Below are 252,421 nucleotides of genomic sequence, written 5' to 3'. Positions count from 1 at the left end.
TTGATATGCAAGTATAAGGCTAGAATTGAAGTCACTTCAAATTGTGATTATAAGAATTGAATATTGGCATGCGAGTATAAGGCTAGAATTGAAAGAAAGAAATCAGTTCAAATTTTAAATTCAGCAAATGAAGTCGTGTTGTTATTTTGATTGACCTTCATCTTTGGATGCTGAACTACTAAATTAACCATAGAATAGAAATTTTTTATTTTATTTATTTGTTTTGTCGACAAACAGAGCTGTCGATTTGAGAAAAAAAATCAAAATAATTCAGAAATAATACTAGATAGAACTAAAGAAAAACAAATTTTATTGGCCAAACGGCCAGCTATGCCTCGATTCACAGCAAAGAGTAGTCAGAGACGTTAGTAGACCTAACAAAAAATAAAAGGAGAAGAAAAAAAGCAATATAAGATAAAGAAGAAGGATAATTAAATTAAAATAACAAATTGAAATACTTAAATAATACAAGAAAAAATATAGTTTAAAGCTTAAGGTGGACTATCACTGACCCGTTGGGGGAAGGTTTATTAGCCGGTCCGGCAAGCTATGAATCAAACCAATTCGTGATCATATATATTATATTTATACATAAATGACCAACGCGTGGGTGATATTTATTTCGCCAAGTGTATCTATTAGCTGTGTCTGCTTTGTTGGCTTTGTCTGCAGTTACCCCACCCCCCCCTCCAAAAAAACTACTTGCTATGTATTGTTTGCTGGCATGCCACATTTTTATGTTTTTATGTAACCCGGCCGCGGCATTTGTATCTTTTGCCATTCATTGTGTATATATTTATAGTGTGTAGCCGAAGGGTCATACTTGTATGTATACTCGTAAAGAGTGTCTACGACCGCGTGCAAATGTAGCTGCAGTCGGTCTAGGCTCCCTCAATTATGGCTTGATTTAGGGAGGAGCGGAGTGGAGTGGAGTGGGTTACGTGTTCTCTTCTGTTCTGTTCTGTTCTGTGCAACCTGCCTCGCACTATAATTTTATTAGCATGTGCCTGGTTACAAGTGTGGGGATGCGTGTTGGGCGCTCAAAAGTATGCAATGCGCATCGTACTTCCTATAATTTGTTGATTTTCCACCATTATTCGCATTTGCAAGTCGTTGCTGTTGCTGTTGTTGCTGTTGTTGTTACTGTTGTTGTTGCTGTTGCCCAGGTGAATATGACAGAAAGGGCTCAAGTGTTATGGCCCAGCAAACGACGCCATTTGGCATTGACAAGCCATTAAACTGCTTTTATTCGTATATTACAATAACTATACCCATGTATATGCATACAACATACACATATGTATATATGTACTTGTATATATATGTATATATGTATGCTTGACAATGTCCATGAGGGAGCTCTAAGCCCAAAACCGATGCGAGAGCAAGCAAACAAAACTGCTACCACACTTCATTCAGCAACGTGCTCGCACATTATTTTAACGTCAATTTGTTTGTACACATGCTTTAACTGTCTGAAAACAATAACAACAACAACAGCAACAGCAACTTCAATAACTACAATGATGGTGTGCCAATGTTTGTCTACGTGTACATTTCACAAGTGCAATTTTCAGACAGACAAATATCAATGTCCACCCCTTCCTAAGGCCCGACTTCTCAGTCGTTGACATACTACAATACCGCCCATTTGAATAGGTCTAAGCAAAAGCAAAAGAAATTTCAAAAAATAAAATAAACTCTTCCTTTCTCGGACCTAGGAGAATCTGGATGCCAACTTTGGTTATTCCAGCTTTTATAGTTTCTGAGTCCCTTACGTTCATCCAGACGGACAGACGGACGGACATGTCTAGATCGATTTCTCTCGCCATGCTGATCAAGAATATATACACTTTATGGGGTCGGAGATGCTTCCTTCTGCCTGTTACATATTTTGCACAAGCCTAATATACCCTTTTTACCTTAAATTTATAGTTGATTTACAGCTTTAAAATAAACTTAATCATCATTTTTTAGACATTTTGAAATAAGGTATACTTATATAGGAGAGTAAAAAATTGCAGACAAGGACCCCCATTTACTAATCTAACCCCCAAATTGCAAACATTTAGCTTCAATTAAAGCACAAAGAGGTCTGATTGAAAGAGGTCTGATTGATCGATTCTTATACTCTTACTCAAAAGTCACTCACAAAAGAATTTCCTTTTTATTTAAATAAAAAAATAGGTAATTTTTAACATTTTTAGCAAATTAATACAAAAAAAGCCATTTAATAAATATACTAAAATATAATTGTTTTGAAGTTTTTAGTTGAAACAGTAATTCTGTAAATATAAATATTGATTTATAAATTATTCCTGGGGCAGCTATAAACAAGTTTTCGATGCTCATACGGATAGACGGACATGCCTTTATCGTCTCGTCAAGCTGATCGTAGCTATATAGTAAGTATATACCCTTTCAGTTTTAAATATTTTTTGATATATGTTCCGGACTCATGGAATAGATAGTTTAATCTTCTTAAAACAGAACTGCATCATTTATTTTAAAAACAAATGTTATGAGCGCTGAAAAGCCTTACATTGTAAAATGTTTTGTGATCCCCTGCACAAAATCGTTACTAACTTTGTTTTGTCAATTTTTAAAAGCACCCTTTACATACTAAAGGGGTCTCTACTAGGAGTTCAGTGGCTGAAAAGAATAATTTCCTAATGCTAGGAATTTCGATAATTTCAACACAAATTTATAAAAATCGCCCAATAGTCATTGAACATTTTATCGAATGGGAGTTCAAATAATTGCATTTCAAAAACAAAGTCCTATACTTTTGTATTTTCGACGCCTCTATTCCGTGGAGCCTTTAAAATGCTGAAAATGTTAGAATCGTACAGATTTGAATAATATTAACAAATGCAGTTGATGATTAAACTTAAATTTATGTTTAAGATCAATCTAAATGTTAGAATTGAGTAACGGAAATCGAAGAATAGTGCATAGTGTACTAATATATAAGTGTAATTCAGGCACTAGAAATATATGTTTAAAGAGTTATTACAGTTCTAATCATTATGTATTTTAACAATAGTTTCATTGATATTGGCTGCAAAATTGTGGCTATATTCAATTGAATGGTAGTGTACCTACGGGGGGATGAAGATGATGAGGTTAGGCAGAGTGTAAATATATTTAGGTGGTCGTGGACGAGCTAACATAGTATATTTACTATGGAAGCATACTTGGCTGCACATTGAACACATGTAGATATTTTTGCTCCATTAGCACGGACAGTCTTTGTTAACAAGAGTTATCATGTCCCAAGTACTTTCGTTCTGGCCTTAAAGCTAACTGATTAAAGCTAAGGGCCACCTGAATAGATGGTATGTGTCGATTCTGGATCTCAAAACAAGTTTGCTAATAATATCCATTATAGTACTTATGGTCTCGCCTCAAAATTGTTATTGTTGTGTGAAATTATTCAAGATTTTAGGAAGTTGCCATAGAAGTGAAAACGCCCTCAAATTTAGAAAAAGTTTTATTTTTTCTATATTTATATTTCCTAAGTATTTAATTTCCAATTCCCAATTCCAAATTTGTAGCAGATTTTGACAGATAAGTGATTATTATTATGTAGATTCCAATACAAATTTACTTAAAGTAGAACTTGAACTTGTTATGACACATATTTGTCTATAGTCTTCCCAAGTTCTTGGCAGAATCTGAGGGTACTGCGCCCTTTAAAATTTCGATTTGTAAATATTTTTATATTAATAATCTCCAAAAAGAAATTGAAGAACCATGTTGGAAGATGCAAAAGAAGGTGTTTTCCAAACTCTCTTTAGTTGAAATTAAACTTGGAATCGAGAGTGGTTACTTCTTGTATCTGCTTAAACTTATTTATGAGAATAAGTATAATGTCATCTGCATATATGTACTATATGTAGCATATATGTATATAGCGTATGAACTATTGGAATCGCAATCGTCAGGAAAATCTTATATCGATACAATCACATTATTATATCTACCACACGTAGTTTAAAAATAAAAGTCATAAACTTTACATACTTTTATTTGCAACTACAAATTGTAGAGTATTGCTACGATAATATGCATGGGCGTAGCCAGGATTTAGTCTAGGGGGGAACGATTTTTTACTAACAAATTATTTGCAATATACAGAAAACGTATGAAAAATATGGAAAAATGAAATTCAAAAAAATGAAAATGTGTTCAACTAAAGTTTTCGAATGCAATAAAATGTAAAAAAAACTTGCTAAAAAACAAGTAAAAAAGCTAAAGTCGGGTGTCCCGACCTTGAAATACTCTATACATATGTTTAGAATAATTATAGAAATTACAAAAAGGAAGAGAATTAAAAACAAGAAAGGAATGCTAAAGTCGAGCAGGCTCAACTCTCAAATACCCTGTACCACCCCACAAAAAAGAAATTAAATTAATTAAATCAATTAATTAATTTAATTTAATTAAATTAATTAACTAAATTAATTTAATTAATTAACTAAATTAAATATTCCATGCATGCATACATACATTTACATTTACATCAGTTAATTAATTACATTAATTTAGTTAATTAATTTAATTTAATTAAATTAGTTAAATCAATTAAATTTAATAAATTAACTAAATTAACTTAATTAATTAACTAAATTAAATATAAAATATTCCATGCATGCATACATACATTTACATTTACATCAGAATCGTGCCTTATGCGTGTTTGTGTACTTGTACATATGTATGTATGTGTGCATTGGGCCTGGTTATATGGCTATAACTTTCTTTCTGATCAACCTATCATAATTCATATGTGTATGTTAAGAGCATCTTCTATAACAAAGTCTAGTAAAGGGTGGTGCCAAGCCTATCCCTCAAACTGCCAAATTAAAGTAGAAGAACGCCCATTAATGCATATACCATCTGAACCAAATTGAACCGGTCTGCTTCATTTAAGCGGTTAAGTTTTTATTTCCTAGATAGGTTTTTCCTTCTTTCAGATTCGCGTGAAGTTGGAACAGAATATGTCTAGTGTTTATTTGGCAGCTATTTGTTAAAGACGCGAAAAGTTTATCTTTCAATTTTTACTATGGAAAAAATTGAACAAAAATTGCCTGAAATGTTGTGAATCCTTGAAAATGTTACAGGATTGTTTTGGAAGGTCTACTCTATAGAGAATGCAGTGAAGGTCTTAGAGCCGCTTAAATCGAATCGAGGAAAGGAAGATGATATAATAGAATTTTTAAAACAATATCCCTTTTATCCAATAAGTCAAGTATTAAATTCATCAATTTGGTTGACTTCAAAATATAAATCTTTTGTTATATTCTGTTAAAAAAACTGTTTACGAATTGTTATTAATTTCATTGATCAATTGAGTGTTATAGAATTTTATAATTATTTTCAGTCAATTGAACCTCAACATTTATGTTTTTCACCATCTTTTGCTATTAACAAGAATATTATTATATTACACAAGAATCTGTAGAAATATTGACAAAACTGTTAGAATTTCAATTAACTAATGATTTTCATGAAATTCAAAAACCCCTTCAAAACTTATATTATGTAATAGATAAAGCAATACCTAACAAGATAGAACGCTACAGTCGAGCAAGCCCGACAGTAAAATACCCTGTACCCTCAAAAAAAAAGAAAATTAAAAAAGAAAATGCTTTGAAAAAAATCAAACTCGTACTTTCTCGGTCTTAGGAGAATCTGGATATCAAGTTTGGTTGTTCTAGCTCTTATACTTCCTGAGATCCCTGCGTTCATACAGACGGACAGACAGACGGACATGTCTATATCGACTCGGCTTGTCGTCCTGATCAATTATATATATATTTTTGGGGATCTGCTACGCCTCCTTCTGTCTGTTACACACATTCGCACAAAACCTTTCACCCTTTGGGTACAGGGTATAAAAAATATAATTTTTGTCCTTTCACCGCCAAATTTTTTTCCTCGATACATTTATTCATTATTATATCAATATTGGACAAGCGTGTAATTGCTCCGCGTAGCTCGCCATGTGCCGATAAGGATAGAAAATGTCATTCGCTGAAGGAAGTGAATGCCATTCCGAACAAGGCCTATAACAAGTGCATGGGAAATCTGAATAGCCGTTCGCATGCCTATACAATGAAGAAATTTTGAAAAAGACATACCAAATATGAAACGCCTATATATTAAAACTTACGGCTGTCAGATGAACGTTTATGACTCCGTTTTAATGGAAAATGTGATTAAACCTTTGGGGTGTTTTCCAAAGTAAACAGGACTCTTTGAATCTAGCGCCCCCTGGTGGTGCTATCAATATGTCGACTAGAATCTGCTATCTTTATCGATTGTCCAGTGAGAATTTTTGGACATTTCATCGATTGGAAGTGAAGTTATTGCATTTTAAGTGTCAGTATGTTTGTGTTATCGGTGCGAAAATGAGCTTAGAACAAAGAGCCAACATTAAATTTTGTTTTGAAATTGGTAAAACTTTTACCGAAACGTTTCAATTGATGGCACAAGTTTATGGCGATGATTGCTTATTCCGTAGCAGAGTGCACGAGTGGTTTCAACATTTTCAAAGTGGTCGTGAGGACATAAATGACGATCAACATGTGGGCCAAACAAAATTCGTGATCACTGAAAATTCCATCGAAACTGTGCGTGAATTCATCAAAAATCAGCCGAAATCATCATTGAAATTGATGGAAATGGAATTGAACATCTCCAAAAAACATCGACTTATCGCATATTGACCGAACATTTGGGCTTACGAAAGGTGTGTGCACGATTTGTTCCGCACAAATTGACTGACGACCAAAAATTGCTCAGAATCCGTCTCATCGATCGATGCTTGTGACCGATTATTTGACCAAAAATCACATTTTAACCATTAACCACTCGCCGTATTCACCTGATATGGCACCGTGCGACTTCTATCTTTTCGGAAAAATGCATTTGCCCATGAAAGGAAAGCGTTATGCAGACGTAGAGGCCATTCAAAAGGCTTGCACCGACATACTGGCGGCCATACCGGCCAACGAGCTAAAACACTCGTTCGACATGCTTTTGGATCGTGCAAAAAGCTATATTGAAGCAGAGGGAGACTATTTTGAATAAAATAAATTGATTTTGCCGAAAAAACATTTTTGTTTTTTTTTTTTTTTAAGTCCTGTTTACTTTGGAACACACCTTGTATAACACACTATAGTTCAAGAGGAACATATTCAAGAATTAACATGTTGTTTTTAGTAACCAGTCCGGGTCAAATTTTCTTGGGAAGCTTCAGGTCTAAAGTGCCTTTGGATTATTTTGTAGCTTCATTTCATTTTATGGTTAATAGCAAGGAAGGGAAGCTAGGCGGTTGATTAGTTATATAATACTTATATATTCTTGATTGCGATTGATTAAATGGTTCGATGTTACGCAATAATGTTCCTACTAGTTGCAACTTCTCTGTAAATACATAAATATTTATCATAAATATTTATCAATACTTGTATATGCTTGTAAAACAAACCGCACGGTGTTGCAAACTTAATTAATTGCATAGATGCCAGGCACCTACATACATACATACTTATTTTTAATGAGGAGCACACACACACACACGCACACACTTTAGGGCCAAGTTAATGGAGATTGTTAGTTAGTTGGATAATATGTATGCAATGTTCAAAACTGATGAATTTTAAATGTAATACCCATTCGGTTTTGCGGTTCTCGACTTCGCGTAGCAGCTCGACAAAAAACAAGACGTTTCCCTGTCCCTGGGCCTGGGCGGTATTGAAAGAGTACCAAAACAAGAACTCCTTCAAGGAGCAATCAACAAACAACTTGAGTTTCCATGACTCTTAGCGTTCGCACATCGAAGACGAAGACGACGACAGCCCGACTCTGTGTTGACAAACAGCAACAAAATGCGGCCAGAGGACAAATTGGATTGGATTGTGGGTTAGCCTACTATACTTGTAGATAAGGGTGCGGTTGGTTCACTTATATCTTCCTATCTGCTTATATGCGGTATGTCTGTGTGTGTGTCTGTGTATCTGTGCCAGCTCGTTGCGATTGCTTATTGATAAAACAAAGAAGTGACGACAAGAAAGAGTAGGCCGTCCCTCCATTGGCAGTTCCTTCGAGGACCTTGAACGACTGCTCTCGATGGGTGTGCTCGGGTATGTTCGATCGCAACCAAAACCCTGATTCTCACAGAATTCGAAAGAAATTCTCTGGCGATCCATTGCTGCAGAGCAAAACCATAATATCTCTGGATTTAAAACACCTTTGTATTTAGTAAAGCATTGGTCTGTGACTGCAGATGAGGAAGGCAAAACTGGCTGAGATATGCAAAAGTATCCTCTGAAACCCAAGTATCTCCAAAGATATTCACAGAAACCGAAATACTAGTATATTTATAAACATTGTATATATTTCACTCTCTATTAATAAAAAAAAAGCTTTTAATCATTCTTAATAACCTTAAGAGGTTTCAGACCTGACGATTGCGTTGCTCCTGCAGTTCAATTTATTTTCTAGGGCTGAAAATTCGGATAAATATACAATTTGGGCAATCCAGTCTGATCTCATCTGAATTTTGGCGGAAAGCCAATCCACAAGCCAGCCATTAATGTGAATTTAATTAAATGAAATTGAAATGCTTAATAGGTTTTTTCTTTTGTTTTTCATTTTTATTGTTAGATTTCAACAACGTTGTTTTGTTTTTGTTTTTTCGTTTTTTGTTTTTGTTTTTTAAATGTATTTCTTTTTTTTCTAAAGATTGAATTCACTTCTTTGTTTGCATTCGCATTTGTTTTTATTTTCTTTTAAATTAGTTATTGTGTGTGTTTTAAGATTTGTTTCTGTTCCGTATTATATCTGTATATATATAAAATTCATATTTGTCCTTCCATTTGTTTTTACATAATCCTTCATAAACACTTTCGAACTTAAGCATAGAATATTAGTGTTAGTACAATATTTTAAAATTTATTCATTATTTGTATTAATTTGTTTGTTTCTCGTTTGTTTGTTTAAAAACCTTACATAACTGTTTTACTTGTTGTGTTTTTGTTTGTTGTTTTCTTTTCATTAGTAATCAGTGTGTTTTACATATATCTATATATATATATTTATATATATGTATTATTAAATCTTTTATAATTAGTTATACGAATTGTTTAGCATTAATCTGTTCCATCGATTTTAATCGTAATTAGGTAAAAAGCGAGAAATATGAAAACATTTTTACTTGTTTGTTTGTTTGTATTGTTTCTTTTTTTTTTTTAATACAGAACTAATCCGAACTTTCAAACTCTAGAGTTGAGGGGAAAAACAGAAATAAAAAATAAATATATTCTCTATATACTCGTATGTATTGTTGAAGCACAAAATTATAGATAGATAGATGAATAGAAATATCAATAACGACGACGACAATCAATTAAAATTCTATTAATCTAATAATAAAAAACTGTAAATAATAAATATTTAGGCGTCCGAGTTAATCATTTAAAATTACACACACAATCAATCAATAAAAATCCTACGCATATAAATTACATAATAACCATAGTAATAATCATAATATTAATATAATAACAAGAAAAAAAGAACGTTTCGATAACTGCTGCTCTTGTTGCTGTTACTGTGGTAAGATTTTTCAGTTGAATCGCCAACTCTACTTTTTATTTAGATACGCGCTCTTCATCATCTGGCATTTTTGGCTAACAAAACTGCAATAGCTTTTGCACAAATCTAAGTTGTTATTGTTATTATTGTTATTGTTTTTAAGTGTGTGTTGATGACAATGTGTCGTTAATGTGTTTGATTTGACAAAATGCATATACTATTAGCACGTGTTTCGTTGTAGTAAGTATTTAACGTAAAGTGCACGTCTTGAGGCCCGTTCTAGTTGTTTGTTTTCAAGTCAGCGATCCAACTGGAAAAGGCTTGAACTTGTCATAAAGTCTGCCTGTCGGATACATTTGTCATCATCTTTAAGTTACAATGCGAAAAAGGTAGTTGTGTAGTGTTGTTTGTGTGTGTGTGTATGTGTGTCCTGATGTTGTTGTTATTGTTGTTGTGGACTGCAATTTATTTAAGCTATTTTGAACAATTGAGAAACAGACCCGTGTGCATGTAACAATCATCAATGCTGAAGCCTCATTATCGCGTGCATTGGACAGCGGCAGACATTGTCTGAACTTTGTTACATACATACATGCGTGTATGTGTGTGTGTGTGTGTTTTGTATATTTGTGTTTTAGAGAGAATCTGTATTTGTACGCGCTATAAACTTTAAAAAAATTGCAAAGCCAACCAATGTTGCCATGGCGTTCGTTATGGAACACACAATCGTAGACAATTTTCTCTCTTTTCTCTTATGTGTGTGTGTATGTATCATCTGCATGCACATACACATACACATACGCATGTATATACACATAGTTATATATATTTACCAATGCATGTATGTACATATATAATTATTTAGAATGCTCGACTTGATTGGCTGCTGCACATCTCTAAAGTTTTAGCACGAACGTGATTAAATATTTTACATGTGACATATTATTGTTTGTTTGTTTGTTTGTTTGTTTGTATGTATGTATTTACTTATCAGAGCCATTTAATTGCGTCACACTAAACTGCATAATATTCTGTTCAATTTTTTGTGGTACACTTAGCCACACACTTATCGTCAACTTGTTACCTAGTTTTGTTATGTTTCCAAAAGTTATATATAATATATATTTTTTGTTGTTTGTTATATTTCCTCTTTGTTTTGTTTTATCAGCTATTAATAGCTATTACTAATTGTTTTCCTTTGCAAACTTTCTGCTTAAATTATTTTTATATTTATGTACACATACATTTATATATGCGTCTGTCTGTCGGTCTGTCTATATGTATTTATGTATGTATAGATGTATGTTTGTATGTATGTTTGTATGTATGTGTATGTGCGCACATATCCATGCACTTGTCAATCAAATGAATGGCTGGCATGCGCAATCATCGAATCACGTTCATATCCCATTTATCATAATTGGTTGATTATAGATCGAGCACATATGCATATATATATGTACATATATGTCTATATATATATAATGATCTGCATATGCACTTTAGATCAGGCTACTAATAGCATTACGCTGTCGTTTATAATTAAGAAAATTAAACCGATATTATAACTCCATATCTCTGGCCTCGTCTTCACTATAGTCCGACATGCTTGACTCGCTGTCGCTGCTCTCCCGCTCCTGTTGCGCCGCCCTCAGCGCATCCTCGGTCGCATATCGTTGCACATAATCGGCCACCTTTCGATGGTATTCCTCCGGTTCGTGTAGGTACAGTGCGGCCGCATCTCGATTGAGGGGATCGACGGGATTCGGATATGTGAGCAGCTGCGGCAAAAACGACTCAAATATGTTGGAGAGATCATAGAGGGCCGTCCAGGCCTGATTGATAACGTCAAGGCAGACAGTGCCGGACGATTCGTCAATATTGGGATGATAGATTTTGTTCACAAAACCAATGCTTGGTGATTTAAAAGGATAATTGTCGGGCAGATATACGCGCACTTTCCAAACACCGCCCTCATACGGAGTCCCCGTTGGTCCAAAGAACTTAACATGGAACTCATTGAGGCCGCCCAGTATGGTGACTTCGTGCTTGGATTCAATTAGCTTAATGACATCATTGTCCATACGTCGTTTACCAGCACTGGGCGACGACATTTTTATACTTGGCTGGCCAACTGGTCGGTCGGTTGCTGTTCCTGTCGGTATTGGTATCGGTGTTGCTGTTTCGGTGAGCACGTGTGTGTTTATCTACTACTAAGGCTATAGGTGGTACTTGTCGCTCGCTCTCTGGCCCGCTCTATGCACAACTCTCTCTATTTGAAGCGCACGAAGAACCAGCAACAACGGAGCGGGGTTCTGAAATACATAGACAAAGGAAAAGAAAGAGAGATGCGTTTAGTTGTGAAATTCAATTCAATTTCAATAATTATATGTTTACTATCTATTTATCTTATCGATTAGTTTATTCACCCACTCCAAGCCACTGCTTGCGGAAATGGAAATATACAAAAATAGCGAGGATCAATTGTCTCTCTTTCTTTATAAACAAACAAAAACCGTTAAGTTTTCAATAACATTTTGAATTTATTCATGCCAAAATATGTTATTATCAATTAAATACACAACAGCATCGTAAAAAGAGTTAAACTATGCTATGTAATGATAACTGACGAAATGTTACCAAAATCAAGTGACGTTACAAAGCTACATATGTTATTAAGAAAACGCTTCAAGATTGGCCGTGGACAACATCAAGAATGCTTGATCCAGAACTGAGCTAATAGTGATGATAAAGAATTAACTGAGTAAAAATTATTGAAAACTACATTTAGTGTTTAAATGGGAAAACATTAGTTAATTGCGACACGGCAATCAGAACGTTGAAGAGTTTGTATTATAAATTTTAGGCCCTATTGAAATGTATATATAGTATGTATGTATACATACATACATACACAAAAATGTCTAGATTGCGTGCCATATTCTATACAAAAGACGCTCCTTTGTATTAATTTGCATGAAAGTATCTATAAATGTATGCAGTGTTGACCGTGAGTGCGCAAATGCTTATGTAGGTCAAATGCTCAAAACGGCACAACACGCGCTGCTGGACGGCCTAAATAAAGAAACTATGTCAACAACGCATCAGCAAGAGAAGCAACAACAACAGCAGCACTACAAGTAGAAACAACAGCTGCATATTTAGCTGCAGCTTAAGCAGAAGGAACGGAAGTCGGCAGCCGAATTATGACGTCGATGTTCGACAGAAAAAAATATATATACATATGTATGTACATACATACATACTTGTATATATAAATATACTCTCACATATATATTTATTGCAACATGTGACTCTCTCTCACGCTCTGCAACTGCCTTTCGCTCTCTACGTCTCCTGCTGCAAATTTTTAGCCCAATGTCACCCCATCTTACTTTAAAACACCCGCCCTCTATCCCCGCATCGAAAAAGCAGCGTACACGTCATTGGAATATGCATGCAACCTTAAATCAAAATATAAAAAAAACCTCATTATGCATAAAGTCTTAACTCAAGGATATGTGATATATGTATGTACATATGTATGTATATAATGTAATCACATAAATGCATATGAATATATGCATGAATGCGAATGCATGTATGTATGTACAGATATTACTAGTATATACATGCATTCATATGTATGCATGTGTATGCATGTGTATGTGAAAAATTAATTTTATTGCATACTTTCAGGTTCGGAAATAGACTGAAAACAACGTCACACCAGGCGTATGAATAACGACATACACACTTGTGTATTTATCATACGCTTAGTATGTTAGCGTTCTCTTGCACTTTGTTAAAATAGTTTTTTGAATTTCAGACAAAGTTGCAACATGAATAGTTCGACAGTGAAATAGAAATACATTTAAAATATTACAATACATAAATTATAATCGTGGAGTAATTTTCCTATCCCTATTCCTAATCTAAAGAAATAATAAAATTGTAGAATGACAAATACGCGCCAAATCAAGCGTTCGCACAATTCTTAATTTTCTACCATTCTTCCGTATGTTGTGAAACTTATTCTAAGACCTCACTCGCATTAACAATACTTATATACATATGTATGTATGTGTGTACTGGTTGGGTTTTTTTTTAACTTGGTGCGTCTTACTGTCTAACAGCCCGCCCTATCGCACTTTTTATAGTAGAAAGCGGACAATAGTTGAACGGAAAAATATAATCAACTCAAAAAGTACTACTCGCTTTAGAGCTCTAATTGTTTTTGTTTTCGACTTGCTTTTAGTACCGCATTTGCTTTGATGATAAAGGGTGTTGGGGGAAGGCGACATTGCTGACTCGTCCCATTTCCATTGGATGGGGGACTGTTGTTTCCAAACAAGCTCAGCTGTTTTATGTTATTGGCTTCTCCAATACGTGCATGCTCAGAGAGCCAAAAACTAAGCGAGAACAAGAGAGAGGGTCACTTAAATTCAATGCACTCGCAGTTAACAACAGTAAAGTAGCTACTGACTAGGCGCGCTAGAAGTGCCAAAATGTAAAAATACATTTTTAAGGTCAATGCATAATTTCCAATATACATACATACATAAGTATGTGAACATAAATAAAATACATATTTAATAGCAAAATGGAGCGCATGAGGTGCTCAAAAAGTAAAAGATACTAACAACATTCGTACAGAACGAAACAATGACAATTATTAATACATATTGTGATGACTATTTTGTTTTACATGCTAGGTATGTTTTACTGTACCTGCTCTTTAAGCATACACACGCACACTCGCTCTCTCTCTCTCTCTCTCTCTCTCTCTCTAAGCACACCCATACATACTCATATAGATACAGGTTTACTGTTTTTATTTGCTTTGCTTTTGTGTTGTGGCTTTTAGTCTCAGTTTGGGATATTTTCTTGTACAAGCTCACATATGTATGTATGTATGTATGTATATACATATAAATAAATATATGTATGTTTATTTGAGCAATATACACATAATATATAATATACATACGCATAAAGGTATATGTATATGAACATATGTATGAAATCGCGAGGGAATAAAGCTTGGCCCTGCTTATAAGCCTCTGTTTGAAAACATCATGCACATGGGAAGATCAACAAGGAAAACAACAACAATACGGAGACTACAAAAATACACAAACAAGTCAAATGACGACAAAATACTCTCCACAGCTGCAATTTTATTTTTGCCAAAGACAACGTACGCAAAGACGAGACAAGGGCAATGTGTTGTTGTTATTATTTTCTTTGTCTATTGCTGCCATTGTTGTATTTGTTGTTGTTGACGTGCATGGCTAATAATGGTGATGGCACGGCAAATTTTCATGTTAGTATTTATAAATTGTTGTTGATTGCTTTTGTTTGGCAGCATTCAAACGCCACAAGGGCTCAATAAAAAGACAAAAAATAAAAAATTCACCATAGACATGAGAGTACATGGAGATGAAAAAACACACCACAAAAAATAATTTGAAAAAGCAAATGCGTTGTAATTTTAATTTACACGTTGATTTGCTCATAAACAAAATCACACAAAAACAACACACACACACCCCTGCAAACGTACATACACACGCAGATACATACATATGTATGTACTCGTATGTATTTGTGTATTTGGTGTCTTTTCGAAACTGCTTTTGTTATCTTTGTGTCTTAATTTTATGCACTTTTAAGAATTACGAAACTTTAAAACATTTCAAAAAGAGAGGCAAATACATAAACACACACACACAGCAAAGTAATTTTTGTTTTCATTTTACGTTTAGTTTCTAGCTTTTATCTTCACTTTTCTTTGCTTTGCTTTACTATTCTTTATTTCCTGATGCTGTTCGCTGTTGTTAATGCCGTTGTTATTGTTGTTGTTGCTTTTATCACTATTGAGAGTTTGGATGATTGCGTTGAGTTTTGTTTAGTAATTGTCGTTTTAATTTCAACATCACAGCTGCCGATTGGCAACGGAAACTTATTCAATAGATTTAGGTGCGCAGCACAATGAGTGATTATTTAAATAACTTTTTTACACATTCAATTGTTACTGGCGTTTTAGTGATTACAAAACAAGAAGTAACAAATCAAAATTAAAAGTTCTGGAGCTCAAAGTTTAGTGTTCTTTTACGTAAATACCTTTTAAAATAATTCAATTAACGTTTGGATGACGGAGCACAATGAGTGTTAATTTAAGTATTTAATTTTTATTCAAATTCAATTGTCAGTTATGTTTATTGTTGTTGTTCATTTATAGACATGCATGATTATTTGTTAATCACATTCGCACGCACAGTGCCCCATTCGATGTGATAGCAAATGAAATAATAACTGAAACATGCACCGTGGTTCAGCATGAAGTGAACCTGTGATAAAATAGCACTGCTGATTGCTACAGAGAGCCAGAGAGTTAGAGAGAGAGGCACAGCCGTTTTTTCGTCATTTCGTTTGCAGGGCAGAGAGTCTTGTCTGGCTATAACTCTCATTGGCATTGAGCAGCAGCGGCAGCACGCAGGCCGTGAGCGGTGACGACGTTCGTGTCTATATGGTGTGCAAAGGGGGGCGGCGGGGTCATGAGTGAATGAATGCAACAAAGGCACACACTCTCACTAGCTAATCGGTTATTCCTACACTACTGTACATCATGTTGGCTTCATTTGGCTAACTGGTAAAAATGCTATGACGCACAAGCGACGAGACCTCATAAATGCATAAGTACATTTTTAGACATACATATGTACATATCTATGTACATATTGAATATAAAAATGTACATACACATATGTATATACATGCATATACATACATATGTACATATACATATGTATGTAAGTAAACATACATACATACATACATCTCAAAATTGAGCCTTGCGACTGTGTGCCAAGAAATTTGCTTAAAAATATGAAACTTACAAGGCGTAAATTAAACGCGCATGTATTTTTCAACATTTTTTACAAATTCATACATATGTATGTATGTACATGGACCAGTTTAACAAACTACGCACGGGTTGGCATATGTTTGTATGTAATACATGCAACTTCAATATCTCTAGGTTTAAAGTTTTTTTTTTTTTTTTTTTAATAATAAACGATCAATCCTTTATGTATTCACTGTAATTTCAAGTATCAACATACATATATAAACAAATCTATGGTTATTTTGAGGTCACTGAATACAATACATTAATTTTGAAAGATATTTACAGGGTACACACAATGCACCCTTAAACCTTTAAATATTCACTATAGTGAGATATGTACATTACAACAGAGCTATGTAAATACATACTACATACATACATATGTTCAGAACCAGTTACCGACGCAAAACAACCCGTGCACTTTCCTGATTTTTTGGACAGATTTGTACCCATTAAGTTATGTGGCTATAGTTTGTTATAGGACCTTTGACATACCAAATATTATAAGTATTTAATTATCATAAAGACACAACCCTTAAAATCTGCCTCGAAAAATGTTGATATATAGTTTGTACATATGTATGTATGGGTACATGCTCTTATTAATTATTAATATTAATCTATTATTTGTTAAGACATATAAAAAAAATAAAATAAATCCATATACATATGTACATATTTCTTCTATTATCTAATTATTGGGAAAATGGTAGTTGTTACAGGTAGCACAAACTATTATTATAGAAAGCATCATTAAAGTTGCATTAGCTCAAATGTATCGAACATTAGCTTCGATCCATCACACTTGAACTAGTTCTTCAAAAACAACAAGAAACATTTATTCAATGACAGTGCAAGGGTGGATATTGCAGGTCTCCTTGTGTGTACTATGTCATTACAAATATACATACATATGTATGTATGCTTTATACTCAACATGTTGAAATCCTGAGAAATTTGAAGATAGGCTAAATAAATAAATAAAATAAGGCTAAATAAATTATTAGACGTACACATTGTTCCTAAATTACGCTGTACACATTTAAACTAACGAAAATAAACACATACGCAGATACACTCAAATTCGTACATACATACATACGTATGAATGTATGTACATAAATACTGCACTGTTGTTGGAACTGATAAGCCGTAAAACGCAAAAGTAAAGGCAACACGAAAAATGTAAAGAAACTGTAAGCACAACGCAATACAGAGGCAAAATAAAAGTGCGTAGTAAAAGCAAGCGAGATGTTAAAGGAGAAGCAGAAGGCGTGATCATGACAAAGAAGATCAAAATCCAGCAGTATTCATAATACATTTAAATACATACATTCTAACATATGTATGTATGACGTAAGTATGTAAATAAAAATCAGTATGACACTTTTATTTACAAACACACACTGACATGCAGATATGCACATGTATGCATATGTACATATGCATGAACGAATGTACATACCTATAGTAGTTTTTAGGCATGTGTCTATTTGTTTTAATCAATAACAAAACGACACTTTCCCAATTAATCATTTAAGCACAAACGTACATAGATATAACAAACATGTATGTATGTAAATACATACACACAGCCACTTGAAGAAAGAATAAGGTAAATGTACTTGAAGTTAGAACCATAGCAAAGTTGAAGGAGCAAAAGCACAAGGAATACCAGAAGCAGCAACAATAATGACGATGAATATGTAGGAGGAGCATGCAGTCTAACGGTTTCGTTGGAGAAAGGGTACGGATTGGCATTCTTAACACTAACATAAGAAATTGACTTGACTGAGGATTCGTTAGACTGGTGTAAGTGCAATTATTGGGTATACAAACACAAGCCAAAATAGAGTAAATTACAATGGCTATTTTAGCTATGCACGAACACTACATACATATATACGCACGCACACATAAAGGCATACAAAGTGGTATGGCGAGAAAGAGAGCGAGCCAGAATTACAGACACAAAGGCGCACAACACTTATATATATATATACATATATATATGTACATACATACGTACATATGTTGTATATGGGTATATTGTCATAAGACAAAACAAAACTGCAAGGGCTGGCTGCATACACAAGCACACGTATACATACATTTGTGCTTATATGCATACGTACATAAAACATCTGCTGTATGCATATGTATATACATGTACATATGTATATATATATGCATATATATGATATACATATGTATTTAGATACGTAAGTATGCGCCTATATAAAGGCAAACTTGGGCGTTATTTGTTCTAAAACTACACATTTTTGTACATGACATTTCGTTATTCAGTTACAAATCGAAATTCACGTTCATCAAATTGAAAAAAAAAAATAACACTCACAGATGATCACAGGCACACCACAGCTGCTTATGCTTGGATCATTGTTATTGTTGTTTCTATTGTCACCATTTATAGCCCCACATATATGTACACAAATTCATATGTATTTTGTATGAACGTCTGTGCTTGGTCCCCCAGCTTTAAAACTAAACATTTATGCAAATAAGTATTTCACAAAACATATCGTTCGCTAGCTTAGCATATACCTTTTATTATGATTTCTCTTTTTATGTTTTTTTATTGTTGTTTTTTGTGTTTGTGTTGGTTCCAAATGTGGGGTTGGTTGCTGGTCGTCTTCGATTTTTACGCTTCGATACTTGTCGACATATTTATATGCACAGATCTGTTCATTATTAGCGTTTTCCTCTGCGCTTTTTGTGTTCAATTTGATTACGACAACGAATTTTAGAGTAATTATTAATTTATTAGCCAGTTATTGCTGCACAATTGGCTCTTTACTGCGTCGCTACCGCTCCATTTGCTGACTTCACCACAGCAATGCTTTTCTACAACTGTTTAGCGATGCAAATTCAAACTGAGACACTGCTTTTGCTCGGTATATCGATGCCTTTTCATCCCCATTACCTATCTTGCGTGGGAGTTGGGTGGCAAACAGCTGACACAACTAAAAAAAAACACTGATTGGGTCTTGATTATGTGCAGGTAAGAATTTATCTATTAAATATAATTGGGCTTGGAAAAAAATGCAAAAAACCGTGTCATGTCGTAGGGAATCGTAAATTTCTAGCGTTCTTTGAAGCTTTATGCAATATCCATGCCGTTTGGGTCGAACTTGATCTCGGTATGGCAACTTTGACTTACAACCCGATATTGTGCTATCGATAACATTTAACGATAGCTGTGTGTGTTTCGGGTTCGGACATTTTCTGGAAAAGCGTTCTGAAATAAATGTTCGGCTGATCATGGTAAATATAGAGGTTATTTTGTAAACGCAAATCCGTCGTGCGCGCCTGTATACAAACATTCAGACAACGCGGCTAGTGGCATAGAACAACAAACGTTTAGTTTTAACTCGCGGTAAGTGTATCCACATCCGTGTCACGCCATATTAAATGGCCAGTCGATCTGCTGCTGCTGTTATTGCTGCCACAACAGGCCTGGCAAACAGCACAGTAGCGGCGGCGGTGGATGCTATTAATAATGTGCTAACCTCGAGCTCCATACACTCGAACAATGTGAACATTTCGAACAATATTGCTGGGTCCACAAACTCGGATGCACATGATGGAGCCGCGAGAGTTGACGGCGAGGCTTCCAAGCCTGTGTATCCGCGCCTTTTCAACAAAATCGTCCTAACGCTGGAAAACAGCCTTATACCAGAAGATAAGATTGATGTGACGCCATCTAGCCAAGATGGTCTTGACCATGAGACGGAGAAGGATTTGCGCATACTGGGCTGTGAGCTGATACAAACTGCCGGCATTCTGCTAAAGCTGCCGCAGGTGGCTATGGCCACTGGTCAGGTTCTGTTTCAACGCTTCTTTTACTCGAAGAGCTTTGTGCGGCACAACATGGAGACAGTAGCCATGAGCTGTGTGTGCCTGGCATCTAAAATCGAAGAAGCGCCCAGACGCATTCGCGATGTTATTAACGTATTTCATCATATTAAGCAAGTACGCGCCCAAAAGTAAGTACATAGAACTAAATAAATGTATCTTCTACTTAAGATCAGTTTTCCTTTTCTTATCGCTCTTGCCTAGGGAAATTGCACCCATGATATTGGATCAATATTACACTAATCTAAAGACGCAAGTGATTAAGGCAGAGCGTCGTGTGCTGAAGGAATTGGGCTTCTGTGTGCACGTCAAGCATCCCCATAAGCTTATCGTAATGTATCTACAGGTGCTGCAGTACGAGAAGCACGAAAAGCTTATGCAAATGTCATGGAATTTTATGAATGACTCGTTACGCACGGACGTATTCATGCGTTATACGCCCGAGGCCATAGCCTGTGCCTGCATTTACCTGAGCGCCCGTAAGCTGATTATACCGCTGCCTAATAATCCACCTTGGTTTGGCATATTCCGTGTCCCCATGGCTGACATAACGGATATATGCTATCGGGTTATGGAGCTATACACGCGTGCAAAGCCAACTGTCGAGAAGTTGGAAGCCGCCGTCGATGAGCTAAAGAAACGTTACATCGATGCCAGAAATAAGACAAAGGAGGTGAACACGCCGCCTGCAGTTATAACTGTGGATCGAAATAATGGCTCGCACAATGCCTGGGGTGGTTTTATACAGCGTGCAGTGCCCCTGCCATTACCATCGGAGAAGTCGCCGGAAAAGGATTCACGGTCACGTTCCAGGAGCCGTACGCAGTCACGCACGCCGCGATCACGTTCACGCACACGCTCACCTAGCCGGGAACGCACGAAAAAGTCACACCGGGACAGGGAGCGCGAGCGTGACCGGAGCCGGTCTTCAAGATCACGCTCCCGTTCGCCACCCAAACACAAAAAGAAATCACGCCACTATTCGCGCTCTCCTTCCAGCTCACCTCACAGTAAACATCGAAAAAGGTGAGAATATGATTTACACTCAGTTATTTGACTAACTATATTTTTTTAATAGGAAATCTTCGCGGGAACGCTCCGATTATTATGTCAAGAAGGAACGCTCAAGTAATGCGGGCTGCAATAATGCCAGCGATAGCAACGATAAGTACCGCAACTCTAGCTCCAATTCAGGCAAACATAGTCGCTATTCATCGCATCGAAGCAGTGGAGGAGGAGGACATGGTAGCCGTGGAGGTCACAAGCATCGTGACGGTGAACGTTCCAGAGATCGCAAACGTTAGATTATAAGTAGAAGTCTATAGATAATCATATACCACCCCGATTCAGCATACGTTTTTTTTCTTTATTTGGATTTCAATTAAGGGTTCCACCATTTTAATATGCAATATTTATATGAAATAATAAAAAGGTAATAAACTTGTTTCCACACATGAAAACTTTTTTGTCAAACGCACTTACATTTATTAATGTAATTACTTTTTTAACGGTACGTATTCGAATTTTGTTGAATAAAGGACTGTCTGGCATCCTATAAATTTTGAAATACTGGCGTTTATCTTCACGTTCGAGTTTGGCATTCTAGTCTCCTAATGAACGAATGAAGGAATATTTATATAAGAACACTAAAAAGTCAAACTCTACTTCCTTGGGGCATGATCCATAAAAATATGGTATATGCACATATTTACATTTATCACAGCAATAGGTTTATCGAAGCGGACAACAATAAGCACCAAAAGCTGACAAACTAACCCAATAATTTTTGGGTATTCCAATTCAATTCAAAGAAAAATTTAATTTGAAATACGGTTATTTTAAAAAACTATAAATAGTAGAAAATGAATATTAAGGTTTGCTAGCGCTTAAATCATAAAAAAAAATGTATAAAATAAAAGTGAAACTATGCTTCGTTGGACCGAGTCCTTAATTAAATGGTGTTTAAGTGTAAGGGATTTAGTAGCTTTTAATTTTTAATGATTTGAAAGTGCCTTTTTTTAAGCCCGACCTGCGTATTTATTGGGCCGGCTTCCAGCCTAGTACCTGCTTATGGGTGCATTTTCGTACTGGTCGTTGCCATTTAAAGCTGTGACTGACATACCTACATTCCAACTATGAATCTAATACCTAAATTGTCATAGAGTAGGAGATCAGGGAAATCTGCGGATGATCCAGCGATACATCACGAAATTCTCTTGTGAAGGTAAGTATGTAAAAGCTAAATACGGTGGCAATTATCCATTCCGAAATGGAGCTGATGACATGGAAATACCAACCACCATCCGAAGGGTACCTGCATAAAACAAATCGAATTTAATATCCACAACACCCAATTACCAACCACATTTTTCAATTACACACCATTTGCGCGGATTCTGTCCTTTGAAAAGTATGTGTGACATAACACCGGTCACGGCCACGACTATAAACAAGATGGTGCAGCAGACCGACATGCCCAGACGCAAGTGTGCGTAGATGCGGGTACCAGCCATTGGCAAGATTGAGAAAGAGATGAGTGCTTGCATCCAAAAGTAAAGTGTGCCGCAACCAAAACAACAAAAGGCTCCAATAAAGTGTACAATTCGCACATTTGTCTCCTGGAAATTGCCCACAAAACTGATACCTAGACAGGATATCAAGCCGAACCACAAAGCGAGACGATTGTGGCGCAAGACAGCAACATCCAACTCAGGGTGATGCTCGTACAGTTGCAAAATATGACGATAGCGCACATAGATTGTGATTCCCACTAAAATAAAATCGCAACCAAAAACAACATGCGTCAGCAAATGCGAAATTATCAGCACATGACTCACAGTTCAGCTCAAGATTTAATTCAAAGCAGAAAGGAACGACTTACGCAGTACGCTGCCTATATTAATGAGTTGGCCAAAAACGCAGCTTTCCGGGGAATAAGTGGCAGCGTCGCTGATATACGGCACGGTAGGAACGACATGGCCCTCCAGGACAGCTGCGATGTAACTAATAATATTAATTATGTGTAATTAATATCAAACACGCTGATAGAACAATAAATGCCTTACGTGCCAAGAAAAGTTACTTGGAATATAAGGAACACTGCTACTGGCAATAAATACACATTAGACATTATGGATTCTATCACGCAATAAAACGCTGCACTCAATGCAAGCAAAATAAAACGCAACTGATGTTGTTTGGACCAGGGATGCCAGTTTTTTTTTCACAAAAAGAGCTATCGATAACATTTTGGTTACTTGTAAAAAGCAGTTATCGATAGGCCATTGACACCACAACTGAACATTCGAAAACGAAGTATATTGTATTTTGAAGGGTGATTTATACTCGTAGAAAATAGGAACGAAACCGGGGGTAGAAAGCGAAATTGACATTATAATTCATTCATCTAACACGTCACTTTACAAGAAATCAATACAGTTACAAACGAAGTGCTTTGTATACACGATAGCATGGATTATACAAAGAATGCAGAGTTTATAGAAATTGACGGCGGGTATTTAGAAGGAGGCGGCCAGGCAGTGCGAAATGCATTAAGTTTGAGCTGCATTTTGAAACGTCCGGTGCGTATTATAAATATACGCGCCAACCGACCAAATCCAGGCTTGTCACATCAACATGTGCACGGAGTGAATTTGCTGCGCAACATAACAAAGGCCCGAGTCACCGGCAACCATATGCATTCCACTGTGGTTGAATTTACACCTCAAACTCTGATCTCGGACACTTACAAGGTGGATACACGCACAGCTGCGAGCATAACGCTCATTTATCAGGTTGCCCTGCCGGTGCTCCTGTTTGGCAACAAACCGTCTCGACTTGACGTAATTGGTGGTACAAATGTCTCATTTGCCCCACAGATAGAGTATATGCAGCATGTGGTGGAGCCAAATCTAAAGCATTTCGGCATCTCCTTTGAACTCAAAGTGTTGCAGTATGGTTTCTATCCACGTGGCAACGGGCGCTCCGTGTTGGACATCGAACCGCTGAGCTCTTTAAAGAGTGTGCAACTCACCGATTTTGGGCGGCTGAAGTCGGTGGTGGGGTGGTCCTATTGTTCTGGACGTCTGCCGAAGAGCATTTCATTGGACATGCAGCAAACAGCCCAGCGTGAAATGCACCGTTTGTGGCCGGAAAATGAATGCAATATTCAGGCTTTTAAGCTCAGTCCCGAGAAGGCCCGCGATAATGGTGCTGGCATAGTCTTATCCGCATCAACTAGCAGCGGCTGCGTTGTTGGCGCAGCCGCTTTAGGCGATAAGAACATTGATGGCCATGTGCTTGGCTCTGATGCGTCCTGTGAGCTGGCCAGTTACATCAAGAGCGAGGTATGCATAGACGGACATTTGCAAGATCAGTTAATCATTTATATGGCCCTGGCCAGTGGACGCTCCATTATTAAAACGAGCGCAGTCACCAAGCATACACGCACAGCTATGTATGTGGCCGAAACTATGACCGGAGTCAAGTTCGAAACGACATACGATGAAAGCGGACAGGCCCTGATCAGTTGCGATGGAATCGGCCATAGCAGCTCATTTATGTGAAAGCAGCATTGTAAATGTCCTTGTTGTTCACACTTGCCCGAAACACTGCCGACCTATCGCGGGGACGATACTAAGGCATAGTACTGAACCTTTTATACAACTTAAATTATTCTTGTTATATTTTAAACATAAAAAGAACATATATGCAATTAAATACGCCGAAATATTGCCAAAAAATGTTCACCCTTATTGCGTACAACTTTTGCACCCTCTTCACTGCTTTGGTACAATTTGGGTGTAATTGGATCCTGAGCCTAGAAAATATTAGGCATTAGGGCTTCGTTTTAAACAATATATCAATGGCTACTTACAGCTTCATCATCGCCGAGGCGTTCATAGAGCGGATGTTCAGTCATATGTGTGACAATCCATTTGTGCAGATCTTCTACATCCGTCATCGTGTACACTAGACCCTGTTAATAATAGTTAGTAAAGGTACTATCTAGTAAACATTACCCCTAAATAAATTTACCCCACTACGCAAGACATATGCATATTCAGAGAGCAGTGCTTGATTGATAATGCGCCACTTGTGCTTGCAGCGTTTAAAATGTGGATCAGGATATAGGAAGAACATCTTTTCCAGTTGACCCTTTCTAAAATAATTGGGCAGATATTTCATAGCATTCGTTCGAAGACATGCAATGTTCTGGAAGGCACCCTCATGCCTCAGCCTGAGTGCACTGATGCGGTCTATCACATAATCGGACACTTTGACTCGTATCTCCATGCCGATAGAAAACTTCTCGGGAAACATCTCTCCCAGGGTGACGAGAAAGCCCCCATAACCGCAGCCAATATCAGCGAACTGTACCTCCTGGCCTAGACTTATTCTCGGATACAGGGCACGCCAATCAACGTCCTCGGGACGAGCAGGACTGCAGCAAAAATCGAATACAAATATATATTTACTGTTAATGTTGTAAATATTATATAGCAGCTCCAATAAGCTTACTTACTAGTTGAAACTGTGATCCGCTATGGGATTGGAGTGGGCACGTTGCCGGTAGTAGCGTTTCTGTGGGAGTGATGCCACGGCAGCTGTCGCAGCGCCGGCCTGCACCTCATGGTTTGTTGTAACCATTACACTACAAATTAAGATTCAAATAGAGCTCCAACTCACGTTTCTACAGTCACGCAATAAACAAACGTGTTCGCTATGAAACAATATAAGCTTATCGATATATTGGGCGCAATATTATTAGCTGAAAGTGTGTGTTATCGATATATATGTATGTAACTCCATCAAAAATATATAAACATATTTTTTTACCTGCATTTATATTTTATTTTGTGAAAGACCTAAATCGTTAACATTTTCCTCAAATCTAGGCCAATGCAACTAAATCCATAAGCAATTTCCGAGAAATGGGATTTTTGTAGCCAGCTAGTAAAACAGGAGGGATTCATTAAGTACGTTCAGACATGCAGCAGTTTTATAATTGGCAGTGCTTTTCAAATTACATTTTTACATATATGAATTGCCAATCAAAAACACATAAGAAGTGGCCATATCAACAAAAAGATATTCGATAACTATTTTCTTCTCGCTTGTCCTATTTTCTAGTAGCATCGAATGCAGCTCTGTTTAATGCGCGTTCCAGAGCCCTCAGCTGTGGACATTTTGCACACAAATCGGCGCCATTTTCCTTCTCGTCGTTCGCAACTCGCTGTATCGTATTCGCTACTCGTCAAGCTGGCACACGCGTTTTATTAATCGTACTCTTTTTCCCTTTATTTCGTGTGAAAATATAAGTAATTTATTTGATTTCGTTTTTATGTTCAGTAAACAATTATAAAGAGGGCACCTGCCGGATGAATTAATAAAATAGTAACGTGTTACGGTGGTCGTTGTACAGAGTTTACACCAAACCAAAAAAAATGAGTGCGTTTGTGCGAAATGCAAAGTACAACGAAGACGACGCATAGCCGACCGCGACGACGTTAATGTGTGAAAAGAGAAAAAAATTGTGAAAGCGCAGAAGGCAAGCAAAACGCATATAACAAATAAATATTAAGTTGGCGGATAGCCTATGCAATAAACTACATAATAAAAGGCGCGCTCGGCGTGCAACGCGCTAAGTGGCAGACCGACCAGCTAAGAGCGGTAAGTGGAACCCTCGGCAGCGGCGTGGCGAGGCCGCCACCACTGCCGCTGCTTTTTGCTTGCTATAGGCAATGTCGAACGAAAAGAAAATTGATTCACGTTGCCCGTATTTGGAGATAATATTCAATTTAACAATATTCAACAGAAATAATATAAGCACGCACACATATATAATAAAAAAGTGTCTAAACAATAATTTTTTTGTTTCAATCGCTTTTTTGCAGTTCCATACCGCGATTCTTATGAATACTTAAGTGTAGAAGTAATAATTAGTGAAAAACGTCGAGGTGCAGATTAAAAATTTCTGATGCTCCCGACGAAATTATCTATACAGTGAAATAACAGAACTGGCTGTGGAGGAACAGCATCAATAGCAGAAGCATCATCATAAGCCGTGGGACAAGCAAGCAATCAAGCTGCGACGGCGGTAAAAAGGCGAGGGCAAGCCAAAAGCGCCGCGTGTGTTGGAATCTCGACGTAAGCGTACGCTACAAACACACGCGCGCACAAGCAACGAGCTCACACACACTCGCATATAAACACGGCGAGACACGCGTACATGTGAATCAAGCAATTGCAACAGTGTGCCGCATTTGACTCTTCTTTTTTTTGTATGTGTGAGTGCGCGCTTACTTTTTTTTTGTTATTGGGTGTATATTGTTTAAAATAATTTTTCTTTTCGTGTGCGTTTATTGTGATTTTTGGTATACGCAGGCTAATATCCAATAATGTCCGCATATGAGGATGGACAGCCACAAGAAACGCCAGCAACACCGACAACACCACAGCGACAGTTGCACTCACCGAGAATAGCGAACGCGGATGAGGATCCAAACTGCAGCGACAGCAACGTGAGTACAGCCAACCGCTACAATCTATGGTAGTGGTGCCACATGCAGAGGCTAAGCCAATGTTCAAATACTCATTCCTTGTCGCTTATGTTCTCTTGCAGTCGAAGTCCATTTTAAATAAAATACACTCACGTGTCTCAAACATACTCCCGGACTCGGTTGCTAAGTGGTTCTCCCCCGTACCACAGCAGCAGCTAAATGGCTTTGATGTGGACGATGGCGTGGATGCTGATTTATTGGACTATGGAGATGTTGAATTGGCCGACCAAATAGCTGAGCACGATGCCCTTGAAGACGAGGAGGTGGATGATAGTCGGCCACCATTAAAACGCAGGCAACTGGAAACATTTCAGGTGACTTTTTACGCACTCTTCCTAGAACAACTCTAGAAAAGGTCATCAAAAAAAGAAAACTCAAAGGCTATTAAACTAGCTGTAGACGGTGTCAGCCTTCTTAGTTCGTATAGTTCACACGCATTTGACGGTTGAACATCTTAGACCGTCGGAGTTATTGAAATTAAACATCATACATTGGTTTAAGTTGGCCTGAAATTATATATGTATTTGCATTTTTCAATATTCCTCATTGGCGTGTTAAACTTAAATATAAAATTTGTTATTAATTATGCTTTGGTTTTCTTATAAATTTGTCGCATAGTTTATCCTTATTATATTTGTATATTGCTTCTTTTTATGATTGTAGATTGAGTCGCCTCCTCCTAGCCGCTTCCAAAGGTCCTCGACGCCAGGTAGCAGGCCCTATTCAGCCATAGGTCGCAGGGCCGGCCCCGGGCGTGAAAGGTGGCAAGTGGAAAATCTCTATAAGAATCTGTGTCCGCAGCGTGTCTTGCGGATACGGGAGTCAACGGCGGACTTGCTAAACAGTGGCGTCAAGCGCAACAATAATAACAATTTCATAAATGCCAAACGCGCACGTTTCGTGGCGGGCGTAGTCGAAGAGACAGCCGGAGTAAGCGATACCGGCGCTGGAGACTCACAATCAGAATGCGGAAGCACTGGAAGCCGTTCGCTGCGCCTAGGCCATGACCTGCTGCACGGCAATGGTAGTGGCAGAAGTGGTGTTAGTGTGGGCGGCCGAGATTCGACCGGGTTTTTGGCACACCACAATTCGACGGGGTCTCTTAACTCACTGAGTCGTCGAAAATTCAATGCCTGCATATATGGCAGCACCTCGGCTCTGAGCGACAGTCGTCTGTTAACTAAATCGGGCAACTCACCATTTTATCCTGGACCCACAGCCTTTGGCGGCCTATCAGCCAATAATCGCACGATTTTCGGAAGCGGAAATTTGAGCATATCGGTCCCCAAATCGACTGCAGATATTAATTCTATTTTGAAATCCCCGAATTTCTGCAGCTCTGGCATGAAGCCCGTTATCATGCGTCCAGAGCCTACGCCAGACACGGCCGCAAGCCCGCTCTTCAATAATCCAGCTCTATCGACAACAGCACGCAATATCCTCAATCTCCTCAAGAATTACTCTACACCTCTGATCGATGTCCAGAAATTAGGACGCACACTCCATGAACAACAGCAGCAGCGCCGCGTCTTGGGCTTTAATCGCGGCCTAACGCCCTATACGCGTCCTACTCTAACACAGGATGAAAAAGCCGCGGCAAAGAAGCTACGTCCCACAGAACTGTTGGTTCCAACTATGCAAGAACTACTGGAGCGGCGCCGCCTCCAGCGGGTCACAATAAGTGCACGTGAGACGATGAAGGCCAATGAATCGTTGCTGGACAAACGAGTTCCCTCCATTATAAGTGCACCGAGTAAACCGCAAATCGAGAAAACATCGCCATCATCAGCCTCATCGTTGCAGTCAGTGACGATGCCCTCGTTGCGTCCCTCTGCCATGCACACCAACAAGATGCGATCGCGTTTATCGCATCATTCGGCGCGAAAGGAGGCACGCGATGAGGCCGACCATGAGCCGCCAATACCCTTGGACTTGCCCAACATTGCCTTTCCGGACATGCGAAGCACGCCCAAGTTTGATCTGGTCATACCGGTGCTTAACAACAACAATAATAATAATAATAACAACAACATAAAGAGTAACAACACCAACATCAGCAGCACCACCACCGACTCTGACACCAAAAGAACTAGCCGCAACGGCCATTTACCATTTCAATTCCGTGAGCCGATATGGCTGCCGCTGCCCGACATTCGCATGGAATGGAGAATGGGGCAGCCCACCATTAACCCAAGAAAATATAGATTTTCGTTGCCACTGCCGCTGACGCCTAAATCGAATGTGCCCAAAGATGCGCCGGTTGCGCCCGTGGAGGCCGTTACGCCAAAACCGCCCAGGCAGGGCATTGGCGTAGAGCAGCCCAAGGCACCAACACCTTTGGTTATACCTCTGACAATTAAGAGGCCCGCCAATTCTTGGGAGTGTGATGTGTGTATGATTGTGAATAAGTCATGCGATGCTAAGTGCGTGGCCTGCGAAGCCCCCAATCCTAAGGCACCTGCCGTTACCGGCAACAACGTATCCTCAAGCACCAGTGCTACCGTCACTAATAACACCAGCACCCCAAGCTTTAAGTTTGGCTTTCAGGCGAATGATATGCCCAAGGTAAAGCCCGATGCCGGTTTCGAGCAGCTGGTTGCCAAACAAAAGGCCGCTAGCTGGAATTGTGATGCGTGCCTCGCCCAAAATGATATGTCACGCAACTCGTGCATCTGCTGTGAACAACTGAAGCCGGGCGTTATTGCCTCAGCGATCTCGAACTTTCGTTTTGGGGCCAGTGCCACGAGTGGGTCCCCTTCCGCGCCGGTGCAGAAATTCAGCTTTGGCGCTGTTCCAGCATCGACAGCAAGCGAGACCACAAAAACGACAGAATCTGCTCCTGTTATTGCACCACTGGGCTTCAAATTTGGCGCCCCCGCTGCTGATACCATAAAGTCGCCCAAACCTATATTTAGCTCTAGTTTAAACAGCGTCTCGCCCGGCCCTATAGCCACAACAGGCATGTTCAAAAGGCTCGATGCTGTTGACAATGGCACGCCAACAGACGCAGCAGCAAAACCAATGACAACGGCAGGAACAACATCGAGCTCATCAACAGGTTTTGTGTTTGGTGCAGCGTCAACAGCAACAATAACAACCACAACAACAACAACCACAACAACAACAACCTCATCAATTGCTATAAGTACCAACGTATCCTCTTTACCAACTTTATCAAGCGTGTCGACAAACATTTTTGGCAACGCCGTCACCGAGAAATCTATATTTGGCAGCAGTCTAACCACGGCCACCACAAATCAACATCCCAAAATAGCTGGGGATACGCCCGAATCTGGATCTGGATCTGTATTTGCGACTCTCGGCAATCCAGTGGGATTTGCAACTATGGCGAGCAAGGCCAACACAACAACCGCCTCAACCGTAGCCGCTACCCCTACAGTGCAGCCTACAAGCTCGCTGTTTAACGTGCAGAATAACATAAGTAACGAAAAGGATTCGTCAACTTCAGCTTCATTATTTGTATTTGGAAACAAGTCGACGCCCGCGTCCGTCGATAAGGACACAGTAACAACTAATATCACCACTACTGTGTCCTCAACAGCTTTCCCTTCGCTCGTCTTTGGCAACGCTGCCGCCGCTGGTGGTCGTGGTGGCCTCTTTCAGAACACGTCCACCACTACCACCGCTACATTAAACTCTTTGCATACCACGCCATTTGGATCTACGCCAGCATCCGGTACAGTAGCCAGTGGATCGGTATTTGGACAGGTGAGCAATGCATTTGGAGGAGCAGCAACCAGCACCACCACGACACAATCGTCGGCGCCCCTGTGGGCCAACGTCTCCAAATCAACTGGATTAAATAGCGGTATCAGCGGCATTGGTGAAATAAGAGACGGAACAACAGCAACAACAACGACGGCTCCCAAGTCAGCCTTCAATTTTGGAAGCGCAGCTGCATCATCTGCAAATGTAAGTCAAATTATTTTATTAAATTAATTATAATTTTGCCTATATTTCTACCTTGTTTTGTGTGAACTTAAGCATTCGGTCGGAACGTGATCCGCCTCTAAGTCATGTCTTCCGTCCGTTGCATATAAACACGTAGTAAGTTGTGAGAATATTGGGCTTTTGAATTGTATTGTCACAACAGTCTTTGTTAAGCCCTGTTCCCGATAGGCGAAAGGTTAAATTAGAAAGTCGAAACGCTAGCTGAATGCTGCTTATATCTAGTCCTGTCTGTCTGTCTGTCCGTCCGTATGACCATCTGGATCCAAGAGACTATAAGAGATCGGGACACAACATTTTGTACACCGATGCCTTATGTATGCACGCAGTACGAGTTTGTTTTTTTTTTTTTTTTTTTTTTTTTTTTTTTTTTTTTTTTTTTTTTACCCTCACTCTACCACCCCTATAGGGGATTTTCTGTAACGCCGTTACTCGCATATACATAGGAATACAGAATTTCGAACCATGGGCACCCGATGTTAGCTTTTTCACTTGTTTAGAGAATAATCTAAAGCTTGCATTATACGAAATATAGCTGCTGGAGAAACAACTGGTCCAATAAAATTCGTCTTAGCCGAAGAATTTGGTGTGGAATAAGAGGGTAACGAAATAGGGTAAACAAGAGGCGGATTCGCGGTATTATTTGATTGGATGATTTCAAATTTCTGAGGCTCAATTCAATAATATACGCCTTAGCATTACTAGAACGAAATTACTGTTTTTATGCATATTTTTTACATATGTACATGTACTTGTACATATGTATAGTATATGGACATACATATGTATATTGGGAAACCAAAGTCAAATTAATCATTTTTTCGTTTTAATAGCCCACAGCGAGCACTTTTAACTTTTCATTTGGCACGGGTTCGAACGCCCCTCCCCGGATTGCGCCCATAAAGCCGGCTTTTAATTTTACCGGAAACTCTACGGGCGAAGTGATGCAGCAACCGACTTTTAATTTTACGGCCAGTGCAGCGACAAGCACAGCGGCCCGCGATGTAAGTTTAAAGCTATAGAATAACGGAACATGCCAATATATAGCTGTCTCGCTTGCATGCTTGCAATTATCATTGTAATACTAAGGCTAGCTAAGGCTAAGCCTGCTACTCACTAACAACTTAACACTAACTAAGCAATTGCAATGTAGACTAGATTCTAAAAAGATTAGTGGATCTGTGATCGTTACCGATCACAATAGTTCGTAGCAAATGGTGTTGTGTTGTTGCTTGTTTGTACTTACTGTTGCTGAAAATTAATATTTTATTTGTCATTTCTTGTAGTTAGTAGTTTGTTTTATGTATGTACTTGTATATGTATATTTATTGTACTTATTTGAAAACTGAAAATGTTTCTCTCTCTTATTTTATTTTTTCGTTTTTCTTTTGCTATACAACAACTAAACCTCAAATCAAAAACAAAATATGTCGTGCACTTTGGCTTGGTGCTTGCTCTTGTTATTGTCGTTATGATTGATGTGATTTTTGTGAACAATGTACCTGTATTTTATGTACTTGATGTACGCTACTCCACTCCAATCCAACTCTTCAACGGTTCGTGTGTGATGCGCAGGCATTTGCCGCACCTCCAGCTCAGCAGCTCTTCCAATTTGGCGCCACAGCCACCGCCGCCCCTAACGTCGCCGCCGCTTCTGGCCCTACAGTTGCTGCAACGCCAGGGAGCCAATTGTTCAATTTTACCGCTACGGCGACGCCGCAAATGCAGGTAACATCGGAAGAAGCAGATCGACAGCCATCAAAAGCACCCAACACCACCTATATAGTACATATACCAACATCGAAATCAAACTAAATAACTCTTCATATTTTTGAATGTATATAATATAATTGAATATTGTTGCCACCAACTAACTATAGTTTAATTATTATCCATAAGCCTTCTTTCGCACTCTATATGATTCTGCTAACATTTTAAATGTATTTTTCATCACTCATCAAAATATCGCTGCTCTGATAACTGCATGCATACTTCACTTTACAGCATTGTGCAATTTTTTGGGGTGGACACGCATTCGCCAGAAAATTTTGATCACTTACCAGTACCTGGAATATATTCATATTTTCATGGTAATGATCAAAGTGTGCCTGGTAAATACGCCCATTGTGTTATCTTTTTTAAAAGTTGTATTAAATATTTTGTTATTTTAGTTGAACATTTTCCCACAACTTAACTAATGAGTGGTGTTCTTTTATAGCCTGTACCCAAAGGGTAAAAGGCTATATTAGTTTTGTGCGAATGTATGTAACACACAGAAGGAGGCGTGGCAGACCCCACAAAGTATAGATATTATTGATCAGGATGACAAGTCGATATAGCTGTCCGTCTGTCCGTCCGTCTGTCTGTATGAGCGCAACGATCTCAGCAAGTACAATAGCTAGGATAACCAAACTTGGCATTCAGGTTCCCCAAATCCCATGCAGATCGAGTATGTGTTTTTTTTCTGATACACCCCCCACTCCCCCGCAATACGTGTTTTTCCTACCTCCGATAATTCTTGGAATTTTGAACTCAAATATACATCCAGTTCGTGGCTATTTGTCCGTACGCCAAGTGTCATCTTGGGAGATCAATTATGAAGAAAGTTATAGCCATAAATAAAATCGCTGCCCATGCTCTGCTTGCAGCGCTGCCCGCAGCTGTTGTTGTTGCTGCTGCTTTGGTTCAACTTTGTGCTGCATACATACACGCATATAAACACGCATAGGCACGTGATGTATGCTGTTAAAACTGAACAGAATTTAATTTAATTAACTAATTAATTTTTTTTTAAATCATTTAATTTTTTTTTAATTTTTCTTTTTTGTGGAGAGTGCAGGCTATTTTACTGTCGGGCTAGCTCGACTGTAGCGTACTCTCTTCTTTTTAATTTTAATTTTTATCAGTGTACTGACGCATGGGTGTGCAAACCTGACTGATTTTGCACGCTAATAAAATAGATATATGCTGTGCATTTAAGAGATACGTACGTATACTAAATTAGAGAAAGCACTCTACTAACACATTCGCACATTCTTTTTCAATGTAGACATTAAACATTTTATTAGAATAAATATACACACATATATAGTCACATAATTAAAGAAACACAATTATATACAAACAATTACCCATACAAAACATGTATTTTCCAGACAACACCAAACGCAGAACCCTTTCAATTTAATGCTGGATTTTCTACACCTTCCAACATATTTGCGTAAGTAAATTAAATATTTACATCTGCTGTCCAGAGTCAAGCGATTAAGGTGGGACAAATGAGGGAGAGCTTTAATGAATGTTGTATATTATACAAGTTCCAATATCCACATATGTATGTATATACATACAGTATAGAGACCAATTGTATATCAGATATAAACTTTATGCGAAATCAATCAGTTTCGTCAAATGTTCATGAATAAGTGTGTCCGCCAGTTGTCGATTGATTCGAATATTGGTATACCGTTAATAATCAGCTTATAAGGGCCAGGGTATATTTTTGATTATAAATACATGATGCACTTTGTCTGGCTGGCCGATAGTCACCGTATTACAGTGGTAGCATCTGTTTCCAGATAATTATCAGCAATTTACTCTATATATCGCTCACGACGCAGCAGCTGCTTGTCGCCACTATATCCGATCCGATCACTAAATGATTTCATTTGCCTTCCACAGGTTCAATCCACCAGCAGGCAATGCTGCACAGAACGCACTGGCGGCCCGGCGCAAAATACGCGCCCCCACTCGACGCTTACCGCCGCGGTAGAACCACCCGCTGCACGACCACCCGCCACTGTTGCAACTGCTGCCACCGCCGGTCTCGGTCAGCTGACGGCCGAGGGCAAACGAAATGGCAAGCGAAAACGAAGGGGTACTGAACAGTAAATGAAAACATCAAGCAGCCCTTTGAGGTATCCGCTGCGCAACTGGATGAAATAAACCGATGGACGCATATATATACATATACACATATGTATATATGTTTTATTAGTTTTGTCTCAGTTTTGTTATTGATTTTTTAAATAATTTCGGCATAGAGAGCATAACAGATACAAGTAAACGAAGAAAAAAAAGCAAACAACAATGAAACAGTGTAAACTAAATCAACAACACTATAGCTTAGTAAACCAACGTGTAAACGATGATGAAAAAGAAGAAGCAGAAACTTTACGTTTATATTAATATGCGTGTTTTTTTATATATATATATATACTTATAATTTGTAACTTGATTTTTTTTTGTAAGCTCTTAAAATGAAACAAACAACAAAAATACACACACACAGTTGGCAAAATTAATTTAATTATAATGTAAATAATTAAATATATGCGGTATGATAATTAAAAATGAAAGGAAAAATACATAGACATTTTGCATTTGTTAATTAAATAAATCACATGGTAATTTATTTGGAAACCAAACCGCCCCTTCATAAAGCTAATTTCTTTTATTTCAGGAGGTTCACCACAGTCGTACAAGTATGTTGTATTTAAAAATATAACAAAAAAATGCGCCAGCTGGATTATCTGTTTGAATATACTTAAGTATATTATTGAAACTGCCATCGCTACTGCCGTTTCTTCAAATTCTCGTTAGCAGTTAGTAACTCCAAGTCAAACAGAGCAGACTTGCTTAAATAATTGCCCTGAAGACGGTTACCGTGGCGTAACCGAAATATATCGGAAAAAGAAAAGAAAATTAAATAAATTGGTTTTTCTTACTCTGACCTCGAGCCGGCCAAACAATAAAAATAGTGTAGAATTTGTTGATGTTAAAGGCGCTTTCTCGTGAAACTCTCCCTCTAAAACTGTTCCGTTTATATGTTGCTGCTGTTTGTTTTGTTTGTCATTACGGAATGAAAATAAGCTTTCATGCAGTAATTTTTAAATTATTTGTATGTATATTTTTGTTATAAATTTTATTTTGCAACAACAAAGCAAATGTATGTATTTAGAAAGTAAGTATATACATACATATAGTATTAGTATAAGAAGTAAGTATCCCTTTCTAATAATGTCTTATCTAAAGTCTTATTTATTCTAATAATCTCATTGCAATTCATTTCGATATTTCAATTTTAGTTCGAAGGATTTCATTTTGTTCAACTGAAAAATTTATGTTTCTTCATTCTTGCATTCATTTTATTCTCTATCAATAATAATATATAAATTTAAATATTTATAAGCAATAAAGAAAACCATTTATCGGAATAATATAACAAGAGAAATATGAATAAAACTTGATTTGTGTTAGCGACAGTGTAAGCGCATTCCAGAAATTATTCCAATTACTAATTTTAAAAGAAAAACCGGATAAAGCTTGTTTTTTTATAAAATTTCAAAAAATCGAATAGCATGTGTTGCCTTGGACCCAGGACTGTCTACATACCAAATATTGAACAGGGTGGACTTAACCACTTCTGAAAACCAAGTGTTCATCCAGGCGGACGGACAGACTGTCTAGATCGACCCGACTTTTCATTCTAATTTAGAATATACATATGTATGTATGTACATACATACGTACATATGTATGTTTAAAGTTAACAAAGTCGAACATGCCTCCTTCTGTCTGTTACATATGTACATGGTAAATAATTTCAAACTAAACTCATTTTAAGCAATAAATACAAATTTTCAGATCGGTTGCGGTTACTAGACCTTAATGATTCCACAGAAATGTTGCAAGTAGACACGTTGATGTATCGATTAATATTAAGTGCTAAAAAGTATCGCTACATCGAAAGCGAAAATCGATATGTTCGATACACCGATGTACATTTTACATCCCTACTGCGCGCAACTGTCGCAGCCAACATTGAAGAAGTGCAACGCGCAGCATTTAATTAAAAGTAATTCTGTAATTGATTGATTTGGTTACCGCTTAGCTGAATAGATCTATATTGGGCTGCCGCAAACGCCTTTGGCGCCCCCGTGAGTGACGCACGTCGGCAGCGTGAACGTGTGAGCGGTTGTTATTGTTGTTGTACCATTGCTACGCAAGCGTCCGACGAAAGCAAGTGTATGTGTGTGTGAGTGTTGAAGAGCAGCGCAAAATTACAACAAATTTTTAACAATAAAAAAAGCATTTCCTAGCTGTCCAGACAAAAGTGCAAGTTTTGATTGTACAGATTTACAAACTGAGAAAAACGCGCGTTTATGCTGTCTATAAACATACAAAATTGTTGGAGTGGTGAGTGAGTGTGCGATTGCGAGTGCTTTAGTACCAAAAACCCTAAAATATAACATCCAAACGAACCAACACACACAGTGAGTAGCGATATTGGCTAAGACTAAGAAGACGGAGACAGCAGCAGCCGCGGCAACCTAGAAGGTGGTAGAGGTGCTAGTGCGCCGCGGCTTTGATGCCCGCCGTAGCCGTATGTGACGTTGCCGATACGACCGACGACCAGGTGGCAAGTACGCCCACTTCGGCAATCTAAATACAGAGGCAAATTGGCAAAGTGCTAAGAAATCCTCAAGTGGTTGTTGACACAAGCCACAGATAGGCAACAACTACAATAACAAGCTGCAAAAGCCGCAGCAGCAACAACTACGGACGCAACGACGCTCGTGACCTCATCATCGGCAGCAACAACAACAGAGCGGGCGCGTGGCGCTTGCGGTGTGTAGTGGAGTATCGCGCATTTGAGTATATATACATACGTGTGTGTGCGTGTGTGTGTGCGCACTGAGCGCATTTGTATAAGTGCGGTGGAGGTGGAGTAGTGCAAAGAGCGTTTGCGCAAAAAGCCACAGCCATAGCTTCTCATTCACTGCGGACAGGGAGATCTAACAAATCGACTGTGTTCTGGCCACAGGCCATCAGAGCGCCTAGCTACTGAAACGGCGCTTCCTGAACTCACAGCCGCATGAGCAGTCGTCTTCCGAACGATTGCTGCAATTGCTTTGATTTTGATTAGTTCGCAGCCGTTTTTGTAAGTGAGCTGCCGCTACCGCTACTGTTCTTGGTGTTTATTTAGCTGACTTTGCAGGTAAGCGAAAATTAACGCACAAATAAATAAACTCTTAATTAAATAATTTCTCAATTTGGCACAACTCGTTGCCTTGCTTACTTAAACTTGTTCTGATGCTTATAATATGATTGTTCGACTAATTGCATTCAATCATTTATCGTTGCAGCTGAAGCCGGCAGCTAAGGAAACACGACCAGCAGGTAAATGGATACACAAATGCATTAACATAATATATGTTTAATAAGTATATGTATGTATTAATCATTATGTATATTTCATTATCTTGCAGTATCACCATTTTGCTTCCAAAGGCACACATCGCAAGGAATATTTAGCAGCTGCATGCTGCAGCTTTTGGCCATAATCGTTTAGGATTAGCAGCTAGCCATGGATGTGGAGAGGCGGCGTCGGTGAGTGTCTTGCTCTCCTTTAGCTTCAACCGTCTATCTGCCCACGACCTATCATTCCAACATTTAGATATCAGATAGGCGGTCGCGCAAATGCGTGCTTAATTAACTCATAAGCTGAAGCCTCAATCAACGCCTGAATTAAAAAGCAACAACATTAACAATAACAAAAACATAGTTACATAGCTAGCCAGGCGGCAATCGGGCAGCAAACCACCTGTGGCGCTGTGCGTTCAACAAACAATCACACAAGCGTTCACCTGTCAACGGGCCATTTTGGAAAAGGCGCATGAAACTCATTTCGCCTTAGAACCGCGCGCGCTCAATTAATTGTCACCTCAAAAGCAAACAGAAAACAAAAATTTGAAAAGATTTGTTAGACAAACGAACAAGCACATACACACACATTCACGCTCATACGCATGTCATTCTCTTCTGTTTCTAAAAACAATATCCCTAGTGACGAAGGCGTATTAAAAGTTTTTAAAAGAATTGCATAAAAAACCCACAATTTGTCACATTACGAATCTCAGTATTAATTTAAGTTGTTACTAGAGGTACCACCACATCTGATCTATGTATTTCTGAGCAAAATATCGTGCTCTATTTAGTATATACCATAACTGTGTCGTCCCAACCAAGATTGCAGACATATGTACATATATGCACTTTTTAATATAGTTCCAATAACCCAAAATCATAATAATAATAACAATTGATTATAAAGAGACTGTTTTCTATAATGTTCTATGAGAACAAAAGTTTTCACGAAAATCAGTATTCAAACACTGAATTCTAGGACAACATTTAGACGGAAATTTCACCTAATTATCCCTGAGTACAATTGATGATTTCTGATTTCTGAGAAATGTTGCCGTTGATTCTAGGCGTTCGCACTGTTTCTGTAATCCATCCAAACAGAGTTTACAAATTTGCAACTTCACGGATCGATGCATCGTTGGGAGTGCCTTAAGGAGGCTTTGAGCTTATGATGGTTTCATCACTAGCATGGAATGCCTGTCGTCTACTACAATGTATATACATATATTGTAGCTTCAACAAATTTAGCAAAAACATCAGTGCCAAACACCTTCCATAATAATTTTTCAAAGCGATTGCGGCAGCAACAGCAGCGGCATCGACATCAGCAGTGCGGCAATCAAATTGACAAGCGAGTGAGCAAAATGCTGGCTGGCTGGCTGTTGACTGCTGAACGCTTGACCGTCCGGCGGGCGACTTTTAATAAATTTGCCATTTTCGCATTAAAATTTGTAACCAATTCACTTGGTCGTTCAAATCCAAGTCGTCACATTCGCATTTCATTTAATGTATGTTTGTTTTTGTTTTTTTGTTCGCAATGCCAAAAACTTAGGCCCCAAAACGCTCCAAGGCAGGCCGAAGCATTTTCAGTTCGCAGCGAGCGCATCGCATGCGTGAAACGCGTTTCAGCAACGGCAATTGTTACAAACGATTTGCAAGATATACAAACAACAAAAGCAACAATACACAATTTTAATAATAATAATAATAGAAAAAAACATCTCTAATAAATGCTTTTAAATGTGCATACCAAATTGCTAATTGATTTGGTGTTGGCGTCGTCGGCGCCATGATGGCGCGGCAATAGGTACCGCCTCACCCCCATCCCGTCCTGTCCCATTCCATTCCATTCACCGTACGTCTTCCGGCGGCCAACACACAGCGTGCGTCGATGGATGCCAGCCACTTTACTGAGCAGGAACGGTACGCGTTTCCCCCCTCATCCCTTTCGCGATCTTCGCCATCATCTTTATCTTGATCGCCATCGCGATCATCATCTCAACAATGCAGCCAGCAAAGATTGAAAATTCAAAATTCTCAAATTTTATTACCTATTTTTATTGTGGCACATTTTAATTGCCTCCGCCATCTCTGTGCATGTGCGAGTGTGTACGAGAAACAATTTACATACGAATATGTACTATAGTCGTGTCGTGTTTTTTTTTTTTTTTTTTTTGCAATTTATTATGCACTTATTTTCCAAAACATTGGGTATATAGGAGGAAAACTTGTTGGTGCGAAAATAAACATTCAGTTGCACTTCATAGCATTTGACTTTAATAACTAATTAATAATTGGATGGTCGGTTTAACTTATTTTCAAAGTTCATGTAAAATTGTAAGAGTACTTTCTTGGTGGTCTTTTCTAAAGACCTGGTTCTAAGTATTGCTAAAATAAAATATGTGCACAAATCGCATTTCTCAACAGAGTATTTAAAGGGCTTCCTTTTTTTTAATGCTTTCACACCAAGAAGGGGATTTGAGATCTCACTTTTTTTAAGCACTATGACAAAGAGTAGGTCATCTTTTTATCAGATTATATCAACTTTTGATAAATTTGTAGACTATCGTTCAATAATGGATCTGATTCATATACAAGTATGTTTGCAATGCCTAAAGACTAAGTATAAATGTACCATATGTACCTGCATTTTATCATAGTCTGTAGAATATGTGATTTATTTGCCACAAGAAATAACTTTACAGTTAATGAACAACTGTTTGCTCTTCTATGTTAGTTTGGTTTAGGTTGAGATTGCTGGAACGATGGTTCACATTCCGGCACTAAGGCCCAAAAAGTGCCCATTGTGATATCACTTTCAACCATCCGGTATTGTTAATGAATATACACCTAATTCTGTTTTTACACGGTTCGAAAATTAAACTTTTTATATATAGTTACACGACATTATTCCATTTAGCACGATTTAAAATAACATATGGTCAATGACTTCTTTACACGGTTTTACATGTGTAAAAACAGAATTAGGTGTATACCTCCATAATCTCCATTATTATTATTATGTCTATGAGATCATTTGGGAAGGGCTGCCCAAAAGCAGTCAGCCTGAGTCTTACTAGAACACACAAATTTGTGTTCTCCCAGCGGGGCTGGCTCTGTGTGAGATTAGTGGCTTACCGATTTCTTCCTTGGAGGGAGGAATGGCCAGCTTGTCTGCAAATGCAGTTCCCCTCAATTTTCCGATTGTCACTGACCTGCTGGGCTAGCTCGTTAAGGTAATTGCGGGTGTCAGTAATGACTCTACAGTTGGCATCAAGTGCCTTAAGCACCGCTTGGCTGTCAGGATCTATGTTACTTGTCGGTAGCTAAGTGTTACAACACAGTACAGACCATCCGTTTAGAGCTTCCTCTTTTTTAAAATACTTCTATGTGCGACGATTCATTATATTGTCTTTGTAGGTATGAACTTATGTATGAATAACTAAGTACATCTCTAATGAATTTAAATTATAGTAACTTGAAATGTACATCGACATCTGTTCTTCTTTAATCAAACATCGACAAGGATAGGAATATCATTAAAAAATGTAAATTTGATTTTTACTGAGACACGATTGAATATTATTTAAGTATGTTTCTATTTCGACTGTAGGTTGTTCATATAATTATGTTGTTGCTGCTGCGAACTTATTGCAGTTTCGACAACAACAAAAATATCACCGAATTTTAAAAATTCCACTTTTTCAAGTTCGTTCGTTTGTGTCAGTTGTTGTTGTTGCTGCTTCTATTATTGCTGTTCTTTGGCTTTTTTCATTTTTCAATTGTCAGTTTTGTCATGCCGTATGTGGCAATGATGAAATCACAACAATTCAAACACCTTAGTATCAATTTTTCGCTGTCGACTGCCAACTTCTCGTCGCCTGGTCTTTTGTCACTCCTCTGCCCCCTGTCTGTCGCTTCTCCTCTGTCAGTGTGTCAGCACTTTATCGCCTGCCATTTGTTATGCCTAGTTACGCGGCTCTAATTTGTAGCCTCCATAATAAACAATAAATAAATGCATAAGTATATAAGTACATGCATACATACGAAATATATATTAATATATACATATACATATGTACGTGACAGACCACTCAATATTTTGCCACTTCAGGAATATTAACTGGATTTCCTTAACAGTTTAATAAAGTTTTTCTTTCATTATGAAGTTAGACATTTTCTAAGTTTTCAAAAATTGAAAGTGTATATTTATTGAGCCCTTTCCATTTCTTTAGGATACTTATAACTCTTAATTATAAAGATATAAATTTGTTGACAACATTTTAAATTTCCAAAAGATCTCACATTTATCTTTTTTTATTTAATCTTATATTTTTTTATTATATATTTTTAATTTAATTTATATAGACTTTATTGTACCATTCACTCTTACATATAATTGTATGATATAGTTTCGAATTTGTTATCAAATCAGAGGTGAAGCATTATAATATATGTATATATGCAACACATTTGACGTTTAGACTTTCTAGTATGCATTTCAATTTTTTTTTAAATCTTTATTATTAGAAGATTTTTATACAACTCTATATCGAACTCCTCCTTCGCGAATTTCTCCTAACTCGCTATTTAGATACATACTCGTAGAATGGAAGTTTTGTATTCAACTTGTACTTCCGCTGTCTATATGAAAAGTCATTAGAAAATTATCCAGGAAGAAAGTTATAGAAATAGATACAGTTGGTTAGTAAACAAGAAATAAGAGTTTAGAAAAAAATCAAACGAAAACTTTTAAATTCCGATCTCTACAGGATTGCTTGTGAAATTTGTTGTAAGGTCAATGGAAGCTCATTTAACCGAAAAAACATAATATTTTTGTGCCATAAACTACTATGTATATATAACAGAGAGTCGGTCAATCGGACTGGTATTCACCCGGCTAGTTCAGTCAGTGGTTCGATGCAGTTTTTTATTTGGTCTGTGCGGACAACCTTGTCAATTATTGTGCTTCTACTTCATTTTTCAATGAAAGCAGCTGCAAAGACTTCCGACAGAGGGGCTGAGCTTAAACATGAGCATTAAACAAACATTCGAAGTTCATTCACAAGAACCCAAAGGCCGTAGTTTTAAAAGAGAGTCGCGAGAGAGCAGAACTAAAAGCCATTGGTTGTTCTGATTATTGTTATTATTTTTCAATACCAACGACGAGTGTACACATCAACAAAATTTCTATTAAATTTTGATGTGGTTGTAAAAAAAATCTCTTGTGGTCTCATTTGTGATTTTATCAAAGGTACATACGTGTATACACATTCGAGAGTTATTGAAGTTTTACTTCAACAATTCCTCACTCAACTGGCCCAACTTTTGGCATCAACATGTTTAGCTTAGAGAGCTCCAAATCAACCATATTTTTCTGAAACCTAGGGTGCATACCATTCGACGTCTTTTCATATCAGTTTGACTGTTATTTTTGTGCATATGTACTTAATTCAATTTTTTTTTTTGTTTTCAACTGTTTGGAACATTACCGGACGAGGTCTCCCTTGGGATTTTACATAAAAACATATTTGCACAGCAAATAATAGAGTACATAATTGAATTTCTGACTCTAAAAATATTGTCGAATAGTTTCATAGGAAGGTGGTCTTTAAATTCGTTTTAAAATATTATAAATCCCTATGAAAGCATTAAATGTTGACTTCGGTTCTTTCGGCTTAAATGTGGATTTGATAGAAATGTATATATTCATCAGATATACATAAATAAAATATGTATGCAAGTATGTACATAAGTAGCACAAAAATATCGGGTAAATAAAGACCTGTTTTGCCAATTTCGAAGATATGCAATTGAACTAACAACGAAGCGAAGGCCTTTATTAGAAAATACGGTAATGCACACATGTATATGCATGTGTGCATGTATAGTATGTACTCGTACATATGTACATATAATATATATATATATATATATATATATTTGAATGCGAGCGTGTGGCGGCTACTGTCATTTTATCAAAAAGTCAACAGAGAGTTGCGATAAAAAGTCAAGGCTCTCGGCCCCCTCATTCGCAAACTCCGTTGCGCTTACAGTATTTCGCTCTCTCTCACTCCCTCTCTCTAGACTCTCTCTATCTCTTTCGCTTAAACAACGCACAGAAAACATACGATGTGTGTGTGTGTGCATGTGTTTGTGCAAAATGCATATTAAAAAGAAGCAGAGAGAAGAAACAACCACAATGTTCTGAGATACAAGAATTGTGCCAATGCAGTTGATAATGTTGTGGTTATGGTTGCTGCTTTACTGTGTTGTTATCGTTGTTTTGTTTTGTTGTCTCTGCTCGGTGCTTCTTCTGTCTACATACATGTGGCTAACTTTTTTATGATGATGGCCAAAGGTGTGATTATTGTTGCTTGAATTGCCTGGTCTGGCTGGTCTATCACGCTTTATTTGCCATTAATTTTCGAAGCCAGATTATGAATTGGACGACCCAATTTTGTATTGAAACTATGAACATGCACTCGTACATACATACATATGTATGTATGTATGTTTATAGCTACATACATACGTATGTATGTAAGTATATATACGATTTGTTTGCCTTTGGATTGATAGCTTAATTAACTAAATATAGATTCTCCAAGCCAATTAAGGCAAGCCGGTCGGTGCAGTATTATTAATTGAAACAATTAATTAGATTCTCAAAAGATTAGATTACGCAAAAGTGTAGTTCGAGCATCATTTAAAACACTTATTTTGCAGGCACATATGACGCAAATCTTCAGCTCTATAAAATAGCTCCAACTTGTACCTATTTAGTGTAATATCCATGGTCTATAATAATAACACATTTATAATTATTTTATTTATTTCGAAGAAATCGAATCGAATGTTTCTCTCAGACTATAATAATGCACATACTTTTTAGGCAATCTGCACTGCGTATTGTTTGGATCGCACGTTTATTTTCTCTTTGTCAGACTTTATGATTTCTTTGTACCTAGGTACCTAGATGGGGATAGTTGACTCATTAAACACAAATGTGTGATAGCCGCATTCCAAACGATTGGTTGCCAGTTAGTCTAGTCAGTTTGGAAACTAATTCTTGGCCTACCTACATCCTGAGTCATTCGAAAATTAACTGTTTAAATGGAAATGATATTACAGTTCACATACGTACATATACAAGTATATGCATGCGTAATGGCCAGTGAATAATACTGCGTATTTGTTTTTAAGAAACGCGCTCTGGCTCTTCAAATTATGGATCCCCCCACATACTAATAAGAGGAAATGACGTTCCTTTTTTTAAATGTGCTTTTGTTTTGTCTTTAATAATGCTTGGGTCTTTGACGTCACTACAATGCCATTCCAAAATATAGTTTTTGTGTATCTGCTTAGAACCGACATTTTTCACATCAACTTTAGAGAAAAATGTTCTGTGTTGTTAATAAATAGGCATATTAATAATAATAAAATAACTGCATTTCATTTGATTTACAAATAAATTGAAATCGAGCCAAGCTCGGCAATAAAACACGTGTAAAGCTAGGGATCACCAATACATGGGTTACTTACTAGCTTGGTTAGCCTAAAGTTAAACAATTATAGATATGTAACTATACTTTATATACCTGACTATTGCTTTTCAATTTAGTAGAGCTAAGCGACCCCCCAAATAAAAAGTTGTCAGCTTGTTTTTGTACTGATATTCAGTTGATCTGATTTGTGGGGCAGTTGCTGAGCCATTTATCATTTTGCTCGTTATCATACACGGGATATATCATCACCTGAACTGAATAAATATTTAGTACAATTGGTAAACCTTTCCCATCTACATATTGTACAGAGCGACGACGCTCGAGCAGAATATGCGTGATCCCTACAGCATATGCAATGTGGACTGCCTGCTGGATACGGTATCGGCACTCGTTAGCGACTGCGATCACGAGTCGCTGAAGCGCCTTAAAAACATCGAACAATATGCATCAAAATGTAAGTAGCCAAGTAAATATGATGTATCTAATTATTCACTATTATATGCGCGTGCCACTTTCTCAACAGATAAGCCGGTGGCCCAACGCATCAATCAGCTGCGAATGAATGTGGAGGACTTTGATTTCATCAAGTTAATTGGCGCCGGCGCCTTTGGCGAAGTACAGCTGGTGCGACACAAATCGTCCAGTCAGGTGTACGCCATGAAGCGGCTGTCCAAATTCGAGATGATGAAGCGACCGGACTCTGCATTCTTCTGGGAAGAACGTCACATAATGGCGCATGCCAATTCCGAGTGGATTGTCCAGCTGCACTTTGCCTTCCAGGACACAAAATACCTCTACATGGTGATGGACTTTATGCCCGGCGGCGACATTGTATCGCTCATGAGTGACTACGAGATACCCGAGAAGTGGGCCATATTCTATACGATGGAGGTGGTGTTGGCTCTAGACACCATACACAATATGGGCTTTGTGCACCGCGACGTGAAGCCGGACAACATGCTCCTGGACCGCTACGGCCATCTGAAGCTTGCTGATTTCGGAACCTGTATGCGTATGGGCGCAAACGGCCAGGTGGTGTCCAGCAATGCGGTCGGCACACCCGACTACATTAGTCCTGAGGTGCTGCAGTCGCAGGGTGTGGATAATGAGTACGGGCGCGAATGTGATTGGTGGTCTGTGGGCATATTTCTGTACGAAATGCTCTTTAGTGAGACACCCTTTTATGCCGACTCACTGGTTGGCACATATGGCAAGATTATGGATCACAAGAACTCGCTGAGCTTTCCGGCGGAAGTGGAAATTAGCGAGAATGCAAAGGCGCTGATTCGCGCCTTTCTAACAGATCGCACACAGCGCCTAGGACGCTACGGAATCGATGAGATAAAGGCGCACCCGTTCTTCCGCAACGATCTGTGGTCCTTTGATAATATACGCGAAAGTGTGCCACCGGTGGTACCAGAGCTCTCGTCGGATGATGATACACGCAACTTCGAGGATATCGAACGCGATGAGAAACCGGAGGAGATGTTCCCAGTGCCAAAAACCTTCGATGGCAATCACTTGCCCTTCATTGGCTTCACTTATACGGGCGACTATCAGCTCCTATCCAGCGACACTGTGGATGCGGAAGCAAAAGAGTCGGCCTCAAATGCTGCTAATGCGAGCAACAATCATGGCCACAATCACAGGCACAGGCCGTCCAATTCCAATGAGCTAAAGCGTTTGGAGGCGCTGTTGGAACGCGAACGAAGTCGCGCCGAAGCGTTAGAAAAGCAGGACACCAACCTGCGACAGCAAATCGAGCTGAGTACAAAGCGCGAGGCGGAGTTGCAACGAATTGCGACCGAATACGAGAAGGATCTGGCACTACGCCAGCATAACTATAAAGTGGCCATGCAGAAGGTGGAGCAGGAGATTGAGTTACGCAAGAAGACAGAGGCGCTGCTCGTTGAGACCCAGCGTAACTTAGAGAATGAGCAGAAGACACGCACTCGCGAGATAAACATCAATGAGAAGGTGACCTTGCTGGAGAAACAACTGGCAGAGATGGAGGAGAATTTCAAAAACGAAACGGAGCACACACAAAAGCTGAAGAAGCAAAACGCAGAGCTCGGCTTCACGCTTAAGACGCACGAGGAGAAGGTGAGCGACATGGTTGACATTATCGACACCCTGCAGAAGCACAAAGAGGAGCTGGGCCAGGAGAACGCGGAGCTACAGGCGCAAGTCGTGCAGGAGAAGAACATGCGATCGCAATTGAAGGAGTTGCACAAGGAGGCCGAGAACAAAATGCAAACGCTCTCCAATGACATTGAGCGCACGCTCCAACGTGAACAGAAGGCACAAGAGGATAATCGTGTGCTGCTCGAGAAAATAAGCGAGTTGGAGAAGACGAACGCGAGCCTAGACTTTGAGCTAAAGGCGGCGCAGGGTCGCTATCAGCAGGAGGTGAAGGCTCATCAGGAGACCGAAAAGTCGCGCTTGGTATCGCGTGAGGAGGCCAATCTGCAGGAGGTGAAGGCGCTGCAGTCAAAGCTCAACGAAGAAAAGTCGGCCCGCTTTAAGGCCGATCAGAATTCGCAGGAGAAAGAACGCCAACTTAACATGCTGTCCGTAGACTATCGTCAGATCCAACTGCGTTTGCAAAAACTAGAGGGAGAATATCGGCAGGAATCCGAGAAGGTGGCCGCCCTTCAATCCCAGCTGGAGCAGGAGCACAGTAAACGCAACTCGCTGCTCTCTGAGCTGAGTTTGCACAGCTCCGAAGTGGCGCATTTGCGCTCGCGCGAGAATCAGCTTCAGAAGGAACTGGGAGTGCAACGTGAGGCCAAGCGTCGCTTTGAGGAGGATCTCACGCAACTAAAGAGCACACATCATGAGGCGTTGGCAAATAATCGTGAACTGCAGGCGCAACTTGAGGCGGAACAATGCTTCTCACGACTGTATAAAACTCAGGCCAACGAGAATCGCGAGGAGAGTGCCGAACGTCTGTCCAAGATTGAAGATCTTGAGGAGGAACGCGTTTCGTTGAAGCACCAAGTACAGGTGGCAGTGGCGCGTGCCGATTCCGAGGCACTCGCTCGATCCATTGCCGAGGAGACAGTGGCTGATTTAGAGAAGGAGAAGACCATCAAGGAGCTTGAGCTGAAGGACTTCAAAATGAAGCATCGCAATGAGATTAATGCCAAGGAGGCCGCATTGGCCACGGTCAAGGAGAGTGAAGCAGAAGTCCACAAGAAGCTCAGCCTCAAGGCCAAGGAATTGGAGGACCTGATCCAACAGCACAAGAAGCAGCAGGATGAGATGTTGCAGTCGCGCATTGCCAAGGACGAGGAAATCGTTAAGCTTCAGGATAAGTGCAAGAACGAGATGCTGCTAAAGCAGGTGGCTGTCAACAAACTGGCAGAGGTCATGAACAGGCGCGATTCCGATTTGCAAAGTAAGCATATATACTTCTTGCTTCCATTCAGTTTAGTTCTTCATATACCCATAACTGAAAGATGACAGGGTCTATTGTTTCTGGTGTGTAAGTTTGTAACACTTAGAAGAAGAAATTATGACCACAAGAGGTCTATTCTATCAGTCTGAGACGAAGATTTAAGCTTTAAACAAAGTTGAGCACTATATTCGGCTCTAGACAGCGTGTTATGATTGATTAATTGATTGATTGATTAATGTTTGTTACAAAAGAGACAGATAACTTGTAATTTCGCATTTGAACCACGTCTCAAGCCAAGCAAAAACTTCAGACTTTAGTTTAAAGTCTGCTAAAAGAACAAAGAAGTCTATTCTATCAGCCTGAGACGAAGATTTAAGTTCTCAACAAAGTTGAGCCCTATATGATTATGATTGATTAATTGATTGATTGATTGATTTTTGTTACAAAAGAGACAGATAACTTGTAATTTCGGATTTGAATCACGTCTCAAGCCAAGCAAAAACTTCAGACTTTAGTTTAAAGTCTGCTAAAAGAACAAAGTATTATTATAACATATGATTGATCGCATCTTTTTACATCACAGAGCAAAAGAGCAAGGCGCGCTCAACTGCCGAACTGCGCAAAAAGGAGAAGGAGATGCGTCGTTTACAGCAGGAGCTCTCGCAAGAGCGGGACAAATACAATCAGCTGTTACTTAAGCATCAGGACCTCCAACAACAAACCGCAGAGGAGCAGCAGTTGAAGCACAAGATGATCATGGAGATTGATTGCAAGGCCACTGAAATCGAGCATTTGCAGTCGAAGTTGAATGAGACGGCCTCCCTTTCGTCGGCGGACAATGATCCGGAGGATAGTCAGGTAACAACAAAAATAAACATGAACAATCGTTGCGGAGAGTTTGCATTAAGACACCTACACACACACACAAATACAAACATACACCATCAATATCCACCAACACGAACACACATAACACAAGAATCTTGCTCTTCTTCCTTTGCTCTGCTCTTCTTTCCCATTTCGTGATTGTCACTTCGAATACGTCGCTCTCACACCATTAGCACTCATCTCTGCTCTCACTCACACAGGACTCGGTCTTTGAGGGCTGGCTGAGCGTGCCAAATAAACAGAATCGTCGTCGCGGCCATGGCTGGAAGCGCCAATACGTGATTGTCTCATCTCGCAAAATCATTTTCTACAACTCGGACATCGACAAGCACAACACAACCGATGCGGTTCTTATACTGGATCTGAGGTGAGTATTCCCCCACAACATTTCGCCGTCATCCAAACTGATGCCACCGTTCTCCCAACAGCAAAGTCTATCATGTGCGGTCGGTCACACAAGGCGATGTCATACGTGCCGATGCCAAAGAGATACCGCGCATCTTTCAGCTGCTCTATGCCGGTGAAGGCGCCTCACATCGTCCCGATGAGCAAAGTCAATTGGATGTAAGCGTCCTGCACGGCAGCAGCAATGAGGAGCGACCAGGCACCATCATACACAAGGGTATGCTTTTTATTTATTCATTTTAAATTAATTTATTTATTTATGTCAACAAACATTGACTGTCGACATAGGAGGAAAATATATAAAAATTATAAAAAGCATCTTATAAGCTAGAAAAGCCTAAGAAGGAGAAATCTATTCAAATTATAATAATATCTAATTAATATCCAGTCACATTTCAATTTACAAGCAATAGCACATCATGATATTGTTCCCAAAAATGTTATATATGTATTCTTCAGAGAACTGAAAACTTCTTGAAAATATAACATTATTGTTATTGACATAAATGTCACACATTTTTACCCGATCCTCCGCCTATATTCCTTGCACATTAAAAGATCAATTTAATGATAAAGCGAATATGAAAAATACAAAAGTTAAGGTCGAATTGAATTTGCTCGTAGCATTATCAGGGTCTTTACATAACGATAATTAACTGATTCAATATCAAGCTCTAATTATAAACTATTGGGTCCATTGGCCTTATTTGGGAAGTGTGAGCTAGAAAAGGGTCTACAATATCTGATTCAAAACTAGTCACGCATTTCGTTTTAAAGAGCTTCATCTTAATGCAGCTAAGCAACGGATTCTAAAAGGTCCCCCTTTATTTTGTGTTTGCGTTATAGGACATATCTGAAAATGAACACAAGCATCTAGATGTTAACTGAAAATGCCTGAAATTCAATTGTTTTCTAACCCGTTAAGCATTGCCTCCGAATAATGTTTATGTATTTGTGTTTATAGGTCACGAGTTCGTGCACATTACTTACCATATGCCCACGGCCTGTGAGGTGTGTCCGAAGCCGCTGTGGCACATGTTTAAGCCGCCGGCGGCGTACGAATGCAAGAGGTAAATGGAACAATATATGTATATACGTGTATTTGAATCCGAACCATACTTTTCTACTAATGTTATTTGTGCTCGTCCCACAGATGCCGCAATAAGATACACAAGGAGCATGTGGACAAGCACGATCCGCTGGCGCCCTGCAAACTGCATCACGATCCGCGAAGCGCACGTGATATGCTGCTGCTCGCCAGCACGCCGGAGGAGCAATCGCTGTGGGTGGCGCGTCTATTGAAGCGTATCCAAAAGAGTGGATATAAGGCGAATTCCTCCAACAACAATAGCACAGATGGCAGCAAAATCTCACCTAGGTAAAGCGAGGATGCCATCTAGCATGCAATCAAAACATATTATCTCCGGCTTCTTCCTTCCATATACTACTATACATATGTGTGTTTTTTTTCGTCTCTTTGTGTTTGTGCTAATTTGTTGTTATCTCTTTGTTTCTTCCCCATTGCGCTCTCGTTCACGCTCGCTACCGTCCGCTCCGATCGTAATGCGATTTATTAATCATTAACGCATGCTAATACTCAATAATCATGTGGTGTCAACAATAAATCATATTCATCCACATATATATACACACACACATACATATATGTATATATATACATATATACATCCGAATACGCCTGCAGCCAGTCAACTCGATCCGCCTACAAACCCTATGCGGTCAATGTCCAACGCTCCGCAACGCTGCCGGCCAACTCTTCGTTGAAGCAATGAGAGGAAGAGATAGAGAGAAAGAAACAGAAACAGAAACAAACAGAGAAAGAGAAAGAGAGAGCTCGAAACATAGAAGTGGCCTAGAAAGTTGTCTTCTCGTTTTTAGACTGCTTTACAAACTACATGTATATCTAATGTTTATATATACATATATATACATATATATTATATTCATAACCTCTTACGTTTACTTAATTTATCGCTACTTGCAAACGCGCCTATACAATTTTTTTGGTTTGTTTAACTTACTACTAAACTTTAATTAAAATGTGTAAAGCAACCAACATAACAACGCTTTATTAACAACAATCAAAAATAAAAACGAAACGAAAGAAAAGAACAATAAGTGTAACTAACTATTGCTAATGTCAATTTCGAAAAAACAAAAAGAACTTCCATTTAAAGAAAATAATATTAATAATCATATAAATAATAATAAGATGAAAAGTACTTTATATTTTTTTAGAAAATAGTCTGTCATTTAGTTGTAATTTTTATGATGGCCGCCCCCCACATTTGTTTTGTAAGCAATTTTAATTTCTGCTAATTTATAAGTCGCGAGAAACAGCTAAGCCAATAAATGTGCAGCACAATAACAAATCGAAAAAGCAATCCAATTTCTAAACATTTAATGCCTTTTAGTTTAATGTGTAATTAGGCTATGCAAGATGTATGAATTGTAATTGAGGAAACGAAACATGTTCTTTAAGAAGTAAGAAGTGTAATAATCGAAATGTGAGTTACTTTTTACTGTAACTCGATATAAAGCAAAAAGAAAAGAAAAAAAGAAAAGTAAGACAAACGATACGAAAACGAAAGCGAAAGAAACAAGTTTACAAAGCTTTAACGTGAATTCCATTTAACGAAATGTCAGTTAGTAAAAGAAATTAAAGCAATAAATGCTGTCATATCATAAACATATACAAATGTACACACACACACACACACACACATACTACATATACTTGTATACATACATACATATATGAGGAGGAGCCAATGGCATGCGTTTCTTACCTTTATTATACAAATGTTGTATGTAATTTTTTTTGTATTATGAGAAGGCTACATCTAAGTATTAAATATCAAATATCAAATGTGTCTAGTTTAAGCTAAACAAATTATTTATTTTTCTATTGCCTCAACTATGTACGCGCCTGTAATGTGCGGTTGACGCTGTAATATGTATGTACGATGTGTTATGCTGAGTATATAGTATGTATGCATAATTATGTATTGGATGTGTCTAGGGAAGGCGAGTCGCTGCTCTAACAAATCATGAATTTATTATTGAACATTTTAAAATTGAATATTCGATGATTTAGCTTTTTATTTTATTTTTTTTGCTACTTTCTTTTACGTTCTTGTTTATTTTCCATTCAAATTTCCATTCGATTTTACTTCATTTTTTGTGCTGTGCGCCTATTTATTAAAAACACGAATACGAAAACATTTGTGCTTTCGCTTCTTTAGACTTAATGGTAGTGCCTATGCGTTTAAACGGAACACTCTGTGTATGTTTATGTTGTTAGTCCATTTTATGCATAAACAAAATCCACATTCTCTCACAAATACGAAACAAAAACATTTAAAAAAAAAAAAAACAAAAGAAAGATAGAAAATTCATAGAACGAGTATGCATATCAATACAAAAAACATTCAGCATTTTCTTCAGTTCAAAACGAATTACTTATACTTTATTCGAGCGCTGCTTTATATCTTATAATTTTGTATTACGATGCTTAATTCTATATCTACTTTAAACGTAATTACATGTAATTTCGATAAAAATAAAGTAATGTGTATAAAATTCAAATTTTAATTTACGAGTATACTTTTCAATGTTTATTTCTTACTTTTCCCATTTTTTCCTTCGTTTACCAATTCGTTTGTTTTGTTTTTTGCACGCAGCTGCAGCAGCAATTCCCACAGCTCTCCATCACTGATCAAGCAACAGCAATCGAGAAACATTCAAACAATGAGACTGACCAATCGCCTACTCAGCAGTTTTAGGAACCATCTGTTTGCTGAATAATGAAAAACAAAACTCCAATCGCAAAGCATTGCATTTAAATATGTATAGCGAAGAATAATAAAAGTCTTAGCATCAGATTTTGGATGAACTCGCGTATTTTTGTATTCAAATATAATATAGTTACTTTGACTGTAAGATCTGTAACGATCTGTAATGCTAGAATCGAACTTAAGAACGGTATAACTGATGAACTGAGAAACTAATAAAGACGATTTGTAACAATCACAATCAGTATTGAATGCTTATATGTATGTATTTTGGTTGAAATTCACTGGACACAACAAAATTCCATAGCATTTTTAAATCAAGCTGGAAAGGAAACAGTATGATATAAGAAAAGTTGACTTTCAAGAAAATAAATAAATGGTATCAGAAGGTTAACAAATGTGCTGCTTCGTAAACAAGCTCTATTTCCATACCAGGAATACTCCATTAAAAGGATGGTTGTTGGTTGGATGGAAGGATCTACAATTTCCAAGGAAAAAAATGTAAAAGGAATGGGAATCCAGAAAATCTGCTACACAGCTTTTTGTCTCACTTATAGGAACATAAAGACCTTCTAATAGAATTGCTTTTGGTGTGTCAACAGAGACAACAGATTCTGTTCCTAAAATCAGAGCCAATAAATAAATTTTTTTTCTTTATTAGTGCATTCGCGATGACGATTACTACATACTATATTTCTTTGATTCGTACCCTCTGCCTTCCGCTATTGAAGTTTCTATGACCCTGCTATTTTTTTTATTTTTATATTTCGACTCTTCATCAAAAACTGTTTTTTGTCTACATTTCTTCTTGCCGTTCCAGCTGCTTCTCAGCCTCTTATGAAAGTGAGCACTAAGAAGCGGTTTAGAAAATTCGAACTCCAAAGGGGGGAAAACGGGCTCCAACGTTTGTATGAAAAATCTAAAATTTTCATCCGATTAACTCTCAAAAATAATACAAGAAAAACTGAACGTTATGGTTATTTGCTATTTGGGGCCTGAAATATAGGGATTTTTCCGTGGAAAAAATGGGACACGAAAGGCTATGTGCAATCAACGCACAGCCCAAACGGTAAGAGCTAGGTGGCTGAAAATTGAACACAAGTTGTCTTTTGTGGAGGAGGTGAGCACTAAGAAAATTTGGAAAATTTGAACGCCAAAGGGGGGAAAACGGGCTCCAAATATTGTATGAAAACTCTGCAATTTTCATTCGATTGGCTTGATTTTTTTGTATTCTATAAAAGAATTCAAAAAACACTGCACACTTGGGTTTTCACCATTTTTTCTGGATCCTGATGGATTTTCCCATGAAAAAATTGGGACACGAAGAGGTAGGAGGCATTGGACACGTTTGGCACAAAGTTTTAATGCGATAGTTCGAAAACTGCGGGAGGACTAGTAATTCAAACTGACAGACTAATGGACGGGGTGACAGACTGACAGAAAGTTGAACGGATAGACGGATTTTGATTCGTCCTGCTATGCTGCTTTTATATGAATTTCTAACATGTGGTCTACCGTTCTGCCTTCTGAGTGTTAAACCAATATACCCGACGTGTGAATGTATGAAGCACACAGAAGCAGGTTCCACAAAGCATTTATACGTGTATCCATCATCAATATGACAATATTAATCGCAATTTCCGTCCGTCTGTATGATCGCAAGGATCTTGGAATGTGTAAGAGCTAGAACACCTAAGCTTGGTATGATACAAGCTTACTCTATATTCTTGGAATGTGTAAGAGCTAGAACACCTAAGCTTGGTATGATACAAGCTTACTCTATATTCTTTTTCTAATACACACCCACTACTCCCACGCATTTAATGAATTCTTGAAGTAGTGTTAGGTCAACTGGAAAGCAAGTTATAGTCATAAATGTAATGCCAGCAGATGTTGCTGTTGTTGGTGATGCCTTGATTCAAAATTTCTGCTTGGATTGGGTGTAGGGTATTTAAGAGGTCGGACCGTTCGACTCTGGCATTCCATTCTTGTGTTCGTGTGAAAATATATTCATAGCTCCTTTAATGAGTTGACACTTCGTTTAACCAACTCAATAGACAAGCAGGTCCATTAACGATCCAGCAGCGATGAGTTATGGGACAACAATGTGGTTGTTGGTTGCATACACACCTACATACTCGTATGCTAAAGAGTTGTTGATGGCTTGTGAACAGCTTTTTTGTAGTTTTTGGAGGCGCAGGCTAATTTCATTGTCATTTTTGAAAATCGCCGCCATTCATCATAATCCCATCTGAGCGACCCTAAGATGAAAAGAAATCATTAGCATTTGCATTTATTTGAAATGGATTCGATTCGAATCGATTTCCATTTACAATGGCATGGTAAGTATTGTGCACGCGTAAACGCATATTAATAATTAATTTAACAAGTTTCTCTCACAGGTATACACGTATGTACATATGCTTATTTATTTGTTGTACCTATCTATTCCCAGCTCTGACATTTTGTAGTTCAAGGCAGATTGGCTACAAAAATGGTCACAAAAATATCAGAGACAACACAATTCATTAGAGCCGGGCTGGGCTGAGCTGAGCTGCGACCGAAGATGGGGCTTGGGAGTGGCACGGGCTAGGGCTCGGGCTCGGGCACGACTCTTGGCTGGCACAGACGGTTGCAGGACACCTGCGAAATTTTGAAGTTCGAATTAATTATTATTAATTATTAATAGCATTTAAGGTGTGAAGGGGCGACGTTTTTTTCTTTTGTTTTTTGTTTTATTTTCGGCTTTTTTATTTTACATTTCAAATCAGTTCAAGGCCATGTATAATGGCATATGCATGCAAATGCACATATTTTCGCTTTTTACAACTGTGGGACGACATTTACATAGCAATCTGGGCTGGCATATCAAACGAATGTGCGTATCTCGATGCACAGCCAGCCTAAAAATGGCGAGCAACGAAAGCATTTGGCCCGTCGACTGTCTGTCTAACTGCTCGTCCGGGACGGACGGGATTTACCAGTCCGGGCGCAGCTGTTGCCAATTTAGAAGCGAAGCACACCAAACACCTCACAACACACACCAAACACCACTCACAGCATACAGCATTTACATATTCACAAGCATATAAATAATTAATTAAACTACAATTGGCTGAAACTGAAGTGAGTTCAATAAATTAATTAACCACTGAAAAGTTTATACAAATTGCACGGCCGTTGCCAAAAAAATATATAAACCAAAGCCGAGTCCAAAACAAAAACAAACACAAAAGCGATACCAAAAACTGAAACGGCAAAAGAAAAACCTGTCATAACTACCATTGGCGCCGGCGCCGGCGCTGCCAGCCAGATCAGCAATTCACCGTGGTCCCATGCTCGGAAAAAACCCAATCGTAAGTCATACTCGTACAAGAGAGACTGTTACAGTCGAGCAAGGCCGACATTGAAATACCCTCTTATATCATCCGAACTGTAGAGGAGCGGATGAAGAAAGAATCCTGTACGAAAACCAAAATTTATTTATTTATTTAGTATATCAACAAATAGTGCTGTCGATACATACTTGTATACAAAAACTATGATTTATATTATAATATAAAATAAAGATATTTAATAACACAACGTTTTATTTTCAACTTAAAAGATGAGAAAGCCTACGAAAAAACTGTACAATACAATATAAACGTCTATTAATGCCTCCGATCCGTTGGGGGAATTATATTTGCATTTGGCCAGCTATGCCCCGAATCACAGCCATATGTGGACCTAACAGGATAAAAACCAATAGTAAGTAGAGAAAGAAAAGTAATTCTACTTAACAGCTAATTAAGTAGAGTATAAGGAGTAAAGGCGAAATCTCCAACCCGGTGGGGGAAAATTTGAAAGCCAGTCCGGCAAGCTATTTATATCTCTTCTTCTATAAAAATAGGGGAGAGGAACTATCGATGAATGGCCTGTTCAAAACTTAGTTTATATGGTTTCGGAATGGCATACAGTAAGCATGGTGTTGTGAAGAGGGAAGGAGCTAGCTATAACAAATAAATAATATCAACTCGCACTGTCTACAGATTCAAAGAGTTGACATACCAAGTTTTATTAATGTAGTTCAATATTAAAAGAAGGGATTCCATAACGACGTACGCCCATATAATATACAATCTGACCCTTGATTCCTGGCTTAAACTAAGAACCCTAATGTTCTTGCATAGAATTATTCCAAGTAAGGAACCATGTTATTTGCACGAAAGAATTAGTTTCACGACATCAAGAAGAACCAATAACATTGTTCAGAAAAGCGTTTCTTTATTTTCGCTGTTCGTCTGTGTAACGAGCTACGACTAAAAACAACTAAAACTGATAAAAACAAACCTAAGAATATATACATTAATTATAAAGATTACTAAAAATGTTTAATGTTAATGTTAAAGATAATAATAAGAAAATAACCTAATAATAAGCTCAATATAATTAAATTTGTAATGACTTGTAACGCTAGGATAAGGCTTATAAATAAATTTAAACAAGATAGAACGCTACAGTCGAGCAAGCCCGACAGTAAAATAGCCTATACTCTCCACAAAAAGGAAAAATTAAAAAAAAAATAAAATTAAAAAAAATTAAATTATTAAAAAAAATGAATGAATTAATTAATTAAAATAATTAATTAAATTAAATTAGAATACATGTTTATGTTCAGTTTAAACAGCATACATTTACATCACGTACCTATGCGTGTTTATATGCGTGTATGTATGCAGCACAAAGTTAAACCAAAGCAGCAACAACAACAACAGCTGCGGGCAGCGCTGCCGACAGAGGCAGCGCATGAGCAGCGATTTTACTTATGGCTATAACTTTCTTCAGAATTGACCTATCATGATGAAATTTGGCACACGGACACATTAGTACTAACTGGATGTACCTACCAAAATTTCAAAATTCCGAGAATTACGGAAGTTATAAGAAAAAATACGAATTGCGGGGGAGTGGGGGGGGTGTATCAGAAAAAATAAACAAACTCGTTCTGCCTAGGGCTTATAGGAACCTTGATACCAATTTTGGTTATCCTAGCTCTTGTACTTACTGAGATCCTTGCGCTCATACAGACAGACGGACAGACGGACATGGCTATATCGACTCGTCTTCTCATCCTGATCAAGAATATATATACTTTGTGGGGTCTGCCACGCCTCCTTCTGTGTGTTACATACATGCGCACAAAACTAGTATAGCCTTTCACCCTTTGGGTACAGGCTATAAAAATAAATAAAAATAAGTTCAGCCGTTTCCGAAATTCAAGCAATCATCCAGACAGACATACAGACAGACAGACATACAGACAGACATACAGACAGACATACAGACAGACATACAGACAGACATACAGACAGACATACAGACAGACATACAGACAGACATACAGACAGACATACAGACAGACATACAGACAGACATACAGATAGACATATAGACAGACATACAGACAGACATATAGACAGACATACAGACAGACATACAGACAGACATACAGACAGACATACAGACAGACATACAGACAGACATACAGACAGACATACAGACAGACATACAGACAGACATACAGACAGACATACAGACAGACATACAGACAGACATACAGACAGACATACAGACAGACATACAGACAGACATACAGACAGACATACAGACAGACATACAGACAGACATACAGACAGACATATAGACAGACTTTTAGGGTTTGGAGATGCCTCCTTCTGTCTGTTACATACATTGTCACAAACCTAGTATAACCTTTTTACTCTTTTCGGGTAAGTGTCTAAAAAAAAAAGCTTAAGCTGATCCAAAAAAAAACCTGCAAAACCAACTGATTCAATTGATAAACAAACATGTTTCTGGTACTGAGACTGATTTACGCAGCGCGATCGTTCCTTTTTTAGTTTTGTTATAAGTACTATAATCTTCAAAATATGATGAGGTATTTAAAAGAAATAACTCACAAGTAGGACTGCTTTTATCAGGTCTGCTCAAATGGCTACCATTTGGCCGCTTACCCATAGACTTCAAGCACCGTTGGCTTCATTGCTGTGGATTTTTATCATAATACTAAATAATACATACTATCAGTTACCGATTTAGATTGTCTAGACTTTGCTTGGCACGCTATTTCGATTAATTAGTCAAAAATATGCCCCAGATTCAAGCTATGAAGCCACAGACTCTAATTTGAATTGTCATCAAAGCTTAAGTATTAAAATATTAAAATTTCCCCAATTTTGTTGTTTGACTTGCGAAAAAGGTGAAGCAGCTCGAAAATATTTATACACGCAATTCTTCTCTTTTCTGAGTTTCCGATTCTGGTACGTTTCTTAAGAAATTACCCATAGAGTGGAATGAAATGCAAGAAATTAAACTGTGAATATACATTAATATAAAAGTTAAATAATTACAAATGTTTAGTACTAAAATTGTTGTTTTTTTGCACCGATCCCTCCTATGGCAGATTTATGGAATAGTGGGCCGATATTTAAGAAACTTCTGAGTATCGTATGGCAACCATAAATACAAACTATTCTACAGAAAACTTGTTGATTTACTAAATAAATAAAAGAAAACTTATTAATCCAAGAGCAATTACTGTATCGATCGTTTCTATGACAGCTACATAAAATTGTTAAGTTATATAATGTATCTACAGTTTCATGGCCATATCTGTGTTTCAAATGAAACAAATTTAGCAAAAAAAGATTTATAGATTTAAAAAAAAGTATTTTGTTGCTGCAAGGTGCCTCTTAAAGAAAACAGGACTTCTTAAAAATATCCCTTACGTATCAAAGATGGTCGTGATGGACCACAATTATGATAAATCTTCGGTGAAATTAGTGGAAATGGCATTAAATAACTCCAAATCATCATATTTAATAGAATTATCTGCGAAAGCTGTGTTCTTGCTTTGTTCCGCTCAAGTTGTCTGTCAACCAAAAGTTGCTCCAACCGATCGCCACTTGTGAATGATTTTTTTTTGACGTATTTGTCTGTTTGTTTAACTTTTCGGGGAATTCTTCTTGATCATGCAAAAGCTTGTATTCAGTCGGATGATGATTATTGTTTCTGTGTTCTTGTTTTATTTTTGAAATTACTTACAATGTGTAATCGTCGTTCAATGAAAGGAAAAATCACAAACTACACAAATCAGTGAGGTTTCCGAAATTAAGGAGCGTGAGAGCAGCAGGGAGCGATAGCGGGGGAAAGAGATTTCAAACCACACCGATTCTGAAACTCGTGCATACAGAATTAAAAATCATTTTCATTGTTATGAGTCGTTACAATTTTTGTTGTTCGGGCCAAACTGTAAGACTTTAATCGGCCTTTGGGAAAAATCATAGATTTTCAAATCTACATCTTGAAGCACTCGTAGTTGAGCAAGAAGTTGCAAAGCAGTCTTCTTTGAGGATGTTTTACGGGCTTGATTGGAATTGGAGACCACTGTGCGGTAATGGCCGCGTCAGCAACAGCACACTGACAAATTGGCTGAGTACTCGTATAAACCAGAAGTGCTCCTGCACTCTTTGCATATACATATGTACGAGTCAGTCAGTGAGTCAGTTAGTCAGTTAGTCAGTCAGTCAGTCAGTCAGTTAGTCAGTCAGTCAGTCAATTTATTGGTTAGGGCGGTGTGGCTCGACAAGTTGTTGCTGTTGTTGCTGCGTCGAGTGTTGCTGGCAGCGCCGTCAACGTCAACGTCAGCTTCTGCTTCTGCTTCAACTTCAGCTTCAGCGCCATCGCCATCGCCATAGTTGACGTTTGCTCGCTCCATACAAGCCTCAAAATATTGGGTGGCCGTAGGTTAACTCTGTGCACACGGCATAAGTAACGTTCAGTCTGCCTTTAGAAGTCGATCGTGGCTTAACGCACTCAGTTGGTTGCCGAGATTCCGTGCTGTGCCTAGCCTTGCACCTAAAGTTCACTTTTGGCTTTCAGTTTTCAGTCTCCAGTCTCCAGTCCCAGCTCACTGCAAACGCGAATTGTTGAACTCAGTCTGGAAGTCGTGTTAAACTAATACTTATTTCTAAACAAGATTCGCGTGTGTTACAATTTTTTTTTCCAACTTATTACTATATTTTTTGTTGCGACAATTTTTGCGCCAAAAACTTTAACACGCCAACAACCTACACACCTATCCACACACAATGAAGTTCTACAACATGTGAGTGCCTTTTTTTTTTGTCGTATCCTTTTTTTTACAATATACAGATTATAAATATTGAAGCGGTAACTGCAGTCCAAAAGGAAACCAATTTCTTGAAGTGGTATAATGTTCCTCTATTTTGTTTTTATTTTGGAAATCACGAATTTATAAATGTTTATAAATAGCTTAAAAAAGTAATGTAATGGAATATGAGCATGAACATGTCAATTAATGGTGCACGATTTGTTTTAGAAATCGGCAATATCTGACTGGGAAAACTGTTTTCATTTTAGAATGGAAGGGGATATGGAAAGATCGTTTCTAGCAGTTGCGAATTTTATATTTTTAGAACACGTTCTATTCTTGTATTAATCATGTCAATTATGGCGAGAGGAAAATCGACTTATCGACTTAATTTATTTATATGTGAATATAATATACGTGCTTGCATTTTTGTTAAGTGTGTATGTATGTATGTACAAGTATGTATGGTTGTGGAAACATGTCTTGCAACATTCGCGCTGGCACGACATCTTCGAGAGGTGCAGTTGAAGATGAAGAACGAGGCGGAGGCGGAGGTAGAGAAGAATACCAATTTGAACTTTAACACTCCTTCGAGCTGTGCGCTAAATGTCAAAGTGTTGGCTCCATTGTTGTCGCTGTTGTTGTTGCTGTTGTTGTTGCTGGTGATATTGTGTGTGCTGTGAGACCGGCTTAAAGAAATGGCAAAAGCCAAATGCACATGGTCGTGGCTAATTGACAGCTCATCATTGGCAATTGGCAGTTGGCAGCTGGCGTGCCGTTCAAATTGATTGAAAGAAATGTTTCAAGGTCGTCAGCTGATGGTTGTTGCTGTTGCCGCCGTTGTTGTTGTTGCTGCTGCTGTTTTTCAGCTGCTGTGCGCCAGTCTTCAAGCTACGGCTAACAGCAAATTATTGGATTAATTACGATATGTTGCCGCTGCTGCGGCTGCGGCTGTGACTGCGGCTGCTCGGAGTTGCCTTTTAAATTAACGGTTGCATTTTTAATGCAAACTGACAGACCAGCCACACCAAGCCCCACAACCATACACACACACATATATATATATATATATATATATATATATATATATATATATATATATGTATATATATATTAAGACATGCGTCCGTAGAGACACTCACATCGATTGCAGTTGCTGCAATTGAAATAATATGTTAATCGCCAAGTGTATTGAAATTAATCACAGGCAGAAATAAAAATTGTTTAAGCCACAGCTGCCAGCCACAACAGCACGAGCAGCAGCAGCACCAAAAACAACAACAACAACAACATCAGCAGCAGCAGCCACAGTAACAGCAGTACTGCAAAGCGCCAAGTTGACGGCAAGATCAGGATTTTAATTTAGTTACGGTTTTTTTAATTTTTTTCCTCTTTTTTCGGGGCTTGCCTGCTTGTTGCTGCCTGTCTGTTTGCATGTCTGTCTGTCTGTCTGTCTGACTGTCTGCTTACAGACACACGTTTCATTTTATTTTGCGCACAAATTACTTTATTATGCAATTTTTGTTTTAAATATTTAAATTAACACAGAGTAGAGCACTTTTGAAAAACCAGAATGCCTATCGAACACACACAGACACAGGCACAATTACACACACACACACACACAAACACAAATATATATCATTTATATATTTCATAAATACATCATCTGAACATTGCATTGCCATTTTTTCAAGGGCCACATCATTGGCGCAAAAGTGCGAATTCAAACGAAAATCAAGCGTTCAAATATGCTGTGAATTGCCGTTTGTGTGCTCGCATTTCAAAAGTACCATTCAATGTACATAAGTCAGTTAGTCGGTCAGTCTTAATGGCAACAACAACAATAACAAACACAAAAATGCCTAAACTGTAGCACAAATCAAAAGACTCAAGCAACGAACTTGCTACCTGAACAACAATCGCGTACGGTGGGGCTTTTGCGTGCGTTGAGTGTTCATAAAAAAAAGAGAAGCAAGACTTTCGAAAGACACCCAGTTAAAGGACCAGCATATAATACTAGACGATCCGTAGATATGACAAGCTGTTGAATGGTGGAGGGGCTTATGAAAGGGAGATTTTGTTTAATTGCTTTGCTGAAAAACTAAAAATTGTACGCGTTAGAGCCATTTGTCAAGTAGCTCTGGGAATCCCGAATATCATATAACAATTATGTATATGATTTGATACTCTGACGAGCGATGCGTTAGGTTTCTGAACTTAAAAGGTGGTACAGGCCCCACATTGTTTAGGCCAACTAAAAAGCACGTACTAAAGGCACTGTTATTGGACCTACTTACTGACTTACTTATGCTCGCTTATGCGCTGGCCCCACTAACAGTTACAGCACAAACGACACTAGCGACACAAATGCCACGAATGCCACGCGCATGCGCAAACGTTTCTTGCGTTTCAAAAAGGCCAAAAAGGCATTAAAACGTGCGCAGTTTAAATCGGCTGTTTCGGACTAAATGCATATTTATTTGCCTCGCGCCATAACAATGAAAAGTGCAAGCAGCTGACACTATCACAAGCCCTAGTCATAGTTCTAGGTACAAGTAGTTACGAATTTACGCGACACTATAGACAAATTAATGAGTATTTTTAAAGGATAAGCTAGGAATGTGAAAAAGTTGATAATGAAGATATAGGAAGTGGACTATCGTAAAATGATAAATGGCATAAATTATAAATAGTTTCTGACGCCACACTACTTACCAACTATCTGCTCAACTTTGTGAATATATTATATTTCTCTTTCGATGCGTTTTTAAAGAAAGAACCCAAATGTTAAACTAATTTACAATATAGTGTACTTCGATTTTTGAGAATATGTGCAATATCTAGGAGGAACAAGTGAATCATTGCGCTGGCAACTTAAGGATACTTAACAGTCGGTCTGGCCCCAGATGTTTAGAGAAAAGTTATGTTCTTTCAGTAATTAGATGCAGCGTCAAGAAAATAAAATTATCGCAGAAATTGTGAATGTGTTGTGCACAGTGGGACGATGATCAGATATTTTAATTACTCCTCAAGGCTTGTACTACAAAATATAAAAGAGAGAATATTCCGTTCAGATCTTTTTCAATTTTAATTTATCGCTTTAATTGAATGATATTACATATATGCCGTTGAAAGCTTTTGCTGTAAAATACTTATAAAATAAAGTTTAAGACACTCTCAGAAGTAAATGATAAAATAAAGACTGTTCCAAGGATTGGCAAAATGCTTGCAGATATCGTTGCTGAAGTATGGGGACGGTGCCATTAAATTTGTTCACTGCTATTCTTTGGTAATACTGCTGTTTCAGATAATTTAGTAGCCAGCAGATATGCTTATTGACCTTTTCGGAAACAAAAAGCACGATTAAGGAAATGTGCACTAAAAATATAAAATAAAGGTTAAGTGGACGGGGTGGAAGCCCATTCTCTCTATCTTCACATTAGCAGCCATGACATGACGCCACGAACTATTTTAGCAATGAAAATTGAATGACAAAACCAAAAAATCTCAAAGCAAACAAGGCTGGGGAACATAAAAAACTTGACCATGCGGCCAATGTTGTTGCTGTTGCTGTTGCCGTTTCTGTTTCTGATCACGGCTATGCTGATGGTGATGTTGATGTTGACGTTGATGGCGATGGCGATGGCTATGATGATGATGGCTATGATGATGATGCATTTAAATTAAATTTTATCACAAACAAGCTTGAAGTTCCGCCTCGAGCAGAGCCACTCAAAATTCTATACCAGTCAGTCTTGGCTACTTATGCTATGATGCTTATCACATAAATTTGCAACTAATGTCGGCTTATATAACAGGTTCAACTCATTAGACATCCGAGTAGTTACAAAAAACAAAAAAGCGAAATGAATAAGAAAATGTGCTTATACATGTACGAGTATATAGAGTATATATGCACATACATATGTAAGTATGTTTGTATATAGGGGCTAGAAATGTGTGCGTCTCATTGTGATTGCGATTGTGTCAAATCCAATGGAAACCGGTTGAACGTGGCTGCGGAGGCGGTAGTGGTGGTGGTGGCAGTGGTGGCAGTGGTGGCGGCGGTGGCGTTAGCATGGCAAATGTCATAGACGCGACCACAGGCAACGCTGCCGATGACGACCACAATCTTATGAACAGGGATGGACAAAGGGGCAAGGGCGAGGGCGGTGGCGATGGCGATGGCGAGAGAGACGACACTTGAATTTCGATCAAGAAGTTACAGATTCAAAGCACGAAACACGCACACACCCACAATTGTCTGTAAATCTGAGCGCAACACCAAAAAACACAATTACAACAACAGGCAACGCCTTTCACCTTTCATGTTTGTTGGTTCAGCTTGGGGCTCTTGTTGCATAAGACGCCTGCGATTGAAATGCAAACAGACATGACGCTTTTGACCCTAATCATTGCAAAAATACCAACAGCGAAAAAGAAGGAAAAAATTGGAATGGCAGCAAATCGATTTAAATAAAAACAACAAACGGAAAACAGAGAAAAGATGCAACTGGCCAATACCAACAACAACAACAACAACAACTGTAACAATAACAAACACAGCAACAGGGCTACATACATACATACATACAAGTATGTATGTATGTACGAGTACATGTATAAAAATTTGTACGAGTACATCGGGCTAAAAATAAAATGCGCCATGCAACATTGTTGCCGTTGTGTGCATAAACTTATTTATATGGTCCCAGTCACAAGCAATCACATGTCCATGTCTATGACTTGGCACCGCATGCACTTTTTACCGTTATTAGCCAATTTCATGTGCCGATCATGTGCGCATTTAAATTTATTCTGAACCAACGTTGTGGCGTTAACTGGTTTTAAGGTGTTACTGCTGTTGTTGTTATTAGTTGTACTCTTGTTGTTAATGTTGTTGTTGTTGCTGTTGTTGCTGTTGTTGCTGTTGCTGACGTCGCTTTTTGCATAAGCACCTGTTTTTGTTTGTGTTTCTGTGTTTCTGTTTCCTATGGTGGCGGTGGCTGAAAGGTGAGCCCCGCCGAGCCAAGCAAGCCAATCGGCCAAACAAGCAATCGGCCAAACGGCAATAGTTGCAGCCTAGCCTGGCCTTAGACAATAACATTAACAACAACAACAACAACATTCACATACACACACACACCGACTCTAATTGAAAGAATTTCAAAACTAGTTCCAGTTCGCTGCTTAAGTCTTTTGTTTTGCATTAAAATGAGCAAAATATGGCAAGCTCGCAACAACTGACAAAAAAAAAAAATGATAAATTTAAAATTAGATTAACATTAATATATACATACACACATATGTATATTTTAAAATCGAAAGTGAGTAAACCCGTTTGTCTGACCTTTACACATTAATAATATTGGTTGGAGCATCTTCGCAGCAAAGCGCCGCATTCGCGCATTATCCGACATGACAAACGATCACCGATTCTCGCTTAATGCGGCAAACTTGTCAAACTAGCCATGTGCTTTACACTGGTTATGCCTTACCATGCATTGTATACATGCATACCTACATATGTATATAGTTTTTGTTGTTCTTTTTCTTATTTTTTTTGGAAAGCCATCCAATTAACAAATTCAATAGCAAAAAGCGGAATATCTAATGAGTGCCCAGCAACAGTTTTTATTTGAATTTATTATATGTTAAATATCAGAACATACTCGTCTCTGGTTCATATCAAGAACGGAATTATAATACAAACACAATAATACAAAAACTAATTTTCTCTTTTTGAATACAAATTTCAAATTAGAAGGATAAATAATATAATCACATTTAGAAATATTCTAATTTATTGCACTAATGTCGATAATTAACATATTATCAAGGCAAGTTTAGGGTTTGTTGTTAAATAGTGCCCACGAAAACGACTTAGAGTGTGACCAAAATTCAAAATCTAACGCCTTACTATCGAGTAGGAATATGTCCTTTTATTTTCTAGTCCTAAATAACGAAAATAATTGTGTAATACGAATTTTCGTACTTTCTATCAGCTGATGAAGCAAAATATAAACGGTTTTCAGGGCTGCAACACAGGGGACAGAGCTGCCCACTCGTTAACATAGATTTCACAAAGCGGTTGCCACAAATTAAAAATCTGACGTCGCAAGCAAAATTTTAAGAACTTTAGTCGACTTCAATTGAAATATTTTTAGTGTAACTGTCTTAGAATTATTTAAGTATAATAAAAAAATTTCCGCTGACAGGATTTCGTTTTATGTTATCTAAAATTAATAATAATCATAGTTCGTTTATATATTGCCACTTCATCGTCTGATTCGTTTAGTTACTAACTGTTACATTTCATTAAAGGAATTACATATTTGAACGCAAGATTGTCACAAAGAAAAAATAAAATTCATTTATTTATCAAAATGATGATTGTACACAATCTGTAAACATCTATTAAAGTTAAAGTTAAAAACCAAGTTCCTAGTACTCTTATTAAATGTAATCAAAACAAATAAAGCAACTTATTTTCTGCAGAAGAAGAAAAGTAATTTCAAATCGCTATCACTTAAACGAGCATATTTATCTATCAAAATAGCCTCTACTAAATACATTAATTTTCAAATTATATTACAATTCAAAATATGACCTGATTACACTTTTCTCAATGAATCGATTTGAACTAAACAAATGGTGTCTCCCATTTAGTTTTTTTGTATCCTTTTTTATCCAATATTTAGTTGTTTTTTCTGATTTATTTTCGATAGTCTAATCTAGTAGTATTTAACACATTTTAATTTATTTATCTGTTTCTATTTCAGTTGCCTGCTCTTCATCATCTGCGCACTGAGCTACGGCCTATGTGCTGCCCAGGACGATTCTGCGCCAGGAGGCTCGCCGGCCAAACGAATTGCTGCACTGCGTCGTCCAGTGGGCAAGGCGGCGAAGGCAACCACAACAACTACTCCGGCACCGCTTTCTGATGATGACGGTGAGTTGGGCGACTATAACGATGAACAGGAAGAGGGCGATGAGCCGTCGGCACAAAGCTCTACGACCACAACCAGTACGGAGGCGCCCAAGAAAGTAGGCCCCGTTATACGTCCTTTCCGCTCCAACGATGATTTCCTCAACTCGCTGAAACGTCGCCAGCAGAACGCAAAGAAACATCGCGCCGAGAAGGCCCCCGTGAAGCTCAACAAGAAGACTGAGGACTCCTCCGACGAGCACGAGGAGGCGGCGCCAGCTGCTGCGCCAGCGCCCGCTGCTCCAGCGCCAGGCAAGGGCTACAAGAGCAATGCGGCATGTAAGTCAAGGATCCTATAATACTAAACAACCAATTATAGCTCATTTCCCTTTCCAATGCTAGTGAGTCGTCGCAAGTTGGCCAAACCCGGCAAGCCTGAGCCTGCTGTGGAGGATGCTGCCGCTGAGGAGTCCGAGCAGCAGCAAAAGGAGGAGGCAAAGCCAAAACGTCCCATTGGCCGTTTAGCTTTAAGGAAGCGCAACTAAGGCTTCATACACCCCACGCCCATACCAACACAAACACCCACACCCTAAAACTACTACAGCAAAAACAACAATTTGTAAAAAAAACAGTACCAGCACATTTGTAAAATACTGAACTATATACTATACTTCCTATATACTCAACTTTTTGCTGTGTCGAATTTATAGTTTTTCCTTCACTCACTGCCTGCCACAAGTGCTAACATATCTCTGTCTATATCTACATCTACCTACTTGTATATCTTTATTGCTCATCTACTCCCATTTTTGTTCTCTTCCTCTTCCACTTTCTCTCGCACACCGAATTCCTGAAGTCTCCTGTACTTTCTCCCGTAGTTTTTAGGTCACAAGCAATTGATTTTTTTATATATTGTATGTATAAAATATTTGTAATTTTATTTTTAAACACGCCAACCACAACCACAACACCAACACGCTACAAATCAACCCATTATTTGTATGTATATTTTATTAAATATATACCTATGTTATAAATCTTCATCGAACAAACAATCAAGACAATAAAAGAAATTAATATTATCAAATGTGTTTAAATCGATTTTGAATAAATGGGAAACAGCTCTGTTGTTTAAATATTCTTCGACTTTCTTTTCAAGCGTAAATACTATAATTACAATCTGGTTCGTAATCATGTTCGAAAATGCATTAATATTCATCAAAAATTGTTTAAATTCCAGTTGATATTGAGTCCATAATATGGAATTGGAGATATGTACATACATCTAGATATATTTGAGAAAGACGTAATAAAAGGAAAATTCAATCTTTGATTTGATGGCAAATCAAAATAATTGATGCTGACAACTTCAAGTTTAATCATTTATTTATAAACCGTATGTAAAGAAGTGCACCGTCTTCAATGATTATCCATCTGTTTTGAATTTCTAAAATTATTCGCAAATCTCAAATACATCCCAATATGGCGAGAAAAAACAATATATCTAGATCGTACGAGCGAAATAGCTAATAAATTATAATGCCCCACGTTATGGTGAAAGTCCGAGCATTGTGTTATATAGCTGCCGTGGGAAAGATCGGTGCAGAATTCAACTTTGTTTGAATTTCAGGAAGTTAGATACAAGGCTTTTCCAATTTACTATTTTTTTATATTTATATTTATTTATATATTTTTATTCACTTAAGTTTTTCAAAAGCGATAGAAAAAAATGGGAATAGTATTATTTCAGAATTGTTTTCCTCACAATGTTTGGAAGTCATTTTCTCGATTTGCGGTTGGCTGAAAAATAGAATTTCTTCTGACGACGTTAAGGTAATGAGTGTCTGGTGCTTTCAGTTAAATTAGTTCTGTTTTGAAATGTTTGAGGAATCGATCGACGAATAATATGCTACCACACTCCCAGAGTGCATTGCAGAAAAATATTTGATAAACAATGTAAATTGATTTATTTTCATATATAAATTGCCTAAAACTGTTTGTTTGTTTTTAATGTTACATACCATTCGTAATTTTATACACACAACAGTTTGGATCTCTACTTTACAAATTCACTTCGCAAGCGTTCAAATAAAATTTCAAATGCAATTTGTTTTCTTTTTGGTTGAAAATTAAACCCCAAAGAAGCTTCCACCGCTGTGGAACATAGATTTTGTTCTCATTTTCAAATAATATTTTGAACACCATTTGCTGGACACAAAATTTACGGAATTGGCGGGAACCAAAGAAGCCATTCGATTAAAATTTATAGTAGTAGATACACAATAACCAAAAGAATGACAAAAGGTAGAAAAACTTGTATAAACAAACACCGGGGCTTCTATAAAAAATGCCTATATCTGTATACTATATTTTGTATGTGGTGTAGTTGTGAGTTACAGAAACGAAATTTTGGCCCAAACGCAAAGCAAGGTATTTGTAAAACGACAGGCAAGCAGCGCGTGCCTTATGTACCAGCTCGTTCTCGATGATTTTGTTGACACACAATTGTCAAATATGAAATATATAAATGTCTTTTGGCATGGCGCACATGTCTCGATCGCGTCTATGACGCTCCACAGCACAATGCTTAACGAGGCCGGCAACGGCAACGGCGATAGCGACAACACGCCGCTGCCTCGCTTACAACTAGCAACTACTATAACTAACAAATATTACAAAACCCAAAAGTATAAGATAAACACTAGGAATACGATGCCAACGGCCGCCGCCTTCACATACATCGACTTGCGATTTAGTAGTTTGGCATCCTTCTTATATTTCTGCGACATCATCGACAGATTCTGCGTTTTCGTATCCAGCTCTGTGGGAAAGCATAGATATGCGTAATGAAAGTATATTTGAATGATGTAGAATTGGTGGATGTTACGCACCTGCCAGGACCGTGCCACGTTGCAGCACATCGTCAATGTTCTGTACCATGATTCGCTGCACATCTTGGAGCTGCGTGTTTATGTTGCTGATGTTGCGTCTTCGGTCAGTCAATTGTTTTTTCGACTTCTGTATGTACACGTCGAACTCAATAAAGGCGTAGGGGCGTGTCACGGAGTTCACACGACGTCCGTAGTTCAAATGGAACTCCTGCGCCAAGTCCTCCAGGTAGTTGAAGGCCAAACGTTTCGAATACATTTTATCGCACATTACCAAATAGCAGACTTCATTTTCGATTAGATAGCTGCGAGTTCCATGCAAAGTACAATGTATAAGTAATGGTGTTATGCGCTGATGCGTATCGTAGGCTGGATTGATGAGCTTTCCCAAATCAAGGGGCACATTACATCAGCATCGCATACTTACTGGAATAGATATGGTCCTGTTTCGATGCTGCTTCGTGCCGGCGAGTGTGTGCCCAGCTTGCGAAATAGCATTTTCGCCTGGTTTTGATAGTCCAAGATGCTGCGTCCGCTCTGCGTCGCCACATAGAAAGTGAAAGTGTGCAAAAGTTTACACATATACTCGTACATACATATAGATGTATATAGATGTTGGGATGGGGCTTTGATCTTTGGGTATTGCAACGCACCTGTTCATCGTCCTGCATGGTGCCAACCAGTGGCAGGCCATCAATAACTCGAGCGATCATCGTCAGTAGAGCCATGTTGCTGCTGTTGTTTTTGTTATTTTTGTTGCTCTTAGTGTTAGAGGCTCGGCTTGGATGACGCTGGCGTTATGATTGCGTGTCTAACACTTTACTGGCTGCTCTTGCTCTGCTTTTGGGCCACGGCTACAATTTTGCAATGCGCCGCCGTCGTCGGCGCTGCTGCTGCCGCTGCTGTTACTGACACCGTCGTGTCTTTCAATACGACTATATGTTTAATTTGTTGTTGTCATTAAGGCCGCCGTTGCTGAACGCTTTCATTCAGCTTGCAACCGCAATCGTTCTTCTATGTTAAATGTCGAAATACTTTACTTTGTTCCCTTGTGTATGAGTAGCTAGTATTTATTTAAAAAATATATAGTTTTAGTTGTGTGTTGTACGCGCTGCCCCGTTCATTGTTGCTCAGCTATGTGTTATAATTTATGTTAAAGGCAACTAATTCGTGATTATGTTTTTGGAAACACGTCAGCGACTAGTGATGATAGTATTTTCGTATTTGGGATAAGTCACGACGACAGCATCGATGTCACAAGCCAAAACTGTGACAAAACAGAAAAGATAAGGTCTACAATGTCACAGAACATTTAAACGGTTTAAAAGTTCCAACAAATATTCCCCAAGTACCTTCTAAGGTCATTTTATTTCGCTAAAATTGTCTAATGGCATTCTTATGAAGGGGATTTACAATCCTTACCATACCAAAATTTAATGCATTAGAATTATTAATTATTCATTTATGGAATTGGTACACGAAGCTTTGTTCTGCAAATTTTTTTAAATATTACCTTATTAAAGCATTAAATATTAATAATTAAAATATGATGTTATTTGTGCAAATATCATATATTTTTATACAAATCCATAAGGGATGGAATAAAATAAAATCATTGCGAAAACCATCGATCATTTGTTGCCTTGGTCCGAAAATAAGGCAAAAATTATGTTGTTTGGAAAAAGCTTACACACATGATATAATTATATTGCTGCAAATAAAGCTTACATGTCTATGTCTTATCCAATAATGATCGTTTGATGGAATTTTTTCCGATTTTTTCCATGGCACTACAATTAATTTAAGTACACGTTGTTGGAAATAAAATTGCAGCTTCAGTGTGCTCTTTCCGCATAGAAAAAATGTCTTTAATATAGAGGTTCATAGGTAACACTAGAATACAAGTAAATTTGGTCGCAAATCAAGACAACGCGCGCCTTTGCGTTAAAAAAGTCGTGGGTACCGTATATTTAAAGGGGCGCTGCCAATAAGTGCTGTTAACACACAGTTAGCTTGTGAGATTTTAGTATTTTCCGGCCTGTGATATTATATGTAGTACTCGTGACAAAGTCACAAATATATAAACATCGCCCACCTTTAGTTGCTAAGCATCACATTCGGATCGGGCAATTAATGTGTTTTGAGTTTTTTAGTTTTCATTTGTGTTTGTTTTCTGTAGCTTAGGGTGTGTTTTTGTTGCAACTTGTTAATAACTATCCATGCTGTATATAATCAATATGCCGAGTGAGCATCTATTACGCGCATAAAGAGAACTAACTCGCATCCGTCGCAATGTGTGTGTGTGTCTGTGCCTGTAAATCTATGTGTGTGTGACGATTAGAAGACGTCGTCGGGTAAAAGGGCGGTAAAAAGAAAAGCCAACAAACTGCGACGGGAAATTTGTAAATTAGCTCAACTTTTCGATTCACCATAAAGCTGCAAAACCACAACCACTTCCATTACCACGGTACCTAAACAGTTCCATCTGGAATCCGACAATTCAGCAACAATAGCGAGTATGTTTTCCAAAAAGAAGAAGAAACCCCTCATCTCGATGCCCAGCAACTTTGAACATCGCGTGCATACGGGATTCGACAAACGCGAAAATAAATACGTCGGCCTGCCCTTGCAATGGGCCTCCATAGTGGGCAACAACCAGATATTGAAGTCAACCAATCGCCCATTGCCGCTTGTCGATCCCTCAGAAATAACGCCCACAGAGATACTTGACCTGAAGACGATTGTGCGTCCCCACCACAACAACAACAAGGCCGACACGACGTCACTAAACAGCAGCAGCACCATGATGATGACGGCCTCGGGCTCGATGATGGCTGGATCCGGAGGCATGGGAGCGCCCCCTCCCGGCATTGTGCTTCCAAAGACGTCACATGTGGCGCGTTCCAACTCGCTACGCAGCTCCAGTCCGCCACGGGTGCGTCGTGTGGCAAACGTGCCACCCGCCGTGCCCGAGGAAGAGTCAATGGCGCCTACGCCTGGCTTTAAGCTCAACCAAGCCATGCCACATATGCTGTACCCCAGTCAACATCCGCATCCCAATGGTTCCACAGGTCCGCTCGCTGTGCGCACCGATCTGTCACAGAGTCAGCCCACAAATCTGCAATATCGCACGGCCGTTGCAGCTTCCGGCATGCAGCAAACGTCGCCGGTCGGCTCTGTGACCAGTGCAACGCGTTCCACACACTCCCACCACAACAACGGCAACAGCATCAGCAATTTCCCAATGTACCCTGCATCTCAACAGCAACAACAGCAGCAGCACCAACAACTCCAACATCAGCAGCAGCAGCAACCAAAACCCATAGCGGCTCTACCAAATGCAACAGTGGGCGATCAGAATCAAAATCCCCTGCACGCCCAGCATTCGCATAACCATGCGAAGTCCGCGTCGCGTGCTTCCAGCTCGAGCGGCGGTGCCAGCACCAACAATGCAGCACTTGCTGCGGCGCAGCAGGCGGCTCCACAACCGAAGCAGGAGCAGCGTCTTACCCACGAGCAGTTCCGTGCCGCACTCCAAATGGTTGTGTCCGCCGGGGATCCTCGAGAGAATCTGGACAACTTCAACAAAATCGGCGAAGGCTCTACAGGCACAGTTTGCATTGCCACTGACAAATCTACAGGTACGCCACCACCACTACCACACAAGATTGGCAAATTCCTTATCCACACTCTCCCCCATGTCCATGTCCATCCCCATCCCCATCTTTTCTGTTACTTCTACTTCTCAACGCTTGGTTTGCAGGTCGCCAGGTGGCCGTCAAGAAGATGGATCTGCGCAAGCAACAGAGGCGCGAGCTGCTCTTTAACGAGGTGGTCATCATGCGTGACTACCACCATCCAAACATTGTCGAGACGTACTCCAGCTTTCTGGTCAACGATGAGCTCTGGGTTGTCATGGAGTATCTGGAGGGTGGCGCCCTCACCGACATTGTCACACATTCGCGCATGGATGAGGAACAAATAGCGACCGTTTGTAAGCAGTGCTTGAAGGCTTTGGCCTATTTGCACTCACAGGTGCGTGACTAGCATGGCTAAGACTATAGAAATGCTCAGAAAATGCGGCGAAGAGAAAACAATACCGTCGCGTCCACATTTCGATTCTTTTCATTTCCATTTGTGCGCTTTCTTTGCGCCCTGCTTTCGCGCGGTTTCGATTTCTAAATGTCGTCGCTGTAATACGATAAGCGACAACTAACATTGTAGTATGAATACATACTATACCTGCATACTACAAGTACATGCGACACACAACAACAACCTACAACAGGCGGCGTTCGCACAATGGGTCGGGTCGGTCGTCGCCGTCACCCCAACTGAAAATCTTCTGCACACTGCACTGCACTTTTCTCAATCTATACATACTATATACGAGTATATCTATTTGTTTTGAGAAATGTTAAGATTTATGTATTTATTTGAGTTCCCTACTCAATTCAGAACCTAAAAGTTGTGCCTGATCTGATAAATTAAAAAAAATTGTCTAAAATGTTCATTAACGCTTTCAAAAGCAAAGCCCCAAAATGAGTTTCTCGTAAATATCTTCACCATTAAATATTAAAGAAATCCTATTAATGAAATGCCTATAACCTTTAACTAACTCACCTGAGTTGTTAAGAATTGAATTCTCTATTTACCAGAATAAGAAAAATGTGTCTTGTTTATTTAATGAGTAGACAGACATTAAGGAAGTTCAATTTATTGAGACCCCCCTCTCTGTCAGAATAAACAACAAGAAGATAAGGAGACGTTATCGAGGCAGCCAGAAGTAAATAATTGAATACCCACACGTTGTTAAGAAGCAAATATTTAATTTCCCATTTATTTTTATCTCTTGATTCAAATAAGATAAATCCTTTCAATGCTAGTTACTCGATTCAAGTCACATCCAAGTTCGTAATTAAATTTTACAATACATATTTTCATTGCTTTGGAACTGAGATTGAGGAATTATCGCACTAATGATGAATTGAATTGTGATTTGGTTTTAACATTGATTTATCTTTACAGGGCGTTATACATCGGGATATTAAATCCGATTCCATTCTGCTGGCCGCTGACGGTCGCGTCAAGCTGTCTGATTTTGGATTTTGTGCGCAAGTCTCGCAGGAACTGCCTAAGCGGAAGTCACTTGTCGGCACGCCATATTGGATGTCACCGGAGGTTATCTCGCGTCTGCCGTACGGTCCGGAGGTCGATATCTGGTCGCTGGGCATTATGGTCATCGAAATGGTCGATGGAGAGCCACCGTTCTTCAATGAGCCACCGTTGCAGGCGATGCGCCGCATACGGGACATGCAGCCACCGAATTTAAAGAACGCCCACAAGGTCTCGCCGCGTCTGCAGTCGTTCTTGGACCGCATGCTGGTGCGAGATCCGGCACAGAGAGCGACGGCCGCAGAACTGTTGGCTCATCCCTTCCTGCGGCAGGCAGGGCCGCCCTCATTGCTGGTGCCGCTGATGCGAAATTCACGACACCATTCATAGACAATGTCGGCGATCTTCTCTTAATGTATTATTAGTATTTTTATTTAATTTTTTTTAATCTTTAGTTTGTTATACAGTCTTCTGTCTCAATGTGTGTTATTTGTCCCTTGTTTTAACCTACCCAGAGAGTTGGGGTATTGTAACTTTTTGTTGTTTCGTTATGTCGTTAATGTCGATGCCTGCCAGAACTGCCATAGCGCGACATTATGTGAGTTTGCGTTGCAAACATCATCAAAAAGATACAATAGGACGTTCAAGCAAAAGCTCCAGATTAATAGCAACTATTCCTAAAACAAAACAAGAAATGTATATAAGCGACAGTCACCTTTTATTTTTGTTCCAAATGTGATGAGGGACTGCTTGATAATGGTTTTATGAATGACGATCTTGAAGCTTCGGCTGAACGTTGCATTAACTACAAACGTATTTTCCACTTATCCATTATGTGGTATTTATATAATTAATCTACAGTACGGCAGCTGCTACTTAAACTTAGAGCTAATCTAATTAACATAACACCGACATATCTCGAAAAGTCATATCCATAACATAGGCAATACAAACGGACAGACGGACGGATGGACAGAGGGACAGATCAACACAAGCATTTATGTATGTATCTTTCGAGAAAGCCTGTTACAGATTTGCTCATGTACTAAAATTTGTCAAATAGTTCGTAATTTTAAAAAGAAAATGAAAATTGTTGCATGGAACGGAATGAAGAACACTTAGCGCATACGAGTATGCCTATGTGTGTGTGTGTGTGTGTGTGTTGTAAAACAAAACCAAGAACTAATGCAGTCGTGAGTCATGCAAAGTACTTAATTATTGTTTAATTTGAGAACCTTAAGATTGCAATGTGCCTTTTTCTCGAATCGAAGCAAAGAAACAATTGACAATTCAACTATGAAACTGAAGCGAATGACTAATGAACAAAAACTCAATTCACTGTTAAATGTCAGCCATTGAACGTGTATTTATAACAAAGTATTTAATATCTTACCACTGCTTATATAACTCTGGACTGATCGGACATTAATTGCTAATCGTTGCGAAATTCCTTATGAATTGTATTAATTTTTCCGCTCGACTCCTAGGACGCGCTTGACGAGCACAGTTCTTGTCAATAAAGGCCATCACTGAGCTTCTTTCTCAACTATGCAGTCCATAAACATTGTTCGAATATATATACATAAATATATATAAAGGTATATACATGTTAAGATAAATATAAATATATTTTGATAAAGCCTATACTAAGAATTACAAAACAACGAATACGCGTACGTGTAGCTAAGTGTTCAGAATTATTGTGAAAACACTTTATACTCACAACAGAAATTGTTGTCAGCTTTATGCATGCTCCAAGCTGATTGCTCAGCAGCGAAGCATCTAACTCATATATATTTATGCATATACACAAATATTTACATGCGATGAATTGTATACACATTTTTTTTTTTTAATTTAAACTAGATTGTTCTCGGTTGCAAATGTACGCTAATTAAACTATTAAACATTCTGTCCCCACAGTTAGGAAACCACGAAGAAGCATTCCCATTTTACCTTTTAGCATATTTTGTTCTGGTTTTAACTCACATATTGAATAATAAATAAATACTTATATATGTAAAAACAACTAAACGAGTGTATTCATATCTGACATAGTTAGCAGGCGAACATAAATATTAATAGATATATGTACAAATAAAGCCAATCAAAAAATTTCCTGTCTGCCCCTGAGAGTATGCTCCGATTTCTCCAGTCTCTGGGTTTGATGTACGCTTTTCATCTGAAATCAATAGTACCAGTGGGAAAAAAAACACAGTTGACAGTTGATCAATAAAATTTCCTTTATATATTTCGTTTCGTTTCATTTTGTTTGTTTTATTTATTCAGTGATATTTGCCTATTGGTTGCCGACTATTTGCCAGCACATACTCGTACATAGTTTCGTGTTCTTGCAAATGAGTTGAGTTGGCGCCCATGTGCGCGTATATAAATTTTTAATATCAAATTTTTACAATTAGGAAAAAATTGCGCTCTTACAATGTACATGTTATATAATTTGTATAATTTGCTTTCTCTTCATATAGGTATGCATGTATATGTATGTACTTATATGTGTGAGTATATGTGCGCACGAGTTATACGCGCGCTTAAGGGGTTCGTTAAACAGATATTCAGTGGAGTTTTGAAAACGTTTACAGAAGTTACTGGAAGCGAGCAGGTAAATAGTGTTTGAACAAAGAATATCAGTAGTATGTTGAAACAACCCATCGACAAATCGACAGATAGATTTTGGTGAGCTGGTAGCTGGAAAATATTGAAAGCTATTTGTAATGGTCCTACGAAATTTGTTTTGTTTTTCTCTTGTTTCTATGGTTGTTATTCCACAATTTGTTGACTATAACCAAGATTACATACATAGAGTATGTATGTATATATACCCTATGAATTTGTTTGCGAATGTATAACGTACTAAAATTTGTTGTCTATATAAATTTCAATGTGTTGCTCTCTTCAAAACTCTACCCTTGTATAAGTTACAAAAATGTATATATACTATATATATGTATATATAGATTCGTACAGTTGCTGCTATAATTCTTTGCGTGTGTATAACTGTTTCTTGCTTAGATTTGTTCTGTTTTTGTTTTTCCTTTTCACTAGAAGCTCTGGCTGTGTCTGGGTTGGCTATTTGTTAATATTGCTTGAAGTTGATTAAGTGACGCAGAAATGAATTCCAAATCTACAAAATTGATTAAAATTGCTAAAGCGAATGAATTGATTTGCTTTTATTAAAAATACATACGAATATGAATAAAAATAGTACATACTGTATTGCTAACATCGACGTTACGTTTTGACAGTGTGGGTGCGTAACAAAATGTTGAATTAGAGTATCTCTAAACAATGCTTGAAACCAAAAACAGTTTGTTTTTACTTTTTATGTTGCAGTAAATGTACATAAGTATCTGTAATTAGTGTAGTTGCTTGTTGTTGTTGTTGTTTGGTTTGCATGAAAAATCTGCTTTACAAAATATTATTATGTACTTGTATTTTAGTTTTTTCCCTTTTTTTGCTGCTGACGTCGAGCAACTCTAATGTTTGTTATAAGTATTTGTTTGGCTTCTTCTTCTACTTCTACTTCTTCTTTGCTATGCGTTTTCTTTTCTTTCTCTCTATTACATTCAAAGGCAGTTTTCGCATGGAGGGACAAATTGAGATTGAGATTCATTACGCGAAGCACAAAGCGCGAAACTACAAATCAGTGAGAGAGGAATATTTACGTTCCGGACCAACAACGGGGGTCAGGTCCACAATAATTTGTACAAAAGAACCATATATAGTATGTATGCATGTACCTTACTATATGCAGGGCATGCCTTAGAAGTACACAAAAAAAAAATAACAAAAAATTATGTATATATACTTGTCTGTATATGTAAATGTATATACCTTCTGTGTGTGTGCATTATATATTAGAAAAAAAATATGGGTATATATATACTATATGTGTATATTTTAGTATTTGGTGGCGCGCAAAGTAAAAATCCTAGTGCGTGAACTGTACGCCTGCGCTTAGACTAAGCATGGGATATACGTACGTATATATGTATGTATGTTTGTATATGTATGTATGTATATATAGTTAGTGGGTGTATATGTATGGGTCTATATGTATGTGTCGTTCCCGCCTCTGCGCCCGTACCCTATTTACATTTCGGGCGATCCTTGGACGCCGCCGCTCACTTCATCCGCTGGTGGTCGGGCGTGCTCTTCAGTATGTCCGGCTGATGGGGATGCGGCTGGTGTGCGTGATGGTGATGGCTCATGTGTTGGTACTGCAGCGAGTTGAGTGTTCCCTGCTGGCTGCAACCACCGCCAACACCACCAGCTCCGCTGCCCACGCCACCACCAACACTAGCACCACCAGCATGATGGGACGAGCTGAGCGTGTGCGAGTGGGTCGAGTTGAGAGTGTGTGTGGCATGGGAGTTGAGGGTGTTGTGGGCAGTGGTGGTGGCGTTTGTGGAGAAGCCGGTACCGCTGCTGGGACCACCAGCCGCACCACCACCACCACCACCCACCGGCCGCTGTGAGGAGCGCAGCGAACGGTGCGAGCCATTGCGGGTCAGTGAGTTCATCTGTGGGGTGCCCGGCACGGTGTGGCCCAACGCATTCATGTAGTCTGCTATGAGGAGCGTTATCTCCAGGATCTTGGGCTTGCTCATGGCGAAGAGCAGCTTCTGCTCACAGCCACCGGCCAGCATGCCATCCTCGTGCGAGACGACGAGCATGAAGTCGTCCTGACAGCCGCCAAAGGTCATCACGGTGCTGTAGGGATAACGGGCCACTGGCGCCATGGTGGACAGCTCGAGGACATTGAGCGCATCCTCGGCGACGGCCAGCCAGGCGACAGGCGAACTGGCGCTGGCATGCGGCTCGCATTGGCGTGGCTTCGCCTGAAAGAGGCACGCTCCAAAGAAGGGCCACTTGCGACAGCAGGTTAAGTAGATGCGGACACAGTCGAGTGTGGAGCGACCCTTCAGCAGCATCCACTTGGAGATGAGCAACTCCTGCACATCCTTCAGCTGCTCTGCGCTCAGCGCATCCCTATAGCGATATGGATAGAACTTGTCGAGGGCCTTGAGGCCCACATCTCGCGACTTCTCGTGCGTGTAGTCGCCCATATCGATCTGGGACATCAGTGAGGCCAGTTCCAAGGCCAGTTCGCGGGACAGTGGAAAGCGGCCCTGGACGATCTGCGCATTAGTCTGGTAGCAGAGCAACAGACGCTCCTTGTCTGTCTCACACTTGATCGTGTGCTTCCAATAGAGACGATTCTTGTAGCTAAGCTGAATTACGCGCGAATTCTCGAACTTCCCGGACCCCTTCTCGCGCAGTGCCGTCTCCCACTTGCTAATGACATCGCAAAGCTTGGCCAGCGGCTCTAGGTAGTGTTCCAAGTCCTTTTCAATGGGATCATCGCTGAAGAGACAGAAGCCGTTGGTCGCATCGCGGGTGCCCAGCTCCTGGGCCAGTGTTGTCTGGAACTCCTCAATGGTCGTCGAGCCATCAAAAGAGACAACCTATGGGGGAGAAAAATAAATCAATAAGGATGCCTGAGTAGCCCCCGTCTAGAGGCCACAGTCCTCACCTGATAGGTTGTGTTCATCATGTGCACGGGTATGGCATGCGGCAGGGAGTGATGATATGGATTCTTCAGCAATATAGAGAGCACCTCCATCCGTGAGGGCTTCGTTTCGCGCCCCCCATTCTTCAGGGTGCGCTCCAGCGCTCGTTCACAGTAGGCAGCATACTTGCCCGTCTCCGTCTTGGTGTCCGCATTCCGGGAGAGATGCAGCTTGAGGTACCACAGCAGACGACTGCTCTTTGGCACAAAGAGAGAGACGGCGAGGGCGAGCAACTGCCAGCCTTGGACGAAGCTGTAGGCGGGCGGATTGGACTTGCAATCGATAATCGGAGTAGCCACCGGCGCCTGTCAATAACCCCAAGAATAAAGCAAAGAAAGTTAGAGGTTGGAGAGGATCTGTGGGCCGATCGATTCGGTTAGCCAAACACTACGATAACTGAACGCAACTGTACACAACACTATGGCAATGACAATAATTCCCCTCATACCTGAATCGATGTCGGCGAACTGCCGTTGGCTTGGGCGTTGCCCGCCTGTTGGGTATCACAGGTGAACAGGCTCTGTGTGGCGCACAACAGTAGTTGCTGTAAATTTCGTTGTTGTTGTTGTTGTCGTCGTCGTTAACGGTACGGTACGTACGGTTGTTTGGCAGTGTTGGAAAACGGTATTGGATTTGATTTGATTTTTTTGTTTGGTTTTGCATTCACGAAACGAAACGAAAACGAAAAAAAGAATAGAAGAAGAAAAGCCGAGAAAACGTTTTGCTGGTCAATCATCTTGAAGTTGGTGGGGTTTTTTTTAACAGTGTGTCTTACATACTGTACATACATGTGGCACACGCTATTCAAAATTAATTTCTTTCCTTTTGTTTCTGTTTGTTTTTTCTTTTAAAAAGCGACACGCAAAAAATATCGATATTATTTATGAACAATGCGAAACATTCAAAAGCCATTTAAAAAAGTAACGGTAAACGAGTAATTGAACAAAGCAGCGGCGAAACGAAACATAAATGAGCAAACCATAAACAGGATGATAGAAACATTTTGGAGCAAGAGTGTCGAGTGTGTGTAAGAGAGACGCCTAAACAGAGAGTTTGTGAGTGTGGACACTAGTGGTTTCATTTCGTTCGATCAATGCGACTGTGACTTTGTCAAGAGTAACAGCTTGGACAACAAAAGTAACAGTCCGTTCGTTGGGGTGATGGGTTGATATTCAAAATGCATATTGCAAGTCATTGTTACACACCTTATGATAATTATACACCTCGTTTTAACATTTTTCTTTTACCAGTGTTGCCATACGACAACATTTGTGATCAACGTTGTAGGACAAATCACAAATTTACAAGCACCTTCGTAGCACAAGTTTAGCGGCAGCAGACAGCAGTTATCTATCCAAAAGATATTTTGGAAATACTGGAGGAGCTTGCCTAAAGTAGAGGCCCTGGTTGGGAAGCCTTGCTTACGTTTATTTATTTTGCCGATCATCGTTTCACGGTACAGTTTGATATTGGGATCTAATATTGCAATGTCGTAGTCAAGCTGTTACTCCTACTGTAGAGCTGGAAGGGATTCGAGTCGACTGTACTTTTAAATCAGGAATTGAAGTACAACAAACCGATCAGTTAATCAGAACTATTCATTAACACGGATGATTGCCTAACAACTAATCGATCCTAAATGTTGAAATATTCAAGGCCTGTTCAATTTTTTATCTACTTTGCAAAATGCCAAAATAGTAATACATAGGTGTACTCGCATAATCGATCCAGTCGATGTTTCTGTTGATCGATCGAACCGATCTTTGAAAGTAGAATCGAATCCGAATCCGAATCCAGTTCCAGTTCTATGCTAGTGTGATGAATGAGTGGGCTGGTGGAGTGGTTGGCTTGTGGTGTCCGTGTGTTCAGTGTTGCCTAAGCGCGAAGAAAAGCCACATATGCATGTATGTATATACACATATGTATACTTATGTATTTATGTACGATCTTTTGCTACATTATGCACATACTATATGTATGCCTAGAACTAACGTGTCTAGCTAGTTAGGTGTTCTTGATGGATGTATGTATGTATTTATGTATGTTTGTTTGTTTGTATGTGAAATTTACAGCAAGTACTTTGTACAATAATTGAAAGTAAGAGATAGAACTTAAAATGAACTGACAACTATAAGTACATATATAGAGATATATAGTATTGTAGATATACACATATTGTATCTCGTTTTGATGTTGTTGTGTATAAAAGCTATATGATGTACACGTACAGATCATAAGAGTATATGTATAACAGTTATGGGGGAAATTTATTGTCTGTTTGCTACAAAAAAAGAGAACAATTTAAACAAAGCTGATCAAAATTTGTCTAAGTAGATAAGTTACGGAATAGACATGAACGTAGTGCATGCGAAATAAAATGATGTTATATCGTAGGTGTGATTATCTGAATAAATATGTGAATAAGTATGTTGTTAGATGTTTAGTTGATTATCATTATTGGAGTTAATATTAGGCGTTCGTAAGCTTTTTTCCATAAGCAAAGCTAATAATTTATTTGCAAAGGTTGCCCGATCGTTTTTAAAATTGAAGAAGCAAATTAATCAGATAAGTTGTGTACATAAGATCCAAAACAACCCATATGCCGGAATGTAGTAGAAACAAATAGGTATATTTATTTATGATAAGGCCAGTGGTATCTGATAGATCCAAAACAGATCTTATCTAAGCTCTACAGCAAGTTCTTTTAGATCTAGAAAGCTATAACAATTTTGAGTGCAATCATCGTTTGAGGGAGATGAGCTACAGACCCAGTGTTGTGAAATATTTAGATAAAGCACAATCTATCGATTGTACGTGTAGTTCTAAATCTTTGCTGGAATGCAAGTAGGTACTATGTATGCATATTGATGAGCTCTGGGCCAGTGCAGCTAAACTATTGGAACCATTGGCTAGACAGGTTAGTTGTTAGTAGGTAGATTAGTTTTTGAAATGAAAACCAAGAAAACACAAAAACAAAAAACTACACAAAATTTGAAACCAACACAAAGTCCAAAGAACTAAAACACATTTAATAATAATTAAGAAGCTTTGCAACTTAAAAAACTTACGCGCGTTTGCTTGCCCAGCTTCTTGTTTACCTGGACGCCGACACTTAGTTTCTGGCCCATATGTCGGGAGGTCTGCTTGATCAGTATGCAGATCATTTCCGTTTGCAGCTCGGGCATGTCCAGGCAGTGTTGCAAAGCGTTCTGTGCAAGCACCACATGATAATCGATGCCCGGCTGGTTGACAGCCACGGACATAAACAGTTGAATGCTCTGGAGGGTGCAGATAGAAAACGTTAGATCATATGATGATACTTGTATGTATATCTCTGCTGGAAATTACCTTGAAGAGTTTGATCGCCTCCGGCTGCATGGTCTCCGTATGCATTGAGGATAGAGGTGCCGCAATGGTGTCTTTGGTGTGTAACAGTATGGGATGACGCCAAAGCACACAATCTACAAGATTGGGGAAACCAAGCGTTATAATGTAATTTGGGAATCGGAGTATTTTGGCACTCACTTTGGTCGCCATCCGTTTCCATAAGCTTCTGCACCAGCTGCTCGTATTGGGTGCCCGCACTGGGACCGCCTCCCGACACAACTGTGAGATGATAGAGCCAGTTATCGCGCTCCTGTTTACCCGAAAGTATCAGATACGTGGGTCCCTGATGCGCTGGATAAATGGCCACTGTCAGACGGGCCTGATCTTGTGCCGCATCTTCGCGTTCCTCCGAGTCCGAGTCGGACACATGCTCCACCTCCTCGACCCGCGCATCGCGCATGTTGATCTGGCCCAGTGGATTCTGTGGATTCAAGCTGAAGCTATAACCAGACCAGTTCAATTTTATCTAACGATGATCACGCTTACCGTCTCGGCGGGAGCTTTGAAGTAGAGAAACATCTTGCCCAGGAGCACGCACCAGCACTTCTTGGCATGGCCGTTCTTCACTTTGGTTACCCAACCCTGGACGGTCGGCTTCTGGTCGTCGCGACTGAGCAGCAATTTCGTCGCATTGCGCCGCTGCACATTTTGGAGCACACGAATCCAGTCATCCATGGTGGCATGCGAGTCAGCCGTCAGATAGTAGACCTTCTTGCCCGTATCGATCTCGAAGGTGGAGGCGCCCTCGGCGCGGTTTATGCGACAGGCCTCGTCCAATAAAATTTGACCTTGCGGCTTGCGCTGCACATCGTGCTGGCTCTTCCAATAGTTGAGGGTTCCATTTTTGAGCACAAACCAGCGTTTGCGCCAGGTCTTCAGCTTGCCACCCAGCTTGGCCAGGTGACCCATCTGGAGGGAGAGGGGTTGGGGGCGAAGGCAGACAATGTGTTAGAGTAGGCGCCCAACAAAAGAAATCGTTTGCACTCACCTTCTCCAGAGACTCAATCTTCTTGCTGGGCGAATCCACATAGGACTGACGCATGAGGAGCGACGGCATCGAGGCGTCCATGCAGGTCGATTCAGAGACAGCGTCGGGCGGCAATGCATAGTCATCGGAAAGGCCTGATTCAAAGGAAAGATCTGAAATTACTGTGCCACGCACGTGGGAGGGTATGCGTAGATGCGTGAGCTGCGCGTGGGCGATGGGCGTGTGTAGGCGTGGCAGCGTTGTCTGTGTCTGGGGCTGAGCCAGCTTTGGCGCCCCCGTCTCTGTCCGGGCCAGTGTCTGTGCTTGTGCTAGTGACTGTGACTGTAACTGTGACTGTAACTGTGACTGTAACTGTGTCTGTGTGTGCGGGAGTGTGTGGTGTTGTGTGGGTGTGACTGTAGTGTGCGCGCGCGTGTGTGTGTGTGTGTGTGTGTGTATTGATGGGTTTCAAATGAAAAGCGCAATGGCGGCGGGGAATTTGTTTTTGAACATGTTGTTAGAAATGGCATTGTAAATTAGTTGCTTAATAGTACAGCATAGAACAAATTAGAGGGTAGGTGGAATATACTGGACATACTTTAAGGATACTTTTAGGCGTGCGGAATTGCAAGCTAGATGGAGAAAGGAGTACAGGGGAGTACAGTAAATAAAGCTTAAAATAAAACATGAGCCATAGAGCTACTCAACATCAAAATAGATCTCAGCTAGGGATGTTGATTATCTAAAATATTGCTTTATTTCTTTTGGAACAAATCACGGCATTGTAAATGACGGATGATACCACTATGTTAGTCTAAATTTCGAAACGATTTAAGATGGTTTTTGCAGTTGTTTGACTGCAATATTACCCAAAGAGTTAGATAATAAGCAATATTTTTGAGCATACAAGAGCTTACTGATAAATCCAATGGGATGGCAGCTTTCGTTAAATTTTACGAATTTAAAATCCATAAGTATTTATACAAGTATATATAAGTGGATATCTTAGAGAAATTACTGCAAAGAATTTTTCCGGTAATACATAGATCTATTATCTATACAGCATTTAAATTGGTCGCTGTTGGATTGAATCAAAGGTGGACTTAATTTCTTCATTTTTGATGGAATATCGAATATCTATTTCCTGATATATATATACAACATCAACATCCATAAGCCCCGAATATTCAAAACTAGGCATAGAGTACATTAAAAGAGGAAAATAATGAGGAATTTTATTGGATTTACGGCAATGTCTTTAAGGCGCTATTGTTTCAAGTCTCATGTTAGTGGTGGCTGTGAAAGTGGCGATGCTTGGTGGTTAGTAATTAGTGGTTAGTGGTGCTGGCTGGTGGTTGCTTACACGAGCGCTACGCTTTACAGGGGTACGGGGCGGGTTCTCTAATTGCAATTGTGTTACATACCACGCGCTTTGGCATTCTTGGGACTCTCCGAGCCACTACGCTTCGCTGGGCTCAGGCTCGATGAAGTCTTTAGACTCTTCGAGGGACTCGAGGCGCTACCTGACGTCGAGGTCTCCGTGTTGTCGGTGCTGGATGAGTTGTGCGAGTTGTGGGTGAGCATAACGGCATGATCTTCCCCATCGCTGGAGTCGTCGCTTGAGTCGCCCGTAAAGGGCATGGAACGTATTTGGGAAGCACGTCCCTTAACCGTGGCGTAGACGGGCACGGATATATCACAGAAGCCGCCGCTAGCGGTTTGTTGTTGCCGCGTTGGTGGCTGGGGTGTGCCCGGTGTGCCGCTGCCCAGCGTTCCATTCGCATCGTGCGCATGACGCGTCCCAGTCGCTCTGCCATTGGCTAGAGTGTTGGCTGCAGAACCACCGCCACCACCACCGCTGCCATCGTGTAAATCAGTGGCTGGCTCATTGCTGGCCGTGCTTTCGGCGGTGCTGGTGCCGGTTCCAGTTCCAGTACCGGCCAACCCATCATTGGCCACCTGATAGATCTTGGCCTCCCAACTGGGAAATCGATGCAGTGGTGGTGTAGGAGGGCGCGGAACGCCTAGATCGCTAGTGGTCGTGGTGGTGCTTGAGTTACCACCGCTGGCCATTAGTGCCGGATTGTTCTTCATCCAGGCGGGCAGCTTCTCGCACGACGGAGTGTAGATTTCGGCATAGTCGTGAGCAGTGTCTGTGTCGGAGCTATCGGGGCGTGTTGCGGCCAAGGCTGTTGCTGATGCTGCGTTAGACATCTGCGCCGGTGCTTTGCTGCTGATGCTCGACAACGGTGCTAGTGTTAGGCCATCGACGGCCGCCACTAGATTGCGCTCAAGCTCCTGGGGCTCCATCGAGAGGTTGCGTCGATGCTGATGATGTGGATACGAGGTGGTTAGTGGTCGGCTTATGATTTCCTGGGGATCGAGGCTCTCGCTGCGTCTGCGCGTCTCCGATGTGCTGGCAAAGTCCTGGACATCTAAGCTCAGGCTGTTGCGCACAGGACCCACAATACTGTGTCGGTTCGACTGGTTGGCAATGTGGTTCTTTAACAACTCTAGCTGCTGATTGCACTTGATGTTTTGCTCGCGCAGCAGCTGGTTCTGCTCCTCTAGGTCGCGCAACTTGTTGTTCACCCACTCCTTGATCTTGGCTGCTTTGGCCTCGATTTGACGGGCGTCGTGAAGACGTAGTTGTCGTTGCTCCTCAACTTGAATCTCAAGCGAGTTGATTGTCTTCTCGGCCTCGTTGTTGGGAAGACAGGCGGCGGCGGCGGCTGCTAGCGCAGCTGCTTGCTGTTGACTTTGAAGCTGGTGCTGATGAGGATGCTGATGCTGATGTATGGGCGAGCTTGTAGCGGTTCCCTGCTGCGAATGCGAATGTTGTGGCTGTTGTATGGGCTTTGGCCATTCACTCAGCCGCTGCTCCATGGCACGCACCTGTAGATGAGACAGAAAACAAGAAGATATTTATTAGAATCACTGATATTTTCCCACTGCGCAAATTAACCGAACCAGGCGCACAGCTTGCAAACTTTAAGCTATATTGGTTGGGGCTAAAACTTCCCAAATTAAATGAAACTTGCAGCCATCAAGCCACGATGCTTCTGGTAAAACGACACGCTCTTAGTTTTTAATGATTACATATGGGCCCTCGCTTGGGCGCCATTAAGCCTGCCAAGGCACGCATTGCTTTTAATTAAGTTAAGTTGGCAGCTCTCGGATTTGAGCGACTGTAAATCGTATTGCACGCATTGGATTAGTGGCTGCCAAGCAACCCAAGGTGGGCCGCAAAGGCTCCACTTCCAAGGCAGACAAAACACACGCAATTAGAGAGCTCAGGTGCTGAAATATTAAGCGCCATGGCGCAAAGAACTTACTCGTATAATTAAAAGCAGTTATTTGCGTCAGTTGGCAGATGGCAGAAAGGTTTGCGGAATGAAATAACCCTCTGACATGCACGAAATGCTCGAAGCACTGCATGCTGCAGACCATTTTTATTGCCACACAACAATTTGCAAGTAATGCGAGAACCACCGCAGACTGCAACTAAAATGGAAAGGGAATATCTATAAACATATCTGAAATATGTATATATGTATGTACATATAGGTATAGGAGAATAGAAAGAAAAGTGCAATAGATAAAAGGGCAGAGGCAGAGGCAGGCAGAAAAAAGTACACGACAAAGGACAATGGAGCAATCGTGGCAATAACTTCATTTGGCACGCCAAGTTGCCGCAACAGGAAACCAGGAAACCAAACTGACAACTAAGACTGAGACCCGGAAGGCACTTGCACGTACATACGCCATCCCTCCCTCCCTCCTCCACAAAATGAGGTGTAGAGTGCAAAATGTGCCACGTCTTTGGGGCCCAGTGCCTATTGCATTATTAGGTGCCATTGGCCCTTCGAAATGGGTCAATTGCTTAGACAGCGATGTAGATTGCATGCGAGTGAAGCAACTGAAGCGACCGAAGCGGCTGATTGATGGCGATGGCAGCCCCAGTGGCAGAGCCACAACTAAGCCAATGTGTCACACAATTGTCAGTTCGAGTCCCAACCGGAAGTTTGGATACAGTATTCAATTCAAAAGCGTTCAATGTGTGCCGTACACGATAGTAACCTTTCAATGGGAACTACACTACATACACGTATGAAATAAAAATGTGACACTGAAAGAAATGGCCAACAACACAATTCAGGATTCAGGGAATCAGGACTTGTATGCCATTGGGATACATACGACTTGACCTCGCCTCTAAGCTGACTTTAAAGGCTTAAAGAGATGAAAGAAATAATATGCAATCTGCTTCCCATCTTCACTTTTTTAATTCTTTCTTCGGAAGCACAACAACTTTTTGCTCTCTAGAAAATCTGTCAAATTATATCAAGAATGTGTCGCTTATTGGTAAACAGATATTTATATTGTAGACTGATTGTTAGCAAAATAATCCAACAATCTCCAAGTAAAGTTCATAAGCTCCGAAGAATGTAAAATAGTAGCAATAATGGATCGATAGGCCTTTTTTAAACCTAAATAAACTAGTATACCCTTTTACCCTTTGGGTGCAAAGTATAAATATAATATATGTACTAGTATTGATAAAAGTAATTTACATCTGCGAGGCACGATTAATTCTATTTTGATAGTAAAATAAAGCCCAATACGATGGAAACAAAACACTATAAAATAGACCAATAATATAGTTTGATTCTGCTAGAGACGCAACCCTAAAATCGATATTTTTATACGATGGCGACTATATCTGCGCGCCAAGACTAATTATATTTGGTTACTGAAAGAAAAGTGAAATTTGGAGGAGCTCTTTATTTGCACCCTGTATTCGAATGCTGTAAAGAATCCTAATGTATATAAAATTGTATCTATATAGACAATTCCGTTTGTCCGTCTGTATGAACAGCAAGAGCCTTAGAACCATAACAGCTAGGGCCACCAAACTTGGTATGTAGACTGTTTATTTTAACCCATATATATAGCCTTATAATTCATGTTAGTTAAAGAACTGGTGTATTCGTTAGAGAAGAGTCAGTCTCGTACGCCTTTAACGTTTCACTTGCGCACTTAAATTCTGATGGAGGTTATATGGAATACTGCTCATATTCAAATTGTTACGTCTGATGACTTTGTTTGGATCGAAGAGGACAAATGGACAGACATGGCAGGTGGGCGTTTAAAGCTCAGCTAGCCTTTTGTCACGAACGAGCGCGCATGCCTCTGCATATGCTTAAAATAAACAAACCGCCAAAAATAACTGGAGAAAGGCCAGAGTTTATGGCATGTCACGACTCCTCAGGCACATACTCGTACTACGAATGGTACAAACACAATAGTACGGGTATCATGCAAATGCGGGTAGACAGACATTGGGTTTTATGGGGCAGTAAAGTGCGCATAAAACGCATGTAGGTCGCTCCTGCGTCAGCTTCTGCTTTTGTGGGGACAGAAAACTGCCGAAAGCTGTAAACAAGTCAGAGCTGCTGACACCAGCTGTCTAGTGCTAGCGCCCAAAACTATGCAACGTTTCTCAAATGTCATGCAGCTGCTAAAGCAGACAAAAAAAAAATCAGAACGTTAACTTGATTCATAAAATTTGAGTGCGCATACAAATGAACGCTGGCGCCTCTAAGCCTTTCTTTTCTACGATGGAAACAAAGAGCAAATTTTTTCTATGTTTTTATCTACAAACCTCCACTACTATCTATATATATATATATATACATATATGTATGTGTGTGTGTGCGCGTGTTGTGTAGGGCGAACTTTTGCATTTCTTTAGCTTGCTATAAAATTAATAGCTTGCATTTAGGCGCAAACTTGCAAGAAAGTTTGCGAGCGAAAAACAAAGAACAAATACTTAAGACACATACAAACAAAGATACACACACACACATCCGCATGGACGGACACATCTAAGGGACTTTATCTAAATGCGCTTTGGAATATATTGCAGCGCTCTTGGTTTTTTATTTGGCCTGGCAATGAATAAAGAAATCTGAAAACAAATGTAAAGCACATCTTTGGCAAACAAACACAAATCTGCGCATTGTCTGCGCACAAAAATAAATCTGGAATATGTACGTTAGTGGTTTTTAAGTGGATGGGTTAACGGGGTGTTACATTTTGGCGATACAGACACCAAAAACATAACGCTCTAATGCTAACCCCACTTACAAGTAAGTCGTTCAGCAACAACTTCTACATATTTTTATTTGTTCAGCCAAGGTTTATGAAACAGAGATGGGAAGAGAAATAGGAATGAGGAGGTCAGAAAAGAAATAAGTCCTTTGCTTTTAATGAAAGGTCTGTCAGAAGCTATTAAAGTAATTAGTGTCCTAAGAAATAACGCTGCAAAGCTTAGAAATCAGCTAATTAATTGCGAACATAACTAAGAATATAACTAAGTATATTTTTTTGTCTCGAAGAATCAATCAAGCTGATTTCTGCTTGTAAATTAATTTCCAACTTTATTTTGTTTATATTGATGGAATAGGCTTAAAATCTTGTGCAAACAAGAAGACTCTAAATACCTGATAACTAATTTATTTAAATCAAAGATGGAATTGAAAGGACTGGTTTGTCAGTATATATTTAAGATTGTTTGTTAAGCTCCGTCTTAGTCTTCTACGTAGTGATGTAAATATGCATCGATACATTGATGTATCGATTTTTACGTAATGGATTGTTTTCGATGTTTCGATCGATTTTTATAAAAATATCGATGTTACGGACATTTCTAAGCAGGCAAATCCCGGCAAATACACAAAAGTAATAAAGCTGTGATATGTATCAAAAAAGCGCTTTAGAAATGATAAGAAAACATGCCAAAGCAAGCTATTTTTCCCAGGTCAATCGTAAACTCGGGGCCAAGCATATGCTTAACGAGCTAGCAGGAATTCCACAATGCTTTTTCCTGAGTAGGGTTTTGGTTCGAATCACGCCGCAACCGTCAAGGCTGAAGACTGATTGAAATTTCAAAGTTATTGTAAAATTTAATAACTGTCCAACCTAAGACAGATCTTAAATAAAGATTAAAAGTCAATAAAAAATGTGAATTGGGAATTTATTTAATAACGAATTTATGCAATGCGTGCATTGTTAAAACTAACGGTAATTAACATGTGCGTCTACATATTTAGTTTGTTGGATAAATTAGGTTTATTAAAATTTCTTCGGTTACTTTGGCTTATAACAATTAACAACGTTTCACAAATATCCGTTTAATTCAAATTTCACTAAGCGTCCTCCTTCTTTGACTGGTCAATATCAGTTGACCTCTTACTTCCCTGCTATCGGTTACTATCGATTATTCATTACTTATCACTATTCAACTATTCAATCACTATTCGGTCACTGCTTAATTATTGTTAGTGATTAGGGGTGTTCCTACTATCACCCATTCCTAAATCTACTTTTTTTTACATGATGTGTTTTAGCAGCTCTTGCATTACGCATTTTAAATATTGGACTTATTATAAATATTGAATAAAAAATTTTGAAATTAATGCAAATTTTTCTGGAACCAATCTACCGTGTAAAACAGAATTAGAAGATTTAAGAGTGCCTTGATTGACATTTAGCCTTTGTTTCGTAAATCACGAAGTATTGTTCGATGGCAATGGCATTATTCAGGGAAGTCTCCACAATTTGTTTGTGTTTCAGTTCGCAGCTTTAGAATTGTAGTTTAATTCTGCAGCGCAATATTCCCGAAATTTAATAAAATAAAAATATTGTTTAAGCTCAAACTAAACGACAGCTCACTGAGCAGAGGACTCGGTTCTAAGAGCGGCTTCGCAGGCTTAGTCGCCGCTTCCTGCGATGGACGGCAGCTTAGGGTTTGTCGTCGTTTATTATGCCATGGCTGTCAAATGCGATAAACTTTATGGCCGCCGATCGCAGCTGGTGCTGCCTCGACTTCAACTAGTTGGCGGGTTAATGGCAGCGCCCGGCGCCGCGGGGCCGGTGGGTGGCGCTCGCCCGGATGGGCAACAGGAAACGATTCGATTTTATTATGCTACGACATTTTTATTGCTGGCTATGGCGAGGCAAGTGGCAAGTGGCAGCAGCAGCCGCAGCAGCAGCCGCAGCAGCAAGTGGCGCCCCACGCTCCATATGGCCGCCACTTATCATAAATCTCATACTCATACTTCTATGTTGCAAGCGGCATTAACTGCATTAACTGCGAACGAACCGAACCCAAATCCTACACAATAATTTGCTGCAATTCAAGACGTTTTCATTTTAAAAATCGGATTACATGTGAAGACGACGTGATGATGCATAAAAAATGCGCTCAATAAAAAAATGAATTTCATGGCTGGCGAACAGAGCAGACAATACTCGACTCGACTCGACTCGAATGATGAAAGATGAATGAATCGAGTAAGCGGATGATTGTGGGCGGGCCTTGGAATGCATTTGAATAAAATTGAGTTTTCAATGCGCGCAAACTTTGGACGGCATCTCAAGGATCCAAATCATTTCTGGTGCAAAAGAGGAGGCTAAGACGCTCGTCTAACCGAACTGAAAGGAAATGCGAGGCACCTCAGCCCCAACTATTCAATGCACTCACCGAATTCGCTGAGAGTTCCTGCCAAGCTTGAATCCTGTTTTTTTTTTTGCGCTACTAAATGAGCAGACGCAATTACTCGTAAGTGGCAAGTGGATGCGGGGGGCAGAGGACATAGAAGTCGGCGGGAGGGGTGGCTGGCAGCATGGCATATTTCCAAAACTGGGGTCGGGGGAGGTGATTTGCGGCAGCAAGATGACTAACGACAACGAACAATAATGGCGGACGCCGCCTGACTGAAAAAAGGCGCCCAAAGGACGAGCAGCATGGGTTGCTATTGAAAATACTTATGTGTGTGTGTGTGTTTGTGTGTGTTTGTGAGAGTGCGAGTGCGTGGCGGTTGTGCTGGGGCATGGGTTGACTATTTTGTGGTGACTCAGTTCGTTGTCTGCGTATGCGATGGGGCGTTTCAAAAGCCGCTGTCCCAGATGATTAATAAGTTTGTAATGAGTGTATTGTTCGGAGGCATCCAAAATAGATGCAGCTCTGCATTCGACTGCACCATCCAGTAATTTGCAGACACTCGGCTTTCTGGTAAATCAACGAAATAGTTCAATATCTACATTCGAAATTCGAATCAATGCACACTGGCTGAAAAAGCAAAAGTTGGGGCATAAAATAAAGTGCGGTTCGCAGCGACTTCCAATTTGCTGCAGTAGATTATGCAAGTATATATATTATATATGAAAATTGGAAAAAAATGTTATCTCATCTCCCATATTAAGCATATTAAATTGCTTTGAATTTGATACTAATGTACATACATATGTATATAGTACATATCTATTATTTATAATTTATGAAATTTACATTTTTTAGCAGATAAGGGAGCTGATAAGGTATGAGTCAGTAAATCAATATTATGATCCTGGTTAGTGGCAAGTTCGGAAGCTAGTTTGCGGCTCAAACGGAGTACACCTAATTCTGTTTTTACAAGGTAGATTGGTTCAAGAAACAACCGTGTGAAGAAAGGCATTGATCATATGCAAAAATCGGTGATTGGTTCCTTATCTCTAAAGAAATATACATATATGAAATTTTTAATTTTCAAACCGTGTTATATCAAAATCGTGTAAAAAAAGAACGTGTAAAAACAGAATTAGGTATGCCGCCTTCATCGTAAGTTAAAACCATCTGACTTTTAGGGCGTCGCAAAAAATCGAGGGTTGCACCAAAAATATTCACATTTGTATTTTTATCCCTTTGTCTACATTCTATCAAAATACTAAGATATTTTTTCTATATTTTAAAATGTTTTTTTTTGGTTTTACGCCCCAAGTTTTGCTTTTTTCGGCCAGTGTGCAATGCATTGGTTCATACACAAGTATTACTCGTATTTTAGTTTGTTAATTCATTTGTATAAACTAAACAACATCAAAATGTTCATTTAGTCTGGAATTAACAAGAGCACCAAGCTCCAGAGGAAGTAAAAGAAACAACCATTATGGGTCCGACGCCTGTATCATCAATTTTAGCTTAGATATCTGACAAGTACATAGTTAGTAATCTGACCATTGAATTTTAATAATGATTTCTATGTTCTAACCACAGGTCATAGGAAACTTTTGTAGCAGCCCTAGAACCATTTTGCCAAGCCCTTAAATTATTTTAGACATTTAATATTTTTTCTACAAAGCATTAAAAGCCACTAAAGACTTAAGCAAAATGGTTCAGTTTATAGAAAATATCGATCAACTAAGAACCAAAATATCAAATACTCGCATATAATATCAATAAACTGTAAACAATATTTTCGATGCAATATCCAAATACTTTCTTTATAAAATTGTGGCCCTCACTGTGACTGTATTTTGCACTCTACACCTAATTCGGTTTTTACACGGTAGATTGGTTCCTAAAAAAGACGTGTAAAAATAATACATTGATCATACAAGTATGCAAAATGAATCGTGCTAAATGGAATAGAGTCGTGTAGCCATATATAAAATTGTTGATTTTCTAACCGTGTTAAATTAAGAAAAGACCGCGTAAAAACAGAATTAGGTGTACTACCAATTGGAACTGTTGCGGAAGATTTACAACTGCTTGTTTGAAACTGCTTCACAAATATTCATATTTCAAAATTCATTTTTGTTCGTTAGACACCATAGATATAGTCAACGATTATTGAAATAAGTTGACAATTTTCTGATTCAATATTTTCAATACAAACATTGTTTTAATTCAATGGAAAATGCATTTTTATTTCTAGTTCAATTTCAATTAAAAAATATTTTCTTCTTACGAGTTTTTTAAAAGCGTGACTTACTGCAAAAAATAAATGCTTTTTGTTTCTAAAAAAGTTGCTTTATTTCTTAACAAGATTCGAAGACTTTTCGGAGTACTTATGAAATTGGTATAAATTCAAAAATTCTACTGCAGATTACTTTTTTCACTGCATGGTCAGCAATTCCGTGAAATTCCGAAAGTTGAAAATAGTGTTTAGCTCCGATACCGGCTAATAAAAATAATAGTCGGAATAGAATAGACGACAATATTCAAGATTTATTAAAAACGGCGGAACGATCGAGTATGAGTTGGATATGTTGTCTGATTTATGGCAATATTAACCATATAAATAGTTTTCTAATATGTTTCGTGTTTAATTTTAGGTACGACATTTTTTGGGGCAAACTCAAAACAAACAGCTTCTACTCAGCCATTAATTATAAAACATAATTTTTGGTGTCGTAAATTCTAAACGCTACTAATAATTACAGCTGGCGTGGGGCAACCTGAGAGAGAAATTGGTTCACTTTCTTGAATTACGTTGGCCAGCTACATAAATTAATTTTGTTATTTGTTCGGAAGAAAATAAATATCTGCAGGCGGAAGAGGAAATCATTCCTAATATGCACTGCACAGCCCCACAAGGGGTAGGCTGTTGCTCTAGAGTTTTTGTTTGGCTTGACTTTGTAATACTAGAATTATAGCTTAAATTTCTAAGACGTGACTTAGAGATAGTATTCAAATGAATATCCCACAACATAGTCTAACATAGTGTATTCAATTAAATTGATCTATTTTTATTATTTTATTTTCGATTGCTTGTGCAAGGGAATTGAATGGTTTATTGAATTCCATGACTCCAATTTAAACAAGAGAGAGGGCTACAGTCGAGCAAGCCCGACAGTGAAATACCCTGTACCCTGTACGTAAACTGAGGTATATGAGCCTTTAGCAGAAGCAAAGGGAAGAAGAAGAGCGAACTTGATGCTGCAGCTTGAGGGCGTAGTACCGGACTGAAATGGTTTCGCTAATAACTTTTCTTAGAATTAACCGATTTAGATGAAATTAAAAACAAAAGAAGATAATTATATATATTAGTTTGGTTTATGTAGCTTTTGAAATGGACGGGGGAAGTAGTAGTAGTTATATTATTATGTATGTAACACAAGCTTTTCATTTGAAAAAAGGTGAAGAAATATTGAAACCCCAATAATTCAAGCTCTAAGACAAATTTCAATTTCAATCGAGTATGCAGTTTTGTTTGTATTCTTTTAAAGATTATACCAACCAAATTTGAAGTTAATCAGTGCAAAAATGAACATTTTTCAAACAAACTTTGGCGCTCGTTTTCCCCACTTTGGAGCGCGAATTTTGCAAAACCCCTTTTAATGCGCAACTACACTTGACCCCAATAATTCAGCCTCCAAGACAAATTTCAAAAACCCGAGTATGCAGTTTCATTTGTATTCTTTAATTGATGAAGTTTTAGGTAGATCGGTTTAAAAATGTGGATTTTTCAACCAAACTTTGGAGCTCGTTTTCCCCACTTTGGAGCGCGAATTTTGCAAAACCCCTTTCTTATGAGCAAATAAAATGTACAGACTAGATAGATAATTGGCATCAATTCTTATAGCAGCAGATACCATGACGGTTGTGTGTATCCTAAGGATAAGAGAATAAAAGGAGAATAAAGTTGAGGTGAACGGCACATCCATGCTTAGGCGACTCGGCGTTATCCAGTCAATCCATCTGTGAGCCGTACTACGTGGAGCCGATTGTGGCCGGACTAGACCCCATTACTTCGGAGCCGTTTCTTTGCCACATTGACCTTCTCGGTTGTTCCATCACGATGCGATGCCTTTGCCGTGTCCGGCACTTACTACGCACATCTGTACGAAATGTGCGAAAGCCTTTGGCGCCCGAATCTGGAGCAGAACGAATTGTTTAATGTCATTGCTCAGGCCATATTATCCGCCTGTAATCCGGATGCCAGAAGCGGTTTTGGTTTCACAGTCTACCTCATGGATGAGGACAAGATTGCTGAGCGCGTGGTGGAGTTATAAATTTAGCTTATTTGTTACGTTAATAACAATTTATTTTGATTTAATTAAGTCACGAAACACTTAACACATGAATGTTCTAAGAGTAAGAAAGTTGTCAAACGTTCCGCATCTGTTATTTCTGTTATTTCGAGCCTTCCAAATAGAAGCTGATCCTTAAAGTACACCCAGAATCCTTTTGGTTTGTTAATGGAAACATTTTGAGCAAATGCTATGAGCAATTTACTTTGGTACGATTGGTTATAGTGATAATTAAGGCGAATCATTTCAATTTGGCACTGCACAACATTTAAATGAGCATACACACATATGTACATATGTATGTATGTATGTATGTACCTTTATTATCATAATTATTTCTTCTACTTTTTAATGAAAAGTTATTAAAATACAACGCAGTTTATCTTGTATTCTTTCTCAGAGTAAATTAACCAAGTTTTAAGTTTAAATTAAAAGTAAAATAAACTCGTATAGCTTAGGGACTAGGAGGGTCTGCATACCAAGCTTGCTTTATGTACGCTCAGCCGATTCCGAAATCCAGGCGTTCATCCAGACAGACGGACGGACGGACATGGCTACCTTATTGACGAAATTCTGTAGCGGGGGAAGGAGGGGAAAATTACAAAAAATAAAATAAACTTGTCCTTTCTCGGACCTAGGAGAACCTGGATGCCAACTTTGGTTATTCTAGCTTTTATAGTTTCTGAGATCCTTCAGACGGACAAACGGACGGACGGACGGACATGGCTAGATCGATTTCTCTCGTCATGCTCGGTGATGCTTCCATCGACATTTTACCCTACGGGTACAGGGTATAAAAATTACTTTATGATCTTTTTTTGTAGCTATTATCATAGGCGTTTGCTAGAAAAGCTTCTCTAGATGTACACACATTTTCAATGGAAATTAATTGAAAAGGGAATGCATGGTTCGATTTTTACGTTTAACTAGAACGGATCAATGAAAATCAATAAAGCATTGTTATGTTGAATAGATTATTAATATGTAGATATAGACAGAAGCGGATTCAGTTTCCCAAAGAATATAAGCAAATCGCATCGCATATATCATCATTTCGAAATGAAACATCAATAATAATGACAACAATGACAAATAAGCGCAATGTGTAATTAATGAAAGATGTCTCAATTTTCCGTACAAAAGCAACATTAAATATATTGGTTGGCCAGTTATTTGATTTATTTTGAAAAATTGATGGGCGCTTGCCATTTGTTAATACTTTTATTACTCAATAAAAACGAGCGTTTCCCCTGCCCCTCCTCAATGGTTCAACAATTGCTGTTTTCCACTCTAATTTTTTTTCTTCTACACTGCCACCTCGTTCAGCAGCTTCTTGTCTCTTCATACATAAATACATATATGTATGTATATATACATTGGTATATTACATATATGTATGTGTGTACGAGTATGTGTGCATATGCTGCGCATTTTATTTGCGTTTCTTGTTTCTTTGACTTGAGAAAGCAACAACAACAGCAACTACTATTTGCCGGTCCCTGTCTCTGGCCCAGTGCCGCCTGGCCACGGCCACGGCCACAGCCACTGCCATGCCACTGTCGAGGCTCGGAACGGAACTGAACAGACCGGAGTGGAGTGGAGTGGAGTCGAGGGGGATGCGGGGTTCTACACGGCACGACGCAGCATTTTCGACGTTTAATTTCGAGTCATGATTCCATTGTTATTTATAGTCAACAAAGCGGCAGCAGCAGCAGCAGCAGCAGCCACTCTGGGCAACACTCCATAAAATATTGTGGATAGTACCCTCCCCCACTGAGAGCGCTGGCACGCGTCGTCTTTGGGTCTAGTCTGCCATTTGCTGGGGCGACTCCGGCAATGCCACTTATGGCATACGCTTTAATGCGCCTCCAAGTGTTCCCCCTTCCCCCTCCCCATCTATCTATTTATCTATCTGTAGTTGCGCCTCCGATTCTACCACCAGAGCCAAATATTGTTTCTGTGGGCGGGACTCGTATAGTAATTTTAATTTAATTTTACGTTGATATTGGCAATCTTAAATGGCTTGTGTCTGCATTGTGGGCCGCCACAGCTGCAGCTTAAGTTGCAGCCTCATGTGTCAACGAGCGAGAACTACAATCTGTATCTCGTAGCAACATACTTTTTAGCAAATATGTATATACTTGTATGTACACCAGTCTATGCCATACCGCCATACCACCATACCACTACTTGCCACTTGCATATAATCTGACACGTCTGTTAGAAAATCTCGCCGGTTTCGCTATTGCCACGACTCTCTACAGCCCCGACGCGACGCGTCGTCTGCTTTGATTCTTCCACATTTTCCATTAAAGTCAGTGTCAATATTTGTACATGTTTTGGCAGTTTTGAAATAGAAAATGTGCACGCTGCACATTATGCTACGAGTATATATATACATATATATTTGCATAAGTATTCCTGCACAAATGTCGCTCGCAGTTTATGGTTTTTAGTTTTCAGTTTCCAGCTTCCATTTGCGAAACAATTAAAGGCGCGCCATTTACATGACGGCGGCAGCTGCTGTATTTTTCTTTTTAATTGCAAGTGCCACTCGACTCAGCTCGCCTCGAGTCGACTCGAGTCGACTATGAGTGGGCAGGCGCTTTCAAGTTGACGTGTGTCATTTATGGAGCGTTTACGACGAGGAGAGGCGAGTTGAGGCGAGCCTGACAAAATTGTTGCCGAGTCTCAAAAAGGCGCTGCATACTTCATGGCGTCGCCTAAAGCCTTTAAGCCTTAAAGACCGGAGTGAAATTAAATCAAAATACAAGCGAGACTTTGTTATACTATACACCTAATTCCTTTTTTGTACACGATAGATCGGTTCCAGAAAAATCCGTATAAAAAAACATTGATCATATGTTATTTTGAATCGAGCTGAATGGAATAAAGTCGGTTACACGACTTGAAATATACAATTTTTAATTTTCAAACCGTGTTATATCAAAACCGTTTAAAAAAAGACAGTGTACAAACAGAATTAGGTGTACTTATAAAGTACGAGTATGTTGTTGTCCTCAAATTCCTAATCCACAACAATCGAACGAACCAGCGAGACAGAATTCAAAATCAAAAATGTTGAGAACAGAATTACGTCTTTACATTTGGAGTAACTTTAGATTACGATTGCGAGGTTGATCGTAATTTATGTACAATACTGGACAGAAAGACCTCGAAGCCACAACTTGGTAGATGGATTGGAAATCACTCAGATTGCAAGGAAAATGTGCTCATCTGAAACATTATCGAGGAGGTTCTTAAAAAAGATGTGATAGTTCTGCGAGTGGCTTTTTCTGGCTTTTACAATTCCACTTTTGGCTACACAGAAGTTAGAAGGAGCATTTGAAAACTGGCCATCGACAATGTTCCGTAGTAACGAGCCCCGAATACTTTTGGTGAAATAGCCAAGCAATTAAATCTGGCTTAGTCGTCAGTTCAAGAAATTATAAAAAACTTTCGGTAAAAAAGCATGCCGTACGAATTAATAGTGGTCATCAGTTACGCAAAGCATTCAACGAAATAAATGTTATTGTTGTTGTTGTTGGAAGTACAACAAAATTTCTTCTTCTAAAGTTAACAGAATAAAATGATCTTTCAGAAAAAAATATGTCTCCATGTGTTATCTAAATTAGCATTGAAAATATCATCTATTGAACATTGCATACGGGTAAAAAAGCATGCCGTAAGAATTAATAGTTGTCGGGGCTCATATATATGTATATAGTATATACATACATGATGTTTGTTTACCAGATGTTTTTGGAGATACACAATACTATAGCTTGTTAAAACGTATTGCCTATCGCTTTGGGTGAACATAACGCTCGAGCACTATTGAAAGCTTCTTATAAAAAACACTGGCAGTGGTGGCCTCATAAAGAAGCAAATTTGTATGAATTGATATTAGTTAGGCCGGCAGGACGAAATAGGCTATGAAGCCTTGGCAGATCTGCTTTTAGTGTGTCCTTTCTCGCACTACTAGCATTTATGTCTCAGCACCCATTTCCTGATCATTTTTATTTGTTCCTGAGTGCAGCTGCGGTAGTTCGGTAGGGTTGGGTTAAGGTTGCTTTAAATAAATATAGTACGAGCTGCCTGAGTGAATTAGGATATTGCCTTGCAGTTAAAAACAGCTGTTGCCACGCCTACAGGCTGCAGAGCATCCTGCTGTTGCTTGCAGTTTCAACTTAATCAGTTTAAAAAACTTTGCTGCGCCTTTTTCCAGACAATAAACTAGGAACAAAAGTTTCGTTGCTGCTGCTAAAAGTTTTCTGCCGCCCAGCCTTGTAGTTTGCGGTGGTTTTTAAGGAGCTACGTGGCATGGTATGGCTGGGCTTGGCTTATGCTTTTAAAAGGAAACGTGTTGGGGCATAAAACTTTGCAATGTCTCAAATGCTATGCACGACTTTGATGAGCAGAAAATCGCTCGCTCATGGAGGCAACAAGCGACGATGCGAGGGGTTTGCTGCATGCTGTCTTATGGATGTGGCAGCAGCAGAAGACGCAATGTTCAAGTAGCTTCTGCTGTTGCAGCTACTTGAAGATAATGTTAAAAGACAAACAATGTCCATTGTAGCCGTTTGAACGACAAGCGACTGGAGGGGGGCTGGTGGGGAGCAGCAGTCAAAAGCAAATGTGAAATGCCGACAATTTAGCGCTGGCGTTAGTCCTTAAAAGATTTTCCACAATGACTCTATGTAGCAATATATTTTGCGCTTTTCAATCATTTGGCTCGGCTTGGCTCGGCTCGGCTCGGCCCAACCCAGACCAGACCAGACCAGACCAGAGCAGACCAGACGAGTCGACAGAGCGACCAACCCAGCAACGAACCGATTACCGTCTTTAGCTTTAGTCGTCTGGCAGCAACTGTTTCTGACAACTAATGGAGGGTGAAGGCTGGCGCGGTGTGGGGGCCTCATTTTTTGTTTTTCTGGCTCACTTTTTGGGTGGTGTAAATGATGTTTTTACGCATGAACAACTGCGACATCGGCAACGACATCGCCATCGATATAGAGGTAGACATCGGGGTCTGCAGTTCGAAACTTGAGTCACACGCTCAAGGCAGCGCTTGCTTCTTCTCTATACCATGCAGTGGTTGGGGTAGTGGGTAGTGGTTGGGGTGTGCCGGTTTTGTGGAGATCTCTGTGCCGAGCACAGATTGTTAGAGTAATCAGATGGGCACTCAATTCATTAGGCATTCACTGGCAATTACCTGCGGCGCATTCATTCTCTCTCTCTCTCTATTTCTTTGTCTAATATTCAGCTTCAGCTCCAGCTCCAGCTCCAACTCGATGTTAATTATGAAACCCCACAAGCTGCAGCACAAGGACCGACCCTCCAAGCCCCCACACTACACTTCGAGTTGCACTTTGTTTTTTTAATTTTGAAAAAGGCTTTTGTAGAGTAGGAAAAAGTGACAAAGAGCGAGAAAAGCGAACGACAAAAGTGCATTCAAGTGTAAGTGGAGGGGAGCCGTTCAGCGAGTGCGTTTGTCTGTCTGTCTCTCTGTCTGTCCTCTGTCCCTCTGTTCCTCTATCCATCCGCAGATGAGTGTCTGTGTGGATGCCTCGTATGTCAGCTGAAAGGCGGCGCCAAACAACGCTGTTTTCCTTCTGGTTGCTGTTGTTGCTATTTTAAATCCAAACCGCCCACACAAACACACACACACACACACACATAGAATTGTTGCAGTCGTGCAAAGTTTTCGATTTTAGTGCAAACCCATAAACGTGACCTTTTTGCCGTCGCCAACCAATTAAGCGTGAAGCGACAGCAACAACAGTAATGACAACAGCAACCATAACTAAAAGAAAATGTTTTTGAAGAAGAGGAGCAGCAACAAGAACAACAACAGCAACAGCAGCATCGACAACTTCATCGAAGTCGCTTTGGAGTTCAACGAAGCGTTGACAGACGTCGCCAACGTACAGACAAAACTTGTAAGCAATTAAAAAAGCCGTTGTCATTGCTGTTGTTGTGAAAATGTTCTTTTGCCAAGTTTTTGGTCGCTTTGTTGTTGCTGTTGCTGTTGCTGTTTTTTTTCCTGCTCATAAATATTGCATTTTAATGGCGTACGCCCTGGTCGTCGCTTCTATCGACAAAGAAGCTTCACTTGTGACAATAGAGTTTTTGAAAAATTAGACTCTCTGGGCAAAAAAGTTTACCAAGAGGTAGGTGTATCGTGAGCCATGTCTAGAAAGCGTACGAGACATTGTTTGTTGAAGCAGCTTTCATATATATAAGCTTCTTATTATATTATACACCCAAGGGCGATGTTGCTTAGGGTGTCTCCCCATCTCGATGGCTAAAATGTTAAAAATACACATTCAAGGCAGCACTCTGAACTTACTAGACCCGACGATCTTTTCGCTTTCATTATTATTCAGCTAATTCGGTTCAGGTCATAAAATTCTTTGCCATTGTGCTGCCAGCCATTTATAGTATGTTGGCAATAAACAAATCGTGTTAGCATTGTTTTAATTTTGTGAAACATTGGGAAAGGCATCTGCTCTTAAATGTTTGATCCGCTGACTTGTCGGCATTTCAAATGTCTATGAAAATTCAGTTGAAGCTGGATTGAAACCAAACTCCCAAAACACACTCGATAGTTTTTAAATCAAAATCGAATTGCACTTACGCTACTTTTATAAAAAGGGAAAACAATCGTAACACCTTTTTGAAACCCCACACCATTCGTAAGAAGTTTGAGGAAACCCTTAATAGCACAACTCAAGAGGAAAGTTCAATCAATAATTGATGTAGAAATTGATGTGGGAACGAAATATTTATTTTCTCTCCGCAAAATAAACAACAATTGCATTCTAAAAGCTGCTTCCTATTGATTAGTGACTTAAAAGAAGGGAGAATTGCAAGGGGGCCAGAGGTTTTGTCTTGGCAATGAAGCGAAACGAAATTATGGAAAATATATATTATTTGAATATTTGTATGTTTAGGAAAGTACTGAGTAGGTACTAAGGTGTCTCTATATTTCACCCTATTTATTACACTCTTCTAAATCGTAGTTTGTATTTGCAATCGTAATCAAAACTAATCAACGAGAATTAACAATGATAACCCACTTCGAATTGAGTTCCAAATATTTAGCTTATAAGCTTCAAAACAAGTTGTTTTGCAGCAGAAAAGAAAAGAGTTTATGGCTTTTGATATCATTAATAAGTGTATTGTATTTAAAGGTTTAAAGGGTCGCTCTGTCATGAGAAAACGAGTCTAACTATGAACTTGATGCGTCATTCTGTAAGTTGGCGTACAACTTAGTCATGGTTGGGATTATGTAATCGTAAGTATTCATTTGATGGATATTTTTTGGCAATACTTACATTTTGGGCATATTGTGCATTCGCCCTGGTCTGGAATCAGCGCCATTTTTACTCAAGTTTGTTGTTCACTTTTTCAGTTTTTGCAAATACGTTTCTTTATATTTTCATTTAACTGTAAGAACTGGCACAACACACATGCGAGAGCCGAAAAAGTGAATCTTATAAGATCAAAAGTTCATTGCCATGGCGATTGTGTTTTGCCACAGCAGGCTCATAAGGGTTGGGGGTTGTTTCCGAACTACAAATAATAATAATTCGCGTTGGTGTGTGTGTGTGTGTGTGAGTGGATTTTCAAAAGGCCTAGAACCGGTTTATCCGACAATCGAACCAAAGGGTGGGAGGGTAGTACGAAAACACTGCTCGCTGATCGTGCAAAGGTGAGGGTTCTTCAAAGACAAACCCCCAAGACAAGCCAAAGCACAAACAAAAAAATTAATATTTATGGTGAAAGAGAATGTCACAATTTTCGTTATTTGCAAATTTTTGGCACTAGGCTGCAAAAAAAAGAAGGAAATCGGCAAGGTTTTGAAAACAACACAACCGACGCGTTTCCCACAAACCGGGGGAAATTCAGAAAAACTTCCGCAACGCGAAGCGCACGAGTCGAGCAACTTTCAAGCACTGAACCAGCACCGGCGACCAAGTCAGCCAGCCAGCTAGTCGTGGCAAACTGAAAGGGAAATTTGTTGGGGGGGGGGGGGGGGGGAATTTGTGCACAGCTGAGTGGAGGATGTTTTTGTGCGGCACTCACTCACATACACATGCACACATACAGCAACCAACACGAACACAAGCAAGCAGCAGGCAGGCTGGCAAGCACGCACACACACACACACACACACACACACACACACACATAGACAGACAGACACGCACGAGTGTTGCGAGTTTTATTTTTGGGGTGGTGCGGTTCTATGCCATTGTAATCCATCTTGGAATATTGTACCTATATGTGTCATACATGTGTGTATCGTTTTGCCTCAACACACATTTCTACATCAAATGCAGCGTAATTGAAGAGTCGAGGCAATAATTATCTCGGCACTAACAAACCCATATATTGAACAGGAATGGAATACATTTCTCTAATCTTCACAGAGGACGGCTGTAAAAGAAACACACCGCAGTCTAATCAGAATGTTCACTTCATTGGGTTGTTATGCGCCGATAATGGGAAATTTGTATATTAAAGTGTTATCCTTGCTGCTATTGGACCTTCAGGCCTTGGCGTATTAGTAATGGTTGAAAGATTTTGGCAATGCTATCCATTGAGTTACAGTGCTCCCTTTTTTTTTTGTTTTTTAATTTTATGCTGCGGCATTGGCCTGCAGATTTGGCCATAAAACGACAGATTGAGATTTTTTAAAATTGAGACCACTCTTACAGAATTTTTAAGCTGCAAGTATTTTTGAAATTATGCATATCCTTTGAAAACAACATATCATCTGCTTGCCTATGTGACATACTTTGTATCATAGCTACTATATATCTGTTCTGATATCACGTTAAACTGACATTCATCTTAAAAAGAGCTAATTAGTTAATGAATGAAATAACTAAGAATGAAAAGGGTATTGGGTCTGCTCTTGAATGTATTGAAGTAATGAAGGTGTTTTACAAATTGTGCTGACCTAAAGCTTTTTTCATATTCTACAAATTTGCATTCTCCGACATGTATCGCGACCGAGAAAAACATGGATATTAACATAGAAATAATCAAATAATAATCAAGTTCGTTTGTTTGGGGAATGCAATGCATTTTGTTGCTGACGCCAATCATTTATTTCTGAGAAGGGCCATCAACTCGAGGAATAAGACATTTACATGAACTCTTAACTTTTCACATTTTTTTTTTTAGTTATTCATTTCATTTTATTTTGCCGAAATTATTTATTTATTATTATGAGCTCGTGGCATACAGAGAGGCGCCTCAGATGAGTGACTCACGCACTGAACTAAATAAATGTCGGCATGAGGAACTTTGGCAGGGTTATAGACGCCCCTAGTTTCGGGTCTGTTCAGTGTCAATGACACCCGCGCAACTTGAGCGTTTAAACTAAACTAACTTAGTTGAGCTTTTTTGCCCTCGCATCGAGCAAACATCACTCACTTGGCTTTCCGGCCAAAAGTGCGTGTCATGTGAGCGTCCGGGGGCACAGGGAGTAGGGAAGGGCATGTTACTTGTCAGATTATGTGTCGGAAGGAACGAATGCCTGGAAAGTAGCAGCAACATCAACATCAACAGCAGCGAGCTAGTGGCGGCCCCAAACAATTTATCTTAACGCTAGCTCCACAACATTTCAAATGCCAAAATATCGTATGTTGCCGTTCCTGCCTCGCCATTTTCCTCTTTCTGACAGTAGTGGATAGGAAAGACCCGGAGCAAATAATAAATGTAGCATGTTGTATTGGTCTCAGCTCGGCTCTTTGCTTGATTGTTTGTGTGTGGTGTCAACAATTTGGCTGATTAAAAAGCAACAACCACAGATGAGCATCCCCAGCCGTAAACCCAATACCCAATAGCCATTCCCATCCCCATTCCCATTTAAAAGAATAAGCTCCAAAGGGTGCTTTAACGCTCTTTCGCCGAGATGACTCAGTTTCATTGTCGTCTTCGTCATCCATCAGCTTGCCAGCCAGCATGAAGATTATTGGCTAGACGCATGCAAAAACAAACATAAAAACAAATAAACAAACAAACACATGCATATGACTTCACACTGTTGGCTGTTGCCACTGCACCGCAGACCAGACTGGATGGCAGCCAAGTGTTGTTCTTGGTCTCGTTTCGTTTCTGCAACAGCGCCCCTTGTACACCAATCTGCGTGGTGGCGGAGGCAATTTATCTACACCTTGGCCAAAATCCGACCAAGTTTCATCGAGGATCCTCAAATTTGGATACACTGGCCCTAGCTTGGACATAGCATCGGCAAGAACGGGTTGTTTAAGGTAGGTCTGGGACTGCAGCAGTCAGGCTCTACCTCATCATCCATGAGTGTCATTATGAATAATTCGTCTTTGTTTGAGCGATGATTGCTACTTGTTAAGTGGTTTATATATTTATGCTCTTTTATAGTAAAGTAAGAAGGATCTATCGAGTGTAGTCTCCAAAAGAACGCAATAAAGAATCGAGTTTCAGGCATAGCTATATGTGCATCTGAGAAGAGCTACAAGAACTGAGTCCCTTAGGACTCATCATGTTTTGATGCATTTTTTTTGGAAAACAGTAAAGGATCTCTATAGAAATCGGATGTAGTTGGCGAAATTTGTTTAAGCAAAAAGTAAAATTAAGTAAAATAGATGCAAACATTAATGACATTTGTGAGGCGTCATTTAATAAATCCACCAATATTATTACTCGAATGGATTTCAAAAGCGTTGGGCGTTGAAACATTTTGAAACAGCTCTTAGTGAAGTATAGTTTAAATATAGTCTCAAAGTTGTTTGGACGCTTTTTGCAACGATTTAACTTTGAACAACAAACCAAAGTTATTTTGCTTTGGTGGGCTATACAAACAAGTACTTAAATCGTGTTACAAGTTTCGAATCAAAGTAGAAGTTAAAAAGTTTCCAGTTTCTGTCATCAGAAAGAAGACTTCTGCACAAGATACCAAAACATCTTACAGCAGCCGACAACATAAAGTCACCGCTCGTAACTTCTTGGGAGCTATTTATAAATATTTATATGACCCGGCTCCATTCGCGTCCGTCCATCCGTCCGTCCGTCCGTGTTGCCGTGCAGCCGTGCTGTGCCGCCTGTCAGTTCCAAGCAGCGCAATCCGGCAAACGATGTCGTCGACTTGCTGATGAGTTTTAAATAAAGAAAGCAGCAGAAGAGGCAGAGGCGGTGACGGTGGCGGTGGCGGTGGCAGTGGCAGAAGCAGAACAAACAACAAAAAACCACTTAAATCGAAAAAATGCAACGCATAAAACGCATTACATTTTTCAAATGCACAGCGCGACGGTGACGTCGGCGTCGACGAGGACAGCAGCAGCGGCTGCGACGCAGGCGTCAGCATTCACTGAGGACGAGTGGGCGGGTGGTCGGTCGATTATGCTTCAAGCGAAAGTGGCGAAGTGCTCGCACAACGCCGCAGTCTTGTTCTTGTTGTTGTCGTTGTTGCTGCTGTTGGTGTTGTTGTTGTTGTTGTTGTCGTCATCATCGTCTACGTTGCACTGATGACGGATGTATGCATCATTAATTCAACTGAAGCACAACAACAAGAAAAATGAACAAAAAACCAAACAACAACAAAAAGAAAACCACTGCCAACGCTTTGCTCTTCTACTCTATGAACTATTTTGTGCATAAGCCCGCTATCATAAAGCACTGGGCGGCCAGAAAGGAATTGGACTTAGGCCGACTTGTGGCTACACTGCCCTTAGGCGAGTAGAAGGGCTCTATTTGATGGTTATTTGAGCTAGAAAGATTTCTATTAGATTCTAAACAAACGCTCTTTGAATATCTCTCATGCTACGGTCAGATGGGCAAATAGTTTGCACACAAATTCATTCGAATACAAGCTGGCTACATTTTATTGATAGAGTGGAAATTCGTTCCTAAAATATTAAGAACGTTATGGAAAGTGGAACGATAACGGTAGTTTCTAAAAATTGTTATTCTTTATAATTTTTGATTTTAAATGGAGAGCTTAAGTAGCAATACTTGGAAAAACAATTGTATACAATTTTGAATTTAGAATCATCGAATTTTTCAATAAATTCGACTACAGGTGTGAAAATCAACACAAACCTATAAACTTTTACACTTTTTGTAAATGAAGACTTGAAGTGCAATGAGCAAGGGCGTAGCCAGCTTTTACCAAAGGGGGGCCAACTTTTGATTAAATAATGCCCGATGCATTTAAAAAATAATTTATGAATATGATCGATGAAAAAACTTCAACAAATCGCAGATCCATCTTATGGCAAAATAGTGCGTCATAATAATGAACGTGTGGTCGACTTTAAATGGAAAATTTTTTTCTAGGTCGGGGGGGGGGGGGGGGGGGGGGGGGGGGGGCAACAGGGAGCGTACGCCCTTGGCAATGAGAGTGCATTCAGAGGAGATCTTTGGGAGTTGACCAAAGTTAGACCCTTCTTTGGACAACAGTAGTCCCGGCTATGGTATGTACAATCTATGGGGATGTGGGGGAACTTGTTGTCTGTCTGGCAAAGCAATCAGCTTTGACCCATATATGTATCTATGTATGTATGTATCTGCACTGTAGATGTGCATTTATCTTGGCATCGCATAGAATCTGTGCTTACATAGAGATAAATGGTGATTGAGATGGTTGGGGCAAGGAAGTGCGGCTGCCACTCCAATGAGGACGTTGAAATGATTGGATCAACAAATCGAGCGCTGATGCAGAAAAATACGGTACTATCGCTGTTGGAAATATTGGACCTAAAGAGTGAACACAATTGAACTTAATTCTGAGAGACAGGGATTAGAAAATGGACTCTTGAACAACAAGTGGAGAAGCTAATGTCGGGTGTCCCGACTTTCAAATACTCTGTACACATGTGTTTGTGTGTACCTGTGCATATAATCAGAAAATCCCCCATAGGGGAAAGTAGGGGGGAAATAAAAAAAAAAAAAAAAAGCTTGCACAGCTTACATACATACATAAGGCATCTACATATGTGCAAACTTTGGCGTCTCTAGCTCTTATAGTCTTTGAGATCCAGGTGTTCATACGGACAGACAGACGGACAGGGCTAGATCGACTCGTCTTGCCATGCTGATCAAGAATAAATAAACTTTATGGGGTCTGCCACGCCTGCTTCTGCCTGTTACATTTTTTAGCTCGCGCAAACCGTATATACTCTTGTACATTTCATGTACAGAGTATAAAAAGTGCGGTGCTTAAATTCTGAATTTATTTTGAATTTATTGATGAGTGGAACATATCATACTATATGATTAGTTTAAGCGGATGACTGTGCTTGTTCCTGGTGCGAGCCTCTTATAGCCGATATTGACTGTACATTGCACAAATAAAAGTACTTTTTAACTCTGGCCCGCTCAAAATTGTTGGCAGCTCCCCATGCAGCACTCGACGGGCGGCATCAGCGACCAGCCACCAGCCATCAATCAATTGGCGTCACTTTGCGTTTGTGCGAGTATACTCGTATTATGGATGCAATGCGTCCATGCAGTGCCCTCTGTTGGCACTTTCTATGCTGAAAGTTAATTGATTTCTCTGTTTGTTTCATGAAAAATGAACTGAATTGAATGAAGCGGAGCAATGCAGTGGCAACAAAGAGATGACGATAGATAGATAAGTGGCTAACAGACTAAAGTTACCCATCCACCAGATGACCCAATTTAAAATTTTATCAACGAGTCTCAAAGGTTGCAGGTTCAAATGCAAAATGTTTTAATTGCATTTGCAAAGGCACATTCGTACTGATCTGAGTAAACTACTATATATGATAGTTTTTGGCTTGTATAGTAGTGTGGGAGAGTTAGGAAGCTGTCTATATTTAGCATCCGGTTGAAATTTACATAAATGTGTAATGCATGAGGCGAGATGCTGATGCCGATGCTCCCTATGATCGAGGTCGAGCAGGTGAGGAAGGTGGTCGTTGTATGGAAATGTGAATGAGGCATGTTTTTAATGTCATTAGACATCGGATTAGATTATATGTTTCTTTTTTTTATTAGGTGATGCAGTAGGCAACAAAGTAAAGAGTTTGTGTGCTATTTCTGTATCATCGCTTTCATAGATGTTGACAGAATTGTGAGCAACTGTCAGATTGATCTAAAAATATGACAGCAATTTGGAGAATTTCTCATTCGATATTAAAAACAATAAATATCGTTTTTATTGGGTGTAAGGGTATCTCAAATATATGTAATAGACTGAAGAAAGTGTGGCAGACCCCTTGTAAGATGTACATATTCTACATATATGATCGAGTTCATATAGACACATTCGTTTGTCCGTCTGTATGAACACCGAGAAATGTTGAACCATTATACCATTAGAAACCAAATATAGCCCTTTTATTTGGATAAAATCAGGCTAGTCATGTTTCGAAAACCAAAATCTTTCGACACACGATAGATAGGGATAGTCTTCTTTCAGTAAATATCATTTGCTTGTAATTGTTTTTTCTTATTTTATTAAAAATCGTATAATGTCGATATATCATAGATCTGGAAAAGATCGAAAACCTAAATGGTTTCTGTAAAATAAAGCCTTTTTCGCTTGTCAAGTTTCCCTAAAACTATGCTTTATATTTGTATTTGTACAAAAAGTGTCTTCACCCGACCTGTACAGAAAAAAAACTTCCTAAAGCATTGTTAAGCTTAAGAGAAATTGGTTATCTTGGGGTCCCATTAAGTCCGCTATTTGGAATAACCGGGCATACTAAAACTTCCATTTCGGAATATATGGAATTCAATGTATATCCTTAATATTGTATGTTTGAGATATAACCTAAATTTTAGTTGTAATTAGCATCAGAGCATATGCTATTATTATTTTCTTTATATGGACTGCCGCAAATTGTGATTACTCAGCTTAAAAGCTTTGTGATGTCCGCTTACCTTTTTCCTATAGTTATCCATTCATGAAACTTTTTCGCTACCGTCTTTCTATTTGAGGAATTGAAGGTAATTATGGCCACTATGCAAGCTGTTGGCCACTTTTTCGTTTAATTCTAATGGGGGCTCTTAGAGGTAGCTGCTGCTGCTGATGATAATGTTAGTGCCGGTGCTTTTGTTTCTGCTGTTGTTGTTGTTGCTGCTGGCATTTTCTTTGTTTGTGTCGGCAACAAACGCAGCAGCGTCCTCTCTTGGCCACGTGCCGAACCTGCAGCATTTGCTTAGTTTTTTTTTTGGTTGGTCACGTTCCTAGTCTAGTTATTAACAAATAAATTGCGTGGCCAGCAATTTTCGTCGTTGTTATTGTTGCTGTAGGTTTTGTTATTGTTGTGAATGTTGCGGCATTTGTGGTTGGCAATGCTTTGGGGTCGCTGCTGCTGGCAATGCTGCTGCTGCTGCTGTTGCGTGAATACTAGCGACAGTTGTTCCAGTTGTTGTTGTTGTTGTTGTTGTTTTTGTGAGCTGTAGCTAAAGTTGCAGCTTATTGATGTTTTTGAGTGCAGTTTTTGTTGTTGCTCTTCTCATTACGTTTGTTGTGTCGTTGTATAAATGGACGTTTTGTGATTGTGTTTGGGGCGTCTAAGGCATTCGTTGTTGTTGTTGTGCGTGGAAGTTCCTTCTCGCCTATTCGCTGTTTTTTATTGTATTCGTTTTCGTTATCGTTTTTCTGCTCTCGTTGTCCCGTTAGTTAACAAATTTGTTTAACTTTCAGCGTTACAGTTTTGTGCATATTAGGTACACTTACACATACACACACACACACACATGCATAAACAGACAAAGCTTGCTTGCCGCTGCTTCTTGGTAGTTGCTCTTCTTCTTTTTCGTTTTCGCCTTTTGCTTACGCAGTCAGCTGTCATTGACATGTGCGCGCGCTCTCATGGCTGCTGGTCTCTCACAAATACTCTCTTTCATGGCACGACGTAACGGCGCGCGCCAATACACAGGCGTGGGGTGTCACACAAACACACACATACTTAAGAACGCACGCACAATCTGTGTAAATGTGAATGGTCTATGCATGTGTGAGTATTTGTTGTATATTTTTGCAATACAATAAGTTTTAATTCAACAATTTGTTGGGAAGGCTAAGAATACTTTGAATGAGTCGTAGTTTGTACAATTGTTACAGACACACATACATACATATGCACATAGGAGGTGAAATTTGTCGACACTTTTCTTCCTTTTACTTGTCACTAAAGTCTTGTTTTTGTGTTCTACTGCTTTTCGATTTCACTTCATTTTAATTCACTAGAAAGGGCTTTAGATAGCTTGTTATTTGCATTTTCCATTGGATTTGTCGTTGTTACTTAAGTAGTTATTGGCGGGTGCTCCTTTTGCAAATAAGCCCATCAATATACATACATATATACATACATACATGCATATATATTACATTTACAGTTATGTGTGTCGAACGTCTGGCCACCCCGCGCGCCTTTTACTATGCCTTGCCTGACGATTTTACTACGGTGTCGCCTTCGGTGCTTTTCGTTGTTTTGTTGTTGTTGCTGCTGTGGCAGTTATTGTCGTCGCCACATTAAATTAAAGTCCACATTTCACTTTTTAATTTGTTCCTCTCATTACTGGCAGTGCACTTGTTAAACAAATTGGAATGGATTGCAATAAAATACACAAAATAAAATGCAGCTCAGCGTCGCTTGGCCGCGCAGCTACAAGTCTTCTTTTGCACAATTTTCGGCCTTTGCCTTTTACTCTCTTGCTTTAAACGACGTTTGGCTTTGCCGCGCTCTCTGGCAGTTTATTTGGTGGTTGTTTTAATGTTGGCTTTCTTCCGCTTTTTTATGTGTGCGTGAATATGTGTTTGTGCGTGTGCCTCCTATAGCCTGATGTCCTGACAGATTATCTTGGCAGTTGCTTGACCATTGAGATAATGCCCATAATGCCTTGAATAGAGGCCCAAAATACTTGTCGCTTGCTGACCATAAACAGCAAATATATTAAAACCATAAAAAACAATTACAAATATTCACACACACGCACTCAAGCACTCACGTAGTAAAACGTTCTCGCGCTCTCTTTTCTAAACGTCAGAGCTGTCAAAGTTGCTTGGCAAACCACCCCCCAACAAGTTGACAGTTTGAATGTCACAGTCTTCAAGTTTTGCAGGCACTGACAACTTATTTTATTGTAAATTTTTAATAATTTTTAAATTTAAAAAAAAAAACCCTTTGTCGTTTACAAACGAAACGGTAACTGTTTTATCCTAAAATCAATAAGACCATGTACATCACATTTAACAACCAGTTTGGTTCTGCTCTGTTAAGTTAACATTTAACTTACACAACATGTTAAGAATGCTGTTAATGCTAAGTTACAGCGCTCTGTTATAAATTCCCTGAGATAAATATCCTTCAGCAATTTTAAGGATATGCAACATGTTGCTTTTTAGCCAATTTTAAATTTAGAGGTTTCTATCAAATTTATTCCATGAATTAAATGTACCTGCAGGGTAAAGGCACATGTATCGGATTTCAAAGCTAACATACAAGCAGGGGAGGTAATTTAATATCAAAATATCTAGTCCATCGCTTCTCAAATCAATATTTATACGATTTATATGACTTTATAAATTACATAAACATACTCGTATGAACATACATAATGTTTATTTTTTTTAAATCTTTAATATTTTTTTAAGATCCGTCCAGGGTTTGACAATTATTCAATTGAATGATAACTTTGAAATTTCAATCATGCTGCTGCCATGATCCGAACTGAGTGCCTACTTAGGAACAAGCTAACATTGTGAGATTCTTGCTAGCTCGTTGAGTATACTTGTATATATATATATTTGAAAATTTATTCTCATTGGTTTTTAGAACATTGAGTCTTTTCAGAAAACTTATCTGCCACAAAAATAAGCCTGTTGCTTTACCTTAGTACCATCATTTTATAATATACTTACATTATCTATCATTTGTTAAAGCTATTAATTTACAAGACTGTGTTAAGTATGTGGCAGAGATTTTGATCCTCTTTTGTAAATTTTATACTCTAATTTCAAAACTAAGTAGACTATTATTGCTCTTAGAGCTGTTCAGCTTTAGAGATATATCATAAAAGTATGTATATAACCGTTTTAAATGAATAATTACATGAAGTAATAACTAAAAAATAAATAAAATACTAAATAAATAAATAACCAAAACTTGTTCTATTAGCTCATGATTGGAAAAATCCAAATTGTTGTGAATGTATTAAAATCCCCCACAGCTAGGTATTAAGATTTATCTAGCCAATATTCAATTACTGAGCAGTAAACGCATCTTGGAGAATTATTGAAAACCAATAAATAATAATATCATATAATATACAATTACACACCATAATGATAGCCCCTTAACGATAGCTAAGGGTTCCAGGTGCTTCTGCTTACTGTCTGTCATGTTGGGGAATTAGGCTATCATCGTCTACTGTCGTGGCAATTTTGGCTAATAGTTCTAATGAGGGAATAGATTTTAAAGCATGCACGACTAATTGAAGCATAAGTAATGAGCCTGTTAACGGATTGGAGTTGTGAAACTGTTGAAGCTGTTGGTGTTAGCAACACTCGAAGGGTTGACGCTATTCCTGGGTTGTTTGGCGCCAGCCTCGGTCTCCAGTTAGTTAACATCACGTGTTTGTACATGAATTTAATCTCGGCGCAAACAAAGTAACAAGAATTCAATTTGTCACAGTGGTTGGTAACGACGGAGGCCGAGAGATAAACCTGCAGAGCATAACACGGCTTGGAAAATATTTGCATTTGCGTAGCTTGTTGAGGGTGTTGCGTAGGTAAGCCAAGGGCCCAAGGGACTTGTTAATGCAAACAATGCGCATTTGATATTGAAAACGCGGCTGGGTCGGGGTTGGGGTAGACTGGGTGGTTTACACGGATTTTTGCCGTCCTGGGGTAGTTTTGAGGGCACGCCTACATCGGGGGGTGCTGCTACAAAAGCTCAGCATCACATGCAACCGCACGAACATCGACTGCGTACGCCGGCTCTGGGGTTTAGTATGTCGGGACGAGAGACGTAGGCGGGCGCGCGGGCAGGCAGGCTACGCAGTGTTGCATTAATGTGTATTTCCGGTTTTTGCAACGGAAGTCGATTTATGTATTACTGCGCACAGTGTTTATGTCCCTGCCTCTGTCCGTGTCCGAGTCCCTGTCTGTGTCTGTGTCTATGGCAACGTCTGGGACCACAGTTGGTGACAATTTTTGGCTTGTTGTTGTCCGGCAAAATGTTTGCCCGCATGTGCCAAAAGTTTCCATAGAATCGCCGGTCGGACGGGAAAACAAATGGTTGGGTGTGTGTTGGCCGGGACTTCGGGACTCGCCATTGTCATGTAAATGCCGCACGCGCTTTAATGCTTTAAACTGCCTTCTAATGATGCGTTGTTGTCTGTTTCTACCCTTGTTTTAATTTGCTCGCCTTCGAGCGACTGCAACACCCATGCCACCCACAATGCCCGCTTCTCCCGCCTGTCACTCATTTAATGACTTACCTTATCTTCAGCTTCCTCGGCGCGCTCTTCCGCTTCGATGACGCGCTGCTCGAGCTCCGTTAGCTGTAAGAAATAAGAAAGAGAGATGTGTGCGTTTTAATGCCGGCCTGTCTGCTGTACTCAGTACTTTAAAGTCACTTAAACGACGGAAATCATGTGCAAATAACCGAGTTGGTTTATCAGCACATGCCACATAAATTTTATGGGCGTTCCGCAGTGGTTAAAGTTTCGGGCTAGCTACATACATAAAGACATGTACATAAGTAGCAACGGGCTTCGAGACAAACCAAAGCATTTAAGAACTTGATTCAAGTGCAATAGAAATGGGGTGGCAACTCAAAGAAATAAAATATATATAAATGTACAAGTTCCACTGTCTGATAATGTGGTTTAATCTTTATGGGCATGCGGTCCCAGACTCGACCAATAGGCAGGTAAAGTTAACGAGTCGGGCTGATTAACTTTCACGAAACCGTACCTCATCATCTTTTCTACGATACCTCAACAAGTCCTTGCATGTTGAAAACGTCAGAGCTTTGCACCACAGCTAACAGGAACCTGCACAATCTTGTTTAGACTTGCGCCTTAGACACGCACCTCTAGCAGGAAATTCCCAGTATTTGGTGAGTGTGGTGAAGTTAAAAGCTCTTCGTGTGTTGAAAAAAGGGGCTTGTGTTGGCCGCCAGTTGGCGCTACGGTCACAATTTGTGGTTGCGCCTTCGATTTAAGGCGCGATAGAATAAGACGTTTTCCCTGTTAAAGTAATGTCGACAATGGGCCCAACCGCTCGCCAAGACCAAAAACTGTATACAACCCCAAAAAAAGAGCGCTCAACCAATCATATTAAACGGCAGTTAGGGTTAATGTTAAGGCCTGTCATCAATTTAATGTACATGTTGGCGGCTAAATAAACAAAAGTGCCAGCGAAATGTGACAACCACGACCTGAAAAGGCGAGCTTGCCAAGTTCTGGCAGACTGACTAACCAAGAAACATAATTTTTGCAAGAAAAGTGCATTTTATGGTTGCATGAGAACTTATTCAAGAAAAGTTTAAGTCAAAGTTCAAGTGTGTCATTGTAAGCAATAAATAATTAATAAGAACCGGTCTGAAGGCTTTCAAACTTTGTGATTTAGGTTTTTTTCTAAGTTACTTGACCAGTATGAGGCACAAGCTCACAAGCTGGAGCACTAGACTTGAGGATTTGAGGGGCTCCCATACTAACTACAGGCCTTCGGATATAAGTGCTGTTTTGTTATCTTACTTTGTATTTTTTATTTCGAATAAAACGCTCAGCAACTTTATTATGACATCCATATCTGGCTTTGCTTTGCATGTATAACTTCTTATCAAAAACACTTGGGCACTAGCATATTAGATGTTCTTTCTTAGTATTTAACTTGAAATTATTGGGCGCGTTCATCAGCTTGTAGCGATTTGTGATTAATCATTACTGGTGAACGCGCCCATTGATTTGGGACGTTTTGAAACTTTGAAGTCAGTTTTGCAAAATGAAACGAATCTTCGACAAAGAAAAAATTACGAAATTATTTCAGTTTTTTTTATTAAAATATCCTTCACAAATAATTTCATTATTAAACTTGCCAATGAGAACTTCTTCTAAATTCTGTTCTGGAATTTTCGATATTTCTAATTGTACGGATTTTCGAAGCTTTACACAAATCGTAGTAAAAGGACATTCTAAAATTGCTCAAGTCAGCAAGAGCTGCAACAAACTGGGTTCCAGCGGGAAAACAGTGGAGTGTTTACACAATTTTTATGCCATTTACAAATTAGTGCACCAGCTCTGTGTTTTGAGAAGTAAACTGCCATATGATCCTGTTTCGGGGTTTGTTTACGCGGTATAATTTCCTAGATTTATCTAACTGCCTTCCTCTTCACCTGATAACTAATCCACACCATTCTTCCTTAAGCTGCCCAATTGCCTATCTGTTTCCATGCTTACGTTCAGCTCGGCATCATCAGCATCATCGTTACGACCATCATCGATAAGTAATCCTCAGACAGGCGCTCATATTTTTCCAGCAATTTGGCAGCCATCAATCAATGAATGGTGCTTAGAGAAGGCGAACCCGACCGAAGAGCCTACACTCAAGGCCCACTTAAACGTTATAAAAAGCGGAAATTAATGCACTTAAAGCATTCAAATAGACGGAGCATGAATACTTGGCCGTATAGCAGAAAGCGGATAAGGGGCATGCCTCACCATCGCAACGCAATGTGGGCTAAAGGGGCATCGGAATCAGGTCCTTAACGCCAGCCACGTCGATTGCTTGGCACGGCCCATTTATGCTCGCGGGCCACTTTGGTGATTAATTGATGGAATTCCGAAAGCGGCAAAGGGCGAGCACCAAGAAGCCAAAAGCACACCCATGCGGAGGCAGAGGGAAGTGTGTGTTTGTGGGCGAATTGGTGGTTGGGTGGTTGGGTGGCTTGCCTGTTTATATGCATAGCCGTTATTTCCCTGTTAATAGCAACCATTGAGCAGTTAAAAGTGCGAGATTAGCATTTCCGCTTGTCGAAGCATGGCTCGAATCGAAGCGAACCACAACACGCCCGCAGGCCACGCAGCTTTGACAAGTGGCTCAGTGGTTGTGTGCGTGTACCTGTACCTGTGCCTGTGCCTATGTCTGTGTCTGCCTCTGTGTTGGAGCTTGAAGTGGCTAGAGGCTATTTGCTGCGGGCTGCGGGCTATGAGCACCCATCAAGGTGTGTCACAGCGCAAACAAAGGACAGTCAATGTGCCTGAAGCACGCCAACCCGCGAATTATCCTTAAAGGGGCTTGGATTTCAGGTAAAACTCTCCTAAGACTGTTAAAGAAACCGTATCCCTAATACTAATATAGCACACAATATTACTGATAAATAATATGAAAAAATCATCGTTAAGGTGCTAAGCCTTTATGCACGGATTCAATGCTTATATTAAGCATAAAAAAAACCAAATATAGCACACAATATTTATCAGTAAAATGAAAAAAATCATCGTTCTTTGAGGGAACAATAAAAACTGTGAATAACTTAAGGAGCAGTTTATCCTTTAAAATGACAAATGTGTTAGTGATCGATTTATTCGATTATTTCAACTAAAAACACCGTTCAAACGCAGTTTAGATATTCATTTTTATACCCTAGGGTAAATATAATATATATATAATATAATATACCCTACATTATGTTTGTGCAAAGTATGTAACAAAGTATATATATTCTTAATCAGCGAGACTAGATGAATCGATCCAGACATGTCCGTCCGTCCGTCTGTCCGTCCGTCTGAATGAACGCAAGGATCTCAGAAACTATAAAAGCTGGAATAACCAAAGTTGGCATCCAGATTCTCCTAGGTCCGGGAAAGGACGAGTTTATTTTATTTTTGGAATTGTTTTATATTTATTTTTGAAACCAAATTATTTTTTTAGTGATTCATGAGTTTGGTAAAAAGAAATACTTAAAAAAGCTGCAATAATTTCACATTTAAAGGCATTGTCCAGACCAATTATTCTTTCTGAGTGCCTTTTAAGAGGACTTGAAGGTTTTCAGTAACGTCCGGTGAATTAGTTTCATGCATCGAACTAAATTGTTTGTGATTCCTTACACAAATCAAATAATCGCAAGAAAAGCTGTCCATTCTCTTCCTAGCCAGGAAATGAAAATTATAATAATAAAAAAATAAATAAAAAAAATACATACGAATTGAGAACCTCCTCGTTTTTTGAAGTCGCCTACAAAAGTGAGTGATGAAGTACTTGAATTTTCATTTACAAGAAAGCAATACTCAAAACAGACTTATAAATTCTAGACGCTGGCAACAGAGTCGAGTGTTAGAAAGAGTTGAGAAGGGATTGTGCGATAACAACTGTATGTATTTCTAAACAACATTTAAAAGGTGAATCATACACTCTTCAATAGACCAAGAGATTTGGCCAAGTGTTTGAGCCTCTCAATTCGTCGGAAGTTCGTCCAAAGTTCTCCGCATCGTCGTCGTCCATCACAATCTCGAGCGTGTTCATGGAGGTGCTGGCCAGCGAACTGGGTGTCGACGGTCGGTGGCAGCAGAACACGCGACTGAGGAAGGTGCGCCACATGCTGTGCTATCGCCGGCGAGGCTGGCTTCCAACTAACCGTCCGATCAGTTTCCGGCCAAGTACCAATGCTGATAGGCAATCGGCAAAGGCAAAACAGCTGCCACCATAGCTTCATGGCTTCATGACTCCAGCTCCAGCTCCAGATCCAGCTGTGCCTGCTGTATTGCTATCGAACGGTTGACGGCTTGACGCCAGCTCGCTGGCATTCCGGATATGTCTGGCATGCCATTGGCATAGCTCGTTGGAATTCTTGTGCATAAAATGCGACGCTCTCGCGGCTCTCCACTTCAGTTGAGTCAATGTGTGCAAAATGTGCACGAATATTGTCAAGTTCTTCAGCTGCACTTGGGTGCAAACGGAGGAGGAGGAGCACCAGCAGCACCAGCACCAGCAGCCGCTGCAGAAGGAGGCGCCACGAGAAAGGAGCACACACCACGATGAGATGCTGGAGGAGCAGGCGGCATTGGCCAGCATTGCTGCTGAGGCAATGGCACAGCGAAAGCGTCTAGTGCGTCCAAACCTGCCCCCGCCCGCTCCACCTGCAACCACAATATCTGAGGAGCGGCGATGCATTGGACTGCGACCTGCCGCTCAGCGAGGCAAGCGTATCTCCTACGATGCCATGCAGCGTCACGATCAACTATTTAGAGGGGATGGCTGCGGCCAGACTTAGCGACAGGGATTAACGAAAAGCCAAAACCAAAGCCAAAACAAACACAAAAATCTAAATAGAAATACAAATCGACGGCAATAAAACATAACAAATTGACACTAAAACTCATCAATATACTTATCTCCTACAATCCCCTACTGCCACACCTTCCTTCCCTCACTGTCCTGCTGGCTTAACATTTGCCATAAAACTTGCGCCAACTGATGTGCTTTAGTAAGCCACGTTTAAACTAGTTCTTCACATCATTTATAGATCAGTTATAGAACAGAGAGCTGGTTCAGATTAAATTAATACTATATATACTACTATATATATATATTCGAAAAAATGATTTATTTTTACTTTTACTTAAAAACAGAAGCAAGCTAATATTGAAAACAATTCTGCTGTCAATAAATAATAAATAAAAAACACGTTTTTCGAAAATGCTTTAAATACCATTTTTATTTTTAAAAGCATTCCAGACATTTTTCCCATTGAAAAGGCAACAAAGAAGAGATAGAGAAAGAGAGAGAGAGAGAGAGAGAGAGAGAGAAGAGAACTACCATTTACTGACTCTAACAACCGAAATTTTTCAGAAATCGTGTACTGTACTCCCAAAAGGTCCTTCCGAGCAGCGTCTTAATGACATTTCTTGAAATTGGTGACAAGAATGTCAAATTATTCTCCTAAATGTGATTTTACACAAATGAAGAAATTTTTAATAATTTTTCAAAGTATAAAATAAATGTCAATATGAGATTCTGTTAATCAGAATTGCAAAACTATAATGAATTCAAGCTTACAATATAGAGAAAAATCCAACTATTTTCACTTGAAATCGATAGAAATTGGTTCACACTATAGCTGATCAGAATGTCCTTCGCTGCACCCATATTATATTCACAAATATTATCTATAAATATGTATCTATTTATAAAGCTTCCATAAAAGGGCTTGCATTTCGTAAAAAAGAGCTGATGGGAGAGACTAGCTAAGAGACTGTAGGGTTGCCAACGTCTTTTAGGGTGGGAGAGTGAGAGTACTTTTTAAAGAATTTGTTACAGGAACTGGCGATTACCAATATGAACGATATATGTACACTTAGCCGTAATTTAGGGAACAAATTACAAACAAATTTCTGTGACGAACTAGTTCCTAAATTGCAATTGTAAATGAGTGTTTGATTTATATTTTAAATCAGGGACGAATGGTTTAAAAAATGTTGTTGGTTGCTGACATTTTTGGCAAAAAGAAACACATTTTGCTGGAATAAATAATCTTAATTATCTAAAGCAATTGCATTCAAGCAGACAATTTGAAATGTGCCTCTGTCTGAAAGAAATTAATTTTATGGGGGAGGGGGATGCTTGGCGCACAAGAAAACTGAACTGCTTCAGCATTGGATGAACCGTTAAATGCGGATCCAGTTCACATACATTTGCATCGCAACTCTGATTTGCGCGGCTGTAATGCGAAGCGACTCAAGTTTGAAGTTGTGGCCAAAAGCTAATGGATTACATAAAAGTCCTGCGTCAAAGTTGTGCCTCCCTCGCGTGCGTGTATGTGCATGTGTGTGTGTGTGTGTGTGTGTGTTAGGTGTTCATTTTGTTGGTATACCATATACCATAATGGTATATGGCTTGGCTTATAGTAATAAGTGTGTGTGTGTTGTGGCCATTGTTTGGGCACACCCGCTATTTGCCAGGCTGCGTGGCGCCAGCCAGAAAGTAAACAAAACGCAAGCTTTTGCTCCTGCTCCTGTTCCTGTTCCTGTTCCTTGCCAACCTGTTTAATTATTGCCTTGCGCCGGTCGCGGCGTTCGCCTTCTTCCCAATTGGCAAGTTAATTAGAACTTTTGGCCGACATTGGTGGCCGCCAACGCTTGCGTTTTAGGCTTAAAGCAGCTACGTTTTGGCTTAATTGCATGGGCGGGCGCATGATGAAAAGTTATGAGTTGCCTGCCCGCCCCTTCTCCTGCCCTTAAGACGTGTGTGTGCGGGTGTGTGTGTGTCTGTTTGGGCGTCTGCCAATGCGTTTGTGTTGCTAACCGCACACGAGCAATCAACACACTAAGCCCTTACAACTTTACAGCGGCCTTGTGTCGGAGAACAACAGTAAAAGCAACAACAACAACAATGCCAAAAACGCAAATGTAATTTGCCAGCTTCGAATGCAATTTTGACAGACAAATGGATGTGCAGAGCAAACCATCGGCCATCAGACCAGACCAGACCAGTCCAGACCAGACCTGCAAACGACAGCAGGTAGCCTTTCAAGTGAAATTCTCCCCTTCCCTTCTCCTCCCTTCCGCTGTCCAGGACCCTCTGCCACTGCCTCTGAAATAGACATTTACTTTATCCATCAGTTGTCGGGCCATCGGTAGGTGTCGTTAGCAAGTGTTGCGACGCGACCGAAACTTTTCCATTAAGCCGCTATTGAGCAGAGACATACCATACTATATATAGGTGAAAGGGGCTGCATGGAACTGTCAGTGGAGGGCATCCAGGCCAAGAGATAAAGTTGAACTTGAAGTTGTGTTGAACAGATGATTTCCTAATGAATTATTCATTGATTTTTTAAATAATGGCTAAAGTAGAAAGCGTTCGAATGTGGTATTCTCTATTAATAACCAGATGTTGGCCAAATCGGTTGATTTCATTCCGTTTGGCCAACGATTCACGAATGGAAATTCGATCTTTTCTTTGCAAATGATTGAAATTTGTTTTGCGGCTCTTGAGCGAATACAATATTTTTTAATTAGAAAAATGAAACCTCTGGCGTAAATCAAAACCACCAAATAGTTCAACACTTCTTTCTATACATTTTAAATATTAATATCGATATTTAAGCGTGCATAAAAATATCTAAATCTTAATGGAACATCTGTTAACATCTGTGGATATTATGCCTCTATTGACTGTGGAATACCTCTATTATTTGTGACATTCCTTTCCATTTAAAGATCACAAACAAATCCTTGATTGAGCCTTTGGATCCAGGAGTAATTCGAAACTGTACAGGATTATTCAAAAACTGAAACCAGACAGGTTTTAAGAAATTTTTGTTCACAACAATTCTAAGATAATTCTAAGATGCTCCAAAAAGCTCTAGAAGATATATTTCAGAGCCAGGCAGACTACAAATTTAATCGAAGCGCAAACAAAAGCTAAAGAGAAAGGCCAAGCTACCTTAAATCATGTATTTCATGGATAAGAATAAGCTTTATAAATAATAAAAATAATTTTAACTGAGATTTTCGATTATCCCAAAATAAATTGGTAAACCAGTTCCATTTGTTAAAAATATAATTGTTAAATGTTTTTAAATGTGAAAAACATCAATTTTAATATTAGTCTTGTAATTGCCCTTTCCCGATAAGCCCCCAACGAATATATTTAACTGAGTATGTGCAGCACAGGTTCTAAGAGCTTTATAGTCGCCACTTCCAGGTGCATATTGCTTTATGTGCCGCTCTAAATTTTCTCTTGCTGTAATTTACGAGATATTTCGAAATACTGCACCCACGTGGAATTGGTTTCCAAATCGGTGAGACAGTTTTAACATCGATACATGCTGAATATGTTTACATGCTCGTATGGATGTGTATGTGATTGTATATGTTCATAATTCGTTTTGCTTTGTTGGTTGTGTGTGTTTGTATGTTTTTTATACCCGTAGGGTAAAAAGGGTGTATAAGGTTTGTGCGCAGTATTTAAAAAACAGAGGGAAGCACGAGGCAAATTTAGAATTGTTCGTTACTTCTGTCCGTCTGTATGAACGCCTAGATTTTGAAAATGGCTGAGTCCACATTTGCCATACTTGGTGCCTAGGCAACACGAGCTTATTCTATTTTTTTTCTCTCACACTACAGAACTTACTGAATACTGTCCATAGTTCTGAAGCTATGTTATCTAAATATTTCCTATGTCATTTAAATGTAATTCTCCAACTCTACATTTTAATTGGTGCATTCTAGGAAACCCATTTTTTTTTTCACCGCATAATAGACAGTGGCGAAAGTTTGTTTTTGGTTACAGAGTATTTGACTGTCGGGCTTGCCGACTCTCTGTATTCGCTGTTGTTTTATTTGTGGCGTGTAGCTTTTTGTTTTAATTGCAAAAAGTTAATTAAAAATTGTTGTAATTGAATTTTATTGCACATTTTGCACAATGTTTGTTCTCAGTCATTGTTTTCATAGTAGTTTTTTGCACTTTGATGTTTGTTTTTGCTGGTCATTATGTCGTTTGTGTCACTATTATCGTTCTTGTTGTAATTTCCACTGTTGTTGTTGCTGTTGTTGGCGTTGCTGTCTCTGACGTTTTGATTAATTTTTAGTATTTACCTTTGAACATTTTGATATGCATGTATGCTTTGTAATTGGATTATGAGGCAATTTAATTTAACTAATAAATACATAAATCGCAATCAACAAATATTGACAATTAATTTAACTGATTCAGAAGGCAACTGACATTGGATAGTTGTTAAATAATATATGCACCTAATACGTACAGCTACAATAATATGTAACATTATATGTAAATACTAACTAACTCCAGTTCAGTTTAACTTAAATGCGGCAGTTCATTCAATATAACTATAGTAATCTATAAGCGATACGAATGTGATTCTTAAAAGCGAGGGGTTATACAATTTTATTTTGAAACTTGATTCTGGTAAGCTATGCTTTATTTAGCTCCTCTGAATAGTATAGAATGAATAGTAATGGAATGAACTGCGATGGAATGGACTCAATAAAAATGAACTGCAATGGAATGAACTGCGATGGAATGAACGGCAATGGAATGAACTGCAATGTAATGAACTGCAGTGGAATTAACTGCAATGGAATGAACTGCAGTGGAATTAACTGCGATGGAATGAACGGCAATGGAATGAACTGCAACGTAATGAACTGCAGTGGAATTAACTGCAATGGAATGAACTGCAGTGGAATTAACTGCAATGGAATGAACTGCAGTGGAATTAACTGCACTGGAATGAACTGCAATGGAATGGCTGCAGTGGAGTGAACGGCATCTAAATGAATTGCCTTGCAGGAGAATTAGTCAAATGTATATTGCCCTCGAATAAGTAGCACTGGAATAAAACACTTGAAATGAACTGCATGGGATTAAATGCTGTTGCACAAATTAGATAATAACATGCTGGGCTTAGCTGTAGAATATATATTATATGAAGGATGCAGGCTATATGATCATTTCGGGCAGGCGGGGATCATCATAGCCATACTCTGCATCAAAGTCTAATACTGAATAGAATTCAGTGTGCTGGGAGGGTACATCGTTAGCTGGCTCGTCGCCATTTATCGTCACAATAACATCCAGTGGTAGTTCCAGATGCTTCACACGTTCCGCCTGATCTGCAGGCTGTTCGACCTGCTCTATGGATCTTTCGATCGGCTCCACATGGTCCACGACTGGCTGTGGACTGGCCAGTTGTTGGTCTCGATTGTCGTCTGTGCTGCTCGCTAGTCTGGCGATCTTAGTATTTTCCACTGCCGCTGCATTGCGTCGCCGGCAGTTGAAGAGTTCCAGCAGAAAGCAGAGAAACATTCTCGTGACCATCCATCGATTGGCGTGCATAACTGACGGACCGGCACTGCGCGGCGTAGACTTTTATAAGCGGCACTTGTTTATGCAACAGACATTCGTCTGGACAATTTCCACGACTGCCAGCTGTTTTGGTCGCTTTTTTCGCCTTAAAACCCAGGCGGGCGGTAGTAAATGGCGCAGGTGGTTTTTTTTTTTTTTTTGTCGCCAGCAGCTCGCTATAGTGGTTTAAGCAATCGACAATGGATGGCCACTCGTTTAATTTCAAAGTGGAGCGCATTAAAAACTCAACTTGTCAATAATTAGCCCAACAAATGTCAGATTGCATTTAATGGCGTGTTTTTCTTTCTTTTTTTCCATACGTATTTGTATTGTGTATATATTTTTTTGTCGCCTTTGGCTGTTCGTGGCGCTAATGAGTTGTCATATCTAATAGATTTATGTGCTGTCATGCCCCTATCTGTGCAATATTTATACATACATACACATATGTGCTTTATATGGTTAAGCAAATGACTAAATTAAGTAAAATTAAATGCGGCATAGTGATTAAAAATTTACGACCGGCAGGCGCAAATTACATGTAAATTGTTATGGTAACGCCCAGTAGTATGCAATAAAAAGTATGAATTATTCAGCACATGTGTGTGCGTGTGTGTGTGTGTGTGTGTGTGTGTGGGCATAAGCACACATAAAAGCGCATAATATAATTACAGTTATGCGCGAGACCATCAAATTGAATGGCTAAAACATTTGCATAATGCCACGCCCCCAACCGCACCCAAGCCCCGTTCGAGGCCCGCCATAACGAGCGCATCATAAAGCGCAGACATTAAGCTCGCAAATGGATGAACAGTAGCATGAATGGACGAATGGACAAATGGACAAACGGACGTTCCGAAATGCAATTGCAAATTGTGAGCAGCACGTTCAACGTCAGCGTCAGCGTCGTCGTCGGCGGCTTGTTTGTTTGTTTGTCCATCCGTCTGTCTATCTGTCCTGCTGTCCATCTGTCCTGCTGTCCATCTGTCCTGCTGTTGGCCCCCATATTAATTAAGGGGCTCAATGGGCGACCCGATCCGACCCTGCTGCTTTTCCTGTCACATTGTTGCATGCTCGTTGCTCATACGCCATGTGGCCGCGACTCGTTGCACTTTTTTTTATGCCCAGCTCGAGAGAAATTCTTTCAATTTCTTAGCCATGCCGTAGGGGTGGGGTGCAAGGATAAAGCGAGTCTGGTACACTGTTCAAGCATTTTAATTAATATATGTTTTCATTATGCTTAACAAGCTCATCCAACGTCCACGTCACGTCAATTTCAGCAGCTGTTGTGCCTTCAGACATGCCCCAGTCCAGCCCAGTCCAGTTCAGTCCAGTTCAGTCAACCAACCAGTCAACAGGAGGGCCAAGCATGTGGCCCAAAGGACAGCAGCAAGTTTACAAAAGCCGCGTCATTTGCAATGTCGCCTTTCTACCGCAGATGGAAGGAGCCATTAAATGAATTGAAAATACCAAACAATAAATCATATTAAAAAACAATTACTTATATATTCTCTCTATTAGCATATCTTATCGCTCTCCCGAAATACTGGAGTTGTATTTTCAATAAGTCCTGTAATAAGGACTGTGCCGAATAGAAACATTGCATTAATCTTGTAACATCTTGGGTTTCTTTTTTTTTTTTAATTTTTTTTGTAATGCAATTTGTGCATTTTCATTATCATTTCAAACTCTCTATAATGTCTTCTTGTTTTGTAACGAATTCGTTGCTTAACTGTCTTCATTACAAAATAACAATAATGCCAATAATTTGCGTTAATTCTGTTATATTCTCAGCTACTTGAAGTTTCGCTCTGTATCTTTCTATTCAGCGAAGCTAAGGTTCATTTCCTGGGTTCTTTTCTTCAACAACAAAATGAACATAATTAGCCAGAGTGGATCAAAATATTGTTGACACACGGTGCTTTCCTTTATGCAACATTTCATGTAAGTTTCTGAGAAGAACTATCTCGTCAAGTTTTTTAGTTGTTGACTGTTCGTACGGTTAGAACGAACTATCTTTCTGTCTTATACTAAATTGTGGGCCAGCTAGTGCTCTTAAATCCATTATTCAATTCAATTATAAATGAATTCAACAGCATCATCAAATAAACAACTGTGAAGTTTTTGAATTCTAACAAATGTGAATTTCTTTTGTTGAGAAAACTCACTGATTTATGGGTCTGACCTCGGTCGTTCATTAAATACTTGACCATTTTGTTGAAGTAGTGCTGTGTGGTGGGTGCAACCTTCTTTGGCTGCTCGCTCTTTGTTTTGCATTCGCATAATTAAAAGATTAATTAGGCTTAATATGAAAAAACGCGTCGTCTGCCGTTAAAGCTGTGAAACAAAGGCGCGACCACCTCTGCAACCCTGAGTGGCTTAAGCTGCCCTGCAGCCCTCGATGTCTGTTAATACGAATTGCATTTAATGCCAAGGCTTGGGGCTAAAACGAGGGAGCTGGCAGAGTTCTACTAGTTTGTTGGCATTTCTAAAGTATCTACTTACTGTGAACAAATTCAGAGTTAGGAAACAAAATGATAGAAAAAGATGAATATCCCGCAATTAATTTTACATCACATATGAATTCACAATAAATAAATCAAGTAAGCAAATAATAACTTAAGAAGGAGCTTAAAATACATCTTCAGCCATGCAATATACAAGTATAAATAATATTAGACATATTTGCAATAATTGTCAACAAGTTTGATATTTCAATGAATCAAATAGACCCAGCTATTATCAATCATGAAGCTCCTAAATAAATCAAGATGGTGCCTGCTTAACTATATTTTATTGAATTTTTTTAAATTGTGCTATTATTGTATAAAAATTGATTAATTTTTTTGTAAATTGCTTCGTAAAAGTTTTGAATATTTATTAAACTATGAGCTTAAGGCACAGCTTGAAGCATTCATTAACGTGTAGTTTTGCAATAAATCACATAAAATTAAAAGTACTATATACTTGTACTTCGCATATATATAGTGCAGCTTATCCTGACTGATTGGCAATTATAGGAAGCTCAAAATGTGGACACAAGTTGCTTTCACAATTCAAACTTCATAGAGAGAAAAGTGAGATAGAAGGTTTCTATGAAAATTCTGCATTTTTAAGCCACTGACTCGATTTTAAACTAGGTTTTTACACTTAATCGAAAAATTCAATTTTTGAAATTCGTGTTGTAGAAGAATTGGAACGTTAAAAAGGAAATGTAAAAATCTGTACGTACTTTAGAGAATGAATTAAAATAGTATTATCTGGCAGTTGTGTATTAAGGCAGAAAGTATTTATATTTCAAATATATAGTAATATTTCAAGTTAGTTAGCCGAACTTGTGCAAATCCCCTCGTCCTCAATGCATTTACTATACATATAAATAGTCGTAAATATGTATATGTTTGTGGCCAAGAGTGCGGTGGCATTTGGTTGCTGGGCATAGTTTTTGGCTTACGAGTAAACGGCGAAAGGAGGACAACAAACAACAGGCCTCGGCAAACCGTGTCAATTGCATCAAGGCTAACACATACATGTATAGTAAGGATGCATAAATCATACGCACTGCTGTGCCGCAGAAGCAACTTCGTTGCACTGTTTGGCTGCGGCACGGCTTTACTTGTAGGTCAAGTGTTAATGCCAGCAGCGAATCAAAACTACAAACACACACACAGAAGTAGAAGAAAAACAAATGTAGGTTAACATGTTCGCAGGTATGTCATTAACTTGCCACAACAAAAATTGTCCACTCGAATGCATCAGCGTCGACGAGCTATTAAAGGTCTTTACCTTGGAGCTCATGTGCAGCAATCGCTCCCATCGCCCCTGTCGACCTCTTTACCACATCGTCACCACACCTGCAACGGCACAAGCTCCGGCACCGGCACCGGCAACGGCAACGGCACCAGCAACGGCACCTGCAGCTGCCATAGGCGCTCATTATGTTAATGTGCTTGGGGTGGCTCCATGGGTGGCATCGCAGTCCGTTGTTGTCTAATTACGAGCACCAGGCACTGTAGACTGTGGCGCAACAGCCCCATGCTGCAACATAAAACGCTTAAGGAAGTTGCAGGGCAAGTTTAAAGCTTCGCCAGCGTTGTCTGCTTTTGGGCGTTGGCTGTTCGTTACTTGCCGCCACTTCCACCACCAAATTGACGCAAATTGGCAAGAGGAAAAGTATGTACATCATGGCAATCAGATTAGCTGCGACTCCTCTAGCTGTTGTTGCTGCGGCAGGGGAGGGCCCGATACACCACCAGAATCAGAAACAGCCATACAGCAGCCATATCAGCGTCAACGTCGGCGTCAGCGTCAGTGTCGACATTGTCATCCTCATCCTCATCGTCATCGTCATCGTCAATGCGCGCATCATGTATGACGTTCTTGTCCTGCTCCACGTCGTCGTCATTGTCGTTGTCGTTGTCTGCCAGGCAGGTTGGTAGAGAGAAAGATGGGGAGAGGGGGGCGAATGGTTGACGTTTTTACGCTTCAGCTCCAATGTGAACAGGCAACGTTTTGTAGCTGCTTTCAATCATGACGCACGGATTAGGTCTCAGGTTAAAGATTAACAACGGCATGGTAGTAGGGATGGGCAGACAGGCAGACGGGCGGGCAGACGGGCTGCTAGTTAGTAAGACGCTGGCTGCTCTTGTTGTTGCTGTGTTGCTTTGGCTTAGCATGACAAACCTAAGCCGATTGGCAGCATGAGCTGCAACAAAAAGCGCCAGACGCTGATAAGATATTGAAGCAGAACTGAAAGCGACAGATTTCCCTTAAACATGATGCTCTCCCTCAGCGCCAGTAAGCAGTGGACAGTAGGCAATAGCAATGAGAAAACACAAAGGTGACAAAACAACAAAATGCATTTCAAAGGCAATTCAAAGGGAACGGAAGTATACTTACATTTTCTGAAACAAATCTGTGCTGCAATAAAAAATGTTCAGAAATCAAAATGGTTGACATGACATTCTCTTCACTTTACTTAATTATAAATTATCAAATATTTAAGTGCATCAAATATGTTTGATATCTGAGGGTCTTGCAGCGACTGCAGAAGAAATCTAAAGTAAAATCTAGTTTTATTTTACAAAAAGCTTTTTAGGGAGCAGTGTTTGTGTGCAAATACTTTATATCCCCCATGTGAGTGAACCCCAGAACTCTGCGTGCTATAAATTCAGTTTTATGGGGGGTGCTATAGAAAACTCGATAGTTTTGAGGTTGGATTGTTTTGGAAAACTCTCAAAAACTCCGTCGGTGCCACTGAACTGAGAGATTTTCCTTTTTTCCTTTCAAATCAGCTGTCAGCAACAGCTGACTGACGCAGAAATAGTCTAACAGACTTGACAGGGCTGCCAGCGCATGAAACTTAATTTAACAGTTCCGTATTTTTGTATTTATTTTTCTTTTCTTCTTTGTATTTTTAGTAAATTAAAAGAATATTAAAAAAGTCCTTAAATAATTCAACTACATTCGCTTAACTATGCAAAAACACCAACATAAAATTTAAAGTTATTTTCTGTCGAGCTACACAATGCAGTTGGCAGCCCTGTTCTGCACAACATTGGAAAAACACTGATTACCAATATATAATATATATTTTATTTTTAACTTTCGTTCGACTTACAAAATAAGATTTAACTCAACAGAGTTGATGATGAAAAAATATAATCTTGAATTAGGGCCAAGTTGGAATTTCCATTGTTCGGTTGTTTTGGATGCTGTGTATGAATACTAGAGTTTTAACTATAGATTTAGTAATTAGGTAATTTAATAATATGACATGTTAAATATTTTTTATGCAGCTTGTTGAGAATAACTAAAAGGTTAATATTCCAATGATTGTCTCTATGTGGGAAAATGTCTTTGATTGAGTGATTGAGAGATTGAGATTGATTACATAAAATTTCTAGACAAAACCTGAAAAATTTGAAACTTATTGAAAGAGATTTCTGTGGCACCGAAAATTGTTTTTCAGCTGAAATTTGGTTGAAAGAGATTTCTGTAGTGTTGACAAAAAAAAAGGACAACGGCGATATGGAAGCAAGGAAGCAAGTGTGGCAAACAAAATCCCTAGATAAGCAATTAACTGCAAAGCTTTTGAAAACCCATGCTTAACGCTTACTTTTGGGCTTATCGAGTACAGTGGCGGCACAGTGTAAAACATAAGACAGGTATTTAAAAAGGCGAAGCAAAGGAACAAAGACGCGAGCGCGCAATAATCACAGCCAACTGCTGCATATTTATAGGCGCAATCAAGTTAATTGCGCAAGGAGCGAGAAAACATAAGCAAACAGCAACTGTTAATGCGTCGTCCACTCCACTCCACTCCAGTCCAGTCCAGTCGTAGTCGTAGTCCCAGTAGCAGTAGCAGTCGGGACTGTTGGTCTCGGCTCAAAAGGTAGTTAATGTGGCTGTTTCTCTCTCGCCCCCACTAATTAACTTAATTGTGGGCAGTTAGCTGAGTAGCAAACACGAGTAGTGGGGGCCAATTGACGACTGCCAGATAACACCAAGCATATATTTTAAATGAAGTGGTGTGTGTCTGTGTGTGTGAGAGCCTGAACAAACAAAAATTCAAGAGACAATTGCAAATACAAGTAGGTTTATTAACTACAGTATTCTTTAATTTGAAAATTGAGTTTAAATTTGATTTAATGGAATAAATTAAGAAGATATATATATATATATATATATATATATATATATATATATATATATATATATATATATATAGATATATATATATATATATATATATATATATATATATATATATATCTATATATCTATATATATTATATATATATATATATTATATATATGCATATATTATTATATATATTTATTTATATAATTCTGAACAACAAAAATTCAAGAGACAATTGCAAATACAAGTAGGTTTATTAACTACAGTATTCTTGAATTTGAACATTGAGTTCAAATTAGATTTAATGGAATGAGTTAAGAGCGAATTGTATACTTTTCTTGTACGTCCATATATTCCTAGAGAAGTAGAATCGTATGACAACAGAGTTGGGAAAATACAATTAAAATAAAGAGCTAGATTTGTATGCAATGAGATGGTTCGGTTTCATTAAAATTTGATAGAAGGGATGCAAATCAAGCTACTTATTCAAAATAGAATGGATGTATACATTTTTAATTAGTACATCTTTAAAATTTCAGAAATATTTAAAAAAAAAATGAGAGAATTGCCATTGTATTTTAAAAGGCCTGTACTTTTCAAGACCTTATACTACAAATATCTTAAGTACAAGCTATTCATAAACTTCCAGTTAACATTTCATGACAATCGCATAGATAGAGGCCAACTTATCGCTTTGTGTTTGTGTTATCGGCAGTGCTATCATTTTAGCTTTTTTCCTGCCAGATGTGGCTTTTTTAAAAGCGGGTTGCGGCAATTCTAGCTTTAAAATCATTTATTTGGCCTTTTTCAGCTTTACTTTTTTTTCACCATATATTTTTTTATCTTTGTCAATTCAAAATCATTAATATAAGTAGCGATAAGCGACTTTCGATAATAAAATCTATCAAACAGATATAATAAAATCTATATACAGAATCAAAAATGTTTAACTTAAACTTGAATTTAATGTGAATTTATTATTATTATTTTTACAAGAATCTCATATTACTATTATAAATTATAAAAATTAGAATTAATTAATTTAGAATTAATATGAAAACATTAAAACAGATATTTTCTTGGCTTTTTAAAAGCTCATTTTGGATTGAACTTTTTTAAGCTTTATTTTTTTGACAATCTAGCTTGTTTTGGTAAACAAATTACAGCAGCACTGGCTGTCGGTTCAAAAATTGCGATCGAAATGTAAAGTTCTGCTCAGTGTTTTGGTAAAATGCCATGCATTAAAATGAAATACAAGTATATCCAAAACAATGATTTAACGCATTTTTAACAAAATATTGGGTCTGCAAATTGACTTTAACTCAAAATCGCTTTTATACATCGACACTTGTGATTTATTTTTTTAAACAAAAATCGCATATTCACCCTTATTCGTCCGATTTGGTTTCGGAAAATTGCATTTGCCAGCCGACGTGATAAGACAATGCTTCTTGATTGTTGAAAACGTTTTATTGAGTCGCAAGGTGATTATTTTGAGTAAAATGAATACAACTCTGTATGCTTTGGGAGGCACCTTTGTTTATCCCTAAACACTCACAGAGAAGTGACAGAACGAATATGAGGAAGCTCTTTCTTTTATTTCGTTGTTCTGAAACTGAGCTGTAGTCACGGGAGGTTTATAGCCGCAGCCCCAAATCGGTAAAGCCAATGCAACAAGTTAAAAATGAAGCGAGTACTTGGAAGAAACATGAAGGTCCAATTTTCTCCATTCAACAGCTAGAAGCAGCCCCTCAAACCTCTTGAGTTGTACAAATAGGAGGAAATCAAAGTATGCCGCCAAGAGGTTGCAAAGAAATCATGCTGAAAACTTTGTTGGTTTGCAAAAAGTTGACTTAATTTACGATTTTCACTTTAAAGTTTCGCCAGCAGGACCAGGCAGGAGGAAGTGCTGGGGCAGCTTAGTTGCGTATTATAAAATTAGCGAGCGAATTAATGAGAATATGCATGGCCGGTTGGCTGCCTGGCTGGTTGGTTGGCTGGTTGGCTGGCTGGCTGGCTGGCTGGTTGGTTGGTTGGCTGCTTGGTTGGCCAACTGGTGCAATAAGTGGGCGTCTGAAGTGGGTGCACGAGCTTGGGGTTGGGCGAGAGTACGAGTAGAGCTTTTAATAACAAACTAAAATGCAAAATATACCCGGAGTTTGGCGCTGGCCACTTCGGCATGGCAATTACGCACTTTGCAACTAAAGATGTTGGCAAGGCATCCACCGACCACCGACCATCGACCACCGACCTTAGCTCGCAGCTATAGCAACAACATTTGTGCCCTTTATCCATTTCCAAAGGCTTGCTGATGCATTCGTGGCCAAATTGCAGAGGCGCTGGGCCTTTGCTTTTGTGCAGCGCGCAATGTTTTGGTTTCCTTTTTGCTCGCTGCGGTGAATTTCAATTATCCTTGATGGTCCATCTATTTCTACTGCTGCTACTATTTTCATTTTCATTCTCATTCCGAATCTCTTTTTTCCCCTCATTTTTCTTTCCTGCCCACTCATTCGCCTTGTAGTATTTCAATTTCAGTTTTATGCATGAGGCGTCAAGGCAATGTCGACGATGTCGGCGCCTAGTTTTTCATGCTCATGCTCCTGCTCCTGCTCCTGCTGATGGTCCTGCTGCTCATGTTCATGCTCATTCTCAAAACTCAATCTCATTTTTTGTTGCATATGCTTCTCGTTCTTTTTTTTTCTTTTCTTTTGCTGGCCATTTGCGCTGTAAATTGTTTGCATACAATAGAGCACCACACCCTGCCAGCCAATGCGGAAGTCGACCAAGAAGCGCCGGCAACAGAAACAGCGGCAAGAATGCCATCAGCTAGCCATTTCTGTTGCTGTTGTTGGTGGTTTTTTCTTTCTTTTTTTTCACTCACAGCCGGGTCTTAACTTTCGGCCACGGCACTGGGCGCGGGCTTATTTGTGCGGCAAGATTAAGTTTCAAATTGATGTGCGTTTTGAGTCCTCGTCTTCGTCGTCACCATCAGTTGTCCATACTCCTCCTACCCATGGCCATACCCCAGACCCCAGATCCCCGACCCCAGCCCCCAGCCCCCAACCCTGCCAGGACATACAAGTATAACATAGTTTTTTTTGTTTTCTGCCGCACTCTGATTTTTGTCGTAAGCCACATTGATGGCCAAACTTTAATTTGATCATTTGTGGGACACACACCTTAATGCTGAATGTGTGTGTGTGTGGCCATAATGAGAGCTTTCAGCGCCATGCCATGCGAAGATAACCTGCTGATCTCATAAGTTTTGTTTGAATGACCAATTTTCTTTCTGGAGTTTAAGCAAACAAAAATTTTAGAAAAGAGCATGGAAAGTGCCATGAAATGCAGCTTAAGCACAAATTCTTAATACGATTAAGTCTTATACGGATTTATATATGCCAAATATTTCAGTTTTGATATCATTATTATCCTGAAAACCCTAGCAATGGCCAATATTTTGTGCTCACTTGATTTATGCGAATATATGTAACACCAAAAGATGTCTGTCCGTCACCTGTCGTTGGGTAACATAAGACCTAGACACACCAAACTATGTAGGAGTACTCTTCGAAGTCTGAGAAGGGGCAATGCTTCCCGTCTCCCTCTCTTGCTCTTGCTATAAGTAGTATAGTAATAGCTCTTTGGAACTTGTCACTGAACTTTTGTTTGTTCCCATATCAAGACTTATCGAGATAAGGGAAAGCTATGCGTTAAAAGCACTTAAAATCTGATAAAGCAAATACGTTTCTTTTTTTTAAAAAAATGTGAATATTTTGCATAATGTCCTACCAGCGGTTTCTTTCCGAAACTGGGAATTCATTTTACTTTTAAAAAACAGTGCTTAGCTTCGGAAATTATAATAATAATAATAATATTATAATAACCAAGTATGCCTTATGTCTTGTTAAAAATGTCTAAAATAAATAATATCATAAAATATAAGCCGTATTTAATCTAAAAATATTCTTAATATTCCATTGTATATATATACAAAGATCTAAGTGTGTCCTATATATATGTATAATATGGACAATTTTGAATTCCCTTTAATTTTTAACTAGTTTAAGCTGCCATATTAGTAGCAGAATACTAGTTTAATAAATTCTAAATTATTTTTTATAAAAAAAAAAATGCGGTGTTTTGGGAACCAAATATTAAAAATTAGATTGAAGTACCATAGCATAGATCTTTTGAATATATCGTTAAAAGTTAATATAATATATTTACTGATACTGATAATATCAGTAAATACGAAGACTATGAAATGAAAATCGCACCTTTTGAAGTTTTGTTCGGAGATATTGTATAAATGCTATTTAAAATCGATTTAAGATGAATACGACAATTAAAAATTGGATAACGAAGCTGTAACGATAAAAGTATGAAAAGCGCTGAAGTTTCATAAAACTTTGAGTTAAAACACTCTTAAAGGGATCCTGCTAGTTAACATATACTATATGTATTGTTAATATATATATATGTATGTGAATACGAGTGAAATGACAAGGCAGGCTTACACTTTGGCAGCCACTTCCGGCAGGCATTTCCGGCATCTCAGCTGCAGCATTTTTTGTGTACTTGCTGGAACAAATTATGTGGCGACTGTTTGGCTGGCTTGCCACGCCCGCTACTCTTGCCTACTTGCCACTCCACTTGCCACTTGCTCCACTACTGCTCAAGTAGTTGCCGCTCAGCTACTCGGCGCGACTACTCGACGACTCCACTACTCGACTGCTCGACTACTCGGCGACACTTCTGCAAATCTGTGGTGGGGTCATGGTGAGAATGCAACACTCACCTGCAACATACTAACATACATACGTACATACATATGTACATTAGCGGGGAAAAGATTTAAACAACACTTGCCGGCAAGAAAAAGTTGCCAATAAAATTTCCATATCAACAGTTTTTATTTCCAACATTTTGGCAACACTTTTGTGCAAATTTTGTGCGCTGCTGGGTCTGACAACGGGCGGGTCGGGCGCGGGGGCGGGGGCGTGGCTGGCTGTGACGTATCAATTTCTGCTTGATTGCATTAAGCAAAAAATATAAAAAAAGATGAAAGACAGAACGATGGGGAGCGGGAGCGGGCGGCGGCAAAAAGGGAGCGCAGCAAAAGTTTGGCGCAAATTAAGTTTTGGCGCTGCTACAAATACAATTTTTGCGGCAAACGGAAATCGAAAATAAAGTTAAAAATTGTACGTTTTGCGGCAATGTATGTATGTTGCGAATGTGTATGTGTGTGTGTGTGTGTGTGCATGTGCCGGTATCGGCGGTATCTGTGCTTGTAGTTGTGTGTGTGCGAGCGACTCAGCCAGCAAAAACTTAGGGCCCGCAAAACTTTTTCGAGTGCAAAAGTTTACAATTTGTGCACAACTCGCAATACTTGCGTCCAAGTTTCAAAGGTTAATGATACCGCAAAGTAACACAAAATAAGTTAAGGAGCACACCAGCCAGCCAAAGAAACGAGTGCCCCCGATTGGATTTGCAGAAGACAGCACTCGCCTCGAGCCACCCTCGCAGGCCCAAACAAATCGCATGTGTGATATCCTCAACTGTGGAATGCACGGATTTCCACCAATACTGATGTATCAGAAACTAATATTACATATAGTCTAAAAAAAAGCCGAACTTTACATTCTAAACCGCAACAACAAAGTCAATTAAGAAGTATCCACTTTCTAATGAAAAATATATAATTCATTCAACCTATTCTATTCAACTTATTCATTTCTAAAGCAGACTTATCCAATTGTGCCCGGAATATAGTATTAGTATTCACAAATTTTAGCTCGAGAGCCTGACTTGATGTTTAAGCCTTTCCATTTGACAATGCAAGAATAACCCTTTTGTCTTCAAAGATATCAACCCTCTACTACTATATATTCAGTATATTCATTTATACTTGTATAGCAAAGCTTAATGGCCTAACACCGATCAACTAATAATATGCTCAGACTGTAGATGGAAAATAACACTTTTTGTTTAGCATCAGTGTGAAAATTCAATTCAGTAATTGATAAAGAAGCAAGTAAAACTTTAATGTCCTGCCAACTCCCTTCCCTCGCTCCCCTTTAGTCTTGTAGCTCCTATTTTTTGGCAAATCACTCATGACTTCCGCAAAGCCTGCAAGTAAAAGGAACTATGTGATGTTCTACTAACATATACAGTGAAAACTCCCTTAACGGACACCTCTTTTATCCGAACACTCTCTTCGGCGGACACTTTTTCTAAAACATTCGATCGATGAATAATATATTTAAGTATCCCTTAAGCGGACACTCCCCTTGGGCGGACAAAATGAGAGTTTTCACTGTACTTATACCAGAAGTCGTGTGATGTTGAAATGAAAAAAAAGTGTCAGGTTGGTTAGAAATATAAATTGACGCGTAGAAACTCTAACATTCTATAACCAAATAGTTAAATGATTTCTGTTTTTATACTATTATAGCAATATTTTGACTGTTTAAAGACTTGACATTGGTAATAAGACGATAGTTCTTTTTAGTCTAGTCTATATATATAGTCTATATTTGCTTGATTTTTTTGGAATTCAATTACCTTTCAAGAAAGAAAAAAACAATAAAGTGATGCAAAAACTTCTTTGTTTATTAGCGTATAGATGCCTTATTTCAATAATTAACAACTTTAAAACGGATACTAGAAATTGTTATTTTAAGAATGTTCTTTGAAATTATTTTTGCGGCTCCTCGCTTTGCCGATACGTTGTTTTTCAAGTGCAGAGAAGAACAATTTTCAATAGATTGCCATTTACAGGACACTGTGCAGTGCAACGTAATATGAAAATTTTAATAACATGAATTTTACTTGCGGTTTATTTTAATTGAATTTTGTTGTGTGCCGCCAAAAATACACACACAGATGCACGCACGCACACACACACACACACACACACGCACACACACAGAAACAGAAGCGGACACAGACACAGACGGACAGGGGGAGCACGGAGCACGGAGGAGGGAGGACGGAGCACGGGCATGCAAAACAGAACAAATGCTTTGAGCTAATTAAGCAAATGTGTTGCATACCCTCAGGCGCTGGCACTGAAGCTGGGCTGGCGCTGGCGCTGGCATTTCAATTAGACGATTTCATGGCGAAGCGGGCATCGTACGGATTGAAGTCGAGAGTCATTTCCGATACAAAATTCATGGTCTCGATGAGCGAGCAGCTTTTTTTGGGCTGCACAGCTATGGCCGCGGATGTGGGCGTTGATATTGTTGTTGTTGTGGGCGGCATGGTGTCCTTGCTTTGCTCAAGCTGATCGGCCGCATGCATTGTGTCCTCAAAGGCGCCTCTTCTCGAGCTACAACAGCAACAACAGCAGTCGACGCAGGGCCAACGACTTCGCAGCACCGCAAACATATCCAAAGCGTGGCTGAAGGGCAACTAAGCTGGACATGGGCGGCTCAGAGCCATTGGCACTGCTAGAAAACATTTGTAAGCTTGGACAGTTGGTTTTTCTTTCATACTGGATACTGGCACTGCCAGTTTTTTTTCCCCAAGCTTAGCTTCTGCTGTGGCAGCTGCAACAACACATGCTCCTCTGATTGTCTGTCTCATTGCCGGCAATAGCAGGAAAACAACAGCCACGAGAGCTGATCCAGCAAGTACAGCATGTTTTCAACATTTAAAAGAAATTATTGTTCCTTTCAAGACATGCAGTTTCATGCAATTAATAGCTTAGTAATCAAAGGTAGCTTAAGTTGAGATGAGCTGAGAATTGCTTAGCACTCTGTCTGTCATTCAAATCTGTCAGTTCAGACATGCAAAAAATCAAACTTTTTACTCCAATTTCATAGCAAAACAAATCCCTGCAGGATAACCTATTCTTAGCTTACTTCTAAATTTATAAATTGATTTTAATCTGCTGATTTAAGTTGCAGTATCTTGTCATTTAAGCATCATATATAACGGTTGCTTCTTAAACTATATCAGTACACCTAATTCGGTTTTTACACGGTAGATTGGTTCCTAAAAAAGACGTGTAAAAAAAGACATTGATCATATGGAAAATGAATCGTGAATCGTAAATGGAATAAAGGCGTGTAACCATATAAAAAATGTAATTTTCAAACCGTGTTAAATCAAAACCGTGTAAAAAAGTCCGTGTAAAAAGAGAATTAAGTGTATTTGGCTTAAGATGGGCTTACATTTGAAACTCTTGCTATTTAAGCCTGCCACTCGGGCGTGGGTTTTGTTCTAGATTTGGGCCACTCCCAGTAAGAAGGGCAGTATGAGGGACTGAGGAATACTCATGGAGCAGCCCTCGCTCTACAGTTGTGTGTCATGCCATTTGTTTTTGCTACATTCGTAGCTGCCCGAGCTCATTTTTTAATAATCATTAAATTCATATGCACGTAGCTCCCTCAACATTCAGGCGACGGCACCAGCTGCCGACGCACCCAGAGACACACACATGTACACAACCACATACATACATACGTAGTGTATGTGTGTGTGTGTGTGTCTAAGCAAATGCTATTGTGTAGGGACAGGCTGGCAAACAACAGTGGCAACAGTAACAAGAGCAACAATAGCAGACACTCCGGTTCTCGCATTGTTTGCTTAGTGAACATTTAATTGTTGTTTACATTTGTATTTTGGTTTATTTTGCAGCACTTTGCTGTCTTGGTCCCCAACCCCCAACCCCGAACACCGAACCCCGAACCCCTTAACACCCGACCATACCATCCATACCCACTGCTCTGCTCTTATGCCACCACGCGTTTTTTTTTTAATAAGATCCACAGAGAAACACAACATTAGTGGCAGGAGCAGCATGTGGAGAAAAAAGAAATACTTAGCAAAAATTTACATTTTAATTTCTTTTAATTAAAAGGAAGAGAAATGCAGCGCAACGCTTTCAAAATAATACATTGAAATGTTTTTGCTGGCATTAGCATTTGTCGATGGGGTGAATCCTTGGGTGTCGTCGTCAGGCTGCCAGCATGCCTTGCCAGGAAGGGGCCCGTCGGCAATGGAAAGGACGTTGAAGCATTTGCTCTACGGCAACGGCGCTCGTGACAGCTGTCAATACAACTTAAAAGGATTTGGCTTTTAAATTTTTAACGCTGCATTTGAAAGGTGCGCGCCAAGGTTCAACGCCGAATGGGGGCGAAATAGGAGTGGTTGGCTGTGGCTGTGAGGAGCCAAGTGGGCGCTTAAGACAGTTACATTCGCAGTTCTGTGCCTGTGTCTGTGTGCAAATGGAAGCAAGAATTTAAATTGTACTGCTTGGTTTAAGGGACCCATTGCCTATTTCAAGGAAATTTACATGAAAGTCCTGAGCACTTCGAACCCTAGCCCGGGTAAACGTCAAACGAGAAGCTGCCAAGAACTCTAGTATTGAAAATTATATAAATGTGGCACTCCATTTAAATCAAAGAGTACTCTTACTAGCATAGCACAAAGTCGGAGTGATGCTGTAAAGTCGAGTTTTTTAAATTAATACAATCACCTTCACAATCACCTTTTTAATCCTGTCAAAATCCAAGGAATACGCAAATTCTTCAACACCAATAGTCCCATGTCAGTAAAGCAAATTCTATCAGGCCGTCAATACTTTAGCAATACAAATAAAACCACAATAGAAAGTTTTATACAATATTTGAACAATATTTCAACTGAAAAGTTGCATCTCATTTTATATTTATTTTATTTATGTTTTATTTAGTTGGTGCTACGATGCCATTCATATACATATGTCCCATACTAGTGAAGCTAATTATCTGTTGATTTGCCCCACAATGTGCGCTTCCTTCCTGAGTAGGCTCGGTTCCTCGGTTCATCATGTTTTAATATTACCTGCAGTCTTCAAATTCTGTAAGTTTTTTTTTTGTAAAAATGTCAAACTGTCCTGTTATAGCCTAAGCTGCATAACAAAATAAAAAAAATTAAATCAACAAAAAATATTTTATTCACATATTGCCGTTTAACTAGTTTACGAATTTCAAGCATTAAATTTAAATTAATTAATCAAAATAAAAGTGAAACAGTCACTCTTAGTTTACTCGAACAGCCCAAGGAAAACGTATGATGGAAATAAACAAGAATTTCAATTTTATCAACTTAGAAGTCACGAACGGACACTCAAAATTTATTAAAAAGACTAGCAATGAAAATATAGAAATAAAGACATGAGGAATATGGCACATTAGTGGCCACTATAGTAAGGAATTTTTATGAAAAAATATGGCAGCCCTTTGTAATTGACAGCTAACTCCGACTGTATGCGAATTTTTAGCACTACCCTTAAATTCAATTATATTACCACTGAGCGGGAAAATAAAAAAGTGAGTCACTCATAGTTTACTCGAACAGCCCAAGGTAAATGGATGATGAAAATAAACATCAATTATAGTGTATGCTATCAACTTAAAAGCCAAGAACGGACACACAAAATTTATTTAAGAAACTAGCAATGAAAATAAATCAAATAATAAAAGTTAAAATAATAATAGTTTACATCGAAGGAAATGGATGATGAAATTAAACATCAATTATAGTGTATGCTATCAACTTAAAAGCCAAGAACGGACACTCAAAATTTATTAAAAAGATTAGCAATGAAAATAAATAAATCAAATAATAAAAGTTAAAATAATAATAGTTTACATTCATGGAAATGGATGATGAAAATAAACATCAATTATAGTGTATGCTATCAACTTAAAATCCACGAACGGACACTCAAAATTTATTAAAAAGATTAACAATGAAAATAAATAAATCAAATAATAAAAGTTAAAATAATAATAGTTTACATCCATGGAAATGGATGATGAAAATAAACATCAATTATAGTGTATGCTATCAACTTAAAGGCCACGAACGGACACTCAAAATTTATTTAAAAGACCAGCAATGAAAATAAGAAATTAAAATAAAACATTTCATTAAAAATAATAAAAGTTTACCCAAGAAATAAATAAAATAAAAAACGACTCAACTGAGGTCTGCACCCTTCAAGCGACAGACGTTGAATGACGAAAGTTGTAGCAGCACATTAGAAGAAGACTTCTGACAGTTTGACAAGTAGGCGAGCGACTTCCGAGCTGCTAAGTACAATGGGCCTAATCAGGAATTCAGATGCACTGGCACAGTGGGACATGTAGTAGAATGACATTACACTTTCAATATAGATTGCAATGCACTTGAGATAAGAATGCCCTTTACGTTTAGGCTCTTTCGAAATGTGGGCGCTACAGCGCCCCTCTACATATCTGGTGTAGCTCGACAGGCTAGCAGTTCGGTTACTCGGTTCGAATCACGGTGACGTCATAAGCATGATTTAAAATTGCTTGCTGTCTTACAATTCTGTAAAAGGTCTGGTCACTTCTATAATACAAGTATTGTCAAACTGTAGTAATATGGCCTAAGCTTCAGGCCGATTTGCAGCATAATAAAAAAAGGAATAAACTAAATTTATTTTAATCACAGCCTTAAACATGGGGAATATGGCACATTAGTGCTGCTGGTCACTAAGGCATTGTACCAAAAAATATTATTTTGAAATACAAGTATGACAACCCTTTGCAATTGACAGCTGACTACGATGGTTAATTGAATGTCAATTTTTAGCATTAAATTAAAATTAAATTATCACAGAGCAGAAAATTCAAAAGTGAAACAGTCACTCATAGTTTACTCGAACAGCAAGAAAAACGTATGATGGAAATAAACATGAATTATGATGTACTAGTAGCAGGTCTTGCCCGTCTTTGATGGGCTAAGTAAAATGTGTTTACAAGGTGTATTCTAAAGTAAACAGGACTTTTTGAATCTAGCGCCCCCTGGTGACGCCATCTATATGTCGACTGGTGCGTTAGAATCTGCTATCTTTATCGATTGTCCAGTGAGAATTTCATGACATTTCATCGATTGGAAGTGAAGTTATTGCGTTTTAAGTGTCAGTATGTTTGTGTTATTGGTGCGAAAATGAGCTTCGAACAAAGAGCCAACATTAAACCGAAAATTCCATCGAAACTGTGCGTGAATTCATCAAAAATCAGCCGAAATCATCATTGAAATTGATGGAAATGGAATTGAACATATCCAAAACATCGATTTATCGCATATTGACCGAACATGTGGGCTTACGAAAGGTGTGTGCACGGTTTGTTCCGCACAAATTGACTGACGACCAAAAATTGCTCAGAATCCGTCTCATCGATCGACGCTTGTGACCGATTATTTGACCAAAAATCACATTTTAACCATTAACCACTCGCCGTATTCACCTGATATGGCACCGTGCGACTTCTACCTTTTCGGAAAAATGCATTTGCCCATGAAAGGAAAGCGTTATGCAGACGTAGAGGCCATTCAAAAGGCTTGCACCGACATACTGGCGGCCATACCGGCCAACGAGCTAAAACACTCGTTCGACATGCTTTTGGATCGTGCAAAAAGCTGTATTGAAGCAGAAGGAGACTATCTATATGACTGTGTATCTGTATGACTAACTGACTGACTGCCTGACTGACTGACTGATTGGTGATCAACGCACAGCCCAAACGGTAAAGGCTAGGAAGCTGAAATTTGGACTCAAGTATCCTTTCATAGTCTAAGTGCCCCCTAATAAGGGATTCGAGCTCCAAAGGGGGGAAAAGTAGCTCCAAAGTTTGTTTGAAAAATCCGCATTTTTCAACCGATCGACTTAAAACTTAGTTTCTAAAATCAATTAAAGAATACAAACAAAACTGCATACTTAGATTTTTGAAATTTGTGTTGGAGCTTGAATTATTGGGGTTTTAATATTTATTCACTATTTCAAATGAAAAGTTTTTGTTATAAATTTAGTCCGATCGATTTAAAATTTGGATAATGTAATCTACGTAACTAAATCTACAACTTTGCATTCAAGGATTTTCAAAATATGCATTTTACAAAAGCAGGCAGAACAAACAATACAAAATATCAAACAGATGGGGACAACTAAGTATATATACACACACACACACACTCACATGCAAGCAGCTGTTCGTATAGTTGCGTGCAAACGATTGAAATAGCCAAATCAAAATGTGAGACACTAATGTGTGAATGTTCATACATATGTGCACATCTATGTATGTACATATGTATCTACATATGTATGTATGTACATTCGTCTTGCACTGACAGAGCAAGAAATGTAATTTATTGAAAATTATATAATATAACATTTTTAAAAGTAATTTTTTCTTTGTTTAGTGCATTTGGCATTAGTGTTTTCATTAATTACTTTATGCAGCAACAACAAATATCAAATAGTTGGGGACATCACATACACACACTCACACACACAACAAGCAACAGTTCGTGTCTATGTGTGCGGTTCTCTACGTACGGTTGAAAAAGTAAAGAGAAACATATGTACATATGTATGTATGCCTGTGTATGAATATAGCATGTATGTACATTCGTATTAATGTATACATTGGGCAATCGAACACAGTTGTTTGATTGTAAAAAAAAATAATGCTCTAAAAACAACAACAACTGCAAGTCATTAGCTCGCTCTTCTTCTTTCGTTTTGACCATTTAATGTTAATTGCAAAGGCAAAACGCCAAAATGTTACAGTTACCGTCGCTAGGCAACGACTGCGTAAGCGATAGTAAAGCAGAAACCGAATAACGGAGCTACGCATATTCTGCTTCGCATTGCGGGCAGATGTATGTATGTATATGATTTGTTCTTATTGATCTCAATAAATAATTAGATTTTATTATTTAAATATTCTGCTTATTGCATTCAAACTTCGATATTTTGATGGTATCGGTGGCTTCAACTATCGAAAGTTTTACTCTAGCAAATTGAGATGAGAATTGAAAGTGCTTTGTGCGTGGCCGTATTGACTCAATATGGCACGAAAAGACTCAAATGTGAATTTAAAATTAGGATATACCCTTATAATTATTCCCCTTTTTTGCACATAGTCTATCTTAAAACGTTGCGTTATCTCTATATATAAAACAGTTTGTCCTGACTAATTGGTGATCAACGCACAGCCCAAACGGTAAAAGATGAAATTTGGACTCAAGTATTCTTTCATAGTATCCATCATAGTGTAGGAGCACATTAAGAAAGGCTTTTGGAAAATTCTAGCTCCAAAGGGGGGAAAACGAGCTTTAAACAAGAAAGGAATGCTAAAGTCGAGCAGGCTCAACTCTTGAATACCCTGTACCACCCCACAAAAAAGTAATTAAATTAATTAATTAATTTAATTTAATTAATTAACTAAATTAATTTAATTAATTAACTAAATATTAACTAATTAAATATAAAATATTCCATGCATGCATACATACATTTACAATTACATCAGAATCGTGTCTATGCGTGTTTGTGTACTTGTACATATGTATGTATGTGTGCATTGAGCCTGGTTATATGGCTATAACTTTCTTTCCGATCATTCTATCATAATGAGACTTGGTATACGGTTATATAATTACTAACCTAATGTGACTACCAAATTTTAGTTCAAAATTCCAAGAATTACGGGAGTTATAGAAAATCGTTAATAGGGGGGGAGTGGGGGGGTGGATCAGAAAAAATGAACAAACTCGTCCTTTCTCGGTCTCAGGAGAATCTGTATACCAAGTTTGGTTATTCTAGCTCTTATACTTTCGGAGATCCTTGCGTTCATACAGACAGACAGACGGACAGACAGACGGACAGACGGACAGACGGACATGGCTATATCGACTCGGCTTGTCATGCTGATCAAGAATATATATACTTTGTGGGGTCTACCAAGCCTCCTTCTGTGTGTTCCATGTGCACTCGCACTAAACTAATATACCCTTGTACCCTTTGGGTACAGGGTATAAAAATATTAGTTATAGTGGTCATGTTCGTTTAACGAAATAGTTTGGCAAGAACAAAAATGTAACGGACTACTGAAAAATTTTTTGTCAAGAACAGAAAATGTTCATTTAAATACCTTAAATGCCTTTCTACTGGTAACTTATAAGGTGGAAACATATGGGTAGGTTATGCACACACAAAATAAATACAATTGGAAACATTATATTGAGCCGGGTTAAGACGGGCAATACCTGCTAGTTTTGAATAAAATAAATTGATTTTGCCGAAAAACCCATTTGTTCTGTTTTTTTTTTTTAAAGTCCGGTTTACTTTGGAACACACCTTGTACAATTGTAAGTTTCCTATCTAGTATCGATATTGCCATCGATATATTTCACGCTCTAGTGATTGCTGTGTCTGTGAGTTTATGAGTGTGTGTATGAGAGTCCACAACTGTTTTATATTAAGAGTTGTTTGTTATTTGTTACTGGTGCATTTGTAAAGCGAAAAACATATTTCTCTATTTTGAAATTCGTTGAATGCAAATTTGTAGATATAGGTTATGTTAATTACGCACCAGATTGTACCATCATCTCATAAGCATTATTTAAAATAGCCCAGAGTCTTGAAATTCTGTAAGACTGGTCACCTATACTATATAAAAATATCAAACTGCAGGCCGATTTGCAACATAATAAAAATAAGAATAAAAAAAAATTGATTTTAATCAGCCTTAAACATGTGGCACATTAGTGCTGCTGTTTACTAAGGCATTGTACCAAAAAATATTATTTTGAAATACAAGTATGACAACCCTTTGCAATTGACAGCTGGCTACGTTGGTTCATTGAATGCGAATTTAGCATTAAATTTTATTTAAATTAAATTATCACGGAGCAGAAAATAAAAAAGTGAATCAGTCACTCATAGTTTACTCGAAAAGCCCAAGAATAATGGATGATGAAAATAAACATCAATTATAGTGTATGCTATCAACTTAAAAGCCAAGAACGGACACTTAAAATTTATTTAAAAAACTAGCAATGAAAATAAATAAATCAAATTAACGCATTTCATAAAAAATAATAAAAGTTAAAATAATAATAGTTTACATCCAAGGAAATGGATGATGAAAATAAACATCAATTATAGTGTATGCTATCAACTTAAAAGCCAAGAACGGACACTCAAAATTTATTAAAAAGATTAGCAATGAAAATAAATAAATCAAATTAAGGCATTTCATAAAAAATAATAAAAGTTAAAATAATAATAGTTTACATCCAAGGAAATGGATGATGAAAATAAACATCAATTATAGTGTATGCTATCAACTTAAAAGCCAAGAACGGACACTCAAAATGTATTAAAAAGATTAGCAATGAAAATAAATAAATCAAATAATAAAAGTTAAAATAATAATAGTTTACATCCATGGAAATGGATGATGAAAATAAACATCAATTATAGTGTATGCTATCAACTTAAAGGCCACGAACGGACACTCAAAATTTATTTAAAAGACCAGCAATGAAAATAAGAAATTAAAATAAAACATTTCATTAAAAATAATAAAAGTTTACCCAAGAAATAAATAAAATAAAAAACGACTCAACTGAGGTCTGCACCCTTCAAGCGACAGACGTTGAATGACGAAAGTTGTAGCAGCACATTAGAAGAAGACTTCTGACAGTTTGACAAGTAGGCGAGCGACTTCCGAGCTGCTAAGTACAATGGGCCTAATCAGGAATTCAGATGCACTGGCACAGTGGGACATGTAGTAGAATGACATTACACTTTCAATATAGATTGCAATGCACTTGAGATAAGAATGCCCTTTACGTTTAGGCTCTTTCGAAATGTGGGCGCTACAGCGCCCCTCTACATATCTGGTGTAGCTCAACAGGCTAGCAGTTCGGTTACTCGGTTCGAATCACGGTGACGTCATAAGCATGATTTAAAATTGCTTGCTGTCTTACAATTCTGTAAAAGGTCTGGTCACTTCTATAATACAAGTATTGTCAAACTGTAGTAATATGGCCTAAGCTTCAGGCCGATTTGCAGCATAATAAAAAAAGGAATAAACTAAATTTATTTTAATCACAGCCTTAAACATGGGGAATATGGCACATTAGTGCTGCTGGTCACTAAGGCATTGTACCAAAAAATATTATTTTAAAATACAAGTATGACAACCCTTTGCAATTGACAGCTGGCGTTGGTTCATTGAATACGAATTTAGCATTAAATTTTATTTAAATTAAGTTATCACGGAGTAGAAAATAAAAAAGTGAATCAGTCACTCATAGTTTACTCGAAAAACCCAAGAATAATGGATGATGAAAATAAACATCAATTATAGTGTATGCTATCAACTTAAAAGCCAAGAACGGACACTCAAAATTTATTAAAAAGATTAGCAATGAAAATAAATAAATCAAATAATAAAAGTTAAAATAATAATAGTTTACATCCAAGGAAAATGAATGATGAAAATAAATACCAATTATAGTGTATGCTATCAACTTAACATCCAAGAACGGACACTCAAAATGTATTAAAAAGATTAGCAATGAAAATAAATAAATCAAATAATAAAAGTTAAAATAATAATAGTTTACATCCATGGAAATGGATGATGAAAATAAACATCAATTATAGTGTATGCTATCAACTTAAAAGCCAAGAACGGACACTCAAAATTTATTAAAAAGATTAGCAATGAAAATAAATAAATCAAATAATAAAAGTTAAAATAATAATAGATTACATCCAAGGAAAATGAATGATGAAAATAAATACCAATTATAGTGTATGCTATCAACTTAAAAGCCACGAACGGACACTCAAAATTTATTAAAAAGATTAGCAATGAAAATAAATAAATCAAATAATAAAAGTTAAAATAATAATAGTTTACATCCAAGGAAATGGATGATGAAAATAAACATCAATTATAGTGTATGCTATCAACTTAAAAGCCAAGAACGGACACTCAAAATGTATTAAAAAGATTAGCAATGAAAATAAATAAATCAAATAATAAAAGTTAAAATAATAATAGTTTACATCCATGGAAATGGATGATGAAAATAAACATCAATTATAGTGTATGCTATCAACTTAAAGGCCACGAACGGACACTCAAAATTTATTTAAAAGACCAGCAATGAAAATAAGAAATTAAAATAAAACATTTCATTAAAAATAATAAAAGTTTACCCAAGAAATAAATAAAATAAAAAACGACTCAACTGAGGTCTGCACCCTTCAAGCGACAGACGTTGAATGACGAAAGTTGTAGCAGCACATTAGAAGAAGACTTCTGACAGTTTGACAAGTAGGCGAGCGATTTCCGAGCTGCTAAGTACAATGGGCCTAATTAGGAATTCAAATGCACTGGTACAGTGGGACAAGTTGTAGGATGACATCACACTTCAAATAATTGATAATGCATTCAAAATAGATTGCAATGCACTTGAGATAACTATGTCCTTTAGATATATGATCTTTCGAAATATGGTGGTTACCGCGACCCTCTACATAGGAATAACAAAATTTGTCATTACTCAGCTACTATTTGATGCACATGAATGAAATTTTAATAACTACTCAAAGGAGAGAGCTTTTTTTATGTGCTATGAGACGCGATTTTTTTTGTACTCCGCACTTTAATTTATTTTTTTTATTTATTTTACCTGTAGGGTAAAAAGGGTATATTAGGTTTGTGCAAAGTATGTAACATGCAGAAGGAAGCATCTCCGACCCCATAAAGTATATATATTCTGAATCAGCATGACGAGAGAAATCGATCTAGACATGTCCGTCCGTCCGTCTGCTAGTCCGTCTGTCTTAATGAACGCAATGATCTCAGAAACCATAAAAGCTGGAACAACCAAAGTTGGTATCCAGATTCTTCTAGGTCCGAGAGCATCAAGTTCGCTCTTCTTCTTCCTATTGCTTTTGCTTTTAATTCATCATGTCAGCTCTTCTTCTTCTTTTTGCTTTTACTAGGGGCGAATATAACTCAGTGACGGAAGTGTGTCTGGGTACAGGTTATTTCACTGTCGAGCTTGTTCTCTTGTTCTCTCTATTTCTAGTGGGTTTTCTATACATTTTCAGGCGGATTTTTTACACCTTAGCAACAACTAATTGGTTTTCTTGCAATTTTTAGCTGGTTTTTTTTTTTAGCTATTCAGAGCGGTTTGTAAGCAATTTTATAGCTTTATGACCGAAAGCGATAACCATTTTCTAGCTATTCTTTTCAATCCAAATTTACATTTGCGAACAATCATTGATGAACAATTATGAATAATAAATTATAATTTACAAAAAATGAACTCAAATTAAATTAATTGCTGGAGCAACAGGAAGCTATTTCGAAGTTCTTCTCCGTCAAACTTAAGGCAGTTGGAGGGCGAGTGTACTTACTATACATACAGACGAGTATGTGTGTAGGTATGTGCGATATATAGTGTAGGTAAGCTTTTAAAATCGTTTGTGCGCTGGCAGTGGGATAAAAAGGCGCAAAAAAGCAAATGCCATGAAAATTGAAAATGAAACGTAACACGCCGCAATTCAAGAAACAAATGGCCGCCAAAGCTGAGCGCAGAGCGCAATCCAGAACAATTTTCCAGCGCCATGCAATTTCGTAGCCTCCGACAACGACGACGACAACGACGACGAAATGAAGGAAAAAACGTGCAGACATGTGCCGTGCCAGCCAGTAAGCGATAGTCAGTTAGTGCAGTGCGACGATGGTTCCTACGTACATACATATATGGAGACTGGCGACTGGGTGGGGGAGCAGGAGCAGGAGCAGGAGCTGGAGGTGGAGGTGGAGGGTGGTAAAGGGTGGAATGAAAAGGATGTTGTCGCCGCTGCGTTTGGTTACGTTCTTGGTTTAACTTTGGCAAACGCTTACCCAACGTTTTGTTTGAACGACGCCAACATCGACGTTGACTGCGACGCCATCGCCCAGCACGCCCAGAAAGCAGACAAATGGCTGGCTGTGGGTGGGAACTGTCTGACAGGTGCTGGTGCCGGTGATGTTGCTGGAGTGGGTGCTGGTGTGGGTGCTGGTACTGGTACTGGTGCTGTTACTGTTACTGATGTTGAAGCTGTTGCTGCAGTTGGAGCTGAACATGGCAGCAGAGCATAAAGTAAGAGACAAGCTGGCGAATGCAAGTCACTAGCACCAACCAAAAGCACTGGGAAATATCATTGAAAGCTGCTGTTGGTCGTGAATTGGAATGGGAATGGGATTGGAAATGGGTGTGGAGATGGTAACCGGAATGGGTTTTGAAATTTACATAAAGCAAATGAAGCTGAAATGGAGTACTACGACATTGGAGAAGCATTGCGAGAAAGGGAAAAGAAAAAGAAAAAACTGGTTGCTATGTAGATAGGTAGTTTGCAGTGCCTTGACCAAAAGGTAAATACTTCAATTTGCACAAAATGTTGTGGACGAGTGCACTGAGTGGTTGCTTCGCACCCACCCCCCCCTTCCCTCTGCAGGTAGTGGTTGGTAGTGTTGCTGGCAATGATGCCACGCTCTGGGTCAGTTGAAAAATGTAAGATAAATATACACAGCCCTGCTGCAATACAAAGTGAAATGGAAAATTGCAAAAGAAATTGAAAAGTTTGCACACCCCGTCCTCCATCCCCCCATCCACCGTCCCCCATCCCTCCTACATGAACACGCCCTCGCTTAATGAAGCTGTCCGCCTGCCATTGGGGTCTGTGGACGCTTGCTGAAAACCTGCTGAGTGGCACTGGCCTCATGCTGGGCTGCTTGGGGTCCACACACAACCTGTGGCCTATAGACCATCCTATGTTGGCATCGTGTAAAGTGTAGATATTTCGTTACCTCTGTTTATTATTATTGTTGTTGCTGCTGAGCGCTCGCTTCAAGCTCACAGATGCTTGCATTGCAGTTGACAAACAAATTTATACTGCCACAAGGTGGACAGCAAATTAATTTGGAAAATGTGACAGAGCGGCACAATTAAAGTGACGAACAAGTCCCACAGAGCTATTACTCTGCTTAAGACATATGTGTCTAGAGATATCCACATCTAGCCTCATCAGAATATTTTCATATTGCTCATTAAAATCAGTTGAGCTTCGAGTTTGCTTTAGCAGACTCGGCATACAACTCGTTACTGGCGAGAGCTTTGCTTAAGCTATAAACAAATATGCAAAAAAAATTTCTACACAAGTCAAAATAAAATAAACTCGTGTTGCTTAGGGACTTGGATAGTCTTGATAATAAGTTTCGTCAATGTAGGCTCAGCCGTTTCCAAGAGCCAGGCGTTCATACAGACGGACGTACGGATGGATCTAGATGTCTCATGATGATGATGAAGAAAATACTTATACTACTTTTACTAGCTATACTACTTATACTCTATACTAGTTATACTACTTATACTTTATGAAGTCGGAGATGCTTCCTTCTGCCTGTATTATTACATTTATTCATGACATACAGTCCAAATTATTCATACTTGATGGATAATAATGATTTTCCATACACATATATTTCGCACCAAATTAAGTGTAGAATCTTTTTGAAAGTGTACGTAATTTGCCAGCAAGTTGTTCGTAAATAAATATAACCATACTTTTGAGTTCTTAAAGAAATACAAATTCAAACACCAATCGTGGCAATGTATGTTTAAGTGCTTTAGTTACACTTATTTCCTATTGCGGCCTTTAATGTGAAATCAATTGGAATATTAAATACGGATAACGTGTTAACTTCAATATTGGAATATTGGTTTATTTGAAAAGCATTGGCTTGCTTTGCTTTCCCTGATTTGTTTGTTCAGGTTTTTCGTAGGAGACTTCGAGCCATCAAAACATTAATTGAAGTTTGGTAAGAAATGGATGCCATTCGATTATATAATAACAGTAAAACGAAAATATTGAACAAACTGAATCGGAATATGATTGAAATGGCAATCATTGTGCGAGACGAAATGCTACACTGATAAAAAAAGCACGGAAATTTCAATATTTACACGTAGATTTAACTATTTTTACCATCGATTTTGCACCATCGTGTGTTTTAATATAAAATATAAAATTTAAAGTGTGACGATATTAAATCACAAGTAATAATGTGGAGACGTGGGTTTGATTCAATTCAGATTAAATGGATCTGAGTTGGATTTGTTGAAGTTTTTTCATTGATCATATGCATAAGTTATTTTTTAAATGCATCCTGCATTATTTAATCAAAATTTTAATTTTTTGGCCCCCCTCCCCCCCTTCCTTTGGTAAAAGCTGCCTACGTCCTTGTATATATATATATATTTTTTTTTTTTTCTACAGAACCCATTTTTAGCAGAAAGTAATTTTAAAATTTAAAAATATTTAATTTGCAGCAAGAGTTTTCAAAGTTTATTTAGTCCACTTTTGCTGGAAAGATGCCTGTTACTGTACTATAGTATATACGAGTATAGTAGAGTATGGTCATGAGTTGCTCGTTTTTGAATGATGCGCGAAGCATGCTGGAAGACATAATGGGCTTTATTCTCTTATTCTGCGGTGCAGTTCTGCTGAAGCATGTACGGCTATTAACACTTTATAAGCCAGGCCATGGGAGCGATGGCAACAAAAAGTTTTTATTAAGTAATTTTCGTTAAGAAAATGGCGCACGCTGCATGTTTGAAAATATAATCATAATAAAACTGAAATTAAATAGAATAAAAGGCCATGAAAAGCATTGGCACTTGTTCAGAAAGTACAACAAACCGGCTCTGCCTACTTGCTGCTGGTGGTGCTGGTGGTTCCGATGGTGGCGATGTGGCTGGGTTAGGCGGGGCAAGAGCTCGACCAACTGGCAGTCCATTAGCTTCCGGCACGCCACCTACGCATGACCGACAAAGGTGGAGCACGGCCCGGTTGGCGCATTGGTGAGGATGGGGTGAGGTGCTCCCTCCTCGGAGCTGTGCTATTTGAGGCTGTCATTAAATATTTACTTCTCGCGCACCCTCACCCACGCCCACGCCCTCGCCCTCTCTAGAATTTCTTTTTAGTTAGCCAGCCAGCCAGCCAGCCGGCCAGCCGCCCACTCGTTTTGGGCGCAAGCCAGATAAACATAACCGTTTCTTTTTATGAGCGGCAATCATTGCTTTTGATTGCTGCCCGGATGGCTTGGTTTCGTTTTGGCCACGTTTGTCAGGCACCCGGCCGGAGTCGGCGATGGCGAAGGTGTAAAATGCCGCATTGCTTAAATTTTTTATGGCACTCGCCTCTCACTATACTGCCCCTTCCCCCTGCACGATAACTAAAGCTGTCTGTGTGGGGGCAGGTAAAGGTAAAGGCGAGCTAAGGCTCGGCTCGGTTCGGTTCGGCTCCGGTGGTTTGATGGTTGCTCTCTGGTTGCTGTTGTTGTTGTTGTGCCGTTTTCATGATTGAAACTCATTTGGTGGTAGGCGCCATTTGGTCTAGCCGCACGGCTTTGGAAAAGTGAAAAGCGGGCTGTCAAAAATTGATTGTGCCGTCTTATGTGTGGGGCACCTCCCTGGAATGCCTGCGAACTTGGCCAAATCAACGTTGAGGATTTTGGCCGCAATCCATTTTTGAAAGGCGAACTTGCGTAATTGGGCGTTTTAGTGCAGTTATCGTAACAAGTTATGAAGCGCAAAGTTACACCACTTACACAAATTAACCTAATGCGGCCACATCGCTGTGTTTGGGTGACTTTACCTTCAACAACAACAACAACTACAACAACTACAACAAACTGCGATTTGGTCCCACCGATGGTCGATGAGATTGTCAAGTCTAGTTGCTGCGAAAAATAAGTACCAGTATGAAGGTGGGGGGCTTTGGTTACGAAATGGTTGCTATTTCCAGTTTGCTTATTAATTCTTTAGTTCCCTGTTGATGATTGCGTCTTGTGCGTATTTCGGTAATAGATGATCTGGTATTGGGAATTCAACTCTATTTTATAATACGTACAATTTATGTACAATTTCAAAAACTGTTGCATTTTGTCGAAGAATGGCAATCAAATAGAACTTGGAGTTGTATCTTAAAAAAGAAAATAATTTAATTAATTAAATAAAAATTATTCAATGCAAACACAAGTGGAAATGTATGTGTGAAGTACAGAATTATGTCGACAAACAGCATCAACAACAACAAGAATATTTATGGCTATAACTTTATTTCTAATTCTAATCTATCATAATGAAACTTAATGTACGGACACATAATAACTAACTGGATGTGACTACCAAATTGTAGTGGGGGGGATGTGTAATGGAAAAAAAAATGAACAAACTTGCCCTTTCTCGGGATTAGGAAAATCTACATGCCAAGTTTGGTTATTCTAGCTCTTATACTTTCTGAGATCCTTGCGTTCATACAGACAAACGGACAGACAGACAGACAGACGGGCATGGGTATATCCATTCATCTTGTCACCCTGCTCAGCCACGCCTCCTTCCGTTTGTTACATGTACACTCTCGCACAAAACTACTCTTTGGGTATAGGGAATAAAAACCGAAATAATGTCGATTGTTGCGACTGTTCACAAATATAATGTCTGTCCACAATTAGTAATTAATGAAAAGTGATACAAAAGAAGCAATAAATATCTCATCGATATTATTGACATCCATCTACAAGTATAGGATATATGAGATACATTTTACAAATGGCTGGCATAAAAATCGACGAAAAGTTGACAAATTGTGCATCGTTGAACTCTTTATAATTATAGTATTATGCAGATATCCAAATTAAACACGAAACAATTGCCATTACAGAAAGAATAATCCCATCCTAACTATCCATATTCCACACTTTGTAAATCGGAGACCAACTTCAAATGCATAGATCGGTAGAGCAATGGCTTGATATCTTCTCTGCGGGATATAGACTGCGTTGAACCGTATACAAGTATGTTCTCCCTGAGAATTAGACAAGGCATTGCTTGCTCAATCTATACAACTTTATTGACATCGTTGTACGCAGAAAGAGCCAGTCTATGTATCGCCACTATCCCCAAATTCAAAGCTGTATATAATCGCTTTGTATTGGTAATCAAACAACACTTATGATAATATATTTCATTATAGCCCTTAAATAGTCGAAGCTGCCTTGTTTAGAGAGCTCCATAATTGAAATAGAAATATGATTGCCAATACTTGAAACCGAACGCAAATGCATTTACTTGGAGATTCCAATACTGGTTGGTATTTGAGAATACAACGCCAACAGCTGACTCGAGTTGAGTAAAAAGGAAGTGAGTTAGGGCGGAGGGCGACAAAAACAATGCGACAAATTTGCGGGAGGAGCCTGGGGGGGGGGGTGGTGGAAGGGTGTCGTTACTTGTAGCAACTGAAATGAAATTTCCTGCATATTAAGATGAAACTTCCGCTTTAATTGCGTTAAAAGCAAAACAAAAAGCGCCATGCCATGGCGGCAGCCCCAGATATGCGAGTGGAAGCCCAAAGTCGCCAAACGTGGTCCAAGTTACAGGTTGGCGGCCAAAGCAATGTCGCTTACTCGCGGCTCGTGGGAGGGATGCTGGGTTCCGAGTTTGCTGCGTTGGCTTCCTTTTTAATTTCCGTTTTTTATGTTTTCTTCTGTCGCTCCTCGTCTGTTATTCTGCGTGTGTATGCGTGTCATTGTTCGTGGCGCGTTTTTGCAACACCTTTGCCTTTGAGGTGGAGATCTGCTCGCCATGACGACGCGCTGATGTTGCAAATAAGAAGCTACACGAACCCCCAATCCCAATCGCAATCCAACCCAACCCAACCCAAACTTGAAGCTCTGCCCCAACCACTGCTGATGATGATAAGCATAAAATTATCGACACAAAGCAAAATTTCTGTAATAAAAATTTTAATTAAGTGTATTTTTTTTCGCTCTGCAGTACTCTCATTGGTGTTTTTGGGCTACTTTGCCGATGGCCCGAGGCACGGCGACGACAGCGTTTCATCACAGACGCAGACACAAAGACAAACAGATAGGCAAGCGGTCCGGAACGTTTGGAGACGGCACCAAACGGTTCAGCTCGGTACGCTATCATTGCGTAAATTTATGCAAATCGGTTTCTTGGAGTTTCATCTCGCCGTCCGGTCGTTGTCGTTGTCGCTGTCCCCATCCCCGTCTCCGTCCCCGTCCTTGCCCCTGTCGCCGTCGAAATGAATTAAAAGTAAAGTGTTTGAGTGCATAAAAGCGTAATCGAAACGACAGCCAGCGTAGCGATTAACGATTTTAATGAGTACTAACTTACCAACGAAATTATGAGAGGGCGCCCTTAGACTTGTGTCTTACGGCTGCCGGTGGAGGTGCTGGTGGTGCTGGTGGTGCTGGTGGTGGTGATATCGATGGTATGGGTGCTGTTGGCGGCACACGAAACAGGCGGTGCGTGATTGCCGGCGGTGGTCTAGGAAATGACTTTAAACATCTAAGCATTTTAAATGTGGTACCAGCGACCAAATAGAACTGAGTCAGGCTCCCAGGTCTACGAAATGGCTTGATTGCTTGCGATAATTCTCTATTGCAAGTTTCGAGTTTAAGAAGTTGATGACCTTTTAACAAGTCCAAAAATTAAACATTTTAGTCCAGCTCTAGTTACTCTAGTATTGTACGTGTAGGACGACGCTTTACTCTTTAATTGATTGTAATAGCTTAAGATCCTGGTAGTCATAGCTATTCTAACCCTGTTAGCTGTAGGTTTTAAACTTTAAGCTAGCATTTAATAAATAAATAAAAGACAACGCTTCCAGAAGAATAAGCTTGGGCTTAGGTGCACTATGTAGTTCAAGAGTCCAAGCCTAGATAGTTTAGGCATATATGCAGGGCAACAAACGGTTGCGTGGGTTTTCGAGGACCTAGCTCCAAATACCACACTATCCTGCTTTATTTATTCATATTAGGCTATGTTTCGATGATTTAGCATTTGTTCAATTCTTTATCTAAGAAGAGGCACGTCAGCCTTCCTCAACAACTCAGACCCAACTCCCCGATCTGAAGATGCTCATTACTTGGTTTTCCTTCATTGTTCTCCTCTTTGTGTCTCTACTGTCGTTTCATAAACGGGGCTACTGCATAATAGGGATATATTGTATTAGATTCTACCACTCTCCTACATATATATTTAATTAAAGCCTCTCTTTTCAGCCCTCTCCGAAATCTCTAACCAGGACCCCCACCGGGTCTGAGATTCCATTTTATTTTATCTATTTAATCTTTTACTTATTTATTTTTTTAAAGCTTTTTTCTAACCTTCTCCTCCCTGTTAAGCTTGTCTCTTTTTATATCGGTAGATCTATTGACGCCTCTGATCACACTTGGCTGTGAGACGAGGCACAGCTAGCCGGGTCGGAGGCGTTAATTAGCTATTATTGTAATGTGATTAGATTAGATTCTTAGGCTTTTCTAGCTTAAAAGATGCTTTTAACAAATTTTTATATATTTTCCTCCTATGTCGACAGTAATCTGTTTGTTGACAAACATAAATAAATAGATAAATAAATAAAAAGATAAATAGATAAATAGATAAATACATAAATAGATAAATAAATAAATATATAAATAGATAAGCATAATTTGAAATAGATAAATAGATAAGTAGATAAATAGATAAATAGATAAACAGATAAATAGATAAATAATTAATTAAATAATAAATAAAATAAATTAAATAATTAAATAAATAAATAAATAAATAATTAAATGAATAAATAAATAAATAAAATAAATAAGTAAATATTTGATTCCGCCAAGTTTCCTGCTAACTCTGGTAATGGCAAGGCACTGGGTAGCATAAGTTAGAAAACGAAGCAGATATTAGTCGCGATTAAACTCGGTAATAACATATGCCCTTCCATAGTCTCGCAGTACATATATCCAAGTTCTTTTCGCATTAAATCATGGCGACATCTGAGCAACTTTGGCAAATGCTGCTCCACTTAAGTCCTTTGAAATTCGAAACATTTAACCTGCTCCTCCTGCTAACCGTTGGCGGCGGACAATAGATAAGTCGTATGGCTGTATAGTGTAGTTGGGGAGCGGTGCAGAGCACAAATCTTCGCTACATACAACATTCGCCGTACATTTCCAGCCGTGACAGTTGCAGTTAATTTATACAAAACCATACTTTAAAGGCTGTCAGCTGTGTCGGCAACAACAATGGCTGTGGCAAGAAAGCAGGTGGGCGGCAACATTGTCCGGCGGCAGGTGGACGATGCACTCCGATGCGAGCCGATGCGATGCGATGCGACAGTTTTCCAAGTCAAAGTAGCAGCTGGGAAATTTATGCGCGACTGTTTCAAGTCAATAAGCGCATTTGTCTTAGCTGTCGCAGTCACGGAGCAGGAAGTGAAAAGGCAGTCAAGGAAACTCGACAAAATTTATTTAATTCACTTACACACACGTTAAGCAAGTTCGGTAAATCAAGACAATAGGGAAGGGAAGCGAGAGGCAGGGAGGGGAAAGGAAGGCGCAAAACGATTCATTGGCTAGCTGGATGGCTGGCTGGCTGGCTGGCTGGCTGGCTGGCTGGCTGGTGATGACGATGCTGGCCAGCCACATGCAAAAGGTAAGAAGCATGGCGAGGAAATAAAAACTGACAGTAACAGTCGGGAGGAAGGGAGGGGGGGGGGGTTGTGGGCCTCCCCCTATTCTTGCCACTTGGTGTCAGTGCCAGTTACAGTGTGCAGTTTGTCAGTCTGGTTCGTGTTCGTGTTCGTGCCCATCTCTCGATGTTGCCTTTGTTTTGGCCGTGCCGTGCCGTTGTCGGATTTCCCAAAAGTACGTTTGATTTCCATTCACATTTTCCATTCAACATTCAGCATTCGCCATGAGCTGATGGCCGTTACAATTGCACTTGCACTTGCAGTTTGTATGCAGAGCTGGTGCGCCAAAATGGACGTTGTACGTGCCTGAGCAGAGGAACAACATCGAGCTAAATCACTGCAAGGACCGTCCCGACCTGAAGTGGCCCAGCGTTGATTTGACTACACTGACAAAAACACAGATACTAAACTGTACAAGTATAGTAGTAGCGGCATATCAACATTATGCTAATAATTTGAAACATAACATACATTTTATTTTCATAATAATACTCAGTAGCTATATAAAGTTTGCTTTCCCAGCAAACAAACAACATTTTCGGAACTAATGCGAGTGAGTCCGATCTAAACATAGCAATTGAATTTAACAGAAGTATTACTTGTTGACCAATTTCTTTGATTTTTCCATTAAAAAATGCGCATATTGTAAGCTATTTAATGCAAATAGTTATAATAATACTGAACGTTATTACGACAACTTTAAATCAAATACACTCCGATCAAACTATTTTTAATTTTAATTATTTCGGGATTTGTAATACATTTTTGACAGAATTAGGTCATTTACCTAAAAACAAAGTAAACAACTGTGTCTTACAATAAACGTCTAACTCACCATTCTCATTTAGCAATTGGGCTCCCATAAAATTGTCAGTTATTTGACACAAAAACTCTAATTTAGGGATAGATTTAGATTCGTCTCGTGATGCTTTTTATATACATTATATTCAATTTATTTTCGATTCATTCATTAAATAAGTCCGTCGGTAAACATAGGTTGAAGCAAAATGTATTCTGTTTCCGTTTTGAGTCGCTGATTAATACGTATATATACTAGAGATGGGCCACAAAATTAACCTTGCAGAACAGGAAAAAATTTTTAATTTTTTAATTCTATATCTGCCATAAATGAACGAACTATTTGTAGTTTATTGACTAACCGCTCAGAAGAACTGCCTACATACTTATATAGTTGATAATAGGTTTTAAAATTATATTATTATAATTTCTATTAGGAGCTATTATTGATTTTAATTTCTCGATCATCTAAGACTGGTTGCAGGTTAGAAATGACAAGCGATTTTCTTTTTTCCAATATGTTAAGACTATCTTGATATGCATAATTTTATTTTAGTGGCTAAATTATTCATTCGCCATTTTTTAATACATTTTGTTGTGCATTTCGAACGAAAATACGACCTATGGCCAGCTCTAATATACACTTATTTTTAAAGGAGACCCCATTTTGAAATAGTTTGAGAACATACAGGCATACTATAACCAATGTGAAAAGTCATTTAATATACAAATTCTCTCTCTCAAAAAAAAAAAAAAAGTAATTCATACGATATATGTAGATATTATCTACAAACTGATTCACGATATTATTGAACTTTTTTTTGGCAAATGCAGTAGCAGGTACGGGGCTTAAAATATATTTTCTTTTTATTTTTGTTGCTGTGTAGCCGAGCAACCGCCAGATTGAGGCTCTTCAAAACGTTTTAAAAAATTCAATCAAACGCCTTCGGCTGGGCAACAGAGACGAAGAAACCGAAACTTGATTTTGAAACACCTCTAAGCCTGGCACGGCATCAGAAAGAATCCAAGTCGGCATCCCCTGGCCGACTGGTCGACCCCCTTTTTGTTGTGCTGCGCTATAAAAACAAACGGTTATTAGTCGAATCGCTTTTTCTGTCTCTATGCAAAGTTACTTTTCTGCTGCCTGTGCACTTGTTGTTTTTGTTCTTGTTGTTGGTTTTGTTTCTTGGCCAAGTGGCGCTTGCTTTATACCTAAATAGAGAGAGAGAGAGAGAGCGAAGGAGCGTTGTTTGTTATTGTTATTATTATTATTATCATAAGTGTATTACAGTTATTGTTATTTTTATGTAGTGCCCCACTATTGCTGCTGACTCTGCAGAATGCAGTAAGCGGAGCAGTGGAAAATTATGAACTGTAACAAAAATGGGAAGACGAAGGAGGAAGTTGAAGTTGAAGAATACTCGTACTTGTCTGAAGAATTTAAAGCAAATCAGTTGTGTACTGAGAGCCTGAATAAGTCTTGAAGTCTGACCACAATTGTTATTTGTTGTACAATTTAGGGATGCAATTGATTCCATATTTTCTTACCCCCAATTAATAAAGAACGGAGAAAAAAGAACACGAGTCATGGAGCGGTTATTTACAGTTCCATTATCATAAGTTTACATCCGGATTATGTCTGCAGTACAGAGTTGAAAGGGGGGATCGACTCCTCTTATCGTACAGATTAAGAATATATTTATTGTGGGGTATCTGCCATGCCTCCTTCTGAGTGTTACATACATTTTCACTAAGCTAGTATAGCCTAGGATACTAAGATATATGTACATTTAAGAGGCCTTCTAATAAAATGCATAATTCATACATTCACAATCGAAACAAAAGCCTAAAATATATATTTGATATATACTTTGAGTGATAAATATTAACTTCTTTATACTTCTTATACATAGCGTGCCGGACTGTCTAATAAATTTCCCCCCAACGGGTCAGCCTTTAATTATTTTTTATTTATTTATTTTATTTTAACAAAATAATTAATTTTTTTTATCTTTTATTATTTAAGTATTTTAATTTTAATTTTTTTCTTTTATCTTTTATTGCTATTTTTTCATGTCCACTTCTTTGTTGTTAGTAATAATAATAACATATCTGATTATTCTCTGCTGTGAATGCTGGCAAATGAAATTCCCCCACCGTTACGGATTCGTTATTAGATATTTTTTCCATTTTTATAGGCATTTTTATTTCTTTAGTTTTATTTAGTCTAAGCTCTCTATTGTATAGATTTTTTTTTCATCGACAGAATTGTTTGTCTATGAAATGAATAAATAAAATAAATAAATCAAATAAATCCAATCAGAAATTGCAATTATTACAATAGAGCTGTTGCGCCTTCAATCTGGAATGCAATCCTTTTTATCAATTGCAATAATAATTACTCTAAATAAATAATACTATAAATAATTTGTCATACAATCTCACATAATATTTGAATAGCTTCAGCAGAGGTATGCTTTTGCCAGATTGACTCTATTTATACAAAATGCCGTTTTGGTTGCCAACTAAAGCTACAAAATGGGGGGAAAAATGTTGTAAAAAATTAAACAAAGTTACCTTTTTAGGAAAACCACAAAAACGACAACAATGTTAATAACATAACTAAATGCAACACAAAAAGCAAAACAAATACAACAAAAAAACGAGAAAAAATTCCAAAAGCCGCAGCGAACAAAAAGACACGAAAAGAACAAAAACAATAGAATATAAAAACAACAAAAGCAAGGCCAGTGGTTGCGATGGGTGGTGGGCAGATGGGCAGGGGGCAGGGGCAGGGGGCGTGGTCATGTCGTTGCAGCAAACTGTTTTTGTTATCTTACGCTTCGATTACTCTGCGTTAGTCGTTGTAGAAAATTAGCTAAATCGCTTATGGCAACGCACGTAGCAAGCCCGCGCCGCCCCCAACACCCCCAGACTACCATTCCACTCCACCCTACACCCCACGCCCCACACCCTGGCACGCTCATGAGATGGCACGGTAGGGGATGTGGGTGTGGGTGTGCTGGGGTGCTGTGGGGTTGGGGTTGGGATGTGGCTGTGTGTTGTAGAATGTTTTGCTGCTGTTTTGTAATTGTTAATCACAGCAATGCTGTTTAAGTGTAAGTCGTGGGATAGGGGGTCTGCATGTGAGGGTGGGGTGTTTTTTCAGATGGTGAGCAGTGTAGTGTGTAGTCGGATCGGGTCGGGTCGGGTCGGATCTGGTCTGGTCTGGTGTGGTCTGTGTTTCCTATTGTTTTCAGCGCATTGTGCTCACATTTGAATTTTTGGATACGTTTCCTTTTTTCAGTTGAGTTCTGTTTTTTTTTTGTTTTTTGTTTTTTTCATGTGGTCCATTGACTTGGAAGAGCATAACAAAGGAGCTCCATGGTGGCGGCACGCTGTTGTAAATCTCATGGCGCCGACGTTGCGCATCGCACGTACGTGCAGGTAACGCATAATTAGGAAAATTCCTTGCCAGTCAGTTGGTGGGTTGGTCGGACGGGCGGACGGGCGGAGGTACGGACGACGAGGCATTTGATTTTGTACTGCATGTTATAGAACACGATTTTGATTAAAAACCCAGTTTGATGGCAACGTGAGGGCGCCTACCAAGTTTAGGCTCAAATTTCAATTAAAGTGTCTGCCTGGCAGGTACGCCTAATGGTTGGTGGGTGACTGGCATTGGAGTCGCTTTGGGGCTGCCAGCTCATTTGGAAATATCATTTTGTCTAGATCTTATGGCAGCACAGGGATTACGAAGTTACTCTCTAAGCTTAGGCGAAAAGACTTTTAACTAGAATTTTATGCATGATTAAGCAATTCATGGATTTAGGCATGATTTTGGAAAACTACAATGCTGTTAATAGATGCTATTCGTCGAAGGTAGTGTCGGGAAGTAAAAAGATTAAAGGCATATCATTTAATGGCATTTAAAGGCATTAGTAATCTAATTCAATTACAAGAATTCCTTTCTTATTAACGAACTATCGCCATGGGCAGTCCAGGGTGGGCTAAGAGAATATATCTGTTGAGCTATAAGAGTTTGACTTTGGAAGCGAGAAGACGTTTGGGAAGAAGACGTAAATAAACTTTACTTTAATTTTATTAACATGAAGAATAAATGTAATAGCCTATTGATTAATGCGACGGCATGTGGTGTAGATTTTTACTACCCTGTACTAACTAAAGATTCCTACATATATGGCTATACAGTCTGCAGATTTCTAGACAACTGAATTCAAGAACTAATTTAGTTTTTGACCGATTATTAAATATTATTCAAATGATTAAACTTCAGAAGCATTTTCTCTCAAAGTTTTGTGTCTTCAGCTTCTATTGTGCTTTACGAAGGGACTTGAGTTTTTCAACCTTTTAGATATCTTATGTAAAATTAATTAGAAACATTGCTAGTCTTGTAGTAGTCCCAAAAATGCTGGACGTAATTATTTCTCTCCCCTCTTGGCTCAAAACAACAACAAAAATGCGTAATAGCTTCGATATTCTATAAATAGCGAGGGACGTCAGACTTTCTACCGCAGGCATAACATCTTCATTGTTTACAAATCTTTACCATCGACTTTTTTAAATTATTATTCAATAATAATTATTAAAAGAACATGCGTCCCAAAATCTATCACTGACGTAAGAATTACTTTAAATAAAATTAAAATTATCCCTTTGCTGAAACACTGAAAATAAAATGGAAAATATGGTTATGTTTGGTTTTTGTTTTTAACCGACTTCAAAAAAGGAGGAGAGTATTTAAATTTACATTCAAACACACGTTTTCTAATGTGTATTTGATAGTCGACTAATTGCCCCAAGCGGTGTACAAATATTAGCCAAAGCAGCACATGCTATAGAAATATATAGAAATTTCAATGGGGAAGAGGTTTCGGCTCGAAATAAACAAATTACAGATCTTTAATTCCGCTCAATAAACACTGTATTGGCCGTTTCGCAAGCCATATAGAATAATCAGAGATAACAACTTATGGGCCACAACAAACCATTTTGGAATCGCATCACCAGCTAAGAACTTGGCTGTCAGTTTTTGAATTCCGTCAGTTGTGTGTCTTCCGCTTACCTGCAAAGAGAATAAAATAAAAGAGAGGTGCGTGAGTACGGGTAATGCGAAATGTGAGAATGGAAGGCAACAAAAATGACAAATGTCGTAAAAACGGTTAACAGGTCGTATGCGCAACTTTATTGCCCTACATGGCCTGACGATGGCGGGACGGAGGCAATGGAGGCAAAAACACAAAGTGCACACGAGTGAGAGAAATACAAATATTCGCTTCTGTTGAAAATCAAATGAAATTTCATATTGGACCCACACCTCCCCCGACCAGCACCCAGCACCCAGCAGCCAGCAGCCGCCAACCCCCTTAGTGCCCCAACACATGTGCCACAAGAGACTGCCTAAAAGTGTGTGCTCTCGTGTATTGTACAAACATTTATTTGCGCACGCATAAAATGCCATTTCTAATTTACGAGGCAGACGACGATGTCAAGACGTACGGGCAGGCAGGTGGCCGGAGAGCTGGGGCGGCCGGGATCGAGTCTGGTCGACTGCTGTTCAATGTTTATGATGGATTTGTTATTTTCTTTTTTGTTTCTTTTGTTTTTATTATTGTTGCTGCTTTTTGCGCTGATTGTGCGACCATAAAGCTTACGTCTAATGTGGGATCTGCCGTTTCGATTACGTTGCTAACACACACACCCACACACACACAGCTACACAGCTACACACACGCACATGTGCACCTAAAATTATGCAATAAAATATTTGTAGCAAGCAAAAGTTAGAATGCCTCTGCTTTCTAATTAAATAAACATAAAAGGCACAGAACGAGCTGAGAAAAACCATTATATACGAACGAATATACACTCAAATCCACGCTCACACACATACACACACACACACACTTGTGCGCTCGTGGATGTGCATGTGTTCGTTTAATGTTCTTTGTTGATGCGAGTGCGCGAATTGCGCAAGTTTCGTTTGGTTTGCGCCATGAAAAAACTTAATGATGTGGAAATTTCGCAAACGCATTGCACACTTTTGGCCGTTAATTTTATGTTGTTGCACGTTGTTTGCTGATTTGATTAGTTTTGCATTGAAAATAGGGCGCAAAAATTCAAAAGAGAACCAAATATTGGATGACGACTGCCAGAACTGCAACAAGGCTCTCCAAGTAGTACGTATACATATAGTATATTGAAGAATGCATTCGAAACGATTGTAACTATTCTTTCCAAAGTATATTTCTCTGATTTATTCAAAATGATGTCTAAATGTTTAATCAGTGATTCATCATTTTAAGAGAAGATCCAGCACAGGACATCCTTTGAGGCAACAATTAATGAGTCCAAGAACACCCTTCGTCCTCTTTACTTATTATTAACATTAGTAGTAGTAGATATGTGAAGATTGAAGTTCAATTTTGAATTAAAAAGTACTCCAAGATACGCCAAATGTCGAGGGGAAAATGAGCAATAATTGACATATTTTCAATGCTATTTTGCGTCTTCTATACTTCTTAATTGTAGTCTAAAAAATATAGCACCGTTTTTTTAAATACTGGCAAACAATACATATTTGTAGATCGATCATGTGCAGTATTGTACCCTTAGCGTCAAAGTATATTTAGGCAGCGCTTTGTTTGTAAAGGCTTGCTTCCGTATAAGCAATTATTTGTATAAATTATTGTTCATTGCACATAAGCCCTTAATTTCATTATGAATAAAAGGCTGTTGTACCTTTCAAAAAATATCCAATTCGTGGCACATAATTTCTCTAATGTCCTTTTTGTTGCAATTGTCATAATAAATCGCTGCCGAGCGACACTCGAGTGGCAAGTGGAGAGGGTGAAGTGGGTGAAGCTGCGAACAGGCCAAAACAAATAGCGCGCACAAATTGAAACCCGGAGGCAAAGCGAAAAGGGGCAACAAAATTATTTTGATTTTGTTTAATCAATTTAATGAAGCCGCAAATTTTTCATGCTTCAATATGCCGAAAATTTCATCAGTTATGGGGAGCTGCCAGCAGTCAAGTACCCCAACCGTCCTGACTGCTCTCCAGCTCTTCTGCTCTCACCATCACCATCGAATCCGTAGTCAGCGGTGCGTAACCGTAACGACGACAACAACCGAAATATTTTTTGCTCTCAGCCATTGCAAAAGAGTGAGTCAAAGGGCCAGAAAGAGGGCGGACTGGGCCGAGCCAGACCGGGCCGGGCCGGGCCTGGTGTACGCACGCTGCATGCATAAATCAATTTCAATTAACGTTAATTAAATACGCATCAAGTGGGCATGACCACAAAGCAATGGCAGTAACAGCAGCTACAGCTACAGCCACAGTCACAGCCGCAGCCGCAGCCACAACCATACTGATGGCAACAAAAACAAGAGCGGCCCGGAAGAAGACTTGAAGCCAACAACATGGCCACGATAACAGGACTGAAAATAATATAGAAAGAAAACAAATATGAATGGGTTCCTGTCTTGAATTGAATTGGATTGGGTTCGTTTTGGCGTTTTGGAAGAGACATCTTAACACAGAATAGAGCAGAACGAAACACAACAGAACAGAACAGAACAGAGCAGAACAGGACAGGACAGTGCAGAACAGTACAGTCCAGCAGAGCAACCATAACGGCCGCCATAGCAGCGGAAAGAAACATTAAAGTGAGTAAATGAGATTTTCGAGCTGGCTGGTGTGCGGTGCTGACCGACAGAGTAGTTGTTAGTGCTGAAAATATTGCAAAAGGGGCGACGCTGGAAAGTATGCTTTACAAATTGAAAATAGCGCACAGTTTTCCTTTTTGGCGTGTGGGGGTTTGCGTCTGTTTTGTGGTTTTGCGCTTGGCCTGCCAGTCGACCAAAGTCAAAAACCCTAAAACGCACTAGTACACAAACACAATCTAATATACATATACAGACACACACACACAAACATATGTATATAAACAAATAGCCATAAACAGAGAGACACAGACAAGCAGACAGAAAGACCTGCTTGCTCGTTTTTCGGTCATGTACAAATCACCCAGCAAGTGAAACCGCAATGTGTCCCGGACAACACACCGCACACACACACACACACACACATACACAACCACACACACATTTATGCACATGTATGCATATAAACTTACATTGCCACATGGACAAATAGACAGACAGACATCTAACATTACACAATTACAACAATAACAACAACTGCGCAGAATGTACTCCAAAAAAAAAACGCTGTGTGCGTTGCATACTTTTGTTCGCCAAAGACCAAAAACAACAATAACAACAACAACAACAACAAAAAACAGTACAAAAACAACCCTCGATTTCATTACCAAACACACACACTATAGGCTAAGGCGCAAGATGTTGGTAATGATGAGAAGTTGGATTTGGTAGGCAGAGGACAACAGATTTTCAATTCGATTCCATTTAAGAATCAATAAATTTTCCTTAGATATTGAATCGAATATTAACAAAAAGGATAGTTTATGCGAGACACTGTCCCTAAACGAGTGATAAAGAAAACAGATATCAATATCATATTTACATTGTTGGTTCGAAGAAATGCGAAAAGAGGCATTTTAAATCCACAACATATTCAAATAATAATTATAATAATACATACATATCGAAATTGTTACGCAACCTAAGACCATAATCTATATACAAAATTATAGCTTAATCCGTATTTTCGAAAACATCTTTCTGGTATGTTCACCACAATGTGACGACAAAGGATTGAGTGAACAATTATTTGAATATACTTCTATGTACAATATTTATGGTATTTTGTTGAAACATTATTAACTTATATTTTTAAAAGTTCATGTACGCTAATATCTCTAAAATGTTATACAATTGTGTATGCAGCTTTTTATGTTAAACAATGAAATAAAGCCCGTACTGTGTTACTACTTTTATTTAAAGGAAAACATTAAACATGAAACGTTAGTATTATAGATATATTTATATATATATATACACCCATTAGAATGGAAGAATTCAAATTAATTTTAAAAAATTTATTATATATTTATTATTACAGAATGTAAGAATTCAAATTAATTATAAAATATAACTCAAGAGTATAGACTAGATAGGTTGCAAGATGCTCTTCTGGTGGCTCGACCTCGAATCAATTGCTTTCTAAAATGCACTACAAGGTACATATGTATGCTTTTTCTGAAAAATGAACTCTAGAAACTGTAAAAATAGACCTAAATTTTTAAGACCTTTGTAAACGTAACGTATTCTCTACAAAAATAACGCCTAGAATTGTGATTTGGAAAAGTGATGTGTATAGAATGCTTAATACTAATGAACTAGAAATTGATTGTAATTGATGAGAAAATGAACAGAACGAACCGACTGTTGGCATCAAGAAAAGTTTATAATACTGACTGGCTGATGTACTTGTAGAGGTTCTTATTCTCTTCTTGGTTGTGTTCAACATTCTCTCGTTGTAGTATGTTTCTCGAATTCTCTTCAAAGTTTGCCAATTGTTAGCTGCATTATGTGTCGATAAACAAACAGCTGCATTTCTCGCACACTCCGCTGACTTGTACTGAGCTTGGGCTAAGGTCCAATAAAGTTGTGGCGCATGAGAGGCACAAGCTCCAATGCCAGACCTGTAGAGCAGTGGCCAACGACGAGCCAGCTAAAATGCAGCGAATATGCGGATTTTCATCAAGTGTTTAATGCTGGTCTGCTGCCTGAAACAGGAGCCGCAGCAACCGGATGATGAGCAGGAGTTTGTGGATCAGTTGGAGCAGTTGCCGGAGGGCAGTGTTCAGTTGCGACAGCCCATGGAGGAGTCGGCTGAGGCGAACACCAGAGATGATAGGCCAGGAAACGCAATATCCGGTGCCCTGCGTGCTTCGCACTCACCTGCCCGTCTGAGCGAAATCAGAATTACGGCGGAAGTGCATCAAATGCCAATGGCAGAATCAACCACAACCACAACTACAACCATGCCATCCGTCAAGTTTGGCGCACAACGTTCCGGAATTAATGTCAAAGATGTAATTGAAATCTTCCCAGATGTCGGTTTAAGCGGTGGTGCGCAATATTTTATATTTTAAGCAAAATAAGTATACAATAAGAGACAAATACCGAACCAGACTCTAACGTCTCTAGTGCATAAACGAGTCTTACAGGTGCGGGTGCTGTCATGACTGACTCGCATGTATAGATATAAATAAACCTATACTATACATCAATTGAAAATAATTTGCTGATGCTTCACATTGTAACTCAATCGGATTCGCCCAACGAGTTCAAAGGCCATAGCTTGTACTTTGATATTTGCTCGCATTTCAAGAAGCACATGTGCAAGAGCTTGAAGGGACCATGACAACCACTTGGAAAGTAAAAGCGATTCACATAACATTCAACGAAAGTGAGCAGCCATTGTGCTCCTTTTCAGTCCTTGACAGTTGTAAGAAAATATGTTATCTACCCGTGTTCACACACAGTACTTGTATTTGAGAAGCGCGCACAAATAAAAACACATTCTACAAATGTGTGAGTCAGAGTATTTGTTTTCTTTTCTAATATACTTAAATTTGTGGCAGCGGGAGAAAGAACAGTTGAAATAAATAAAAGAGGTTTGTCCGCCACAACACATTACTCGTCCTGGGTCAGATGGGCCGAGCTCCTTAGGAGCCATTTGCAAGGCAATGGCCTTTGTATCGTGTGCGATAGGCAGCGCCCAACTAAGTCTCATAAGTAATCGAGTTTTTCTCCTACTGCCAGTCCTCCTCGTTGATATATTCGAAACTCTCTCAATCGCTACCTTTCCTCCATGCCTGGTTACGGAATTTGTAATAGCGAGTGACAAAAACTTGTCCTTGCTTGGCAACAGTGTTTCGAACGCTTCTTAGGAGTCCCTCGTGAGATAGCAGTTGAGGATGAACACAATATTTCGACATCACTGTTATCCTCATCTGCCCGTATTGCATGTTGCACGCGATGAACAGCGATTATCCTGACGAAATTGCTTCAGTTCGTGAAGATTGTGATCCTGGTTGGCTGGCATCTCCTCCGAGACCTTGTCCACCGCCCAAAGTGCAAATTGGCGTCACACCAGCCTTTTTAGTTCTCGTAATAAAACATGTTTCAAATTTGTATTAAAAGTCTACAAATAATTAATAACAAGTGTGGACTCGAAACAAAGATAACTTAAATGGCTTTTGAATGGCTTATACTTGTATATCATTCCGATCTAATCAGAGTTATAGGCAACGGAAGCTTTCGAACTATAGAACGTTTCACCAACTACTGCCAATTTATTCCCAACCCATGCACTTTCTTGAAAATTCCCCCGCCAAATCAACTACTCGCAGAGACAAATAATGTAAATATTAAGAACTTCATAAGACTTATTTCTAAACTACATATAAACATATATACTTGTACATATAATTAATAGATTTAATAGATTGCTCTGGCTATACATATACTTTTATATGCACCAAATTTTGTGATTTAGTATTAGTTCTAAGTTACAAATGTTGAATAATAATAATACAATTGGAACTATAGCATAGCTGAAGCAGTATTTGCACAGATTATGCCATATTCGACTTCTAAGCATATATGTATAAAGTAATAGTTTATATAAAAGGGCTCTGTTTTGCAAAAAGACAAATAGACATAGCAACGATATACTAGTAGCCAGCGGTGGTGGACAGAGTCAGCTCTAAATCACATCTATTTGGCTTTTCCCCATTACATTTAGTTTAATGCCTAATGATGCGTTAATGCGGTTCCATATTATTACCGAACAGCAAGCAGTTGGCGGTCCAATCAGAAGTCCATCCGCTTGCCGTTGGCTACTATTTAACTATTGACCGATCCATATAAGTACTCTGCACGAGAGAGTAAATATGTACTCGTATATTTTGTACATACGTCGATTATATTATATTATGGCATCAAAATCGACAATGACCAAACTATCGGGGAAGCGGAACGGCAGCTGCGTCGCTTCGCTGCGCCGACCACATGTTCATATTATATTACCAATTTGCAAATGCAAATTTCATTTGCCGCCATCGAGCGACCAGTGTTGGCGCTGAAATTTCACACATCGCTTCAAATTTAAATAATTTGCCGGACTGGTTGTTGGCCATTGGGCTAATGGGTGTAGGGTGTAGGGTGAACTCGTTGTTTGGGTGCAATTTATGAAATTGCCAGTGATATGAGCTTTAAATAAACTGTCATGTAATGACGCCGGCTGGCTAAGCCGCAATACTTGTATGTGCTATGCACCTCACTTCAGTGCTACATGTATTTCATTTTTGTTCACTATTCATTAGTGTGCAAACAGACCGAGTTGAGCATAATCTTTTAAAATGCGATTTATATGTCATCAGCTTTTATCCAGGCTTTTGTTTTTGTTTACTGATAACTACGACAATGCAAGCAGTTCGATATATACAAGTAGTGTGTTACAACATTGAAAATGACAGCAGTTATGACACAGTTTTAAAAATAGCTGCATTGATTTAAGCTTGTTTGAAAGCTAATACGGAGGACAGATATATAATTCATCGTTCAGAAGCATTATATATTCACAAGAATAAAAGCACATGGGAACGTCTTTTACTTCCCGACCTACAAAGATAGTTAATACTCCTTTTTGCAGTCTGAAAACATACTGACTATCTAACAAAAACAATAAAATAAAAATAATAATAGAAGAAAAGAACAATAATTATTTTAGATAGATAAGAAATTGACTAAAAAATAAATGCCTTTATTTTAAGCAAATAATTGAAAATGTCGAATCCAATTAAATGCATAAATATTTTGCATAGAAGAGAGATTTCAGCTACTGGTTAACTTTATGTGGCAATAGGATTCATATAGGTTTAAAAAGCATAATTAAATAGAATAATGTAACTATATATAGATATTAAGTAACATTTTGGTTGCTTAGGCTGCTTTCATTCTTTTCTATATATTTATATGGCAATAGGATTCATATAGGTTCGAAATGCATAATTAAATAGAATAATGTAACTATATATAGATACTAAGTAACATTTTGGTTGCTTAGGCTGTTGATAACTTGCCGCTGCTTTCATTCTTTTCTATATATTTCCATGAAGTGAAAGTCTAAGCTTAGTATAAAATAAAGACATTTATTTGAATTCAATGGAACTATCATACGTCAGTGCCAAGTACTTGGCTTCACAAACAATTTAAATATAATCATAATACACAAATATATGTTCAACAAATATCCATGAAGTTGTTTCCTTCTAAATAAATCAGCTGCACGGAAATGTATTCAGTTGTTTAGGCAATGCTTGAAAAGTCTCTTGTTTAAATGTACGATCCTCTTGCAATTCAATTTCAATATCCATCTGGGAAGCGCTCTTTGACAAATTGTTGTTTGGCTTTATGGAGAGTGTTTTATTTCCTAAGTCGACCATCGCCAAGGGAAAGGGGAAATGCGAAAAAGGTCGCTCAACTGCATTTTCAAGACGAACACGGGGCAGTTGCCATTAGTTGCACAATTATTTGCATAGGCAAAAGCATAAAGCCTTCCATCTGCCCCTGCACTTTCAATTTGCACTTTTATATACTATGTATATACATACATACATTTAGATATGTATGTTTATATAAATATATTTTATAATGTGTGCTTTGCCACCAAAGTGCAGTTATGTTTTTTCTTCTTTGCAAACACAGAAAATTAAATTTTGCATTGCAACTGCTAGTCGAGCTGCAAAAAAATAAAAACTAACCAATTTTTCAATCTGCCCGGCTTTGTGTGCTCGCGTATTCATGTGTGAGTGTGAGTGTGTCTGTGGGTGTGTGGGTGTGTGTTTGAGTTTGTGGCAAACAGCAAAGGCGGTGGCGGTGGCGGTCTGCAGGGCGTCGCGTCGTCTGCTTGGCTGCCTGTCTTTTGTGTAGCATACATTTTGGGGCCAAACTATATAGCTCCAACTATCTGCACACAGAAATGTATGTGTGTAGGGGGATGTGGGGGGGGGGGGAGGGGGAGTGGGTACATCCCAGAAGGCAGTCGCGCTGCGCTGCGTCGCGCCAGCTGTATGGCCAGCACATGCATTTTTAAAATGAAATTACGCCACATTTAGTTAACTGTTGGCGTTGCCGTATCGTTGCAACTTCCCCAACAATGGCTGCCTCGGTTCGCTCACCTTGTGCAGAAAGGATTTGCTGGGCCTCCTGTGCCGTATGGCCAAGGCTAATACAAATTTGATAAGCTGCTTGTTTAACTTTAATTAAGTTGATTCCATCAGTGTAAAAGCTCTGCAAAAAACAAGCATGCGACGTGGAAAGAGCCAAGAACAGAGCTAATCAAATATTTAGCCCAACACTCTGGTGAACTTCTTGTTTTTGTTGCTCGGTATAATATTTTATAGTATCGTGTGTGTTTGAACTGAAAAGTGTTCGGCCCATGCTAGCAAAAATCACTTCAGCATAATTCTCTATTGACTCCATGAAGGAGTGGACTGGATATTGTCCTGCAAATATTTTGTCATAAATAGCTGCAAAGTAATTTTAAACGTCACAAAAACTGGTTGCTTGATAAAATACAATTTTTACCCATGTTATGGCGATCATGATTTTAAAATAAATATTAATCAAAACTCGACTATCATGTTAACTACAGATTAAAGATTTTTATGTCTTGTCCGGCCATAGGTTTGAAAGGCAGTGTACTAGGAAGTTTAAGCTGCAGGATTAAGCTCCATATATGTTGGCTTATCTTTTTGAATATAAAATGTGGGATTATTTGAAATTTTGACAAGATTTGTAATTTCTGAAGAGCGGCCTTTTATGTTTCACTTCATTTCACTTCGACAGCTCCAAACGCGACATCAGAAGTAAATACTTCTCTAAATATGAATTAATTAGTTAATTATAGCATTTGTCAACTGATTTTATTACAGGCTAGATTTTTTACAATACTTGTCAGAAGCAAAAGAGTATAACTTGGATGCTATGCTTATCCTTATATTCTGATGGATTTTTCAAAGAAAACACGTTATTTTTTCACTTGTTTGGAAGAATAAATGATTTTTCATGTTTTAATTGATCGCTCGTTTTTATTAAAAATGCTTCTTCCAATTTGTTACTCCCACAACAGCGCAAGTCTAATGGAAGTTTATATGCAATTGGTAGTACTTTTTCCAGGATAAAGAGAGGTGTAAATAGTACTATCTTTTCTGTAGTATATAGTTGTCAGAAAAAAGATGGATAAGTTAATATGAGTATACTTAAATTAAATAATAGACATATTTCTGCAACAATTTGTGAATGTTAATGATGGCCCAGCTCTGATGAAAAGTTGCAGGCTCCTTAAGCTTTGCATTATCATAAATGCTGAGGCTAACAGGCAGAACAAACAGTTTGCTTTTCGGTCTGTGCTAACATGCAACATAATATTCATGATATCATTAACACGCACTGCACACACACACACAAAGGTTCAAACAAGCCAATCTGTCGACACAATCACACACACACACAATTCTCTGTTCGATTTTATGACATTTGCACAGGAGGCTACAACAAATACACGTATGGTATGTAGAAGGCCGGCATTTGGTCACGCCTTGGCTGCTGCTGACATAGCCGCTAACATCTGACGCCTGTGTATATGCTATGTAAAATGCATAACAAAAGGAGACAGAAACAACAACAACAACAATAACAATAACTATAACAGCAACAACAGCAACGTTGTGCAGAGTTAATTGAGGTTTGGCAATTAATTTGTGTGCGCTCGCTTGTCAGTGTCGGCCCAGAGTGCGTTTTTAAACGCTCCCGATTGTTGTTTTCCAACTCTCGAGTGCCACTACAGCCGCTCGATGGACGCCCAAGTGGGCCGTGCATTTAATAAGCACCCTACACACTGCCAAGCACTCGCATAGCAACAAGATAGTGTCACCACTTTTTTATTATTTAACACGAAAATAGCCGACAAAGCACAGTGAGTTGTTAATTTCCACAATCAAAACAAATCTAAAGCTCTCCAAATGCTTTTAATTGGGTTCAGCGACCCTGCTAATGTATTAAGTTGCTTGGCTGCTTGTTGGTTATACAACTAGTTGGTTTAGTTTTTTTCATTTCCAACCAGAAACTCTGGCTCTTTCTCTTCAGCAGTCTGCTGCCAACTATTGATGGCTTTCTGCTGAATTTTCACAAATAGGTGAGGGTGCATTAAAGTGAAATTAAAGGTATACAATTTGCATAAAAAATATGCAACTACATGGTCCGTTGGTTGTTAGAAGACAAATGCCAGGCTTTAAAGTCTCTAAGCTTAATAATTGGCTTGTTCGCGTTATTAAAAAAAGATCATGAAGGTCTTGTGCAACGAACTTGTCAATTGGCGAGAGATAGATATTTTTTAAACAATTGTAAACGGAAGTTTATTATTTAGTGTTCCATGGATTTTGATATGAGATCGATATCGTTATTTACAAGCTCAGTTTCAGGTACTGCTATTGCCTTTGGTGCAAGAAAACTACTGTTCTGCTTTAGTAAAGCCGTAGTTAGGTTTATTTTTTGGGAAAATAGGCGCACTAGAAATGATTCTCAATAATCTGATATTGCCATTTAGCAATCGATAAAATTGCTCTAATTGAGAACAAAACATAATTGCAGCTGTCCAACTAAAGCTAACCGCTTTCTGTTAATATGTCTAATATTTTATATATGTACACATATTGTCATTGGAACAGTCGTGATTGTGTCTATATAGTGAATAAATACGTGAGTGCTTCTGCTGGTCAAGGTGGCACCTTTTTCGAATATTGAGTTTTATATTAAATGTAAATGTACAAGTATATCGATTGAGAACGCACATAATAGACGTATGTATTTGTGGTCAGACTTATTGGCAAAGTCTCGGCAGCTGGTTGGCAAGAGGGTGTACGCCCAAAAGTATGCAACAAAACGCCATTAAAGTGTATATGGATCTATTTAGCCGCATGGCTTTTAACATATTATCATACAACAATGTCGAGAACGGCAGCAGCCTTGGCATTAGCCACAAGCCGTAAAAGTCAAGGCAGCTGCAAAGGCACAGGCACAGGGCTAGGCAGAGGCAGACGCAGGGCAGAGCCAACTCTTGCAAAACTGAGTGCTGGCCCATAATGTTGGGTGCTAGCGTTGAGGCGCGCGCGCACTTAAAAACTTTGCTGGCGCCATTAAAATAAAAATCGAGAGCGTGTAAAATGATTTAGCAAAAAAGCGACGTTCGAGGCCCTGCCGGTGATACCAGGGAAGCTGAAGTAGAAATAGAAGAAGTTAAGCGTGCGCCAAGAAAGGAAAACAATTTTCGTCCTCATATCTATGAGTGTATGTGTGTGTGTGTGACGCATTTAAAGTTTATCGCTTTGGCATAATGTGCCAGCAGTTCTCTGCTTTCTCAAGCAGCCACCACACCCCCCTTTGTCCCACCCTTGTCATGTGCGTTGTATATTTATTTAATGCGCCCTTGCGTCAAGCAGCGCCCAACCATGCAACGTGCCCCACAACCCAGAGCCAAGCGCCCACACACCACATGGCAATGGCGCACCATTTTTGTCTTTTATGGCTTTTATGATTTTTCAATAAGTTTTTAGTGGATGTCTGAAGTCAAGTGGCGTCGAGTCGAAGTTATGCGAGTGGAGCTGTGATGGCGGCTTATGAACTGAACCGAAATGAAATACAAGACATACTCGTACGTAATGATGGATACTTGGGATATAGTTGACATTGAACACTGTTTATATTCGATAAGTGTACAACTTTTATCGTTCACATCGTTCACAGCGTTTACTACTTGCACATTAATGGGCAAAAGTCTTCCACTAAGTACTTGAAACTTAATGACCCTTGGGAAAAGGACTTTGAAAGCCTTTCTGTCGAAGAGACAGACTCAAACTTTTCTGATATTTGCTGTATTGCTAGAGACAGTTGGCTAAAGGACATACCGATTTTCAAATTATATATAGTATTTCTAATTCATCATTCACATTGGTCGAGAAATTTTTGTGCGAACGAGTCGTGTTTGAGCTGGGCTATTAGTCAAATCTTAAGTATTTCTTTAAAACTCTACAATACGCTCTGCCGTTTGCCGGATTGTGTTGTGTGACAAATAGACTAATAATAGCATCTATTAACGCATACCAAGAATTTGTACATGAAATGCAAATATACAAGTACATGCAAAACCTATTAACCCTATATGTGCTGAGGAACGATGAGTGAGGCGTCCTGAAACTAAAATAATAGACGAAACAAGAACAGACTTAACTCAAATATATTTCGAGTAGTTTGCGTCTCATTAAAGGTTTGCCTGGTTTCGTTTTTCGAGCGATATTTGGAGACTGAGAAATATGCCTACGAATTTTAAATAAACTTGACTTTAATGTCTAACTCTCTTGAAGAATAGTTTCGAAAGATAACGTTTTCATTTTAGTTGAATTTAGAAAAAAACAAGTGGAAGCATACTTATATTCAAATTTAATTTAATTTTAGCTGAGGAGTTCCTAATATAATTTATGGCTTTAAGTATTGTTAGTATCTTAAATGTTTGGGTTTTCTAATTATTTTTACTATGTTTAGAGTCCTAGAATTACAGTTTTATCTTTGCTTACACCAAAGCGCCAATTTATTATTATTTTCGTTGGCGTCGATTCAAATTATAAATAAGAATTGAACTTGGCATGTTCTATTCAACAAAAACTATATTTATCAGGGACTGTAATAAGTGTTATTAAAAAATTACAAAATAATGATTATTTTTTAATTTTATAAATTCGCTTACAATTTAATGATTAATTTTGAGTTTTACTTGAAAAATTGTCCACAAATCATTATTGATGAGCAAAACAAAAAATAAAACTTATGAAATAATGATTATCAAAGAATAATCTAATTGCTGAAAAATGTTCGCCTTGAGTCGCTGATTGAGGATAAATACAAATGTTGGCCTTAATCCTTATGAAAAAGACAAAATTACAGTTTAAAACTCAAAGTAAAATCATTATTTTAAAAGTTTCATTTTTTTGCTCGTCAATAATCATTTTATTGATTAATTTTTAAAGTAAAACTCAAAATTAATCATTAAATTGTGAGAGAATGAATAAAAATTAAAATTTATAAATGCATTAAAAAAGTGTATCTGTAAACTCATCGCTTTCTCAAAGTTACTATAGTGAATGAATTTTTCGCTTAAAAAAAGCAAACTAATCATTATTTGCGGTCCCTGATATTTAATATTTAGTATTATTTATGACTCTTTTCCTTTTATTCCAACTGAATATATAGTAAGCTGCCATAATGCCATGAGGCATTGAATGCAATTAGCTGCTTTAAGAGTGCAATGCAATTTAAGTGGCTGGAGTAAAGAAAAATTACTTTCTGTTATTAATAATTATGCGATATAGATATCTGGAGCTCGAGAAGACCTTTGAAATGGTCTGCCACACTATTCAATTACCCAAGAGCTGGGCAATTTAACGCATCTAATCGCATGTCATTAGCCGCCAATGACACTTTTATGCCACTTTAATAAACTTGAGATGGGAGCGACAACAACAACAACAACAGCAACGACATGTGTGTGACAGTGCGTGTGACAGGCGTGTGTGTGTGTGTGTGTGTGTGTGTGTGTTGTGGTCGTCCATCCATGTGTCCAGAACCAAAAACTTTCGGCACGTTGCGATGTCTTAAGTGTGTCTTCAACCCTCAGTCTCAGTCTCAGTCTCGGTGCGAATATGTGGGAAGTTTGTGTTTCAATTGGGCAATGAATTCACCCCAGTTGTGTGTGTAAGCGCACTTGATGTCCAAAACAACACACACACACACACACACACATACACTTCCACTCACACCCATTTACCCATCCACACCCACTTACTCTGGGGCACTCATAATATTGTATATCAATAATAATAATTCCCATTTGTAATAAAGTAACCACCTAGAAAGGCAAAGACGAGCGGCCTTCAAAGTGCTTGCAGTGAAGAGTTCAGTGTGTGTGTGTGTGTGTGTGTGTGTGTGTGTGTGTTAAGCATAAAGTGAAATAAATAAATAAACAAGCATGTGGTGTGGGAGTCAGAGTCGGAGTGGGAGTGGGAGTGTGTGGCCAACTAACTGGCAGAGCACTGTCTGAAAATTGATACAAATCGTTCAATAATCACGTCATTGCATTTTATTTTTATGGGGCAGCAATGATGCCAACGGCACGTGTGGGTTAATGGCCGGCCAGGCATCGGGAGTGCAACGAGCAGCAGCAGCAGCAGCAGCAACAGCAGCAGCAACAGCAGCAGCAACAATAACAACAACAACAACTACAACTAAAACAACAGCAAAGCAAAACAAAGTGCTTTGCATTAGTTTACTTTTGGTCTCTGCGCTCATTTGTTGTTGCATTAATGGCCGACAACATGGTCGCTTGCTTGCAAAACTAATGGCCCGATTACACTCGTAGCTGTGCCACAAGACTCAGATATGTGCCTTGCCAAGAAAATTGTGTGAGTAGCTCCTAAGCATGCCCATACAAGTATACACACATATACATATGTACATGTGTATGTAGAAAAAGCTATGGTGCAACTTTTTGAAATTGTAGCTATCAATAAATCGATTTTAAAGACCCTTAGAGTTGCTTTCAAACCTGATGTTATATGTCATTTGTTGGGTCCGATTTGTGCTTCTTGAGCGATAGTTAATGAAGTTCAATTGGAGTTCGAATAAAATATTTGCAGTCTTTAATTCTGCAAATGTGGTCTTCTATAATAAATGCAGAACTGTCGCATTGTGGCTGATTCGCAACACAATAATATAAAGAAATATATATATCTAAAGAAATATATATACCAAAACAAATACATATATAAAACTGATAGAATTGCCCCTTTGTATAAATTTTTTTTATGCGAACAAAGTCCCACACAATTGTAGTTTTTCCTAAAATATTTATACATTTTATAAAAAATAAACACCGCACTATTTTAATTTTATTATTTAAATAACGTATATTGTATACGAGTTATACTTGAATTATATTGTTAATATTTACAATAACTTAAATAAAAGTTATGGAAAAATACAATTAAAACTTAAACTTCAAGTTTAATAGATAGACTACATTTTATATTTATTAATAATTATTTATAATTTCATATTATTTATAATTTTATATTATTTATAATTTCATATTATTTATAATTTCATATTATTTATAATTTTATATTATTTATAATTTCATATTATTTATAATTTCATATTATCTATAATTTCATATTATTAATAATTTCATATTATTAATAATTTCATATTATTTATAATTTCATATTATTTATAATTTTAAATTATTTATAATTTCATATTATTTATAATTTCATATTATTTATAATTTCATATTATCTATAATTTCATATTATTTGTAATTTCATATTATTTATAATTTCATATTATTTGTAATTTCATATTATTTATAATTTCATATTGTTTATAATTTCATATTATTTATAATTTCATATTATTTATAATTTCATATTATTTATAATTTCATATTATTTATAATTTCATATTATTTATAATTTTATATTATTTATAATTTCATATTATTTATAATTTCATATTATTTATAATTTCATATTATCTATAATTTCATATTATTTGTAATTTCATATTATTTATAATTTCATATTATTTATAATTTGTATGAATCTATTGGCAAAGTCGATAGAGTGCGACCTCTTTATGAAAGAAGAGAAAAATATAAATAAATTGAAAAAATTATAGTGACGGCAATAGGCAGTAATGCTGCAAATTCTGCATGGGACAGTTCGCAGAATTTTTATTGTGGGAATCCTGAATATAACCCCAGACTCCACATTGGCAGATCAGAGAAAAAATAGTGAAAAAAGAGGTTATATTCTTGGCAGCTTTGTTTATAAAAACATCTAACTACATTTTTCCTGATGAAGGGAGCCATTATTGCGTTGCATTTTTTAAGTAAAGCGAAATTGATGGATCTTTAGAGAAACAATTATTCAGATCATGGACCCTTCCCCAATTATGTATTCGTATGCAGAGAAAACAAACGCAAACTTGTAGTATCATCATCAGAGCCGCAACTCACATTTTCTTCTCCGATATTCCAGCATGTTACATGACTTTGCGCCATCAATCAAAGGGGGCGGTGTGCCGTTTGGGTTTAGTGGAGAAACATGGGCTGCGTTTTACGAGTACTCGTATGTATGTCAGATACATTAATTTTAAGTAACCACGTTAGGGTTAGGGTTCTGTGTCCGCACATGTGGGTGTGTTTGTGTTAAAATTTCAATGTTATTTATCACGTGGCAATGTTGTAATGCATTTTGTAATCGATACAAAGCAATCACGACGAATTGAAGCCAGCGTCGGTAGCACGTGACCAATCAAATGGTGGATAGTGAGTGGCTCGTGTAACTTTCTGGTTTTACGGCTCAAATTAATGAAGCACACCACCACATCAGAATGCACACACACACTAGTACTCGTACATACACACATAGAAAGACCTAAACATAGAAACATACTCGCACAGTATCCCATCATATCTACCATACGAGTACCATGGCCTCTGTCCCGTACCGATGCTCGCTTTATGGCGTGCTCGAAGTCTGTTGAATGCAATAAAAACATAATTTTTGAACTAATTTGTCTAACTGTAGTTGGACAAGGACAAGGCTAGATAAGCCCCAACTAGAAGAGAAATGGAAGTCATGGACAGAAATTCAGCTTTCACAAATAGTACCGGGTAATACACTGTTTTTCTGAACGATTTCAATAACCATCTGAAATCAGATCTGGAAGAGGAACAAATCAACATAAGAACACTATGATTTGCAGATGACATTGGAATAATAGGATCGAATGATTTTGAATCCAAAGCAGAGAAGAAACCAGTCGAAAACCTGGACAAGTATAGACAAATACTATCTTCAGAGCTGAACACGAAATATCTGTGAATCTTGACCAAAAGCAAACATTTCTTTTTATTTATATAATGTCAGCCTTCATTTGTTCATTCTGAACAAAAATCTGTTTGACAGCAAGCCACAAATAAATGTAATATTGCAAAGACAGGAAAATAGAAAATAGGTAACAATAAAAATAAATAATTTAGAAAAGAGCTCTATGGGTGATGTTTTCATTTCGTTAAGTGTTCGACGCATCTAACAGAAAGCATATAAGATCTTTTTAGCTAAAGTGCCAGTAAAAGTAGTTTTTAGGGGAGATGACTTTCTCCGAGTAGACTGGGATTCCCTTAAATCAGAAGCCATGTACTAGGAGTTTATTCAGAAATTTTGATTACGACCGCAATGTTTAGAATTAATGAATGATTAATCTAAGAGTTAGAATGCGATTTGTGATTAATACAACAAGTTACTGAATATCCTTCAGCTTAGCTTCATATAACTATACGACAACATGGAGAAATTTGCATGCAAAATTGTGTTTTTGTTTCTCAAATTTGCGACGCTCTGTGTTTCCCGGAGATTGTGCCCGAGAACGCCAAAATATCCTTCTGCCGCAGTTTCCTGTTGCCGCTAAGTGTGTCGAGGCGTTTTCAAAGTCAAACGACAGCCCCATCCGTGGTAATACAATAAATTCACATTCGAAAGCCTTAAAGTAGGCAATGTTTTTTGCGTGTTGAAGCAATAATTTGCTTGACGTCATATCTAAAGTGCTGCAGCGCATGCCAATAGGGGACGAGGGAAGGGGATAGGGCAAGGACAAGGGCATGTTATTGCTGGAGGGGTGGATATATTATTTGCATCGATTCTGGCCGAAAAATTGTCGACAACTTTTGGACTTAGATTTTGCTTCAAAGTAATGGCAACACAAGGACTGAAGGACAATGTGTGGGTGGGTAGGTGGGTGGGTGGTTGGTTGGTTGGTTGATTGAGCAGAACAAAGCTGGGCTGGGCTGGCAATGGAAGGCGCATTATCGGTTGTGAGTGTGTGGGTGTGTGTTTTTTGACTGATAAGCACCAGCAACAATCGAAGTGGCCATTGGGATTGTTGATTGCCTGCCTGGATGTATTGATTTTTCGCTAAAAGCATACTTTAAGGCAACACTGAGCAATGAAACAAACGTTGACATTGCCATTTCAAGTTGTTTCTCCCGTCGTGTCTGCAGGATAACAAAACAACAACAGTAACCACAACAATTACTAATGACGAACATAAATAATGCATAAAAGATAAGCGTGCGCTGGAAAATGTTGCCCTATTCGCGTATTATTTTTCATCTTGTACTCGTATTCGTATTCATTGCAATGAAAGGCTCAGGTGTGTGTTCTTGTCAGTAATGACATTTTTATAACGTTGTTGGTTGTCGGTTCGCGCAAAGTTTCGCGCCAAGTACACATAAACTTTTTGGCCCGAATGTGTAGCGTGTTGCTTTCTTCCAGTTGTATTAATTTGTTGAAATTACTAGCAAAGCGTTGCAGAAGAAATCGAATTTCTTTCATTCGAGTTGGCAACCAAACAACCGAACACACACACACACACACACACACACACACGCAAGTTTAATGACTTTATGCGCCAGCGTGCAAAACTTTGCCCGCATCTTGACTGGGACGTTAAGTGCAGTTGGCCGCGTTGCTAGACAATTTTGGGCAAGAAAAAGAATCGTGGCGCAAACTTTTTACAACAATTGTACTTTAAACTTTGGTCGCGTTGCAGCCAACAACACGCACTCGTACTCGCACTCGTACTCGTACTCCTACTCGTACTCCTACTCGAAATGATTCAATTAATTAACTTGCAATATTTTTACACGCCTCCCGCACCCCACCGATGCTATTCAACATTCTCAATCATTATTGCTTCCTACGCTTCTTTCTCTCTTTAAATAATTAATGGAAAGACAAATTGCTGTTTGCGCAAAATGCTTTACTAGCTGTATTTTCTATTGCACTCAACGGACGAGGGCAAAAGGCCGGCTGGTGGTGGCGATGGGGGTGCGCATCATTAATTGCACGACTAATTGGCTGGACTTGAAAAAAAGCAGCGAGTCAGCTACAGAAACAGGATGAAAGGTCCAAGGCCCATGGAAATGCAGTATAATTGATAAACTGGCAAACGCCATTCAGGGTCATTGCAGGACCCTGTAATGGACTGAGCTTCTGCACAAAGTCCTTGACATGCACTGCGACTGACTGAAGCGATGAAAGCAGACAGTCCTTCATACTAATCCTAAAAGGATTTTCGATTTAAATTCAAAATGAAAGCTGCTCCGATAATTCGTTTGAATCGCATATATGGTTGCTGCAGGGCCATTTTTCACGCTTAGGTTGTTTTGTCGTTCCGTTTAGAATTAATTCATTTGTAGGGGACATTGAAGTGATATTCATGCTTTTAGGCAATCGCTCACTTGTTTCTTTTCACAGAGCGCAGAGTGGATAAGTTCGAGTAAGTGAAAACTGATGATAGAATAATATAATTTGCTTAGCTGCCTCCAATACTTTGCGCAGCCATTTGAAGCAGCTAACATGACTTTATCTTTTAAGTAACATTTTGTGTGGACCTTTTCGTTGGCGCTTTCGCGCTTTTTAATAATATCGTCCGTTGTTGATAACGTGTTGCACCAATTACGCGCTTTGTTTTTACGCGTTTTTACAATTTATCAATTAATTATGTATGTATACACTGAAAGACAAAAGCCACGATCAACATAATAAACGGTTGTAAAAAAATATGTACACATTGCCATTCTTACTGAATATGAAGGAACAGCTAACTTTCTAAATAGTCATGGAAAATGACAGCCGATATGAGACCCTCAGCTAAGTAAGCTAACTATCAAAACACTTACTTCAATTAGTTAACATGTCTTTTTATTGTTACATTGCAATGTAATTATCCAAAAGACGCCATTAATTTATATTGAAGCGCTAACCAATTGTCGATAACCTGTCATCGTTTTCCACAAGAGGGCTGCCAGATCTGCCACAGGCTGTTATCGAAATCAACTCTTGATGCTGCCAAAAGCAAATTTCATGCAGCTATCTTGCCAATGCAGCTAAGTATTGGGACAGCTAAAGGCAAATTACTCTGTAGTAGCAATACTTCTTTGTGGGGAAGCTAGGAAGATTTCGGCTGCCATCGCAATCATTTTCAAGAAGTCTGTCTGTTCATCCTATTCTCTCTGTAGGCACATTTTGTTGAGCAACTAGATTGTAACATTTTTGGGTAGCCCATTGTTTTACTCGCCAATGAAGGCAAATAAAACGAAGTAAATTAGAACTGAGTTGAAGGCGCATTTTTTTGTTCGGCGCTGCTATTGTTTGTACTGGTAAGTGGCCCTCGTATTTGTCTAGCATGGAAGGGCGTCGGTCCTTCCTAGTTTAGAAACACCTGCCCGTTGTTGATCTTCGCTCAACCAAACAGTGATTGTATGCTTATGCCGTTGCGCCCCCCTAAAAAAAATTTTTCCATATAAAGTCGACCACACGTTCATTATTATTACGTACTATTTCGCCTTAAGATGGATATGCGTTGGATTTGTTGAAGTTTTTTCATCGATCATATGCATAAATTATTTTTTAAGTGCATCGGGCATTATTTAATCAAAATTTTAATTTTTTGGCCCCCCCTTTGGTAAAAGCTGGCTACGCCCTTGGTTTCTAGAATTGTCAAAAGTTTCGTACTTCTTTATTTCTAATCTCAGAAACGAAGCTATTCAGATTTAATCAGCTCATTCATTTGGTCGATAATGTGAATATGAACGTATAGTAAACATTTCATTTCAAAGCTTTCCTAGTTCCTTTCTATAACACATGAGAGTTATGCCCCAAATTGGGTGAATGGCGGGCATAAGCACAAATATATAGCTTCACTTATAGGCATAGCATATGAGACTACAGTTACCAAACAGCTGCCCGAAGCAGCGGCTATGATCTATGCAAATGACTTTGATTAAACTTGCAAATAATCAGGGGCTATAAATCATGGTCGAAAAACAAGGAAAAGGGTAGCCAAGCGCCAACTTTCACTTTGCTTAGGCGCCCCTTTTTTGATGCTCCGCCGGCTCGGAGTTGGAAGGAAGCGGGAAGCGCTTTCTTTAAAATGCACACAGCTCTCGGTGGGTGAGTAAGTGTGTGGGGCACGGACAGATTTCAGTTGAGCAGATTTAAGGCTGAGACCGAAATCGATACTTTTTATGCGGCTACGTTGCTTTCGACACCTTTTCTTTACTGTTGTTGTAGTGATTCCCACTTATTTCGGTTATACCCTTCACTTTAAGTGGAAAAGCTATTCGGGCTTCGCATAAAAGCTTGGCAGCAAGTTTGCGGTCCAACCAATATCAAAGCCGACCTCAGTTCTACTCTGAGGGAGTCTGCTGCTTCTTTGCTTTTCTGCTGCACTGAAATATTGGGGGGCCGAGCTTGAGGACACCAAACGAGCAGCCAAGCCAAGAAAACGCCAGAAATGCTCAAGAATATTCATAACATTTGAGAGAATCGGTTCAGAAGAAGGCCAAAAAAGTTCCATCACGAAAAAATGAAAGCATTTGGCTGAATAGAAAGGCTTGATGGTAAAAGATTTGAACATTATTGGGAGAGGTGTACAGCATAAAAGATAAAAAATTGAAGTTTTGCTTAATTGTGAAAAAGATTTGAGTAAAAAAGGGGAGATAAGTCGATGCTAACATTTCCATTTATATTGTGAGAGGCAACTGGAACCCTTAAGCGCAATATTGAATCTTTCAATTATATATTATAAACAATTAAAAGCCACATAATAGATGTTATATTTCAATAAATACACTACAAGCTGCAAATAAAAAGGCAATAAAGTAAAATTGCGTTAAAACAAAAAGAAAACCAATTAAACGGCAAATAGTTTATATTAAGTTATAATGCATGTAAGATTTCTTAAGATTTCCAAAGGAGAGCTTGATACGAAAAATAAATGGAAGATAATGAAAGTCAAGACCAAGAAAGTGCGCATGAAAAAGTTGTAGAGTTGGAAGGGTATGTAGCTTCGGTGTAGCAGAAGACAGCTTCTGCGATCTATTTTTTTTTTGCTTCTTATTTTTCGCTCCTTATTAGGGAAGGCGCGCTTTGGCACAAAGTATGCTCGGCTTATTTATTATTTACACGATGGAAACGTGTATGAAACCGAAAGAGCTGCTAAAAACTTGAGCTTCTCGAGTGTGTATGTGTGTGTAAGAGTGTTTGTGTTAGTGTTTGTGTGTGTGTGTGTGTGTGGCTGATTTGATTGCTTTATGCACCCAGTGAGTGGCCGCATGAATTTCAAATGAGCTTTGCCGTGGGTCTGTTTTGTACTCGTCTTGCCCGGCAATAAAAATGTGCCACAAGGCGGCTGCAGTGCTCTGCAGTTTGTGTCGCCAAAAAAGGAAAAACAACAACAAGAACAACCCAAAACAGCCAAATAGTGCCACGACGATACATAAAAATGGGCCAACAAAAAAGTGTTAAAAGGCAGCTGCTAGACAAAGTGGCTGGGCGAGCGGTGCTGAGGTGGCGGCGGGTGGGGAGTGAAGTGGATTCGCTCATTAGAGCAGCGGGAGCATCAGAAAATGCTAAGCCGTGCTCTAGCGCCCAACGGTATGCTAGAAATAACGTGTTGCACGTTTCGCGCGCTATCAAATTGCTCGATGCTGACTGCCGTATGTGTGTGTGTGTGTATGGGTGTGTGATGTTGTAGGTGTGTGGGTTGGGTCTTTATTTTCCATTCGTTGGCTGGCAAACGTCAGTCAAGCGGCTGACTGTGGCTAACAGAGGAAACCAAGCCACGTCTTTGTGTAGCTTTCGGTTCACCCAAGCGGCTCTGCGTATGGGTATGTGTGTGTATATGTGGATGTATATGTGTGTTTGTGTGTGTTGGCATTTGTATGTTTGTGTGTGCGTTCCCACAGTAATTTGAAATTCATGCGCTTCGTATGTGGAATAAATTCAAGATTTTGATTTGCTGCTACGTGCGGACAGCGAGCAGAGATCTTTCTCTGTGTATGTGTGTGTGTGTGTGCGAGAGAGGTGCGTGTGTGTGTGTGTTTGTGCAATTGAAGGTGTGAAATCGCACATAAAAGATAATAAAAGTGAAATGTGAAAGGCGCCCAAGTAAGCCGGCGAACGGACCAAGTAAGCTCCAGAAAGCAGAAGAGGAAGGAGAGCGGCAAAGCTTTAAAGCCCAAAATTTAGGCCACATAACTTGGCCGACATATTGGCTTGCTTTCATTTTTTTCTGTTACATCCATTAGGAGGGACATTTGAGGAGCTCTGCAATGTTTGTAGAGCTGCTTGGGAGCTGACAAAAAAAAAAAAACAGCTCTAGAAGTATGCAAATGTTTGTGATATCTTTGGAGGCGGTTTTCTTTTCTTGTTGTTGCTTGGCATTTAGGGGCAGCTTTTTTTTTAATCTCTGGTATTAGGTTGTGCCGATGGAAATATCAAAGAAATTCCATAGCTCAGAAGTGTTATCACTATTGGTTGCTCTTTTCACATTAATTAACGTTTGCTGGCGAATGTGTTAATCAAAAATTTATCAAAAATATAAAAGGAATGTGCGAAAACCTCTTGAACGAGAAAAGTAAGCTACACTTGTAGAAGAGCAAGCGATTATACAAGTTGAATAGATATTTTTATAGTTAAGTAGTTTAATTAAAATCAAATCAGAATACAGAGCTTCAACCAGAAATCGAAAGACAACAGAGTATTTAATTATGCGCTCATGTTGTGACTATTGAATGGTATTATCAACAGATATTGAACAAGTTTTTAACAGTCCATATCGCAATTATCGTAGGCTTCTTATTATTGGCATCAAATCAATGATTTCGTTTCTCTCTCCCTCCATCTACCTGTTCGCAATGTTCTTCTAGATAATACGTTTTTATTACAGGCTTGTTTTTTGTACTCTTTTGTCGATATATTTTCAAAGCTACCGACATCAGACTTAATGCGGTTTCTCGCACATTTTTCTGACAAGTTTTCTTTCCCCATTTCATGCAGGCTCCGAAAATAAAGCCGAACCGTTAAATGTATACGAGCATTTTAAATAAATCTTTGGAGCTTCGATTATTTGTTCGCTATGCTGGTATTGTTTCCAAAGTAGCGCTATTCGCGAGCATTGATTTAATGGAGCTTTTTCAAATACTTGCTTCAAGTTCCCTTCAGGCACCTTTTATGTCGAGCCCCAAAATGGAGTTGCAAGCCAGCAGGCAGCAGGCAGCAGGCGTCATGGCAGCTGTGAATAATGTGTTGAACAGCAACGAGAAATGCCCACGGGGCGGTATAGAGATTGTTGAACACAAAGTGAAACGTTGCAAGTGATGACGTCAGCGATGCTAGTGATGGTGGCGCGACGCGTCGGCAGTCGCCTTCGGAAATTGATGCTGAAGTTGACACAAAACTAAAACGGAAGTCATCAAAAAACGTCATGTGTGCGGTAGCGGTGGCTATCTGTGCAAATTTCTGTGTGTGTGTGTGTGTGTGTGTGTGTGTTGCGATGTTTGCAATTTGTTGTTGTTGCCAGCTGCGCTCCTTTTTTGCTGGTCAGCATATGGCATGCAAACAATTAATAGCAACATTGACAGCCAGCGTCAGCCAGACGTCAGTCGCTGGCGCGCCTAAAAGCAGACTCCGGCAAACACTGTTAGCGTCATTTTGATGGCGCGTTAAACGTTTTGACCAAATTGAAAATGTCAAGCACGACTTGCAGCAACGAAAAATAAAAACTCTTGGTGGAAAATAGAACGCGTTACAGCATCGTGTTACACACACATGCACATGCATCACTTGATTTAAATAGAAGTTTATTATAATTTGACACTATAAAGTATTGTCGCTGAAAATGAATGTGAAATCATTTAGGAACACTCTGCTCGGTCGATAAGTTGTATGCCCTTGATCTTATTTTAATGTGTACTTATTAATTAAATTGTATTTAATGATGACATGATGACATGTACGAACTATCCAAAATTGTTTCCTATTTTTGAGGAAAACACAATACTTTTGTTATTTTTGAGCTTCAATTAAAAGTGAAAATTGCCTTTTTATTTAAAAATAGAACATAAGAAGCAAAAATGTTGCTTGCTTATGTCATTATTTGAAATTTTGCCAGAATTATATTTAAAATTTTAAAATTATACAGAATTTATATTTCATATTTATATTTCGCTTTCTAGCTTGCCTTGGCCTTCACTTTAAAGTTCTTTAAAGCTCTACTAAAGAAAAACAAACACCTGCTCTGCCAAAAATGCTAACTTGAGAGAGCGTTGCCTTAAATGGATTTTAACGTCAAAGTTCCATCACATATTGGCCTTGCTTCCAGAAATATGCCACACATTGGTCATAATGCAGCCCAAGACAACTTACGCACACACAGCTCCAAGGATACACAGCCAGGCACACATAGATGTGCTCGATATGCTGATTATGCTGGTGGCTCCCTGGCGGCGCAGGGCAAACCACCGGAAACCACCATGCCACCATCGAAAAGTGGCAAAGCAGTTGCCACTATAGATAGGCACGCACACACACACACACACACACATACGTACTGCATTCATCGGCATGGGAAGGACCACGACATGGACGACGACGACGACGACGACGACAGCACCAACATGTGCGCACAACATTTCAATGACTTTACTGTTATTTATACTATTCGAAAAGTAATTTATAGCATTTAACGCCTAAAAGCACACTTGCGATTTCAGCAATTTGTGTAACAGCCACCAGGACGACAGAGGCGACAACTTGCGGGCGCTGAGGAGAGGGAGCTGAGGAAGGCTGACGATTGTGACGCAGTTGTTTGCAATTGCTTTGCTCAGTATGCGTGTGCATGTGTGTGTGTGTGTGTGTGTGTGTGTGTGTGAGAGTTCGCAAAATGATGCTGAAAAGTAGGCAACGCAAAAATAGCTGCAACAACAACAACAAGCAAATCAACACGCGCATTGCGCGTTTATTACGTTCTCGGTTGTTGATATTTTGCTGTGACGGTACAGTGGGCCAGATCTAATAAATCCACCAATTGGTGGAAACATATAGTAATTGTTGAGTATAATAGAACTCCTGAATACCACTGTAGCCATCGAATTAAAATAAACTTTGTTGTAGCAATCAATTCATTTGCCATTTCAGGTTATGGTGAGGCACCAGCCAGATATTCTTATGATATCTGCATACAAAATATATTTAAAAACATTCTCAATTAATAATCCAGTGAGCACAAATTGGTCCTTTCATGAAAGGTGTTCCATTGCTTCGATCACTTCCGCATCTGTCATCTGTTGTGATGGTCAGATCCTTGACAAGGGCAGTTTGTGAGTAGGCCTGTTTTGCATTCCTTTGTTGCAGTTTTAGCATATAACTCTGTGTTTTAATTAAATTCTTTGAACTCGTTTTAAATAAAGTCGTGTAAGCTTATTGCTATTTATATTTATTTTGTTTGAATTATTGTTATTGGTTTTAGAGACAGTTTGTTGAGCCTTGGATATTATGTAGAAGTATCAGCGAAAATATTGTTTGTCCACTGTACATAGCTGCCTTTATTATATGATGCGCCGTTTTTTTTTTTTTTTCGGCACTGTTGTGCGCCTGTAAGTATGCAGTTTGCCAGGGCAGGGGTCTAAGTACAGTTGGCAGGGGCTGGTGGGGGCATGCCAAGCATGCTGGCGAAAATACATGTCAATGACTTTACAAAAAGCGGAAACTCATAAAGATAAGTGTTGACATGCTTGCAAACTTGTACACATGCTCACGTCGAGGCTCTGCAGCTCCCCGACACGCGCCGCACCACACTCCACCAAACTCGTTCCTGCTCCTACACTCTGGACTCTCACTCTAACTACGACTCCGACCCTCGTTCCGCCCCGCCAATGCCTCTCTCTTTCTCTGTGTTAGTAAGTGGCAGCTGTCGTGCCATATTTGTGTCATTCAGGCGTGTGTGTGTGTGTGTGTGCGTAAGTCGTATCGCGCACTTTCTAAATTTCTTTGAGTGAACAAAAAAAGGAGGAAAAGTCCTTGGCAAAAACTTGACAAAAAAAAAAAAAATACACACACACACACGACTAAGCAAAGGCAAAGTCGTGGGCGTTGAATTGAAGGGGCGTGTTGGCTAGGGGTCGCTCACAAAACGGTGTCACACCTTGTGATTCTCAAAAGCGAAGCGCGTCTAACAAGTGTTCGTCTTCATGCCAACTACTACTAACAACAAACAATGGGGTTGCGTATACGCAATGTGTGCGTGCAAGCGTCAAAGCTGCCTTTGTATGTGTGCGTGTGTGCTTGTGTGCCTCATTTAAAGCACACTTGCAGGCTCTGCAAACTTTAAGCGGCCACACAGAGTGGGCAACATAATTGGTTTTCCTGCCACTGCAGCTCATATATCACATGAAATATGGGCCCACAAATAAGTGCCATACATATGCCATCGATAAACACACACACGTACAAATGCGAATGGGTAAAGCTGGTCTGTGTATTAGAGAGCCCCTTTTATGCATTATTACTGGCCACAATTTAATTTGGGCCCTGCACTCCATGTGCCTCGGCGCCCAATGTGGGGCCGCTTAAATATTCAACGCCGATTTTCCCCATCTCCCCCACCGCTTGTCGCCAGGCTTACTCCCTTGGCTAATTAATGTTATCGCATTTCATGCATCGTTGGTATTAGTTATCGATAAATATTGGCACATCAGCCCCCTGGCGGTATGGCAGCTGGCCCCACATCGGACGCAACATGTTGTGGCCATTGGATTTGTCCATCTAACATTATTTCATTTACGAGCTAAGCGCGTTAATAACGACAAGTGACAAAAGTGGCAGGGCACGATCTAGTTAAGTCTGTTGGGGGTCCCCCTCCCCTCACGAGCTGCCCTCACCTTCCCCCACAATTAGGCCCATTGGGTGCTTGCGTGCAGGCATAAAAAAACAAATTCAACAATAATAACAACAACAGCATTGGTATTGAATGTTGGATTGCATGGTCTGTAAATATGTAAGTATATGCGTTGCGGCATACAATTTCTATTCGAAAGAATAGAGAAGGGCCCCAACTGCCCATTGTTAAAGGCTTATTAATGGGGCACAGCACGAAAGCGGAAACGGAAACCGGTAGCAGCATGTTATGCAAGCAGTTTATTACCGTCCGCATAACAATGGGTCAATGATAGTTAAAGTTTTGATGGCGTGATGCGGTCACAGAACAAAAGAATAACGACTCCGCCTCTAAATTCGCAAGCCATACAAAAGCTACTCCTACCCCCCATTCAATAAACCACAGTTTCGGATAACATGCTCAAGTGCTTGTGTTATTTATGGGCTGGGATGAAAGCAATTGCCTTTAATTGATTGATGGATGCAGAGCAGAAAAGGGGAAGTTCATTTAAGAAGCGCCAGCTTTGCATTCAAATTATGCAAATTGACTTTTTTCAACCAATTTTTGTCAAATTTTTCGTAATACTTAGCTCTGCTTAGAATAGTCTCCTATTTTATACTGTACCAGAAGGGGTAAAGGTTAACTAGAAAGTTGAAACGCGAAATGCAGAGGCAGGTGTGAATGTTTCATTTATGACCAGCATGATGGAACGAATCAATATGTCCGTCTGTACGTTTGTACGTCTGTACGTATGAACAGCGATAACTTTTGAAACATAATACAAATTTATTATAAACCAAATGTAGGCTCATTATTTTATATAGCTGCCACAGCTGCATCCTTGATCGGGCTGGCCAGACAAATGTGATTAGGCCATAATCCTGAAAGCTTTATGTGAGCACATACTACCGAAATGAGTAAGGCCAGTACTTCCCCTACTGGGAATACTATTGAAATGAATTAGTCTTAATTAGTCTCGATGCACTAATAATCAGCTTTGGTTCTTATTCGGTCAACTTAGATGTCGTGTGCTGTCTAGAGACTCTACATAAAGTTGTATAAAGATGAAGAAATCGTATATTTCTATTGAAAAAATTGCAAAGAAAAGCTGCATTAAATAGGGATTAAGATATTTTAATTATACTTATAAAAAGAAAGCATAAAAGAATATTTTATTTTATATGAAAATTGATGGCCATCTTAGCTTAAAACTTCTGCAGCACAGAGGTCAGCAATTTTGATTTTATGAACTGCCCGCTCGCCTGCACAGCCTTAGCTCTGACAACAATGATTAATGCCCGAGACCGTCTTAAACAAAGGCAGAACACACAAAAAAAAAAAAAATGGAAATAAAAAAATCGCTCACAGTCTTAAGTTTGAGTTAAGGGGCATGCCCATTTAGATTCAGATTCAGCAGACGCCGCTATTAAAACTCATTATGAAGTCATGTTAAATGGCTGGAGGAAGGCCAACAAAGGCTGCTTTAGCCATGAACGGGTACAGAGCGTAGCAAACATTAATTAAAACTGGAAAAAAACAACAAAAAAAGAAGCGAACACGGCGCATATTTTGCGCGTTTTTGTGTCATAAAGCACAAGCCTGTGCCCCGAGGAGGAGGTTCGAGGCTGGTGGTTGGCAGTTCCTAGCTCAACCAAAAATGTCGAAAAAAAGGAGCAAAATAATTACCAACGCTGCGCTGCAAAAGGCTGCTGTGATTTCATTTTTCATGCTATCCTTGTTGCTAATACTCTTGTTGTTGTTGTTGCTGTTGCTGTTCGCGTCGGTTCTAAAACATAACAAAGATTTATGCTTTGTCTAGAGGTAGAGCATACATTTCTGCGCCCAAAAACCGTCTACAAAACGCTAGGCCCAAAAATAGGCAACACAGTACACTGAACACAGTCACACAAACACACACACACACACACATAAGCATACACACACACACACACAAGCTTACACACTCACACAGGCACACACACAAGCTTACACACTCACACAGGCACATAGACACACAAATTATTGCAGCCGACAAGTCCGACAAGTTTGCAAAGCCGCAGCGAAAGTATTAACGCAAAACTTTATCCCTGCCTGTTCTAGCCAAGAACAAACATAGAAACAAAAGAGCAAAAAAAAAAACAAAAAACAGAAACACAAAAGCAACGCAACAGCAACAACAAATGTCGAAAACAAAAACCAAAACTTTTTTGAGGCTGCTTGCCATTGCTGTTATTGTTACTTGCATGATACTAGCACTGCCACTGCCACTGCCACTGCCACTTTCAACGAGCCACACTGCCCGCCTGTAGTATTTAAGCCTTAAGTGGTGATAATTACGTTGCGTTGCGTTGCTGCCGCCGTCGCTGCCGGAGTAACGATGAGAAGGCCGGAGCCAGTGGTTAACAGTCTGCGCTCAGTTCGGCTGCATATAAGCTAATTAAGTTTAATTGGATTAATATTATATTAAATTATGCACACACACACACACACACAAACCGCCGACGCGGTCGCAATGCATCGACTAGAAGTTCTGCCCCATCTCTTCTTACCAATTTTGTTGTTGTTGCTAAAGCCTACGACCTTGGAAGAGTTGGTCTTGCATTCGACAAATTTTTAAAATTGTTTGATCTCCATGTAACAATAATACCTACTATTGTTCAGGATATCGTTGATGTTGAGAAATATACTTCTATCTTGGTATTTATTTAATTCTTGCTTTTTAGCGCTTTTTTTTAAATTAGTTTTAGAAACATCGATGTATCGATTTTCACAGCAGCAATGGTTTTGGTTTTTCTTCGATGAGTCGATGTAAATGAAACGATTTCGTCTTTGGATTAGAAAAGAAACGTCGCCGAGAAGATCAAAAGTTTATCTAAAAAAAGGCTAAAACCCACAAAAGATTAAACGAAAGCTTAACACAACGACTAAAAAGCTACACAGCTATGCCAAGTAGGCTTTAATTTAAACTTCAATAGAAAATTTATGAATTGTTAGGATACAAAACAGAGGCGTGATGGCTGGAACGATGACCATTGGGATGCCGTATAGCTACTTGATTTTTTATTGCCGTCTTTTCAACGATTTAAGCTAGTTTCCGATCTCACGATTTCCAGTTTTGTTATATCCGTGGCACTATTTAGAAAGGGAAGAGCATGTGCCTGTCAAGTGTCGGTGTTGGACTACCCGACTTTTCTTTACTACTTTTTTAAACCTTAGGCTCACTTATATGGTAAAATCACATAATTAATGCTCAAGATTCTTACTTTTTTATTTACTGCGAGTATTGCTATCCTCATGCAAAACAATAGCTTTGTTATGATTTTTTAGATGAACTTGATGGTAAAATATTTGTTCAATTCATTAAATAAATACTGCATAAGCGGTAAAAATAAAATTATCCTTTTGATGACTTCAATTGGAAAATGCTGGCAGGATATTTGCGGAAAATCACAAATGAGCGGACATAAAGATTGAAACAAGAAAATTCCAATTACCAAGCAAATTAGAATATAATTGAATTTTTTTTTAATTTTAATTTTATATATAATTAAAACCCCAATAATTCAAGCTCCAACACAAATTCGAAAATCCGAGTATGCAGTTTTGTTTGTATTCTTTAATTGATTTTAGAAACTAAGTTTTAAGTCGATCGGTTGAAAAATGCGGATTTTTCAAACAAAATTTGGAGCTACTTTTCCCCCTTTGGAGCTCGAATTTTCCAAAATCCCTTCTTAGTGCGCATCCACACCATGATAGGATACTCGAGCCGAAATTTCAGCATCCTAGCTTTTACCGTTTGGGCTGTGGGCTGTTGACGCGGTTTCCTTTTGTGCCCCAAGAAAACCCCAATAATTCAAGCTCCAACAAAAAATTTAAAAAACCGAGTATGCAGTTTTCTTTGAAATTCAAACAAGTGCATTAATTTATAAGAATCTTTCTTGTCGCACAATAAACAAAATAAATAAATAAATAAAATATAAAACGCAAAAAAAAAAACAGTTTTATCCTGCTTATGGCTTGGGAGTACATATAGAGGAAGGGGTGGACAGGCATGGCTGTAACGCGACTCATTTCGTCATACTGATCAAGACTACATATACTTTGTGGGGTCTGCATAGCTTCATTTGTACTAAATTTTTGTCACCCGAATATTTGAAACTTTATTATAAAATCAAATTAAAGTGGAGTGGAGTGGAGTGGAGCAGAGCTGGAATGTCCTACTCTCTTGCCAACTTGATGGCACACCATGAAATTGAGTGGATTTTTGCTTTTTGCCTTCTGCCTTCTGCTCGCACCCACACATACTCATATTGTGAGGAAATGTTATAAAGCCGCCAGAAAGTATGCTTCATTTAATTTATAATGCACTGACGACGCGTCGTCTCTCATATGAACGCCATGCTCGTCTATGGACAATTTGCTGGCTAGATGTGTTGACATTGCGGCCCATTGTTGCTGTCGTCGAAACTTGATAAATTTTGCAATGCGAGTGTACTCCGAGTATGTTTTACTTTTTGGCTGCACCAAAAAATATGCTGTAGCTAAAAGCAAACGGAAACACTCCCTGGTGCACGATTGTAAGGAGCAGTTGATATAAGAAGAGCCAACAAAAACAACAGTACGAGTAGATTGTAGATTTGGCTTTGTTGTCGGTGTCGGTGCAAAGGATGCTTTAATTTTATGACGCCGTCTCTCGTCGCTCTCTTTTTGCCTGCTTTATTGAAATATTATGCAACAAACTTGATGAATTTTTAGCTCGACAAACTTGACTGCTGCAAAGGGACTACGCATTAAGCAAAACTTGCCTCCCAACGCCGACGACGCCGGCAACGTCGGCAACGCCTTTCCTGCCATTGTATCAGGTGTTTACCAGGCAGCAGGCAGCAGGCAGCAGGCAGGCAGGGAGCTGGCAGCAGTAACAGCAACAACAACAACAACAGCAAAAAAATATTATAATAGCAATTGAGAATTGCTGATGAGCTTTGCTGCCTGCCAGGCAGAATGCCAGGATACCAGGATGCGAGCCTGCTCGGCCTGCCATGCAATAGACTGCTCTCGCCTGCTCTCTTCCCTGGAAACTGTCAAGTCGCCGGCACAACAATGCAGAAGCAGCAGCAGCAGCCAGAGCGGCAGGAGCGGCAGGAGCGAAGAGTGACGTCGACGATGTCGCCCTAGTCTTTGCACAGACTTCATGTCAAGGGAGCATTTTAATTATTCAACATTGTTGACAAAGTTTCAACTACATTTGGCGGTGCCGCTGACGGGGGTCGCGTAAGTAGACAAGAGTGGCAGCAGCAGCAGCAGCAGAAGCAGCACCGCAAAAACAACAACAGCAACGGGAAGAACACCGACAACAACAAAATATGATTTGCTGCTTGAGCAGTCAAAAGTTTGGCACACAAAAATCATCCTTACACCAACAACAAATCCAAGCTTGCGGCCTTCCGATAGTCAGGGGAGAGGAGCGACTACCAAATGGTTACACAATAGCAGAGATATGCGGACTCGTTCCTTACTTTAAAGAAAAAGTGCCTAAAAGCCTTTAAATGTTGAGCAACATTCAAAGCACATGCTCGAGAATATGTTTATTCCAAATACTTTAAGCTTTAATTTAAAACAAATATACATATACCTAAATACACATAAGCTCTTTAAATTACAGCTTAGTTATAATCAGTTTCCAATTATAAATAGCCACATGTTAATAGTAAGATTAAATTCCAGCAATAACTTTCATGGGTTTAGATATCGAGGGAGCCAAGTTGAGTTGAAACTATCTAGCCCCATCCAATTCAATTGAACAAGGGGTAGGTTTCGGAGATGAGGAAAGTGAATGTAGAACTATAGCTATAGTGACCGATTTTAATTTAATTTCTACAACTACAATGGCCATTAAGGGCCGGATTCCTAATCCAAATTGGAGTTGTTTCGCCTTTTATTGTCTGTTCAACTATCAACTTTTCCCGATTAAGATTTATATACATATTCGCATTTATAAATAGTGTTGTGCTTACAATGCTGATAATTATTATACAAACTGAAAAAGTCAATACACCTATCGAATATCTTTCGAAGCAATGAAATGTAAAAGAAATCGATTTGGGTGATGCGATCGAGTTAACAACCACTTCGAGAGGGAAATGTTTTCTATCTAGGTTTCATTTTTCCCTTATTTGTAAAAATGTCTCGGAGAGTGAAAATGTTTTTCGAATAAAGAGCCCAAAGCTACAACGAACACTTTTTTTACACAAAAACACTCCCTGTATTATTTAATATATTTGAAAATCTCAGAACAACATAAGACTGAAACATTTAAAAACAACGTATCGGAGACAATCATTTAGAAAGATGCTATGGCTTTAAATATATGATAATAAGTGTGTCTGGCATTTTGCGTTTAAGTCCATTATTTTAGAAGTAAACACTTTCAAAGCGAAGTTGTATCTAAATTGAAAAGGAAACTTCGTCGATAGTATTCTCAGTACTCTCTGTTCATACAATGTCGTCGTATCTGAAGTGGAACTTGTTCTACTTTCCATTTATTGTCATCGCATATTTGCCAATTAAATTTGTTTAAACTGGATGTGCCATTGTTCTTGCTAGAGATGTGCTTCTAGTAAGCTTTTTCACGATAAATACAGAAGGAACTGACAGCTACGTGAACGAAATTCAAACTACTAACTCTTTCTGCACAATCCTTCAACTTAAATGAAGAAATGGAAAAAAACGGAGTACATTCTTTTTAATTATAGATGGACATGCTCATATCAGGATTATACACGATTAGGTCCTTTACCCGTTAAACGTTAAAGGGTATGTGAATAAGAGCATAATGCAGAACTAGGCATAAAAAAGCAGGAGGTTAAATAGAACTTTCTGTCTGTGTTCTAATTTCGACACAAGTTTCCATTCACAATGAGGGTGAACACTAAGAATGTGTTAAGGCAGTAATTATTAGTAATTATTAGTAATCATTAGGCTGGGTAGTTATTTAATAAGGAAGCTAGCTTTAGTTCTTCCAAAATTGTTGGCTGTAAATTGGCTGTAAATTCTCTTCAAAAACTGTAGATTTAGAAACACGTACAGGCGTACAGAAAAATACATCTTTGAATTGGAAGAATCATAGTTGTAATGTACTTGTATTAACAATATTGCAAGACTTGCAATTTTAAATTTTTTGTTAACAAGCGCACATCACTGGCTTGCCTCGCAACGAAATTAAAGTGCAGCTGAAAGGCCACAGCGGCAATGGCAGCCAAAATAAAAGAGGCAGTTACAACAACAGCAATGGCAACGGCAACGGCAACAACAAGACCAACAAGACCAGCAAGGAGGGTAGAAACGGAAATCGGCCCCTCAACGACAATGGTCGACTGCAATGGCATATGAAGCGTTTGGCCAACGCGCTTCAATAATTCTGTTTGCCTACACACACACACACACACACACACACACACACACACACATGCATGTGGCACCACAATTATACATATACGAGTACACACACCCACACTAGTGCATATATGCATACATACATATGTACATCCGAGTGGCTTTTGTGGTATTGACACGGAACCGAAAAGACAAAAAAGCCAGCAAGCAAGCCTGCAACAAAGTGCATAAGTGAGTAAGTGAGTGTACGAGTGTGTGTGCCTGTGTGTGTGTGTGCTGTTTCTGCTGCTGAAAAATTACAATGCAACTGTTTGCAATTGGCGTGTATTGTACGCTCCCACACACACACACACACACATGCACAAAAGCCAGCCCACTCTGACTCGCAAGTTAAAAGTCAACGGCTTTCAGGCAGCCGACAAAAATCACTTGGGTGTAGACTGCGTGGCGACGCCATTGCTGCCCTGCCACTGCCCCTGCCCGCTGCCTCAGTCGCTGTCACTGCATTGACTTTTCACGCTCAAGTGCCGTCGTCGACGATGACGACGACGACGACGACGACGACGGCGGCGGCGCACCAAGTGAACCAAACGAACCGCAGCGGCTGGCCCGACCATTATCGTCTGGTCTGCCATTATCGATTTAAAACGCACCACCCCCCTTACGCCTTTCTTTGCCAAATGTGTCTCCTGCTGGCGCCTTTAATAACTGTTGCATAATTTTAGGCGCGCATATGGTTTCTTTGTGCAATATTTTGCCAAACCGCGGCTAATTGAATTTGCATGGCAAATCAGGCAAAAGTTATACACAAAGTTCTGTACGTCTGCTGTGCGAGTACAAGTATGTGTGGGCTGGCCAGCCGAGGCAAGTGTTTTTGTTTTGTTTGTCTTGGCAAGGCAAGGCAAGGCAGGGCAAGGCAGAGTTTGCTGTTTGTTTTTGCAGAGCCACAAAACTTGAACACACTCACCCAGAATGAACGAGTGGCCGCTTTATTCATTTCGACTGCAATCATGCACTCACTTATTCATTTAGTATGTGCGAAGCATGAATTGAATGGGTGTGTGGGCGGGCCTTGTGGGCGCCTTTAAGTTGTTGGCCGAAAAGCTCACAGCGCTCGCACAGTTCACAAAAAGTTGCTTAAAAATGTGCGAGGCAGCAAATGAAATGCGAAAAAATACATATACAAGTATATAGTATATACATATATAAGTATAAAAGCCATTCACACACTCTTGCGTTACATTCGCAATCAGACACATGTGCATGCAACCATATACATGCATATTTAAGCAGACAGACATACATACCTACTGGCTGGCTATGTAGCACGAGTATGTATGTGTGTAAGGCGCAACACTTACATGTGTGAATGCCCCACAGTCCCCCCAGCAGCACTCCTCGCCCACCCACAATCCAAGATAGCAGGAGCTGGCCTGCTCCAACAATGAGACCTTTGTATGCGGCAGCGCGTTTCCCTTTTTGCTGCTGCTGTTGCGACTGCTGCGGACCACATGCATATACATGCGAGTATGTGTGTGTGTGTGTGTGTGTGTGGTACGTGTATGCTTTTATATTTGAGCTGCCGCCATTCCATTGTTTGTGTATTGAACCCAACAGGCACTTGGCAGGCTGTCTTATGCCAGTCTGGCTGTTCGCATGTCTGTCTGCCTGCCTGCTTGCCTGGCGTTTTCATTTGCGCTTCAAATCTAAGAATAATAGCCGCCTTGATTACATTCACGCCGCTTTATGACAACGAAGAAAAAGCTGCGCCACAACACCAACAACAAAACAATACCAACAACAACAAAGACAATGGGCTCTAAATGATTTGGAAAGTCGAAAAATTAACAATGGGCGCACAACTATTCGCACTCTAGCAAACTGCTTGCCATTCGATGAAGGCGGTTCTTTATTTTAAACATGAATAACAAATAAATAATGGTAAAAAATACAAAAAAAAAGGTTATAAAATACGGGATTGTATAATTTAAGAATTTTTGTAGAAACTTGTAAGTGTACAGCTTGTAATATATACAAGGTGCTTTCAAAGTAAACAGGACTTTTTGAATCTAGTGCCCCCTGGTAGCGCTATCTATATGTCGACTGGTGCGTTAGAATCTGCTATCTTTATCGAGTGTCCAGTGAGAATTTCATGACATTTCATCGATTGGAAGTGAAGCTATTGCGTTTTAAGTGTCAGTATGTTTGGGTTATCGGTGCGAAAATGAGCTTAGAACAAAGAGCCAACATTAAATTTTGTTTTAAAATTGGTAAAACTTTTACCGAAACGTTTCAAATGATGGAACAAGTTTATGGCGATGATTGCTTATTCCGTAGTAGAGTGCACGAGTGGTTTCAACATTTTCAAAGTGGTCGTGAGGACATAAATGACGATCAACATGTGGGCCAATCAAAATTCGTGATCACCGAAAATTCCATCGAAACTGGGCGTGAATTCATCAAAAATCAGCCGAAATCATCATTGAAATTGATGGAAATGGAATTGAACATCTCGAAAACATCGATTTATCGCATCTAGACCGAACATGTGGGCTTACGAAAGGTGTGTGCACGGTTTGTTCCGCACAAATTGACTGACGACCAAAAATTGCTCTCATCGATCGACGCTTGTGACCGATTATTTGACCAAAAATCACATTTTAACCATTAACCACTCGCCGAATTGCTGTTTACTTTGGAACACACCTTGCAGTACTAGCGGCCCGGTACGTGCTTCGCTACGTATAAAGTGAAATAATACAAAAATTTAATTGGAACATCAAATTCATTTATTCAAACAAAAAAATATTTTAACAATGACAATCCCCATCTGAAAAAAGCTTCAATTTGAACACCCAGCAGCACTTATTTTGCTCCTAATAATCCACTGAGTTTTGGGTACTGGCGACTATGCTGCCACAGCTGCTTACAAAAACATTTCTAGATTATTAATTAATAATTGTGGCATTTTATTGAAATTTGTATAAGCCCTATAGTTTTTTTTTTTTTTTTTTTTTTTTTTTGCTTAAACCATTTAGTTGTTGAGTTTGAATAAGTGATGTAAATGACTAAGAAAAAAACAATTCTATGCAGAAGTTGCAAAGCTGTATAAATAATCAATAAATAATTCTATATTTCTAAAAAGAGATATAGGCATTAGACGACCACATAAATACAATTTACCAATTTACCAATAATGGAGTGAAATTCTTAAGCCATTCGCAGAAAACAATAGAACGAAAAGCCTTACATTTCATATCGCTTTATTATTTATCAAAAAAAAGCTCTCACATCTTAATCATATAATCGTAAATGTTTGATTATCACGGAAGAACATTTTCCTATTGTTTGTTATATTTTTTAAATATTTTTAAACTAAACAAACAATTGATGCTTGATTTCTTGCTTCTCATAACTATTTCATGTCGTTCTTAGCGATTTCTTTAAATACATTTAATCGCTAAAGAGCAAAACTTTTAATTGTTGTCATATTTATTTGGGGACAGCTGTTCCAACTACGAATAGCATGTCATTGGCATTTTGTTCCACTGTACGGTGTGTCTTGTCGCATTGTTGCCGAAATGAAAAGAAATGAAATTAAGTAGCAAGAGCGCGTGTGGCATGTGGCATGTGGCATGCGGCATGCGGCATGCATGGCCAAGTTGCTGCTGGCTAGGAGCTGTCGCTTGCCGTTTTGCTATACCAACCACTTGAACTCTTGTAAGCCTGTTAAACATTTTGAGTGTTAATTGTGTGCGAGCAGCAATAACAACAACAACAACAACAATAACATAGCACAAACAATGACTGACAGCCACAGCAACAACAACAACAGCAGCGCAAATGCCCCTCCACTCCACTCCACTCAGGTCGTGATTTGAGCGGCTCAGAAGTGTATCTTGTGGTGTAACGCTTGCAGCAGCAACTGTTTTGTTAAATCAGTTTAATAGGCGAATATCGTAATTTTTCTTAGCGCCACCTCTTGGTCGTATGATGGAAAGGCGCAAGCAGGTCAATAGGGTAACTCCTTGCTTAACAGGTGCAAGTGTCACTTTCGCCGAAAATGGCTACTTTCACCTCGCTGACCTACCGCCTCTGTAAAAAGGTTCCCGCCTGGTCCAAGGCGTCAGATGCTTTCTTTTTCTGGTGATACTTGGCCGAGAGCAGACGTGTGCAAATTGCAGTTCAAAGTTTTTTTATATCCGAGTCGAAGAAAAATTTTAAAGTCGCCAAAAAGAGCGTATCCAGATTGGTTTTATAAAAAAAAAGTAAAAATAAAACAAAGGCCCACACAAAGGCCAGTGATAATATTGAGCTATTTTCGCTGGATGCCAGCCCTTGATCGTATTGGAGGGTTTCTGAAACCAAAGAGCAGTCCATTGCATTGGCATATGCAATAAAAGGCAGCCGCCAGCAGCATTAAAATTCTAAAAGACGAAATCACTCAAGTTTTGGACCCTAAGTTCGACGCAGCAGAACAACCGCAGGCGATCGTCCGACCCACCTGAGTGCAACTCAGTCTTCTATCGTACGCGAAGCAGCTACCAGCGCCGTCGTATCCACGCTGCTAAATTTTACCCGCGTCGGCTTCATTGTTGTGTTTGGTTTAAATAAAAAGGTTGAGTGCAGCTAAGACGTGTGGCCCTGAGCAAAGGGAAAAGGCAGTAGTGGCTAAATTTTTGGTTGTTGGAAAAAAAAACGATATAATGGCCAGCCAGAATCAACTTCTCCATAGGTTAAATTTTCATTATATTTATATTTAAAGTTCTATTTAGTCATACGGTTTTTTTTTACTGTTAATCTTGGTTCAGACCATTTATATTACATTGTTCGATGACATTAATTTTACTTTGTGAAGGCATAGGGAAACACATGGCCGAATTTTAATTATTAGTTTATCTTGGTTCTCGAAATCCGAAGAGAGGCCGTATCTTCGAATATTGAAGAGGAAGAGGAGTACCGTTTTTTTTGTATGTTTTGTTGAGTGTTTTCTTTCGAGTGAGTTTTTTTTAGTACAGCAGAAGAAAAAGAAACGAAATTCTGTTTTGTGTCCACACAGATGGTTGGATTGTATTCCCATCATCTAAGATTTTCCTTTTCAGCAGCGGTCTCATCGGGAAAGTACTTTCAGCGATGGATAACGCCAAGTAAGTTATTTTTTTTGCAAATTATTTTTTTTGTTATTATTTTTTTTGCGAATCACGTAACAAAAAAAAAAAAAACTCAACTAAAGAGGCAAAACTCAGAACATATAGTTTCATTACTTAGCTTAACTGATTCAATTCTTTTTTCTTGCATCATTTTTCTACTGCCATTTTGTTTCCATGCCGAAAGTTTTTTTTCTAATTTAATAATTCATAAGAATGTATATTTTTCATTTTGGTTATACCTTTATAAATCATTTTTGAATTCTATTTATTTTTCATATTCATTTTTTTTATTACCTTTTATCTATATATTTTAAGCATTCATATACATACACATTTAATTTCATTTATATTATACCTATTTAATTGTTATTTATAATTGGTTGTCATGCACTTCATATTTTTCCACGTTCGTTTTTTTTGTGAATAAATTATATTTTATAATGTTTTAATTTAACTTCTTTTGATCAATGCTAGTCATGCCGCCCCTGTAGGTCTCCCGGAAATTTTAGGGGTCATTCTAATAGTTAGTCCTTATTTTTTTGGTAAGGAATGACCATGGTAGGGAGGGCAGTTCACCTCAATAACACCTGAGGGTCGCAGTTCACCTCATTAACACCTGAGGGTCGCAATTTTCGTTTTATGTTTGTTTTCCCTCTTACTATCCTGTGTGTGTATTACCGCAACTTTTCCGCTTGTCTGCACGCATCTTTTTTTTAAAGAAATATATATGTATAGGCAAACCATAGGCGAGAAGCAAGATCACCACCCCACTTGCCGACGAGCCAGAGCCGGAAAAATTTCGCGTGCGCTCTCTCCTATGCCCACCATCTAGCCTGGATTATATACGTAACCCGTTACAGTTATGAATTATAATATACAATAATATTATTTAAAATGGCGCCCAACGTGGGGCATACTTTATCTAGACCTTTATAATAACTTTCTCTAGAACTCACATTCAGATAAAGAAGCCCATAATCTCATAGAGGCTCACACACACACAATGTTCTTTTCTTTATTTTCATTTTCAATTTTCCTAAATTATAACAGTAACATTGGGTTGGAGACACTTTGTAGTTCAGCTACCTATCTTCTGTCTTTTCAACCACGGTTGGTGTTGCCGCTAAAATTTATTCTTCCTATGAGTTATTTGATCCCTCATTTAGACGCATAGGATACGCAGGTATTTAAATTTCCAGTAGTTGAATACCTGACCACGGCTGAAAGTAGGAGAAAGTAATTCAGAAAGCTTTTCTATTTGAACAAATTTCCTTTGAGTTTTAATTTTGCTATTCAAGACGCATAGGATATGCAGATGACTTTGTTATTAGTAACGAATCAACTGACCACGGCTGAAAGGCGAAAGAAAAGACTCAAAACAAATCTATAGGTAAACTTTATTTGTAGTTTAAATGCATAGGATTTTGCAGTGTGATTTTCTTTTATAAGAATTCCTCTGACCACATTTAAATTATTTAATAAATCAAAAACCAAATCTTTTCCTTTAAAAAAAAAAAAAAATATTTCAATATGTAAGTTGCTTTGGATGACAAATTGAGTTGATAAATGTTATCACCATTTGGCCACAGCTTACTCAGGTTGTTGTTGCGCGAAAAATAAGAAAGAAAAAAAACGGACAGGTCTACCGCAATTGATTCTATTGGATCAGCTGTGGACGATTGTAATGACTTGTCGCCGCCAGCATCAAACGTAATATTTTACTTTTTCTTTTCGACGCAAACGTAAACAAATCTGCTAATTTGCTGATAAGGGATTCATGCAGGGAGCATTGACTAAGCAAAAGATCAATTTATGTTTATGCTTTTTGTTCTTCTTGATATTTATTTGTTGATTTACAAGTACCGCAATAGTTTTTATTGTTTACACGTTTTACTTTAGGTCTTAGCATAATTATTATTTGTTTAGAATTACACTCATTTCGCTCAGGTTGTGTTTGCAGTTTCGTTCGCATGCAGAGAGCAGTTGAAGAGATTAGCGAATAGCGGCTCCAAGGGTTATTGACCTTGCCCTTGAAATTGCTTAGATCAGCTGTTTTGTATTTCTGTTATTTTTTTTTGCTCTTAATAAGTTCTGTTGTTTATCATGGGTGTCGATCATTCGGATGAGGAGGCAGGCACAAATGCCCAATCTACAACACAGTGTCATATATGTAAAAAGAGCATAGCAGCAACGACTGGCTACACGACTACTTGTGGCCATGAATTTCATAAAAAGTGCATTATGGCTCATGCACGCACAGCAAATACTTGCCCATTCTGTGTAGCTGTTTGTTTCAAAAGCCAACCAGACACAATAGCGCAGAATACCAGGCAACAAGTCCGATTACACGAAACGTATGCAACTCAAGACGACATACCGGGTACTAGTAGATCAGCAGAACAACGGAATAGCACGAATTCCCAAGAAAATTCTATCGTTCCTATAGTGGCTCAGGCAGTTCGAGCCATGCAAAATGACCTTTTTAGCCAATTGTCAGCTCAAATAGCTCAGTCGATACGGACCAACATAGCAGAACAGATGAGTTCTTTAGTGGCTCAGACTCAAAACCAGGCTCAAAATACTCGTAGAAATAATAATGAGCAAGAGGCGCAACGCAGTCAGCGCGAGTCAATGTCTGTGGTATTTCCTACTGGAACACCAACTTCGCACAGCGATTTAACGTATCGTCCAGATAAAGTTGGTCATATTCTGAATAGTTGGAAGTTACGCTTCAATGGAAATCCGGAGGGCATTAGTGTCGATAATTTTATATATAGAGCTGAGGCAATGACACACCAAACTCTAGAGGGAAATTTTGCACTTCTTTGTTCTAATGCCAGTTTGCTTTTTGAAGGAAAGGCACGAGAATTTTATTGGCGGTTCCATCGAACTACTCCTTTGGCAAGGTGGGACTTACTTTGTAACGCACTTCGAAAACAATATCGAGATTCGCGTACAGATGTAGACATTCGAGAGGCTATCAGGGATCGAAAGCAGCGGGAAAAAGAAAATTTCGATTCATTTTATGACGCAATAGTTCAGCTAATGGATAGTTTAGAAAGTCCTATGTCTGAAGAGATTGTTGTCGAAACACTACGTCGAAACTTAAGGCCCGAAATAAGGCACGAATTACTAAACATTCAAATAAATTCGGTTAGCCGCCTGCGTGAAATTTGTCGCCGTCGCGAAGCGTTTTTAAAAGACGTAAAGCGAGATTATAGCTATCAAAAAACAGTTCCTTTTAGAAAGCAAGTTTCTGAGCTGGTTGAGGATAGTGAAACTGAGGATGCCGCAGAATTTTCTGACATGGAGAGCGAAGGCGAAATTGGCGCAATGGCTCTAGTTTGTTGGAATTGTCGTAAAGAGGGGCATCGATATCAAGATTGTGAAGCTAAGCGTAGAGTTTTTTGTTATGGTTGTGGTGCTAAGAATACATATAAACCAACTTGCACCAAATGCTCAAAAAACTCGAGGTCGAACGCACCGGCTCGGCAGCACCCGTGTGTTCAGAGCAGCAAATTAACGAATGCCGAATAATTACCGATGAAAACACAAGTACAGCTAGTTCTACGTTGTCACTTTTGCATTGGCCGCAAAAGTACAAAAACTTTGTAGATTTATTTAATTTTAAAAACTTAGGTAGAAGAAAATCAGTTTCTAGAAATGCAAAACGCATGCGCGCGTATTGGCAATCTGCAAAAACAATAAATGCCATTCGCTATAAAAATAATGATAAGCGCCCGTATGCTGAAGTTCGTATGCTGGATAGAATTGTGCTTGGATTAATGGACACTGGCGCAGCTATTAGTTGTGTGGGTGGTCGATTGGCAGAACAATTAATACGAAGTAGATTCAATTTCAAAAGAATTATAAGTTCAGCTTGTACCGCAGATGGAAAAAAACAAGAAATTGTAGGTCGTTTTAAAACTGCAATAAAATACAAAAACGAGACGAAAGATATAGAGTTGCATATTATTCCTTCCTTAAGTCAGGATCTGTACCTTGGAATCGATTTTTGGACAACGTTCAATCTTTTGCCACCGGACAGAGAAATTTCCGAACTGTCATCAGATTCTCACAACTTATTGGGTTTACAAAAGGAAAGCCTTCAGGCAGTAATTGACAAATTTCCTTCATTTGTAGTTTCTGGTCTTGGCAAGACTTCACTCATATCGCACATAATTGACGTTGGTGATGCAAAACCAATTAAACAGCGTCATTTTCCTATTTCTCCGGCACAAGAAAAACTTCTATATGCTGAGATTGATCGCATGCTTGAGCAAGGAGTTATAGAAGAGTCAGACAGTGCTTGGTCTTCGCCAGTTGTGTTGGTACAAAAGCCAGGAAAATTTCGTATTTGTTTGGATAGCAGAAAAGTCAATGCTGTATCGCGAAAAGACGCGTATCCGCTTCCACAAATTGATGGCATTTTAAGCCGTTTGCCAAAAGCAATGTTTATATCAAGTCTAGATTTGAAAGATGCCTACTGGCAAATTCCGTTAGATGTTTCGTCGCGAGATAAAACAGCATTTACGATACCGGGTAGGCCGCTTTACCAGTATAAAGTCATGCCATTTGGTTTGACCAATGCTGCCGCAACAATGACTCGTCTAATGGATAAAGTTATTCCACCATCGCTCAGAAATGAGGTATTTGTTTATTTGGACGACTTGTTAATTGTGTCGAATAGTTTTGAGTCGCACTTAAAGGTTTTGACTCAAGTTGCTGAGCGAATCAAATCTGCTGGTTTAACACTAAACGTAGAAAAGAGCAAATTTTGCATGCGCTCGGTTAAATATTTAGGACATATTATAGGTGAAGGTGTCATTCGTACAGACCCAGAAAAAATTTCAGCAATGACAGATTTTCCAATTCCTCGTACACTCAAAGCTCTAAGGAGTTTCTTGGGAATGGTTGGATGGTACCGCAAGTTTATTAGCAATTTTGCCGCAATATCTGCTCCACTTACAGATCTGTTAAAGCCCAGACAGAAATTCATTATGACTCCAGAGGGTGAACAAGCATTTGTAAAATTAAAGCAGTTGCTTTGCTTAGCACCAGTGCTACGCAGTCCCGATTTCAGCAAGCCCTTTTTTATACACTGTGACGCTAGCAAAACTGGAGTCGGAGGTGTCTTGGTTCAAAAGACTGAAGATGGAGATGAATATCCCATAGCTTTTGTTTCGAAAAAACTTAACAAGGCTCAAAAAAATTATACTGTAACTGAGCAAGAATGTTTAGCAGCTTTAGTATGCATTAAGCGTTTTCGTGCTTATGTTGAAGGTCACGAATTCACGGTGATAACCGATCATGCGTCCTTAAAGTGGCTCATGTCACAACAAGACTTACATTCTCGTCTTGCTCGATGGGCACTAAAACTTCAAGGTTTTAGATTTAAAATTGAACATCGAAGCGGTAGATTGAATATTGTTCCAGATGCTTTGTCTAGGGTGCACGATGACGAAATAGCTGCGATAGAGTCCAGTAATGGTTTGTTAGTCGACTTGGAATCTAAATTTTTTAAGTCCGATGACTATACTGAGCTCATGGAACGCGTTAAGGCAAATGCAGACAAATTACCCGATGTTAAAGTGGTTGAAAATTTTGTGTACCGTAGATCAGACCATGCAACGGGAGACCAGTTGCATGATTCTTTTGGTTGGAAGTTATGGATTCCTAAGGAATTAGTTTCAGAGGTTTTGAAAAACGCACATGACCACCCGTTAGCTTCTCACGGTGGAGTGCATAAAACTTTGGAAAGGATACGAAGGTATTATTATTGGCCAGGCTTAGTCAACGATGTGAAATGTTACATAAATTCTTGCGAAACATGTAAAACGACTAAAGCGCCAAATACAGTTCAGCGTCCGCCAATTGGAAAGTCCCCAGAATCACAGAGATTCTTTCAAAGGTTGTATATTGATTTCTTAGGCCCGTATCCTCGTTCTCGTAGTGGAAATATTGGTATTTTTATTGTTATGGACCACTACACCAAGTTCGTTTTTCTTAAAGCAGTGAAAAAACTGACTGCAGATGTTGTCGTGAAATATATGCAACAGGAGCTTTTCCACACATTTGGAGTTCCAGAGACAGTTGTTTCAGACAATGGTTCGCAATTTAAGGCTGAAGCTTTTCAAAAGTTGCTTCGGGACAATCAAGTTGTTCATACATTGACAGCTGTATATTCGCCACAGGCTAATGCGTCTGAGCGTGTAAATCGCTCAATTATTGCTGCTATTCGTTCTTATATAAGGTCAGATCAAAAAGACTGGGACGAGCATTTGAGCAGTATAAGTTGTGCTTTAAGGTCAGCAGTTCATTCCGGAATTGGTGCTACTCCATATTATATGGTGTTCGGTCAACAATTTTTAAATTCGGGTTCAACCTACAAATTGTTGAGACACTTAAAATTGCTAGAAGATAAAGCAGCTGTTTATAGCAAGGAAGATTCTCTCGAACTTATACGAAGCAAAGCATGCGAGGTAATGCGAAAACAAAATGAGAAAAATGAGCGCAATTACAATTTACGCTCAAGAGCAGTTTCGTATAGGGTAGGTCAGGAAATTTACCGGAGAAATTTTCGACAGAGTAATTTTCAAGCTGGCTATAACTCAAAATTGGGACCTGCCTATATCAAAGCCCGTGTTCGACGTAAAATTGGCAATTGCTATTACGAGCTGGAGGATCTCCAGGGTCGATTTGTTGGCAAATATCACGCAAAAGACTTAAAGCAATAGCTGCTTCAAGCTTAGGTGTGATCAGCCTTGATGTTTTTTTTAGAAAACCACCAAGTCTGATTTTGGTGGGGGGCATTTGTAACGCTTGCAGCAGCAACTGTTTTGTTAAATCAGTTTAATAGGCGAATATCGTAATTTTTCTTAGCGCCACCTCTTGGTCGTATGATGGAAAGGCGCAAGCAGGTCAATAGGGTAACTCCTTGCTTAACAGGTGCAAGTGTCACTTTCGCCGAAAATGGCTACTTTCACCTCGCTGACCTACCGCCTCTGTAAAAAGGTTCCCGCCTGGTCCAAGGCGTCAGATGCTTTCTTTTTCTGGTGATACTTGGCCGAGAGCAGACGTGTGCAAATTGCAGTTCAAAGTTTTTTTATATCCGAGTCGAAGAAAAATTTTAAAGTCGCCAAAAAGAGCGTATCCAGATTGGTTTTATAAAAAAAAAGTAAAAATAAAACAAAGGCCCACACAAAGGCCAGTGATAATATTGAGCTATTTTCGCTGGATGCCAGCCCTTGATCGTATTGGAGGGTTTCTGAAACCAAAGAGCAGTCCATTGCATTGGCATATGCAATAAAAGGCAGCCGCCAGCAGCATTAAAATTCTAAAAGACGAAATCACTCAAGTTTTGGACCCTAAGTTCGACGCAGCAGAACAACCGCAGGCGATCGTCCGACCCACCTGAGTGCAACTCAGTCTTCTATCGTACGCGAAGCAGCTACCAGCGCCGTCGTATCCACGCTGCTAAATTTTACCCGCGTCGGCTTCATTGTTGTGTTTGGTTTAAATAAAAAGGTTGAGTGCAGCTAAGACGTGTGGCCCTGAGCAAAGGGAAAAGGCAGTAGTGGCTAAATTTTTGGTTGTTGGAAAAAAAAACGATATAATGGCCAGCCAGAATCAACTTCTCCATAGGTTAAATTTTCATTATATTTATATTTAAAGTTCTATTTAGTCATACGGTTTTTTTTTACTGTTAATCTTGGTTCAGACCATTTATATTACATTGTTCGATGACATTAATTTTACTTTGTGAAGGCATAGGGAAACACATGGCCGAATTTTAATTATTAGTTTATCTTGGTTCTCGAAATCCGAAGAGAGGCCGTATCTTCGAATATTGAAGAGGAAGAGGAGTACCGTTTTTTTTGTATGTTTTGTTGAGTGTTTTCTTTCGAGTGAGTTTTTTTTTAGTACAGCAGAAGAAAAAGAAACGAAATTCTGTTTTGTGTCCACACAGATGGTTGGATTGTATTCCCATCATCTAAGATTTTCCTTTTCAGCAGCGGTCTCATCGGGAAAGTACTTTCAGCGATGGATAACGCCAAGTAAGTTATTTTTTTTGCAAATTATTTTTTTTTGTTATTATTTTTTTTGCGAATCACGTAACAAAAAAAAAAAAAAACTCAACTAAAGAGGCAAAACTCAGAACATATAGTTTCATTACTTAGCTTAACTGATTCAATTCTTTTTTCTTGCATCATTTTTCTACTGCCATTTTGTTTCCATGCCGAAAGTTTTTTTTCTAATTTAATAATTCATAAGAATGTATATTTTTCATTTTGGTTATACCTTTATAAATCATTTTTGAATTCTATTTATTTTTCATATTCATTTTTTTTATTACCTTTTATCTATATATTTTAAGCATTCATATACATACACATTTAATTTCATTTATATTATACCTATTTAATTGTTATTTATAATTGGTTGTCATGCACTTCATATTTTTCCACGTTCGTTTTTTTTGTGAATAAATTATATTTTATAATGTTTTAACTTAACTTCTTTTGATCAATGCTAGTCATGCCGCCCCTGTAGGTCTCCCGGAAATTTTAGGGGTCATTCTAATAGTTAGTCCTTATTTTTTTGGTAAGGAATGACCATGGTAGGGAGGGCAGTTCACCTCAATAACACCTGAGGGTCGCAGTTCACCTCATTAACACCTGAGGGTCGCAATTTTCGTTTTATGTTTGTTTTCCCTCTTACTATCCTGTGTGTGTATTACCGCAACTTTTCCGCTTGTCTGCACGCATCTTTTTTTTAAAGAAATATATATGTATAGGCAAACCATAGGCGAGAAGCAAGATCACCACCCCACTTGCCGACGAGCCAGAGCCGGAAAAATTTCGCGTGCGCTCTCTCCTATGCCCACCATCTAGCCTGGATTATATACGTAACCCGTTACAGTGGTTGGCTTCGCCCGTAGCCCCCGAAAGTGCAGCCAATGGCGATTGGCATGCCATGTTAGTCATGCCTTAAACAATCATGCTCGTCGAGCAGAACAGTGCTGGCCAATTAGTTGTTGTTGTTCGAGTCCAGTGCTATGTCGGGTCTCTTGTGGCTGGCACTTTTCATATCATCGGGCGCTGCCAACAAACATGTGGACAAGCCGCCCAACTTTAATTTTGTAGTGCAGATCTATGATCCGAAGTATGTGTGCGCTGGCTCCTTGATCAGTGCCCGACTCGTGCTTACCGCCGCCCACTGTTTCCGCCAGGCATTCCAGCTAAATCGGATCACAGTGCGAGCCGGCGAGACACAGCTGGTGGATACGTTCATTGGTCTACCCCTCAGGGAGTTACAACGCCATTCCCAATACTCGCCCTACAACGTGACGCACGATATTGCGCTGCTCCGCCTAAAGGATCCGTTGGCGCCCAACAGGCGCATTGGCTACATGACCGTCTGCACGCAGCGGCATCCAGACGCTGTAGACATGCACATGGCCGGCTGGAGTTCCCTCAACATGAAGGAACCGATACGCAACCATAAGGTGCCCGTGCTGGCGCGCGATAAGTGCGTGAGCCTGCTCAACCAGACCTTCGAGCATGTGCCGGAGGGCGTGATCTGCGTCACAGCACCGAACGGGAAATCCCTCGGCTATGGCGACTCGGGCGACCCACTGGTCTATGAGAACGAGGTGTGCGGCATTGCCGTGGCATTCCAGGGTTCCACAGACATCTACCCAGACATCTACACGGATGTGTATTTCAATCGGGACTTCATATCGAAGGCAACATTAGAAATGGATGAAAACGCCAAGGGAAGTACTTCACGTCCAAAGTCAGCCGTGGGGTGAACCACAAGATTAAAGATAATGCTAGTTTTGAAATTTAGGGAGCACACCAAGACTAGATAAATTAAAAGAAAGCGTGAGTACAGTAGTATTTGCAATCATTTTTAAAGCAACGTTTATGAACGGTGTTCAAATGCTATTCATTTGTTAACAAAGTACATAGAACTAACTCGATAATAGCCAAAACTCCATGCTATAATCACATGGAATATGGTATATAATTTATAATTATTATAATTGAATACTGTCTGCTTCTTCAATTAGTCTCGTATTTTTTTTATGTATTAGAGACCTGCACGAGTCAAGATCAGCACATGATGATTGGAAGTAATATGCATTTGTTACATTCAATTTATGACTCAAAGTAATTTGCTTTTCTTCTGTGCATCCTGTATGATTGCTTCTATGATTCATTCGTAATAGATCTTTGAATTGATGGAAAATGTTCATTCAATACCCATAGTTGAAGGCATCTTGCTGCCCGTTTTATCTACTGATTAGTTATGAGAGCTCCAATAAGTCTAACATTTTTACTAACACTTCAGAGACCTGTATAAATGAAGGTCAAGATCTGCTGATTGCAAGTAATATGCGTTACTTTCCACAACCTTTTTAAGACAATTGTACTAAGGTCGGGAGAGATTGAAGCTACGGGCTTGCCTCACAATATATTCGTAACTTCCATGTTATTCAATAATTCGAGTGCTTTAAAGCCACAATTGAAAATTGAATGCATCATGAATAATTCGATTGAGTAACTGTAGAAATAAAAAATCGTGTTGGGGCGCTAGCTTCTTTAAGTATTGCGAATGATAAATCCTCGTACATGTATTCCTAAAAATTGTGTATATTTTAAATTTCCACTTTTTTTGGTTTTGTTATATTAGTAATACAAGTATGATATGAGGTGTTTATACTTTATATATAAAAAATATTGTACGATAGCACAAATAAATTATTCTTGAGTAAATAATTATGTTTAATCAGATTTGGGCAGTATAACTAATTAATCTACCAATAAGTGATTTTGAAAAAGTCTTAGACTTGATAAAAAAAAAGCGCGATAGTGAATGGAATATCTTCGTCTTATTTTTTGTATTTGTGCCCCTTTTATTGAATTAAATCAAGCGCTCTTTAAGGCACTATTAGTAGCGTTATCTGCCTGGTTTGGTAAAAATTCAGATGCATATTCAAGCTATTTAAGATGCAAGTCATCGTATAAATGAAGAAAAGAGCAGTCGCGAACAGTTTCATTGAATTTTCACTTACTTGCTAGTACTACTTGTAGGTGTGCGAGTGTTCAGTTCTTGTGGCAATGAGGAGGACTCACCTGCAAAGAGAAATAAACAAATGGAATCCAATTATGCATGCATTCACAAAAAGCAAACACACAAAGATGCAGACGAGTACATTAAATAAAAATCGCTGCCGTTGCCGCCGCTGTTGCTATTGCAGCTGCTGATCAAATAAAAAGAGTTCACTTGGAAATTTCAATAAATTTCCTTTATCGCTACTTCCGTTTGCTTCGACCATCCAGCAACCAGCATCCAGCATCCAGCACGCAGCATTCAGCATTCAGCATCAGCATCCACCCTCTCCGACCCGTTCTGAGAAGCCAATGGCAAATCAATTTGCGCTTTACATAAAAATCAACAAAGGACCCAAAAGTGGGACTGCTGCTGGTGCTGGTGGCTTTTCGAAAATCACAGCACATAACCCATTAACCCAACGTTGCCGGTTGTCGCATCGCTCATACAACTATGCATGGAAAATGAAGTACGAGAACAACAACAAAACACAGCAATGAGCGAATGGACGGCAACGACACGACAACGATTTTCATACAATTTTCTTTCGTCCTCATCGTCGTCGTCGTCGTCATCATCATCGTCATCGTCATCGTCGTCGTCGTCGCCGTCGTCATCTTGTTCGCTACCCAAACAGCATTTACATAATGAATTCATATGTTTAATAAAATCTACACGTGAATATGAATACGAGGCATACGCGACACGGGCACACAAAAGGCCAGGCGCATGAATGCATGAACAGCGAACACAAAAGTATGCAAAAGGACGCACAAAGGATGGCGACGAGGGCGAGGACGAGGACAAGGATAAGGATAAGGATGGGGACAAGGCAAGCGTTCGGATTGCTCGGTTACTTTTTCTTTTCTTCGCCCAACTCCACCAACTCCACCAATCTGCCTCGCTCCTCATTGCTCATTCCTCATTTTCAAATAGTTTGACGACAGCGCCATGTTGCTGCCGCCACAGCGGTCGCCAACTTGCCTCGTCGTGTGTTGAATCTGTGCCGCATATTCAACAGTTTTGTCGGATATGAGTGAATGGCAAAAGGCTGGGGAAGGACGACGACTGAGACTGCGACTGCGAAAGCGACTGCTAAGGGGTTTGTTTGGCTCTATAAAAAATACTTTTGTGTTGTGTCGCTTGGCCAAATTAAAATCATATTAAATTTGCATATTTTGCCAACATTGTGGCAACATTCCGAGCGTTTATCGCTGCGGGCGCTCGAGAGGGGCATGCCGCGAAGGGTGGGCCTTTCAAGGCAAGTTTATGAAATTGGCATTGCCAGGTGTGGGGAACAATGAGCAAATACTTGGGCTGCCATTTGGCTTTTGTCTGAAGGCTTAAGGCATTGTTCGGCAAGCGAAAAAATTCGTATATCCCATTTCGGAGTGGGATGCGCTAAATAGCTGAGACTCCATATGAAAAGTCTCTATGGCAATACAAATACGGATAATTATAATTTAATTAGTTTACTTTTATATATATATATGTATTTTTTTTTTTTTGAATTCACAAAAGTGTATTTGTAAGCTTTCTCTGACTATACATTGTGCTGTGAATCGCCGTCCAAGTAACATTCTTCCGAGTTCAATTTTTCATTAGATATTAACTAGTTTTGATGGATTTTTGTTTTTACTTTTTTCATATCTTATTCATATTTTTCGACTCAAATCAAATAACATTACAAATATTTGTAGCTATGTTCTGTGTGTAATTAATTTATTAATTGATTGGCTAAATGTTTTATTGAAATTCGAAATTCTCGAAATTCAAGTCCTATTTCCTGCTTTCTTAAATCCCACATTAGAGTGTGCTGCTAATAGAAGAAATTATAGTTCTTTTTGTACATACAATTGTACACAAAAATATGTATACAAGTAAACCCAATTTGGCCTCAAAGAATCAAGTCTTTAAGGAATACTGTATTCTTTAGGAATGTGGAACTTTGAAAAGAAATTGGTTTTCTGAGTTTTTTTCAATGACGCGAAGGAGTAATCTTCAAATTAAAAGAATCAGCAGCTCTGTTTATATTCAGAAAAGAAACGAATCTTTATGAAAACTAGTTCTCTCAAAACAGGTCAGCATATCTTTGTTTCAAATAAAAAATTCTCTATACGGAATATGCAACTAAACAATTTAGGAGTTAACAAAAAGCCTAGCCGTCACATTAATTAATTAAATTAAGTTGCAGGTGGATAAAAATAAAGTTCAATTTGTTCATTACTGAATTATTTCCAATTGTTAACTTTTTACGAGCATATGCCTACATAGTATTCTAGTATGTATGTAGGTTACTCCTCCCACTTCAACTTCAATTTTGAAATCAGCAATAGGCAGCAAAACAAATTATCGATAATATTCAATGCAGCTGTGCGGCCATTGTACAGTACCTCAACTACCAAAAATAAGGATGAACAATGAAACAAAATCAACAGAACTATTGTGCGGAAAAGTTTGTGCCAGCCCATATAGAGATGTGGATGTAGGTATGTATAGTACATATGTACGGGCATATTGGGCGGACAAACAAAACTTTTCAGCAAATTTTCAACCACAAAGCTGTCAAGAAAGTTTAAATGACCCAATCTCCAGAAATAAACACATTGAGCGCAAGCGGGACGAACAGAGCATAGGCGTACGGGGAGCGAAAGAGTGCGGTAGAGAAGAAATTTCATCTGCGAGCAGAAAAGGTGGCCAGAAACGTAGAAAACTCATTTTGACACCGTTAAGCATAAAAAACAAGCCCCAAACTGAAGTCTGGCAGTCAAAACCGGTCAGTTCCAGTTAGAAAGTCGGTCAAGCACACACACACACACACATATATACATATAGACACAATACAGTCCAATTGCCAATTGTGATAAATTGTACTTTCAAGCAATTTAAACCTAAAAACTTAGCCCCAACGAACGCATTCCGAATCGGCCCTCATCAAAGTCAAGATAGCAAGGCAAGCAACAAAAGCAGCAGCAACAACAACAACAACTAGAAAACTCAAAATGTTGACTTTGAGAGCAGAGCAGAGCAGAGCAAAGCATTCTTGCCGAGCTGCCATTTTCCCGGGTATGCAAAAGTGTAAAACTACTTTACTAATAATGCCTCAATTGTGCACCATTTGGTTAGTACTGGGGAGGGTAGGGGGATGGGAGGGGAGGGGAGTGGAGTGGAATGGAGGGACTAGTGGTATTTCGGGCCGAACCCTACCGGTTTATTGCATTTGGTTTTGTTTTTGTCGGACACACACACACACACACACACACACACCCACACATGAGCATAACACATTACCCTAGTTAAGCGCAGTAGTCGCATGGCCAGCATTTTTCGTTTGGCGAGAACTCCATTCGCTGTTCGTTCCACTGCTCTTTGGTATCTTGAGTATTAATCCTAATTGAAGGGAAATCCCTTGATGGACACGCAGGAGGTGGCTGCGGTGGTGGTGGTGGTGGTGGTGGCGACGGGTATACTGGCTAGCTAGCCTGTCAGCCAGCCCAAGTATCCTTACGATGAAAAGGAGTAACCCTTTTTTCTTCGTTTTGTTTCGTTTCGTTCCGTTTGGTTTTGCTTTGTTTGTTGTTGTCGATGTCTTGCCTTGTTTTTGTTACGCTTTGCGCTTTTTTAGTTCGTTAGTTTTGCTATTTTATGGCTGTTTTCTTTTTTGGTTGGCTTTCTCTCCGCCTTTTCCTTTTTGGCCGTGCACTCAAAAGTAGACTACGCGCCATGTGAAGCGCTTAAAGTAATATTGTGTGCGTCTCTATGCGTGTGTGTGTGTGTGTGTGTGTGTGTGTGTGTGTGTGTGTGTGTGTGGTGGCCCAAGTGGGACCGAGCTGAGGAGCAGCTCGGATGCTCTTTGGATTGCCAACATGTGGCGCAAGATAAATGCGTGTGCTTCAAAATTAGCTATGATTTGCTGTCCTCCAGCCCCGTTCTCACAATAGCTTCGTCTTCCTTCTCACTTGAGTAATTTTTGCAAAATATACGAAACGATTTTGTAGCCACCTTTGAGGGAAAGGTTTCCCATCACTTGATAAATTAATAACATATATATTGACTTGTGAAATGTTTGCAGTCACACAAATCCCAATAAAACGAAACGTGCCTCCTTTTTAACTGACTGATGGAGTATCGAGCATGGATATTAGAGTGACAATAATTGCAGCAATCAAGTTCACAAAATCGCTTGATTGATCTACTGAGACATATGGAGATGTGTTCCAAATACATTTAAATACAATCAAGCTAAACAGTGCTTAAGAAACAACAAAAGCGATCAGACGCCGAAAAACACAAGAGTAAGCCCGACATTCTTGGTTTCTGCCCCGATCATTCCTATGGCAGCTATATGTGTAGGTGCACCAATTTTATTAAAACCTAAGAATTTCTTAGCACACCCTTATAATCAAAAAAAAAAAAAAAAATAGATCATGCTTAAAGTGATTTTTCCAATCCAATCCAGTTGGACAAGTCTACTTACCAAGTCTGCGTATCTATTATAGTTCAAAAGCTATCGAGGTTCATACAGACGAACAGGTCGACAGAGCGACAAATGGACATGCCACGTCATGTTCATCATAATAATAATACCTATAACGAGTTTCATGCTTCGTATCTATTACACACACTTGGCACTTAGATTTTAGATATTTTTTTCCTTTAACCCTTCTAGTACAATAGTATATGTGCAAAAGTAGCTCCCCTGGGCAGCAATACGATGTGCCCCAAGGAAATATAGCATGTCAAAGCTCATAATTACGCTAGCGGACACAAACCTACATATGAGCATAAATATCTGCACGAGGAGCGCGCAATAGCTCATCACTGCACACATCTGCACAAAGGGTGTGAAAGTCTTCGTCTTCATTGGAGCTGGGAAAGTGAAAGCGAAAGCGACGGCAAGGGGAGCAACAAAAACAAGCAAGGGAGGACAAAAAATGCGCAAATAGACATTTAATGATTCCCCATTGTCATTACATAAAGGTGACTTATAAAAACATTATTTCAGCGACTCAAATACACACACACACAGACACACGCACACGCACAGACACACAGATGCGCAAAGGCAGGTGTGTGGATAAGGTCGCTTCGTAGCATGCTGGTGGCCGTGCACACTAACGAGCACTTTGGGCATAGCCAGCCAGCCAACACGCTTATTACAACCCACACACATACACACACACACATGCACATGCGAACAAGCTATAGCTTCTATACCCGCATAATTATTTGTGGCTTCTTGTACTCCATGTACGTAAGCGAGCATTTGTATAATTTGGAGCATACTTTTAGGCCGACAACATGGTCTTTTCATAAAAGCGAGCGTAGCTGCAAGTCATAAACATTATCATTGAGTGCGCCAAAATCATGTATAGTATATATAGTAAGTATGTGTGCCTGTGCGTGTGTATAAATTGCATTTTATTATGTCACGCATACAAATGTCAGGCAAATGCAAGTCTTAGGCTATTCGGGTCACAGCCATTTAAATGCAACCCCCAACTATTTGCTCCGCAAACAATACAAAGTTGGGCCAACACCGACAACATATTGTACTCGTATTAGTAGTGTTACGTGTGTTCGTAAAAAATTGTTTTCGTAGCGTTAGCGTGATGTGCCTAAGCTAAAAACAAATGCTTGTACCTTTCTCTATTATTAGGCCTGCTTATTAGGGATCCTCTGCGTGAATCAGTAAACTATATACTAAGTATAGAGAAATATCGCGATGTTGAATTCTTGAAAAGCTCACGACACAATTATTTACCCGTATGTAGGCACAGTAAAAGGCTTTGACTGGCTGATTGGTGATCAACAATAGGAAGGATTTGGGAAGCTGAAATATGTTTGAAAATTTCCTTTTACAGCGTAGGAGAAAATCAGTCCTCCAAAAGGAGTAGAATGGGCTCCAAATTTTAACTTCAAGCTTGTTGGTTTCTGTACTCTAGAGAAGACTGAAGAAGTGCCATTTTTAATATAAAATTTTGTAAATATTGAAAATATATATATATACATACATTGTATATATACATAGATGTATGTGCGTCCTATAGTTGATACTATGGACAACTCTTGTATTTCCCATTAATTTTCAACTCGCTTAGGCTTATTTGTATATACATTAATATTTATACAGGAAACAATACAAAATAAACCGAATATTTCTTACTCAGACTTCTATGTGTCTATATGTTCATCACAAACAATTAACAAACAGTTCATTAAAATATAGAATAACCTCACCAAACCAAGTATCTAAACTAAAATATATACAGGGTGCGCCATCTTTTATGTCGGTATGTAAACATTGAATATCTTTGAAAATAAACAACCGATTTTCAAGTATGAGATATTTTTATTTAATTTGGTTCTGTACAATTTCTTGAACTGAGGTTTTCAACACTGGTCTACTCAAGCCAATCGGTTCACTAATGACAAAGTTATTCAATATTTACATACCGACATAAAAGATAGCGCACCCTGTATTTTCAGAAGGAAATCAGGAACATACAAGAAGGAGCATTAAATGTAAGATAAGCGATTGAATAAAGTAAAAATTAATTAGGAAAAATTTAGAATTAACAAGAGAGAACGCTACAGTCGAGCAAGCCCGACAGTGTAATACCCTGTACCCAGGTAAACTTCCGTCACTGAGTTATATGCGCCCATAGCAGCAGCAAAAAGGGGAAGAAGAAGAGTGAACTTGTTGCTGCAGTTTGGGGAGGTTGTACTGTCGAGAATTTGTTTTGCTAATAACTTTTCTTAGAATTGACCGAATTGAATAAAATTTTATACAACAGTAGACAATTATATATATATTATGTGTGCAAAGTTTGGTTTAGGTAGCATTTGAAATGTGGACGCTATTGACGAAATTCTGTAGCGGGGGAAGGGGGGGAAAATTCCAAAAAAAAAAATAAACTCGTCCTTTCTCGGACCTAGGAGAATCTGGATGCCAACTTTGGTTATTCTAGCTTTTATAGTTTCTGAGATCCTCGCGTTCATCCAGACGGACAGACGGACAGACGGACAGACGGACAGACGGACGGACGGACGGACATGTCTAGATCGATTTGTCTCGTCATGCTGATTCAGAATATATATACTTTATGGGGTCGGAGATGCTTCCTTCTGCATGTTACATACTTTGCACAAACCTAATATACCCTTTTTACCCTACGGGTACAGGGTATAAAAAGATTGTGACTGATTTTCAATAACTCCCGTACATCTTGGAATTTCCAACTCATCTTTGGCATTTATATCCGGCTAGCGACCTACTTGTATGTAATACCAGTTCTTAAGCAAAGAGGTTGTTATTAAAACCTATAGTAAAAACAATACAATAACTGAAGATAAAGTTTAAAGATAAATGTTTGGCATACCGGGAATGTAGAGTACCACTTGAAATTCTTGAAAAGTTTGACCTTACATATCGCTTTATTTCAAATGATAGTTTGTAAGTTTTTACTATTAAAGATTTTCCACCGTGCAGCAAGGGCAGGTCTCCGTCTGGGACCATTGAGCATCTCATTAAAATAGGTAAGCATTCAAGTAGCTGGTATGCGGGAAGAGAAAGTAACGAAGGCGTGGCATTCAAGAAAACTTAACAGGCTTAGGTTGCACACACAACTTTGTGGAGCTGTGTGTGTGTGTGGGTGTGTGTTGCTGCTTCCCAGGCAAAGGCTTTGTCCAAAATGCTATCGTTATTTCAAAAAACGCTTCAAACTTTGGCGAACCACAAAGTTTGCAACCGCAGAACGACAGACAGCCTGAGAAAGAAAGCGACAACGACAAAGACAGGCAGCAAGTTAGTTTGCCTCGAAATACACTCGGTGGCAGCTAGAGTCGAAGTCGGAATCAGAATCGGAATCGGCGTCAACAACTCTCCTCCGATTCGCCTCCTGTCCTTCAATTCGTTCATTTATTCGATTTAAGTTCGAGCCTTTCCAACTTAACTTTTACATTCGCTGCGCATTCATTTATTGCTGGCACATCTTGGCTCTACATTTGGGTGCGTTTCGACAACGTTTCGATTTCATTTCATTTTATTTATTTGCTTCTCTAATTTTCGGGGCGTGTTTATGACAAATTTCTTCGCAAACGTTGCGACGCGCCATGCGCTTTGATTGTTGGCCACGTCCTGCGACTGTGTCTGGCCCATCCCCATGTCTGTCAAGAGACGGGGGGAAAGAGACTTTGAGAAATAAGCTAAAGTAATTGTCGGACGGCAAATAATTTGCTCACCAATCACTCAAATGTCACAAGTAAGTGCTAAGCATAGTGATACTTTAATCAAATCTTATATTTTTAATCACAAGTCAGACGAGCTACTATGCTAAGCACTTACACATATATACTAAAGGATAGTAGTATTGTCTACTAATGATATTTCTTAGTATTTGGAATTGTAAAATATACATACGTTCAAGCTGTTTGAGACTGGTTTGTTTCAAAACTGAACTCATATTATTGCTAACTTCGAGCTAAATAGGAACTTAAAGCCGCTGTTCACTCTAGAATTCATGCTGCTTCATAATAAAGCAGAGCATATTATGGCATAACAAAGCGCCTAAGAGTATGCAAGGCGAGCAAACAATGCCGATGTCCGCATATTTTCCACATTATTCAAATTGTTGTTATGCACGCGCGCGCGCGCTCTCTTGCTGGCGTCAGAATAGCGCCAGCAGCAGAAACCACAGCCAGGGGCTGGGGGAAAGGGGAAAGGGGAAAGGGGGAAGGGAGGTGGAAATGGGATAGCAGGCGCGTCTACGGGCGACACTGTGGCAAAAGCTGCTTGCGAAGCCTGAAAGTATGCCACAGCGCCCCATAATGGCAGCCGCAAATGTGTTGCAGGCAACGGTCGCCGTGCAACGCCAATGCGACACAACAGCAAAGAAATCAGGTGTGCGCGTTTGCCACAAAGCGCACACACACGAACACAGAAAGCTGTTGGTATGCAATGGCTTTGCCAGTGTGTGTGTGTGTGTGTGTGTGTGTGCAGAAAATAGTTGCCACACGCCACATTGCACGTTGAATGTTGAACGGCGCACGTGTCGAGTTCATTATCGCTAATAAAATGCAACCCAAAATTGCAACAATAGCAACAACAACAACTAAACACAATGGCACAAATAAGCGTCAACACACACACACACAAACACACACACAGACACACACGCACCTATGCAGCAGCTGCATTATGCGAAGAAGAAAGGGAACCAAACGGATTTTACCGTTTCCTACTGCCACTAAAGCCCTTCTGCGTGGCAATAGTTGCTATTTTTTTTTTTTTTTTAGTTGTTTCTGTTGTTGTTGATGCCGCTGGCGCAGCGCGCACTTACGTCTTTGGTGGCCCTTGCCATCTAACTGGCATAAGGTGTGTCTCAAAGCAATGTCTCGCTCACGCGTGCAGCTCGACAATTTCGATATAATATCATAAATACGAAATAACCTCAACTCAATTTAAAGGCACTGGTAATTTACTGAATTCAATGCATTGCTAATTCTTAATACGAGCTGAAAGTCCTGGCAGCTAGTGCTCCAAATTTAAGTAGGTTAAGAATTAATTATTAACCTTCTCTCCTATAAATAAATAAATAAAATAATTCTTAATAATAATTCTAAATTCAACAAATGAAAATAAACAATACTGTATACTCCTTAATTGTAATACTTGTAACATCACGAAAGTAATGTTTGCACCCGCCTGGATCATCCCGACTTAATTTCTACTCTTTACTTCAAATATCATTTCTATTTCAGTACATTTCCGTAGAGAAGTTACTGAACAGATGTGAACAGCGCCTAATTTTCTTAATTTAAGACGGAACAGGATGAGCCCGATTTCCATGGCTTTTGGGACCTTTTAATAATCTTTTTTATTATTTATTTTTATGTACATATGTATATACAATTTATTAAAGCAGTATTCTGCTACCAATTAATAATCAGATTATATATACACAGCTCTTTTGCTCCGCTCTTATTTAGGAGCTACACCTTTTTGCTCTAAAAAAGGGTTTTGCAGCTCGTCTGGCGCTCAAATTATTTTTCTTTAATCGCCATTTGACAGTTGAGCTGCTTAATTCCAAATGACTGGCATCTTTACATTCTAAGGTTATTGCTGGAGATGTTTTAAAACGGTTGTGCAGAGACATTCGAACTAAATTTCTGTCCTGACGTTCACTAGTCATTCTCGGTTTCTTAATATTTTACCTAAATCTAAATAAAAGATGATTCTTACATACATTATTTGCAATATTTGAAAAGTTTTGATTTTAAAGCTAATAATATCAATTTTTTGGATTTCTGTTAAAACCATCGTTTTCCCTACAAATTGACTTATCTAAGCAATTTTTGCACCTAAATGCCATTAGCGATTCGAAAGAAAAGCGAAAATGCTAACAAAATAACCCTCGGCTTTTTTTTATGAGCACGAGTGTATGTATGTATAGATCATATTGATGCTCCATTTCGTCCCCATTCTAAACCTCAAAGTAGATCCATGAGACAGTTAAAGTTAATACCTTACGTACATTTTACTCATCTCGCACTAACTAACGTAAATAGTGTCGTTCATAAGTAATTAGGAAGGATTGAAGGATATGATCGAAATGTGTTAAAGGACTGCTGCAGATAATGCTAGCTAGTATATCTGTTTTTAAACAACTGCGTGTTCTTTTAAACTGTGTATACAGGCCATCAAGGAACTATTTACCTCTTCTACTCAACAGGTGCTCTAATGATAATACTCTTTATTTTGTACTCTCAATTGAGCTCTCCCTCCCCTCACTGAAATCTTTTATTTTCAACTACCTCCGGAAGACTCTTTGATCCCTAGTGCTGTGAATAGGGGTATTGCTTTCTTTCCCGCCGAGTCAATAATTCTCCACCTTTTAGCTCTTAATTATATTTATCATTTACTTTAGTTTATTATTATTTGAATTTTATTTCAGCCAGGAACTGTTCCATTTTGTTTGATCTTGTAGTATTGTTATTTCTTCATTTCTACTATATTTATTTTTTGTGAGATCTAATAACGTCTCTGACTACTCTGTGCTGCGAATCGGGGCATAGCTGGCTGTTAAATTGCCACATCGAGTCGGATTCGTTATTAGATATTTTTGTAATTTCAATACACTTTTTTATTTTTTAGTTTTACTTAGTTGAAGTTCTCTACTTATTGCATTGTATGGCATTTTTTGTTTCATCGACAGCTTTGTTTATTTATGAAATAAATAAAACAAATTAAATAAAGAAAAATCAAAATATTACAACAGACCTTATAGACAAACGTAACGGGCAGGGGAATAGAAACTGGCAGTGACACTGAGGGGTTGCGGGGTTGGCTCAAGCGGGAGGCAAGTCATAGCTCAGTTATTGGCAATACTTGTGTGGCGACCCTCAGTTGGCTGCATTTGCATTGGCATTTGCCGGTGTAGGGTGCGCGCGTATAGCCCGCCATTAGGCGCTTTCAAATGCCTCTTTATGAGGCATGGCATTATAAATTTAAATGATATGCCGCAACAAAACTTGTCGCATATTATTTATGAATGCCAAGCGAAGAAGAAATAAAACAAAATGGAACAGTTTCTGGCTGCGGGCAGCTTAAAAATGTTAAACAAGCAGGCATTACAAAAAACAAAATATATTTATATACGAGTATATGTATGAGTGAGTGTAGAAAGAAGTGCTGCATACATTTGGGCGCAGCGGTGCCTAGGCAGCGACCACACGCTGTGAACGGACTTTGCAGCAGCTTTGGGGTCTAGGCTCAAGATTTATGACTTTGCGGCAGGCATAGGCATGCCGAGGAGGGGCGAGCCAAGTCGCCAGTAAGGGCAACAGGAAGTGAGCGTCCAGTGCGTCTCTCTGTCTATCAGTCTCTCAGTCTCTTAGTCTCTCTGTCTGTCTGACTGCCTCTCTGTTTTGTTTGCTGCCAGGCAATGTGACAATGCCGCGCACAATTTTATTTTGCTTGCTTTTTGTTAAGCACATATGCGTGCATGTGTAGCATCAACATGCCCGTAGGCGCAGCGGCGCGTGCATAGTTATGTATATGGATAAATTATAGAGGCCAGTGGCTTGCTGAGCTGAGCTCGACTGGGCTCGGCTGGACTGGACTGGGCTGGGAACATGCACATGTGGGGCGACGAAGTGTGAGGCGTGGGCAGTGCAGAAAGTACGGCCGGAAGTTACGAGGTCTGTACGTTCAGCTGGGCCACAAAATCATTATTGAACGCACAAATAGTTCAAATGTAGAATGAAAGTTTTTAAACACGGAAATTCTCTTTAAAAGGAAAGACAACAACTGCGAATTCTTTATAGCATACAGTGGTGTCTAGCACTCTCTTTAATTTATATTCAATTATTTATATTATTTTGTGATTAATTTAGTTTCATTTATTTATATTATTTTGTGATTAATTTAGTTTCATTTATTTATATTTTATTGTGATTAGCATCTTCTAAATTGTTGTTATTATGGGAACCTTGCTTCAACGCCTGTTTATCATTTTACAGATATTTTCTTTTTAATACACAACCGGTCGTATCGGATTGAAAGTATGTTTTGGGTTGCGGTTAGTTGTGTGCTCCATTTATTTACTCTTTGCAAATATTTTAAAATTATTTCTAACACTTCCTGTGTTTGCTCAAAAGAACTTTCCAAGTCTTCTGCTTAAAAAATTACTCTGAAGTCGTGTCCATTCGCTGCCTAGCCAAACAGATTAATGAATTTGAATGAATTCCCCTGAAATTCTTGTCAAATTTAAAGTTTTTCGATATTATAGGAATACAGAAGTTGTTCATTATAATATAAGGCATAATGAGACAGCTGTAGCACTGATTGGACAATGTAAAGGATAATTTAATGAAATAATGCTAAAACTAATTCGACATCGTAAGTCCTTAAGGCAGCTTCCTCCAAGAAAAAGGTTTTGGTTTTAGATTCTAAATGTTCATTACTATGATAGCCAGTTACAGAAAAACGATTTCAATTCGAAGAAAAAGGTGACTTCTGTAATTTGTGATCCTATATTTAGTAAATTAAGAGCATTTCGTGATGGCCTGTTGCCTATTTATGGCTTTGAAGTTAAAAATTAAAAAGAATGTGCATTTAAAACTTTTTAAAGTTTTCATTTAAAGGCGTTTCTTCTCAAAGATTTCATTAAAATAAACAACTATTTCATATGTTTGACTTATCCTCTGGACCTCCCCTGTGACTAGCCAGATACTACAACCTCATCATAAATAAAATAAATTAATTGTCAAGTTTATTTAACCAATTTAATGATTGTCCACGATGGACAGTTTTAAATAAAACACACTCTGCTAATAAAAAAAAAAAATTTTACTCAAATAAAACTAGAGCGTTTATTGAGCATCTCTCTTATTATGATAAAAAGCTGGCTATAGAGTCCATAGTTCTCTTACCTTACGCAGCATATCATCCAGAGAGTCCACATCGAGACCGGCGTAGTTGTTGTTGAATTGACTGGAACAGCTGGAGGAGGTGCTGGTGTAGCGCTTGCGCCGGCCCAGCGCTGGCGAGTTGACGAGCGAACTGGGACCACTGGAGCCATAGCCGAGCTGGGCGGCCATCAGCGGATATAGTGAGTGGTGCGTCGGCGGCATGTGGTGGTGGGGCGGTGGCACCGAGGTGGTGCTCACACACGCTTGGCAGCAGGGTGGCAGACATTGGTTGGGATTCGATTGCTGTTGAAGTTGCCGCACGGCAGCCAGCGGTGAGGGCGGTGCCGTATGATGCAGTTGATGGTGATGATGATGATGGTGTTGCTGCTGTTGTTGCTGTTGCTGTTGCTGCTGCTGATGGTGATGCAGGAAGGCAGCATGCTGTTGCTTGGCAGGCGAGGATGTGCCCGATGAGCTGTTCGATGTGGTGGCTACCAGTGCCGGCATGGCTGTTATGTCCAACGTTGTCTCCAGCATTGTTAGAGTAACTGCCGCTCCACTTGTTTCTGTAGTTGTCGATGTTGTTGTTGTTGTTGTGGTGATCGATGTGCCAATCGCTGCTGCTGCGGCTGGGTCTGGAAAGCTTGAGTTGGGTCTGTCGCCTCTCTCGCCTCTCTCGCCTGGCGAATGGCCACTTTTGCGCAAATGTTTCGACTCTGCCGCTGACGTCACGGATGTAGTCGTCGTTGTTGTTGTTGTGGCATCCATCAGCATCAAAGTGCCAGCATCCATTTCACTTCAGTCAATTGCGACGCCGATGTCTTCTGTTCGTTTACACGCTGTTTATTACAATTGTCTTTCTGGCTCGTGCAATTTATTTATAATTATTTTAATGCAACTGGCGTTGCATTATGATTTAATTGTAGGCGCATGGCCTTTGTTGTTGATGCTGTTGCTGTCGCTGTTGCAGCTGTCTTTGTGTGGCAAGCGCCCAGCGCTCATTAAACACTCAGCGCTCAACACTCAATGCTTGGCTAGAAGTGAAGTGAAAAATTGCTGCATACTTTTGTGCGTTTCATTCGCACCCCCACAATGCCCCACAATTGCCGTTGTTGCAATTGTTTTAAAATTGCATGATGCTGCCGCTGGTGTTGCACATTTTTAGGCCATGCGTAGTGCACATTAAGCTGCCAGGCCAGATGATTAATGGCATGTTATAAAAATAACGGCAAACACCAGTCTCGTGCGGCGACCGCAAATACACAGCAACAGGAATACCATTCGCATTCGCATTCGAGCAGAGCAGAGCAGAGCAACAACAATGGCAAAAATATTGTTGTCATTAACCAGTGGCCAGTTGGCCAGCAATTGTCAAATGAGAACGCCACAAAGTAGGCAATGCATTTGCATATACCACACACATTTAAGCCCCTTCCCAGCAATCCCAACAACTACTACATACATGTACATGTACATGTACTATGTATGCTCTTATATATGTGCTTAAAAAAGTGTATATACTACTGGAGCCTTGCCCTTTAGTGGCACTGCGTGTCCCTTAGCATATGCTTAAATATTGGTCGGATCAAAGCAAAATGACAAAAAATGCCAATGCTAGCTAACTGACAGCCAATACCAATGCCAATGCCAACGCCTTCACCTCCAGCTCTACCTCCATCTCCATCTCCACCTTCATGCGCACCTCCACATCGACTCCCACTCTTTAGCTTCGCGTACATCATGCACATAAATCTATGCTCATGTTCAATGTCTGCGTGCAGGCGGGTGTGTGTGCGTCGCTAAATATGCAACAAAACATGTCAGTGCGCTGTCTGCCACATAGCTTGCAACTTGTTCTTGTTATTGCTGTTATTATTATTTTTTGCTCAACGCTTGACTTGATGGCGACCAGACGATGGCCAGACAGACGATGGCGACCAGCCATCGCAATTTACAACAAGCAGCAATCAATTCCATAGCATAAATAACTCAATTTTCAACAGCAGCAATAACAACAACAAAAGCAACAACAGCAACAACAACGTCCTGTTTAGCCCTGGGTATTGGCTTCAATAAATTTGTGCAGCTATTTAGATGCATGAAACATGTGAAGCAATTGAGCAGCTGAAGTTAAACTAACGCTTTGATTACGGCTGCTTCAAGAACACAGAGCTCTCCAACCAGAAATTGGAATACTATACTACATATACGAATATATGGACTGCCTTATCGGTCAGCGCTTTGTGCTTTAGGCAGTAAAAAAAATCTAAGCATAAATCAGTGCTATAGAGTTGAAACTGGGAATTATTCGTAAACTATTTACACTTTGGCAATAATAGAAGTTTCTCTATTTCAGTATTAGATGACAAGTATTTGAGTCAGTTAGGAACTCAAAAGACTTGAAAACCACTGAAGGATGACAGAGAAATTAAACAAAAACAAGTAAATAATATAATTAGGTTTGTATTTTAGAGAATTAAAGCAACAAATTAGTATTTGCCCAAATGTTTTAGCACAGAGAAAACTCTTTCGACAGCATAATGATTTATTCTAATCAATTTATATAGTTTCATAAGAATGTGTTCGTTGTTTCACAATGTATATACTTAGTATTTATACCAGTACCATAACAAGTTAATAATATAAGCAATTAACAAATCCAGGAAAACATGCCATCTATAATAACCACAATTTCTCCCACAATTCCCAAAAGTAAAATGGATCTGAGTGCTCAGCCGCACTGGTATTAGGGGCAACGACACAGCTGACTAAATAGAAAAAATTCGACAAATCTACCACTAATATGCTAGCCCAGAGACATTATCTAATAACTTTAAGAGCACCAACTATAAAACCACTCAAGCACGCTTCAAAACACATCATCTTTGTCGAAGCGAACAAATCAGAAAGCAAACTTTCTAAAAAAAAACCACTGGCTTAAACTTGTAGGCACAAACCTAACATCTGAACTCTCTATCGATTCGACTATATTGTAGAAAGAACCTTTCAACTTTTCTAAATCTAAACTGTTTTTAGAACTTGCTGCGTCGCTTTCCAGAAAATATTTAATTTTCCAACCAACTGAGATCACATCTCCCTTAAGACAAATGCTACTTTAGAAACCATAGAATTAATAATCTGGTTCTCAATTAAATTTAAGCTACGAGTATAAAATGCTATCTTGGTGGTCTCAGCTTTAATACAATATAATAAAACTAATATGTTAATATAATAAAACTATTTCATACTGTTACATATTTTTTGAACAAAACAAACGTAAATGTAGACAAATGTTAATATTAATTAATATTCATTCAATAGCTAATGGGGTATAGATTCATCTTTCAATACAATAAATATTCATTAATGATCGGCCAAAGAATTCAAGAATATAGTTCACACTCGAAGAATAATAATAGTTATTCATTTGTTGCTGATGCGAGTTTTAAAATCATAAGACACTTTAAGTGTAGCTTTAGACTAAAACGGGGGAAACCCCTTTCTGCAAAATATGAACTAAACCTGTCTTTTGGCGCCACAACTCAAATAAAATGGTGATGTGAAAAATATTCTATTTGTACCGAAACTCTTCACAGACAAGTGTACTGAATGCAGTGAAGGACTAAAATGTTTTTGTGCTTCGCCGAAAGAAACGTCTTGGAGCCTAATTTTATGCCATTCTATTTTTGGCACGTGGACATACATGTTCTATATGCTTGTAAATTGTTGGCTTACAGACAGGCTTCAGTTTTTGCGCTTGTAAATAAAATAGCGCTTGCAATTCTGAGTGCCAATTAGTTGCGTGTTCATCAGAAATGCAGTAACAATGCTGGCCATTAAATCACTGGAGTGCATACTATAGTATATGTATTCGTATTTGTAGTTATATGAGTGCTACCGATCAGGGGGCGGGTCTTCTTTTGCTGTGCTGTTGCTGGTGCCCTTAAATGTTCTGGGTAGGGCTAGGGATAGGGACAGGATGAGGAGCTGGCAAAAAATGGCAAGCGACAGCAAGAAAAGCAACGCATAGCCAAGCATGGTAAGGCAAGGAAAGGCAAGGCAAGGCAAGGCAAGGAAAGACGAGGCAGACAGCACAAGAAGTACAGCAAAAGTGTCCAGACGACATACTGGGCTCTATATTTTCACGATATGATGGTAGTCATATGTGTGTGTGTGTGTGTCTATGAATATATGTATATATACAAATGTATGGCAGATAACTAACTGGCCATGTGTGCAAGTTGAAGTTTGTATCGTCCATTTAACAATGTGTGCCACAATGCATGGTGATGATACTCGCATACATGTGCAGGCATGAAACATGTTTAGCATGTCTCTCTCTCTCTCTCTCTCTCTGTCTGTGTGTGTATGTGTGCTTGTGTTTGTGTGTGGCAGACATTGGCCAACAGTTAGCTGCCCTTGTTGGTATTGTTGTTCTTGTAAGGACAAGCCGTTTTGGAATCTATATGGGCAACCATAATTCACTAGAGATAATATACATATGTCTGCCTGCCTGCCTGGATGGCTGGCAGCCTGGATGGCCGATCTGGTTGCCATTGCCGGCGTCTAACTAACAACATAGACAGACAAGCAGTGAATGCAATTGCTTTGCACACACACACACACATACAATCGGGCACATAAACAGATATGTCTCAGAATAGAAGCACTCATACGTATGTATATATAAACATATAGTACATATATTAATGACACGCTGCTTGACTTAAAGCGAACAGCAAGGCTTAAAGACAGGCTAGAGAAATTGCCAAAGGCTACTCGCACAATATGTTTTATGCATTTATATACCTACTACGAGTACTATATACTTGTATGCATGAAAATAGACAAACTACTTATGTACATGTGTTAGGCTGTTGTTTGATGTCTGCTCGATTACGAATGCGTACGGGGGAGGGTCCTAAAATGTCTCGAAATAAATTAGTAGAACATGTCAGGCAACATTTGCATTTGCATTAAAATGCAATTGTTTTTTTTTTCAAATTTCCGTAATATATAGTATAGTACATTATTAAAAGCCCAAAGGTAGGCGCTATATTGAATTAAAACGCCTTTAATGCTGAGACATTTGAAAACACAATAACATCTTCATTCTAGGCCAGTGGGTATTGAAAATATTTAGATGTGTGCTAAACCAATATTACAAATGCGTAAGCAAGGTGAATTCAGGTTGTAACTTATTTTTAAACATAGGTAGTATTATTGATATTCTGTTGGCGCTGGAGAATTTTTCGAACCTCAGATTATTTTGATTTTCTGAAACGTTTCAGCACTACTCTAAAAAAGCATAATTTTAAAGTCCTCATCAAAAGCTCCACTATAAGTATTTATAAATATTTCATTGGAGTGCTTTATGAAAACTGTCATTATTTATAGGAAATATATTACAAATAATTATCTAACATATTAAAAAATCCCACTAGATGCTAGGCAGGGCTCTAACTTAATGTTTTAGATTGTCAGTTTGCAGAATTTTGTGTTTGCAAAAAGAAATTGTCCTCGTGTAATGAAAGTAGGGACACAGGTATAAAATGTTTAGTTTTGGAAATATCGCTGATAAATTATTATTTGAGATTGAATCCACATTCTTTTTAATAGGTCAACAAAGGATTTATTCGAAAGAATTGAAGCTTAAATGATGTATTAATTTTGAAGAAATAATAAAAATATATGAGGCTATATGTATTATTGAAGAAAGGTATACTATATTTAGATTTAATAATAATAATATTTATATATAAGACTGACATCCTAATAATAAATTTTTATTAAAAAGCATGAAATGATCAAAACATTGATGATACTATCAATAAATGCTAATAATAATCAAATCACTTAGGTGTAACTCATTTTTTTAAGCTGAAGCTTAAAAACGCCACATTTCTTTAGATTCCCCAAAACAACAAAATTAAACACTGCACTCCCTGGTTTGAATTTTGCATCATTAACGAAATTAATTCAGAATCAAATAAAAGTATTTATTTATTTTATTTGATGCAATTTGTTGTTTGAATCAAGTCTGCATACATTTCAGCAATTTTCATTTGTTTAGCGTGACTTTAAAGGCATCAGCAAAAGCCCGTAAACACATTTGTTTTTTGAAGTTATGGCTCACATTACATTTAACAGTAAAGTAACTTAATATTTAGGGCAAATATAAATGTAGACCTAAGCGGAAGTTTCACTGACTAGCCAACGAAATGAAATGAATAGCCAGCGAGCTCCGCAAACAGTGTTAAAGCCATTCTGGCTGTACAGATAAAGTTTAAAATAAATGTAGATCTAGGCGTGTGCTTTGAAAATTTGACTGATTAGCCGACGAAATGAAATGATAGACCGTGAGCCCGGCAAACAATGTTAAAGCCATTCTGGATCTGCAGATAGCATAAAGTTTAAAATTACGCTACAATAATGAATGGTAGACACAATTAGTTAGCTAGACGAAACTTTATCAATTTAAGACATTTAAGTCAAAATAATAAATGAATTGCGTGCTTACATTGCCCCAAAGCTATGCATAATAATTTGATGTTGCTGAATATTTCTGGATGAATGAATAGATGGCTTGAAACTTGTTTTCATTATTATCGCTCAACTCAAGCAAAAACGTGCACATGCCTGCCTGAATTGTGCCAAAAGTCTTAACTCCAAAAATGTATGCTACACTTGAGCATGAATTTTAATGTTGATCAAATATTAAAACAAAAGTCGCTGTGCTTTGCGTGTGTGTGTGTGTGTTTGTGTGTGTGTGCTTGGCATATTTTCATTACACGCAATTTTCTCTGAAAATTCATCAAATATGCTTGTGTTTGCTTCGTTGCGCCAAAAATTATGCTACACACAAAACAGAAGCTGCAAAAACACACGCCATACAGCCCAAAAATGAAAAGCAAACAAACCAAAACGCATTGTCAGCACGCTCGACGAGGCAGCAGTACTATATATATAAACACACACACACACACACATTTAGAATATGCTACACACACACACACACACAGATACCATTGGCGAAATACTCGTACAAGAACACAAACGGAGGCGCGCAAAGACAATGCGTGAGGTAGACGGAAGGGCCATTGGGCCGCTGTCTGCCAACATCAATTGCTTCAAATGCTCTGATGGAAAACGTTTCTAATGGCAACAATGCCAGCCAGCAACAACAACAACAATCAGCACCATTATTATTATCATTTCGTCTGCTTGTGTTCTTTTTCGTTGTTGTTATTATTGTATTTCTTGTATTTTTCTGTGCTTTTGTTGCGCGGCAATTTGCTTTGAGTTGCCGCACTTGCCGCTTTTCGCGTTAAGTTGTTTGCTTTAAATTTAAAATTCGTTGCATAAATTACGGCGCCAAAATCCCTCACAACTGCACATGTGTATGCAACAATTTACTTGTAATTGCAGCAACTTACACACTCCACTCATGCGTTCAATTCACACGCAAATAATTGCAAAAAAAATGACGATTGACACTTGCAAAAAAAAATTAATTACGGAAATTTGACAGCTGATGAAATGATATTTTTCGATATTCACTTTCAGATTCGTTTGGGGCTTAGCCCGCACTAAGTTCAAAATTTAAAATCAAATTCGCGTGCAGCGACCACGACGTGATTGTGAACGTAAATGACAACAGACGATAAACGTGAAACGCAAACGCGAAACGAGACGAACTGAGCTGAACTGTGCGCCGCAAAGCACGCAACGCGTTACGCAGCCAGAGACAAACTGATTGCCGTGTGCCGTGCCATGGTTGTGATTTACCGACAAACGCCAACCGACAGTCGACAGCCGACAGCCGACAAGCGACACAACAAGGAAACGAAACGAGCGAGCGAACAGAACACACACACACACAAAATCACATGCACAACAAAGCAACCGGGACAGCTGTGAAGTGTGCGCATGTGTGTGTGTGTGTGTGTGTATGTGTCTTGGTGTGGGTGAGTGCCATTGTCGTGTTGAGAAAAATTTCCCAGTTTGCTGTGTGTTGGGCGCACAAATACAGGTTGGATTTCCAAGACAGACCTCGAGCCCGTTGCCAAATGAATAGGAAATGAATATTAGATATTATTCATGAGTGCACTCACAAATCCATAATAAATAATGGATTCCTACAGTTTTGTTGTGAACAGCTCTTTAATAAGCTACAAATGTTATTTAAAGTAATTGGAGTGCTAAAGATAGTTGTGGATTCATGAATGAATGCACTCACGATTGGGCAGCACTGCAAAATTATGTTTATCGAATGTATTGAAGCAAAACCGAGTCCTTTATTTTCATATAGACTAAGAAAAATTATAATAATAAAAATTAAATATTATTAAACATATATTGCATGTGAGTGTTTGTGAATGCATTCATTTGCTTCGTCTTGGATACACACATGAAATGGCATGCAAAGCAGTATTTTAAGTACATAAATAAATAAACTGTAAAAACACGTTTCTTTTCTTGCAATTGAATGAATCCAAAAAAAAAAAACGTTTTATGAAAAATGGCTCAATTGTTGTAATACAATAAAAGATATAAAGGCAAAGGGCTCGAACAAGACTGCCTCGCTTGAGTTGCAAACTCTTGTAACTCTGATTAACTAAGAGAACAGAAGAATGTAGAGAACTCGGCATAAAAGTCAATCAAACTAGACAGCTAAACAAGACAGCCAGACCAGACTACATGCAACCCAAGACGAAGATAGGACACTCTATATCATTGTTGAGCAGCTGCTAGAATCCTTGGAGTGCATCGATGAGCTGGCAATTACAGCTATAGGTCTCCTGATCACACTAGAAACACTATCAGACCTCGTTGAGGAGCATCAATTTACAAAATAAAAAATAAACTCATGTTGCCTCGAGATTCGAAGAGTGTAGCCACTGTACATGCAGCTGTTTCTAATAATTGGACGTTCACTTATTTAATCATAATTATATAGTACCTATTAATTTTGCACTCATGTGTGGAACAATAACGGAAATTGCTTGTAAGTCGAATAATAAATGAATTCTGCTTAATACTTAATTCATTCAGTTAAAAAAAATCACAAGGCATTAACATTGTTATTAATTGCAATTAGTTTCATTTTGAATTCATTTGCCTGCCTTATTAGAATTTTTGCGATTTTGTAAACTTTTTTCATCACTCACAGGATCCATGTTTAAATTACATCATAATCTTGAAGTATATTTTATATTCTATAGTAATTTGAAAAAAAATGTTTATAATTTGTATTTACAAAGATTTAAGTGAAATCCTATAGATGTATCTTTTGGAGAATTGTTGTATATAACTGGATTGAGCTGCCACAACAGGTTTAATAAAATAAATTTCGAAATAAATTACAAATTTTTTAATAAAAAATAAATTACAAATTTTTTAATAAAAAATAAATTACAAATTTTTTAATAAAAAAAAAATTAAAAATTGTTTAATAACAAATGAATTGAAAGTTTTCAATAAAAAATAAATTACAATTTTTATAATAAAAAATAAATTACAAATTTTTTTATAAAAAAAATAAATTACAAATTTTGTAATAAAAAAAAATAACTTGCAAATTTTTTAATAAAAAATAAATTACAAATTTTTTAATAACAAATAAATTACAAATTTTTTAATAAAAAATAAATTACAAATTTTTTAATAAAAAATAAATTACAAATTTTTTAATAAAAAATAAATTACAATTTTTTTAATAACAAATAAATTACAAATTTTTTAATAACAAATAAATTACAAATTTTGTAATAAAAAAAAAATAAATTACAAATTTTTTAATAAAAAATAAATTACAAATTTTTTAATAAAAAATAAATTACAAATTTTTTAATAAAAAATAAATTACAAATTTTATAATAAAAAATAAGTTACAAATTTTTTAATAAAAAAAAATAACTTGCAAATTGTACCAATTTAATGATAACGATAAGACCAAAGAAAAATCACCTTAAATTTACATATGTATTAATAATAATATAAAAACAGGAAAAAACCGAAAGAAAAACAAGCCTTAAATTCATGTATTAATAATATTAATCTTATAAAAATAGGTTAAGTAGGTTATAAACATCACTATTCATTTTATCTAAGAAAATTGCATACTTTGTGACTAGTACATTAATTTATAAGAAATCTTCTTGTCGTACTAGGAATTAATAAATAAACAAACAAACAAAAAAAAAAAAAAAAAAAAAAAAAACGAGGTATTGATTCCAACCAACATCTTAAAATCCAACTTTCACAAACAAAAAATAAATGTTCCGAAATAATTAAATTTTTTAATAAAAAATAACTTGCAAATTTTTTAATAAAAAATAACTTGCAAATTTTTTAATAAAAAATAAATTAAAAATTTTATAATAGAAAATAAATTACAAATTTTTTAATAAAAATTAAATTACGCGTTTTATAATTAAAACTAATTTAATAATTTTTTATATTTTTAGCACAAAAATTTGCTACAAAGAAAGAATAATAGAATTTTTAGGCAAAAAATGGCTATTTCGAATAAAATACCAACCGCTATTCAGTACTAAACATGTCTACTGTACAGAGCTTAAAAAATCCCTTTATTCCACACTCGTGCACCGTTCGCTGCCAAATTGCCCAAAGAACAGAATTTAGGGATATTTGCTGTGGTGAACACTCATCAACTCAGACGGCCAACTGTCGCATGTGGCAGTGGCAGCAGCAGCAGCAGCAGCAGCTTGTGTGGGTGCTTCGTCCTTGCTCTTTGCGTCCCCGATCCTGAAGCAAACGTCTCACTACCTCAGCTATCAGCCATCAAGCGTTGCGCGTAGCATACTTTCGTGCGCTGATTGTGTACATTAAAGCGTTAGCCTTTCTACAACTCGGCGCACGCTCTTAAAGACACACACACACACACACACACACACACACACACACACGCACAGAGAGACACAAACAAAAACACAAACACATGCTCGCATACGCATACAACGTGAGCGCAGTGTTTGCCGCATGTTTGCCTGCCTGCGAATTTTAATGATTTCCCACAGTCGTTTGCACTTTTGCTTTGTGACCTGTCGTCGTCATCGCCATCGTCATCGTCGTTGGCATCGTTGTCGTTGGCATCGTTGGCGTCGGCGTTACCAAACATGTTTGTATTTGAATTTTAAATTAAACGTTGGCAATGGCGGCTCTGGAAACGTTGCCTGGGCTGCTGATGACGACATCAGCATTTCAGATTTTTCAGACATGAGCTTAGAGGCTCAGGCGCAATCTTTCAGTTTCGCTTCTGTTATTGATTTTTGCCGGCTCGTATGTTGACCTTTAGCCAAAAAAAAGAAGAAGAAGAAGAAATGTGGCCAGAAATGGCAATATCTGTGTCGCTGCCAATTAGCGCGCATGTGACAGGCAGGCAGGCAGGCAGGCAGACATGCCCCTTTTAAGTTGTGGCCCCGTTTCTCATTTGGTTTGATTAGCGACCGTATGCCAAGTCAATTGTTTGTTGGCCCTCTCTCGACTGAAAGCAACTCAGAGCAGCTGTCAGCCATGTGTGTTATTTCTTTTAAAGCCGCTGCGCCCATGTCAACGTGTTCAGCAGGTGGCTCCCACATGCTGGGCACACTCCCATAGCCCACAGCCCATAGAAGAAGAAGAAAAAGGTCAAATTGAATGCTAAGTTGGACTTTTTCTAGGGTGGCTGGGATGGCAGCCTAAAAATCCGACTGCCCTCCTTTGACTCGGCATGGGGCCAACTTGTTGAGCAATTAAGCCAGGCATTTCAAACGCCAGCTCCCTATGAATTTATGGAAACTGCAAATGAATATAAGCACAAATACGGAAATACATGTACATGCATATGCATGCAAATCCCTATACACACCCACACCCATACACACACATATGCATGCACACTCACTCACGGTTGGGCTCTGACAGGCGACGCAAAAATGTTTGTACAAGGGAAAGACGATGGAGATGGAGATGGGACGGAGGCGGACCCTTCTTTCAACTCTCTTTGGTCGAAATGGGTGTCAGATAAAATGAAAAGTTACTCTCCATTCACTCGCTCACAGGTGTAATTATGACTTGGTTTATTTTATGCAGATACACTCTGGGAACGCGCTTACTTGTTGCTGTATTCGAGTTGCAGCTCCAAGGACTATCTATAGACGAATTTAAGATATCTATTCACTCGCACTAATGTACTGGAATATTGAAGCAATTACTTATCGTCTCACAGAATAATAATTGCACGCACAATTAGATAGAGCATCGATTTTATTTTCAAGTGAATTAAAGTTGAAAGTTCCATCATGTACTTCTTCTTCTGGAAGAAAAGTAAGCAACTCTATGTAAGTAGGAAATATATATGCATATATATATTCAATATTAAACAAACTGTAGTTTGCTTTAGCTAATATTTTCTGTTGCCTTGATTTCAGATGCATTTTTCAGGAGTTTCTTGGTTGAAACTCGTATATCTTTAAAACTAACCAGGCTGCGTATTGGATTCAGACAAAACGGATATAACAATGGCAGCATAACTGAGTTTCTTGCTAAAATAAAACTATAATTCATAAATCAACACTGACTTTTAGCGATTTTCAGTAAATTTAAATTCCAAATGATTTTTAGTGCCTTAAATGATTGAATAAAATCAGCAAATTTTTTTGCATTAAATGTTGGAAAACATTTATCGGAAATAATGTATATTTTATAAATGCAATTGATGGCTAGCAATTTTTAGCTTATTGATAAAAATACAAGTAATTCAAATATTCAATTGTTGTCAGTAAAATTTAATATAAAATATAATTCTAATAAATGAAATATATTTCATGAAGTCTCGTGAACGACTCGGAAATATTAGAACCATTAGTTCGTTCTCAAACATAGGTGACTTGCTAATCAAAGCATTTACTTTTGGTCAAATCTTTCGCATACTCTTTGCTCGTTTCTTGAAAAGTATTCGCTCTTTCACATATATATTCAAAGACTCGTTTGTTAGTTTTTTAAAATATTATTTAGAGGTATAGTATTTTCATGCATTCATGTATTTTGAATCTTTGATTGATTTGGTTTGCGAGTCGCATTTATCATCGATAGCATGCACGATAGTTTTGTGACCTGGTCGGGCATCTGCCAACACTTTGGGCTCGAACGGGCAACGCATTTGGTGCCAACGACCAACTGGCCCATTTTAATCCTGTACACATAAATATATATTTTACTGCCGGCCCACACAAACTCACCAACGCATTCGCATCCGAGCACACACAAAGCACATGTGTGTGTGTGTGCGTGTGTGTGTGAGAATTGGTCATAAGTATTATTGTTGCCATTCGGTTTGCGTGGTTCCTCTGTTTAGCGTTCTCCGTTCTGCGCTCTTCGCTTCGGTCCTTTTCATATTTCACTCCACGTATTTTATTACACGGCTGTGGCCGCATAGTTTTCATAAATTTGCGACTCAAGCGACTCAAGCGACTCTGACTCCAACTCCAACTCCAGCTCGCCGGGCAATCGGCTTAATATCATTTTTCGGCATTACCCCTACCTTCGTCTGCGTCTGCGTCTCTGCCTCTGACCATTTCCATCATGGTCGTTGAGTGCCTTGTGCCTTGTGCCACCTCCCTTCTCAGCAATTGCAGTTGACATACGCCCTCGGTATGTCTGCTTGTTTGTGTGTGTTTATGTGTGTTTGTGTGTGTATAGGTGTATGGCTGTATGGGTGTGAGTGCGGTATAAGTTTCGTAGTTACATGTAAAAACATAAAAGGCTTAAATACGCAGCAAAGCCGCTTAACACACAACTTTGGTGCGGTTTTCAATGCGGCGCGGCCATGAACGCGACAAATATGGAGAAAGGACAATAGCGTTGAACAACGAATTCAGCGAATTAATTGCAACAGAGCCTTTGTTGCTTATGCCCATTCAAAATCATACAATTTGTAGGGGCCAGAATTTGTAGTAGGCATTACTCAAAATTGTTTAAATTGTTGCTAGAGTGCCACGAGCCTTTTTGGAATTATTTGCATTCCTGCAAGCATTTACGGCATCCCTTTGCCTCAATGTAACTTATTTAGGATGCACGCTTTTCAATTTTCAACAACAATAACAGCACCAAAGGCATTTTTTTGTGTACAATGGGACTGAGCGATACGAAAGCTTTGAAAGGAACTATAACTTGAATCGAGCGAAGCATTAAAGTCGTGCCACCGCTTTATTTGTTGGAGTTGTTGAACTAAAATAAACTTTATATTATTTTATATAACAAACTTGGTTATGATACCAAAGTTAAGAGAATAGTTTTTAATCGATCGCTTCTATGGCAGCTAAATCGTATTTTTTTATTTATTTATTTATAGTTTGTAAATACCAGGATATCTTAATAAACATAAAAGTTAGTTCACTAGAAGTGATTAGCTGTATAAAATAATGTGGCTATGTGTGGTTTTTAATGAACGCGGGTTCTGCCACGCCTTCTTCTGTCTACTACTTTATTTATTTATTTTGTTTTATTTTATTTATTAATCTTACACTAGCGTTACAACTATCAGGTTACTTTTAAATTATTACGCTAGTCATTACATCAATTATATCAAGCTAATTATTAAGTTATTTTCATATTATTAGTTTTATTTTTAGCATTGAACATTTGTATTATTCTTT

At 38.8% G+C, this 252,421-nt stretch overlaps 12 protein-coding genes across 19 annotated transcripts; 7 read left to right on the top strand and 5 right to left on the bottom strand.

The window, feature by feature from the left end:
* Positions 1-9,478: 9,478 nt before the first annotated feature.
* On the bottom strand, positions 9,479-19,376 carry LOC115626816 (ubiquitin-conjugating enzyme E2 H). 2 transcript variants are annotated; one of them, XM_030522292.1, is made up of 2 exons: positions 19,085-19,376; positions 9,479-11,921 (listed from the first exon to the last, which is right to left on the bottom strand). In XM_030522292.1, the coding sequence occupies exon 2, from the start codon at positions 11,718-11,720 to the stop codon at positions 11,169-11,171; it is 552 nt and encodes a 183-aa protein (XP_030378152.1). In that variant the 5' UTR covers positions 11,721-11,921; positions 19,085-19,376; the 3' UTR covers positions 9,479-11,168. The 2 variants fall into 2 exon arrangements, with proteins under 2 accessions (XP_030378152.1, XP_030378153.1); XM_030522293.1 differs by lacking the exon at positions 19,085-19,376 and adding an exon at positions 15,733-15,870.
* A 364-nt stretch (positions 19,377-19,740) lies between these two features.
* LOC115626812 (cyclin-L1) lies at positions 19,741-21,855 on the top strand. Its single transcript, XM_030522288.1, has 3 exons — positions 19,741-20,526; positions 20,600-21,421; positions 21,474-21,855. The coding sequence occupies exons 1-3, from the start codon at positions 19,952-19,954 to the stop codon at positions 21,697-21,699; spliced, it is 1,623 nt and encodes a 540-aa protein (XP_030378148.1). The 5' UTR covers positions 19,741-19,951; the 3' UTR covers positions 21,700-21,855.
* Positions 21,741-23,583, bottom strand: LOC115626814 (DNA damage-regulated autophagy modulator protein 1). The gene is made up of 4 exons (XM_030522290.1): positions 23,461-23,583; positions 23,277-23,398; positions 22,778-23,165; positions 21,741-22,709 (listed from the first exon to the last, which is right to left on the bottom strand). Exons 1-4 carry the CDS (start codon positions 23,523-23,525, stop codon positions 22,544-22,546), a joined length of 741 nt encoding a protein of 246 aa, XP_030378150.1. The 5' UTR covers positions 23,526-23,583; the 3' UTR covers positions 21,741-22,543.
* A 136-nt stretch (positions 23,584-23,719) lies between these two features.
* On the top strand, positions 23,720-25,156 carry LOC115626813 (RNA 3'-terminal phosphate cyclase). Its single transcript, XM_030522289.1, has one exon. It carries the CDS (start codon positions 23,866-23,868, stop codon positions 24,958-24,960), a length of 1,095 nt encoding a protein of 364 aa, XP_030378149.1. The 5' UTR covers positions 23,720-23,865; the 3' UTR covers positions 24,961-25,156.
* LOC115626815 (tRNA (guanine-N(7)-)-methyltransferase) lies at positions 25,045-26,362 on the bottom strand. The gene is made up of 5 exons (XM_030522291.1): positions 26,234-26,362; positions 25,920-26,165; positions 25,433-25,838; positions 25,272-25,373; positions 25,045-25,214 (listed from the first exon to the last, which is right to left on the bottom strand). Exons 2-5 carry the CDS (start codon positions 26,042-26,044, stop codon positions 25,110-25,112), a joined length of 738 nt encoding a protein of 245 aa, XP_030378151.1. The 5' UTR covers positions 26,045-26,165; positions 26,234-26,362; the 3' UTR covers positions 25,045-25,109.
* A 314-nt stretch (positions 26,363-26,676) lies between these two features.
* On the top strand, positions 26,677-36,216 carry LOC115626811 (nuclear pore complex protein Nup153). Of its 4 annotated transcripts, none has more exons than XM_030522285.1 (9): positions 26,677-27,067; positions 27,292-27,544; positions 27,782-27,918; positions 28,020-28,271; positions 28,621-31,890; positions 32,760-32,930; positions 33,502-33,654; positions 35,082-35,146; positions 35,608-36,216. In XM_030522285.1, exons 3-9 carry the CDS (start codon positions 27,796-27,798, stop codon positions 35,696-35,698), a joined length of 4,125 nt encoding a protein of 1,374 aa, XP_030378145.1. In that variant the 5' UTR covers positions 26,677-27,067; positions 27,292-27,544; positions 27,782-27,795; the 3' UTR covers positions 35,699-36,216. The 4 variants fall into 4 exon arrangements, with proteins under 4 accessions (XP_030378145.1, XP_030378144.1, XP_030378143.1 ...); XM_030522284.1 differs by having other exon boundaries at positions 27,292-27,678; XM_030522283.1 differs by having other exon boundaries at positions 27,292-27,684.
* Positions 36,217-37,789: 1,573 nt separating this feature from the next.
* Positions 37,790-55,230, top strand: LOC115626665 (rho-associated protein kinase 1). Of its 4 annotated transcripts, none has more exons than XM_030522084.1 (11): positions 37,790-38,926; positions 39,075-39,108; positions 39,198-39,318; positions 46,952-47,097; positions 47,167-50,043; positions 50,627-50,901; positions 51,105-51,298; positions 51,360-51,553; positions 52,301-52,406; positions 52,490-52,714; positions 55,041-55,230. In XM_030522084.1, exons 3-11 carry the CDS (start codon positions 39,296-39,298, stop codon positions 55,162-55,164), a joined length of 4,164 nt encoding a protein of 1,387 aa, XP_030377944.1. In that variant the 5' UTR covers positions 37,790-38,926; positions 39,075-39,108; positions 39,198-39,295; the 3' UTR covers positions 55,165-55,230. The 4 variants fall into 4 exon arrangements, with proteins under 4 accessions (XP_030377944.1, XP_030377945.1, XP_030377946.1 ...); XM_030522085.1 differs by having other exon boundaries at positions 37,791-38,926; positions 51,132-51,298; positions 55,041-55,228; XM_030522086.1 differs by lacking the exon at positions 55,041-55,230 and adding an exon at positions 53,042-53,903 and having other exon boundaries at positions 37,792-38,926.
* A 7,924-nt stretch (positions 55,231-63,154) lies between these two features.
* Positions 63,155-71,239, top strand: LOC115626915 (nucleolar protein dao-5). The gene is made up of 3 exons (XM_030522425.1): positions 63,155-63,318; positions 70,110-70,594; positions 70,658-71,239. The coding sequence occupies exons 1-3, from the start codon at positions 63,302-63,304 to the stop codon at positions 70,798-70,800; spliced, it is 645 nt and encodes a 214-aa protein (XP_030378285.1). The 5' UTR covers positions 63,155-63,301; the 3' UTR covers positions 70,801-71,239.
* Positions 71,240-72,591: 1,352 nt separating this feature from the next.
* On the bottom strand, positions 72,592-74,338 carry LOC115626774 (vesicle-trafficking protein SEC22b-B). The gene is made up of 4 exons (XM_030522237.1): positions 73,797-74,338; positions 73,571-73,680; positions 73,147-73,448; positions 72,592-73,076 (listed from the first exon to the last, which is right to left on the bottom strand). Exons 1-4 carry the CDS (start codon positions 73,869-73,871, stop codon positions 72,928-72,930), a joined length of 636 nt encoding a protein of 211 aa, XP_030378097.1. The 5' UTR covers positions 73,872-74,338; the 3' UTR covers positions 72,592-72,927.
* Positions 74,339-75,284: 946 nt separating this feature from the next.
* Positions 75,285-80,241, top strand: LOC115626667 (serine/threonine-protein kinase PAK mbt). Its single transcript, XM_030522089.1, has 3 exons — positions 75,285-76,784; positions 76,907-77,178; positions 78,172-80,241. Exons 1-3 carry the CDS (start codon positions 75,662-75,664, stop codon positions 78,646-78,648), a joined length of 1,872 nt encoding a protein of 623 aa, XP_030377949.1. The 5' UTR covers positions 75,285-75,661; the 3' UTR covers positions 78,649-80,241.
* Positions 80,242-80,518: 277 nt separating this feature from the next.
* Positions 80,519-237,820, bottom strand: LOC115626917 (uncharacterized protein CG43867). Its single transcript, XM_030522427.1, has 12 exons — positions 237,783-237,820; positions 171,783-171,859; positions 120,529-120,591; positions 89,628-91,098; positions 88,225-88,358; positions 87,723-88,145; positions 87,375-87,657; positions 87,198-87,310; positions 86,948-87,127; positions 84,298-84,393; positions 83,813-84,154; positions 80,519-83,744 (listed from the first exon to the last, which is right to left on the bottom strand). Exons 2-12 carry the CDS (start codon positions 171,783-171,785, stop codon positions 82,401-82,403), a joined length of 4,452 nt encoding a protein of 1,483 aa, XP_030378287.1. The 5' UTR covers positions 171,786-171,859; positions 237,783-237,820; the 3' UTR covers positions 80,519-82,400.
* LOC115626990 (seminase) lies at positions 222,289-223,301 on the top strand. Its single transcript, XM_030522505.1, has one exon. The coding sequence runs from the start codon at positions 222,289-222,291 to the stop codon at positions 223,042-223,044; it is 756 nt and encodes a 251-aa protein (XP_030378365.1). The 3' UTR covers positions 223,045-223,301.
* Positions 237,821-252,421: the final 14,601 nt, after the last annotated feature.

Source organism: Scaptodrosophila lebanonensis, unplaced genomic scaffold, assembly GCF_003285725.1.
Source record: "Scaptodrosophila lebanonensis strain 11010-0011.00,11010-0021.00 unplaced genomic scaffold, SlebRS2 tig00000089-arrow-pilon, whole genome shotgun sequence".
In the NCBI taxonomy this organism is placed as follows: domain Eukaryota; kingdom Metazoa; phylum Arthropoda; class Insecta; order Diptera; family Drosophilidae; genus Scaptodrosophila; species Scaptodrosophila lebanonensis.
This window is presented reverse-complemented; position numbering and strand designations above follow the sequence as displayed.

Coding starts and splice junctions, on each gene's coding strand:
- LOC115626816 (XM_030522292.1), bottom strand. CDS start 11,720: ATGTCGTCGCCCAGTGCTGGTAAACGACGTATGGACAATGATGTCATT.
- LOC115626812 (XM_030522288.1), top strand. CDS start 19,952: ATGGCCAGTCGATCTGCTGCTGCTGTTATTGCTGCCACAACAGGCCTG. Junction 20,527..20,599: donor AAGCAAGTACGCGCCCAAAA/GTAAGTACATAG, acceptor GCTCTTGCCTAG/GGAAATTGCACCCATGATAT. Junction 21,422..21,473: donor CACAGTAAACATCGAAAAAG/GTGAGAATATGA, acceptor TTTTTTTAATAG/GAAATCTTCGCGGGAACGCT.
- LOC115626814 (XM_030522290.1), bottom strand. CDS start 23,525: ATGTCTAATGTGTATTTATTGCCAGTAGCAGTGTTCCTTATATTCCAA. Junction 23,166..23,276: donor TAATATAGGCAGCGTACTGC/GTAAGTCGTTCC, acceptor ATTTTATTTTAG/TGGGAATCACAATCTATGTG. Junction 22,710..22,777: donor GGACAGAATCCGCGCAAATG/GTGTGTAATTGA, acceptor TGTTTTATGCAG/GTACCCTTCGGATGGTGGTT.
- LOC115626813 (XM_030522289.1), top strand. CDS start 23,866: ATGGATTATACAAAGAATGCAGAGTTTATAGAAATTGACGGCGGGTAT.
- LOC115626815 (XM_030522291.1), bottom strand. CDS start 26,044: ATGGTTACAACAAACCATGAGGTGCAGGCCGGCGCTGCGACAGCTGCC. Junction 25,839..25,919: donor GCGGATCACAGTTTCAACTA/GTAAGTAAGCTT, acceptor TTTTTGCTGCAG/TCCTGCTCGTCCCGAGGACG. Junction 25,374..25,432: donor CATATGTCTTGCGTAGTGGG/GTAAATTTATTT, acceptor TATTATTAACAG/GGTCTAGTGTACACGATGAC.
- LOC115626811 (XM_030522285.1), top strand. CDS start 27,796: ATGTCCGCATATGAGGATGGACAGCCACAAGAAACGCCAGCAACACCG. Junction 32,931..33,501: donor CAAGCACAGCGGCCCGCGAT/GTAAGTTTAAAG, acceptor TGTGATGCGCAG/GCATTTGCCGCACCTCCAGC. Junction 35,147..35,607: donor ACACCTTCCAACATATTTGC/GTAAGTAAATTA, acceptor TGCCTTCCACAG/GTTCAATCCACCAGCAGGCA.
- LOC115626665 (XM_030522084.1), top strand. CDS start 39,296: ATGGATGTGGAGAGGCGGCGTCG. Junction 47,098..47,166: donor CGAACAATATGCATCAAAAT/GTAAGTAGCCAA, acceptor CTTTCTCAACAG/ATAAGCCGGTGGCCCAACGC. Junction 50,044..50,626: donor GCGCGATTCCGATTTGCAAA/GTAAGCATATAT, acceptor TTTACATCACAG/AGCAAAAGAGCAAGGCGCGC.
- LOC115626915 (XM_030522425.1), top strand. Junction 70,595..70,657: donor CTACAAGAGCAATGCGGCAT/GTAAGTCAAGGA, acceptor TTCCAATGCTAG/TGAGTCGTCGCAAGTTGGCC.
- LOC115626774 (XM_030522237.1), bottom strand. CDS start 73,871: ATGGCTCTACTGACGATGATCGCTCGAGTTATTGATGGCCTGCCACTG. Junction 73,681..73,796: donor CCATGCAGGACGATGAACAG/GTGCGTTGCAAT, acceptor GTGGCGACGCAG/AGCGGACGCAGCATCTTGGA. Junction 73,077..73,146: donor ACGTGGCACGGTCCTGGCAG/GTGCGTAACATC, acceptor GCTTTCCCACAG/AGCTGGATACGAAAACGCAG.
- LOC115626667 (XM_030522089.1), top strand. CDS start 75,662: ATGTTTTCCAAAAAGAAGAAGAAACCCCTCATCTCGATGCCCAGCAAC. Junction 76,785..76,906: donor TGCCACTGACAAATCTACAG/GTACGCCACCAC, acceptor CTTGGTTTGCAG/GTCGCCAGGTGGCCGTCAAG. Junction 77,179..78,171: donor TGGCCTATTTGCACTCACAG/GTGCGTGACTAG, acceptor TTATCTTTACAG/GGCGTTATACATCGGGATAT.
- LOC115626917 (XM_030522427.1), bottom strand. Junction 87,658..87,722: donor TCAAAGCTCCCGCCGAGACG/GTAAGCGTGATC, acceptor TTGAATCCACAG/AATCCACTGGGCCAGATCAA. Junction 84,155..84,297: donor GTTCGCCGACATCGATTCAG/GTATGAGGGGAA, acceptor GGTTATTGACAG/GCGCCGGTGGCTACTCCGAT.
- LOC115626990 (XM_030522505.1), top strand. CDS start 222,289: ATGTCGGGTCTCTTGTGGCTGGCACTTTTCATATCATCGGGCGCTGCC.